Source organism: Colossoma macropomum, unplaced genomic scaffold, assembly GCF_904425465.1.
Source record: "Colossoma macropomum unplaced genomic scaffold, Colossoma_macropomum, whole genome shotgun sequence".
Taxonomy (NCBI): domain Eukaryota; kingdom Metazoa; phylum Chordata; class Actinopteri; order Characiformes; family Serrasalmidae; genus Colossoma; species Colossoma macropomum.
The window spans coordinates 9,110,654-9,382,388 of record NW_023494795.1 but is presented as its reverse complement, the minus strand read 5'-3'; the positions used below and the strand labels follow the sequence as shown (position 1 = coordinate 9,382,388).

The following is a 271,735-nucleotide window of genomic DNA, read 5'->3' as shown; positions in this document are numbered from 1 at the left end:
CTGCATGGTGGAGCAGTGAAAGATGAAGGTCTGAAACATTTTGTGTTTAACTGCTGTTATAATTCCAATTTCTATACTGTTTTGGCTCCTGGTGGCTCACAATGTCTCAGATGTACATAAAGGTAAGCTGGAAAAGCTGCTTCTTTCCAATAAATGTACTTTCAGTAGAAAAAAATTGAACTGTTAGCAGGATGATGTGCTGTTATGGGATTTAATGGACGCATAAATGGGAAAATAACATCAACTGTTTTTGCATTATTTAAAAAAGTCTGGGAGATGTACTACAAGGTAACAAGGTAGCATTTAGTTTAGTCTAAAGGCTCTATAGTTTGTATATTTCTTGCATTTTAATTGCTCTATTGATCTATTTAAATTCACCTATAACATTTGTGGGGTTTTTATAAACAGTCAAAATCGTGTTTACATGATCATTTCTAGCTTTTCTTTTGGTCCTATATTTGTAATCATAGTGCAAGTGGAAAAATAAGGTGTAAGAGTGCTGCTGTGCACGGGCGTGGCAGATATAATTTTGGTGTTTTTAGTACTTTGTGACCATCTGCATATGTTAAGAGCAGAGCAGCACAGTTGTAAAAGGGTGTGGCTGTAATGAATACATTATTAACAGGTACGATCAGACAATATCAAATAATCTCCTCTCATTTAATTGAAAAACCCACTATTATTATTGCTGTTGTTGTTGATATCTAACAGTGGTGTCAAATAAATCAGAAAAAAATAAAATGAATAAACAATGAAAATAAAACAAAGTATAAAAAATTAAAGCCCATTGAATAAAATTAAAAAAGACATTATCTTGGCACTGTAGACAACTATAGGCTGAGAGTCTGTGGTGATCACAAGTCGAGAATCTGAAGTGATAATGGACTGAGAACGGGAACCGATTGTGGTTCAAGAACTGGAAGTTACCACAGGCCATAATTCCAAATGATCACGAGTTAAGAGTTTCAAGCGATGTGATTGTGGACCAAAAGTCCAAAGTGATCACAGGTCAAGAGTCTGAAGTAAATGCAGGCTGAGAGTCCAAAGTGATCGCATGTCGACTATACGGAGTGATCATGTGCATCTGAAGTGATCACAGACAGAGAGAGTAGGTGATAAGAGGCCAAGAACTCAAAGTAATGACTGACTAGGACTCCAAAGTAATCACAGGCCGAGAGTTTTAATGATCACAGGCCGAGAGTTTTAATGATCACAGGCCGAGAGTTTTAATGATAACAGGCCGAGAGTTTTAATGATCACAGGCCGAGAGTTTTAATGATCACAGGCCGAGAGTTTTAATGATAACAGGCCGAGAGTTTTAATGATCACAGGCCAAAAGTTTTAATGATAACAGGCCGAGAGTTTTAATGATCACAGGCCGAGAGTTTCAATGATAACAGGCCGAGAATTTTAATGATAACAGGCCGAGAGTTTCAATGATCACAGGCCGAGAGTTTTAATGATAACAGGCCGAGAGTTTTAATGATAACAGGCCGAGAGTTTTAATGATCACAGGCCGAGAGTTTTAATGATAACAGGCCGAGAGTTTTAATGATCACAGGCCGAGAGTTTCAATGATAACAGGCCAAGAGTTTCAATGATAACAGGCCGAGAGTTTTAATGATAACAGGCCGAGAGTTTTAATGATCACAGGCCGAGAGTTTTAATGATAACAGGCCGAGAGTTTTAATGATCACAGGCCGAGAGTTTTAATGATCACAGGGCGAGAGTTTTAATGATCACAGGCCAAAAGTTTTAATGATAACAGGCCGAGAGTTTTAATGATCACAGGCCAAAAGTTTTAATGATAACAGGCCGAGAGTTTTAATGATCACAGGCCGAGAGTTTTAATGATAACAGGCCGAGAGTTTTAATGATCACAGGCCGAGAGTTTTAATGATCACAGGCCGAGAGTTTCAATGATAACAGGCCGAGAATTTTAATGATCACAGGCAGAGAGTTTCAATGATAACAGGCCAAGAGTTTCAATGATAACAGGCCGAGAGTTTTAATGATCACAGGCCGAGAGTTTTAATGATAACAGGCCGAGAGTTTTAATGATCACAGGCCGAGAGTTTTAATGATAACAGGCCGAGAATTTTAATGATCACAGGCCGAGAGTTTCAATGATAACAGGCCGAGAGTTTCAATGATAACAGGCCGAGAGTTTTAATGATCACAGGCCGAGAGTTTTAATGATAACAGGCCGAGAGTTTTAATGATCACAGGCCGAGAGTTTTAATGATAACAGGCCGAGAAACCGAGAGTTTTAATGATAACAGGCCGAGAGTTTTAATGATCACAGGCCGAGAGTTTCAATGATCACAGGCCGAGAGTTTTAATGATAACAGGCCGAGAGTTTTAATGATCACAGGCCGAGAGTTTTAATGATCACAGGGCGAGAGTTTTAATGATCACAGGCCAAAAGTTTTAATGATAACAGGCCGAGAGTTTTAATGATCACAGGCCAAAAGTTTTAATGATAACAGGCCGAGAGTTTTAATGATCACAGGCCGAGAGTTTTAATGATAACAGGCCGAGAGTTTTAATGATCACAGGCCGAGAGTTTTAATGATCACAGGCCGAGAGTTTCAATGATAACAGGCCGAGAATTTTAATGATCACAGGCAGAGAGTTTCAATGATAACAGGCCAAGAGTTTCAATGATAACAGGCCGAGAGTTTTAATGATCACAGGCCGAGAGTTTTAATGATAACAGGCCGAGAGTTTTAATGATCACAGGCCGAGAGTTTTAATGATAACAGGCCGAGAATTTTAATGATCACAGGCCGAGAGTTTCAATGATAACAGGCCGAGAGTTTCAATGATAACAGGCCGAGAGTTTTAATGATCACAGGCCGAGAGTTTTAATGATAACAGGCCGAGAGTTTTAATGATCACAGGCCGAGAGTTTTAATGATAACAGGCCGAGAAACCGAGAGTTTTAATGATAACAGGCCGAGAGTTTTAATGATCACAGGCCGAGAGTTTCAATGATAACAGGCCGAGAGTTTTAATGATAACAGGCCGAGAGTTTTAATGATCACAGGCCGAGAGTTTTAATGATAACAGGCCGAGAGTTTTAATGATCACAGGCCGAGAAACCGAGAGTTTTAATGATCACAGGCCGAGAGTTTTAATGATAACAGGCCGAGAGTTTTAATGATCACAGGCCGAGAGTTTTAATGATAACAGGCCGAGAGTTTTAATGATCACAGGCCAAAAGTTTTAATGATAACAGGCCGAGAGTTTTAATGATCACAGGCCAAAAGTTTTAATGATAACAGGCCGAGAGTTTTAATGATCACAGGCCGAGAGTTTTAATGATAACAGGCCGAGAGTTTTAATGATCACAGGCCAAAAGTTTTAATGATAACAGGCCGAGAGTTTTAATGATCACAGGCCGAGAGTTTCAATGATAACAGGCCGAGAATTTTAATGATCACAGGCCGAGAGTTTCAATGATAACAGGCCAAGAGTTTCAATGATAACAGGCCGAGAGTTTTAATGATCACAGGCCGAGAGTTTCAATGATAACAGGCCGAGAGTTTTAATGATCACAGGCCGAGAGTTTTAATGATAACAGGCCGAGAGTTTTAATGATCACAGGCCGAGAGTTTTAATGATAACAGGCCGAGAATTTTAATGATCACAGGCCGAGAGTTTCAATGATAACAGGCCGAGAGTTTCAATGATAACAGGCCGAGAGTTTTAATGATCACAGGCCGAGAGTTTTAATGATAACAGGCCGAGAGTTTTAATGATCACAGGCCGAGAGTTTCAATGATAACAGGCCGAGAGTTTTAATGATCACAGGCCGAGAGTTTTAATGATCACAGGCCGAGAGTTTCAATGATAACAGGCCGAGAATTTTAATGATCACAGGCCGAGAGTTTCAATGATAACAAGCCGAGAATTTGAATGATAACAGGCCGAGAGTTTTAATGATAACAGGCCGAGAGTTTTAATGATAACAGGCCGAGAGTTTTAATGATCACAGGCCGAGAGTTTTAATGATAACAGGCCGAGAGTTTTAATGATAACAGGCCGAGAGTCTGTAGTAACCCAGGTCCAGAAGTCCAAAGTGACTGCAGGTTGACAATACAAAGTGTTCCCAAGCTGAGTGTCTGAAGTGATCATAGGCAAAAAGTCTGAAGCGATAACAGGCAGAGAAGCTGAATGATCGCTGACTGAGAGTCCAAAGTGATCACGGGCTGAGAATCTGAAGTGATCACAGGTGGAGAATCTAAAGTGATAACGGGCTGAGAATGGAAAGTGATCGTGGAGTCCACATTGATTGTGAGCAGAGAATGCAAAGTGATCACAGGCCAGGAGTCCAAAGTGATCGTAGGCCATGAATCTGAGGTGATTGTGGGCCAAGAGTCCAAACTGATAGGATATCTAGTCTGAAGTGACTGGAGGCTGAGATTCTGAAATGATCGTGGATCAAGAGTCTGAAGTGATCATGGGTCAAGAATTCAAAGTGATCACAGGCCTAGAGTCCGAAATGATCATGGAACGAGAACCTGAAGTGACTGAGGACCAAGAGTCAGAAGTGATTGCAGGCCTTGAGTCTGATGGGATTGCCAGTCATGAGTCACAAGACATGGCAGGCTAAGAGTCCAAAGTGATGACAGGTCAAGAATCCGAAGTGACTGTAGGCCAAGAGTTGGACGTAATCATAGGCAGAGACTCTGAAGTGATCATAGGCAGAGAATCCGAGTGATGACAGGCCAAGAATACAAAGTTATCTCTACCAAAGTTTAGTCTACGAAGTTGTTTGCATTTCTGTTAAGGACTGTTTATCTGATGGGGACAGTTTTGGTGGTTTCTCCGTATGTTTTAATCATCTTTCTTTTACTGTCCCCTTTTTAATACAAATGGATGTCTTATATTTAATCTCCTCAGAAATATTTACTGAAAAATAAATAACTTGTACTTAATGGCCGGACTGTTTTGACCAAACTTTTTGTTAAAAGAAAAAACACAAGGTAAAATCCATGATTTGGTTTTCCATGATATGGGCTCTTTAGATGGAAAAAGGAAAATCTGTTGTGTATCCATGTTGCACATCTATATTGTATCTAAATTATAGCTCGGACAATTTTAATTAAGTGTACTGACCACGAGGTGATTAGTTTACTCTTCTGTACTTCTCGTCTGTCCCACAGAGAGACACTCCCTGTACCACATCTACACTGTTCACTACAGTTCGTCACAAAACACCAATAACATCACCAAGTTCACTGCTGCAGTCCTATTTGATGGTGAACAGGTAGACTACTTCAGTGATAGCAATGACAGGGTCTTGGAACAGACGGAAGAGTCCTGGAGGAATAGAGCAACAATAAGGAAAGAGCATCAGACGTTTTTGAATGAATTTGAAGGTTTTATCCACCTTCTGGAACTCAATTCTAAAGGTCGGTGTAAGACTACACCTTAAATATGCATGTTATTACAAGTATATATGATGAGCTGTGTGTAAAAAGCTGTAAATGAATTATTCTTGTGTGGATTTCAGATGATCACCACTTTATAAAGACACGTGGCTGTGAGATTGAGAGGTCCTCTAGTGGAGATGTGACCTTACTGAACACTACAGATGAATACAGACTCAATGGAAAGGCCGTCCTCTATTTTGATGTTCACAACTATCAGTGGATGGTCCTGGACAATGAGTTCCTTCCAGTTAAAGTAATGTGGAATAATGAACCCCATCGTAACCAAGTCACCAAGGACTACCTGCAGCAAAAGTGTATGGATAGACTCCTCAGTTACCTGAATGATAATGATAGTGACAGTAATGAGATGTCAGGTCTCCCCAACCTGGGTGATTATGATGATGAAATTAAGGACAGTGCGACAGAAAAGAACAGCACCCTGTACGAGTATAGTGACGATTATGATATATATTATTCTTTAGATATACTGCCTGTACCCCCGGTTCCCTCAACTGAAATGTTAAGCCTGACCATAATAATAATAATAATAATAATTATTATTATTATTATTATGGTGATCATTTTTGCACTGTACAGAAGAAGGACTGTTACTACCACAAAATACTCTGGAGTGATTACTTGGGTTCTTTTAACTTTTAAGAAGTGGATAAGAAAAGAAAAAGCTGCAAAACCTCCAGGTAAAGAAGCTTCCAGAGAGGAATTGAAAGGTAAGCCAAAAGTCAGACTGACTTTATTATTTGTCTGTTTGTCAGTTTATTTGTTTATTTATTCATTTTTCACCTGACTCACTCGCGCCGTTCAGCTCTGCCACATCTTATTCTTCTGTCCACTTTGCATCACACACATACCCACCATAGCAATCACTGTGGAAGGTAAAGATCATGTTTAGACAGGAAGTCAAGACTTTTTTCACATCAAGAATCTTACATAAAAAAAATACATAAAACAAGATCTTTAAAATCTACAATATCAATTCTAAAAAAGGTTTGGATGCTGTGTAAAATGTAAATAAAGACAGAATGCAATGATTTGTGAATCTCATAGACCCATATTTGATTCACAATAGAACACAGAACACATATCAAATGTTAAAAGTGAGACAGTTTACCATTTCATGAAAAAGAGTAACTAATTTAGAACTTGCCGGCAGCAACGGCAGCAAAGCTGGGAAAGGGGGAAAAAAGGCTGTTCTAAATGAGTATTATTATGTTTATTATTAATATTTTTAATTTTAATATTTTTATTTTTTATTTTTCAAAATACAGTACTATGGGAAAAAAATTATCAAATGCTTGACTAAACTAGACCTAAAAACTGAGACTTTTTAAAAACTAAGACTTAATTTTAGCTTGAATTAATAATGTTAATTAATCTCATGAAAATATATATTACACAAAATCAGTATTCTTGTTCATTTACTTCTGTGTTCAGTGTTAGTAAATGAAGATCAGGATGGAGGAGATGCAGAAGAACCTGACAGTGAGTCCAGCTCTGCTGTGGTTTATTATTCTGTTCACTGAACAACACAAACCTTCAAAGATTGTTTTTGGCAGGAAGAATCTGCCGCTTTCGCTGTACAAAAATTAAGCTGTTAAAATCAAATTTGAGCCACATTCAAATATCAAAAATAACATATGGTCACGTCCGATCATAAAAGTCTAATGTTTGTACTGTTAATCCTGCTGTTCACTACATTCTTACTTTTTCATTCTAGAACTAATCTGTGGTTTAATGATCATTCCTCCAGTTTTGGATGAAGTTTTTATTTAATTCTAGTTCATTTTCAATATCTGAATAAAATAATGGCATCAGTTTATTACAAGAAATGATATATTATATTGACACACAATCATATATGTAATCATACATTATATTGACACAATCAATTTACAAAAAATGGTTTAATTGTTATATCTGTAATCAAGTTATATATAATATATAATATAATCTGCCAGTTAAATCAGACTGTTTCTTCATTCTCTCTCAGCTGAGGATGAGGATGATGATGGTAAGAACCTGGACAGATGGACTCAGACTGCAGCTGGAGGTGAGATCATCACCTGTTCATGTAGGAAGAGTGCAAACACATTCACAATCTGATCTTCTACAAATCACCTGTTAGAAAACTGATCTGTTAAAGACATGATTGATCCACAGTCATGTGTAAAAGTTTGAGCACCCCGGTTAAATGCTGTGTTCATTTTCTCAGTGAGAGTAAGTAACACATCCTCTACAGAGACACACTTACATGTGGCATTTTTCTGCTAATTTTAACACACAGTTTCTATTTGTTTGCTGAGTTTAATATGTTGGATATAAAATAATAAATGTGCCACAACTTGCACAGACCATATTTTTGATTAATTTGATTTCCACTATGTTAAATTCAGTGAATGATCAGTGATTGGGTATTAAATGTTTTGTAGTGTGTCTCTGTAGAGGATGTGAAACTTATTTACCCTCAGAAAATCAGCATGAACCTGTAAATCGTCGCTCTGCAGTAAAAACATGTACTTCCAAAATAGCAACTTTACAGGAGAGGACAAAAACGGCCTTTACTTTTAATGCAAGTCAATGGAAAGAGAGTAATTTTGCTGCATTTTTATTGGTCCAGTCATCATGAAATTGTCAGACAGTGTAAAGAATGGCTGTTGTGCTCAAATGATGCAGAAAAGTGAAAATCGCAAAAAATGGAGGTAAATGTTTTCTTTGTACAGCGATGATATTTGCCAGGGGTGCCCAAACTTTTGTTTTGTCTGTACAAGAAATTATGTCATTCAATATTGTTTACAAATCTACTTTAAGCCACGTTCAAATATCAAAAATAGCAAATTAAACTGTTTCTAGACTCATAAATCTGAATTCCCTGAAACTCACTGAATTCTTACTGCTTCATTTCAGAAAGATTCACTCGTTCACTGGAACATCTACATCGGTTTAGATCTTCAATGGACCGAACACCTCCAACTTTGAGTACTATTGATTATTTTATTATTATTTCATTTTCAGTCTCTAAATTACAGAATTATGACATCATAAATCTAATATTCTTCACTCAGTGGTTATTCCTGCTGTTCACTGAGCTTTTACTGATTCTTCACAGAAGGATCCACTGCTTCAATGGATTTACCGCCAGTTATGGGTAATTTTTTTATTGTATTTTTACTGCATGAAATTTACAATAAATTTATTAATTCATATCTGAAAAATGATAAATTGTCATATATGTCAGTTAAACGTTTACCAGTTTTACAGTCCCTTTTCTTGCTCTCTCTCAGGTGATGATGATGATGATGGTGGTGGTCAGTACCACAGTCAGAACAGTCGGACTCGGACTGCAGGACTGACCACAGCTGGAGGTGAGATCATCACCTGATTATGAAGGAAAAGTCCACTAAACACTGAATCCACACCAATCAGAACAAACACATCCACAGTCTGATCTTCCGTAGATCATCTGTTACTAAACTGATTACTGATCTGTAAGCTTTGTGTTTAAAAAGTTTAAAAAGTAACCACAGACTAATCCTTCCACTGTATGTGGTTCTGATCTCTCTCTTTAACAGGACAGCTCAGCTCTAGAACCGCCTCTCTCCCTGCGTTTGGTAAGTCTATGTATTTGTTTCAATCTAATGTAGAAGAAACAAAGAGCATTTATAACCTATGGACTGAGTAATCGGGAGAACAGGGAGATTTCCCATTGGGCCGGTAGCGTTTTGGGCCGGTTACCTTAAGCCAGGAGCGCCAACTGGGATTTTGGGCCCCATGAAAAGATGTCACATTGGGCCTCACCACCCCACCACCACCACAGGCCACGCCTACCCTGAGAATATAACACTGTGCAGACATGCATTCTGCATACAGTGGAATTCTCTGTTTGAATATGTAATATATGCAGTATATAAGGTAAAACATTGTAAATGTCTCCAAAAGTAAATTGGGGAAAGTAATTGTACACCACTGTTAGCTTGGTACTAACATGACACTGCAAATCCCATAGAAAGTGAATCACACAGCTTACTGACGTTAGCATTATAGTAGCAGTGCTAATCGGATACCTACAGAGATAAAACGACACAAAGAGAAAGATTCTACATTTAAACCTGTCGTACTGTGACGTGAACAACAACAAAATGAAACGTTTATGAACTCACTCAGCTTATTTTACGTTGCTTCTGGTTGGGCTGGGTAAACTAGCATGCTAGGACATAGCTAGCAAGGCTAATGTGAACTAACTTTGCGATTGGCTAAGTATAAACTTGCTGTATGAACCTCTGGTTCATACATGTTAATGCAGCACAGCAGCTCTTTAACATTTAAATAATGGAAAAAATGAAAAATATAATTAAACTGTATTTTGGTATCTAATTTTACAGAAAATCTTTTAATAATGTTTTGATTTACTATTACAATATCGCTACACTGTCAAATCGAGCAAAGTTGAGATGGTCGGTGGGGAACCTGTTCTGCAATCTCCTGATCTCTTGAGGCAGATTTAGCCATTTCTAAGTTATTTATGTTGTCTGTTAGCATTGTAGCAACTTTGAAGAATACAGCCTCACTGACTGTTGTTCACTTGCTGTTAAGAAGACAGCATAAACTGTCAGCTCGTTCTGTTGTTTTTTAAATAACTGAATAAGAGTAAATGATTTAGCTCTCACTTTGTTTTTGCTGAGAATGAACTAAGTTCATTGTGTGAATGTGTTTTCTTACAGCGTCAGAGAGGAGTGACTGCTCTGACTCTCAGTGAGACAATTGCAGCAAAGGAGGCCGTTACTACCTCACATCAAGAAGATCCCCTCAATCTTAAAGCCATAGTTCAGCAAAACATCTGATTTACCCTGTTACTCCAGATGTAGTTGATCAGTCAAGGCACATTTGGTGTCTGAATGTTGCTTCTTTAGTTTTAGTTGAAGTATTTACTAAGGAATTCATTTAAACACGACATTATATGAAGTAAAAATATGTTACATGATTGTCTTTTAAGCTCTAAAATCAGTATTTAAGCTAGAGCTGTATAGTATTAAACTCAATGTGAGATTGTGTACTGTTAACTTGGCACTAACATCACACTGTAAAACCCATGGAGACTAAATCAAACTTACTGGATATACAGTGCGTGGCATGCACCCGTCCCCTGGGCCCCGATGACAGCCGGCAGGAAAGCAGGGCCCGAACTCCGAGTGAGGATGATACCCCGCGAGGGCAGAACCGCAAGTAAGCGGGGGGCGGTGCATGAGTCCCAAGCCCTGCCTCCTGGGTGCTGCCTCCGGTCCCATGGCGAGGCCACTTTAATTTGCCTTACGTTTGCATGCCATGCCCCCTAAGCTCCTCTTGAAACGTGCTGCATATGGTGGATGCCAAAATATCTAGAACTGTAAAAGAAAGCATTACAAATTAGTCTACATCAATTTATCTGAAACTGCATTATATATTTTGTTCCTGTGCCAATAACAGATATATTGTTATTAAAATGTAGTATTAAAAACACAGTTGTTGTGTTGGTCATTTCAAAAAGATCCACTTTACGCTGTCCTACAGATTCGGGTCCAGAAACTGTTATTTTCAGTGTCAGTCAATTGAGTCAATTTTAGCTGGTGTGGTGATGTTTATTGTCCAGCAGATGGAGCATTAGAGCTGGTGTAATGATGTTGAATGTCCAGCAGGTGGAGCAGTAGAGCTGGTGTAGTGGTGTTTATTGTTCAGCAGATGGAGAAGTAGAGCTGGTGTAGTGGTGTTTATTGTCCAGCAGATGGAGCAGTAGAGCTGGTGTAGTGGTGTTGATTGTCCAGCAGATGGAGCAGTAGAGCTGGTGTAGTGGTGTTTATTGTCCAGCAGATGGAGCAGTAGAACTGGTGTAGTGGTGTTTATTGTCCAGCAGATGGAGCAGTAGAGCTGGTGTAGTGGTGTTTATTGTCCAGCAGATGGAGCAGTAGAGCTGGTGTAGTGGTGTTTATTGTCCAGCAGATGGAGCAGTAGAGCTGGTGTAGTGGTGTTTATTGTCCAGCAGGTGGAGCAGTAGGGCTGGTGTAGTGGTGTTTATTGTCCAGCAGATGGAGCAGTAGAGCTGGTGTAGTGGTGTTTATTGTCCAGCAGGTGGAGTCGAACTGTTTTGGAAGTCTTCTGCTCCATCATACGTTGCCGTTCATTGAACAGAACTAAATCTACTCTTGAATTCTGTTCAGCATTAAAATTATCAGCAAAGCAGTTAGAATTCTATAAATCTGTAAATCACATACATTTCACAGTTATTTTCTATATAATATAAAAACTAAATATTTTTTACATAGCATGCAAGTGTAAAGTTCAGAAATATTAATCTAAAAAATGTTTTTTCCTCCTTGGTTTATTTTTTAAATGTGAATGCCTTCATAATTTTTAAATCCGATATAATCTTATTTATTTTAAAGTTGAACAGTTTCTGTGTAATTCAGTGGTTTAGATGTAATCAGAGCAGGTCAGTGTGATTTCTTTACAGTAGTGGTGATGGGAAGCAGAGGGTCATAAAATCTTCAGCACAAATATAAACATATAGCCTGAAATATGTTTATGTACATTCAGTTATCTTACTTACTTCAGCCTTCGGTTCAGTTCAGAGAAACGGGGAGGATCTGTGAAACTGGGCCGGTCAGTTAATAGAGCCCAGAATCAGAACCGAACAGGGTGAATTTGGGGTGAAAAGTTTTGGCACCCCCGGCTAAGAGAACACACTTCTGCACATTTTAATACACTGTTAGTGTTTATTTACTGAAATTTACATTTTGGGGAAAAATTATAAAATGTAAAATGTGGCCTGTGTTTATTTTTTCCCCCCAAAATGTTAAATTCAGCGCACAGACAGAAAGCGTGCTGAAATGCTCCCTGTAGAGGATGTGTTAACTTATTTAATTTAACAGAAAGTGTGAACATTTGGGTTCTCCTTGATATGAGCCCTTTGACGGAGGTGAACAGGCTCTTACTTGTGAAATCAAATTTGGTATCAGGGAAACTGAATGTAGAGATGTAGTTTTGGTAAATAATGTAATTTTTTACCAAAATATTTTCATAAACTGGTCAGCCAGCCTGATATCTCTGTGTTTGTCTCTTTCCATTTAGTCTCAGCTTCACTGACCAAACGACAGTGAGGACGCTCCTCACGCTGAGTGCAGTCCAGCAGTCACAACTACAGCTGAACAATAACTGATATTCGTTTATTTCCCTTCATATAAACGCTGGATATCTCCTACTTACTACACTATAACTGGTACTTTCCATGAATGGAGTTCAATTTATGCCCCATTACCTTTTTAAAAAGCAATAAAGTGACTTTTTTACTATTACTTCTGTGCAAAGTGCACTTTCAGTGAAATGTGTACCACCTAGCAACACCCTAGCACCACCTAGCAACCACCTGGAATACCATAGCACCACCTGGAGCACCATAGTAACTGCCTAGCACACCCTAGCAACCACTTAGGATACCATATCAACCACCTAGTACACCCAGCAACTATATGGGATACCATAGCACCACCTAGCAGCACCCTATCACTACTTGGGGATACCATATAAACCGTCTTGCAACACCCTAACAACAACCAGGAATACCATACCAACCACCTAGCAGCATGCTAGCAACCACCGGGGGTACCGTAGCAACCACCTAGCAACACTCCAGCAACCACTTGGTATAACATAGCACCACCTAGCAACATTCTAGCACCACTGGTATACCATAGCAACCACCTAGCAACACTCCAGCAACCACTTGGTATACCGTAGCAACCGCCTAGCAACACCCTAGCAGCCACCTGGTACACCATAGTAACCACCTAGCAACACTCTAGCAACCACTTGGTATACCATAGCAACCGCCCAGTAACACCCTAGCAACCACCTGGTATACCATCCCAACCACCTAGCAACACCCTAGCAACCACTTGGTATAGCATAGCAACCGCCTAAAACACTCTAGCAAGCTGAGGCTGTGATTGCATCTTCTTCAGGAAATGCCCTCACTGCTGTAGTTATTAACGAAGAGTAAACATATCTTCAGTTATTAGACCGTATTAGGCCGTATAACCTACTGACCTATGGATCACCATGACAACAGATTTTCTCTTTTCTCCTGTATTAAAGACTCTGTTTTATGTATCATGTTCGTTTGATCAGTCTTTCTCTTCTTCTTTCCTTCCTTTGTGGTCTTATAGCTGACTGTACGTTTCTGACTCAGACTAAAACACTGACTCGCTCAGTTTGGGCGGAAACGGGGGACTTTTATGTGGTCAGACCAGGAAGCCGAGGTGTAGCTTTGTTCCGGAAACAGAAGGAGCGCAGTTACCTTTTCCGTTCTCAGCGCTGAAGGAGTCCAGAGAGGAGGAGGAGGAGAGATGGCGGCGGCGGCGGAGCCCCGGAGCGGGGGAGAGGGACACCACAGCGGGGAGAGGGAGCGGGAGAGGGACGGGGAGAGAGACGGAGAGCGGGACGGGGAGAGAGAGAGAGAGCGGGCGGCTTTCGAGTGCAACATCTGCCTGGACACGGCGAGGGACGCGGTCATCAGCCTGTGTGGACACCTCTTCTGGTATTTACACCGCTCTAATATGATCTAAACACTTATAATCACTGTAATATGGTTAATAACACACACTAATGACTGATCAGCCTGTGGACACCTCTTCTGGTATTTACACCCGCTCTAATACTGATTTAAACACTTATAATCACTGTAATATGGTTAATAAACACACTAATGGACTGATCAGCCTGTGTGGACACCTCTTCTGGTATTTACACTGCTCTAATACTGATCTAATACTGATCTAATACTGATTTAAACCACTTATAATCACTGTAATACGGTTAATAAACACACTAATGACTGATCAGCCTGTGTGGACACCTCTTCTGGTATTTACACCGCTCTAATACTCATCTAATACTGATTTAAACACTTATAATCACTGTAATACGGTTAATAAACACACTAATGACTGATCAGCCTGTGTGGACACCTCTTCTGGTATTTACACCGCTCTAATACTGATTTAAACACTTATAATCACTGTAATACTGATAATAAACACACTAATGACTGATCAGCCTGTGTGGACACCTCTTCTGGTATTTATACCGCTCTAATACTCATCTAATACTGATTTAAACACTTATATCACTGTAATACTGATGATAAACACATGACTGATCAGCCTGTGTGGACACCTCTTCTGGTATTTACACCACTCTAATACTCATCTAATACTGATTTAAACACTTATATCACTGTAATACTGATAATAACACACTATGACTGATCAGCCTGTGTGGACACCTCTTCTGGTATTTATACCGCTCTAATACTGTTTTAAACACCTTATAATCACTGTAATGATACTGATATAACTACACTAATGACTGATCAGCCTGTGTGGACACCTCTTCTGGTATTTATACCGCTCTAAGACTGTTTTATCAAACACTTATAATCACTGTAATCCTGATAATAACACAACTATGCCTGGATCTGCCTGTGTGGACACCTCTTCTGGTATTTATACCGCTCTATACTGTTTTAAACACTATATATATCCTGTAAAACAGTTCCATAACACATTAATGACTGATACAGCCTGTGTGGACACTCTTCTGGTATTTATACAGCTCTAATACTGATCTTAATACTGATTTAACACTTATATCTGCACTGTAATACGTTAATAACCACACACTAATGACTGATCAGTAGTGATTATATCTACGGTAATACAATTATACGACTTATAACTGTCAGAGAACACAGCATAATACAGATATAGTCGATCATACTACTGTTACTGTAACACATAACGGCTCAGAAACACAGTTTAGCTACAGCTTATATATCTTATAATAGAGAGTGCAGAGATTATATATAATCTTATATAACATAAGTCGACTACTATAGTACACCTGTACATGGAAGGCAATGTAACTACACACGTATACAGGCTTAGAGAACATACCACAGACAGTACATAATGCACAATACACAGCATACCTGCAGTAATAATGAGTGTGAAGGATTCATAGTGGTGATTTATAATGCAATTAGAAAATAGAGTGATTCTACTGCACAGTGCCAGTACTCCTGTACATGGAGGCCGCATATAGAGCATGATGAACTTGCCGACCCTAATATCCCCCAGCTCTGAGTTAAAATACATTATTAAATTTAATTTATATACACCCAGTAGCACATTACATAGATATGGCAGAGAATGATGAAACACGTATACTGGTAAAGTAGTGCATGGAAGTACACATAAGTATATCTGTTCTGGTAACGCAAAGGGCTTATAAACCCTATAACAGCACATTACAGAACAATACAAGTAGAGGAGAGAGATTATAGCTAGTTTTTATAGAGACGTATACAACAGCGCTGACAGCACTGCTTCAAAATGTCCAGTTAAACGAGCATATATAACCAACCAGCGCCTCTGTTAGACATTATCCTGTTAACTATACCATAATATGGAGTTTAGACGATGTGAGTTAATCTGTCATGAATATGCAATAAAGATGTTTAATGTTTGCTACGACATTATGAGTTTTCTCGTTATTACCAGTTTCATCCCCAAACATTCCGATTAGCGTGAGCGCTGGGAAATAAGAGATTAGCACATAATATCAGCGATTTGTTCAAAGTGTGCGTTTTAGCTGGGGCAGACAGCTTTGCCTCTCGTTTTGGATCTGTTGTTTATTGATCGTGTCTTATCGATTATGTGTTTCGCTAAACTGTCAGAGCTGTGAGGCGACGTTAGCAAGTTAGCGCGGGCGCTAGCATTAGCCGCGTAGCGCTGCTTAGCGAAGAGCAGACGAACTGAAATAACACACATTTGATGTATTTTTGACTTTTCTTCTGATTTATGGGTATCTGTGTGAAAAACAACATGGCTAACACGTTGGAAATCTCTATTATACCCCTTCTGGGGAAAGACGCTTACTACACAGCTATCTTTGTTGTTGTTGTTGTTTTGTCAGACACTGTAGACGAGATAATAACTTATATAACCTGTTTCATAAGATGATGATAGGAGATTATTTGCTAAAAAAAAAATAGCTCTAATCAAACCAGCAACCTAAAAATGGTATCTGTTAGAGGTTTTTTGCTGGTAGAAACTAGGTCACCATGGCTGGACGTTGTTCCTGCATGAGTGTTTCCCATTGTAATGTGTAATGTATTCCTGATTCTCATCCATCGCTCACACATCATGAAGGGCTTTGACCATGTGAACTAAGTAGGTTAGATGTGGAAAAACTCTGAAAGTGCAGATCATGAGTTTAATACTGGAGCTAAACTGGTGGACCCTGGATCAGGCTGTGAGGGCTGGGGACTTATTCACCATAGGAGCTACACTGCTTTGTTTGAACACCCTGCTGGTTTATGTACAACTATCAATCTTGAAATGAGGGTTAACATGTAAAACAGAGTCCATTCATAGTGGTTTGTGGGATATTTCTTCTGTTCTAAGTCAGAACTTTCACAGTGGTGGTGATAAGGAACCAGACGTCCACCTCAAAGCTCCTCCCCCCTTAAAATCCCAGGCTTGTCACATACAAAGGCGTATGGTTCAGTTACTATAGTGACTTCAATGCAAACTGGCTGAGCTATTCTTAATAATAAAACTTTGGGCCTGCTGGTGAGTTATATTTTGGATGGTTATGAAGCTGTGGGTGTACTTACAATAAATTACTGTAGGTTTAAGGTTGTTTTGTATCACAAATGCATCAAGTTTAAGTGTTTTAAATTAGTTTGCATTTTTAGAAAAAATTCATATGAATTTTGCATTTACTTGAGTTTAAGCACAGTAATTCCAGACCACACCTTAGACATTCCAATGTCCAGTATAGTAGACAGTGAAATCCATTGGGACCACTAAAATATACATTATTCCCAAATTCATATATCAATCAATCTTGCTCCTTAATAAACATTAGATTCTACTTTTAACACAATAAACAAACATCTTGAATGACTGTTTTGTAAGTCTATTCAAAGCACATTCTACTACACTCCAGTCCAACTGTCCAGCCTACTGGATGTTAAACTTTACCTCAAAATCTGTGTATGTGGAAATAATATCTACTATTTCCATTTTACCTCTCAAAAGAGGGACCCCATAGAAGGACTTACATATGAAAACATTTCTGAAACAAACACAGGATCATGCAAGAATTTTGGTCTTAGAGGCAGTGAGTGTCTATCTCGCCAGCTGCTGTATTTGTTTTTGATTATAATAAGATGAAAAAGAAAACATTCTACTAGATGATCAACCGATACAAAGAGTTCTGTAGAAATGCTTAAAGGTGAGTGTGGAGACATACCTGCTTCTGTAGAACTAGAATACATGGGAAAAAAAAAAATGTCCAGCATACTGGACTTTTAGAATGAGAAAGTTGAAGTGAGCTATAACAATTCACCTGTAATCGCACCAAAAATGAACAAATGTAACCTTTCAAGTGTCCAAGAGGCTACATGTATTTGGTGTATATAAAATATAAATAGCAATGAGAAAGTCAAAAGTCTGCCAAAAGCTGTTTGAGTGCCAATAGCACCCCCTTGTGGAGACTCCTAAGCCTGCTATACATGAATGAGTAAGTGAGTGAGTGACAAAGCCATGTCCATGAATCTAAAAAGCTGTATCCATGTTTAATTGGCATTACAGAATCCCAACACAGGAAAAGCTGTATTACAAGTTTGAGGGAAGTTCAAGTGAACTTTTTCCCACTTGGGAGTTGGAAATGTTTTGCCTTCATTATTGTAAGTAGCAAGAGCACCTTTGTGAAAAGGAACCCTGTTAGTTTTTCCTTGCGAAAGAAGAAAAGACTAGCTGGCCTTTTGCATCCAGAGTGTGCCACCGTTGGTGTTGACAGCATGCCAAAGTCTTATTTGTAATTGTTTGGTCCAGCATTCTTTAGTCATTGGTCATTGAGAGCATGGCATTTGAAAGAATATGCACAAACATGTCCGTAGCATTTATTCTACCTGACGGTGGATTGACCGGGTCACTCATGTCATCAGCCTCATTCCATGCTTGTGGTGTACTATATCCTAAAAATTCATATGCTCTTAATCTTTTTGTTTTGTATAACCTCTGCAGTTTTCACTTGCCGGTTTTGTTCTGGAATGAACCGTATCTCCATTCATCATCACTGTAATTCCGTCTCAAATTCCAGAAATGGTAGCCGACACTTACACTCTTACAGTGATGACATTCACCAAGGTGTTAAGCAGTGGATGTTTGACTTGGCGTTGTTTTGCGACAGTCACATCTGATCTTGATGTGAGATATGTGGTGACATGGGGTCCTACAGTTGTTTTTTACCCAAACCAAAAAAAAAGTAAAATAATAAAACATGCACTGGAAAAACCATCTGAGTCTTTCTGATGATTGCAATGCATCATGGGTAGCAGAGACAAAAGCCGGACGAGCTCTTTGACAGCCTTCACCTCGCTCCCTCAGGAGTGCTGACAAGGGAAGAAAAGAATGAATGCCGAAGGAGATAGCTATCAGGATCTGAAAGATGAGAAAAGATAGCAAATCAAAATCCATGAAGAGGAAACTGTAACACCAGAAGCTCGAGCTCATGTGTTTTCTTTCTGTCTTTTCTTCCTGCACACAGTGGGTTCACCTCAGAGGCCCAATACCAGACATACCTGAACATGCATCATGTGTCAAGACTTGTGTTCTCTGTAAGTGAAAAGAGAAAGTAAGTGATGGAAAAGCAGATCACGAGACATTAAAAAGCACTTATTGAGAATGAGAATTTCAAACCTGTTCCCATGATAAAATAGAAATCTCATCAAGTCACAGTTTAGGAATACGGAACGCTGAATATGGATGGAAGTTTCCTTATCCAACACTCTAAAGGTCAACAGCATGCAAAAGTGGTATGATGATACTGGAATTGGATATTCCACATTATGTCCATTATCAAATGCCACCTTGCCCTTGCATCTCCAGTTCTGATAGAGTGCAGCGAGGGGGCTTCATATCCCAGGCAGCTGTGGGGAGCAAACACTCACATAAACAAATCTATTTTCGCCCCGCATGTCTTCCAGCTACACACAATATTAAAGCGGCGAAGCACGACAGTGAAATGAGGTCTAATAGCTGTCTCCAGGTGTCACTCAAATGTCTCCGATTTGACAGAAAATGCATTATCCGCAGAGCCTCGGAGACGTCCGGCGCCCTCCCGGCTCGGGGAATCAGCTTCCGGCCGATGAACAGTTGATGAGTTCGAGAAACGACTTATTAAGTTTCCAGATGCCATATCTATTATATCAAGGGAACAAGATTTCAATTTAGTGGAGAAAAAAGTGAAACTTTATACCTATTCAGAGGCAAAGTGCAGACTCAGTGGCTTTGTGGCAGAATGTTTGAAATGGCGGAGAGCTCTTGGAATGAGGAATAATTGGCAATCTCGCACGTCTCGGAGTTGAGTTCTCTAATCCTCTGATGATGAGCTATCACCGCAAAATGAAAGCGCTCCTTTCCTTTATGGCCACTTTGCGTCCTCCGGAGTGGCGGTTTCGGATTTCAGATGTGGCCGGTTTTTCAGATTTCAGCCTGACGTTTTTAAGAAGATGTAAAGCACAATTGTTTCTTGATTTAATTATCTGATAGCATTGTGCGGGTTGCGCTTTTCCAATTAAATTTTGTGTTTCAGGTTGAGACTTGTCAGCCACGGCTAGGAACCCTCGGCTAGCTCCTTTTTCTTTCCTCAAACGCCTCAGCGTCTCTGAGATTAGCCGATTAGCATCTCCTTTTTTTGATGCATTCCAAGAGTAGTCTCCATCTTATAGAGTACAAAGTTATTTATTGATCAAACTCTCCTTAAAGGCACAAGCTTTGAACATCCATTAGATCAGAATATACTTGTGTTGGCACTGAAACTAGACGTGAAACTACATGCGATAGCGTTTAGCGTGTGAAAGCTCAGTCAGCTATGTAAATACGGCAGGGTTGCCTGCATTGCTGCAAGGGCAAAATATCCTGTTAATAATTTAGCTGTGCAGGATGTTGTGTACGCTACATCTTTCATGCTTCTTCATAGCAAACTCTCCTATGATTAGAAGTGTGAGTAATACAAGGGATTTGGGGATTTGTTTGCTCAGACTTTGCTGTGAATTTTATTATTTTCTTTCTTTCCATCTTCAACCAACACCAGCACACAAACCCTACTGGGATGTCCTCTCCTAATTTAACCTGCTGGTACATCGTCCACTTGTTTGTAGAGAACAAGCAGCCCAAAAATACCCCACTTGTACCCTCTACCTTCACAACACCCTTACAAATTGAGGAGGAAATAATGAGTCATTTGGGGAGAACCATTTTTGTAAGTAAGTCTGAAGGTGGAGAACCTTCGTAAAGTTTAAAGAACCTCTAAATACTGTAAAAATCCATACATCCAAGCCAAGAACCATGTAGGAACCTTTGTTATACTGTATATGGGTGTACTTGCCACTCATTCACTGAACACTCACTAAAGTATTCTACTTATTGTTGTTTGATTGGTATCGTGGCTGGAGAAAGAGTGTTTATTTGGGTGTGACTATGCTGGTGGCATAGTCTGACCTACAGATAGGTCATCAGACTGGCCAATCCATGCTGCTTGCTAGACTGGCATGGGAAAATAAGCTAGCGGCTAGCTCACACATGATTTGGGAAGTTCACATTGCTGTCAGCCGTGGACTGATTGAGCCCTGTTTGCTGATCTGATGGGAACGAGAGTAAGAAGTCAAGGGAAAAGTGAGGAAAAAAGGAGCTGGAGAGTGATTAGGGGGGCATAAAGAAAGAGAGGACAGAGAAAAATTGACAGGGAGAGAGAGAGAGTAGTGAGAGAAGGAGGGAGGGAGTGAGAGAGGTCAAGCATTAGGCCGGCACTTCAAAGCGCGAGCGCCAGTCAGCGCTTTTGCCTTCTCCTTTACCCCGACAAAGACTTGGGTGAATGAAGAGATGAAACAGAGCAGGGGAAGCGGCCTACACGTGCTCCAATCCCCTCAAAGCTTACATAATCCCCCTTTCTTTCCCTCCAGGAAAAATCACCTCAGGCCCCAGTCAGAAGTCCAGGAGGCTGCATTAATGACCGGGGGACGTGCTGACACTTCAGAGTCGGCTGCCGATCTCACGCTAACGCTGAAGCTTCGGCTTATTGGTCAAATGGAAGAAGGTCTTTCTATTGTTTTGTTTCTTTTTCTCTCTTTTTTACTTACTCAGTCACCTTTTTTTCTCATCATGTCTCACTTGATTTTCTTTATCCTGACCTACACTGTCCACTGAAAGTTTGGAAGCTAGTTGTTTTAAATGTTTTCAATAAGAAAGCAGATTTTCTTTGACTTTGAAAGGGGACTTCAATGGTGCTGATAGAAACCGTATGTCCAGAGTGTTCAATGCCTCTGAAAGCTTATACAAAATGGCAATGAATACATTATCTGATGGCTGAGACATTGTTTTACAATAGTATGGTGGTGGGATTTTGGTCTAAATATATTTTTTAAATCAATTCATGGCAGAAAGGTTCATGTAGGTTCACTGGTTGGATATAAAACACATATTATAAAAAATAAAGACAGAAATAAACAAATGGCTATATTTCACCACTGTAAATAAATCTGACTGGGTGTTTTTCTGCAGTGCACCATTTCACATTAAAACACTCTGAATGACTTTGTTTACATATAAATGATCAAGCCTCTTTCTGCAATATCCATTCCACTGTTAGAATGGAAAGTGACTTGAAACTTTATTTGGAAAGTCCACTTTAGATGCTTTGTAGATATTAAATTCACTTTCAAGTTACATTCAACTAAATATCTACTAAACTGACAATAATTTTCTTTAACTCCAAACCTGGTTCTAATCCTAACCCTATCTTTTAACCTCAACCCCAAACCTAAACCCTACCCTCATCCTGGTCCTAGCCCTAGCCCTGGTCCAAATCCTAACCCTAACCCCACCACTGTTTAGAATCAACTGAGTCTCCAAAGACGGTTTGTTAACAATTTGAACATCTGTAGATAATCTATAGGGGACCGTAGTGGACTATTCAAACAAAATGAGACCAAATATTTTTAAAGAATGTAACAAAATAAAAATGCCCCACAAAACTGTGACAAACAGTAAAACATCCCGGCAGCAGGGGCACTAAACAAAGACAGTAATCAACCTCCTCTTATTGTCAAATTTTCATCTTTACCTTTGGCATCAATCTGTCATCAGCAATTTAAACCTCAATTTAAAACTTTGTTCTGGTGGGAATTATGTTTTCCCCTCCACCATGTTGTGTGAACTATCAGTAGCTCTCACTCTTTTACAGGTGTGGTTATAGGGCCCTAAAACGGAGGGAGGTTTTGTGAAGATTATAAAATTCCGTATCATAATGACGTCAATATACAACCAAAACAAATGTGTGTAAATGTTGCTATTTATTATGTATTAGACAGTTAAAACAGCCTGAGGTCAAACTGACCGCAAAGAACACCAATGCAAACAAAATGCATACAGGACATTGAAAATATGTTATGTTAATTTTATGTTTACCCAGTTCTCCCCATTAAATTGGAAGAACTCATCAAATATGAAGCAAAATAAAATGTCAATCATTTATTCAGAGATGTTAAACATGATGCTAGAAGGGTTAACAGTAAAAGTGTATTTTCTCGATGATGGTAAAAATCTGTAAAAAAAAAAAACAAACAAAAACAGTCATTTAATTTCCTAGAAATACAGCCTTTCACTGTAATTCAACAGTTTCACTAGTTCAACTAGACATTCTGAATTACAGTATCTTACCCTAATAATAATACAATAAAAACGCATCTAAGCTTTCTTTTAAAAAAAAACAGGTTTTGATCATTAAATTTCACACAACTTTTACAGTAAAAGTACTATTTTTCACTGTGTGTTGAGCTGCTAGTGAGCAAATACAGATAAAGGGGAGGGGGGACAACACCTTTCAGTAAAAACAATTCAAACCTTTTATATGTTTAAACCACACAAAATTGCTTTCAACAACAGTTCAGTTTAGAAAAGAACATACATTTTGATGAGAGTTTTTGATGAAGCTTAATGTACCCAAAATATTAGCAAACAGCTAATTATGTTCAAATTATAATTTATGTTTCTTGCTTAGGTGAGAGGTAATAGTGGAAATAAAAAACCAAAAAAGAGACACCATCCCCCCCAAACATTTGATGGTCAGTGTGTCTTTTTGTCCCTCCGCCTTCGATTCTGGTCGACAAAGCCTTGAGATTGAGCCCGGCACGCCAGCTCTGAGCTACAAGTCAGGAAAGGCTGGATGGAGGAGCCATTTCCCTGCATTAGAGCCACCAGACGAAGGACTTAGAACATGTTTTCTATCTCTTTGCTCTTTTCTTTTTTATTTTCAGAGGAACAGACATGATGAATTATTAAACAAGCTCAATATTGAATAATTCCACTTGGCTTTCTAGGACGTGCAGGTTTAGTGGAGATATTAACCGCCTCAGCAGCTTTAGACATTACACAAGAACTCTTTTTGCATATTACAAAAGAGATGAGGCATCATGGCTCCCTGAGAATGATTCCGTTTGACATGGATGGAGTGACATATCATTTTCAGGCCTGGAAAAGTGAGAGAACACAGGTTGTGACATACTGAACCACAACGAGGAAAGGCCGGGCTGGGCTGATGACACGCTCATTGACATGCTATTATTGGCAAAGTCGGAAGGCGTCAGGGAATTGCTCCTCCGAATGCACGAGGGAGGAAGCCGGAGAGTGGAATAATAAGGCTACATAACACCAATCATCCACTGTGCCAATATACATATGCCCAAAATACATAAAGATGAAAGCAAGGCAATCTGTTCAGTAATAAGCCCATCTGAATGCCCTGCCTGTCTTTTCATCAGCGAGCCTGTGAATGGCGGGGAGCCTCCGAGTCCCGGGCTGCAGGGAGCTAATTGCATGTTGTTTGCTTTTATCACCACAGATGCTTCAGTGAATGTCATTACCGTGTGTGTGTGTGTGTGTGTGTGTGTGTGTGTGTGTATGTGTATATGTGTGTGTGTGTTCTGATGCAAGCTCATTTGGGCCCATGCTTTATGTCATTAAGTTCTCTGATTGAACAATAATCGCTAAAGGTTACTGGATCACTTTATTGGTTGGGCTCCGGTCAAATTAAAAATCAATAAGGCTCATATTTGCCGCCCCTCGCCTCAAGGATGACAAATTCACATCTACATTTTAAACCCTGCCCAATAATGACAGCTGCTGTTAGCGAGTGATTTACGCTCATTAAGTCGGAGCGTAATAAATTTGGCCCCAGAACCGCAGTCATAAACTGTAGACCTGTAGTGCTGCAGATCCGGATTGAGCCGTAAGGTAAAGACCACGTTCTCCAGCTCATTCAGAAACAACCCAAGCAGTGCTTAAAGTAGAAACACAGCTCCCGTGTTTGAAAGGTGAGATGTGCATGTCACTGTGGGTCAATTTATCATTGTGTGAGCTGAGAAGGGAGAAAAAGTGAGATATTTTTTCCCCTCCAAGCTAGACGGCTCAAAGGAAAAGTAGAAAGAGCACCACCTGGGTTAACCCCTAAACCCTTTCATGTCTATACTCTTTTCTTTCAACAATAGCTAGTTTTCCACCCACGTACAGCATTGTAAGTCAGAGACCACCCTTTGGTTTATTTAATTTCTTGACGAAACAGTCAATAAGTGAATGAATGAGCATTACAGAAGAAGGCGAATAGACCGAAATGAAGAAAATGTGCATTAGAACTGCAAAACTGGATATGTGACACATGAAGTAAGTTTTTATAAACTGGCAAGTTTTCAAATGAGATTACTTGGATTTTGTAAAGCAGAAAATACAACCAACGTCTAAGACTGAACTTTGGAAGCGTGGAAAAATATCCCTGCAGATTTCTCACAGGTCCTTTGATAAGAATAGAAAGTGTGATAAAGGTGAATAGCGGGCAATTTAAATGATGAAAAATGCATATTTAGTCATTGAAGCTTTATTGTAATTTTCCGTAAATTTTACTTTTATCTGACTTGGCAGTGGCATAATAGCACATATCAAATAAAATAGCCAAAATTTGCATACACTCTCAGAAAAAAAGGTGCGAAAGTGTCACTGGGGCAGTACCTCTCTTGTTACTGGGGTGGTATCCTCAAAGGTACATCTCAGTACCTTTAGTCAGGAAACATAATTGTACCATAATCCATTGAAATGATATTTTCTAAGCTGTATTGACTCCACACACCCCGTCTCATCTCCAGCCTTTTTATTTCATTGTTCTGTTTTAAAACATTAGGTTATTAAAAGGTACAAGTATGTGCTTTTCACCTGGAAAAACCTATTTAAGGTGCACAATTGGACCTTAAAACCACTGTTGTACCTTTGAAAGTATATTTACATTGTTTGTACCTTGATAAACAAAAAATGTACAGAACTGCACAGAACCTTTATTTCTAACCCGTAGATGTAACTCACTTGAGGTGGTTCCATTTCATGTCAATAAAAACAAAAAGTGCTGAGTTGCAATGGTAGCACATTTGCCAAATACATTATGCAAATAAATAAAGTAATTTGACTATAAGCAAACAGCAATATTTCAGTTTCAGGTATTAGAATGCAATTTAACAGCTAGATGCTTAGTGTGACTTCCCAGTGCTCAACATAAACGTCTTACAGAACATATCATACAGTGCATATATTGGAGTTACACTACAAAAACAACTCCAAAAATGGGATTGAGTTCATGTTTTAGTGGAGCCACAAAAAACCAACACATTTTATCGTACCTTCAAAAAACCTTGCATCTCCATTTTGGTCGTTTTTATTACTTGAAAATGCCAGATGGAATTTACACTCTCTCAAAGTTGTACAATGAATGGACCAACAGAAACAGTCCAAAATGACTTAGAATAAAATCCAGGTATGTTAACTTTCACTGAATTTCAAAAAAGTTGTCGTTTTCATCTCCTGAAAACTCTTTTGCTGATTTTTTTTTTCCTCCACAGCAACAATTTATCTGCCCATTCATGTTAAAGTGATGAATGCTTCAGCTTGGACTGCTTCGTGAATGAGACATTATTGAGCTTATTTACATCTCGTCTCTGTCCAAAAGAACCGCAATCTGGTAACATTATTTAGAGCGGTTCTTAGTAGATAATTAATAAACTCTTAACAGATTATCAGTAACACATCAACAACGTCAGTGAAGTAAGAGTAGTGAAGCATCTGAATACACAATATTGTAGATGTTCTGTCGATACATTACTTACATTAAGTAGATATATTATGAATATCTTACTTCCATTATGCAAAACCTAACTTTACTCAACCTCAACCCAAAACCTAACCCTAATCCTGGACCTAATCCTAACCTTAACCTTAACCCAAAACCTAACTCTAACCCTCATATGTTTTTGACATGTTACTCAGAGTCTGTTGAGTGTTTGTTTCATCTAAAAGGACCACTCAAAATAATTTTTTTCTACATCATTTGAGCTCAGTGGATGTCTGTTACATTGGGTGAATATTTCATGATGAAGGCACCAATGGGAATGCTCCAAAACTGCTTAGAATAAAATCTCAGCATTAACTTACATCAAAAATAGATATGTTTCAGCCTTTCCTGTAAAGTTTCTAATTTGGAAATATTTGTTTTTCTTTAGACATTAATGACACATTAAATATATCAGTCTGGAAGGCACAGTAACAATGGCAGCATTCTAAGGAGTAAAAGGATGTTGCAAAAAAAGCTCATGTGAAAATGAATTATGATGTTTTTGGTACATAAAACCACACGATTGTTATAGGCAGACCTCCAGGGAGAAATGAAATACAAGAAAATGTAAGATATAGGCCCTCAAAGAAGCATTATCCACTATGAATTACTCACTAACTGCTCTGAAAGCACTATGTAAGGCATGTAGTTAGGAGACTGAGGAATAAAAGTCTGGACCTGTGGACAGTTCTTCAGAGTCTAAGGGGTTAAAGCCTACACTCTGAGCGAGATGCAATGGAGTGATGTCTCGGCTGGCCATGCATCACAAACCAGAATAGCGTCAGCATTTCAGGCCTGCCCGAGACGCCTGGAGCAACAGTGAAACCAAACGCCTTCCTGCTGGGCATCCGTCGACGTTCAAATGGAGGCCCTCTTCTACTCTTTCATGCCATGAAAAACCCACACAGGCTGTTTTCTCTCTGTCATTTACACGCTCTCTCACTCTCTCTCTCTACCTCTCTCTCTCTCCCGGGTGGCTGATTTATAGGAGTCAGCCGAGTGGCCGATTTGGAACGTGAAACGGTCAGCTTGTCTGCGGTACCTGGGAGGGAGGCAGCGTTAGAGGTAAAGCTAAACATATTCTTCTGCTTGGCAGTCCAGGCAAACTGCAGTTTCGCAGCTGCACCGTGTTGAAAGAGCGAAATAACGAAAGCCGAGTTGTGTAAATTAAAGCCCAACCTTGAAACGAGGCTTTTGTTTTCGCGGCGCACGTGCATGTTCTCATCAGCGGGGCTGAATTATGTTGTTTCTTCAAGAAACCAAGAACAGGATTTCAGCATAATGACTCATTGCTCTCCAGCTGAAGTGCTGAAAGTATAGATGATAATAAATGATGGCATAAATAAATAAATAAATAAATGACTCCTACTCTGGGCTCATAACAGACCAAGAGCAGTTAAATCAGCTGCAAAATTTGCGCAGCAGAAGAAAAAAATATTACTTTTAATGCAGGTCAGTTGAACTAGACTTTTTTCCCCAGTCATTTTGGGCTGGTTTTTTTTTGGTCCATTCTTCATGAAATTTACACACAATGTAAAGGGCAAAGGCATTTTCAAATTATGTCAAAAACTGAAAAACAACAAAAAATATAATATACAATATACAAGGTTTTCTTCCAACAGCAGTGAGATATATATATATATATATATATATATATATATATATATATATATATATATATAGATAGATAGATAGATAGATAGATTTAGCCATATGTTTAACCATTTACAAGCCTCTTCTCATTGTCTTCCAATGCCTGATTTGGCTAATCAATACTTCATTACTGGTGATAGAATTGAACAAATCCATGCAATTCATGGGGGGTTGAGGAGAAATCTGAAACCAAACATCTTTATTCAAACTAGCTCACAGAATATCCACTAGCTTTTTGAAAGCAAAGAATTCTTGTTGCTTTTCACTGTATTTATTATTATTTGCATTTGTTCTGATAATTCTACAAGCAAAAAACACATTTACTGCCAAGATAAATGGTTTGAAATAATGCTTGGGTGCCTAAAACTGTATATACACATTAGGCAAATGTATAACATCATGTTCTGATAGGTGCACAAGTTCTTCTCCAGCCATGTGTAGCTTTTTTGCTTTTATTAGACTGCTGAGCTACTAAATTAGAAGTCCTTCTCTGAGGATGTGGCCAGGATCACCACTCATTGTATTCCTTATTTCTTGCATTCTTGCATGTTTTTGTATTCCTGATACGTTCTTGACATCAGGATGCTTTGTAACCAAGTTTGCTGGGCATCAATTTGATTGATTATATTCACAAAGGGGTTTTTAACTCAATGTCATAGAAGAAACACTTTTTTTTCGGTTTCCCCAAAAAACTCGATATCACTTTCTTTTACATTTCCTTAAGTTCTAGGTATAAAGCAGGTACGTGCTAGGTACAAAAAGCAAAGTACTACACATCTAAAAAAGATGGTGCATCAGTGGTTCTTCAGTAAAGGAAGGGGTTCTGTTTAGAACCATGTCTTTTATGTAGATCATTTCATGCTTAAATTGTTCTCTGCATGATGAAGTTGTTCTTCGGATTGATGGTGAACTGAGTGTGTTGGGAGTGTACATGTAGGAGAGTGGTATGCCAGGACCAGGATTGAGAACCACTGTTCTGTGGCATCACTCAGAGAACCCTTGTGATGGCACCTTTCAATTGCAGGTTGGCTCAGAACAAAAGCGATAGCAGAGTATCTTTGTTTTGGATGTAACATGTGGAGTAAATAATCTGTCATGCTGTCATTTAAAAAAATAATAATTCAGACCCTCTGATTATGTCATGGATCCATTGGGGGTTCACTTTTAAAACCCAATCTAAAGAGACATTTTGATCTAAATGCTCGTATGGTATGCTTTACCCCAAAAAGTGCTTGTCACTCTTATAAAAGATGGTTCTTCAAGGGATTTTTATAGGACCATAAATACTCAAAGAACCATTTGCATGATTTGGTGCATGGGGAAATGGTTCTTCAGATTGGTGGAGAATGTGTTGTACTTGGTTTAGTCATGCAAATGGTTCTTGGAGTCTTCATGGTTCTACAAAGAAACATTGCCTTTGCTGAAGAACCCTTGAAGAACCATCTTTTTCAAGAGTGTAGCCAACAAGTTCTCGGCACAAGTGTAAAAGCATTAGAAAAGCATCTCAAGTGGCTCCTCATGTAACTGGTTGAAGGAATGAACAAAATGGACAAGGGCGTCCAAACTTTAACAATGTTTACAAACTACAAAAAAACTCTATTTTTACCAAGAAAGTGAGGAAAAATGCTTTTTCTATGTCCCTTTATAAACAAGTTATAATGTCTATAAATAAGTAAAATAATCTTTGAATATATTCACAATAATTTCAACAAAACACATTTTAAAATTTCACTTTTCAAAACAAACTAAAATATCTAACTTGAGTCTTCATATCTTACATTTTAGGTCATGTTTACATCAATGGCACCATCAAGCCAAACTGTACGTGCGGAAATTATTTTTATTTTGGAATTCCCCAACCGTCAGATGTAGATATCATTTGACTATTTCTAGGGTCATTGACAGCCATTGCATGACTAATGCTACAGAGCCTCCATATCTGATCAACTTTGAACCGACCTGCCAGATACAGTCACCATTTCCATTACCACCAGTGAAAATATATATATGGGATGTAAAACCTGTTATTCCCATCTAGTTTGCCTCCAGATGGATTGTGGAAAAAAAGTGAGTATACAATGAATCTGCTCCAGCCCAGCGCCAACCCAGCACACACAGTCAACAAGTAAATGTTCAGTAAAGGCCTGGCAGAGCACCAACAGAGAAGAAACCCAGCATCTGCTGAGGTCTATGGCTTCCAGACATCAGGCAGTCATTGACTGCAAAGGATTTGCCACCAAGTATTAAAAATGACAGTGTAATTTTCATTGTTAGATTGTCCAATTACTTTTGAGCCCTTAAAAATGAACGGGCTATATGAGAATACACTGTTCACCCAATCTGGATGTAAAAAGTCTCAAATTAAAGCTGAAAATCTGCACTTTGAGGTCATATTCAGTGTTTATATATATATATATATATATATATATATACATATATATATATATATATATATATATATATATATTAGAGAGGAAGATGAAGGTAACTGTGCAGAGCTGCACAGAGAGAGATATTTTATCTGAATATTTTTAGAAATTGACACTGAAACACTGAAAAATAGTTATTCATGTGTTAAGCATACTGTACAGCACTGGTACAGTCAGAGATCCATGAACTCACATAAACAACTTCTATGTTGTTCCATCTCTTTTCCATCCATTTTTGGATAGACACATCATAAAAAATCACAAAATATGGTTTTATTTATAACCATGAGTTCTACATGGAACCATTTCATGCTTAACCCCTTTAAATCCCAGGCTTATTACATATTAAGGCCTTTAATTCAGTAACTACAGGGGTTTCAATGCAAACTGGTGTAACTATTCTTAGGTTATAGAAGTGTGTAATACAATTTTGGGCCAGCCTGTGAGCCCAGGCCTTTTAAGAGATTAAGTGATTCTTTGCATGATGAAATTGTTCTTCGGACTGATGGAGAATGTGTTGTATATGGTTCTATATAGAACCTTTTTGAAAATTGCTCAATATAGCAAATTGCTCTATATGCTCTATATAATGTTCAGCTACTATTACAGTGTCAAGCTTGTAACAATAGAAGAACCCTTTTTGGTGCTATCTAGAACCATTTTCAAAAAGGCTCTAGATACAACCATATACAACACATTCTCCATCAATCTAAAGAATGTTTCTGAACACTTTGGCCTTATTTTGCCCTATATTTTACAAAATTGCTAGTAGCCTGCTTAGCTGCTGAAACACTGCTACTTTCACAGAGCTGACGTTAGCACTGTCATGCTACTTCACGCTAATATTTATCAGAATCAACAGACTGCAGGAAACTGATATGGTGATATCTGTGGAAAAGGGGTTAAAATTAACCAGTAAACATTTTGCTCTGTGAAATTCACATGTAAGCATTTTTCTTCTTATCTTGAAGTAAAAGTATAAGTGCATATATGCAAAAAAAGGCATCTTTAGAAGGCGGTATATGGTGCATACATGCACGTATACATGCTCCAGATCACTGTTTCCACTCCACCCACATTTCCGAGCGTGATTTGTCTGTTTATTCTGGGATCATAGATCACGCTGAGCTCGCAAAACGATGTGCAATTGTAGGGGTGATGGGAGAATTCCCTTCCTCATCAGCCCCAAAGCATACCAGATATAACCAGATATAGCTGAACTTTCCACAGACCGGCTCTGTCACATGAGCCGTGGTGTGGAAGGCAGACCCCTGCGTTTTTCACTGCCCATAGCCGTCTGGATGTCTTCATCTGTCAAGAAGGAAATCTGCAGGTCCCTGTGGTCCAAACTCGCCTGGAAAATGACACAAAGGGAAACACAAACGGTCATGCAAATGGGAAATGCTGACATGGCAGTCAACAGCCTGTCCTCATACTGCATTAAACTACTCAGACTATCATTTCTTTATTGATATTTAAGATTGAACTGATGGTGAGAATAAAGGATCATTTATATTATAAAGAAATAAAGAAATTGCCTTTTAAAGTTTTACACTGTAAAAAAATATATATATATATGTATATATATATATATATATATATGTATATTAACTTAAAAAAAGTAAGTAACCTGTCATCAAAAGTAAGCCAAGTCAATTCCAACCCCTGGCGACCATATGGATAATGTTTCTCCAGAATGTCCAGTCTTCTGAGATTTTAGCTTCATCCTCTGATTGAATCCATCCAAATTGTTGCTGGTCATTCTCGTCCTCTTTTGCCTTCGAGCATGTTCTTTTCAGAATATGTCCAGATTCAGAGAGCTTAGTTTGGTTATCTCGGCTTCAAGTTACATATTCAGCACTTTTTGTCATTTTTTTGACATATAACTGTCAGCAAACGTTTGGAAAAGTGAAAACAAGTTAACATGTTCACTGGAGGAACTTACTTCTGCAAAAGTCAATGCACAATTTCTGTTTATTCTCAAGATAAACATACAATGTTACAAAAATTAGGTATGAGGTTTCTAGATGGGAAAATTTGCAAATGAAGAAAAAAAGGTTCTATCTAGAACCATCTACAACACATTCTGCATCAATCTGAAGAACCCTTTCATGATGCAAAAAACCTTTTAATCATGGAAAGGGTTCTTTCAGTGTTCATGATTCTATACAGAACCATTTCCTTTGCTGAAGAACCCTTGAAGAACCATCAATAGTGTATTTCAATGTCAGATAGGACATGAGCAAGTCTGGTTAAGATTAATTAAACCTGACACAGTTTGAGGCTGAGTGTCTGATTATATAGAATATTATATTTCTATATAAAAATTTTATTTACTTATTACATTTCTGCCTCTTCTTCATCAAATGTTCACAAAATGTAAAGGACAACTGCCAAATTCAAATGATGTAGAAAAGTAAAAATCAAAAAAGGAAAAAAACATGGAGATACACATTTATCTTTGGACCATGACGATATACAGCAAAAGTTTTTGTCTTTGTCACAACTTTTATTTATGTGCTTATTTATTTGTTCTCTATTTACTGATTTATTTTCACTGCATACTGGAAAAAATAAACCTACAGTATGTCTATGTGCATCACTTTTGCACAGGTCATTTTCTCTCTCTCTCTCTCTCTCTCTCTATATATATATATATATATATATATATATATATGTATATATATACATTTGCATATTGGTAATATATATATATATATATATATACATATATATATATATATATATATATATAGTATATATATATATATATATATTACCAATATGCAAACTTTATAATAATATAAAATTTATATTAATATAAAATAATATAATTTATAATTATGCATTAAAACGTGTTCTTAGAAGAGGAAGTGTACTCACTTTCGCTTTTTTTTTAAAATTTGAGCAGGGGTGCCCAAACTTTGCTTAAAGGCCATAACAACCAAACCATAACAAAGTGAAAAAAAAAAATGACATGAAAATACAAACTATTTTACATTTATTTCTCACCCAAAATTACATGTGAACATATATATATATATATATATATATATATATATATATATATATATATATATATATATATATATATATCATTCATTTCATTCATTTATTCATTTAGATGTTTTAGATTTTTTCTGTTGTTTCCACCACAAAAAAGGAAAAACAAGAAAACATCCAAATAATTCACCCAAGTAAATTGCAGTATAAAGGCTTCAAAGAAGCTAACTTTGGACACCAAGCATGTCTTGGCTAAGCAACTATATTTGGGATAAACTGTTGCTTCTACTCTTCTGAATGAATTACTACACTAGAAGTCTTCCTTTTCTTCTTTTCTTTTCTTTTTTCTTGTCTAATTTTAGTTTTCATTGACTTCATTGTGGCTCATGGTGGAAATATGAACTGTTGTATTTAGACTCCACTTTTGTAGCAACTTGGAAAAGCTGTTAAAAGTTAGCTGCTCTACTCTGCAGTTTTAAAGTGCCTGTTCTGACACATGCTTGGATCGAGACCAGGTTTGCGATTACACCAACAAAACCCGTGTCAGGTGCAAATGGGCGCGAGTCGACCCGCGACGATCCCCCGGCAAAGACCGAACACTCCGCACGTCCTCCGGGGCCTGCTTCTGCTCTGCATAGCTGAACTATAAAAAGGCCTAAAATTGCCTGGGAGAGCTTACCAAACCCCTCTCTCTCTCTCTTTCTCTCTCTCTCTCTCTCTCTCTCTCTCTCTCTCTTTCTCTCTCTCTGTGCTCCTGGTGGCTATTAAATCTGTGTGTGTGTGTGTGTGTTTTTTTTCCCTTAAGGGTCCTCAAAGACTTCAGAAGGCCATGCCGGGGCTCCACCCTGGCTGGGTAGAGGGATCAGGACGAAGGCCCTGCTGTTCTGGAGGTGTTCCCCTCTTATTACCCTCCCAGCCAGGGGCGCTTTAAGAACGTCACACTGTAGCATTCATAAGCTCTTCACGGGCCTTTCTTTTTTACGGGCTTGTTGTCGAGCTTCTCATGAGTGAGCGAACTGAGGACGAAAAAAAAAGCAAGAAAGAAAAACACAATCGAGTCCTGCAGGGAAGTAACCTAGAAAAAAAGGAAAAGAAATACATGTCATTGCCTGCTGATGAGGCGATGCCGTCCAAGGCCTGGGCTTCATTCCACTGGAGAACCTCCAGAAAATAAACACGCCATAAAATATGCGGGCTTGGATTGAAGTATCAGTCAGACACTCCGCAGAAAGAGCCTGCGTCGTCGAATGATCGCTTTACTCAAAGCTTCCTGCTGCGATTGACATATACAGAATCGACGTTTGCTCAGGATTGTGCTACATCACAGCAGCCGACACCAAATCGGTGCTGCGTAGAATCATTCAACATTTCAGCATTAGCACTCATCCATCAGTTACATTCCTCTTCTCATTACATCAGAACAGTTTATACAATTCCAAATGTTGATTTCAGGACCTGTTTGCTGCAAGGGCAACCTGCCTGATACAATCTGGCCTACAGGACTGGAGCTGTGGACCCCTGCTGGGTACCATTTATAGTATGAGCCTGGGCAAGTAACAGTGGGAGAACATGACAGTATGTAAATGTACTGTAACACCACCTGTATTGGTTGTCTTTGTAGTGAGACGTGGACAAAAAGAATGTATAACTATGTTTAAAGTTTAAATTCTGTCTTTGAGATGTAAACAAAGTCAATCATGATGGTTTAGTCTGATTCCTATTACCACCACTGTGAACACTTCTGAGTCTATAAGCTCAGACCACTCTGAATGACTGTTTTGAAAAAAAAAAAAAAGTAGAATTCCAATTAAAAATGGCACTTTTTCTGCAAATTTTAGTGCACAACTTCTATGTATGTGCTTATTCATTTCTTCTCTATTTATTCATTTCGTTTGCACTGCATACTGGAAAAAGTTTATATGTTTAAAAAGTGTTTGGTGTTTAGTTTATTTGTTCACTGATATTAGAATAGATACAAATAATTAATAGTAAGAGGTACTTCCAAACCTCTCCTCATGGCAGCCAAGGATGATTTGTAGTTTTCATCCAAAGCCTGGTGGATTTGAACAAGTCCGTGTGATGGCTGGGTAGGTCAGAAGGTCAGAAGTTCATCTTGTTATATTGATTTCCATGAAAAGTTTACAATGTTTTTTCTTTCTCCTGTAGATTCATATATATATATACATTGCTGTTGTCGGAACAAAACCATGTATCTCCAAAAATTTTTACAGGATAAGGAAAAAACATGCTGTACTTTTAATGAAAATTAAAGGAACCAGACTTTTTCCCAAGTCAATTTTGGCCATTTCTCTTGGTCCATTCATCAATTTACACAGAATATAATGGGCAAAAGTCATTTTCAAATAGTACACACACACACACATATATACATACATATATATATATATATATATATATATATATATATATATATATATACATATATATATATATTATCTAAGCGATGTGTGTGTATATATATATACACACACACACATCGCTTAGATAATTACCCATATATTTATATAGGTTTATGGGTAAACAGTTATTTTAAACACATTTGCTAACTTTAACGTAGTGGAAAGGAAATAAAGAAAACATAAAATATAAATTGAGCCATAAATTTTACACAGCCTGCATTTTATGTGTTTATATATATATATGGCTTTTTTTTAAAAAAACCTTGCATCTACAAAATGGTAGGTAAAATGTTAATATAAAGAAAAACCACATGAAAAATTAACTTTATTGTAAAATATATAATGTAATCACTTTTTTAAAGTACTTTTAAACATTCTATTGATCCATTGCACCCACAACAATTTTTAGAGTGAACTGTATTTCTGAAATGTATAATGTGCCTAAAAGGAACTGTTTATGCAAAACACATAAATATACATCTAACACTGTCATTGGCCCCTACATGCAAACTACAGGGGAAGCATATCAGCTGCATGATAATCAACTCCACCTAATAAATTTGACTACATAAACAAATAAAAGCTTCTTTCTTCCATCAGATTTGTACTGGATGGTAATCACCCCCTGTAGGCCCACCCTTGTTGAAATCCCCTCTGAAAGAATGCTCTCTGTGTGAAGACGTGGGTAAGGAGCTGCTGAAGAGGCAGGTAGAACTTCACTTATACAAACTGTCATCCCCACATGACCACTACAGGCTAATCCCATCTCAAACAAAGGACCCTCATTACCGGATGCCAGGCTGACGCTGAGCTGAGGACACAGCTGTGGAAGGACCAGGTGAAAAAAAAAATAATACACATATATTAATTTTACGTTATGGCTTGCAAGTTTCTCCACCATAAGTAATTTACCTTTAGCCACGATGTACAAAGCAATCTACAGTAAGAGTAAACCTGCCATTGGCAGCCCTGTCACTTGGGGCTGGACTGAGTGTGAATGCTAATGAGCGTTTTGTTGGGTATAAATATTCAAAGGTGCATTCGTAGGCATTCAGATAGCGCCTGTTTAATCCAGCACTGACAGAGGTATTCAATTGCCTCGGCGAGTTTAAACAGCAAAAAAACAAACTCCGGAAATAGAATTGCGGTGTCACTTACTCCCATGTTAACAAAGCGGGGCCTCGTTTATCTTATAGGGTAGTAATTACAGTTAATATATATATAAATAAAGGTGTTGTTAATTTGAGGGACCTCAAAGCTAGTTTAAAATGTTGATAATGAGCAACATGGAGGAACGCTGCACAGGAGCGTGCATCAAGGGTAAAGAGGATTAGCAATCATTTGCATAATAAACAGACCCAACGACAAATAAATAAATAAGCGAAAACAGAGGTAAATAAACCTTGAAGTGAGTCCTTGTCTGCTTGTGTCCATTTGCGATGTACACAGTTTATTAATCAATATTTGTGGGCCGTGATTACGCTTGTTTTACTTGTTCTAGGTAATGGAGATTCATAAGTGACCTGTAACAAATGCATTATACGTTCCAGGGGCTAATGAGTTCCCTTTCATGCTTTAATTTATCAGTGATTTGCCAAGTCATCTGAGCGGCGGGAAATTAACTTTACACTTTTTAATTGTGTTTTGTGTTTATCTTGAATCTTTAGCGCTACTTAAAACCCCAGCAGCTCAATCTTTATGGCCCGAGCCTCTCAAGCAGCGGCGCTACGTAATGAATCCACGCCCGTCGGCTAGGCTCAGCAGGTCGGCCCCGATCTAAAGGTGACCTTCTGGAGCACACGGCAGCCTGGGTCTGTCTGTCTGTCTGTCTGTCTGCTCTCTACAGCCACGGTAGCAATTTTCTGTATAGCAGGGGTGCGCAACTGCAGCCCTGGAGGCCCAGGGCTCCCTGCAGTTTTGTCGTTTTCCTTTCTCGAACAACTCCTTCACTAATTCTGAGGCCTTTTCAGAGTTATTGAATGGGGGAAAAGCAAGGACCCCTTCTGAGGACCATTTACAGTATGTGGCCAATGTTACAGCTTTTTCTTCTCTTTTTAAACCAGTGTTTTTTTTCACAAAGTAGAAAAAGAAGTGTGGATACACATGAGTTATTACTTGTACTAATACTGTGCAGTAAAATTAATTTCAAAAATAGGGTTCAATTTAGGTGCTTGGACCCCTAATAAAAGCAGATGACAGCAGAAAAGTGATTAAAAAATACACTATAAAGTTAAGAAACTCTGCATTTTCTAAACTTATAGCATACAGTGCTGTGCACAAGTTAGAGACCACCTTTTATTTTTTTTCATTTCCTGCCAAAATGGCCATTAGCTTCAAGATCAGGAGAAAAATTATGGTAATTAAAAAGATATTAGGCCAAAAAACTTCATGTAAGTTCACATTTGTCAGCATTTGATGCATCCACTCCTTACCTTCATTGCTTCTATTCTTTTCAGTAGACTCACTTTCAGTTTCTCAAAAAAACCTGCAGGGATATTTTTCCACACCAAGTTCTGTCCTGGAAGTTGGTTGCATTTTGTGCTTCTCACAATCCAAGTAATCCCTAATGCATTCAGTGACATTGAGGTCTGGGTGATGTTCATTTTTTATGTATTTCCTTTTCTCAGTAAGGCCTTTTTGACAGCTACACATCCTTTCAGACCCATAGCACTGAGCTGTCTTCTTACAGTGGAAAGACAGACCAAAACGCCTGTGGATGTTTTCAGATCAGAAGCAGCTTGGTTTTCTCCTCTTACTCAAAGATGAAAGCTTTAAGTACTGTTTATCTGACAGTTTTGGTGGTCTAACAGGTCTTGCAGGTGGTTGTTAGGAGCCCCATTTTCTCAAAATCTCTTAATCATTTTTCAAACTCCAGTTTTGGAAACTGCTATTTTTCACTTGTTTCTCTTTGGCTTGTTTCTCTTTCCTGAGAAATATCTCCTGAAAAAATGAATAACTTGAATGTAATGGCCATTGTGACTGAATATAATTAGATATGTATTGCACAATACTGCATCTACCTGACTCTAAAGGACCATATCAATACCAAACATATGCATATGCACTTTATATTTGTGGCTTATTTAAAGTAGAATGTAAACTTAGTCAATGCAGGAGTGTCTGGCTGCAGACTAAGCACACTTCTACGCTCCCATGCTTTGTGTACAAACACTGGAAACAATCTATGTTCAAACTTGTTCCTTATTAAGCTAATTATTGAATAATACCCATTACTATTTCTTCAGATGTTGTCAGCTGAGATGAGTATTAAGCTATTGCACCTGAATTTCAATCAAATGTACGCCCTTCTGATGTAATCCTTTTCAGAGTCAATAGAGTTGAACTCTTCTACAGTGTTGAGACACGCTCACACCGCCCTGCCCAGCCATGTCTCTACATGAGCCTCAGAGTGATCTCAGTGCTCTCTATACACCCTTGAGTGCTTCAAAACAATTTGAGCCACAGAAAGAGTTGTTTCATTTTCTGTTGAACTCATTCCCTTTTAAAGCCTGATGAACTTAAGAGAAGCTAAATATCTGAAAGTGCTGTATTTCGATGTTACACACTCTTAAGAAGGGGCTTAATCAAGGGTTCTTTAGTGAAGGTGATGGATATTTTTACAACCTCAACAGCAGCTGAAAGATTGATTTGTATGCTTAAATAGTTCCTTGCCTGTTTAAACGGTTCTTTTCTATGTTGGAGAACCTCTTGTATGTGGTTATTTAAAGATCCCTACATATAGCTCTGTATGGCAGCAAATAGGGTTCGACTATTGTTCTAGGTCAAAGAACCCTTTTGTCAGTACAGTGTTCAATATAGCACCAACAATAAGTTCATAACAATAATGGAACCTTCCTTTTCTGGTGCATTTTTTTTTAAAAGGTTCTTTAAAGAACCATTATAGTGAACGATTTAACCATAAAGAACCAGTTATGCACTGTATATATATATATATATATATATATATATATATATATATATATATATATATATTTGCTATGTATATATATTTATATACACACATATATATAATGCAGTAAAAGGTCATAAAAGTACTAAATAATCTAAACTAATAGAACTAATTCCTTTTTTTATTTACATTCTTTTAAAAAAGAGCGAAACTTTTCTGCTGTTTCGTCCGCGGCGGCATACAATACAGAGCGCTTCAACCACAAGCCCCGCCCCCTGCGCGCTACGATTGGCTAATCGTCTCCTCCTCGCCCGCAGTGATTGGTCAACAGCACGGCATGCCCGCAGCTCTACAACGCCGTTCCCTGCAAAAATGAGCCCCGCCCCCTACGCTACGATTAGCCTGCTGCTCATGAGTATGAGCACTCTGGCCAATCCTAGAGCGCCGGGGCGGAGCTGATGAGCGCACGCGCCGCCTCCTTTCTACCCGACGCTAGTTGAGTGAGAGACGGCCACTTCATTCACTCAGAGCCGCTGGTGCTGGAGCTAGAGCTGCTGGAGCTGGAAGAGAGTCGCCGTCCATGGGCAGATAGGGTCCGGACTCGCATTCTTTTTTTTTTTTTTTCCTCGGCAAATTTCAGCTCACTTCTAACCTCGACTGCACCATGGTTTGCGCCTCGCTTTCCCGTTTGTGGACTATATTTTGCCTTCATTCGTGTTTTTACGCGAACAGTGGACTAGCACAGAACACGAGAGAGGGTAAGTGATAAAAGTTTTTTTTTTCCTCTCCTGTTATTTCTCCCTTCAACTAGGCAGAATGTTACTCGTTTCTTTGGTTTATTTCCTGACCTGCTCCCAGCATGCCATAACAAGCAGGTAGCACAGCCACCACAAGGGAAAGAACAGGCTTCAAACGTGCTGTAGACGTTTTTCAGGCGGCAGCAGGTGAAAGAGCTGGATATTATTGCTCATTTCAGTGCTGACACTGACTTTTTTAGCCCTTATTTCATGCTGAATAACGACAGCAGCCAACGACAGCTTGAAGTAGAGCGTAATTAGCGCGTACACGTTTGTATGGAAGTTAACACGCCGGAATTGGCAGAATTGCCCGTGTTTCTGAGGTGGGCTTAACGTGTCACTCAGGCACAAAACCCATAGCGAAGTGTTCAGATAACGCTGAGTTTATCAGCTTATCTGTACATCACTGGAAGCCTATAAATGAACCAACAAACAAACGTGAGAAACTTCAGCCTCGCTCCAGGCTGTGCAAAATGCTGCAATCGAGCACCGCATGTATATTTGCATATATAACATAATGCTACAGTGTTAGCATTTACCTCACGATGACCTTCACCAAAACAATGCTATCAGGGAATACATGTGGCCAAAATGTAATCAAAAAATCCCCCGCAGTCACGCTGTAATCGACTTTTTCTGTATTTTTTCCCCTCAACTTGTCTCGGCGCCCCTGCGTTTTCTCCCAACGCTGATCCCCAGACATATTTCAGTCATTTATTAATTTATATAAACCATATATTATATAAACAACTCCTCACTGGCTTAAGACAGCCAGCAGCAGCGAGTCTGCGGATTTGGTGTTACATGTTAATTACTCTTTCACTGAGCATTGCTAGACTAGGCTCGCTGTACAAATCAGTCACAGTGCTCACTTACACAGGCTGTAGCATCATTTCTGTATACAGGGATTCGAGTCGAAGTCGTATAAAGTCATATTAAAGGCTGAGTTACATATTTCACCTATTAATTGATAGAATATTAACCTGTTGTAATACAAATTGGAGTACGTGCGCCTCAGTGGCCTCGCAGATTTATGCAATAGTGCTAAAATTAGGCCTGCCACTCATTTTTTTTTCTTCCATTATTTTATTAACTTTGTTCAATTTCCTTAGAAAAAAAAGCTCCAGGCTTTGTGAGAAACTATTGCTTTCATTGTCAGTTCAGTCAGATGCAGGAGCGCATAATAAAAGGGAATTCCATTGATTTCTTTGTAGATTTTATGTATAAATCAGTTGTTAAGATGTGTACAAAGTCATTCAGAGTGGGTTAATGTTAAGTGCCCAATTTTAAAGAAAACTACCAATTTTTATACATTTTTACAATGATTATAGGAACCTGGAGGGATAATGTCAATGCAAATATTGCTTGTTTATTATCTACAGTGGTGGAATAGTGTTAAAAAAATCTTTTAGTACTCTTAGTACTATTAACCATCTTCATGTACCTCCCCACAGTCTAAAAGTACGTTCCAGGCCAAACTCATCTTACTAAACTGTTGTAAAAATAATGTCTCAGACATCAAGCAGAACTTTTTGTAAGGGCGGCTTAACTCCTCGAACGTCTAGTTCCAGCCGCCACAATTCTGCTAGTTAAGTTTCTCCAAACCACTCTGAACGACTTCGATCTCAACGCAGAAATGTTGAAAAATTCCCCTTAAACAAACCAGCAAAGCTACTCACATTATTTACTGTCTTACCTTTGGTTGTTTTCCCATCAGAAGCAGGTGCCAGGAGGCGCGAGGCTGTTATTTACAGTCGATATTCTCTGTCAGGCAGCATTTGAGTCCCTGTAGCTTTTAAAAAAAAGAAGGAACGGGTCAGACTCTCACTCTCTCTGAATCTCTCTGGCTTCGCGTCAGACATGTTTGAAGACGCAGCGATAATTTAACCGCACACACTTCTTTCTCGTCGGCAGTGATCCTGCTGGACTCAAAGGCGCAGCAGACAGAGTTGGAATGGATAGCGTCTCCTCCAAGCGGGGTAAGAGAGCACACTTCATCACTTTCAGCGTTATTTCTAACCCACAACACCCCGGGATGTCCTTCATCGAAGCTCTTTTCCAGCTATCTCTATCGTGCCATTGTTTACACCTTATTCTTGTTTGCGGCTTGAACCGGGTCAGAGGCCTGTCAGAGGTCTCGGGCCTTTGTGAAATCCATATTTTCTTCAGCTTGAAGTCTCAGTTCTCTTGAAGCGGTGGGCTCGCTTATGTAAGAGAGTATGCCGTCCAGTTTTATAGCCAGTATTGGGATTAGATCAGCCAAGGCTTTTGGAGAAAAGTTTAGCCCATCAAAGGCTTTTAGTAGGACAATTATAAAATAAAAAGACAAGAAAAAAATGAGTCAATATGCAATCAAATTTATGTGTATCCACCACAGTGGCCACGTAGCAGATGCAGATGAATTGGACCACTGCTGGTGACTGTAATGTTGTTGACTATGACCCTCTTGTTCATTTTTTATAGCCATAAGCTGCTTTGTCAGACTAAGATTCATGCAGGCCTATAAAATCCATATATACATGTATTTCTTGAACTTTAGTTCAGCTAAAGTTTGTCGGATCCCTTGAGGCGAATGCTTGCTTGTGTAAAACAATATGCACGCAGGCCGTCCAGTTTTGTCCAGTGCTGAGAAAGTTTCAGCCGTATTGCTTCATAATGCGCCACTTTTTATTCCCTAATTAGTGTGTTATGTTATATTAGTCCATTCTTAAATAATTTTTTTCCTAAATGTGAAATGATAGAAGAACCTATTTCCAAAGCGTTCAACATTTCCTATCTTCCCATTCCTTTCTTTACTTTCTATAGTGAACGTTAGTGAATCTTCACTCCTAGTAAATGTGAAAAAGTTAGTGCAGCACTTTTTACAGTTCTTTTCTTGTTTTTTCTTGTTATTTCTCTCAGATTAATTCTTTTTTGTGCTAAATAAAATTAAAATCTGCCTGTTTGGTTTTAGATTCGTGACCTGATATGATGTTTTATTCATAGACATTTTCAGCCTTTGTATAAGTGTACATTTATTAATATGGTGATCATTATGCATAGACATACAGTATTATTTTTCCACGCTTTTAAAATTTCTACATCTGTTAATATCAAAGTAGGGCAAAGTTTGGAACAGAGTGTGCTTTATTCATAGACATTTTTAGCTTTTATTTGCATGTGTGCTTATTTGATTCCTTTGGTGAATAATATGTATAGTCATGCAAAAGTTTGTGCACCCCAATCCCACATTTTGTTGATGAAGTAAACATAAGTGAAGATTCTACAGAGAACACATTTTAATGCACAGTTCCTTTTTATTTTCTGAATTAAATATAGTAGGGGGAAAATAAAACATAAAATGTGGGCTGTGCAAAAGTTCTGACACGTTTAACATGTTGTTTTATCTTTTTCCCATTACGTTAAATTTAGTCGTCAATAGAAATTGTACTCTAAAATTTGCAGAAAGTTTCTTAACTTATGTTCATGTGTAAAATCTTCAGCCAAACCGCTGCGTATGACTTACAGTATTGAGGCCACCTTTGTAACAGAGTGTGCTGAGACCATGACAATAACAAATATTATGTTTACATATTCACGGGTTTGTTTTGGCTCTTCGTTATTCAGTGGGAAGAGATCAGCGGGCTGGACGAGAACTTCACCCCCATCCGCACATACCAGGTGTGCCAGGTCATGGAGCCCAATCAGAACAACTGGCTTCGGACTAACTGGATAGAAAAGGGCGATGCACAGAGGATTTTTGTGGAGCTGAAATTCACCCTGAGGGATTGCAACAGCCTGCCCGGGGTGGTGGGCACGTGCAAGGAGACGTTCAACCTGTATTACCAGGAGACGGACGTGGAGGTGGGCAGGAATATACGCGAGAGCCAGTACGTGAAAATAGACACCATAGCGGCGGACGAGAGCTTCACCCAAGGCGACCTGGGCGAGAGGAAAATGAAGCTGAACACGGAGGTGCGTATAATCGGGCCCCTGTCCCGCAGAGGCTTTTACCTGGCCTTCCAGGACGTGGGGGCCTGCATTGCCCTCGTTTCCGTCAAGGTTTACTACAAGAAGTGTTGGTCCATCATCGAAAACCTGGCCACGTTCCCGGATACAGTGACAGGCTCTGAGTTTTCCTCGCTGGTGGAGGTGGAGGGGACGTGCGTCAGCGACGCCGAGGAGGAGGCCGACAACTCGCCCAAAATGCACTGCAGCGCCGAGGGCGAGTGGCTGGTGCCCATTGGGAAATGTATCTGCAAGGCCGGCTTTCACCAGAAAGGCGACGCATGTGAACGTGAGTACCGCCGCTTCCTAAACGTCTGGTCTTGGGAGATGTTGCATTGATTAACCTCACTCACGAATGTAGGCGGATGATTGGACAATAGCGCAATTATTAGGTTATTACTATGCTATTATGTGAATCGTTCACACAAGAAAATTACTGCTGTAATGGTTTGACTAGTCTCTGTCTAGTCATAAGCTCATGATTGTATTGTGAATTAATTCTGATTCATTTTAGAGCTTACAGTATAACGTGAAAGACCCAAAACGTAAAAATAGCATAAGACAGGAAGACTGTTTGACAGGAATAATAATAGTGGATTAAATCCGGAGGCAGATCTCCTTGGCATAATAATAGGGAATCCAGTTAATTGTTTGATTAACAAGCTCTTAATTTATAGCGCTGGTTGTGTTGATATTGGGATTAGGTGATGACTTGCACTTCAGCGCGCTCTTCAACAACTCTTCGTCTCTTTCTCTTTCCCTCGTTCTCGTCTCCTTCAATCTGGCACGGGGCCAAGTCAATCACTCACAAAATACCCTGGTCTGGACCCCGTCCAGCCCATCCCTCCGTCTCTCTCTGGCCGTCTGAAATGACCCTGACAGAGTGGGGAGGAAACAAACCGCAGCGTTAAGGCCTGCGCTTGTTTATGAACGGGCCCTTTACAGGAAGCGCAATTAGACTCAGAAGCATAGCAGTCGTCTCCATTTGGGGGGCCGCGCCTGCAATTAGAATTAAAACACCTAACGCTGCCGAGCGTCGCGTTCGCCCGCCTGCAGCCCGACGCGGAAGATGAGAATCAGCGAGGACTCAAAGGGGACCACTTAGTTTCGCTCTGTTTAAGTGGCCTTGCTTTGCCTGACGAACCCTTTTATGTGCAAATTGGGCCACCGTTACCTCTGCCTGCTTGCTAGCTTATCAAGTGCGGCGAGCAGTAATGTTTCATCAGAATATCTGCGGATGGCTCCGATAGCTTTTATGCCGTACACACGCGGGCAGGTCTACATCATTAAGTTAGCGTGTGAAGAGTGCTTCAGAATGCAATTATATGATCAAAAGCAGAAGCGGGCCGTCTGCTCCGCCGCGCTATACTGTGTCGAGAGGTTATTTTAGAGCTGAAAGCCATTTGAAAAGCCAGAGAATGAGAGCTAAGTCCAGAGTCGAGGGTGCTACTTAATAATTTGGGTTATTTGGCACACGCTCAGTGTAATAATGGGAGATTTTTCTCTCTTTTTTTTTAAAGCTGTTTGGGACATTTTGTCATTTACTTGTCCAGAGCAAACAATGCAATGCTGAGGTTGCTCTTAGGAGCAGAATTACTTAATCCTTTAAACTCGAAGTGGACCCAAACTTCTTGTAACTACTTAACTTACAAGTTAGTTTCATGATAATTACTGAATAAGTCTTTACGTCCAAGGGGGATGTTACTGAATGTTCAAACTGTTGCATTAAATGGTTACATTGTTTTACCATAGTTTTGAGACAAAATGTATTCCTGAAATCATTCATGGAGGTTCATGCCGGGCATTTTAAGGCAAAATAGTCCCCAGAGAAAATGCATTTTTTTCATATTTACCACTACTATAATCAACAATACATATGAAACATATGTAGACTTGCTGGTATTTTGGATAGTAAATAAAATGGCTATATTTGCTAGACACCGTGACCCCTGGTTCCTATCACCACCACTGTATAGACACCTCAGCAAGAGTCTCTACACCATTTCACATCAGACAACTCAATGACTATTATTCAGAAATGTACAAACATTGGTGGAATACATACATACATCATCTAAACCGCTTATCCTTCTGGGTCGCGGTGGGGTGCTGGAGCCTATCCCAGCTGTCATTGGGCGAAAGGCAGGATACACCCTGGACAGGTCGCCAGTCCATCGCAGGGCAATTGGTGGATTGGTGGAATTCTGTCCATAATACCTGAAAAACAAGGGCTTAACCCAGAACTGTCTGTAAGCTGTACCCCTTACCCATTCTCCACACTTTAAGCTTAGGTTACCTGAAAAAACTGAAAAACTCACTTCACAAAATACAGCCCATGTTTCCAGCTGCGACGTGTTGCTTGGCATCGTGTAGAAGCAAAAACAAAATATTTGCAAGAGCTGCTACAAACACTACACCGGCCGAAAAAAGAGTGGTGCGTCGCCCCATTTGGACTCCTGCCCTCCACATTGTCACATTATGAGTTTTGCCGTGCTGCCGCGATATCACCAGCTCTGTTAATCTAAATAAAATGGGGGGTGTGGAGGGGGGGTTGCTGCGTCAGCGCTTTTGTCCCTGCCGTTCTCCTGGTATTAAATTGCCGGTGCAATGTTTCCCCAGAGCTCCAAACAGGCTGAAAAATGCCAGCGTTTTCTCCTCCCCTGTCTGAGAAGTGGAGTGCTGCTGCAATGTATTGTGTGCTGTGAGAGACAGGGGTCTTTTTAATATGGAGGTCTGCTCCATGGCTCTGCTGGCGAGAATACAGCCTGTGCTGTAGCTGGCCCCCCAGCACTCTTCTCTCCACTTCTCTCTCTCTCTCTTTCTCTCTCTGTCTGTCTGTCTCTCTCTCTCTTCTTCTCTCTCTCTCTGTCTCTCTCTCTCTCTATCTCTCTCTCTCTCTCTCTCTCTTTTTTTCTCTCTGTCTTTAGCTGTCCCGGGAGGACTCTGTGGCCCTGATGCTTTCTAGAGCGCATTTTTTCCACACTGTTCTCAAACTGTTACATTTTAATACCTGCACTGAATATTTTTTAGCTTGGCTTTTGGCTTTGCCTTTTTTTCTTTCTTTCTTTCTTTCTTTTTCTTACTTACACCACACATACACTCAACGTAGGTGAGCTGACCTGTCAGTCTTACAATGGACCAATGAAATGTAATACTTAACCTCTTGAAGCTAAGTCTTATTCAGTCTTAAAAGACCTATATTCGACATTTTGTATATATATATATATATATATATATTATATATATGTATATATATATAATGTTGTCGAAAGAAAACCTCATATCTCCAAAATGATAACTTTACAGGAGAAGGAAAAACCTACTTTAGCTTTAATGTAAGTCAATGGAACCAGAGTTTTTTCCAAGTCATTTTAGGTCATTTCTTTTAGTTCATTAAGCATGAAATTTAAATACAATGTAGGGCAACAGGTGCTTTCAAATTATGTCAAAAACTGAAAAATGTGATAAATGGAGACACAAGTTTTTTTTCCAAGAACAGCAATATATATATGTGTTATATACAATATATATATATGTGTTATATATATGTGTTATATACATGTGTTATGATCTCAATATATATATATATATATATATATACACACACACACACACAGTTGCTGTTGGAACAAAACCTTGCATCTGACAGTACTGTGTGCATGCAATCTAAAGGTGTTTCGGAGGTGGTGTAGGTGAGCCCTGTTATTTGAGACACCTCCTCCATGTTTTCAGTGGGCCTCCTCCAAAATGTGTTATGATCTCCTCATTCATCAACCTAGCTGGAGGGGAACTGTCCATCTTTCATTTCTCTCCCTCTTTCTCCCTCTGTCTCTGTCTCCGGCTTTCTTTAACTCTTCACATAGCACTCAGGCCAGCCTCAATGCCACCCTTCACCCTGTCCCGCCCCCTGGCTAGGATCCTCCGTGTTTTAGTGGTGATGAAAAAGAGTAATGCGAAGTGTTCTGTAGCCTGGCCGGGGTTTATTTGCATAGAGCCGCACGCCGCCGGGTAAAAATAGCGGTCATTCATTTGTAACGCCCTGCTCAACAGTGTCCATGCTGAGAAAATGGAGACACTAAGTTCCTTAGCCTGAGTGAAAAGGCCCTTATAGACACACATTGCGGTCTTTGTTTTCTCAGAGCTGTTTCTTTTTTTTTTTTTTGAGCAATTCTTGGAATGCAGGCTTATGTTGCTCAGTTTTAACACGTCGCATAATTGTGTCTTGACCTGAACGAATGCATGAAACATATGCACAGTAAAAATGAAGAGTTTCATTCCAAAATGCTGTATATCCATTTGCAAAGATTTCCAATATAACAGATTTTTTAAAATAATATTAGCTGTTAATACATATTATTTTCTGATAATTGTGGCTTGTATAAACCCCACTCCCAACAATGTATATCTTTATAAAGAAAAAAAAACAGAAAAAAGAACTCTTGAAAGCGGTCAATAATGAGATTTTGCATATTTTTACCTCAGGAATCACTTAATTGAACATTTTCAAAAAATAACAACAACAACGATAAGAAGAAGGAAAAAAAGGTTGAACCTCTGATTACCTATTAAAATTAAACTGGCTGTATTTGTTACTGTGTCTTTAAAACTGATATACTGATATATGTAAATGAGGCCTGTTCTTATTGGCTGTCCTACATTGTGCTTCATCCAAAAAGCACTCTGAGACACTACTTATAACTTCAGTGTGCGCAGAGCTAAACTGTTACAGGCTGAATAGATGGAGATATGTAAATGCACTCATCTTCATGACATCACAAAAACAATGAATTTAAAACAGGCTGTTGCTGCAGCTTAGTTTCCATATATGGATTGTAAAATGGAGAGTGATGAGTACATTTTGAAACATGCTTCATTAACCTCTTTTATTTGAAAAAAAATCAAGGAAATTTGAATTTGTCACTACATTTGTAACTACAACATAAGTTATGTAGATATAAGATAGAGGCACTAAAGGGTTGGTGTGCTGATGGCTTCTTAGAATTTGAAGGAATTAAGAAATGTATTGCTTAAATATACTTGCATTAACCCTAAATTTGCGTGTATAAAGCCTACTACCAACAACATATTTCATAAAGTAAATCTGTTATGCGTTTAAATAAACAATTTGAGAAGAAACAAGAAGAAAAAAAGCGGTTTAAGCTGCTTATGAAGTTAATATACACTGATTGTGGTTGTCTATGTTTACAGACTGGCCTTAAGTAATCTAAATCTGTCTTTTTTATTATATATCTATAATATTTAGTAGGCTATGTAGAAGTATGATGATAAGAGATGATATACATGATTTATCACAATAATGCTAAACACCATCGTATTGCCCATTCCTGCCAATACCTTGCTGTTTACCTTTCTAGAGGAGAGTAGCTTTTATTTCCCCTGCAGCATTTGCTAACATGCTAACGCATGGCTAGTGCCTGACAGACACGGCTATCATCCATCTCGGCTGCGTCGGGAAGCCGGACAGGAGTTAGTCTGAGCCTGATGGATGGCTTTAACCCCGGGGAGGGCTGCTTACCATGGAGTCCAGCCACAAAGGCAGCAGAGGTGGAGAAAAAGCAAGCCAGCAGGCGGGCTACAGAGCAAAAGCCAACACTCAGGCAAGGCCACTCTCTGCATTTCAAATGCCACCGTGGGGGTGGAGGTGCTGGGAGGGGGGGCAGTTTCTAAGCCCTGACACTCAGCTGATTGATCAGGTGTTAACGCGATGGCTGGAAACAGCCGTCCGTTAGAGAAGACTAAGTGGCCTTAATTATTCAAACGGAGGGGAGTTCCTCAGAGAGGGGATGCCGCAGTATCTGGGCCTGTCATGGACGGACTCATCCTCTGACGGATGACGGCCCGGTCCCCACCTGCCGGTCAGGGAGAAGCATGGGGTGATTTTTTCCTCCTCGGCCGGTTCGACCGGGCAGGTGAGCCACGTGACACGAGGCAATGTGACTCCAAACTCAGACTCAGCACAGCTTATCGATCTGTTTTCGCCATGGTGGGATCGGCCTCGGCTGTCCACTGCTGTTTGTTTCCGATCCAAAGTGCTCTCGTTCCTCGAAAGCATGGTCAGCTTTTTTGCAATTTGAACATGAAACTTGAATTCTAAAAGACTGTATGTGGATCCACACCTAAGTTCCTGAATTACACATCATTTTCATAGTAGTCACTAGATAATTTATTCTAAATAGTAAATAATACGTCTTATTAATGGGTGCATATCTTGTCTTTTTCTTCCCATTTTCCCCCAAAACACTCATAATTTGACCATTTTATGACCATTTCCAACATCTCTTCATCCCTTAGAGTTAAAAAGGCTGTGTATGCTACTGTGCCTTTAAAACTGTTATATGTAAATGAGCTCTGTCCCCATTGGCTGCCCCTCACTGTGCTTTAAAAAGCAGTGCGGGTTGAAACACTGCTTATAACTTAAACATGAATGGTTGGAGCTCAACCCACTGGCTGAATAGATCGAGATGTAAATGTAAATGTGCTGATCCCTGTGACATCATAAAACCAATACATTTAAAGCAGGCTGTTTTCACAGCTTAGTTTGCATGTATAGACTGTGTGAACTGTGGAGTGAAGAGTACTTTCTGAATCATACTACACACAAAAATCAAGGGCATTTCACAATATGGCCCCTTTAGTGCTTATTATTCAGTAAGTACTATGTAACTACAATGTAACCAATATGTAACGTATGTAGATACACTAAAGAAAGTCACTAAAGTGTTGATATGCTGACAGATTCTTAGAGTTTGACGGGTTAAGAAATGTACACAAAAGTACACTTTGCATTATCCCTAAAAGGCGAGAGAGAAAGTGCAAATTAGTGTTTCTTTTGTCTTCTCATGGTAGAACTGGTGTGTGAAAGCCCACCCCAGCCTGCGCCTCTGTGGGTGTAAAGGGAGAAAAGTGTGAGGTTATGTAATAAGTTATTGATTTTGCTCTTAGCGGGAGATTGAGGTGCTGAGGCCGGCGCTCTCCCTGAGGAGAGTCACTCTGACAACAGGACCCTCCCCACCGCTCAGCCGCAGCTAAAGCCTTCAGCCCGCTCACATATCACTTTCACCCGGCCGCCTCGGGTTAAAGCCGCTCTAAACACACACGCGCGCATGCTCATGCAGCGTGCACGCTTAAATGCACACAGCACACATGCTTAATCCCTTGAACAGCAAAGGACCCATACGTGGACCCTCCTACATATGTTTTATTAGACGTTTCTTAATAATCTACTATTAATAGCTGAATAAGAGGCCTAGAGTTAAAGTTAAACAGCATGTTTACGTAGAGTACTGTGAAATAGTCAAACACTGCCTTTCGGTTCTTTAATTCAGTCCAGTTGAAATGGCCACACATTATGTATATTTATATTTAATAGAAAACTACAACTACAGTATTTTGTGTGTCCACCATTTACCTTTATTATAAATTCTAATCTTTTTGAGAGACTAGCTTCCAGTTTTTCAACTAATTCTGAGGGGATATTTTTCCACACCTACAAAGCTCAGTCTTAGAAGTTGGTTGCATTTACTACTTCCCAAAATCCAAGCAATCTAATTCATTTACGTTGAGGTCTGTGGTGGCCAGTCCATTGTCCTTTCAGACCCATAGAGTTGTCTTCTCACAGTGGAAGGATGGACAGAAACACCTGTAGATTTTTTTCAGATCTAAAACAAGAGTGGAGCTCCAATCTCTCAAAGATGAATGCTTTAAGTACTGTTTATCTGATGGGGTCTTGCAGGTGGTGGTCCAGGTTTGGAAACCTCATTTTATTTTCACATTTTTAGGACTACTTTGGCTTTTGCACCATACTGTACATGTGAAATACACAAGAATATATTCACACGCATAAGCAGGCATGCACACTTAAATGGACACATGGACACTTCAAAACGCATCTGCGCTGGCCTGGCTGATTGCCTGTCCGATGGACAGACGGCGAGCAATTACGAAGGAGACGAGTGAACGCATGCGTGAGTGAGAGTTTGTGGCTGTGTGTCAACATTAAGACTGGGAAAGTAAAGGAGAGGAAGCCTAGCGAAGAGCGTGTGCCGGCGTGTGTGAAGTGTAGACAGGTTGGAGATGGCTGTATGGAAGGCAGTGGGTGTCTTTCAAGATTTAGACAACTAGGAAAGTTTTCAATGTTTTTTTCTTCTGTGCTTTATGCTTTTGAGTACATGTGGATATGGAAATATGGAGCTTATTGTAGTATTGATTTACTTAAATCATGTCTATAAATGAGGTGTATGAAGTTTGGAGTCATTTGCATGAAACAGCATCAAACCATGTCCATAAATATTCATATATTCATATCAGTTAGAGCTCTGTATGGTACTGCAGAAAAACTGAATGATTATGCCTAATTCTCTGCCACATTGCATCCAGGTATCTGTTTCTCATTAGCCATATTTAGCTTTTTTGTGCTTTCTTAATTTGGAAGATAGATCTTTGTAGTTTTAACCATTGAATAAATCAGCTCTAATCTTCTCTTGCTAAACCTTGCAAAGTGAACCAAGTTATATGGCACGTGTTACATGATAAATCTCAATGGTCATCAAAGTGTTGCGGTAATGAGATAAAATTGCAAAATGTACTGTTACAACAGTATACATATGAAAAAAAGCAGAGAAATACATTATTTATACTTTTATTTTCAAATCTTGCTGTGTTGTGGTGTTGAGAATTTGGTGAAAAAAAATTGAAAATGTGAATGAAAAACAATTTATAATCAAACAAAAGCTTTTATTTTTAATTTTTCAACCTGGCATTACTTTTTATATGTGCAATAAAAGTTTTTTCGCAATTGTAATTTTTTCAACCTGGCTCACCGTATTTGACATTTTCTTAAAAATAACCAGTGTTCAGAATTCAATATGTATCGAAATGTAGAGATTTCTATTGCTGATAGACCCCTTGCTCTTGTCTGAGAGTCTCTCATTTGCCCTCTGTTGTCATTGCTCAACCGTAGGCTTCTGATTGCATCCGTTCTTAAATGACTGGGCTTTTTTCTGAAGTTGCTCAGAAGCTCTGGGGTTGTGTTTTTTGGGGTTTGTTTTGTTAGAGAGTTGTCTCAGCAGGCATTGAAAATGCTCTACAAGTTCACTTTACACTAAGGCACTCTTACATATTATGCTTGAAAATTAAGAACTGCCTTTATTTCCAGGGCATTTCCATTTAGGAATGTTAAGGCTAGAGCAGAATGAGAACGCCACCAGTGCATAGCAGCCACTGACTTCATGAGTGAACATTTACTGGTATATCCAGCCTTGTTGCTCCAGGATATATATATATATATAAGTGACCTGAGCACACAGATAAGTGTCTTTTTCTACTGGAGAACTTTTGTTTATCCAAACCAAACTAGTAGAATCTATAGAGATGCTTAACATGAAATATTGAAAACAGATTCAAAATTTGTCATGACATGCTTAATATTTTGTAAAATTTTTGTATATTAGATATGTGAGTGTGAAGAACCTTTGAACTTCTAGGAAGAACCCTATATAATCAATTTCTTTATATATTTGGTTTGTTTAGGGAACCAAACATGTTTCTTCAATAGCATTTATCAAAGAGGCATTTGTGGCACTTAAAAACAAAAAACAAAATTAAGAGCACAAAATCAAAAATTGTATCAAATCTAAAACTTTGTGCATTGTTACACTTCTATAAACATATCAATAATGTACTTTATTATGGTGTAAGGACCACAGTACATATTGTATTGTGAATTGTGTATGTTGTTACACTCCTAATATAGTTTATCATCTGGTAATTTTTATATATGTTTTTAACTTCAAGCATAGTAGAACAGCAGAGAATGTTGGGACACAGACAGCTGCGTGTCATTAAGCATCAAGTACACCTAAAACACAAAGATGCACCACTACATTATCCAGCCAGTCAGGTCTGGAGGTCCTGATATAAAACAGTATGTTTCGTTTTTTTATCTGTAACAATATTACATTTTTTTTTTTTTTGGTTGTTATTTGTTTCAAGGCTTGAACTCTAAAGCCTGGAGGACTCTCATTGTAGTTATTCATAGTAGTTACATAGTTGTTATTGGATAATAAGCTTTAAGATTAATAACTAAATAATAAGCCTGAGCTTTAAGAGGTTAAAAATGAAGCTAAAATTGGTGCATGGAGAATCGATGGGGATGTCGGCTTGTATTAGTGTTGCTGGGGATCCATGCCGGCCGGTGGCGGGTAGGGGGTCTTTGTTTCGGAGGCAAAGGGGCTGGGGGGGTGACTTCTTAGGCAAGCCAAGGGTCAACCGGCCGACTCATCCATCTTCCAGCCTGGCAGTGACCTGTCAGCCGGCCTGCTCTCGTTACCAAGCAGAACAGGCAGGCCTGCATTGTGCTCACCTCTATGTTTGCAGCCGTGTGTAAATGAAGTTAATATCCCCTGACCTCGCGCATAGCCCACCAGAGACCCCGGTGACACAGCAGAAATCAAGCCATCTTCAGAGAAATCCTCAAAACCCCCCTTTTCACGTGAGGCCTTTTATTTTCTCATCTGCTCGGTGATAGCTGACGATCTGTTGTGCTCATTGTCTTTGCGAGTTTTCAGAATAGGGCCTGTCACGTAATGAAGACAATAGCCTGCATGCTTTTCACTGTCCACACAGCAGAACAGCAGAGTTTTCCCTCTTCTTCACTGGAGCTTATGGGTTTTATTAGTATTTGAATAATATACTGATTATTCTGGCCTGTTTATTAGTTTATTGTTTAAACCAGCTAATCAGACTTTTTAAAAAGGCCAAACAATAAGAAACAGTGTATTTCTGTGAATGATTCATTAGATCCATCATAGAAGTAAGAGCTCCTTTGTTGTACTTTTCAAAAAGCATATGATCAATACCAAACCGTGGTGCATTTCAAAGATACATGAAGCCTATACTGGAGAATGAGGGGGCCTTTGAGGTGTCTGGAGGTGTGTGCAAAGGTTTGTGCGCCCTTGGTCAGTTTGCAAAGTTTTGTTGATTTTCTAACATCATTTTCAGACATATTGGAAAAAATACATAAAACGTGGCCTGTGCAAAAAATATGGCACAGATTATATATATTTTTTTCTCTTTCCAGTGTGTTAAACGCAGCAATGTGTGTACTAAAATTTAAGTGTGCTCACTGTAGAGGATGTGTTAACTTATTTTACAGTCAACAAAAAACCATCATTTGGCCAGGGGTGTTTAATACATGTATGCATTTAACATGTGCATTGTCATCTGGGGCTTGTCCGATATAAAAAATGTTTTTACAATACCTAAAGCGATTTTAAAGAGCTAAAAATTCTGATAACCAATAAACTTGGCCAGTATAATTTTATGATTTTTGATTTAGCTTTATACTCCTGTAGTTTTGGTAAATATTGCTGATATGCTTGTTTACACTGATTTGACTGTCATTTGTCAACTGTCACTTGAAATATGACTGTTAATAATAGCCACATTCCTTCACCTCAAACGAAAAACAGAATCTTTTATTCTGAAGTAAAGCAAACCGCTGCTGTCGGACCAAAACCTCATACTCTCATACCAAAACCTCATACTCTCATACCAAAACCTCATTCTTTTTCAGTTTTTATCATAGTTTGAAAATACATACTGTCGTTTATAATGTATGTCAATTTCAAGATGGATGGACCAAAAAAAAACAGCCCAGAATTACTTGGAAAAAAGTCCATTGACTTACATTAAAAGTAAAGTATGTTTTTTCCTTCCCCTGTAAAGTTACCGCTTTGGAGATACAAGATTTTGGTCTGACAGCAGCGAAATGCTGTAGCATAGGACTTTTTTATGGACTTTTTCTGATGATTACCTTATTTTTCTTTGTTTGCATTAGCTCTTTTCATAGAAAAAGGCTTTTTTGTGTGTTTTAATATGCGATTTTCATGCTAAAGCTGAGGCTTGGATATCATTTTAACTATGAAAGTGTTTTGTATTCAGATTTACCAGTTCAGGTTGCATTGCTGTCATATTGCCTCATATTGGGCTCTCAAACATCAGAACATTCTTAAAACTTTGTTGAAAGGCTGCAGATTAAAATCTGGTGCCTAATTATCAACAATATTTATGCTGATACTGATAAAACTGCTTGTCAATATTGGTCAATATTATCATCTAACCAATATATCAGTCAGTCATTACTCCTACATTTAAAAAAAGTACATTTTACCACTGAGTAATTTAATCGATTAATCGTGACAGCCCTGTTCCCCCACCACCCTCACAAAGTGATAAATGTTCTTTAAACCACCTCCTCTTGTTGACATCCATATGTAATGCTTAGCTGGAATAAATCACTAGAGCAATGATGTTCCCAGTACTTCTTAATGTCAGCAAAACTTTCCTGCATTAGTTCTTCCCTCTCTGCAGTGATTTATGTAACTTAAACAACTGAGTCATCCAGTGTTTTTGTTTTATATTGGTCAGTGCATTAGAGCCTTTGTTTCAGAAGCTTTTTAGTGAAGTGGTCAAGATTAATAGCCGTGTAATTTATCTAAAAAAGTTTGTAGAATAAATGTTGTTTACTCATTATCTTGAATTATCTGCCATATCCTTGTGAATGTACAAACATTTAGTTTGATAAGATCCAGAAAGGTCCAGCATGGAGCTGCTTTTCCTGAACTTTCGTCTTTGGAGCTGAAATCTGAAGGAATATTTATAGAAGCAGACTCAGCGAGGCAGCGCTGGGGAAAAAGCAGCATTCGTATGTAATTACGCTTCCTCTGTGCCTTTATTTACTTGTCAGTGCCCTTCATAGGAGACTGTTGTTTACAAAGAAACGTTGCATTTTTCATTATAAGAAGCCACCAAGTATATTTATGAGAATGGTTCATTAGATCCATCATAGAAATAAGAGCCTGTTTGTTATACTTTTCAGAAATCTCACTCTGAGGCATTGAGTCTGAACGGACTGCCTATAAACAAGAAGCAGATGAAACTCTGCTATAACAAGAGATTAAGCAGAATAAACACTACATACAAACACACACACACACACATAAACCATGTGCTATCAGCTCTGTGTGCAAGCACTGATTGCAATTGTTCCTCAGTCAGGTTACTGGCTCCATATCTAAGCATAAAGTAGACAAATAAATAAATACAGACAGCTATGTTCAAATAAATGCCTCAGCAATGTTCTCCTTCCCCGCAGTGCTGTATTTGTTATCATTCCTAGGCAATTTTATGTCCACAAATAAGCAAGTAGTGGCTTATATTTCCAGTAGAAATGACAGGACAGTAATTCTTCATTTTAGGTACGATACCGATAATGAAACCTTGAGTTTCGGCCAAAACGGATCCAGTTTCTCTTATTTTAAAACAGTATTTTTTTAAATCGCTGCTGTGGGAACAAAAGCCTGTTTCTCCATTTTTCTGTTTGTGACGTAATTTGATGGTGCCTTTTACATTGAATGCAAGTTTCATGATGAATGGGAACAAAAGAAATGGCCTAAAATTGCGTGAACAAAAAGTCTGGTTCCATTGACTTACACTAAAAGCAAATTAAGTTTTTTGCTTTTCCTGTAAAGTTACCATTTTGGAGAAACAGTGTTTTGTTCCGACGACAGCGAAATGAGATGTTTTAATTGAAGCACTTCACTAGAAGTGAGCATCTAAAAGTAGGCCATCATGCTCAAACTACAAGCCACCCCACAGGAAGAAATACACAGCGAATGACGTCACATCACTCAATATGAGTGACATTTCAGGGCAGATTTGTTACAGAATTGAGTCAAATTCATTGTTGATTTCCCTCTGATATCTAGTCAAGCATTTTCTGCTCATATCAGCCTGATACCGATAGATGGTATCGGACTGGTGGCATCTCTGGGGATGAGCAGTACAGTGTATCGCATTGTATTATATCATATCATACAGTATCATGAAACAGAGCTCGAGGCGATACACATGGACACTTAAGAAATTATGAAACTTGTTTATTAGTGAGATTATTGTTATCTATAGATGCGTAAATTAGCATTTATTTGCCCTCCAGTGCTGACGGGAGATGGGGGTTTGATTCAGTCCCTGATCGATTGGCCTCCAGACCCCATGCAGGGAGAGAGCAGTGTGTGTGTGTCAGAGCAACCCACGGGGGGTTTGTGTGCCACCATAGTGACGGCCTTCAGCTGGCCTGACACTGCTCTTTTGCTTGCTCACCTCCGTCACAGCTGTAAAGTCATGCGCGGCGTATGTGTGCGGATGTGTTATAGCTCCAAGTTGCTGATGCCGCATGGTTTTAGAGCCGATTAGTTATGGTCGCGGAGGGCCTTTAGCACTCCAGACCTCTGGGTCCATCTCTCTTTTTATGTGCTAAATAACTGATCAGCCTTTCTCATCTAATGCCTTTCATCTCTCTCCCTCTTTCTTTCTCTCTCTCTCCTCTCTAGGGGTATCAGCAACAGCTTTGCTTCAGTTTAAGGCCTTTTAGGCCTTCTCATAAACTCTAAACACATGCACTTCCATCCGCCCACACACAGTATGTTCAATGAACTGGATGGAACATGATTAGGCAGGAACGCTCTGTCCACCCGGAATAGTTCAGCGAACAGTCTAATTGATGCCATATTTCCTCTTACGCTACATGTGGTCAATCAGACGTTCTGTGCCTGAATTTTGCACCTTTAATTTTGCACTGGAGCTGTGAGGCTAATGTAGCTAACAAGTAATGGAAGCTTATACTCCACCAATTGGTTGCGAATTCTGCAGGTATTTTTCCACACTTCCAAAGTTCAGTCTTAGAAGTTGGTTGCGTTTTCTGCTTCTCATGAAGTAGTGGAAGGTTATACTCCACCAATTAGTGGTGATGCACCAAAATGAAAATTCTAATCCAAAACTCAAATTCAGGACACACCAGGCTGACAAACCAGTTTTGCCAAAGAAATCTGCAGGGATATTTTTCCACACCTCCAAAGTTCAGTCAGATTTTGGTTGTATTTTCATTTTCGGAAATTCAGGACATACCAAAAAGCTAACGATAAATGAAATTCGTTTGCATAAATGAAGCTGGTTAAAAATTACAGCACACTCTTAAAAAACATGGTTATTCAATGGTTCTTTAATTAAGAAAATGGTTGTATATAGAACCATCAACATTCTAAGAATGCTTTGCATGATAAAAGCGTTCTTTGCATCATGAAAGTGTTCTTCAGATTGATGGAGAGTGTGTTGTAGATGGTTCTATATAGAACCTTCTGGAAGTGTTTCTATATAGCATCAGTGCAGATAATATATACTATATTTTCAGAAAAGCATTGTATTGTATTGTGACATAATTTATCATGGTAATGTTATAATGTAATATTGTCGTATTGCCCAGCTTTATCGACAGGGCTTTTTTTCTGCTTCTGTTGTTTTGCTGTGTTCTGCATATCGATTCTTAGCATGGAAAGTGATTACAAATTGCTTGCCTAATGTTCCTTGTAGAAACTGTTTGAACACATTGCAGGAAAGCGAAAGAAACAGTGTTTTTAAATACCTTGTTCTCATTTTCATTGCCCTTCAAATTCTTTGTCGAAACACTTTTATAGGCCTATTTAATCTTTGTTTTTTTCTTTCAAAACTATTGAGTCTTTCTTTTGGTTGAAAACCAAACATGCCATTTTTAAAAGTTTTGGGCAGCAATTTTGGTGCATACCCTCAAATTAGCATTCTGCAAAATGCTTATGTCATCACATACTTGTCTCAAAACAGTTTATCCATCTCAAATAAACATTTTCTGACACTGTGTGAAATACTGTTATGTTGCATACGCTGTGGGATAAAAGCATTTTCACTGTAAAGTACTGTAAAATTATTGGACATTACCTTTTTTTAAATAAAAGGTATTTCACAGACATTTGCATTTATTCTAATGGTTGTTACTCGTATTACTATGGCAAAATACTGTATATGAGAATAGCTAGTTGAACTAGTGGAACAGCAAAACAGTAAAAAAAAACAGTATTTCCAAGAATGAATGTAATTTTTACAGATTTTTACCATTGTTGAGAAAACAGTCTTTTACTGTTAATTAGCGAGTGCATCCTTGCTGCCATTTTACAGGTTTTTTTTTACAGTGTAACTAAAAACAGTAGTAGCAGCCATCTGGAAGCCTCACATGTGAGAATTTAATTCAGAAACTTGAGCGCCTGAGGATGAATACAGTGAGTACAGTCGTGCAGAATATGAATCTCCTCTTCGCGTAAGTGCACATTCTGGCAGAACAAGGCCTATAAATTACATGCAGGGTAACTGATTTAATGTTAAAAAATCCTTTGTTTTAAATACAGTGCAACAAATCAGCCCCCGTCTCAAGGGAGGGAAATTACAGGTGCTTCAGGTAGTGCTCATTTTTCTACTGACTGGTATATATAGCTTTAAGAAAAAGCCAGTTCAGTGCGCTTCTTGCTCCTGAACCCCAGCAGGACCTGTTCAAATGAGTTCCTCCCACAAAGGCACAAAGAACCGTCTTGTCCCCCTGTTTGTGTATTATTTACATGATTTTTTTTGCAAGTTCTTTTTTTTCCCCATAAATTGACTCATTGAACATCTGGCAGGCGCACAGGGCCACCCGTATATGCTTACTGAGTTCCAGCACGTCCGTAACAGTAGATTTCCATTGCGTTGCATTTAGTTCTTAATCAAATCTCTCTTCTCCACAGCTGACACTTGAATAATGAGGAGCAGGTTAGAAGATTCGTTTTTTGGCAGTGCGGCTGACCACCTCCAGCCAACACAAACGCGACTGTCGGGGAAGTAATGCGTTCAGCTGGACTGGTGGAGATATTCCGCTGCTGCACTCCTCTCTTGTTTTACACGAGATAAAGCAGTCGGGCTTTTATTTGTTTATTTATTTATTTACTTTTGACGAGCGGAAGCATTGTTTTATAATTGCCAGACTGCTAATGGATCCCATTGCTCAAATGTCGTTGGCTGTGATTGATGCGTTTCAAAAATGAGGTTGCTTTTTGATCTTCAGTTCTGACTATCAGCAGCTGGCTTTTCAACAGTGCTCCCCCAGTGAGCCATCGCAAGCTGCTACGTGTTATTTATTTTATTTGGCTAATTACGCCAAGTTTCGGTGCTACCTGTTTCAGGTTCCTTTCAGCGCTGATTTCAGATTTTATGGGCATGAAATGAGCACATTTGGTAATACTTTGGTATAGGGGAACATTATAATGCCCTTATTAAGCCATAATAAGCCAGTAATTGGCTGCTAATTACTACTTTATTAAGCTTTAACTAGAATGAGTTAAGCATTTTCACAAGCACTTTTATTTGTATTTTATACATCCTCATCTTTTGCACAACATTTTTGGAGTCCATCATTATTTCCTTACCTAGCCAAAGCAATTCAGTAGCTGGTGATAGCTTCATTTAATAGCTGCTATTTAACAGTCTGCCTATTACTATGTTATTAAACAATAACTTGCATGAATGAAGCATTTTACAGAGCACTTTATTTGTGTTTTATACATTATAATCTTTTACACAATATTTAATTTATTATAACTAGTTATTTATTAGTTGTCCATTAATATGTCGAGCAGGCTGGTAACTTATCAAGTCAATAACTGCTGCTTATCTATCTGCCATTTACTGTGTTATTAAATAGTAACTAGCATGAATTAAGCATTTTTAAAACACTTTTATTTGTGTTTTAAACATTATAATCTTTTACACAATATTTAATACATCCATTATTACATCAAGCAGGCTGGTAACTTATTAAGTCAATAACTGCCGCTTAACTATCTGAATATTACTATGTTATTAAGGTGTAACTGGCGTTAATGTTTTCCCAGGCACTTTTTTTTGTGTTACGCTTCATAATCTTGAGCACAACACTTGCCTAAACCTTAGTTCCATATAGAATGTGCTTATTAATGAAGACTGTAGTTAGGTTTTTGCATACAATTATGTGCAAAACTTTAGGCACCCCAATAAAAGTACATGCCCTGTTAATTCTAAAAGTGAAAATAAGTACACAGCCTCTACAAAGAATTCAAATCAAATGCACTATTACTTTTTATTTGATGAGTTTAACATAATAGGGAAAAAGTAAAACATAAAATATGGCCAGAACAAAAGTAATTGTTTTATATTTTATGTTTTTTTTTCCAAATATTTTCAACTCAGCAGATAAATATAAATTGTGCTCTAGAATTAGCAGAGCAGAGGATGTATTAACTCATTTTTAATTAGAAAATCTACAAAACAGTTTGATCAGGAGTTTTCAAATGTTCATACAGAGTTAATTCATTCTAATTAGTATTTAATAAAGTAATAGTGATCAGCCAGTTAATTAAATAAGTTAATGCGTTTGTTAAGGCTTAATAAGAGCAGTGAAAAGGCATTATAGCACCCCCCTTTACTGAAGTATTACCAAAGTAATAAGTTTCTGGTGTCTTTGGAACGTGAGCTTTGATCAGCTCTACAGTCTAAGCCTACTTCTCTCTCTCTCTCTCTCTCTCTCTCTCTCTCTCTCTCTCTCTCTCTCTCTGTCTCGATAGTGTCCCTATCTCGCTCACCCTTTCCGTGTGAGAGGGCATCTCCTCAAAGTGTCCTTCCTCACATTGTAAGAGAATGCTAATCTTCTCTTTGTTTCTCAGGCGAGAGCTACTTATCTCCCCCTCCGCATAGGTAGCGGCCATGAATGGGCAGCTTGTCTGCATGTAGCGAACGCATCCGTAATCCAGCTCCCTTACAGTAATGCGCCGGGTTCTGCGTGAATTAGCCCGAACACGATCCATCTTTTAACCATTTAATCTGCCCATTTTTACAATCCTCTTTCTGTTTTTTTACTTCTCCTGTAACAGTTTGTACTTTTTACGCCTCAAGCCCTTGCGTCCAAGGCTGGGTGTAGGGGTTTGGAAGTTGCCACCATGTTGGAAACAGGATCCCCACCCTGGTGTGCGGCTCTCCCGCCGGCTTTCGGTTCCTTCCCCTCTTTTTTCTTTGTGCTTTGCGACTCTGTTTCCTGGAGCAAGGCGGATACCTCACCTTGTGCAGAGGCCAGATTAAAATGTTTGGAGGTTGCAGGAACTGGCTGTTTTTTAAAAGTGAAGACTTTCCTCTTTCTGAAGATTATGTAGTTAAGACTTTCACATATGTCAGGTCAAGTCAAAGAGATGCTGAGCCTTTGGCAAGCAATTTTATTTGCTGTTAAATTCAGAGCAAATATGGCTTTAGCTACTCTATTTTGAGTGCAGTTTTGGCAAAAAAGGTTCTATTTGGTGCCTCAAAAAGTTTTGTGACTTGTATACTCTGCTCTGCCAAAAAGAGATTCTATGATTTGTTCAATCTTAGCAAAAAAAAAGTTCTTTATAGTAGAAAAAACTGTTTTATGACTTGAACATACGTAGCAAAAAGGGCTCTAGGTAGTAACAAAGAAGGTTCTATGACCTGTACATGCTTAGCAAATAAGGGTTCTATGTAGTACCAAAAATGTTCTATGATTTGTGTACTCTTAGCAAAAAAGGTTCTACATAGTACCAAAATTGTTCTATGAAATATATACTTTTACCAAAAAGGGTTCTATATAGTAATAAAAAAAAAATAAATTCTATGACTTGTACACTCTTGTAAAAAGGGTTCTGCATAGTACCAAAAAATGTTTCCATGACGTACACTCTCGGCAAAAAGGGTTGTACGTAGTACCAAAAATTGTTCTATGAATTGTGCACTCTTAGAAAAAAGGTTTTGTGTAGTACAAAAAAAGTTCTATGACTTGTACATGCTTAGCAAAAAAGGGTGCTATGTAGTTCAGAAAAAAGGTTCTATGAGTTGTACACGCTTGACAAGAAGGGTTCTTCATAGTGCCAAAAAAGATTCTATGGCTTATACACTGTTAACAAAAAGGGTTCTATGTAATACCGAAAAAAGTTCTGTGACTTATCCATGCTTAGCAGCAAGATTCTATGCAGTACCAAAAAAGGTTCTATGACTTGTACATGCTTAACAAAATGATTCAATGTAGTACCAAAACAGGTTCTGTGACTTGTACATGCTTAGTAAAATTGCATTTGAGCTAACTGCTGCCTTTGCTGAAAGAACCCTTGAAACTTTCCCTTTTTAAAGGTGCAGCAGTAGCAGAACCCCTTTTTGTACTTATTAGAACCACTTTTTAAAGACTCTTTAACGAATCACATACATACTCTAAAGAACCGTTTAACAATGCAAAGAGGACTTTGAGTTATCACAGTTCTATATATAGCTGTTCTTCTTTGCTAAAGAACCCTTGAATAGACTCTTTTTAAGGGTGAATTAGAGTTAAAGTATCCAAGAAATAACACCATGAATTAGTTTGAGCTTTCATTAAAAAACAATCAACAACAGAACAAGCTGTAGACTCTGAGTGGTAGGAACGGGAAAAGGAGAAAAGGAAAAGAAGAGGAAGAGGAATAAAATGTAGGGCATGTTGTGTGGCAGCAGTTAGATCTGAGATTTGAGAAGACATTTATCATTCAGAGATGAGTGTCATAGTGGAGGTGGCATCATTTCTCTGGAGAACGCTTGAAGGAGATACCAACGTTCCAAAATAAAAACTCACGTTTGACCTGCTCAGCCGAGTATTATTTAGAAATACATATCAGCTCTGGCTCTGCATTCTGTCTGTCTCTCTGTCTCCCCCTCTTTCTTTCTTTCTGCGTCTTTATCGCTGTAATAGAATGTTATCTTCATGCCGTTTTGCTGCCTGGCAGTTTTTCCAGTCCAGCTGGCTGTTGTACTGGTGGTAAAATTTCAAATGTAAATGTAGAGATCAGTGGAGAAAGGTTAGTAGTACTTGACCAGTGTGACAATTTTCCATATAGTACCAGCGTTAAAAATGAATTTTACTGATTTTTCAAGGTTATTTTTTGCACAAGGCAATGGTTGAGGTGTAAACAGAGTCATTCAGAGTGGTTTAGTGTGAAATTGTAGTGCATTGTAGAGAGATCTTCCTATACAGTAGTGATGATAAGAACCAGGAGTCACCATGTCTACAATGCAGATGTAGCCACTTTATCAATCTGAAACAGCCACTGAACCTGAAAAATTGCTGTTGTTGGAAGAAAACCTTGTATCTTCATTCTTGTCGTTTTTCAGTTTTTTGACATAATTTCAAAATACCTGTTGACTTCTACAATGTATGTAAATTTCATGAAGAATGAACCAAAAGAAACGGCCCAAAATGACTTAGAAAAATGTCTGGTTCCATTGACTTACATTAAGAGTAAAGTACGTTTTTTCCTTTTCCTGTAAAGTTATCATTTTGGAGATACGACGTTTTCTTCCGACAACAGTGAAATATATGTAATGTTGATAAAGATAAAGTAGTGGTGGATATGTTTTCTTTGGGCAGTATGTTTGTCTTATCATTCCTAGCATTTACCTCTTCACCGTAAATGTGTTTAGAAGATATATTTTATTTGAAAAAAATATCATAAGATAGTATCTCAGATTTCATGCAGTATCTTTCTGTGAGGTAGCTTTTAGAGCCATTAAACTCTTTGGATGTCTGGTTTCAATCACCACTATTGGGAAAAAGTTTACATTTACCCACTCTGAATGGCTTCGTTTACATCTTACATGTTGAATTATGTGAGCATTTTGCAGAATAGTAGAATTTGCCTTCAAAGGCCTAAAACATCAGCCAACATCATTTTCTTTTTATATTTTAGATACTAATTTTATACTCCCATAGTTTTAGATTAACAGTGCTTTACTGACTGTCAGGTATCAACTGTGAAATATGATTATCGCTTCTCAATATCACATTTCTTACAGCGGAAACTCTTGATGATGACCATCGCTTAACCTGTCACTGAAAAGATGATACAGCAGTCGCAAATACAGGGAATGGAAGAAAGAGACCTAAAAATTCTTAGAATATTCTATGGTTTGTTATATAGACAGACCACAAATTATCATCGACATATGAGTGGAAATTTTACTGATACAACTAAATCCTCAGGAGGTATTGGCCATCTGATATACAAGTTGGGTCCTAAAGGTCAGGGGCTTTACTTCGACACCATAGGATTACCGGTACCATGCACAGAAATGGCCATCAAAGGCCCATCTCCTGCCTGTGTGTGTGTTAGCGGCTCTATTTGATTTGCTTTTACTGGATCAATGATACCAAATGAGTTTCTGATGTGCCAACTTTGAAGTAACACCGCGCCGAACCTTTGCACAACGGGAGAAGCTCGATACTAGCTTCCCGCTTAAGACTTAGACACTTCCTCTTAGTTTGAAGGCAGATTACTAAGCTTTCGGCCCACAAACGTCTCTCTGATAATAGTTTAGGACTGACGTGGAAAATAAAATAGTTCTACGTTCAGGTTCTATGAGCCCCACGAAAGGCAACATTGTGCGAAGACGATGCTCGCTGGAGGCCACCTGAACAAAATAATCTGTCAATCAGTGCAAGATTATCTGAGGGAAGAAAATAACAGCGAAGGTGCCAGACTGTCACATCAGGACATTAGAAATAATTATCATCTGTTATGGCCACAGGAAGCGATATGTCAATCTGTCACAAAATGCCACTGCAGGCTGGAAGGCTCATCCATCCTCTTCACTCTTTCTCTTTTTTTTTTATTTACCCATCAGCCTTTTTTTTTTCAGTTCCCAGATTGGCAGTCCGCATACGCAGCGAGCGTTTGGACGCAACTCAAGAATGTTGGCACAAATAAGAAGCCCTAAACCAGTATCTTAACCCTTCTCAGCGCTCCATTCTTCTCGCCTGAGTGTCCACAGGAGATAGCGCTTCTTTGTCTTCGACACCGTCTCGGTATGCGGAATGTCATTGAGACGCTTTGCGCTGGAAGGAGCCAAGTCCCGTTCCTCCCCAGAGTGGAAGGATTGCGAGGCCGTCCTCCTCTATCGAGGCCATGAATAGGAAAATCCCATCTTTTTGTCCCCACGGCTCAAACAGAAGGCCTGACCACTGCAAGGTAAATTGCAGATGCCGCGTGCCTCCGAGCCTGCGAGCCTGTAATCTCCTCCCGTCTCGTTCCGTTTAACCTCAGCCCTGCTTTCTTAGAGCTGACTAATTTCTTTGTGTGGCAAATGAGGGCTGGTGTTGTCCGCTCCCAGCGGCACTTCTCTCGCTGCCCATGTCAACCAGCACAGCCTATTAGCCAGTCCCATTAGCTCGACTTCACGCTCATGGCACCACAGACAAAAAAGCCTGCTGTTGTTTAGCGCTAAGTTTTTTGCCCGCGAGGAACATCATGATATCAACTTAGCAAGCGGGCAGTTAAGTGGGTGCATGTCTCGCTGTCATGTTCTCGCGTGCATCCTGGCACTCTGGGTCCTGTAGCGCTAATAACTACATGTTAGTCCATGCTACTGACAACTGCACACAAAGGCGTAATTTGGTGGGCTCCATCTTCACCCTCCTCTGCAGAAATAAAGCTGTCAGGAGAAGATGCGCTAAACCATCAGTCATCCTCTTCGGAGCAGGTTAGAATGCTAGCATAACAGCAGTGTGTTTTTTCAGCTAGCTGTGCCAAGGTTTGCTCTAGCCAAGGGCGGCCATGTTGGCAGGCCTGGAATGTGCGCCTCAGAGATGGCTCTGTTTGTGCATGTCACTCTCCGGGAAAAGTGGACGAGCAGGAAAGACAGGCAGCCGGCTTTCAGGCCGGACCTCACGTCAAGGAGGGAGCTTTGATATGAAGCCTAATTTGCCGCCTGGTTGCTTGTGTAAACATCACAGGGATGCTCAGGCTCCTCAGATGCTGCAATAAACACCCCCCCCACATACAGCCCTGACATAAAAATAAACCACCCCTGCCGTAAGGAGCCGGCGTGTCAGCGGGTCGAGGGCCCTCCTGTTTTGGTGATTTGCGAACACGCTAATCTTAGCATGTTCGCGAGGGAGCTGCTGGGAGACTGCGGTCGGGTCTTAAGCCCTCGGCTCATGTGGGATCTATCCTTCATGCTGGGGCTCAGACGCCCAAAGGCGAACCCACACACCGGCTTGCCAGCGCGCGTAATGGTTTCTTCCTTCATTTTCATTCCTAGCCATCCCCCAAAACCATCTGGCTGCATGAGTGAAGCATTTGTGCAAGTTAAGAATTGCTTCTTGAGTCCTGTTATCAAGACAGTTCAACAGATGTTTAGGCAGGAGATGTTTAGTATTGAGTTTTTCTTGGTTAACTCTTTTTCTGATTGCTTTTATTTCACTCCCAGAGACTCAGTCTCCTCACTCTACATATCATATTAGCTTCATAGTAGTTAATGAACACTTCATAGTAGTTCCACTTTCTGAACATGATGTGATTATCACAATATATCAATAATATGTAGTTCAAGTTTGTGTTTAATTTGTTTTGAGAGTGGGCTTTTTTGTACTTTAGCACTTCTGGACTAACACACTGTCCACAATATTGTAAATGATGATGGAACCATGTCACATCAGTACTGTCAAACTGCTACGCCTCCTATTAAATGATAAATCTTATAAGCTTGCAGTTTAAGAGATTTTAATAAAGTAGAACAACACTTCATTTGAAGACTTCAGAACAAGCACACTGAACCATGTACTTGTAAAGCAATAGTACTGGCATAATATATATCTATATAATATCTATATTTATGAATATTTATGAACATTTTATGTCAGTAATCGCAAGATGACATAACATGTTTTATGGAGTAAGTGACTTTGTGTTGACATAAGGAAAAATAACTGAACATTCAGTTTTGTCACTACCAAAACAAACGTAACACAAATGTTACAGTAGTGACTGTTTTAGTAGTGACAGTATCAGTACATGACTAGCAAACCCAGCTTTGAACAGTTGTACACACATAAAATCATAATAACATTTCATTAAAACACAAAATTGTACTTACTTGAAGAAAATATGTTTCGGCAATGACAATTGTCAATGTTACACATTGATTTTCAGAACCAGTACATGACTAGAAAACGCAGCTTTGAACAGTTGTACACACATAAAATCATGACATTTTTCATTTAAACACAAAACTGTACTTACTTGAAGAAAATATGTTTCGGCAATGACAATTCTCAATGTTACACACTGATTTTCAGTGCCAGCACATGACTAGCAAACACAGCTTCGGACAACTGTCCAGACACAAAAACATATTTTTGACTAGAAAACGCAGCTTTGAACAGTTGTACACACATAAAATCATGACATTTTTCATTAAAACACAAAATTGTACTTAATTGCAAAAAAATATGTTTCGGCAGTGACAATTCTCAATTTTACACTCTGATTTTTAGTCTTCGGGGACGCATTTACTTGGGATCTAACTGCTCACCATGTAACCCTGAGGGACAGGGATGCAGTCTCACTTCCTGCTCTAAAATGCAGGGGCCCAATTAAAATAAGGCTCTGCCCATTGACTAAAACTCTTTGTTTAAATAGTGACATAAAAACGAGAGCCAGCATTTTTTACCTCTATTAACGCCTTAGGTTTAAATAGATTATGACATAGCCCTAAATATCTAAGGTGGGACCACAGCTTGAACTAATTTGGTCGAATGGTCCATATCAGTTCTACATACTGCTTCAAAAGCACAATATCTATTAAGGAGACCTATATGGCATAACACAATATCTGTACTAATGCTTCATAACAGTGTTATAAATGGAACAAATGCCCTGTGACTTCAGTTTAAGGCCTCTTATATCAATACAATATCATTTATTTCATAAAACATGTTACTAGCATGAACTGTTCATAAATAGTCAGTGCTTATGTTAGTGTTATGAAGTCCCCACGTAGGCAGCCTTCAAATAAAGTCATACCAATGAATCTTATGTAGGGCATAAAAGCTCAAAGCTCTTCTGACCGCTGTACGCTTCCTGCCTCCAGATCCCTCGGCCTGAACTAGAGATCCTGCTTTCAATTACCCGTCCTCACAGGTAGAGAAATATCAGAGATAAAATCACATCTCTCTTTCTCCTCTGGCTGCCGGAGAGCGATCTTATTTGCGCCTGGCCGGGGCTCTGAGCTAAATAGGCAGTGACAGGGCTTTCATGTAGCTGAAATGGGGATACCTCTCTCCTCAGAGCCCCCCGTTCTCAGCGCCGAGGTGTTAAAATGAGGAAACCGTGAGGCCTCTACCGCTCCCTACATTTTAGCAGTTTTCTCAGCCACCTCCAAAAAAAGAGAATGAAATTGAGATCTTAAAACAAGGATACTCTCCGGACGGAAAACCGATAGCGGCGTGTCCCTGGTAATAATCGTTCAAATGCATAGTAGCGCATGCACAAACATCCATCCCAAACATCCCGGCATGGTTCTGGGGTTTAAGCGAAATCATGTGGGCCGGATTCTCTCTTTAGACCAAAACAGCTGGTGTGAGCTGAGTTAGCTCTGCCAGTCCCAGAATAGCACTCTGTCTGAACCATGACACAGGAAATCAGCATTGTAACACCCAGGGCAGCAAGCTTGACCCACCTTAAATAGGGTCAAATTGCTCTAGATTTAGCGTTGGTACATGATATAAATCACTTATCAAGGTATAAAATGTTTGAGGCATAAACCTGAAGGTGCCCTGAAAAATCCATTGATGTCTATGAAACATTATAGTCCCTATAAGGCTTTGCTACTGTTCACTAATGGAATTACAGCGTGCTATAAAGCATTAAAAACGGGGGCTAAAAGTTTAGCTGTAAGCCCTGCGTCTTTCTCCTCACACTGGCTATAACTCACGGGGTCTCACATTATGAGGGGCTTCATTAGAAGCGTTGTCCATATGCTCTGATGAAATAAATTGGGGGTGTAAATGACTCGTTGTCATTGAGACGTGCGAGGGAGATTCTTGCACTGCGCCTCGGGCGATCTGGCCTTAATTTGAGCTTTGCCTCTGATCCAGGGCCGCCTGCGGGACGTCCCCCCCTCCATTCCCACCACCACTAAAGGTGAAATGCTGAAATAATCCCTTTAAGTTGCCCATTTTCTACACTAACCTTGCCTTTGTTTTCACTCCACCTGGAGGACGGATCTCTCTCTCTCTCTCTCTCTCTCTCTCTCTGTTTCTGTTGTTTTTGTTCCTTTTTTTTCTTTTCCTCTCTGTTGTTCACTTTCCCTCTTTTCTCTCTCTTTCCTCTTCTCTATTTCTCTATCACTCTCTTTGCCTTTGTTTCTCATTCTTGTCTGATCTGTTTTTGCCTCTCTCTCACTCTTCTAGCCTCGCTCTCTCTCCTCTTTCTCTTTCAATTTCTGCCATTCTTTCTTTCTCATTCATTCTCTTATTCTATATTTCTTTTTTTTCTTTCTTTCTTTCTTTCTTTCTTTCTATCTGTTTTTGCCTCTCACTCTTCGAGCCTCGCTCCCTCACTTTCTTTCTATTTCTGCCTTTCTTTCTCTCTCGTTCTTTCTCTTGTTCTCTCTTTCTTTTCTCTTTCTTTCTTTCTTTTTCTTTCTTTCTTTCTTTCTTTTTTTCTTTCTTTGCCTCTCTCTCTTTCTCTTTCTTTCTCTCTCTCTCAAATGTAGGCGGACCATTTAAAAATAAACTTGACAGTACTTATAGAGGACTCCTAAATAAACATACTGTACTGCGCTGTATGTGTGTGTGTGTGTGTGTGTGTGTGTGTGTGGAAAGAGAGAGAGAGAGAGAGAGAGAGAGAGGGTTTGTTAAGTATGCTCATGATGCCGGAGGGACAGTTTGATCCAAACACCAGCTGTTGTAAGATGTGAACACAAGCTCACTGATCTGTTCTTCATTGCCCTCTTTTTTATGTGAACTCAACTGTGAAAGAGGCTCTAACACTCTAACACACTCTCTCTCTCTCTCTCTCTCTCTCTCTCTCTCTCTCTCGCTCTCTCAGCCTGTGGCCGTGGCTTCTACAAGTCTTCGTCTCAGGATCTGCAGTGTTCGCGCTGTCCGGCCCACAGCTATAATGACAGAGAGGGCTCCTGGAGATGTGACTGCGAAGACGGATACTACAGAGCACTCTCTGACCCGCCGTCCATTGCCTGCACCCGTGAGTCACACACATGCACGCACACACACACACACACATCCAAATCTCTGTTTATCTCTGACCAGTTGAATTGTGTTTCTTTAGGAAACGATTCAATTCAAAGTGGATGATTCAATTCAGTTTGAGTCTATTGGTACGATTTAGAATTATACACTGAATACATGTAAACCTGTGGCAAACCTATTAAAGGGGACTTTCACCACTTTTCCAAAATTTCTGTAAGGGAGCTTTCAGATGCATTAGACGTCTGGTTCCTATCACCCCCACTGTGAGCGATTCTGAACAGTTTCTCTATAGCATTTCACTTTAATCCGCTCTGAATTTTACATTCAGATTTTTGTTTACATTTCAAAAGTTTTATTGTGCAGATGTTAAAAAATAAATCTGTGAAATTCTCCTTTAACACAGTGGTTTAGTATTGACTCCAAAAAAAAATAGGCCAAGCCGAACCAGTAATAAATTGATCCAAACAAAACCAGCCAATTAATTCAAGTCAAAATGTGAATGTGTTATTAAATATTATTATAATTGATTATAGCATTCCAGTGCAGTGCAGTGCAGCCGAATCACCACCTTCAAGATTGATCCCCTAACACACAGGCTTAGTCGTAAATACTCGCTTCCCAAAACCTCAGATCTGTTCTCCATCCAGCCCGGAATCAGACGTGTGCTCCTCCCTCTTCTCCCAATATGTCTTCATAATCACATCCACTCTCTCTCCCTCCCTCTCCCTCTCTCTGTCTGTCTGGTAGCTAATGATCAGAGGGGCAATTTGCTGTTTCCCGTCAAATTAGATTGCAATTACTGTCAGAAATGGAAGCCACAGGTCCCAGTCGCCCCTTCATAACTCTCTTCTCTTCTCTTCTCTTCTCTTCTCTTCTCTTCTCTTCTCTTTCTTCTCTTCTCTTCTCTTCTCTTCTGTTCTTGTTTTTCCTCTTCTCTTCTCTTCTCTTTTCTTCTCTTCTCTTCTCTTCTCTTCTCTTCTTGTTTTTCCTCTTCTCTTCTCTTCTCTTCTCTTCTCTTCTTGTTTTTCCTCTTCTCTTCTCTTCTCTTCTCTTCTCTTCTCTTCTCTTTTCTTCTTGTTTTTCCTCTTCTCTTCTCTTTTTCTCTTTTTGCTTTTTCCTCTTCTCTTCTCTTCTCTTCTCTTCTCTTCTTGTTTTTACTCTTCTCTTCTCTTCTCTTCTCTTCTCTTCTCTTCTTGTTTTTACTCCTCTCTCTCTTCACTTCACTTTTCTCTTCCTCTTTTTCTTTCTGTTTCTTTTACTCTTCTCTTCTCATCTCTTCTTGTTTTTACTCTTTTCTTTTCTCACATTTTTTCTCTTCTCTTCTCTTCTCTTCTCTTCTCTTCTCTTCTCTTCTCTTCTCTTCTCTTCTCTTCTCTTTGTCTTTTTCCTTTCCCTTCTGTCCTCTTCAGTTTTCTCCTCTATTCTCTTCTTATTTCTTATTTTATCTCCTCATCTCCTCTGCTCTCTTCTGTTTTTTCCTCTTTTTTATACTTTTTTCCCTTTTCTCACATTCTCTTCTCCACTTCTCTCCCTCCCACTTTCATTTGTAATGGCAAGTGCAGCAATTACACGCCAGCCATTGATGACTTGTTTACACAAGCAGAATGAGAGAGAGAGAGAGAGAGAGAGAGAGGGAAATGCTGGTTTGTTGATAGGAGGGGTTCACATGCCTCTTAATCCTCCACAAAACAGGTTTATTCATGAAGATTTTCCCTCCATGCGCTTAAATAAAAAGAGGATAAACATGAAATAGTGAAAAAGAGAGGTGGAGAGAAGAAAACAGCTGAGAGAGAGAAAGGAGAGATGGTTTAGAGGAGAAGTTCAGCCTCCTTAGACTGAAACACTCTCAACCTTGATTCTACATTGAAATTCAGTGACAAATTTAACAAGCACTCCCCCGAGACACTTGTCTTTTTGAGTCATGCTAGGTGGGCTGTAGAAAAAAACAAAACAAAACAAAACAAAACAAGCAACAAACAAAATAACGCTCAGAACAAGCTCGCTCCTGATCACACTGTGATGGTGTGCATTGCTTAGAAAAATCGAAGCTTTAGTGTAAGGAATGGGCCAAAGATTCAGCTGATCAACAGCCTGATTTAGCGGAGGCTACTCAAACCGCTCTCCCTCTCTCTCTCTCACTTACCCTTTGTTTTTTCTCTTTATTTTCTTCAAGCCCACGCCCGGAACATTTTCCACCCACATGCCAGCTTCGTTTGTGACTGAAATCAAAAGACAGGAACACATTGTAAGCAGTTTTATCTAATTGTTACCCGCTATACCAAATAAGTAGGAACGTGGGAAAGCCTCTTTCTCCTTCTCTCTCGCTCTTTGTGTGCAACAGATCCCTCGCTCGCCCGATCATGGCTGGACTGTGGTTTCCGTGCCTGGCTATGAAAACAGCCACTTTGCTTCTTTTGTGGATCAAGGGCAAAACACACGTGCCAGACAGGGCGGGAAACCATCTCTTCTCCTTTCTTCCAGTGGCTTCTGCTGTGTTAAAGCGATAGTTCAGTGAAAGTTTGTGCATTACTTCCATATTTTTGTCCCTCATATTACTCCAAATCTCTCAATCTGCTTCCTCAGTTTTGCCCTAAAACATAGCAAATAGCACATCTATGTAGCTAATTATGTAGGTTATACCCACCAGTTAGCATTGTGCAAACTGCATGTATGGTCACTGTGCCTCAGTGTCCAGTTGAGAAGTAATCTCAAATAGACATGCTTATGTGGTTTCTGATACTGTATGGCATATTGTTATCTATAAACATGGACACAAGAACAGACAGAGTTCAGCTGCCGCTGCTACTGTTTTTAGATGCATAGCTAGACGTGGGAATCGGTGATGATTGGCAAGTAATCCATTGAAGATGTTGGGAAAAAGAACTAATAGCAAACTAGAGAGGGATAATTTACCTTTTAACACCTTGCTACACCTTGCCCCACCCAGAGATTGGACTCTTGGGATCAAGCTTGTGATCTCCTGATGATAGGGCCAATGCTTTTTGCGCCACTCAGGAGCTCACAAACTACTCTTTTTGGCCTACACTTTAATACAGTAACTCTGTATACCACATCAAATATTTGGAGATGGTTTAGAGGTATTAAAAAAGAAGATACCCAACCCTATGGCCCAGGCTTATAGCCAAATACATTTACTTTTACTTCTGTCCACATCCTGCCAAATCCTACCAGTGAAAGATGTTGACAATACGCTTTATTGCACAAAGGTTTAATGTACAATTTGTCTGTCACAAGAGTAAGAGATTTAAAATCCCGCCCATTAGCTTGAACCGTTTGCTGCGGAGCCTGAACCTCTAAATTGCGTCAGTTCAGAAAGTTACGTGCCGCGTTACAGTGCGCTCTCGAAAAGTTTTATCTTAATTATCTCTGGATTAAGTTATTGTGGCCGTGTGAATTGTCTGGGATGAAGATTTTCTTTGGGGGATTTAGAGCCGTGGGAGCCTCGCCGGTAATTGGAGGCGAAATTTACATCTGCTGAATAAACATCCAGATAGACAGCTTTTTAAATGAACGTGTGTAAGCCTAAAGAACCTTAGGCCTTAGACAAACAGACACGCGCAAACACACACACAGGCACGCAAACACCATTCTTCAGAACACGGATTAAGAAGCAGCGCAATAAAATTCAGATTGTGGGACCGAAAAGGCAGACGACTGAGATTCTCCGGCAGCGCGCAAAGGGAAAGGCATGCCATTGTTCAAATGAAGAAAAAAAAACACATAAACAACATTAAAGCTGTTCAGAAATATCTTTTGTGGGTGTGTATTTTGGCTCGGCGCCAAATAATCCCGCCGGCACGACACACATTTTCCCCCCTTAGTCTCCAGCAGCACTGTGAGCTAATGGGATATATCGGGAGGCCTCTGTTCCATTTGATGGGTTGAGAAGTTGGGGGGGAGATTATTTATTTATTTTTCAACCTGGATGGGAAGAAGGGAGCTGATGACAGGTTTTACAGACAACATCAATCATGCAACAGCTGTGCACAGAAGCTGGCACTATGCAGGGTCTCTAAAGGGCAGAGAGAGAGAGAGAGAGAGAGAGAGAGAGAGAGAGAGAGAGATGGTGGGGAGAGAGGATAGAGGGAGTTAGAGAGAGAATTACAATGAGCGAGAGAGAGAAAGAGAGAGAAGTGGATGAGTGAATGAGAGAATTAGGGAGTAGAGAGACAGTGGGAATGAAATCTAGAGAAAAGAGCATGAAAGAAGAGTGTGAGAGTGACAGACAGTGGGGAAGAGAGAGATAAAGTGAGAGTGGGACAGAAAGGAGAGAAGGGGAAGAGAGAGTGAGAAAGAGAGAAAGTGAGAGAGAGACAGACACAGAGAGGAACAAAAGAATTAGACAGTAGGGAGAGAGAGGGAAAGAAAGAGAGTGAGAGTGATATAGAGGAAGAGAGAGACAGTTATAGAGTGAGAAAGAGGGAGAGAGGAAGAATGGAGAGTTATGAGAGAGAGAAGTGTATAGAGAGAAACAAAGTGAGATAGAGGGAGAGAGAAGGAAAGAAAGAGAGAAAAAAGAGGGAAGAGAGAGATGATCAAGTGAGAGAGAGGGAAAAAAAGGAGAGAGAGGGTAAAAGACATAGAGAGAAAAGAAGAGAGCCCAGAGGAGAAGGTGAGAGAGTGAAAGAGGGGGAAGAGAGTTAAAGAGAGAGAAGTGGAAGAAAGAAATAAAGTGGGACAGAGAGGCAAAGTGCAAAAAAGAGGGAATAAGAAAGAGAGAGAATAGAATGAAGAGGGGGCTGAGGAGGAGAAAGTTAGAGAGAAAGAAGAAAGAGTTAAAGTGAGGGAGAGAAAGGAGAGAGAGAGAGAGAGAGAGAGAGAGAGGGAGAGAGGAGAGAGAGAGCATCTATTGTTAGTATTGTTAGTATTATCACTATTAATATTAGCCATTCCTTTCATTGCTTTGGCAGCAGTTGTTAATTACAGTTCATGCCAACAAAGCCGTATGAATCTGAATCGGAATTTCAGTCTGAATCAGAGAGAGTATTTGGGGGGGCACCTTCAGCCCCCACTTTCCCTCCGCTATTGAACTGGCCACTGAAACTAGTTGACTTGTCCTCGATACTTCCACCTTGCCAGCAGTTGCTATGGGACAGCAGCCCAGCTTCAGCCTCTCTGTCCTATTTTCCCTCTGGCACCGTAGCAGAGAGGCCAGAGTTCAGACGCCACCTTTAGTAGATTAGGGATTACTGCCTGCTTGATTTTCAGTGCCATTCGAAGGGAACTGGCCAGCTTTCCCTGCTTAGCCATGCTTAATTAGTGACTTGACTTCTAATAGGCGGAGCAGGGCCGGGACAGCCAAGCCCAGCTCTGAACAGCATTCCAGAGTTAAGCCTTAAGTCTAGGCACAGCACACACGCAGAACCCACCGCCCCCCCCTCCACACACACACACACACACACACACACACACACACACATACTCACTCAGGATCAGCAGTTGACCTAATTAACATTCTGCCACTAGAAAGCACAGGGCAAAAAAGTATGAGCCTCTAGCGAGATCGTCTTCCTTCAAGAATAGTCTTCATCTTAAAAATAAAGCTCTCTAAATGGCTCTTGGCTTGTGCGTATGGTTCTAGAAAAAAGCTTTAAATGGTGTGGAACCACTTCTTTAGGTTCTTTGAAGTTTAAAAAGGTCCTTCATGCTTGTATATCTTTTTTACAAAAACAGTTCTTTGAAGAAACATTCATTAAAAGGTTTAACATTAAAAGGGCCATTAATTCCGCAATTGATGTTGTTTGTTATGTTATGTAATATTCTGTAGCGCAGCACTGCATCCTGTTTTGCTTTTGTCCATCAGTGTTCTCTCACTACAATACCCAGCATGCACTAGACCGGGGTTAGCCACATGCTGCTCTGGAGCCACATGCAGCTCTTTTGCTGCCCTTTGTGGCTCCACAGCAAAAGTAGATGTTTAGGTAAAAATAAAATAGTCCTCCTTTGCAGTTAAATAAAGCTCTGCTGATCATTCTAACACAGTTTTAACAATAAATGGTCCTAAATGCTGGAGCTAATGTAGCTTATATCTGCTAATTCACCAACCTTTAACCCTGAAAACTGGGGCACGGACTCAAAACAGTCTCGCCTAGCTAGTAGCTAATAAAAAAGGCAAAGGTGACAAGCTTGACATCGTAACACTAGCAGAACACTTTTAGGTTGCTATATAAACCTCTTTTCAAAAAAGGTTCTATATAGAACCATATCCAGCACGTTCTCCATAAATCTGATGAATCCTTTCACCATGCAAAGAACACTTTGAACATGTAGAGGGTTCTTTGAGTGTTACAGTCATATATAGAACCATTTTCTTTACGGAAGAATCCTTGAAGAACCATCTTTTTTAAGAGTGTAATCATGATAGCAGCTTAGTGACAGGTTCTTTAATGGCTTTCCTCCAAAGAGCCCCTTTTTTAGTAGTAGAGAAAGAACGTGTGGTCTGGAGAGAGGTAAATACATGTTTATGAATAGGAAAAAAAGAAAAAATGCTCTTTGACCTTCTCAAAGGATCGGTAGTATTCTTAGTGTTTCTCTACTTCTAACACCCCTTTCTGACCATTTCCATGGTAGCAGAGAGATTACTGCGTTTTTGTGTGTGTGTGTGTGTGTGTGTGTGTGTGTGTGTGTGTGTGTGTGTGTTTAAGCACATCCTGAATCCTTGGCGCGGCGTGGTGTTTGGTACAGAATGCGTAATTCATGGCTCTTCAGCACCATCAGAAATCACAGGTTCACTCAGCCTCACTCCTCCAGAATCAACCTAACAGCACCCTGTAGTGACACACACACACACACACACACACACATACACACTCACACATGCTCACACAGTCACACAGACACTCAAGCAGTGCGTGATTGAGACATCACAGCCTGCAAAGGCAATGGAAGATTAATCCGTGAAATGAAAGTTCTGTGTGAGGAGAGAGAGAGAGAGAGAGAGAGAGAGAGAGAGAGAGAGAGAGAGAGAGAGGAAGAAAGAATATGAGAGAAAGGGAAAGGGGGTGAAAGAGGAGGGAGAGAAAAGAGGGCAAGAAAGATTTATCAAGAGAGAAAAGGGAGAGAGAGGAAGGAGAGGAGGGAAGAGAGAGAGTGAAAGAGGGAAAGGAGAACACATTGAGAGAGAAGAGAGAGAGGGAGAAAGAAATAGAGGGAGAAGAGAGGGAGAAAGAAATGGGGAGAAGGAGAAAAGGAGAGATGAGGAAGAGAAGATGGAGAAAAAGATAGAGAAAGAGAGGAGAGGAAATGGACAAGAGAGAGAGAAACAAGGGAGAGAGAGGAGGAGAGTAAAGATGGGGAGAGAGAGAAAGAAGGTGAGAGAGACAGACAGAAAGAGAGGAGATGGGGGAGTGAGGGGAAGGAAAGGGGAGAGAGAAGGAGAGATGTGGAGGAGAAGAGGAAGAGAGACAAACAGAGAGAGAGAGAGAGAGAGGATGGGAAAGGATCAAGAGAGGCGAGGAGAGGGGAGAGAGAAATAAAGTTAGAAAAAGAGAAAGAAGGGGAGAAGAGGAGAGAGGAGATATGGGGAGAAAGTGGATCGAGAGAGAGGAGAAAGATGAGCAAAAGAGAGTTAGAGAGAGAGAAGTTGGGAGAGAGAGAGAGAGAGAGAGAGAGAGAGAGAGAGAGAATTCAAACAAGTAGGCAGTGCTTTGCATTGTTGAACATGTGAGCAGAGCAGGAGAAGAAAGAAGAAAGAGCTAACCAGGAAGCTGCCAAGACCGGATAGGAAGTAGGAAGCCAGGGGGCTTTGAGTCTTCCACATATGGCCACGGCTCCTTTGTGTACTTTAGTCTGACCGCATGTTTTCATTAGCCACGAATTGCAAAATGAATCACTTATTAAACGGATCTAACCGCAGGCGACTGTATTATCACTTGCCTGGATTAACTCTATCTGTGCGATTTCGCAGGGAGATGCTGAAGTGGCTCTTGAATCAGCTACGTGTTAGTTGTTTATTTATAGGCAATCAGTCCCTTCATCTTTGCCACTCCAGATCCAAAAGGAAGGTGGCTGCACAACCAGAGCCATTTCTGTTATCATTACAGGTAACCATGGAGATGCAAGATAAACACGTCCCGGGAGGTGAAGTGTTTGTGTGTGTCTCCAACAGACAATGAAGTAGGAAGGACATCATTAGCATCTGTAGGTGAGGTTGTGAGAGAGAGCGAGAGAGATGCAAAAAGAGTTAGACATACCCCTCCCCTCTACGCTTGCCACAGGTGGCCCTTTCATCTTATCCCATCATGCATTTTCCCCTCTCTCTTCTCCTTATGAATATGGAAGGCTGTATTTGTATGTATAAGAGAGAGAGAGAGAGAGAGAGAGAGAGAGGAGAGAGAGAGCTTGTGTGCGCCATTAGTCTTAATGAGGGGCACACTTTAAGTGCCGTATTGTCCGGCCCCATCATTCTGCAGACTGCTTTTTGCCCTCATACATATGGATACTGTTTTGGTAGTAAATGTGTCAGGTTTCAGGGCCCAGCCACCTGCCTGAGGGGTGGTTTGGAACAAGACATACCGCTAGAGCTAGTGTGAGTTTGCATTGAGGCCTGTACATCCAAAAAGACCTGATTCCGATCTGACTTCTGCCGAAACTAAGCCCAATATTTGTGCTTTGGTAGATACTTCAGCCACACAAATAAATTGAAGTAACTATACTGGTAAGATATGTAAGTTTGCCTAATTGAGATACGGATTAACTGACGTTTGGGGGAAGGACCATGATTTAAACCCCACCCTTTTCCAATCTGACACCCTACAAATTACCAGTTTTACAAGTTTTCACAATCCCCTACCACCACCCCATCTCCTCCCTGTTCCTCAGCTCTACCATCTACCCTTCTGGTATTCTAGCTCCAAGCAGAAGCCACCCAGAACTCCAGCCCAGGTTCTCAGAGTGCCCACACTTTAATCACTATTTACCCCCACACAATGCATGGTCTGAACCTGCAACTTGCTTGTTTATCCATATTTTAGTGAAAGCTTGTAGTTGAAAAAGTGGCTTGGTAGCTTGCGTTCTTTTTCTGCTTTGAAGAAATGGTCCACACCATAGATGTTTAATCCACTTCAACATCAGTGAAGGGCAATGGCTGTTAAAGCTAGGCCTTCAGTTATGGCCATTCTTAAAAAATGTGGGATTTCTAATACTATGTTAGTGCTAATCTTCCTGGAACACATGCTGTTTTTAGATTAAACACAGACATTTGATTACATATCGCTGCTGTTGGGACAAAATCTCATATCTCCATTTTTGTCATTTTTACGTTTTTGACATAATTTGAAAATACCAGTTGCCCTTTACGTTGTTTGTAAATTTCAGGATGAATGGGCTAAAAGAAATGGCCAAAAATGACTTGGAAAAATGTCTGGTTCCATTGACTTCCATCCAAAGTAAAGAAGGTTTTTTCCTTCCCCTGTAAAGTTATAATTTTGGAGATAGGAGGTTTTGTTTTGAACTGTGATATGTTATATTTGGAGCTTGTAACATACCTTGTATGTAGTAAGACTTTCAGTAGTGGTCTTGACGTAGAGCTGCCACTGCTGTTTGGCATTTAGCATAACAGCTAGCTGAAACCTGAATATGAGATATCTAGAACTTCCAGAAGGCCTAGATACGTTTTTTTTTTTCTTACAAAATTGGTCCCACCTGTTGTAACTCAAACATAATTTGTTGATTCCGTTGTCACTTTCATAATTAGGTTGGTAATTTATATAACGTCCAGCTAACCAAACTACGCTTGCTCTGCTGTATCTTGCTAGATAACATGGAGAAAAAAAAAATACATAAATAAATGGTTGGACAGTTTTCTATTGTGTGTTTCATAATTTTTTTACAACCACAAGCTTAACATGAAGTATGAGTATTACTACAATATTTTCATAGGTTCAATACAAGCAGTGTGATTCTACAGACAATTTTACTCCCAGAATTCTCTAGAGGCCTAAAAGGCCCTCAGGGTTCTTCACTGGAAAACAACTGGTAGATAATGACTGTTTATTTCACCTCTACAAAAATGGCATAAACAGAGCACGGTGGTTGAAAATAGCTGTAAGATATTAAATTTAAGTCCATTAATAAATGCCTTGGTTAGCGACCTACTCATTCTGGACATCCCTACTCCTCAACTGACCATAAATCAAGCATTAATAAAGAGGATACAGAACAGGCCGTGAAACAACTCGAACAACATTATGGTGATAGAATCATGGGTCTGTTGGCTGTGGGAGGATAACGGAGGATGAGTGTAAGTCATTTTTTTATGAGATGTGCTTGGGTGTCTGGTATTGCACGGGATAAAGAGATGACGCTTTGTTTTCCCTTTTGAGGGCAGCTGGTTATTGTATCCCATTTGAGTCCGTCATGGCCACTGCTGTTAACTCCATAACTCACTTTCAATTCCCACTCATAAATTTTGGTTTCGATTTAGACTCCTCGTCTCGCCGTCTGTCAAAAACATAAACTTTTACTGCTCTACTCTCTCCTAATCGTTACACGAGAAGCTCGTTAGCCCTTCCGTCTGCTAATTAATACACCTACTCAGCCAAGAGTTTGGGCGGAAAAGGAAGATGGTGTTATCGGTAAAAGTGTTTTTTATTATTTTTTTTTCCATGTCTTCTCCCTAAAAGTGAATCCTGAAGCTCGTTATTGAGTTGTTCCACCGCCGTGTCTCTTCCCGGTCTGTTCTGACCTTGGCAGCTCTCAAGTCCGACTCCCCCTGCATTCTGGAACATCTTGGAGTATCTGGGTTACAGTATAATTGCGTGTCAGTATTTGCCAGGGGGCTGGATTCTGCAGGTCCCCATGGCAGGTTAATACAGCAGGAGAGAGAGGAGAGGAATAATCCAGTGAGAGTACCCAGTGTCACTGTCAGTCTTCTTGTCGTGTGGTTACATAACTCTTCTCTCTTCTCTCTTTTTTCTTCATCCTCTCCTATCTTTGTCTGTCTCCCTCTCTTTCTTTCTCCATCTCTCTTTCCTTTCTGCAGGGCCCCCTTCAGCTCCTCAGAACCTGGTCTACAACATCAACCAGACCACCGTCACTTTAGAGTGGAGCCCGCCGGCCGACGCTGGAGGCCGCAACGATGTCACCTACCGGATTATCTGCCGACGTTGCAGTTGGGAGCCAGAGGAGTGCGTCCCGTGCGGCGGAAACGTGGCTTTCACGCCGCAGCAGAGCGGCCTGACTGATACCTACGTCACCATCAGTGAACTGCTGGCCCACGCCAACTACACCTTTGAAGTAGAGGCTGTCAACGGCGTCTCAGACCTGAGTCGCACCCAGAGACTCTTCGCCGCCGTTAGCATCGCTACCAGTCAGGCCGGTAAGAGATCGCTTGTTACTTTAAGCCTTTTCCATAACAGAGAAATCTGGAGAGATGTAAAGGCTGTCTTTACGTAGTGAAACCTGTATGCATCATTATTTGCTTACATGAAACTAAATTTTACTTGTGGTCCTTTTGTGAAACCTTCTGAAACTTACTTGTCAGCTGTTGTGAATATATTGCAAGCACCTTTTCTAGAGGTAGATGGTACGATGGTACGTCTGGAGTTTAGAACCTTGATCAACTGTAAGATACACGTCAGTTTACAAAACCAGTTTCATGAAATAATCAAAACCCCAATGATGATGTCAAATGATGTATTTCCCCTTTGACACATCATGGACAAGATGATTATTAAATTGTGGTCTCTTGGATGGTTGCAAAATAGGTCCTACTGATTAGCTCAAGATTGGTGAGCAGAATCACTTCCTTTAGTCACTAGCTAGCCAGACAGCTGGCTTTAGCGTGACAGCTGTTGAACATCTGCTTGTGTTAGCATTTGTTCTGCGTTTTTAGCCTGCTGTTTTTTGCGGCTTACGTAGAATGATTCAATGTATTGCTGCTGTCGGAACAAAACCTTGTATCTCCAAAATGGCAACTTTACAGGAGAAGGAAAAAACCTGCTTTACTTTTAATGTAAGTCAATGGAACCGTAATTTTGGGCCAATCATTTCTTTTGTTCCAATCATCATGAAATTTACACGCAATGTAAAGGCCAACAAGTATTTACAAACTATGTCAAAAAGTGGAGATACAAGGTTTTGTTCCAACAGTAGCGATATGAGAAATACTAGCTACTAATGTAGCTAGTGGAATAGTAGAACATGATGCATTTAGCTTTAAATATTTTTTAATTACTTCATTTAGCTGTGCACTGCAACTTAGAAATAATTGTGTGAAAAATTCATCATGTGAAGCTTTTTCAGTATATGTTTCAGAAGAATTTGTCGGTATAGTTTTGGCCAGCAGCAATTGATGACCTGTCTTGGATGTATCAGTGCCAGGAGCATTCATGACCCTGGTCAGGATAAGTGGCTAGCGGAAGTGAGTGAGTGAGTCTAGTCCAGTAACAGTCTGGAAAACAGGCCTATTAAGTCTGAGATCACATTGCAGAGTTAACTAGTGCTTAGTCACGTCTCTAGAGCCAGAGCCTTGTGAAATGTTTGACCAGAATCAAATTAGTTAAGGGGTCAGGCCTCCTTCCAGCCTGAGGAATCCTCCACCACATGACTTACGGCTCCGTTCACAACCCTGTCATGTCATGTGGAAATTTTCAATATTTAAAGACATGCTCCGATATGATGGCATGGCATTTGTAATTGAGTGTAGTGGTTTGCGCTCATGCGGCGACTCTTTCGGTTTCCTTGATTTTTGCTGTGTTGCTTGGCTGGACGGCCCTCTCATTGCGAGACCGTGTAATTTCGAGCCAGTGTTTTTGCCGTGCTGTACTTACCTCGGTGGGAATAATTTGACAAATTATTTGCCAGCAATTTTCCTACAGCTCATAATTTGCGGTTGCAGATTCTCAGACGGCATGGTTAGCAATGGAGTATGATAAATAATAAAAGTCACGCAAGGATTCCCTCTATTCTTTTTTTTTCTTTTTTTACATTGGAACCACGTGAAACCTTGTAAGAGCGTTTAATGTGACAGGTTGACATTTCTGTCAGGTGTTTGATGAAGATTTGACAGTTTTTCACACATTTATTCCGACAAACGAAACCGGTGATAAAGCAGTGGAGTTTTGCACATGCTGTAGTAACATTATTAACCCAGCAAGCAAGACTCTCTGGTGGCGGGAAGCAGTGCGTGTCGTTCTTTCCACCTCTCTCTCTCTCTCTTTTTCTCTTTCTTTCTCTCTCTCCTTCATCCCCCCAGGAGAATTGGTCGTATTTAACTGCTGTATCGCTGTCTGCACATGCCTGAGAAAAGACGTACTAGACCTCTTTTTTTAATGAACTATTTTTATGGGTCTTCCAAACAAGATTTCTCTTTCATGCTCAAGCACCCATGAAATACAATTTGCCGTAAAGTGCATACTGACTGCGGTCATTAATAGGGGTTAGCTGAGTCTGATAGTCTTGGTGTTTTAGTGTAAGTACAATGCAAGTACATTCACCCATAGAGCCCCACACATTTGGCTACATGAGATTCTTGAAAGCTATTTTCTTACAACTTGAGATGCTTTGCATTGCTATACATAAGAAAACGTTTCAAGTGCTACAATTTAGCACTTAGGAAACTGCCCAACATTGCTTCTAAAAAGTGTTTTTAAACAGTATCATGATGTAAAATGTCTAAATGTTAGGTTTATTTTGTAAAATGTTCAGATAACACAGTTTCCCCACAAGCGTGCTCTGTTAGCACTCCATTATCTTTGGTGTGCAAAAGGGAGGAAACCCACACCAGCAGGAGCAAAGCTGAAAGCAGATTATTTATTACCTAAAGGTGTTATTTAGTATGTGACTTAATTCAGTCACTTAATTCTAAACAGTTATATAGGTTAAAGATAGCAAAGGCAGTAGAAATGAGCTTCTAAATGTAAATATGTCTTTAGGCCAACTTGCTTTTTTCAGAAGGCAAACTTTTTTAAGAAGGCTCATTCATTGCTGGCTTTACATATTGCATCAAGTTAAACAACTACACTGTTACCCTGCATTCACACTGACAGCGACGCAATGCGACAAAGTGGTCGGTGGTCATTCATATTCAACGAGAACTGGCAACTTCCAGCAACAGGAGGTGGCGTGAACATTGCCGACGCAAAGTGGGTGAAGTCGGCGATGCAACAAAGTTGAGTGCAGTTAAACTTTATGCAAATGAGGAGCGAAGCGATGTGGCGATTACCAATAGGAATTGAGCATCGAGCAGCATAGTACACACTTTAACTCCGCCACTGTAAAACGGTGTGCTCCTTTTTGGTTCCTAGATAATTGTTCCTACTAGAGGTGGAATAATGGTGGTGGTGCTTTCACCGCAAATACACAGTAATCTCAAAGACCAAATACTATTTTCCTCACAAACTGACTGCACAGACAGGGATCAAATAAAAATAAGCACACAAGTGATTTCTCACCAGGATTTTTGTTTCTAGCAGGAAGGCATCTGATTTGTGTTTGGCATCAGTGAAACCATGGCAACCAATGTTCTGCTCAAGTTCAGAAACGCCCACAGGTGATGAGCAATCAGCGATTTGGGCTGACAAGAGGCCAAAAGTCACTGCCGGTGTGAACGCAGGGTTAAACTCTTAATTTACGAACATTTCAAAACATTCCATAATGCTGGTATTACCTGATGGACTATGACTACCATAGACACAAAAACCTGTTACACTGTTCACATGACTACAACTAAGGCAGTGGCCTAGCCAGCTGGAAAATGTTGGTTGATGTTGCACACACCAAGTAATGGAAATAGTACACAAATTATATCACTGATAATCGGGTGGTGAAGCTACATAGGTGCATAGAACATTCTTACACTATAATCTGTTTTGTATTCACACAGGGTTCGTTTGTCCTAGCGCTTTGTACAGCCCTGCATCGGGTGGTTCTTTGTAAAAAAACGACAAATATAATGAGGTCTCAGATCTCAGATACGATGTTGCAGCCATGCTCATCCTTTGTCCTTTGAAAAGGCGAAGGAGACGATAAGTGCTGGCAGACAGAAGGATGAAGGAGGGATGGACGGATGCAGGGATGAAGCGGAGGAGATGAGGGAGTGATGATGTATGTTCAGTGACAGGGATCGTGACAGAGACACACAGCGGAGCGAGAGACTGCAAGGGCATGCGGACAGAGAGACAGTGTGTGTAAGAGAGAGAGAGAGAGAGAGACCTTGATCTCAGCCAGAGCCACTTGTAATTATGCCTGGCTTGCTGACAAGAGACAATTACTCCAGCAACCCTGTGCAATATAGAATCATTAGTTATTGTCAGATTGAGGAAACCGTATCCATAAAGCCATGTTTGCTTATTTCTTGACGGATAGCTACCTCCTTACGCCGGGGGTTGTCACAATACCAGACTTCTGGCTACTGATATAATGTGTATCACAACACTCGATATCAAAATTATACTTTGCTGAAAAGTAAACCAGATAATCACCCAGTGTTTATGCAGAAAACTATTCAGGTTTTTGTTAAAATCAGCCATGAGAGGCCATACGTTACTGCGATTGTATCACAGGAAGGGTGTTGTTAGGCATGATGCAAAGCCTAAGTCATATAACGGTGAACACATGATGACACAGCACTGTTTAATGCAATAATTTTCGCTTTATAAGTACTTTTTGGTCACCAAATTACCGCCGCAAGTCTTATGTACCACCAATCCAGTGGCGTTCACGTTCTCGTGCTGGGGCATGAATCTCAAATGGCTCGCTGCTCCCTACATAGTGCACTATGTAGAAATTTAAATCCTGGATCCTGCTCCTGAACGGTACAAAATATAGCTAAGAAATAGTCATTTGGGACTCGGACACATCCATACACGATAAATAATGATTTGGCTGTAGAGGCTAGAATTTCTAAACTTTCCTAGCTAGCGCACTATTTAGGGGGTACAGAGGCATTTGGGATTCAGCCTGGGTTTGACGCTACTTCTGACTGAAACACGGACATGTTGTTTACCATGTTGTAATATTGAAAAATTCTTGAACTTTTGATACTTCATGCAGCAGAGCTTTGCGCATCCCCTGCGCATCCATTTTCAGTCCAAATAAACAGGCCACTACCAAAGCCTGGAACAAGAAAGAAGACATCAGCGTACGAATTCAGAAATTCACCTTCACCGATTGGGCACTGCATGCATTTCTGATACAGCGGTTCAGCCGTGAATGCAGGCTGATGGTAATCAGCACAATGTGCTCCTTGTTTTGGGTTGAAATAGAGGAATTTAACCCTGTCTGGCCACCCTCAATTCCCTGCTCACTGAAGCCTCCCAATCTCAATTTTATCCCTGGGTTGCCACAGCGATGCTTGGCTGCTTCATAAAGGGAAGAATGGAGCTTCCTGAAACCTGCTGCTGCTCGGACAGGCTGGCCTGGTCTTGCTTGGACTAACGACTATATCAAGCCCCTCCACTCACCCATGGATTTTAAAGGGATAGTTCAGCACCAACATCTGATCTAAACAATTGTCCCCTTATCCTAAGCATAGTTGATTAGCCAAGATATGTTTGTTGTCTGAAGTTTATTTCGTGACTTTTGCACCGGACATATGAGGCTAATGTAGCTCGTATGGAAAGCGAGCTTCACAATAAGCGTGCAAACCGCATGCCTGAGTCATCATGTAGTCACTTCAAATCACTGAGGTTCTTAGATCTCAAAACCACTTGCAAATGTGGTCTTTAAAAATTTATGTAGCTGTGTGTTTTTGATAAAAATGGACGTGATACGAAGCTAAAACAGTTGCATCTTGATGCCTGAAATTTGGCTGTACTTTCTTAACCATATGTGATACAGTGTATGAAGCCTAAGCAAGCCAACTTGAGCTAGCTTAACAACTCAAACCAGTTTGAGGCAGGTGTGTTAAGATTTAGCATGCAGTTTGCTAATTGAGGTAGTATGCTGGCCTTACTTGTTAGCTACATTAACCTTGGAGCTGGGCTTGCCAGGTGTCAGGCTTTAGACCGAATAGTCCAGGTTTGAGGTCCAGTTAACTGGATATTAAAATGCTCAATGCTTAGATAGAGTCTAGTCCTGGCATTCTCTCTCTCTCTCTCCCTCGTTCGCTCATTTGCTCTCTGTCACTCACTCACATGGGGACGCATGCATATACATATTTATTGCTGCTGTCGGATCAAAACCTCGTATCTCCAAAATAGTAACTTTACAGGAGGAAGAAAAAACATACTTTACTTTTAATGTAAGTCAATGGAACCTGACATTTTTCCATGTCATTTTGGGTCATTTATTTTGGTCCATTCATCATGAAATGTACACACAATGTAAAGAGCAACAGGCACTTCCAAATGATCAAAAACTGAAAAATGGAGATATGAGGTTTTGTTCAGACAGCAGTGCTATACAAATCGTCGCTGTCCAAAGAAAACCATGTATCTCTATTTTTGTCGGTTTTTATTTTGCTACATGATTTTAACACACCAGCTGTTCTTTACGTTGTGTGAAAATTTTATGATGAATGGACCAATAGAAATACTCTTAAATTGCTTGGAATAAACATTAAACATTACATTAAAAGCTAAGAGGGTTTTTGCCTTCTCCTGTAAAATTATTATTTTGGAGATACTTGGTTTTTTTTGGACAGCGCCAATATGCAAAACCCCCATATTGTTATAAATTAGTTTGCGTAATTTAAAAAGTTAAGTTATCCTTTGCTTTGTCTTGCAATTTCATGATGAACTGACCAGCAGAAGTGGTCCAAAATTACCTTGAACAAAGTCTGTCTATTAAAAATTAAGAACATCGATGATAAGCAACATATAATAGCACATCAAATTATGCGCCATCAATGGTGCCATTGCTATTTTCAATATAACATATAGTACCATAATACTTGGATTAGGCACATTATCAACTAAAAAAACGATTAAATATGCATCTTCGTCTTATTAATCAGTTAGCCTACAGAAGACACTGTGAGTAGACAGCAGGTTGTTTCCTCTTGGTTTTCTATGTGTTACACAATGGAAGAACAAATAGTAGACTGGAAAATGTATTTGAGTTTCACCTGTAATGTTCAGGTATTATTTGTGTATTTTGAAGAAAAATATGAAGAGGAATGAAATAAAAAAGACAATTGTCAAATTTTTGAGAGATAAAAGGAAACGATTAAAGACATCATTTCAAACTCCCCATTCCCACCAACCAAGGGCTGTCCAGTTTGGAAAGCTGGTGCAACACCTGGCATAAAACTGAAGTAGCAAACTTTGGAAACACATCATCCATTTGGGCTGAATGTGCAAATTAGATTCTATCCTTTTAAAACACTAGTTAACAAGCCTGTGTAGCTCTACAGTGGGGCTCAGGCATGCAGATGACATCTGAGATAGTCTGTTGAGGGGAGAAAGACAGATATATATATATATATATATATAGAGAGAGAGAGAGAGAGAGAGAGAAAGAGAGAGAGAGAGAGAGAGAGGCAGGCTGTGGAAGATATTCTGAAGAAATAAGGCATCACAGTTAATGCTAAATAGCTCGGTAAATATAGTATGTCTGCTAACTGCGGGTAGGGGTAAAGAGGAACAGAGACAAAGAGACGCGCTACAGGAAGCGACGGAAAATAGAGTGATTCGGGAGAGATAGAGAGGGGGGCTCGCTGCATTTTAATCAGGAAGAGGAGGGGTGAAGGTGTAGGGTGGGCTTGCAGACAAAGATGCATCTGATGAGGAATTCACACCTCCCCTTAATTACCCTTATGTTACTTTCTCATGCAGAGCGAAAGAAAGAGAGATAGAGAGCATGCGAGAGAGAGAGGGAGAGAGAGACAGAGAGCCCACTAAGTATTGTTCCTCTGAATCCTAATTACTTCCCGGTTCTGTTTTAAAAGGGTTTAAATAGCTACTGTTTTTCAACCAGCAGGTTCATTATCATCACGACTGGTTATTTCTTTCCCCGTTCTTTCCATCCCTTTCCTTCTTTCTCTTTTCCGCCTCTCCACCGGCTTGTAGACAACTGTGAATTTGAATCCCCCCTCCTCTTCTTCTTTCTATCCGTTCTCTTTTTTCTGGCTCGAGAACTTACATGGGAAGTTAGGTGGAGAGCATTTCAATCAGCCTGCTATTGTAACTCGACAGCTCTACAGTATGCTGCCCTCAAAATTCTCTCTCTCTCTCTCTCCTGCTCTGTTCTCTTTAGCTCTCTCTCTCGCTCTCTCCCTCTTTCCCTTTCTGTCTGTTTATTGCTCTCCCCTTCCAAAAAAACAACACCCTTTGTTCCGTGCTCTCGAGTGTGAATTGCTCGTACAATAAGCATTAATATTTATTCAGTACGCTGCCCCTGCGTCCCCCCATGCTGGAGAAAAAAACAGCTTTCCAGAGAACAGTGCGGAATCAGGGCTTGAATCAGATCATGAATCACCAGTGTTGCTGTGCGAGAGAGAGAGAGAGAGAGAGAGAGAGAGAGAGAGAGAGAGAGAGAGAGAGAGTTGTTCTTATTAGGGATGCACAATGCTATAGGAATTATATTATTATCGGCAAAAAAATATCAGACCAATGTCTTGATTTGGCCTGTATTGCGAAAAAGATATGTAGCATATATCAGGGATTCTCAAGCTTTTCCACCTCAAGGCCTCCCAAACCATCGCTTGTGTGAAGCAAGAAGGCCTGTTGGAAAACAAACTCAACTTTTTGTGCTTAAAATATCAGTTTTGGGAAAATTTTCAATACAGATATGTTTGTTTACCTACCCCAGCAAGATGCAACGTGATATCAGTAAACATAAAATATCAACAGAATGATGGTGAAACCGGTGCAACACTTTTACAACACATTTTTTACACCAGTCGCTCGTGAGTGGACAGCCGAAACATTGAAGAGGAGTGTGTTTTGTTTCTAGAGGCAATCGACAAAGCTGCCTTTGTTGCAGGACTTATATTATTTGTTATTTCTTAATTGCTTATTTGTAACAAACTATTATTTTTTATTTACACCATTAACTACACCTACCTATCTACACTCATTGTCCGTTCTATCGGCACCACTTACCATATAGGTGCACTTTGTAGTTCTACAATTACAGACTGTAGTCCATCTGTTTCTCCTTTCACCCTGTTCTTCAATGGTCAGGACCCCCACAGGACCACCACAGAGCATGTATTTGGGTGGTGGATCATTCTCAGCAGTGACACTGATGTGGTCTTGGAGTGTTAGAGTGAGTTCAGCTGGTACGAGTGGATCAGACACAGCAGTGCTGCTGGAGTTTTTAAACAGTGTCCACTCACTGTCCAGTCTGTTAGACACACCTACTTTGGTCCACCTTGTAGATGTAAAGTCAGAGATGATAGCTCATCTGTTGCTGCAGTTTGTGTTGGTCACCCTCTAGTCCTTCATCAGCACACAGGATGAAATCGGCTGGATATTTTTGGTTGGTGGACTATTCTCAGGCCAGCAATGAAGGTGAGGTGTTTAAAAGCTCCAGAATCACTGCTGTGTCTGATCCACTTCTACCAGCGCAACACACACTAACACATCACCACTCTAACAGGGTCACTGCAGTGCTGAGAATGATCATTGACAGATATGTAAAAGAAACATTAGATATCGGCATCGGGCAGTTGTTCTAATATCGGGTGCACCCCTAGTCCTTATGCAGTAAATTCTATAAAGACAAAAATGATAAGAAACCACACAAATGGACTTTGAATCCTAACTGTACTTGTCAGACACATATTGGGTACAGTCTGCTCTGATGGGACTCTAACTATAGCTAAAGCCCAATTTGGAGCTCTGGATCATTACAGAAACAGAACCAGAGCTAATCTACAGGGTTCGTCCGCATGTGTGGTAACCTCGTTAAGGTGGTAGCATGATCATGTTGGCGCGGTTTTGTGGATCAAGGCTGGAGTTCTGAAACTCAGAGCATTACTTTTTCTTCCCAGACTATTTTTGGCTAATCTCAGTGGGCTCAAGAGTTGCGTAATGTTGTGTGTGCTTAAAGGAGTTAGGAACCGGGACTCGGACCCAAAGCTCATAGTTCCAAACTCGCAGTGGAAAATGGGCTGCTTCTTTCGCCTCCTCTCCCTGTGGTTTAAAAAAGAGAACTAAAAGTGCACCAGCTCGCACCAATACGAGCGAGCGTTCAGCTTTGATCCGCAAAGCCTCTCCGCACACGCTGAGCGTAAAGAGGTAAATAGCGCTCAGAGTGCTTGTCTGTTTTGCTGGAGGAGGCTAGCTCTTATCAAAGCCTACTCCAGCGGGCCTCGCTAGCACGGTGAAGAAAAACATCGCAAAGCGAAGCTGTTGTTCTCACGGGTAATAACCAGCTATGTTTACTGGGCTCGGCGTATTTAAGCTAATATTTTGATGGATGTGCACTTTCCTGAGCATTTTCAAATGATAATACTTTTATTTCTGATAAAGACGCCTATGTTTGCGAGGAAAGGAGTCTAAGTGTTCCTCAGTTTCGTTTTAGTTTGTCACATTTAGTTCCTGGGTTTGTGTTCATTTTGTCCTGGTACAGCTCCATCTCTCACTTTTGAGTGTTCGCATTTTATTTTAGACCAAAACAATCCCTAAAAGAGAAGAATAGCACTCAGCAAACATCAGTTCCTATGCTGACAGATGCTGAATGGACTAAGAGGTTCAACTGCAGTGGAGCTGCACTGCTCATACTTTTAATATGAAGTACTCTTTTCCAGAGAACCTTGCCGAGTGAGAATTGTTCACAGTGGTGCTGATAGGAACAAGATGTCCAAAGTGTCTAAAGTCTCTAATAGCTTCCTCACAGAAAGTTAGTAAACAAAAATTGTGACAAATATGCTGCCCGATGTCTGAGACACTGAACATTTTGGCCTGAAACATATTTTTAAAGGCTTTCCTGGTGGAAAGGTATGTATAGGGTGTTGTAAGGCAAAATAGTACTCAAATAAAACATTTTTTCAGATTTATCTCTATTGTGCCATTATCAATGTTACGTATGAAATCTCAGATGACACATGTTGGTTGTAGGTTTCTATCAGCGGTCACTAATAGCTTCTTAGCCTTTTGGCTAAGATCAAGTGTTCTTTAAAGTCCTAATCTATACGAGGACTACATATTAAATTGATTTTTAGGACAGGGAGATGGAAGAGGAGCTTGCTTCATCTACACATCGACTTGGTATTGCAGTACCTCCAAAAACGGTGCACCTCCTTTTTTTGCGGCAGTTGTGGGCTGGCGGTTAGGGAAACAGCCTTGTGACTGGAAGGTCGCTGGTTCAATCCCTGAGCTGACAGGACATGACTGAAATGCTGTTGAGCAAGGCACCTATCCACCAACTGCTCCCCGGGTGCTGTGGATAGGGCTGCCCACTGCTCTGGGCAAGTGGGCTCACTGCCCCCAAGTGTATGTGCATTGACTGGTTTCACTGCATGGATGGGTTAAATGTGAATGTGTCACTCTGAATGAGTTTATTTACACCTTTAGAAAAGTGTGGAATTGTTCAAGAGCTTAACTCGAGACTGTTTTAAGCTAGTCTGTCAGCCTCTTCTTTCGGCTGAGTCAACCAGCTCTAGACGTGCTGAAAGGGTGTGTGTTCAGGAGCACGAGAACGAGGCCCTTCGCCTGTAATTAATACGGCCACTCTATCGATGCGTTATCGCTGCCGAACGGATCCCGTTGGATACCTCGGAGACGGATCACACTTTGGGGAACAATAAGGCCATTGATCGATCTCTTTAAAGTCCTAATCTGTGGCAGGGCCAATAAACAGAATGGACTGATTGATTCGCGGGATTCCCAGCGGGCCAGTGCCAGGCGGTGTGGGTTTCTAGTTAAGCGGATCCCACAAGCCTCTTTTGTAGCGCTTGTATGTAGTTTTATGTTACCTGGGAGCCCTTTCTCCCATCTCCCAACACTCTCACTTGCTGTTTCTCTCCCTCACTCTATCTCTCGTCCTCCCTCCCTCTCCCTCTCTCACTCTTTCTGTCTCCCCTTTCTCCCTCTGTCTCCTTTCGGTAACTCCATATGAGGTAACATGATAAGGCCTGGAGCGTCCTCGACAATTCAGCAGCTGTGGCTGGATCGCCGGTGGTCTGGTCGGCCGAGGCCCTGGCTGGACGGAGCTGCGGGCACTTAACCTGTGGCTTTGTGCGGAATACCTCCAGATTTGTCTGTCACCCAATCCTTCAGCAATGAATAATTTTCATGGAAGGTGCACTTTAATTACTTTCCCATTTAAATGGCATTACGGCAGCCTATCTCGGTCATTAATCTCGGCCGGGATCCTGTTGCAGGCCTTTTATTGCCGCTAGACCAAGCCCCCCAAATCCCCCAGAATCCTCTCTGCTTGAGCGCACACGAGCTCCCAGCAGTCACCGTTCCTGTCTGTCCTTCCAAAGCTGCGCCCTGCGTCTCACCGTGGACAGACACAAGAACGCAAAGTGGAGAAAGAGAGAGACAGAGACAGCGATAGAGAGAGGGAGAGAGAATGGCATCCTACAGAAGTCCATTGTGAGCCTGTGCCACTGAGGGAAGCCAAGGCTGGACAGGAGATTTAGTCACATATGTAGACACTATTTGAGCATGTAAGAATTGACCTATGCGTTCTCCGCCCACAAATGCATTGTATTGTAGGTACTGTTATGAGGTTGGATAAGCTTTACAGAATGTTAGTCTAAATATCAGCAACTTAGTTTTAAATTTAGATGTTATTAATATGTAATGTCATTCATTTTGTATGCCTGTAAAAAGGTCTCACTTTGTAGAGATATGATCTAAAATGACCTAAAATGATGTGGAAAAAAGTCTGGTTCCATTGACTTACATTAAAAGTAAAGTATGTTTTTTCCTTCTCCTGTATATTTAGCATTTTGGAGGTCTTGTTCCGACAACAGCGATCAATTCTATGCAGTGCCACCAAGAACCACTAGTTCACAAACCCCTGACTTTAATTCAGTGTTGCACTTTCTGAGCTGTTATGTCAATATATATGCTGAAAAATGACAGGAATAATTGTCAGAATTCTTTAAAGTGACTTCAACCATGTCGCATTATGTAGTATTATAGACTACAACATTAACGGGAACGGGACCGTCCCAAGACAGTAACGATGAAAGAACACATTTGTGGGCAGAGCATGGTCAAGTCGATTGTTACTGACTGCTGAAAAGTGTTGGCCCGCCGCCCCCCAAACCACCTACCATGCAACACTTGCTACAAACCGTTCTAATACCACTGGCATGAGCAGCTGAGTACTACAGAGCACCCATCACACTCCTTATCTGTGTTATGTTTGTGCAGTCTGGGCCTTTTCTCCCTTCCTGTCTTTGTTTACCTGTGTATCTATCTACGAACAGCAAGTCGAGGCAAACCTCGTTCTTTGATACGATGGAAAGCTGATGTGTGATGATGATGATGTTAAGCTCAGCGGGTTGTGTGTCGGGGGTTGAAAAGCATCACTGATCTGCATTCGGTTTCATCTACCTCTCTACTCCTCTGTCTCTCTCTTCCTCTCTCTCCTCTCTCCTTTCCCTGCCGGATGAGAGCATACAGACGTGTTCAATTATTTAGATTCCTGTGAAGTTTTAAGGCCCTTTTTTTCTTCTTCTTTCAATGCTTTCTTGTCCCTTTTATTGTTGGGAAGTCCTTTGTTTCTCACTTGGAAATCTTTCTCTTTTGAGTTTTCATATCTTTGATTGCAGAACTTTCCATTTCTCAGCTATTAACCAAGTTGTATCTTGGAGCTCCGCATGCCAGAATGTCAGATATCCTTTTTAAAATAAGAACTAAAGCAATAGAGCAAGCCTGAAGTGAAGGCCTCTCTGAATGTCCAACACAAAAGGAATTGATGTGTATTAGTAGGCAGCTGGAGATGACTGGTGATAATTGAAGGAGTCGGTGAGGGAACGACTCCTATCTGACCCTGAGAGTGCGGAGAAAGACATGAGAACGCATTTTGGATGCAGAAAAAGGGAAAGCACAGCGTACAAAGTGCACTTCAATTATGTAGTGAAGCACAATGAAATAATGCTAGTGAAGCACTGCACTGATAACACATTGAAATATATGAACTTCTTGAATACTTGGCTTGTTATTCAGTTATTAATCTTAAGACCACGGATGTCCCGATTTAGTTTTTTTGTCCTCTGATCGGCCAATGCCATTCCGATCCTATTATTTAATAAATAATACAACCATACAATTCTGGTAAGGTATGCTAGATATGTCTTATTGAATACTACAGTGAAATCACTTGTACATGTACATTTGTTTGTTATGAAACATGCCTTATGATCAAATTTGACTGCACTTCATTTTTAATATGTGAATAGTAGCAGACACTGATGTCTTTTGTTTGATTTGTGGGCCATTTATGTGAAATAACCATTCAATAGAGTTATGAATATGCTATGATTTCATACTGCTCAGTGAAATAGCCTTCTTCTTTCTCTCAGTTTGAAAGATTTGGTATCCTTTTTGTGTTTTTATTCATGGCTGTTCTCTCACTACACTACCCAGCCTGCACTGCACAAATATATCGTACATTGACACTGGTGACCATGGCGATAAAGAAATCCAGTGAGGCTAATAAATACATGTGGCATTTGGCTTCCTAGTCAAAGAGTTGGCTATATGGCCTCCGTCTGCATCCTCTCATGTATCCACCCCAAAGCTGTGCGCAAAACCCTCCCACCTTCGAGATCATCAGAAAGGGGTTTCCTAGTGTTCGAACTGGAACTTTGAACAGTCGACACTACTGTGGTACCATCCTAGAATGCGAGTTGGCATGTTTATAGCAGATGTAGCAATGGGTTGCCAATTTGGCCAGAATGTCCCTTTAAGATTAATTATTCAGTAGCAACTAATCAATATGCAAATTATTCAGAAACTGATGTGTGCACCCACATATAGAACTTTATAGTACAAGGGCTTTAAACAATTAAATTGAGTGAAAGTACAGTCCTAAAAAAGATGGTTCTTAAAGTTTTCTTTAGCAAAGACAATGGTTCTACATAGAAGCATGAACACTCAAAGAACCATTTGCATGATTAAATGGTTCTTTGCATGGTCAGATCAACATAGAATGCGTTGTAAATGGCTCTATGTAGAACCCTTTTGAAAAGGGTTCTGAAAAAGGGTTCTGCTATTGTTGCGATGTCAAGCTTGTAACAATAGAAGAACCCTTTTTAGTGGTAAAAAATGAGGGCTTAAAAATGATGGTTCTTCAAGTGGTTTTTGGTAAAGAAAATTGTTTTTTATAGAGCCATGAAGGCTCAGAGAGTCCTTTGAATGATTAAAGGGTTCTTTTCATCATGAAAGGGCTTTTCAGATTGATGGAGAATGTGCTGTAGATGGTTCTATATAGAACCTTTTTGAAAAAGTTTCTAAATAGCACCAAAAAGGGCTCTGCTATTGTTACAATATCAAGCTTCTAATAGAAGAACCCTTTTTGGTGTTATATACACACCTAAAATGATGGTTCTTCAGGCTTGTTACAATATAAGAACTTTTTTGTGCCTGTATAGAACTATATATTTGGTTCTATGTATATAATTTCTTTACCGAAGAACCCTTGAGGAACCATCTTTTTTAAGAGTGTTGCAATCATAGTGATGCCCAGTGAAACAGGACATCCTTTGTGAAAACTAAGTATGTTGTTATGTGTTGTCATCATGTTCCAAATTGTAATATATCTTCGGTAAATTACTTTTTATATGGGGTGCACAATAGAAAACGGCAAGTATGACAAGTCCCCAGTTCATTCTAAACGGCAAGGCTACATAAGTGCAAGGTAATACATACAGATGTGCAGGCCTCCAGCTGTGCCTCCTGGTGCTGTTGTTTGTGCGAGTGGCAGGTTGGGCCGTATCATGTTTGCTGGGTCGAGGCTAAAGTGTTTCATTTCCTCCAGTGGAAGGGGGGAATGAAAGAGGGGGCCAGTATGAGGATCCAGACACACACGCACACACACATATCAGAGATGCCTGAGAGCAGCTGCCATAGACCCCCGGAGTGCACCCGGCAGACTCCAGATCAGATCAAACCTGCCTGCCACAGCTTGTACTTAAAATGTGTGAGAAAGCACGAGGGAGTGTGCACATGCGAGGGAGGGAGAGTGCGTAAATGATTTGAGAGTGTGTGTACAGTGTGTTTGCAGTGGTTTTCGGTTGTGTTCTGTCCATGTGTGTGTGTAAAGGATGCAAGTAAGGGGGTCTTCTTTAGCTCAGTATGTTTGAAGAGAGTGTGACAGGACGAATGGTGAGTGCCATGCTGGTAAAGAGCTGTGCCACGCTGCTGCTGCTTACGACCATTTCACATCTCTACATCTCCCTCTCTTGCTGTGGGCTGACCTGTCATACCCACTTACTATAAAAATGTCCCACCCTGACATCAATACAGCAATGCTTTACACAGCATAAAATAACATGGTACGCTCAGGAATGTGTATAAACAAGCTCTCACCTACATGTATGTGCACTCTCAAACACAAAAAAGTACAAGGAATATTTGCATGGATCAGTTTTGGCTGTATTCTGTAAGTCTGATTCATTGGTGATTCTGTTTTATCGTAGAGCGCTCTGTTTATGCTACTGTCATAGGGGTGACATAAACTGTGTGGAACCCTGCTGACCCCTAAAATCCCAGCCTTATTATGTCCTCTATTTTGTGACAACGGAGCTTGACCAGGACCTGAGCCAGAGACTTCGCTTTGCAACAGCAGAGTTTAACTAGGCCGTGACCTGGGGACATTGCGCCATTACAGCAAAGTTTGACTAGGCCATGATCTATGGACATTGCACCATTATAGGAGAGTTTAATGAGGCTCCAAGCCGGGGACTCTACTCTATGAAAGCGGACTTCGACTAGGCCGTGAGCCAGAGACTTTGTACCATTACAGTGGAGTGTGACTGGACCACAAGCCAGAGACTTTGCACCATAACAGTGGAGTGTGACTGGGCCACAAGCTGGGGACATTGCACCACAACAGTGGAGTTTAACTGGGCCGCGAGCCAGAGACTTTGCACTGTAGTAGCGGAGTTAGGCTTGGTAGCAACACTGGGACTTTGCACCATGGTAGCAGAGTTAGGCTAGGCTGTGACCCTAGGACAACGAGGATTGACCAGGCCACAAGCCAGGCACTTTGCACCATGACAGTGGACTCCAACTAGGCCGAGACTTTGCATTGCTGTAGCAGAGTTAGGCTGGGCAACTTTGAACAATTGCAGCAGAGTTTGACTAGTCCTCGAGCCAGGGATTTTCCACCATAACAGTGAAGTTTAACTAGGCTGTGATCTGGGTCTCTTTATACTGCAGTAGTGGAGTTTTACTAGGCCGCAAGCCAGATACTTTGCACTGTGACAGCGAAGCTTGACCAGGCTGCGAGCTGCAGACTTTGCATCATTTGTTACAGAAGTGTAAAATGGAAATTCGGGGGTGCTGGTGGCTCTTCATCATTTAGGGGTTAAAAAGGAAAGTAAACCACATAACAACCACTTTAAATCAGTAATACCCATGTTTTGACTGCATTTAAGCTAGCCTCAACTCAATGGCCTGTTTGCATGGTAGTCCATGTAGTTATTCAATTACAAGTCTTAGGATGTAATTAGGCTGGGATTTTAAGTGTTTAAATTGCTCGTTAGCGGCATGAAAAAGTACAAGGATATGACACACTTAGATAGGAGTAACAGCTAACACAGTACTTTTTTAAAGCAACTTGAAATGTGAAAGTGAAAATATTGCAGATGCCATAAAATAGTCATTTAAAAAATGTCAATAATAATCTAAATATATCAGTTCAGCATTTGTAAAAAACGTTTTTCAGATCAGGAAATTACTATTCATGTTTCTTCTTGTACCAAGCAACTTGTTTGGTTCAGCTTAAATATTTTGAATGAAACAATGCAAAACAAAATGAACTGTTTAATGTTTGATTAATGGGAAGATCCTCAGTATTAAAGAACTGGGAAAAAAAAAAACCTAATATTTTACATTGTTGCACTAGAATTCTACATGATTTGTCTGAAGTTTCTTCTGTTTATTGACATTAAGAGGCCGCATGGTTTACTTTTCAGATTTTACAGATTAGATGCACTAGAGCCCAGCTCTTTTCAGATGAGCCAAAAGAAAAGAGGATGATGGAGAAGTTCTTCTGCATGAAATTCTGTCATTCTTTGTCTCATCGGCGAGCCGTCTCCTGTGGAGAAGGGAACTAATTACGTCCTCATATGTCCCTGCTCACACCTCCCATTCTCTCCATCAGCTATAGACTTTATAATGAGTTCTGCTCTGACTACTTTCAGCCAGGCGAAGAAGAAGAGAAAAAAAGCAGTGGAATATTCCAGAAAAGAATGGAATCTCGCTTGTACGGAATCTCGCCAGCACCTGTGAAAGAGGTTAGGTGCAATTATATGTGACCTTTTGGCCCCTCATAGTTGTCACACAAATGTATAGCCCGACCCTAAAGTGGGTTTTTACCTTACACACCTGCTGCTCCTTTTAACACGTATGCAGACATAGTTCCTCAGTCCAGTAGTAGTTTTTTTTTATTTATTTTTTTTTTTTATCAAAGCTAAGGGACTATATAAAGGCCATCTGGTCTGGGGGGCTTTTAATGATTTTGGTATAAAACAACAGTAAAAAGATGCCAGTGATACAGAGCATGTGTGAGAGAGCAGTAGAGGATGTGAGAATTCTAGCCGAGACAGATGGGGCACACATCTGGACCGGAGGCCGTAACAGCAGCCAGAGGAGAGGATTCTGGAATAGCAGCGAGTAAGCAAAGGCTTTGAAAACGTTTCTTCTTCTTTGGGTTCCATGGCCAGGTGGTCAGCAAGGACAGTATGCGATTGTTTTGGATTGTTTCATTTGCCTTGGTTATCGTCCATGGCCACATTTCAAACTAGACGTCCTGCTTCTCCAAGGAAGTTTACTCTAGACCTTCTGCTTTGGATTTTTTTTGCAGGGACATTTAATTGAGCGTTTAGCCTTGTGCATCGCTGCAATCATTTTTGTTTCTTTTCTTTAGGCAAGACTTTAAAGAAACGACTACATGCCAACCATTATGTACAAACAGACTACAAGGTCGGTGCAGCCTTAAACCCAGTGTTTTTTTTTTTTCTCCACCTTCGTTCCCCCGTTTTTGTTGTATATTTTTAGAGCTCAAGCCTTATTTTACTTGCCTCAGCCGAGCAGCGGAGTGATTTTTCTCTCTTGACAGCTCAGCGTAGACAAACATACCCAGAGTGGACAAAATGAACTAGTGTCATTTTTCTATTTTAGGGGCTTTCACCTGACGTTAGACAAAATACCAACTGCTGTCTTTGTTTCTTTTTGTCCCTGCTTTTGCTGACCTCCTCTTTTCTCCCGGTGAAAGAGATAGAGAGAGGTGGTTGGGGGTGGGGGGGGTGGGGGGAAGAGATTGTGTAAACAGGTCTAAACAGATGTATCTCATCTCATCATCACCCTCATAAACAGGTCTTGCGCTCGATGATAGACATGAATCATGGATCTTCAGATTTGCCATATGCTATTCCACTTAATTCAATTGAGTTTTGTTTGTGTAGGAACAGAAATTGTCCCAGAGTATCTTTACCAGAAATGAGCAAGCCGAGGGCGATAGTACCAGATCGCTTTCTGAAAGCATGAGGAAACACTGAGAGGAACCAAGACTCAAAAATAGAATCTCCCTAAAAGCGTATGGAAGAAACACTGAGAGGAACAAAGACTCAAAAGAAAAACCGCCCAAAGAACATGTGAAGGACACACTAAGAGGAAACAAGGCTCTAAAGTAGAACCTCTCTAAAAGTGTATGGAAGAAACATTGGTAGGAACCAAGATTCAAAAGAGAAATGCTTCCCAAAAGCATGAGGAAGAAACATTGAGGAGAACCAAGACTCAAAGAAAAAGCTCTTCAAGAGCATGAGGAGGAAACACTGAGGAGCCTACACTCAAAAGGAAAAACCCTGAAAGAGCATGAAGAAGAAACACTGATAGGAATCAAGACTCAAAAACAAAAAAACAAAGAACATGAAGAAGAAACACTGAGAGGAGCCTAGAATAAAAATGATAAACTTCGAAAGAGCAAGAAGAAGGAACGCTGAGAGGAATCAAGACTTAAAAACAAAACCTCCCAAAGAAGACAAAGATGGAACACAGAGAGGAGCCTAGACTCAAAATGGAAAACTCCCACACAAAGAGCAAGAAGAAGGAGCACTGTGAAGAATCAAGAATCAAAATGAAAAACTTCCAAAGAGCATGATGAAGAAATTAAGAGGAATCAGAACTCAAAATACGCAAATTTGCAAAGAGCATGAGGAAGAAATAGAGAAGACTCAAAAGAAAAAAAAAAAATCCGAAGAATACCACTGAGAGGAACCAACACTGGAAAGGAGAAACTTCTTAAGAACATAAGGAAGGAACACTGGGAGGAATCAAGAAGCAAAAGGAAAAACTGTAGTCATCTTAGGAGGGACTACTGAGATGAACCAACACCAAATACACTTCAGTGGCTTTGCAACAGAGAAAAGTTCTGGCAGTGTCTGACATTAAGAACCCAAAATCTCTATTGGTGCCCTTTAGAGTAGAATAGACACATATTAAAGGCCACCACTAGGAGAAGAGCTGGGATGACCCACATGGCTTGAAGGAAGAACCAAGCAGAATGCCGTCTCCTGAATAATAGGCTGATGGTCAGAGAATCTTTCCCTGTATAATCCAATATGCATCTGGGATAACTTTGGCCTCAAAATATGGGCATAATCTTGTAGTAAACTTATAAGACTACTGTTAAAACACACTTTATAGCAGGCTTTTGTGCATCTCTTATAAAAGTCAGATTCCTTTTGGCATAGTGTCTCTGTCAGACTACTTTCCAGGGGCCCAGCGTTTTTCTGCTGAAATGATTGTCAGAATAAGTGCTTCAGCAGAACTAAAACAATTTGGCAAGGCTCTTGCTTCTCTCGGATATCTGAATGTTCTTAATGCGGTAAAGATGTTCCACACACTCGATGTCCCAGTGCTTTCAGGCTGAGGAGCACTCTGAGCGACAGTGCTAAATGAGATAGAGAGAAGATGCTTTTATAGTAATATTAGTTCAGATGAGAAATCGGCCTGTCTGCGGGGCCTTACCTGGCCTCAACCCACACAAATGAGAATTCCTAATTCCTAATCTTTGTCACCTGCAGGACCATAAGAGTGGCTGAATTGCAGTTTGAAAATTATAATTCTGACCTTCTCAGAGGACAGGAGACATGATATTTAATTTCTGACATGAGATTTTGTCAGCGACCCTTAAGTGTTAAGAGTCTCTTACAGCATGTAATGATTTTCTGTATCTCTCTTCAATCTCTTCAGCAGAACCGTTGGAAGAGATGTTGAGCAATAATCAGAGTTCAGAGGCATTAGAGATCAATAAAACGTACGCACGATACATATCTTTAGCTGTGTTTGAGCTGCAATCATCTTCTTTGGGAAGGTAGTGTAACTAAAGTACTTCTTGGACAAGATTAGTTTTAATGTTTCAGTTCATCTTATGGTACTACTATGCTCCGTGTTGTTATTGTCATTGAGTGTGATGTCTGTCATATTGTATCTGCACAGTCTGGGCTATCTGAAATCAAATATATCACCGTTGTTGTCCATATCTCCAAAGCAGCATTGCTAGCCTGCTCACATTTTCCTTTCAATGTTACATTTACACTTTTCATAACTTCTTTAGGTATTTAATTATGAAGCAAGCATTTTTACATGGTGTAAAAAATGAATTAGACTGTGAAATTCCTTACTAAAGAATCTTCTCTGGTAAAATCCAGCTTGAAGAGGACAGTCAGATTCTTGTAAGTGCTTCATGGGAAACTGTAGCAAGCCAACGTTGTGCTACAAATAGCTTGGCCCTTTTTGCCTATATTACCCTCAGCTAATTGAAAGGTGTTTCACCAAAGTGTGTGAAACCTTCGCCATTTACATGACAAAAGTGCAGCATCCACCAATTAAGTGCTGACCGAGCGGATTTGGATTTCTTAAGCAAACAGTCAGGAGCACAAAGCAGGGCTAAAGCCACTGCCTGTCACCGGGCTCAGAGTAATTGGGAGCAGACTGGGCCAAAAAGCTCCACACCCCGAAAACTAACGGGCATCCGGGCCTCCCACATAGAGCTGCGTCCCGTCCCCAATTACTGTAAACCCCAAACCTTCAATGCCCCACACAGAATGGCAGCACCTGGTTGGCTGTTGTCCTCGTGTTTTGCTTGATCTTTAGCTTTTGTTTGCTGGTGCTGGAAGTTCAGTTGGTGCTGCGTTCATTGTCAGGAGTTTGTGCTGTCTGCGTGTAAAAGCGCTGCGTGGCAGCGTGTCTGAGCGACATTGATGGTGGTCTTTAGTCTGTTCAAAGCCTGCTTACACACAGTGTATCATCATTGTCCCGGATTGCAGTAGGGAGAGGGTTATGGATATGAATAGCTTTTGCTCTGGGTTAATGGTGAGGTATTAGAGCCATTCAAGCTAATAAACAAAGAACAGGCTGGAGCAGCTATTTGAATGGTGGGCTTTATTTAATACCGCTTGTGTTAGGCCGGCCACTTTTAGCAGACAAAGCAATTAAGAGCAGTTCGAGGCATTGACTACCAATTAGATCCATGTGCTTGAAGAGAATTCACTTGGGCAGAATTTCCCTAACACGCTTGTGTTTTCTGTTTCGTCCCGTGCGTTTTGTCATTGATCACTTTTTGCTCACTATGTAAATGAGGTGTTCGTGAGCACATATGTAAAGGCATATTTTTATTTAGATAAAAATGATACATTATATAGCTTAAAATAGTAGTTTGGGGTGGGGTTAAACTTTATTTAAAGACTCCTTACATAGGCACTTCACAACACAGGCATAGGGACTATGTATTGAAAAAGCAATAATATAGCTTTTATAAGTTTTAGTATGTAAATGAACTGTCAGACTAATAAACAGTTGTTTCAGTATAACACTGTTATGAAGTATTATTTCCTAGTAATGAAAAGTAATGGCAGAGGTCTAGTTATAGCACCATACTGCCATTCAGTGACAGATTTTGATATTTTTTATAGATATTTTCCAGTATTTTTCTTAAATTTTGGGCCAATTTCTTGTGTATGGTGTTCTTCACTTGGTGTTGACTACTAAGTGCTTCATAACAGTGTTATTATAATTTCATATTTTAGTTTTAGAGCCTTTACATCAATACAGTGCTATTTACTTCCTAAAATATCTTGTTATCCTATAAGTGTTGCTTATTAAATGTTATCCAGTGCTTATACATGTGTCATGAATCCTTACGAGAATGAGTTACTGAATTTTATTTGTACTAATATATCATATGTTGCACAAAAGCAAATCTACTTGACATTACTTAACCCCTCAAATGGCCCGGACCTGCCAGTGGGCCCAAAGTTTTATTATACACTTCTATAACTTATGAACAGCGCAGCCAGTTTGCACTGAATTCCCTGTAGTTACTGAATAATAAGCCTTAGTATGTAATTAGCCAGGGATTTTAAAGGTTAACAACTGAAGTAAGTATGTTCATAACACATGTATAAGCACTATATATTGAAAAAGCAATACTTGAGCATGTATGACGAATGTTTTAGTATGTAAATTGATATTTGTCATATGTATTTACCTACATTATTTTAGTTTTAGGCCATTTTTCATAGAACTGGAACAATATATGGTGGTTTTAACTAGATGTCGACTAATTAGGTACCCTTTTGTTACTACTATGTTATTTAATTCATATAATATCTGTGAATACTGACATAAGCTGTCCATAAATGCTCAAGTGTTCTTAAATGTTATTCAATGCTTAAGCAGGTGTTATTGAGTTAGTGTTACTGAATTTTGTCTTTAATGACATATAGTGCCATGTTTGGTATAACATTGAGGATTACACCACCAACCCTCATGTAGTGGACAAGCATTCAATTCCCTGCATGTGAATAACATGCTATACTAATAAGAGTCCTTGGGCAAGACTCCTAACATTGCAATCGCCTAGCGTATAAGATAAGAGCGACTGCCTAGTGCATAAATGTAAATCAGGCAAATAAGTCTATTTGAGATTACTTAACAGCTAAGGTAAGCATGTAATGACTTATGCAGGCTTTTTGGATGCTTATTGATTAGGTATAAGCCTCCATTACTTCATTACTACAGCTATTAGCCTCATGCAAAACTATAGAAGAAGAAATTCACACACCAAACATGTCTTGGCTGGTGTGAGAGAAAAATGACATTAATTATTCTGTCAAGCTTTCCTATAAACCTGTACCTGTCTATTTTCCCACTTCTCTCGGGGAACAAATGAAAGTGAGGGGTTGAAATTTTAAGCTAATCAAAATTGGGGTTTCTGTATCTGGCTAGGCTCCAGACCTTAATCAGCCTTGTGACTTCAAAGGATCCGCCAGCACACACACACACACACACACACACACACACACACACACACATATTGCAATACTTTCCACTCGCACTCAGTCCCCCACGTCTCCAGAGCAGAGCGCCGTAGACCGAGGGAGGGCAAGCGAGAGAGAATGAGAGTGATTCGTCTTCGTGCTGAGGCAAGTTTTATTTGACCACTCCAGCCGAGGCTTTGTCATTTTAAGAAATGAGCAATAACTCCCTTTGCTACACGCCGAAAAAGTCCTCCTTTGATCCTAAATTAGAAAACATTATCCCTTTAATGGAGCAATTTTTAAAAAGTGCCCTCAGTAATTACTTAATGACACAAGGTGGGCTAAGGCCTATCGCAATGCTGCACGCAATTCGTCCAGTCCTCTGAGTGCCTGAAAATCAAAAACAATTGATATAATTGGGTCAACCCATATAGCACTGTGTACTTTAGATATAATTTCTACTTTCATTCCCCGAGCCACCTTTTTAATGGCACTCCTCCACAGTAAGTTATCTGTTTTTAGTTCGGCTGATCTAAGGTTGTCGCAGGTGCCGTGTGGAGTTGAAAGGTGAGCGTACGGAGAGGATTCTGTAAGGGAATAATTGCCGCACTCTCAGCTCCAAAGATGTCAGCTGCTTTATGTTTTAATGCAGAGTCGTTCTCTGCACCGTAAGATGTGATGACCGCTAAATGTACAGTTATTGTCTCTTTTGACTCACGATTTGTGTACTAATGTGAAGGGGGGATAGAATTGTAATGCAGTGGTCGAACAAGAGGATCACGTAATTTTATATTATATTTATATTATTTATATTATCCTCAAGCCATCAGATGACACAAAATGTACTAAATCACTTTATAATACAAATGACTTATTATATTATGTGCACTTCAGTTTGCTTACTGCACAATGTTCACTTCAACTTGCATATTGTCAGTGTCACGCAGGAACCTTGTATCCCTATTTTGTTTATTTGCTTATTTATTTATTTATTTTTCAAAATAGGAAAACTCCAGTTACAATTTCATGATGAATGGACCAACAGAAATGGTCCACAATTGCTTGGATAAAAAAAAACGAATTGTACTGTAATACGCACTTTAAATACAACTGTTATTTCTACTGTTAGCTAGATGTGCTTTAGAGTTCTGTCATACATTTACATTGACATGCATACATACACACATACATATTCGTCTGAATAGGCAATGTCAATTTATCAACCATGTTTACAGTGTCAAATATGTTATTGTGGGCCTACAGAAGTCCGGCGAGTCCTGTTGCTATAATTTTCTGGATTGTTATCTTGAGATATGAGTTAATTGTCTTGTGATCTCAAGATAACTTTGTTATCTTGAGATCGCAAGATACTGAACTCCTGGTTTTAAAACAACAACTTTATCTCGAGATAACAAGATGATTAACTTGTTAAGATAATTAACCCATTATCTCAAGATAATAATCCAGAAATTGTAACTACCTTATGGCCTGTCCGGACTTCTGTATGTGTCTGTATGTTTTTGTGTATATATATATATATATATATATATATATATATATATATATATATATATATATATATGTGTGTATATATATATATATATATATATATATATATATATATATATTTTGCTATTGTCATATTGTTAACTTGCACTTCCAAAAAAGAGATTTGTCAATTTGACAATTATTTTGAGCAATAAGCACAATACAATAAATAAACGAATAACTATCATCAGAACACGACACATATTAATGTATATTCATTGCAGTCTCCATGCATCATAGTAACAAGCCAATAAAAAGGAGAAGCTGTACTTTTTTTGATGCTGTGGAAAAAAATATAGTAAAAATCACAACAATGGAGATATGATAGGTTTTCTTCCTACAGTGATGACAAAGAACGGATAATTGAATCTTAAATCTAGTCATAAAATACATACATATAAAAATAAATAAATAAATAAATAATAATAATAATAATAATAATAATAATAATAATAAAACCTATAGAAGTAAAGGCATCAACAAATTCTTCTTTTTTGTCAAGATCATGATAGATACAAACAATTTTCAGAAAAGCCCTTCAAACTCATAAGGTTACTTGCAGCTCGGAGGTCCTAAACAGTTATATAAACTGCTTATAGCAAGAACGACCCTGATATAGTGAAGTGATTGAATTAGAGTTGTAATGATACACAAAAGTATATTGGAATTAGTTTTCCACCCAGAAGGATAAGCGGTTTAGATGATGTATGTATGTATGTATGTATATGTATTAGTTTTCCATCTTATTTTGTCTCTCAGTGCTCCTGTGGTGAAAAACCCTACATATACACACACACACACACATATATATATATATATATATATATATATATATATATATATATATATATATATATATACATATATATATAAGCATATCATAACACCCCTATCTTGACCTGTTGCAACTGTTTTATTTTCATACCCTTGGAGAGTTTGCTGAACTGGTTGGTGAAGTGAACAGGGCGCATACGAGCAGCACCTGTTGAAAGAAGATTGGCTGCTGTCGTATGAAGTCAGGAGATTGCAGGTCGTTTGTATGGAGATAAGGCTTTTTTTTTTTTAATCCATAGTTCTGGGGAAGCCAAATCAAAAGCAGTGGTTTAACCAGAAGCCATACAGATAAGACACACATATACACATTTTAATTCCCAGAGGCATTGCTCTGAGCCCTGAGTTGACCCTGGCTGGTCCAGGCCAGTTGGAGCAGCCCTCCTCCTGCAGGGAAATGCATGTGTGTTGTCTTTAACCCTGAATATTATTGTTATTCTCATTTCTTAAAACAACAGTAAAGGGGATTATGGGCTGATGTCCTGGGGGAAACAGTCCACTTGTGTGTTCCTACAGCTGTCCTCAGAGTCAGACTTAGCCAGGTCAGAGAAGGGGAATACTATACGCCTGTGTAACCCTTACAATTCTTCATTCTGCTACACTAATTACATAAAACATTAGTGTTGCACTGTAATGAGAATTCGTGGCCAAAAACAAAATTCAGAACAGACTTGCCCAAAAATTAAAAAAAGCTGACCACTACAGCTTATAGAAAGAAAACTTACTACAATTACTATAGTATATGGGCTGCAGTATGTTTGTACTTGACAACAGAGAACACTGGTCAGCCAAGACAGAGAACTGAATCATTTTTTTTTAGTCTTTTTTGCACTTTGGCTTTGGCTTTATAATTTATTTATTTATGCTGTTTCAAAAACTGTGGCTACAGATGGCGTTAGTATCCTAACTGAGACTTTCTGATTTCTCCTCATGGTGTTGTGTTGTATTCTGCGTATCAAGCAGGATGTTGTGTTTTCAAGTCCTGGATGTTGTACCCATCCTTGATACTCAGCATGAACAGAAATTGCTTGCCTAAAGTCCCTTGTAGAAACCCTGAAATGGTTCCACATGACTGACATTTTCACTGTTGATCTGCTGCTGCTCAAGTTGTTTGAACAAGTCTGTGCTGACCACTGCATGAAAACAAAAGGAACAAGCAGCATTTTTAATCACAATTTCTCTTCAATCATCACTAGTTTTAGATTTTGAAACATTTTTTCTCTTTTGAAAACCGACAAAATTTGGTGGACAAAATTTTGACGCATCCCTAAAAGACATGGCAAGAAATTACTAATGTTATTATGTTTTATTTGCATGATTACATGACTTCTTTGTCAGTGCCGGCAGAATATGAACACATAGCAAAAATGCAAATATTGTTTTCTTTCTGCAAAACAAGGCACAACTGTTTATCAAATTCAAATGAAAATAATGTATCTTGTCTTCTACTTACAGACACAATTCTGAGATTTTGACAAAATTTCTTCTCTTGTTGAGCTACAAGTAAGAAATGATATATATAATTGTCAAATGATAACAAGCTGTATGAAGCTATAATTACAGCTTCATACAGTCTTATAATTTTCTGCTGTCACAAAATAAAAAAATCATGAAAATCATGACAGCCTTTGATCCAGACTGAAATATGAGAGCTGCTACAATGATGAAATCCACCTATAGGAGGATAGCATGGGGTGATGTACGACTCTTGCCATCTCCATGTGAGCGAAGCTAATAGATAATCATTTTCTTGCATTGCAGAGTAATGGTCTGAGAATCCTTACTGGATAATCTAGCATGCAGCACAATCAGCATAAACAATATCGCACCTCCAGGCCCTCAAAATGCAGCCTCTTGTTCAGTGTGACATACAGTAAACTTGTAAGACTTACATTACTGCCCATCTTATACAGTTTACAGCATGCTTTGGTTGAATCTAGTTGAGAATGAGCATGAAAACAGAAGGTGGGTTCTTGGACGAACCTGTAGGGGGGAGTGAGAGGGCGCTTTGTTTTTGCAGGTAGAGGATCACTCAACGGCGGCCAGTTTCACACACTCGGCCTGGGCCAGATGGAGGACAGAACCCTGAAAAAGCTCTGAAAGAGATGGGATAATCCAGAGTTTCTCACGGTGCTTAGCACATCCTCAAACCAGAGGGAACAAAGCCAGACACAGGACAGTGACGCAAAGCAGGAAGCAGAACCTGCCTTCAGACTGAAATGCAGCGTTTAGTCTCATTCAGATCTTCTGAGTCATTCATTGATTCACTGATTCATCGATTCATTCTTATTCAGACAGCGTCTTCCTGTGGAATGGAAGGTAATGATATTCTCAAAAGTGTATAGTTGGCTCTTGCTGGTTTGAATGGCCATCCCTCCTACCAGTCACTTAGCATGATGCTAGCCAGTGCAGGTGTGTTTTAGGTGATGTAACAGAATTGGCAGTTAGCATTTTCTTCCAAGTGTGCTCAAACTGTGATTTGTTTGCTGCAATTGGAAAAGCTTTGAGCTTCACGTCTTGGAGGAACGTGCTAACCTTCACTGCTTAAGCCTGGGAGACCATCAGGGGGAGGTCTAGCCTTCAAGTGGACCTGGACATGACTAAATTGATGGACAAAACTTGGGGAAAAGCCAAAAAAAAACAGTGTAGATTCAGTCCATTCTCCAAGTAGAAGAGGAGATTCAGAATGAAATTCAGATATAAGTGCAATTCATTACATAACTGTAAATTACTACATTGAAATAATAAAATAGGCAATAACTCAACATCAAAGACTAAAACCATATTTTTTTTATTTGTTCAGTAATAAATCTCTGTTAGTGTTTTGATCAAAACAGATTTATGATCTAGCATCACAGCTCCAGCCACTAAAACAATCCTGAAAGCTGGAGAAAAGATCTTTCATCTTTTTCGCACCACCGGAAACTCCCATCGCTCGTGACTCATGGGGGTTTCCTGCTTTTTCTGCGAGCGTCCATTAATCACAATCAGTTGATGTTTCCTTAAAGCTAACAGAACAAAGCGCTTTCTCTCTGCAGTGGTTTATCATTTGCTAGGGGACCATCAACTCAGACCAACAGAAAGAAGCGTGACTGTTTGCGTTAAAATCCTACCAGACTAAGTGTTTGTCAACGACTGGTCTGAGCATGGTGGCAAATCAGACGTAAACAGGCCTGGCTGATTTCCTTAACGCCGCTGCGATGCGGCTGTAAAGAAGACGTCAGGCTCAGATGAGACGTGATAATAACAGGCCGCCTCACCTGCGCTGACAAACAAGAGCCAACAAACACGCATTACAGCTATGAGTCAGGGGAGAAACTTGCGCAATCTTCGCCGCAGCAGCTGGTGGATTAGCTTGTCTGTCTGGCGCGCAGTTCGGGTCAGGGTTAGTCACTGCGGTCCGGCCTGGGATACACACCCAAACTTCCCAAATCCAGACTTGCTCAGCTTCATACAGATTCTAAAACAGCAGTTGGAGTCTGAACTTGTTCGGTCTTGGTTTTGTAGCAGTGTGTTTGGAATGCGTTTGGGCAATTGGCAAAAATTTGCTGATAATATATTTTTTTAATTTCTAGATTTACCATTTTCTATTGCTTGATTTTTACTTTGTACACACTATGTGGGCCCAAACTTTAGGTCCTCACTCTCATAACTGCACTTACATACTAGTGACTGAACAGTTTGTAGTAATTACTGAGTAATAAGCCTTGAATAACCACCTGTTTGTGGGCCTGAAAAGTATTGTTAACTCTGAGAAAGAGCTCATTATGGTGTAATGTAGAAAAATGCAAGCTAGTATGAATTTAAGGAACAAAACATAATAATTGTATAGAAAATACTGGTAAGGCCCCTATATAAGGCCCCTTATAAGCCTATTAACCATTTACTTAGTGACATATAAACAAATAAAGCAGTGTGTTAAATTAGGTGAAATAAGTTTCCATTAATTGATTATTTATGTTTAAAAAAGTATGTAACAACTCATAATGATAATTAACTCAGCATTAAGGTGAGGTTTATGCATGACAAAATTAGCAAGACACTTGAATTGTTTTTTGTAACTAAATGCTTAATGTTTTATTTATGAATTATGAGTATGAATATATCTAAATCATTATTAACACACTATAATTAATGATTAGGCTTTGATTGTCCTGACGTAAATGGTGAACAGTTCAAATGACAGCACTTTTAACAGCAATATTTCTTAGCTTCAAAATGAGCAATTTTTAATTGAAGCATTTCATAGACACTTCATTCACTCTACTACTCCACAGGAATAACTACTCAGCGAACATCGTCACGTCACACAGTGTGAGTGTACTATTTCAGGCTAGATGTGTTACAGGATTGAGTCAGACCTGTTCTTTTTTCCCCTCTGACATCTGATTCGATAGCCTGATGTCAGATCAGTGTACTCTACCCATAACTTTTATAATCATTAATAATGGTTTTATCTCCCAGGCCTAGTCTGAGGGTGTGTGAGAAAGTCTCAGTGCTTATGGGGGTCAATATGTCTGTAAATACCGCATGCTTGTTAGGTTCAGTGGCTGTTTTTTGCCACTGCTTGTCTTTGCAGCCCACACTAACCAGGTCTGGGCATTCTCCCTCTGTGCTCGGCGTGTTGGGGCTCAGCTGGATCCTCTCAGAAGGACATGGCCTGCTTCTTTTTCTTTGGAATGAATTTCTCCCTCTCTTACTCTTTCTCACACACACACACATACACACACACACACACACACACACACACACACAGCCTCCTGCACCTCTGATAAGTCACCCACGCCAACCACAGCCATTTAGGCCCAGTGAGCTGTGGTCTAACACGTCATCAACTGCGGGCTGGCATTGTGTGGACTTTAACTGCCTGACCACCTGACTTTTTGGTGCATGTGTGCGTGTTTGTTTTTTGTACATTGTGGGAAAAACTGAGGAAATCCAGAGTGGTAACCCACCTTGTCATCACCAACAGAACGTGCCTTTTTGTTTTTTCAACAAAAGCTCCATGTTTCAATTTTAGGATTTAAAGTTAGGGTTAGGCTTAGAACACTGTTATTACATATAGGTCATTACATATATAAAAGTTTGTCAAAAACCATATAAACTATATGTTACATATCATTATTGCAAGTAGTAAGTTACATGTAGATACTATATTTTTATATGCATGCTAATAAATAATTACATAATGACTTTATAAGTTTCAGTATTGTTTGTGCCAGCCTAGTATTAATTGTAGTTATCATAAAATACCTAATCAGATCTGTACATTCTTAGTTGTTAGTGCATTTATATTTATTTGCATTTATTTCAATGATATATGGCGAAAACATACTTAATTCCCAAATAAATGGTTTTAAATAATGTGCTCAGGTGCTTTTGCACAGTACTATAAATATTTATACATATGGCACATATTAATATTACATATAGGAACTTACAACATATTAAACATATGGCACATATTATAGTATATACATAAGCACCTATTTGTAATAGTAATATGTCCCATATGTGTGAGATTATATCATTGTATATCATAATTTATGGGACATATTCTTAGAATATTTTATTATATTATTATAACATTATTATTACACTCTTATAATACAGCATTGCTTATATATAATACATCTGCTATATGATCCCACATACTGACGTGGGATGTATGTGCATATGTGTGTGTGGGATTAACCACCAGACCCGAATAAGTGTGTCGTCGCATGCCTGCGCCAGCTAACCGTGACGACGACCTGAGCGCAGGCCCCTCCCATCACCTGAACTATAGCAAAAGGTCACAAAAAATGAGATGGAGATAGAAAGAGGGGAAGAGAGAGAGGGATTGTCAGGCGAAGAGAGAGAGGGAGAAGGAGGACAAGAGGGGGGTCAACGCCAAGGGGTGGAAAATGAATTTGGCCGCTCTATTAAAGGAAATAGCCTTGCCTTTGTACAGGTTTTTTGGGGGCCCATGAGGCCCGGGCTGTTTTTCATTTCATGTTTTGTCTGGCTACAAACCTGAATTCAAGTGTTTGTTGAATGGGACCAGAGCACTCTTCTCCTCTCCTCTCATCTCTTCTTCTGCCTCTCTCTCGCGCTCTCGCTCTCTCTCGCCGGCTCGCTCCCTTTGATGCCAGTTTTTGCCTTGGAGGAGTGTGTCCATACACTTGCAGATGTGTCTGTCCCTCTCTTGGCTGCTGGGTTTAGGTGTGTTTGGGCCAAATGAAACATTGCACACTGGCTGTGTGTGTGTGTGTGTGTGTGTGTGTGTGTGTGTGTGTGTGTGTATGTGGAGCTGCTGTTAATTGCTCAGCCGTGTTTCATGTGATCTCTTCCTAATCTGTCTGCCCTGTGGGATCTGGGGGAAATTGGGCAGATTCTGCTGCTGCAAAAGATACACACTCATCCTCTCAGTACACAATACACACATGAGGGGGATGGTGTGTGTGTGAGTCACTGAAAGGGTGTGTGTGTGTCTGTGTCTGTGTCTGTGTCTGTGGAAAACAGATGAGATACTGTATATCTGTATGTCTGTGTCTGTATCTGTGTGTGTGTCTGTTAGATTGCTGGGATGAGTAATGCAGTGAAATACCATATACACTTGTGTGCAAAAGTTTGAACACCCCCAGTCATAGGACACATTTTGTTGATTTTCTAAGTGATAATGAGTGAAGACATTCTCTCCAGGGGACCTTAATTGTGGTGTTCTTCTGGAAACTTTAGTGTATCATTTCTATTTATTTGCAGAGTTTAACATATTAAAAATAATAATAAAATGTAAAAAAACACAAATATATGTTCTAAAACTATAAAAATAATGTGTTTTATTTTTTACCCAGAGTAAATTAAGCAATTAAACAGTGTTAAAATGTGCTGTGTTTTCTACAGAGGAGGTGTTAACCTTTTTTACTTAGAAAATCAACAACACGTTATTTGAGCAGGGGTGCCCAAACTTTGGCATGTTACTGTATATATTGAAGTGAGTGCATGTGTCTGTCTGACAGTCTGCTAGGGAGTCGATTTGTTTAATCTCAGCACTTCCTATCCATGTGCTTTCTTGTTCAAAAAGGTGATTTGAGACAAACTGAATAAAAATATCTTATTTTTTTTTTATTTTGTGATCAAATGAATACAACTACAGTATTCAGAAGTCACATTATTAATAAAGAAAGTCAGGAATAGACAATTCTTATTTAAAACTGGAAAGTCGGGTAATGTCATATTGGCTTGAATTTGTCTATATTTGCTTAGTTTGAGCCATGTTAGCTTGAATTGGGCCATATTGGCTTAAAATGAGCCATTTCAGCTTGAATTGGGCCATATCAGCTTGATCTGGGCCATAACAGCTTAAATGAGGCCATATTGGCTTGATTTGGGCCATAAAGACTTGAATTGGGCCATATTGGCTTAAATTGTGCAGTTGATTTGGGACATAATGACTTGAATTGGGCCTTATTGGCTTAAATTGTGCTTGATTTACAATCTGTACACTTGATTTGGGCTATACTGGCATTCGATTGGGCCATATCAGCTCGATTATTGCCATAACAGCATGAATCGGGCCATATCAGCTTGAGTGATGAGATAGACTGGCTTGAATTGAGCCTTATTGGCTTATAGTCTGCCATTTTGGCTTGCCTTGCACTATATTGGCTTGATTTGGGCCATATCAGCTTGAATTGGGCCGCAACAGCTTGAATTAGGCCATATTAGCTTGCACAATATTTGCTTGATTTGGGCCATATCAGCTTGATTTGGGCCATAACAGCTTGAATCAGGCCATATTGGCTTGATTAGGGCCAGATTAACTTGAATCGGGCCATACTGGCTGGATTAGGGCCAGACTAACTTGATTCGGGGAACCTAGAATACAAGTAAATATTCCTTCTTGTGCCTCAATGGTTAAGAATAAATGCAAAAGGTTTTTCCACAGAATATGGCGCAGTATTTACCAACATGTAAATTTGTCTGGAGTTATTTGTACATTTTGTTTCATAGTATGTAAAATGTGCTGAAATCGTTCTGTTACTTCTAGTGTGCAGTCAGTAAAAATGACTTGATATGGTGAATTCGGACAAGACTAAAATCACTGAGACACAGTGTTAATAATTACATTACTCCACCTCCCCATATAAAACTAATCATGTCCGAATAGCTCCATAGATAGACATAAATGCCCCACATTTTCATTCCTCTCCTGATTTTCAGATATTTAAAACATCTCTTTTTCCAGAGTGAAGGCGTTGTTCGCCTTAATCAGGGGAGTGCATAAACCCGTCTGCGTGTTACAGAAATTACTGTTCCCTTGGCTGCAGCAGCCCTGGACATGATTCCACCCGCGTGGCTGCCATCCAAGTCCATGATTAAAGAGCATATGAGGTCTGATTAATATGATCATCTTCTTCATGGCGAAGATATTTGGATAATAAACGCCTGTTTACGGTGCCAATTCCTGAGCGATCGTTTGGTCGCCTCATAGTCTTGAGCACTTGAGCGTTTTTAATTTGAGATTTTAATACTAGCCGTTATGTTGCCAAGTGTAAGATTGATTGGGTGCTGATAAGGGTTAGGGTGGCAGAGAGAGGGGGGTGATCACTGCTGGGGAATAACAGAGATAAATAGCACTGAAGGCATTAACCCTTAAAAGTCGCAGTGATTGCTGGAAATTACAAAAGCATAGTATAATTGTATTGGGGCTGTCAAATGATTAAATTAATGAATAATTTATGTGATTAATTGGATTGGTTGGTCTGACTAATCTGTCTTATTTGCCTGAATTTAACCCTAATAAAAGATTTGTTTTCCATTTAAAAACAGTGCATATTGTCATAGCTAAATGAGTAGACAAAAAAAAGCTTCATCAGAATGTATTTATCCCTTTCAATAATTCACATGAAACGTGAAAATCATGATTTCCATAGAGTGAACAGTTTCCACTTTTCATTACTGACATCCAGTGAGAGCAACAGTGGCTGCACGTTCCAACCAATGACTGTATATATCATATATATCATATATACAGGCAATAGTTTAACTCCCATGACTGTAGCCCTCTTCTGCTCCTCCTGATATATCCATAGGTCTCCCATGAGCACTGATGAAGGTGTTAAAGGTATTGCTATATATATATATATATATATATATATATATATATATATATGTATATATATATATAAAAGCAATCACAGATTATATCATAGCAACATACAGTACGTTCACCTGGGCTTCAGGCTGAACTACTGTAAATGGTTTGAAGGATCAAACTTGGACAATGTGGAAATACATGCTTTATCATTTATTACGTGTATTATTACCAAGTTATTAGTGTGTTAACTTATAAGTGTGTTAACAACTGACAGCTGTGAATTTTCTATGAATTATTTGAGAGAAATTTTGTTTCTTCTTAACTTGTAGTTGTTTGAGTAGAAGAGATTGTTTTGTATAGGTAACACCACCCTTTATGTATTTGAAATCAAAACTGACTCAAACCTGACAATGTAGAACACAAACAATGCAATGCATTATGTAACTAACTGTGTAATTAACTACGTAATTGTATTATTACATTTAAACTAAATAATGTCCATTTAATGCATGGCAAAAATAACAAGTAAGCAGTAAGTCTAGCATCCAGTAAGTGTAGCCTACCAAGAGCTAAACAATCCTTTTTTGCTTTTATTCCTGTGACCCTGAAAAGAACAGGGCTTTATTGCAGCCCTTGTTTTGTGAATTTCAATTCTGCTACAAGTCAGATGTGCAATCAGAGCTCTGTATGTGTGAGAGAGGCCTAAGGCATTACTTTGACATTTTTCCGAGATGACGAGGTCGAAGCTTGTCAGCCTGTTTAGCGAGGGCCCTCTCTGCACCACACACACTTTCATTAATACAAACGATAAAGGCCTTTATGTGTGTGTGTGTGTTAACACACGTCTCCGTGCCAGCTGCCTGCAGAGCTGAAAGGATGTGTCTTGTAGCTGCTTGTACCAGGAAAGGTCACCCAAGGCTGTAGATAAGGTACAGCTGAATAACTAAACTGCCTCTTGTCATAGGATGGCGTGTGTCTCCTAAGGGTGGATGATATTTCAAGAATAGAATATCATGATACTTGAGGACATTGTTGTGATACTTGATGCTTGTCATGATGTTTAGTTTTATGTATTGTTTACAATGGAGTTGCAGAGTGTTCTGATGTGAAATGCTCCGTTTTAGAAAAACTTAGAGAACTGGTGATAAGAACCAGGTGTCTGATTTTAAAAGCCTCCTCACAGAATGTTATTACATGAAATGGGTTATGAATACACTGTCTGATGCCTGAGACAGTGAGTGCGTTTACATGCACCCAATAATCCGATCATAATCAGATTTCTGCAGTTATCTGATTATTCAAATGGTCATATAAACAACATACTCTGATTTGTTTGATCGGAGTAAGGTCTAGAAAGCCGATTGAAATCTGCTAAAGAGCCTGGATGTTAAACTCTTACTCTGATTTCTTTCTCAGTCTGTGCATGTGCGAAACAGACTGCTGTACTGGAAATAAGCAAGAGGGCAGCGAACTTATGGAGCGACGCTGAAACCGACTACTTTCTCAAAGAAATGAAGGATTTAAATATCCTTCGTCTTATGTATGTTCATATGATGTATGTTCATATTTTCAGGTAAAGGCTGCGGCATGAAGTTTGAGTTTTACATTACGTTTACGTCAGGTCTTCTCCTGTTTATTGGCCAGTTGCAAAGCAGAAATCTGATTACTGCCTGACTTATGTAGACCCAGAGACTTCCCATTATCTGATTACTCAAGTGCATCTAAACGTGTTGATCATTTTACGATAGTTTTGAGATAAAATGTATTTTTTAAAGATCCAGTCTCGTCATGCAGGGTGTTATACAACAATATAGTTACTAATTTAAATATTAATGTAATATAATTTTAATATTTTACTATCATCAACATTTCATATAAAACTCAGTAGACACATGTAGGTTCACCATTCAAAAAACAGCTGTATTTGTGTTGTTGATGTTGTTGACTCCTAGTTTCTGAGAGTATCATTAAACAATGCTGAAAAATAAGTGTTAACAGTGCAAAACAATTTTTAAAGCTAAATGAATGTAGTAAGATTGTCATTGGATAATAACATCCTATCAGCTTCTTGTTGCTGTGCAGTTTTCTATGACACATGCAGTTGTTCATTATTCCGGTAATTTCTTGTGCTGTTGTTTATACTTCTAGTTAAGTTTACTGTATCCATGAAATACTCCGTTGTGACATGATTTAGCACTAATAATTATAATATCTCATCATATTTCCCACCCTTACTGTTTCACCAGGACAAGTCTAGGCTGGGATTGTTTCCTCATCTGCTCTGATATTATGAGTAGATTGAAATCATAAAATGATGGGATTGCTGAATAGACATGCTTTCATTATTTGATCACTACTGTGATAAAATCATGAATAGTACACCACCTGATTCAGCAAGTTTTGAAATTGGGCAGAGGGTTATGTAGGGTTGTTCTTGTGTGTTTGTCTGCTTGTCTTCATACCTTTTTAGGACAAAAATGTCATGACTTTGTAGAAAAAAGCAGAAAAAACAGGGAGAACCTACAATATTAGGGCCCATAAAATGGCCTTGACTTTGTCTTGTGTGTGAGAGCATGTGTTTATCTGTTTGTTTTCACACATTTTCAGGACAAAATGTCATGACTGGGGAAAAAGTCTTTTGTTGAGACTGCTTGTATAAACACTACTAAACTGAGAGAAAAAAAACTTTATTTTTGGTTACTGAGGTTAAGTAACATTGGTTATGTTTAGGTTTAGGGTGAACCGTTTTAATTTTATGTGAGGAAAAAGTTTTTGTACATTTATTTTATAAGAGTTTATTCCAAGTCGTTCAGGACTATTTATATTTTGTCCAAAATTACTGAATAATTTATCATCTTGAATTGCTCAAAAATAATACTTACAGTACTTGCATATACAATACACACGTGAGATTATTATTTCATATAGGTACTTACATATGTATAATACATGTATGACATTATTACATATAGGCACTTTCACATTTATAATACATATAGTACAGCATTACATACATGTACTTATATATGTATAATTCATATACAAAATTATTATTACATATAGGCACTGACATGCATAATACGACATTATTATTGCATATAGGCACATACATATGTATAATGCATATAGGACATAGTATTACATGTGGGTACTTACATATATCTAAATACATACAGGCCATTATTATTATATAGGAATTTGCTTGTATTGTGTATATACTACTTACATTAAAGGACATATGTATGACCTTATGTCCTGAAAAGGTATAAAAACAAGCCTATGTGTGTATGTACAGTGGGACAGTTTGGTGGATTTTCATTGATTTAGTGAGCGGCAGGCAGAGAGCGACTGGACAAATCTCAGTGATTTATACACAAATCCTCTGAGCCTCAAGCCTCGTCTTTCCTGACCTTGCCGTTTATTTCTGAAAACGTCCTCCCAGGAATGGCGCCCCGCACGCTGGGAGAATATACATCACTCAGCTTCTCCTAAAAGCCTCCTGTTTACCCTCGTCAGAATTTCAACCGCTGCGCAAAGCGAACAAGGCCATGGGTTCACGCTTAGCCACAGGTGAGGTGTAGAGCTGTATTAGCGTAGGAAGTTCTTGCACCGTGGTTGTGAAATGTCAGGCCAGACTTACAGACATGATATGTGTATTGCTATTGCTTGCATGATGAGGTTATTATGAGCTCAGGGATGTTGGATTTTGATGAAACCGCTTGAATGATTCAGTCGTAGCCCGTAACTGTGCCAGAGCACGAATTTATTCCACACGGGCGAAACGTTGCAATGCAATAACATAACCTCATTTCTGCATTTTCATTTAATGCAAGTGGAAGTGCGTGGATCTTTTGGGATCTATGTTCTTCTCTACCTTTATTGCAAGAAGCAAGCAGATGATTTTCCATCGCTGTCGTTTTAACCAACTTTATTTACCCGTTTTGTATTACCTTGGGAGATGGGAGGAAAAAATCGAGATTCCAATTGGATGCTAACAACCTTGAAATGAATCGACATGACTGAGAAAATATGCGGCATGTATGAATAAAATGCTGTTTGTGCAACCGTACAGTTTAAAGAACAGGCATCAAATGTACAGATTCTTTTCCATTTATGAGATGTTCATATTTCTCAGAAGAATACCACAGGTGATTAGCCAAGACATTGTCCACTTTTATACATAACAGTATCATACGCTGTCAGAATTTGAGATTCCTAAACAACTCGACATGTTTTGAGGAACATATGTGATGATGTAGGCATGCAGTCTTCGTAATGCTAATTAGCAAAGTAGAACCTTCCATTAGCCCTGTAGTTTAAACTGAAGAAGCAAACTTTGGTCACCAAAAATGTTTTTTTTTCTTGACTGACTAAATTTGGAAAAATTCATAAGGAGAACACAGTGGTGACTGGGGCTCAGCTGGACAGGCTGCAGGTCAGCCGGTGCGGTAGGCTCTAGATGATTGCAGCCTGTTCATTTGGAGCTCTAATTTTGAATCGGGCAGCGCTGCTGCTCTGACTCTTTCATGTCCCGCCGGTGCAAATTATGTCCCTCGGTACCCCATGAATCTAGAGTCCACAGCATGAGTGAGTGACCTTTAAGGACACAGTCCATGGTTCCTTACACTGGACAACTCAGTCAGCCTCACACGCGATCAGCAAACAATGCACGTGCCTTATGCTGCAATAATAGAGTGTAAATATTCAAGGATTCTAGAATTGGAATTGTTCACAAATCAGCTTCTCAATATACACTGTGTCAAAAATCAAGAACTGTCCAAAAATCATAATGTTAGATTGATTTCATCAATATCGTTATGACCATTATGTGTTAGTCCAATGGCGCCACCTATGATATGTGTGTTGCCTATTGTCTAATGCATCGCGGTAATAATGAGATCAGTCTAACATAAAGAGCCAGTTGTGGACACTGATTAAGCCTAGTCTTGGACTAAACTAAAATATCAAGAATATTTCACCACAAAATTTTATTTAGTCTAGGCTTACACTCTTAAAAAAGATGGTTCTTCATGGGTTCTTTCATAAAGAGTGGTTCTATGTACAACCACGAACACACAGAAACATTTGTAAATTTACATGGTTCTTTGCATGGTGAAATAGTTCTTTAGATTAATGGGGAACGTGCTAATATGGGTCTATATAGAACACTTTTGAAAAGAACAATAGAAAAACATTCTCAATCAATCTGAAGAACCATTTCACCATGCAAAGAACCATTTGAGTGTTCATGGATCTATATAGAACCATTGTCTTTAGTAAAGAACCCTTGAAAAACCATCTTTTTAACAGTGTAATCTGTAATCAGGCTTAATCTTAATCTTAACCTTAGTCTGGGAAACTGGCACTATATGTCTTATTGATAATTACAGATATTGGAGTGGTTCCTGATTGTTGGCCATATTTGTATTAATAACACTAAGGAGAAGAAGAAGAAGAATTGAGCCCTCTGTAAAAAGCATATAAGCATGGTTTGGCATCGTTTGGAATCGTTGATTCTTTGTATTTAAAATAAAGGGGTCCCGAAAATGTAAATAAAGTACAGTTTGGCTTTTTAATGTAAAACGTTGTACAATTTAAAATGGCAAACAAAATAACTGATAATCTTATGAAATTATTAATATATGGCTACTATATGGCTTTTCATTGAAGGGGCTCAATCGTTAATTTTAATTATAAAATGAAATCTGTTTTACATAGGAAGGTTATTGAAATAAACAGAAATTAGCAAAACATTGTCTTGTCATTCTTATAACTGTCCATCCAGGACCCCTGCTTTCTATATCTCGCTGGTCCATGGTCCTGAAGGACCCCCGGCTAACAAATTCTTTTTGAGTTGAATTTCGAGCAGTAAAAACGACCTAAATGTGCTAAACGTGCTGGAGACAGCAAGGCCAGGGTTAGAAACCACTGCGATAATCCAGCTCCTAGCACAGGAAATTGTTTTAGATCAGTGATGATGTGAACAGGAATGAAATACGACTGGATACACGAGTTCTGTTTTGTTTTGATTTGTTTTCGTCTTGTGTTTTGAATATCAAAACCATGTGGGATCGTCGTCTGATGTCTTTTCAGCGATGACAGAGCTGTCATCACCGGAATGTCTGATGATTCGGGGTGATGAGGCACAAAGACGCCTCTGCTGGAAGTGCGCATTTGGGCAACTTCCCAACCCAGTGCAGCTTAAGGCTTAAAACGTAGGCTTGCTGTCTGTACCTTCGTTTTCTCGAGACTTTGTTTGAGTTACTGAATTTACAACTGAAATGATATTAACCCTTCAACCCTGAGGCAGTCATTTCAGCCTTTTAATCTGCTCTTCTCCTTTGATAGTATGGTTTCTTAGTGCTGTTCTCAAGCCAGAAATACATATGGGATTGTGTAAAAGTCAGAGACCACCCTTAAGGTATTTCATTTCGAGTCAGTGTCGGCATTTAGTAAATGGTGTTCATTTTTCAGGAGGTTAATGAGGAGGTATAAGGAGATATACAATTATCTACTTGCATGTTGTCAGGAAAATTAGTAAAAAAGCAGGAGTTTCTAAAACTGGAGTTTAAAATGCTGCTCAAAGATGCAGAGAAAGTCCATCTATCAACACTACAAGACCTGGTAGACCACCAAAAACTGGCACCGTTGGATAACCAAACTTAAAGCTTTCATCTTTGAGAGAAAGGAGAAAATCAAGCTCCTTTCTTGCTTCAGATCTGAATATCCACCGGTGCTTCTGTCCACAACAAATTAAACTGAGAAGCTGGTGTTCTCAGAACAATGAATTGACCACCTCAGAGCCCAGACCTCAACATAATGGATTGTGTTTGGAATTACATGGTTCGAGAAAAGCAAAAAATTTAACCAACTTCTAAGACTGAACTTTGAAAATGTATAAAAATATCCCTACAGATTCCTTTCAAATACTGAAAGCAGGTCTTTAAAAAAAATGAAAATGGAAGTGACCGTCAAGGCCTGACTATTTCAGAGGGGGCAGATTTTAATGAGTTAAAAAGGACAATGATCTTATATGAATGGATTCCCAATAAGAGAGATAAGACGATAGGAAGTTGCTAATCTGAGTCATGGGCTGCTGTTCCGAGTCATCAGCCTTGGTCGAATCCCTGGTGGAAATGAAACTGTTACTTAGCAGCCTCACTGCTCTGTGAGTGTGTGTGCCGGTGTGTGCTGGGCTGGAGTGTCTCTCTGGCCCCTCTCTAAGTGAAGCTGACAAAGCTCTCAGTTACGGTGGCTGAGGAGGCTCATTCAGGCCGGGCCGCGTGGGGCAGGAGGACAGCGGCGCACTGGGCCGAGCGAACGAGCGAGAGAAAACATTGTCACAGCACTACTGTCAGTTCCCCTCCACATTCATCAAAGCGGCGGCCATCGCCGGCCACTCGCTCTATTTTCTGACTCACTGAGCCCCTACTGACTGAGAGAACACAGTCTTCACCTCTCTTCTCTCTTTCTTACTCACTTTTTGCTCCTTTTCTTTAACCCCTTAAGGGCTAAGGGCCCTTCAGTGGGTGCAGATTTCTGTTCCTCACCCTCATACATTTGTAGTTACTGTATAATAAGTCTGAATAATGATATGTATGGGTGCCCTGTAGTGTGTATGCTTCTTTTTTTATCTTTTGCTTAGTTATTTCTCACTCATAGCTCTATGAAACAAGTACCTTTGAATGTGCACGTTCTGAACTCTCAGTCAATACAACATTTGCGTTTGTAAGTAGAAGAGAAAATAGTTTATTGTAATTCGAAATTAATGCAAAGTTATTGTTGTACAGTCTTGTTTTGCTAATAGAAAACTCGTCTGACACTAGTTGTGTCATGTTTTTGTCATTGTGTTACATTAAACTAAACAGTTGGCTGAGTCAAATTTATCAATGCAGAATGTAAATCTAATGTAAATGTAATTTAAGTAAAATAATATATAATATTATGTAATTACATTCAAATAACTATGCAATTGAAATTAAATATATAGCAAAATGATAATAACTTTTTAAGGGTTTCTTCCCTTTCTCCGCCCTCCTTCTCTTTTTTAACTCCTTGTTCTTTTCTTCCTCTCTAAGACTGACTGATTCAATAGCCTTTAATTATTTATGATTCTATTAGTCAGCCAGCCATCTCAACACACTGCTAATGCTAGCACTTGCATTTGTACCTTCCTACCCCAGACATATAGTCTGTATACAACCTTTTAGCCCATATAAAAGAGGCTCCACCCTGGCCTGTACTGCCCATCATGCTGTCTTGTTTATAGCCCTTACTTGCATTATCTCTTTCACCTGTGTCTTGTTTATTCTGTCTATGTCCCTGTGTGCTGTCTGTTGTCTACGAAGTTTCTCACTCACTTTTATTAAGTGTCTAAGCTTTTACCAGTTCCCCTGTCTATTGTTTTGCCTTAACATCCTGCATTTTCTGTATAGGTTATTTCTAGTTTAAATAGATGTTAACTGCATGCTCAGTCTTGTGATTATCATTTCTGTGCTGTAAAAAGGGTTTAAACTTTAAAAAGTAATGAACCTGGCTGCATTAAAATGTTGAGTTCCACAACAGCTTGTTTGTTACAGTATTGGTAATGACATCCTCACTGTTTAGAGTTGATATACCATGCCAGGGATCTGATACTGATCCGAATCTTTTCAAGACCTTTGGAGAAGACATCTAAAAGATGGCCAGCTCTATGAAAGCTAAACACTTCAGCATACAGCAAAGTAATAAATATCTAAAACTCAGTAATGACCGGATATAGCAGACAGCATATCCACTATGCAATGCATCGAACTGTCTACACCAGCAGTTTCAGCTCTGATCAAGTTTCAAGACTGAATCTGAAATAAAATTACATAATTGGCTTCATATCTAAATCCAATCTGCTGAGTAAGAGCAGTAATCTAGCACTTACATGGCTAGTTTTTCCTCATTAGAACCCATGTATCTAGATTTACTGTGCGGGTAATTGAATATTTAGTAGGGATAAGAAGGGAGAATGAGAAATTGGTGGGTGTGGGGTTTGCGGTCTTGACTTGAATAGGTTTCTAATTGAAAGAAATGAGCTTATACGCTATACTCCATCTTTCTCTAAGCCAAGCAGAAGAGAGGAGAGAAAAAGTACGCTGGAGCTTTAGTGATGAAGTGTCATTTCCCTCCTATTTCCATTGCTGTAGGTAGTGAGACGGGGGGGAGAGAGAGAGATGGGCACATAGACAGAGAGGTAGAGAGACAGAAAGAGAGGAGAAAGCAGAGGATATTAAAAAACTCCCATGCATAATGTAGCTCTAATGTGTTCTAATGCAGGATATGATGGAGGCCAGCTTCCGCCCGAATTAGCTTGAGCGCGAGGAGGCTGCGGAAGGTCACTAATACCTGCTTTAATATCGGCCAGCCGGCGCACGCCAAAGCGCACCCCATCCCAAAACAGTGTCGGCAAGACAGGCAGGGCAATTACACAATTTTCTGCTACACAGGGCCCCTCCGGTGTGTTAAAAGAGAGAGAGCGAGAGAGAGAGAGAGAGGGTTGAGTCACTCTGATGTTAAGTATGTCATTAATGGCTGTTACAGGGTGCTGGTTAAATACACCACAGGGGAGAGAGAGAGAGAGAAAGAGCAACAGCAAGAGAGGAGAGAGAGATGCCATCACATTTTAGTGTTCATTCCTCTGTCTCTCAGTCGATATGAAGGCTGTCACTGCGCTCGATTCACAATTACCCCGGCCGAGTCTCAGCGGAGGGGTCCCGGGACCGCCGAGCCCCGGTGTAATGACGGAGCCCGATACTGCTCACGGCTTCTGCACTGAGAAAGGGATGCCATCTTTTCCATGATGCGTTTTCTTAAAGGAATAATGTTGTGAAAAGTTACATTTACACATTTTTCCATCAACCCACGTTTAGATCAAGACATGCTTTGCGCTTATAGGCTTGTTTATGTGGTTTCTGACACTGTTATTTCCAAAAAATGGACACAAACAAAACTCAGCTGCTGTTTGTAGCTATGAAACTTTCTTTTGTCCATTGTTGTATATCATCCCTGTCCAGAAAAAAACAGAAAATATCCATTTTTGTCCATTTTTATTTGAACTCTATGCCTATATTTTGTATTGGGCCAACAGAAATGCTCTAAAATCACTTGGAATATAATGTCTATACATAAACTTACATTAAAGTTTAAGAAATTTTGTGTCTTCTCCTGTAAGTTTACTATTTACTAAGTCAAAGTGCTGTGAGAGACCACATAAGCAAGCCTAGGTGACATTACTTAACAACTTGACACATATTTGAGGCGCATATGTGATGATATATGCAGTGTGCCTGATGCTATTTGGTGGAGTATAAGCTTGCACTGATATTTAGCTATATTATCCACTGAGCTTGAGTGCAAAAGAAGTAAAATTTGCATAATTATCTTATTTAGATGTAAAAGAGTGTGTTCTTGTGAAATTTACCATTCTAAACAAGCATAGCACGTCAGAATTGTTCACAGTGGTGGTGATAGGAACCAGACGTCCAAATCATTTAATGCATCTAAAGATACCTCACAGGAAACCTATTACAAAATGGTTATGAATGCATTGCCAAATGACTGAGAGTGTTTTACGATAAGAATTTATATATATATATATATATTTATATCATCTCTGTCGGGACAAAACCATGTATCTCCATTTTTCATTTTTGACATCATTTAAAAAAGACTGCTGCTCTTTATTTTGGGTCACAATTTTGTGATGATTTGACCAACAGAAATGGTCCAAAATTTTATATGATAATATATATTTCTCCATTAACTTCCATTAAAAGTCAAGAACCTTTTCCTTATTCTGTGAATGAGTACAGTGACACCCAACATATTCAATCAAGTATGAGAAGAATTTGACTATGACGTTGATGTTGTCCGTACAGCTGGAGGAGGTTCATATTAATTACTTGTAAAATTACATAATAAACTTTATGCTCATTTAAATTTACAATTTACTGCATTGTCCTGTAATGATTTGCAAGCGAAATAAATCATTTTGAAATCGGATGAATCTTTTTGAATCACCCTGTATTTTTTCTAGATTTACTGCTATTTTGCCATTATTAACATTTTGTTATTTATTAGTAAATAAAATAGATATATTTGCACTGTAAACATCGCAACTCCTGGTTCCCATCACCACCACTACTTTCTATCAGAAAGTAGCACTGAAAATACAGAAGGTTCATGCGTCCAACAGGCCTTAGTCGATGTGTGTGAACAGCTGAGGGCTGAGTGACATTTGTGGGCCAGTTTCCCAGAGGCAGATTAAACCTAATCCTAAACCAAAAAGAATTTCCAATGGAAGCTCACCATTGGCACTGCAATTTAGTCTAAGACTAGGCTTACAGCACGTACGAGAAGCCAGCCCTGCTAACTGGGTGTGCTTTGCGATATCCTCAGCGTAACATCTGGTGCTGCTCTTTGGTCGTCCTCGGAGCCGGAGCGATGCAGGCCGCTGCACTTTTAGAGCAGAGTGAAGGAGACACATGGTTCAGTTCCAGCAGCCCTTGTCTTATCCTTCATGCTTTGCTGCCACAGCGCTTCACCGAAGAGCAGCAGGCAGGGCTAAGTTGGGCTCCTCCACCAACAGGTTTGATTAGAGCGAGAATAAAATCATGAAGGTTGTCTGTGTGCGTGTGAGCTGTCCAGGACATGTGCTTCAGTAATAACCTGGCCTTTCATTACATCCTCCAGCTCTATGGTAAAGAGACAAGCGTTCAGAAACAGGCCCTTTAGCCTTTCATACAGGCCGGCGGAGAAGTGACAGACAAACAGTGAAGGGGGTAAAATATCCAATTACTCCGGTACGAGCCTTCTCAACTGTACAAGTGTCATTTTAAATTGCATCCCCCCCACACCCCATCCCCTCGTCACCATAGGCCCGGTCCTCGTGGGTAATTGACACTTGCTGCATAAGATGAATTTGGATGGAACGACGAGGGGGTGAAAAAAAAATAATGAATGAAAGAATCGCAGATGTACAATCTTGTGGCGCCTTGGGCAGTAGCGAAGTCAAAGCGGCAGCTTGGATTGTGTGTTTAAATGGATCTGATTGGCTCAAAAACTGGACTGTCTTAAATGGGGACTCCCACTGATGTTCCAAAATGTTGGTATTAATAAATGGTTAAGTTGTTCAGAGCAGTTTGATGTGTTCTAGAGAAAAAAGAATCAGAATTGTTCACAGTGGTGGTGATAGGAACCAGATGTCTAAAGAGGTTGATGCCTTGTTAGGCTGCCTTATAGAAGGTTAATACATGCAATCACCATGAATATGGTACTAGACGTCTGAGACGTTGTTTATGTTGCTTTTACAATAGTTTTGAGATAAGGTTTCAGCCTGAAACATATCTTTTACAATCCATTCTTGGCATAGAAAGCTTATTTTTTTCAAATCATCACCACCATCATCAATTAATATTACGTATGAAAACCCAGAAGATATGTGTAGGTTCTCTGGTCATTTTGGTTTGTAAATAAAATGGTTATATTTGAGTTGTAGACATGGCGACCCCAGGTTCCATTCACCACCACTGTAAAGAAATCCAAGGTTCAAATTTCTCTACAGTGAGACATTTCACATCAGGTCACCCTGAATGACTCTGTTTATGTCTCAATAATTGAATCATACAGAATTCCCCTTTAATTCTCATTCTTTCAGATTAACCGCAAATAGGCCTCTAACATTAGTCATTGTTATTCACTGGTTAGTCTGTCTAATGATGAAGCTCACTTCATTTCTTAATACATTGTTCATCGCTGTGTACTCATTAGTCATTCGCTATTCAGAAAGCTGTTTTGTGACAACGCCCAGTTGTAAATATAAATTTGAACTGAATTGTTTGTGGCGGTACAGATGTTGGATGTTTCTCTGGAGCTGTGAGACTGAGGAGAGTAGGTAGAGTGTGCTGGGTATGTGTGTGAGTGTGGCTGTTCGGTATGGGTTAGTGCAGTTACACTGTTTGAGTTGGATTACATGAGACATGTCAAAACAGAGTTTGACTTGTGCGGTCTGGAAGCTCTAGCTGTCGTCTGCATTAGTGTCAGCCGCTCAGGCAGCCCTAATCAGAACCTAATCCGCAGCCTCCCATTACATACGGGTCAGCGCAGAACAAAAGGCCAGTTCCAGCGAGGTCACCACCCCAGCTCCTTACCCCTCAAAGGGTCAGAGAGCGTGACACGGAAATGTCAACACTTTTCTCACATGCTTAGGGATGGGCATTTTAACCGTTTTTGCTATTGAAATTTGTTAATTTTTTAGGTAATTGCATTTGACTATCCAAAAGACATTATTTATATAATTCTGAATAATTGATAAAAATACATGCTTATTGCATTCAGCTGGCATATAAGGTAATCTGTCTGTATTAGTAATTTCATGATGAATGGCCCAAAAGAAATGTCCCAAAATGACTTGAAAAAATTCTGGTTCCATTGACTTACATTAATATATATATATATATATATATATATATATATATATATATATATATATCGGTACAGTGTATTGTATCGTTGTATGGTGACTTGTCTAGAGTCTACAGTGTTAGCTTGGGACACTATAAAGCACAGCTTTTTTTTTTAAGTATTGCACTTTTATCATTTAATTTCTCTAATAAACTAAAACATCAAGATATTAGTGTGAGGCACATTTTCAGCCAAGTCTTTTTTTTTATTTCTTTTATTTTATAAATCATCACATGCCTGCCTACTTGTGTAGTGTTTTGTCTTTGTGGCCCTTGACCCATTTCAAACATTCCACCACCCTGAGACTATAGTAGACTATATGAGAAGCATATAAGGTCTATTCGTTATTGAATGATCATTGAACACTTCAGGTCTGATTGTGTGAACAACATATTGCACATTCAGATACCTGACTCAGTAAACATGAGCTGAGTTTGTATATCTATAAATTTGAATAACCACACCCATCCCTAACACAGATCAGCTACACTAGTGGTCACCATCCTTCCTCCTGGAGTTCATTTCCAACATGCTGCCCCCACTTATCTGACACTAATGTACCTAAATCAGCCAGTCAGAGACTTCTAAAGAAGTTGGACTGGAGCAGGTGTGGCAGAATGTGGTTGGAACTACACTATGCAGGAAGGTAGATCTCCAGGACGAGGGCTGGGTAGTCACTGAGCTATACCTTCCTGCGATAGCACTTTTTAAAATATCTTCTTATTCTCGTGGCTCATTACTGAGACCACCAGTAGCACTGAATCGCTATGCACTCTCTTTAATGGTGGTCAACCAAAGGTCACTTCAACTATGCCATTTCAGTGCAAGAAAAGAATAGTAGTAGTTTTTGGTTCGTTTTTTGTGGTTGAATTATTCATGAAGTTTTCCAAAGCAAACCTTCAGCACTGTCTTTTATTATCAGTTGGAATATTGATATAAAATTCCATCGTGATGCTGAATCATATCCCAGTCACTCAACAGTGTTTGGTTAGCATTGCAGTTTTGTAAACGACATCAAACGCGGCTAATAACTGCGTGATAAACAGGCAGTTTGAGAGGAAGAAAAAAGACGGGTAGAATGGCGAAGGATGGTAAGAGAGGCAATGTTGAGTGCAGGCGGTTAATTGGAGCTTTGGGAAGAGAGTGCGTGCGTGTGCTGAGGTTTCAGGTACGGCGCTGTGAAAAGCCTCTCTGAGTGACTCAGTCGTCTCGGGCAGAATAAGAGAGGCACTTCCGCCCCGTGTCGCCGGAATTAATTTGACTTAATTGTCATTCATAAGGCAGACGTTGCAGTTTTCCTCTGGCTGGGATAAGGCCGTCTTCCTCTGTTTGCTCTCTAATTGAAATTTCCATTATGAGGTGTAAACATTTAGGAGCCGCCATGTGAATATTCATCAGAGTGGGGGGGGTGGGGGGGGGAGTTACTGAGAGTAGTCGAGAGGGGCTTGTGTGTGTGTGTTTAAGCAATAGTTTGGCGAGAAAATCTAATTAACACAATTTTCAACTGAGCAAATGTAGTCAATCAGACCAAACCATGACACGTTTGGTGGTTACATTTGTCCATTTTAATAGATGACTGTATGTGAGCCACATAAGTCTACCTGAGAATGGGAATTCAGATTTTTTTGAAATAGCTGTGCGATTCATGCGTTGAGATGTAAACAAAGTTGTTCAGAGTGGTGTGATGTAATGTATGGTCTACGTAGAGAAACTTGCTGACTGATTTCTCAAAATTGGTGGTAGGAACTGGGCTTGCGATGGCTACAACACAAACACAGTGGGGCCCAAAAGTCGGAGACCACATTGGACATCTGTTTTCTTTTTTTCTTTTTTTTTCTTCATTAAACCCTGGAAACAAACAACAGCAAGTTTTACAATTTTGAAAAAATGTAAAAGATTTAAACGTTACAAGTAAAATTAAGAAATATTAAAGATTCTGCCCTATTTGTGGGGCACTATTCAGATTTTAGCAAGTTTGTGACCATGTTGAGGCCTTTGTACAAAAAGGTCGGTCTCATCCTCTTCAGACCACTCTCAGAGTCCAGCTTGAGTTCACACTGTCATTAAAGCAAAAGGTGGACCTACTGAATGCTAAAACATCTTAAATTATGTGATGAATTCAAAGAATCTACATTCTTTGTAATAAAAAAAGCAATTAAATTAGAAAGGCATGCAAAATAAAAGCATTTTCATTTGTGGTCTCAGACTTGTGGACCCCAGTGTATATTGTATATCCATTGTATTTACTATCCAAAGTGACCAGTGAACCTACATGTTCCCGGAATATTTTATATGTAAGGTAAAATACTGGTAAATCTGAACTTGAAATAGTAGTAAAACTTAAATAAATAAATAAATAAATATGTCTATCTATCTATCTATCTATCTATCTATCTCTCTCTCTCTCTCTCTCTCTCTATATATATATATATATATATATATATATATATATATATATATATATATCATTGGGCAGCATATTCATAACCATTTCATGTAACTTTCTGTGAGGGAGCTTTTACTTTTAGAGGCATTAAACTCTTCAGATGTCTGGTTCCTTTCACTACCACTGTAAACAGTTCTGACTCAGTAAGATTCTCTAGAACTGACCATTTCACACCAACCCTCGTAGCTCCAGTGCAAAACTAAAGAAGCAGACTTCAGACATCAGACATGTCTTGGCTGATTGGGGTATGAGGCAAACTGTGTCCTTTTGATTTTTCCACTAAACTATTCCTTTAAAAGTAGTGGCGTCAGTATGGTGTCATGTTTTACCTAGCTGGGAATATGTTGCAGCTCTACAGAGCCCTTCATTCTCTCTCTCTCTCTGTCTCTCTTTGTCTTTTCTCTCTCTCAGCTCCATCTCAGGTCAGTGAGGTGATAAAAGAACGAGTGCAGGAGCACAGTATCCAGCTGTCGTGGCAAGAACCAGAGCAGCCCAATGGAGTTATCACCGAATATGAGATCAAGTACTATGAGAAGGTGAGCCCACTGCTATGCTTCCTCCACAGCAGAGTCTATTAAAGCCAGTGAGAGAGAGAGAGATAGACAGGCAAGGGGAAAGCAATGAGAAAGCCTGTGAGGAAGAACGAGTGTGGTGTCAGCGTAGGTGTGAGGGCCTGAAAAACATGGAACTCCTGTGTATTTGCATAGGAGACTACATGGGTGCTAGTGCTGGGTGATATATAATAAAGCCTGATCGATTTGAAAATCTTGTGGCAGATATGAAACCAATACTAGGGTAAAAACTCAGATAACTGATTAGATCAACTGATATTTTACATTAGATTTTAGTTAAATGTTGCTTTCCTGACTGATGTTATTTGAGGTTCTTATATTTCTTATATATTCACTTTTTTAAAGGTTACATATTCTCCATTTTCCTGCTTTTCTCATTTTTTTTTTCCCCTTGAGCTCCACTCAAATATCAAATACTTTTTTGCGTGGCCATTTTCTAACCTCTCTTCAACCCTGTAACAATTAAACAGGCAGTTTGGGTTATTGTGTCTATGATACAAATCTATATAAATAAGCTATGCTCTAATTGGCTGCCCTGTATTGTGTCTCCAGGCTGAAACACTCCATATAACTTCAGCATGAGTGGGCGGGCTAAGCTGCTGTAGGCTGAATAAGCGGATAGATATTAAGGGTTTGGGTGCAGCTTAGTTTCCATATATGGACTATGTGGACTGCAGCGTATATAGTATGTTTTAAAACTTTAGCAGTGTTTAAATACTACATCAAACTCTCTTATTTCAAAAATGTGAGAAACATTTGGTTTTCCACAATATTGGCCCTTGAAATTCAATTAGCACCTTAACAAGCTAAAGTTTTATTACACACTTCTATAAGCTAAGAATAGCTCCATTAGTTTGCATTGAAGTCCCTGTAGTTACTGAATAATAAGCATTTGTATGAAATAAACCTGGAATGTTAAGGGGTTAAAGAAAAACTGACCGTCCTAAATAATATATTTTAGCCCTGGAGGCAGACCTTCTCACTTTTAGTTTCTGTTTATCTCATCTTATTTTTCTTAGTTGTGATTTTTTTCATTGGTTCTCTTCATAAGAAGTGTATAATTCTCTGGCATTTTTCCTTATTATGCTAAATTTAGTTGTTGGCTATGAATAGGATAACTGCAATGTATGCCGTTCACTGGGTGCTTCAGATTTAGTTAAATTTAGATTTCGTTCTAGTTAAAATATAACAAAAAAATCTTTTCTGGTGTTTTTGTCATTCTAAAGGGCGATATGGAGATATAAACAAAGTAATTCAGAAGGGTTTAAGTGAATAGATTGTGAAAGGAACAATGGGCCTCATTCGCCAACTGTTCCTAAGAAAAAAATTCTTCTTACAACCCACTTACACAGTTTTCACGAAGTTACTATTTGGAGATACTGCCTTTCTTTGGACAGTGACGATATGTAATGTTGATAATCGTAAAACAGTGGCAAATCCAAAAAATGAGCTTTCATTGGGGACTATTTTGCCTTGTAACACCTCTGTATGTCCACCTCAGCCTCGAATATATTTCAAAAATATGTTTTAGGCTGAAAGCTTATTGTAAAACTATCATAAACAACGGCTCAGGCTGCCATATTGTCCAAAAGCCCAAAATTATTTATTGAAGGTTTATATTCTTCCAGCATAGAGTACTTAGGAAATGTTCATTCATTAACTTCAACAGTGCAAGATTGAATATCATCACAAACAGTAATACCATTATATATTTGGATAATATCAATATTAGATTTTAATACCAAACCACCCAGCACTAGCAATTATCCACCTTTGATCAACCCAGTTCCCATGCATTCTTTCTTTCTCCTAGCTAGCATTCCTCTCCTCTTTCACCATGCTATTTGCATTCGCTCTGCCTGCAGTATGGAGGCGAACCCTCAGGTCTGTCAGGAGCGCATCCTTCCCCCATAATTACAATAATGAATAAGACACTCAGGAGATTTTAATTAGTCAGAAGTCCTTCACACTGTAGAATATTTCAGTCCCACACACGCGTACGCTCTCTCTCTCTCGCTGCTCCCAATCGCTACAGTACATATGCTGTTCCGCCTCAGCTCCTAAACAACACCTCCCCACGCACTGAAGTACATCTACACAGTAAAGCATTTATTAGCAGATATAAACAACACCTAAACATACACTCAGCCCTTACCCGCCCAGGCAGCATTAGCAGTCAGTTCGTGTACCTCCTTATCCTTTATCAAGCTCCGTAGTGTCTTAACTCACACTCATACAAGTCAGCTAGCCAAGCATGAGCGCAAAAGCCCAGCGCACTCACTCAAAAACAGGGAATTTGCCGGGCCTCGGTGATCGGCCTGTTGGATTTCGGTCTCCCAGGCGATGTCCCGGGCAGCCCGCTGCAGCTGTAGCCCGTCCGGGTGGAAAATTAGAGACAAGCCTGACTCCAGTCCTAACACGAAGCTGGTGCTGTTCGAGGGAGCTTGGTTGATTTTTTTTTTTTCTTTTTGGCAACTCAAGACAGATCACTTACCTTGTGCTTACCGCAGAGATGGGGGCTCGAGTCACATGCTTACTGGCTCACGACTTGACTCGGACTCAAGCCTTAAGACTAAAAAGGACGCACGAACAAAACTGATTGAATTAGGACTGCTACACAATAAATGAATAAAATCTTTAATTTCCAACCTCGTGTGAGGTTGACCTCCAGTCAGTTTTGCTATGGTCATGCAGCCATTACAATATCATTCTCACACAGCTTGCAGTGGCGAAAGATTTAGTACAGTTTCAAATAATGAGCCTTTCACTATAAAAAAACCCTTCAGTCTGAGGGACAGAATGGAGCTCTTCAGGCAGAAAATGTGGAGTGAAAATAACTTGAAACTGTTGGCTAGCATGGAGTTTGGATAGGAAGCACACTAGCAAGTGCAGGAGCTTATTTAGCTGAAGTTTTAACAAGTTAGATCACTTTTCCTTAAAACTTTGTATCAGCTATTCCGTAAGCTAGCTAGTACTAAAAACTACAGACTAACTTTTTCATGTTATTTTGCCTCCTTCTTTTCAAACACAGTTCTGTCTCTCAGGCTGAAGATACACTATATTGGCAAAAGAATAGAGACCCCTCCTGATCATTGAGTTCAGGTGTTTCAGCCACACTCATTGCTAACAGGTGGATAAAATTAAGCACATAGCCGTGCAGTCTTGATAGACAAACACTGAATGGGCCATGTTGAGCTCAGTGACTTTAAACATGTCATAGGATGCCACCTCTGGTGGTGTAAAGCACGCTGCTACTGGACTCTAGAGCAGTGGAAACACATTCTGTAGAGTGATGAATCACTGGCATTTGGTGAATGCCAGGAGAATGTTACTTGCCTGAATGTGTTGTGCCAGCTGTACAGTTTGGTAGAGGAGGGATAATGCCGTGGGGCTGTTTTTCAGGGGTCGGCCTAGGCACAATATTTGGAGCCATAACAAACCTGACTGGTTTTCAGTAGGCGTTTACTTTTGAACAATGAAATTCTTGCCGCAAATAACAATACTAAACTAAACTTTTCTACTAAAGGTATGAGACTCAACTCATGACTTGTGACCATCTTTGGAGTACCTTCAATCACTGTTTGCGTACAATGCAGCAGTCTGAAGATATTAATTCAGCTGTATCAATTTCAGATTACTCTAATTAATTATACTAGATTCTAATAATATTTGGCCAAAAATAAAATTCTCAGGCTATTTTCATATATAAAAAGCTTAGTGTGTCGTTGTTATTGTGAATAATTGACTTTAAAAGTTGGCTTAAATAATTGATTTGATTCTAATCACTGTGAAAAGTTCTGATTTCATGTTATCTGTAGAGGGTGTGTAAACTTATTTTTACTTAGAAAATCAACAAATCGTCATTTAACAGGGCGCTTAAACTTTTGCATTCAACCGTACATCACAGGTTTCTTCAATGCTCCCTTCCGTTACATTAACAATGTGTGAAAATGTGTATGTGTGAGAGAGAGTGAGAGACGGATCACATGCAGACCTCTTGAGGCGCGAGCCTCTGACATGGCCATTGTAAACGAAGTGCTGCTCTTGACATGCTGCTTTCTCCCGGTTACCACAGCAACGTATGAATGCTGTCGGTTTTTTTTGTTTGTTTTTTTTTCGAAAACCACTTCTCCATAAACCCTTCAGCGCAACCTTTCCCTCAGCGTGAAGCACTGGCAAAAGTGTTTATTTTCATCGCCTTGAATACAGAACGTCATTGTCTCTCTCTCTCTCTCTCTCTTGTGTCTTTTCATGTGAAGGACCAGAAGGACCGCATCTACTCGACGGTGAAGTCCAAGTCCACGTCAGCCACGGTGAACAATCTGAAGCCCAGCACGGCGTACGTGTTTCAGATCCGAGCGTTCACCGCCGCCGGCTACGGCATGTTCGGCCCCAGACTGGAGGTCACCACCAAGGAGGAGTCTTCAGGCGCTGGTACGGATCAAAGACTTTATCATTATTACCTACTGAAGAAACAAAGCGAGCAGGCAGACAGATGCACATTCTAGATGCTCTTTACCTCAAGGGCTGGAAGGAGATGAGTAATACCTCAAACAAACAAATTATCTCAATTTCTCCTTCTTCTCAAATGTAGTCGATCAGCCAAGACATGTTCCTGAGGCTCTTAAAGTCCTTCTGCAGCTTTAGCTTTACTCTCAAATGTGTTGTTTATTTGTCAGCTTTTTGGTACATTTTGGTAAAAGTAATAAAATAAGCCCCAAGATAACGTAGAGTTAAGCTGGCCTTAACATGCTGATGCCAGCCTTGCTGCCTTTTTGTTCCACTTTTGTTAGAGATTTAGCGGGAGGTGGTATTTGAGCAGAACTCAGCCCCTGCATAAAAAGCCTGAATACTTGTCAAATTGCCTGCCATGATGTGCTCTTTAAATACTGCTGTCCCAGTGTAAAACTTGGAGCTGGAGCCGCATATCCTGTTCCTTCAGCACTCTGTCAATGCGAGCGGGCTTTTAGCGGCGGAGAAGCGGCCTAAACGAGAAATAATCCAACCTGAATGTGTCATTGTTTCAAATGAAGGGCACCACGTTACCATCGGGGACTATTAAGCCCATTTTCAGAAACAGTACAAGCGTGCACTCGGCGAGACCCTAAAATAGAGCGGAGAGAAGGCGAAAAGGGGGTTACGACTCTCCGCCTCATCCTACATGCTTAGCCGTAGCATGTCGATGTAAAAAGGGAGCCTTCAGCAAGTTGGTGAAAAGTGTGTTTGATACTCCCTAAGCCTTCTGCTGATTTTGGACAATGCAAGTTTATACAGAGGATTTACATAATCTTAGGTGATCACAGGCTTAAACGCCTAAAGAAAGCAGGCAGGTCCAGACTCCCATTCCTCAGTCCTAGAACTAGAATAACTCGTCCAGTTTGCACTTCTTTCCATGTAGTTGCTGAAGAATAAGTCTTGGAATTTACAAGTTTAACACATGTCTATGTTTGTGTTTCTTTGTGTCCATGTTAGCCACGATCGTGTCAAGCGAGCAGAACCCGGTCATCATCATCGCGGTGGTAGCGGTAGCCGGCACCATCATCCTGGTGTTCATGGTGTTTGGCTTCATCATCGGGAGAAGGTACGCTCTCGCGGGCCCGATTGACTCTCCGCTCCTGTGAGTCTCCTCTGCTCTGGCATGCTTTGCCTTTTCTGTCCCTCACAGGCCACCATAGCCGTGGACTTCTCCCCTGCACACTCCCTCTGGCCCGAAATCATCCGCCCATCAGCATGCTCAGTGTGCCGTTGTCTTACCAGTGCCCACACCGGGAATGAATGTGCACTCCTTTTGCATGCCTTTCTGTTTGCTTTAGCAATGAGTTATGAGGATTACAAAGGCACTCGAGTTCTTCCTGTTGGGGTTTTGTAGGGGTGTTGCGATACTACTTAACGTTGATGCAAACAGGTATTGTTTAATCTACTTTTATTCCGTTCATGTGAATTCTCACTTCTCTTGTCACATTTGTACTGGTATGTAAAATTAAAATTAAGCTAAAAATTTATAGATCTATAGATTTATAGATCAGTCTGTAACACTATAAAAACACACTGTCAATTAACAGTAAAAGGTCTGGTAGCAAAGGTGCCAGGCAAAGAAAAATTAAAATCAGTGATGATAAAAGTATGTACAATTACAGTCATTTAATATCTTAGAAATATTGCCATTTACTGTAATTCAACAGGTGCATTAGTTCATCTAGTTCTACTGAAATAGAGTGTTTTACCATAATAATTACAGTAACAACCATTAAAATAACTGTGAAATAAAGGTGATAATTTGTGAAGTGTTTAGGTGCAAGTTTATTTATATGCATTTAATTACAGTATTCTACTTTGTTTCACAAAGTACTTTTATAAGCAAGAGAACATTGAAATGAATATACTTTACATTTCAGTGACCTTTTCTTGCGTCTTTTCTGTAGTTTTGCTGTGTCCCTTAAACTTTCAGTGCAGGCCACAGCACTGGTGCTAACAGACTAAACGTTATTAGCAGCAAAACTACCCTTCAGATGAGGTAACACTAAAGCTAACTTGTAACATCTTCATGTTGAGGAGAACTCAACTTCTTGTACACAAGATATTTCAGCAAACTTAAAACAGTATAATTGATTATGCTTGTACAATTATATTAATATTTATCTTTCCAAAGAATGTTTTTAATCACAAATATGAGAATTGTACAGTCCTGTTTAATCCAACTGATCAAGCCAACGGTCAGCAGATAGTTAAGAAAAGCTAACTTAGCTAGTTATTATTCTGTAATTTATTTTCTTGTCAGGTATTTCATTAAAATGAGTGTTGTCTCATACAGTAACCAAGATGAAGTTTAATCTGCCTCGGCACAGTAATAGGTATGCCTTTTTCAGCTTATGAAACCTTAACAGCTCGGAAAAGCATGCATCTGAATTCAATGAAATAAACACCACAATTCAGCAATCTTTTTGTGTGTCAATTGGACTTTGACCAAAAACATAAATGAAAAATAAACACCAGTGTTTCTTTTTTACTTCTGTATTGAAAAAATATATCTTAGCATGGAGCAAAAAACACAACACATAGCACTTTTTAAGAATTTTGTGTATCGTTACACCCCTATTCAACTAGTATGTGTGTGTATACACCTGTATGCATATATATGTTTGTGTGTCACCCTGCACTGGTCAGCACAAACCTCCCGCCATCTTCTCCACACGCACCTTTTCTCACCTGTCAGTCATGGCTTGGCCAGCTACTCCGGTGTTTGTCCAGCCCAGTTTTTCACCTTTGCATTTGCCCTCTCACTGGAGCACGCTGACAGCTCGGAGGAAGCGTGCCGACTTCAGCTTCCCTTCAGCCGACCATTCCTGTCTACTATCACTCCTAAGCATGCTTACCTTTGGCTGAATGCTATGCGATAATCAATTACCCAGTTTGAGTTCATGGTCATGAAATCTGAGATAATTTATTATTTATGCCTAATTAAAACATTAGAACCTTAATTTAGACTTAAATTTGATGTCTACAGTGTATAACCTGATTATACTTTCCCATAGACCTTTTGTTTCTCAGATAAGGACATTTTTGCACATTACATCATCCTATGTAGTACCGTGCAAAAGTGACCACCATTTATATTAAATAAAGTCAAACCAGGCTTTACGTTGAAAAAAGAAAGAGAAAATGGGACTCTGTGCAACCATGCAAGACCTGGCAGAGCACCAAAACTTACTTACAGTGCTTAAAGCTTCATCTTTAAGAGAAAGGAGATCTTGCTTCAGATCTGAAAAGATCCACAGGTGTTTCTGAAAACATGAACTTTGTCCATGTTTTTCCACACTTCCAAAGTTCAGGCTTAGAAGTTGGTTGCACTTTCTCCTTCCCGTGATCCAAGTAATTCCAAACACATTCAGTACTGTGGAGATCTAAACTCTGGGCTCTGGGCTAGTCGATTGTTCAGAGAACATTAGCTGCTTATTCATTTGGTTTGCAAATGTTCTTTTTTGTCCATTTCCTTTTTTTTTCAGTAATAGCTTCTTGACAGCTACACTTAATTTCAGACCAATAGAATTGAGTTGTCTTCTCACAGTGGAAGGATGGACAGAAGCACCTGTGGATCTTTTCAGATCCGAAGCAAGATCCCCCATTTTTTATCGCTAGTACTGTTTATCTGATCAGTACAGTTTTGGTGGTCTACCAGGTCTTGCACAGTTTTCCCATTTTCTCTGTATCTGCTAACCGATTTTGAGCTTCAGTTTTGGAAACTCCCTTATTTTCCTTTTCTCTTCCTTAGTCAAATGGATTGTCTCATGTCTGTTCTCCACTGAAAAATAAACAATGTCTATTTATTGTCAAATTTAACTGGAAATAAAATAAATGAAGGGTGGTCTCAGACCTTTGCACACTAGGATAAGAAATCTGTAATTAATTGTTTGTTATGAAGAATGTATGTAGAATCGGCTCGTTCTACACCACTGTAAACGCTATAAACCTTCATGTCCTTGTGTTCTGGTACAACCTGTTGATTGCGTCTTTCTCTATTTCTTGTTTCCGTATGAAGGCACTGCGGCTACAGCAAGGCAGACCAGGAAGGAGACGAAGAGCTCTACTTTCAATGTGAGTATCAGCTTCTATTAGTTTATGCACACACAGACACACAAACATACACCCGCTCTCAGATCTCTTTCACCATAGGGCAGGTGCAAGGAAAACAAATTGGAATAAACTAGCAGAGACAGCATCACATTTGATGTACCCATCTTTGCCTTCAGCCATGAAATTTTCAAGTACATTTTGGCTCTGAAATACAAAAGCTTTCTTCTGAGTCTTTTCACATGAAGTTTAGTCAACGGCTCCGCTCCAACCTTTGTGAAAACACGTCAATATGATAGAAGGAGCGTTCCAATCCACAACACTTAAGAATCGACGTTAACGCCTTACGTTTCTGCTTTTGTGGCTAAGACGTAGCGCTGTGGGTTGGGCTGCTAAGCCCCTGCTCCCGGGCCCTTCACCCAACGAGCTGCTTCCCCTCAACACTCTCTAATGAAGCCCCTGGAGATGGCTGTGCCGCTGGCCTCCCCAGACACGCTCCACTAATGATCAGCGCTGTAGGCAAACTGCTGATTTGGAAACAAAGGGTCAAGGTGGCACCGCTAGCTCACTCGCACGCAGCTGCATAGCCTGACTAGCACTTCTTGCTAGCATGCTAACATCTACTACTGCATCCAGAGCACCTGCCAAGCAGCTCTGCTACAAAAAGAGGGACAAGGAAGCTTTAAAAAAAGGCACACACAGCTAACAAAAGACCTTACGTTTAGGTACTAAATAATGAGACGTTGACCAGGGCACTTGTAGCATGATAGGGTGTACGCTCTTTGTGTGGGTCCAATTTGTTGGCGTGTGTGGCATGGGGAAATCAGTGATAAGACGTGTCCTATCAGATCATCTGACAGTCAGAATGGACGAAGCAATTATAGGAAGCACGAGGATGAGAAACGTAGGCTGCCATCTCTCCTGGGACTGTCACTGAAAGAACAGAGCTTAAAATAATCACAACATCTATCAGGATTGTAGTTAAAAATTCATTATTACTGATTACATCACAACTCATAAATGCCATAAATGCAACTAGACCCTTGCTACCATTATACAGAGTAATAAAACAATGCTAATTGGCAAAATTATTAACAAGGACACACACTAAAGCAGGGGTGCCCAGTCCTGGTCTTGGAGATCTACCACCCTGAGGGGTTCTAAAACAACACACCTGGTTCTAATATTCAGATGCCCATGAAGGCAACCCCGTGAAGGGGTTGAAGCTAAACTCTTTAGGGTGGTAGTTCAGCAGGACCAGGATTGGGTGCCCCTACACTAAAGCTAATTATAGAGCCCCCTTGTGGACAATCTTCAGCCTGCCAAATGTGAATGAGTGAGTTACAAGCCAGGTCCATGAGATGCTTCGTATCTAAAAAGAGAAGTGGAAAAGTACTGAATCAATATTGAGCCTCAATACAGAGGTAGAGTCGGTATAATCGTAATGATACATATACCTAGCCCTGACTCCTCTCTTAGCTTATGGTTTACACCTTAGTCTCAGGTTTACTCTGTATCCGTATTTGCACATTTTTGTGTAGTTTCTTTTCGTTCTTAATTCTTTTCATTACCCTAGTTTTCCCTTTTGTTCAGCTTGTTGTTTTTTCACCCATCCATATTTGCCCACTGTTTCTGTAAATGACTTCTTTCACGCCTTTGTTTTTTTTTTGGAGAAAGCCATCTGTGCTTACATCCAACCGCCTCAACCTTCGAGTCATTGCGGGGAGACCTAACGTCGCTGAGGAAGAGCCGGGGGGATATTACACTGCCCTGTGTTTGCAAGCATCACGCCTGCAGCAGATTAGTAATTTAATTACTCGTTAGCAACAGTCCGTTTTAGTCATTTTTAGCACAGCGTGACGCGGCCTGGTAGTGTTTGCATCTTATTAAATGTGCCAGTGTATTGAAGCTGACAGGTAGGACTGTAATTAGCGAATGTGAGAGGGAGGTCTGTTGAAGACGTTAATTGGACAGAGAGTAATGTAAAACTGCTCAATGTATATGCAAAACTTGCATGATTGCGATGCAACATGCAGTAATCAAATGCACAGAACAGCCACTGGGCGAGCCACAACACATGAACTAATATGTATTCATGCCATTTAGCCGATAATGATACCAAAAACTCACATTCACATTTCCTTCCATGTTAAATCTGACGACAGACACACGTGAAGCATGATCCTGAGAGCATGGCAGCTAGATACAGCTGGCAGTGTTTGTTTTAACCAGTAAAATCCTGATTATTCATCTCCAGTGAATTGTAATGTGTGCTCTCCAGTGTCTAATCTGAGCTGAAGGGTTCGTAGCATGCGAACCACAAATGAGGTCTCTGAAAGCCATTAGCCAATGAGCGACAGCTCCGCCTGTGTCTGCCCCTCTGCGCTCCTAACCTCCCCCGTAGCTCCTTTTGGTGAAGGTTAAGTGGAAAAACGAATAGCATTTTAATTCCTTTTTGAGGAAAATAAAAGTGTATATGAGAAAGACCTTTTTGCCACTGGCTCGCTTCATCCGAGAGAGCCGTTCAAAGCCATTTTCCCCCGGATCTTGCCGGCCCTCACTAATCACGCCTGTCCATCACCGCTTGTGTGCATGCACGGCATGCATATTTAATCGTAACAGTAATCCTCTTACCTTTCTACAGTTAAATTTCCAGGCACCAAAACCTACATCGACCCTGAAACCTACGAGGATCCCAACAGGGCCGTGCACCAGTTCGCCAAGGAGCTGGACGCGTCCTGCATCAAGATTGAGCGGGTTATAGGCGCAGGTGAGTTTTTCTCCCACCCTCACTCACGCACCCCCCTCGCTCATTCATCACAATGACAGCCAAATATTTACGCCTTCAATAGCGCCCCAGCACATCTCTCCTGTCTGGTTATTAATAGCCCTTTCGCAAAAAAGGGGGTTGGAGGGTGGGGGTGGTGAGGGGGTGAAATCACACAGTAATTAATATGTCTTCTCTTCAGGCTACAATGCGCAAAGATGCATCATTGTTGATGAATTGCTACTGCATCACTTCTTAGATATTGCCATGTAAGGGTGTTAGTGTACACAGAATGTGGCGTATCCAATTATGTCTCGCGGTCATATTCCCCCATGTATTGGCGTGGCACCATGTAATAGTGGATCCTGTCACCAGCAAGACTGATGTATTGTGTAGTCAAGATACAGATAAGGGTGTTAAACGGGGGTGCTGAAGGGTTTAACTCAGCCTGTGGGGGGCTGCCTTTGTGATAGGTGAGTTTGGGGAGGTCTGCAGCGGCCGGCTGAAGCTGCCTGGAAAAAGGGACGTGCCCGTGGCCATCAAGACTCTGAAAGTGGGCTACACGGAGAAGCAAAGGCGGGACTTCCTGTGCGAGGCCAGCATCATGGGACAGTTTGACCATCCAAATGTGGTCCATCTGGAGGGTGTGGTCACTAGAGGTCAGTTTACAGACTCAAAAGGTCCTAAAATGTGCACAGTGCTACACTAGAGCTTTGTCTCATTCCGTAGCCCTTCTTTTATGAATAGAGAACAAGTAGCAAATAGAATAACCTGCAGGCTTATTATTCAGTTATTACTCCCAGTATCTTTCAATCTGTAGCCTAGAGACAGACAGTAATTTCTTTTTCTTTCCTTAACTGAAAACCTGTTGACCCAAAACTCACTTAGAAGCAGGTGCTGAAGAATTGCAGTAGTTTTCTACTAATGGAAAGAGATTAGGTTGAAAAGTGTTGAAACTCTATTCAGTAACTACTATGAATTATTCAGCTACCCCTATGAAAAGGGAATGTAAGATGTATAATTATGAAAGTAAGGAATTGAAATGTGAAGAACTGGAGAACTCCTATATAGGCCCTTGTAGCAAAGGGAGTAACAGTACCACCATACTGTGTAAACCTTGCTTACATAAATATCTATCATGTGGCAGCTTTATGGTCTGGCTGTGGATGTGCTTTGTTTTGGATATTATTAATCTGACTAGATGTGTTAAAGAAGCACTCTCTGCCCCTTAAATAAATAGAAAGAATGCACTCTGCACTCTTAATGTAGGTGCCTTTTAGAGCCCCGATTGAGTTATTGTCTCTCATTACTGCTTTACACAGTAAGTGGATGGAGTTTATCTTCACCACTCTGCGCCTAATGGAGTTTGTTCTTCTCTTTGTCAGGAAAACCAGTCATGATCGTAATTGAATATATGGAGAACGGCTCGTTAGACGCCTTTCTCAGGGTAAGTATAATCGTCCCCACACAGTTTGCTCTGGGAATTCAACACACTATCTTAAATTGGCTTCTTGCATGCTGCAAGATTTAACATTTAAAGGCTCCAATTCTTGTACATCAGCAGTCTCTATCCACAATTGGTAATGAAAGATCCACAAGGCTGAGAGAGTAGATACTTGCGACCACTACATTCAAAATGTGACGTTAGGGAAAACAAATAGATTATAGGCTATTAAAGAGTTTATCAATAATGATGAGAAGTACTTTGCACACCACACACACACTCACACACATTTTCTAAGCCGCTTATCCTTCTGGATCGCGGGGGGAGCTGGAGCCTATCCCGGCGGTGATTGGGTGGAAGGCAGGGAACACCCTGGACTTTGCACACCAGACGAAGCTAAAGTTGTGCCCGCTGTAGAAATCTGTCTCACCACCGGCTGTGTTGTTTTTGTGCAGAAACATGATGGCCAGTTCACAGTGATCCAGCTTGTGGGAATGCTCCGCGGCATCGCAGCGGGGATGCGCTACCTCTCAGACATGGGCTACGTGCATCGCGACCTTGCAGCCCGAAACATCCTCGTCAACAGCAACCTCGTATGTAAAGTGTCCGATTTCGGCCTGTCCAGAGTGATTGACGACGATCCGGAGGCTGTCTACACCACAACGGTGAGTCAATTAAAGCTCAGCTGCCTCAGCCTGCCTGCTTCCCAGCCTGCTCACTATGCCGTCAGAATACTCAAATTGTCTTAAGGCTACTGCATGGGAATGCATTGCAGATACCCGTGCAGCTCTCAGTGCATGCTGCACTGAAAGCTTTCCCTTTCCCCCATATCTTATCAATTCAGCCTGATGCTGGTGTGATTGTATGCTAAGGTGTGACTCTTCTCTGGTTGATGTTTTAGGGGAAGATGCAGGATGTAATGAATATGATGTTTACCCCAGCCACTGACCTGCATTTTACTGAACAGGGCGGAAAGATCCCAGTTCGGTGGACAGCCACGGAAGCCATCCAGTACCGTAAATTCACATCGGCTAGTGATGTGTGGAGTTACGGCATTGTCATGTGGGAGGTCATGTCCTATGGGGAACGGCCTTACTGGGACATGTCCAATCAAGATGTGAGTCACTGTTTCCATGGAAGTACATGTAAATCAGAAGTTCTATCATGATTATCAGACGATGGTTTATTATGCAATGTTTTTTCAAGCAGTATTTCAGGACTGTATTGGTCTCTAGATCTTGTTAGGATCATTGCTTATTTCAGGAACATGCAGTGTTAATACACTAAACAAAAATCTAACGTGGCAAAATCATGGCACTGTGTTCATTCAGTCCCAACTTCCACACTCACACTTTGAGTTCATCTATCTCCATTTAGAAATTCAGTGCACTTCATCGATGAGTCTCGACTTGCGCTCTCTCCACCCCTCATGCTGTTCCAGCAGAAAAAGGCGGCGGGTTCAAATCTCTGCTACGCCTCCTCTGCATCTGGTCTATTTCTCGCCCGCGCATCAGAGCCGATCCGTGAAGTAGCTCCCTCATGAGTGCGCTACGCTCAGCTAGACTGCGTGTTATCAGTCAATACCCACGTCCCGCTTTGTTTGTCTCTGTGCCACCCAATGCTGTTGCCTCCACTCCTGACCACTGCTGATCATCCTCTGGCTGTATGAATTGATAAAAAACAGATCTTTAGAGAAGAACAGAGTGCTTTGCATTTAGAGTGCCTTCTTGTGTCTGCGGTAGACATTTAACCTTACTAATGAGATATGATAATGCGGAATTTATCGTCAGCGGAGCTCAATAATTTCAGCGATATCTACTTAGCCATGCAAAACTCCATGATCTGGAGCCCCCCTTTGCTTTTGTCTCACAGAAATTGGTACATACGAACACCGCGATGCTCTCCATCATTCCCAGTTGAGTTTCCGCCACATTGAAATTCCACCGCCGTAGCGGCTAATGATATGTATGAAGGGAAGTGGTTTTAATCCATTGCTGTTTGCAGGCACTTGTCTCGTGTATGCTGCTCTGTTAGGCACACTCTTTGTCAAAATTACACAAGCTTGAACATCCTCAGAGAAGGTAAACACCCCTTATCAGAAAGACTAATGATGACTTATAATTCCCCACTTCCCTAGTTGCATGGGCTACCCTCTATAGGATAGCAGATGTTAGCAAACATGAATGCTAAATGCTTAAACATTAACATTGCACACTTTATAAACTGGCCTGTGTTCCATGCTCGATTCTTGACAGACATCAATGTCAGCGATTTTTGTACCCTGTCAGGACGGAGGCAGCTTTCTCCTCTAGGGTGCAGAGAAAGAGAGAGATTTACATTTACATTTCTGCAACACTTTGGTTGTTTTGACACTTCTCTCTCTGTAGCTCTGAAGTTTTGCTTGAAAAGACACGACAAGAATAGCAGATGAACGCGCAAAGTAAACAGAGCGGCATCCGCTCTTCTGTGGGTGGAGAGTGAAAAGCACCTCTGGACCTTCCCCTTCCCTGTTCTGTTGACTCGTAGTTAGCTGGTTCACCAAGGTCAGGTCCAGCTTAACATGGGAAAATATAGAGCGATTTTAATTCTTCATTGTCCACTTGTTCCAATAAGTCAGCAAGTGTGAATGTGCAGTGCTGCTGTTTGCTCCGGAACAGTCGCCCACAGATTAAACTAGGTTTGGTTATTTTAATGCACCATGTGGTGTGACAGTCAGGGCAGATTTTGGGAAGACCCTGTCTCAGCATGCTGTTGCCAGTAAATTCCAGACACTTAAGTCGGGATCTGTTAATTCAGTCATTTTCAGAATGCATTCAGGGAGTTGTAACATCTTGTTTTTTTCCGCTCTCAGCTTCCAGTTCTTTAAAGCTGTTGTTAAACCACAAAAGGTTGATATAGTAAAGCCTATACTTGGAGAAACAGAAAGAGAGAGAGGGAGAGGTAAAACCATGGTCTGATACTTATACAGGCTGGTTATGGATGTTGGTCAACTCCCAATCGTACTGTTTCTTTCTTTCTTTCTATGCTTTTGACCAATCTTTCCATCTGTTTATGTGGTGTTTGAGTCATGAAAACAGAGTCAGAGAGTAGTTGCTTCTGCTTAAACAGTTTTTCCCCCTCTTTAAAGTTTCTAATCTGGGGGCAGTGGGGGGCAAACCCAAAAAAGATTTAGTTGGCAAAGTATGTGGGAATAGAGCTTTTGGTTAAAGAAGGAGGAAGTAGAGAAAGAGTGAGAGATTTTGTGATCTATCCTTGTTATTTATGCAAGTTAATCATCTACTTTTTTTAACTCTCCTTGCTTTTTTTTCTTTTTCTTCCAATTATACTGTATCTTCCCTTCTTTTTTTTTTTTTATTTCACTCCGTCCTTAAAACTACATTTTGTAGTGTGAAAAGTAATGTGGCACCTTGTTTCACACTGAATGGTGAAATACTTGAACTGCTTAAACACATGTTTTTGGACGTACTTTATACGTTCAAAAGTTTGCTCATCCAACATTTCTTCTGAAATCATGCATATTAGAGGAGAGGTTGTTGGCTTTGCTGCAGTAACAGCCTCTACTCTTCTAAGGCTTTACACTAGATGTTGGAGCATTGCTGTGAGGAATTAACTGCATTCAGCAATTCAGGTCAGGTGCTGATGTTGGATGATTAGTTCTGGATCACGAATGACACACCGCCTCATCCCACCAATATACAGTGGTGCTCCATCACTCCAGAGAAAGCAGTCACTGCTCCACAGCCAAATGCTGGTGGGCTTTTCACCCTTCCAGCCGACACTTGGCATTGGACATAGTAACCTGAGACTCATGTGTGGTTGCTCCATATGTATATATGGGGATTATACAAACTAAGAGTGTGCACCTAACACCTGCGTCAGAAGTGGGTGCACCTCAAGTAGCACCTCAGGAACCTTAAGGGGTCTGGATACTTTTGTAAATATAATGTACGCTGTATCTTTAGGGACCAGGCACTTAAATATAACACAAAATGAACCACAAACTGCCATGACAAAGTAAAACTGTCAAAACAATTCATTGACAGTAACCAAATAATACAATAAAACATTTCTTTTACTGTATTTTTATCATTTATCTGAATAAAAATTGACAAGGTAGTGGAGGGAAAGTGAAGCCACACATTGCCAGTCACCCAAGGTATGAATTTAAAGGTTAATAACACAGCAAGTGAGAGGAGAAAGTTTGATGTATTGGTAAATAATGGTACAGGGTAAATGTAATCACTACACTACATTGACGAAAAAAAGACTTACAATTTGTCTCCCACTATTCACAGGTCATCAAGGCTATAGAGGAGGGTTATCGTCTTCCAGCTCCCATGGACTGCCCCCCTGGCCTCCACCAGCTCATGCTGGACTGTTGGCAGAAGGACAGAGCCGACCGGCCCAAATTCGACCAAATAGTCGGCATTTTGGACAAAATGATCCGTAATCCCAATACCCTGAAAACACCTGTGGGAACTACCACAAGGTAAAACCAACCTGTTCCATTAAAACCTAACCATGGCACCTCCTAATGTTTACTCCCCATCCTTTTCTTCCACAACATACATGAAAATAAATTATTGACCTGTTAGTTATTTATTTCCCTCCTGTTTGTTTTTTTATTACTCTTGTTTTGTTGTTGTGTGTTATTGTTGTTGTAACCAGATTAGCGAACTGTCCCGTGCTCCATGTATCCGCTGAGGTTTACAGATGAAAGATAAATCCCGGAGAATCAATACGGCGAAGCTGCTTCCGTGGCTTTATGGTCAATAGCAGGGCTTTTAAATCAATCGCCATAATGAGAGCCCGGGACTTTTAAGTTCTGTGGGGGCATTGACGCCCACCGTGGCATTTATCAGATGAAATCCATTTACGGGGAGAGCACGGCCAGAGCCTGTGTGAGATGGAGGACATAACCTGTGAAACAACAGGGAAAAGGAGCTTTGTCCACTTTGCCATCGTTTTTACTGGGATGGCTATTGCCAGATTTACCTTTGGGAAGGAAAAAACATTGTTTCCTTTGGCCACAGAAATGAAAAGATGAGAGAAATGACCATTATAACTGCTTTTTTGGAATTGTTGTTAGACATAAAAGGTCAGGATAGAGGTTTCTCGTCTGTGCAGGCCACCTTGCCCCTACTTAATTGCCCTGAACTAAGAGAAAGTGAAATCAGATCAGTGTAAAGAAGCGATTCCTACCAAAACCTAAGCATTAGGAGATTGCGGGTCAGACGTTTTTGGATGATCATGTTCATCTCTTGTCATTTTCAGACCCATTAGCCCGCTGCTGGACCAGAGCACGCCAGATTTCACCTCGTTCCGCTCGGTCAGCGAGTGGTTGGAAGCCATTAAGATGGAGAGATACAAAGACAACTTCACCGCAGCTGGCTACAGCTCACTCGAATCTGTCGCTAGGATGACTATCGAGTAAGAACCAAACTTTATTACCTCTTTCTTTCTCACTTTTAACCCTTAGAAGTTCAGTTATTATTGTTGTTTTGCTATACTTAATTATGTAATTACTTTCAAACAATGACAAAAACATGGCCAAAAAAATCATGAAATTGAAATGATAATAAAACAGATCCTCTTATACTTACAGACCTGAATATGGTATTGACTAAAACTGTATCATCTAAACTTTATCTATTATCACTGCAACTTCTTAGGGTTAAACATGGCAGAAATGTTACACAGTCTTGCATCTTTGAAGGACAAATTTAATCACTTTGCTGCTGCTCACACCGCCTCCCGCATGGAGAGGCCTAATTTGAATCTTTTCTGATACATGTCCAGCATGTCATGTTGTTGTAAATGTAGCTTTTCTGCCTTGTCTCTTCTCCATTAACAAAATAATGCATGAGTCCATAAATCTTCAATGCTCTGTAGTGCCACTGCGTGATTTATGAGCATGTGTTTCCGTCGGCAGGGACGTGATGAGTTTGGGGATCTCTTTAGTGGGCCATCAGAAGAAAGTCATGAGCAGTATACAGACTATGCGAGCTCAGATGATCCACCTGCACGGGACGGGCGTTCAGGTGTGATGGACACCGGTGAGCACCCCTGGGCATGGGCGGGAACTCTCGGGAAAAAAAAAACTGCACCGGTTGAAGGTGCCACCGAGGATAATTGCGTCAAAATAATGAACAAAACTGAAAACATGAAGTCTCTCTCGTACGGTGACTCCAGAAGCTGCGGAATAGGACCGTTCCTTTGTTTTTCGGCGAAGGACATTTGCCGCCTCATTAGCGAAGACGCTGAACAGAGGAAAGAACAAAGGAAAGGAAGGGAAAAAAAATGGAAGAGGGAGATGCTACCTGGACATGTCAAAGGTCCGAAGATCTTATTATGTGTCAGTGGAGAGATGGAGCGTTTTCTAGCAGTTTGATGCTTTTTTTTTCTTTATTTTAACGACTGGTTGATTTGCTCATTGTCAGTATGGACCTCACTAGAATATGGATATTTTTTACAAAAAAAAGGACAAAAACTGCACAAAAGAAGCAAATTCAATCAAAAAAATTGAGTGTTTTTTTTTCCTTTTCAATTTTAATAGCCATGGTCCAATGATTGTGGTAGGCTACATAAATTTCCTGCTTTGCGTTTGACAGTTTGCCTTTTGGATTTCAGTGTGGAATTGACAACAGGGTAAAAAAAAAAAAACGTCCCCTCTGTAAGCAGAGAGGCAGAAGCAGTGGCTGAATGTTGACAGAGGCTTGGCTTCTCAGGCCAGTTGCTATTCGTGTACCGAGACTCTCCGCTGGAACTGTTTGCAGTGAGTTGGAGCCTCGCCGCATTCTCCACAAGAGCATCCCATCCCTTTCTCCTGGTCAGTTTCGACGCTCTTGAGGGGTGTATTTTATAAACACACCAGACATAAAGATGGTCACGTTTTCTGGTGCACCACGACAGTTGAAATGTGTTTGTGTTTGTGCAAACCATGAAATTATTACAAAGACGAAAAGACGATTGAGAACCACTTTGAATGGATTCTTTTTTTATGTGAAAACAAGCGCTAGTTTCTTTTCTTTTCTTTGGAAGACGTGAATGGATCTTATCTGCAATATTTTTCCACTTTGTTGTTTTTTTTTTTTCTTTCTAATGTTATTATTTCATGAGGTGTCTCCATATAGATAGCACTATTGAAGACTGTATTTAATAGAGAGGCAGTTCGATCTAAAGTTAATTGTTTGCCTTGCAAAGTCTGTTTTTGCAGATAGTGCAGAATATTTCATATTTGAGTTACTGCAATCCCAGGCAGTCAGTTTTAGATCCCATATTGCTACTTCAGTTTGGCTGAGGCTGAGGAGTGAAACTTTAGAGGGATGTCATTTTTGCAGACTAGAGCATGTATACCCCATATCCCCCATGCTATTTACTCCGTTCCCTACATTGGAACGCAAGCAGGAGGTGAAATGGTCGTAGGCAGAGAGATATATTAGTGTCTTGAAGAGACTGAACAATGATCAATCAGAGCAATAATAATTGAGATGGTACTTCTTAGTGATGTTAAGGTGCTATGTAGATTTTTACCATTTTTGGCACGTCACCATCAACCACAGTACGTCGATCTTTAGAAAAGGGAATGATTTCCCAGCAAGCGATTCATGTGTGGATGTCCTCTCTTCCCCAGGGCAGTGAGGAAGATTTAAAAAAACACAAGAATGTGTTGTTGTTGTTATTTTTCTGCTCTTCTTCCATGAGCCAAGCGCTCGAAGGAGGAATCCACTCTTTCAAACTTGGTTAAAGCCAGTTTCTCCGTGCTGTGACACTCTGTGGTCTGTGTTTGACTCGTCCCCAGCATTGTGTACGTCTTTAAATCAACAGATCCCCAATTTGCCCTTTTTAATTTGAGGGGAAAAAAAACATTGGTATTTCTAGCGGATCATGTGGTTGGTTTAAATTACAGAGGAAGAATAATCACTGGTTGACGCAGTATCCTAGAGGAAATGCAACACACAGTAAACTTGAGAAATGTTCAGGAATGCTTTTTTAATAGTTGGAGGTTGGCATGACCCTTTTTAACCTCATGAACTACAATTTCTTGCTCCAGTTGAACGATCTACAAATGTGTTTGTGTTGCCAGGTTTACGGAACATTGGCAAAAATTCCAACCTAATGAACTTAGTTTGGTGTTTATTTTTTGCTGCTGTCGGAACAAAACCTTGTATCTCCAGTTTTGCCGTTTTTCAGTTTTTGACATAATTTGAAATGACTTGTCCTTAACATTGTTTGTAAATTTTATTATGAATGGACCTAAAGAAATGACCCAAAATTACTTGGAAAAAAGTCTGGTTCCATTGACTTACATTACAAAAGTAGAGTATGTTTTTTCCTTCTCCTGTAAAGTTCTTGTTTTGGAGATACAAGATTTTCTTCCAACAGCAACTTGCTGAACTGTATTGCTTTATACATTATTGCATACTTTATAACATCATTAGCTACTAGGGGTGTAACATTGCAACATTACATTGTGATCACAATGCAGAACTCACAATGCGCATTGTAAAGATGTGGCAAAGCATCACGGAGAGTGAACCTCTAACGCAGTTGCATTGTTTGAACACAACAATTTACTCAAGCACTCCTTGTGCCCCCCAGCTTTAGGCTGTGTTCACACAGCAGGTAAATGTGGCCCAAATCCGATCTTTTTCTTCATATGTGACACAGATGTGTGTCAGTGTTAACAGCAAAAAATACACTGAATCGGACATTTTCAATTCTGATTTGAGACGCTTTCATATGTGGTATTAAAATCCGATACGTTTCCGACGTGTGGCAATGCGACTCAGTCTGTACAGCCAGATCGGAATTAAGGCGACTTTTATGTCAATCCAGCTCAACGTTTGTCATAATTTTGCGCAGGAGAACGAGGCTGCAACATCAAAGAACAGTTAAAAGTCTGAAAGCAAAGTTAAAAGAATTCAAGGGCACGAACTGAAAAAGTGACCATGTCTTTTTTACGGTGACCACAAACACATTCTGGGTGATGAGCCCAGCTGTCAGACAGTGAAGCTTCATGATTGTTTACCTCTGGATGAGCCACGTGAAGCAACGTGAAGCTTTGTTCTTTTGTGCATGCGGGTCAGTTTAAGAGCTGATCTGTTCAGACTGATGTCGCATATAGATCACATTTAAAAGATAGTGTGAACAGCCAAACGAAAAAATCTGATTTGGTGAGAAAATCAGATTTGGGCCACTTTTTCCTGCTTATTAACATTAGAAAGTCATGCAACAACAGGATCATAATAATTTTCTTCAGTTTTGCTCTAAACTGTTGCTACACTTTCTAATTGGGTTGAATTCCAGTGTTCTTTATAGCTTGGCCAGCTTAGCAATGGCATCTATAGAAGAATGTGTTTGTGGGCAGAACAGTTCCTCACTCTCATAAATAAATGCTGCAAAATGAAATGTGCTAAATCTAGTCAATATTTCTAAAATTTCTTATTATGACATTGTAAGAAATTTGTAATTTTTTACTTATTTCTAGACATTATTTCTGGACCTGTCTTATTCTTTTGCCAGATAATTTTGCAAGTTTCAAGCATATTACCTGCATCCTGTCTTGCAAAGTTGTCTGCCAACACAGTAAGCCAAGTTTCACTAGATGACATGACTTAAAAACATCTAGAGGTAGTAGAATCTCATAATATTCTCACAACAGTCCCTAAATGAGAGATATTAGATATATTGACTACATTTGAGATGGTTTCACCTGCTGAGGTGTCACTTCCACAAGTGTATAACTTACATTGTACTTTTATAGAAGTTAATTATAATAAATTAAGTTGGTAAGACATAATGTAGCTTAAGGGATTCAACTGTAAACACTTGCAGCATTTAATATCTGGAATGAAGTCACTTTTTTGCAGCAGCAGTTTGGAAAAGCCATTATCTGATATGCCCCCCCATCTCCATTGTGCTCTTGTGTAAAAAACCCTGACCCCAGAATGTGTATATGTGTGTGTGTGTGTTTGTTTGCACTGCACTCTTGGATCAGATGATACCCCAGTTAGAGGCCTATCTCCCATCTCTCCATCGCGCTAGCCTCAGCACTGGGTCCGCGCCAGACCTTTGAATTGAATGTGAGCAGAAAGACTCGTGGGTCAGCACAAAAACGTACAAAAAAAAGTTCCGAGCAGCAGCCTGTCACACTCCGATCTCTCTCAGCGGGGCCCCAGCGGGCCCACTTCAACTCTTACCTTTGTCCTATGGATCCCAGGCCCCTGTAGAGATAGTCGTTTTAAGCCAATTTGAGATTAACGCCTGGGTTCAATCGATCTTCAATTGAGGCCATTGCGCCGGTTCAATGACAGATTTGTCATAGTGTCACTTTTTTTATTCCTGACTTTTACAGCTTGATATTAGGAGTATTTTTTTTCCGGTAAAAATGGCCTGTATTGTGAACTTGGTTGAATTCAGGCCGGTAGGTTCTTTGAAAGACTTGAGAAAGCCAACGAACGCCCCCTGCCCCCAGTTTTCGAGGAGAAAAAAATAAAGTCTGGACGATTCCAAAGACGTCAGCACTGTTGATTGTGTCCGAGAGATCATAAACGGTTCGAGGGAAACTTTGTATATGATCTAATTGTAAAATTTGTACATTTTATTTATATTGTTGTTTCATTTTTTTACACATATTTCCTCGGTAGTGAGCTCTGAATTCATTGAAAATGCACTATATTTTTCTATCTCACTCGCCAAACGCTTAGTCACCCGGACTATTTCAGTTGTACATAATTTCTCATTTAGGACCAAAGACGGTTGGTAGGTTTCCATTTTAGACTTCTCTCTTTTTAAGTTTTATTATTTTGTCTCTTAGGTTGAAATGTACAGTAAAATAAATGGTCGATTTATTATTTATTTTTCTGTGACGAGAGTATGGAGAGTATTCATTGGTCAAGAAGTATTTTCCCCAGCTGCAGATCTGTAAACTCATTTGACCTAGACTATATCTTGTTACATAGAACTTTTTTTTCTTTGTTTTTTCTTTTTTTTTGCTTTGTAATCTTGGACCTTTGTAATAGACTGTACATATATTTTTGGAAATATAATACAATCTCTATAGAAATGTGTGCTTTCAGTTCATTATTGAGTCTCGTTTTCTTTATAATTCTATATTATATTTGAGATTGATATTTCATGGAAGCTGTTGCTGAGGGTCATCTTGATATGTCCTTCAGCTCTTACAGCACTTCCAGGCTGACACAGTGCAGGAGGACGTGTTCGTGCTACAGTGTTCAAGTGTATCACACTGTTCCTCATTATACATTAGCTTTTTATTGGCGCTGAATGCAGCTTTTGTAATACTGTGCTGATCGATCAACAAGCACATGCTATCTGAGATAAAGAGATGACGCTGCAATATTATACACCCTCAGGGAGAGGAGCTCACTGTTCACTCGAATTACATCATGGGTTTGTGCCTGTATGAAAGAAAAGTTAACATGGTTAGAACAAAAGTAAGAAAGAGAACGAAGAACTAGAATGAAGTTGTCCGCTATTGCAGAAAAAGTAGAAGATATAGAAGAACAAGGAGATGTAATAGAAGATGTACTCTCAAAAAAAACATGGTTCTACAAAGGTTTTTTAGTAAAGTCAATGAATATACACTCATAAAAAAATTATATCTTTAAGGGTTCGTTAGTAAAGAAAGTGGTTCTATATAGAACCATGAACACTCAAGGAACCTTTTGTATAATTAAAGGGTTCTTTGCATCATGAAAGGGTTTTTTAGATTAATGGAGAGAGTGTTTTATATGATTCTATATAGAACTTTATTGAAAAGGCTTCTATGAAGCACCAAAAGGGTTCCTCTGTTGTTAGAGGCTTGACAATGTAACTATAGAAGAACATTGTCTGGTGCTATACAGAAACTTTTTCAAAAAGGTTCTATATAGAACCACCTACTGCACATTCTCCATAAATCTGAGGGATGATTTCCCCATGCAAAGAACCCTTTAATCATTCAGAAGAACCATTTTTTCCTTACACTTTACCATTATTTTTAAGAGCGTAAAACCATCAACACTCAAAGAGCCGTTTGCATGCTTACAGGATCTTTGTATCATGAAAGTGTCCTTTAGATTGATGGAGAGTGTGTTTTATATGTTTCTATGTAGAACCTTTTTGAAAATCGTTCTTTTATTGTTACAGGCCTGGAATTGTAACTATAGGAGAACGCTTTTTGGTGCTATATAGATCCCCTTTCAAAAAGGTTCTATATAGAACCACCTATAGCACATTCTAGATCAATCTAAAAAAACATTTCACCATGCAAAGAACCCTTTAATCATGTAAAAATGTTCTTTGAGTATTCATGGTTCTATGTTGAACCATTTTTTTAAAAGAACCATTTAAAAAAAAAAAACGTAGAACCATGAACACTTTAAGAACCATTTGCATTCTTAAAGGTTCTTGGCATTGTGAAATTGTTTTTCAGATTGATGGGGAATGTGTTGTACATTGGTCTATATAGCACCAAAAAAGGATCTGTCAAGCTTGTAACAATTGAAGAACCATTTTTGGTGCTAATGGAACCTTTTTCAAAAAGGTTCTGTATAGAACCATATGGAACTCATTCTAAGAAAAAAGACAAGGAAGAACAGAACAGAAAAAGACAATGGAGAAGAAGCTGAAGAAAAAGAAGCACATAGAAGGAAAGAGAAGATGGTGAAAAAGATGAAAGAGAAGATGAGGAAGAAGAAGGAGAAAACATGGAAGAAAAAAGGAGTAGAACCAGAAGGAAAAGACAGGAGAAGAAGACAAAAAAGTCAGTGAAGAAAGAGAACAAGAAGACATTGAAAAATAAGAAGCAGAAAGAGATGAAGGAGAAGACAGAGGAGAAGCAGAAGATGTAAAAGAAGAAGGAGAAGATAGAGGAGAAGCAGAAGAAGTAGAAGATGTAGAAGAAGAAGGAGAAGATAGAGGAGAAGCGGAAGAAGTAGAAGATGTAGAAGAAGAGGGAGAAGATAGAGGAGAAGCAGAAGATGTAGAAGAAGAAGGAGAAGATAGAGGAGAAGCAGAAGAAGAGAAAAAGGAGAAGATAGGAGAAGCAGAAGATGTAGAAGAAGAAGGAGAAGATAGAGGAGAAGCAGAAGAAGAGAAGAAGGAGAACAAGAAGGAGAAGATAGAGGAGAAGCAGAAGAAGTAGAAGATGTAAAAGAAGAAGGAGAAGATACAGGAGAAGCAGAAGAAGGAGTAGATGGAGAAGCAGAAGATGTAAAAGAAGAAGGAGAAGATAGAGGAGAAGCAGAAGAAGAGAAGAAGGAGAAGATAGAGGCGAAGCAAAAGAAGTAGATGTAGAAGAAGAGAAGATGGAAAAGAAGTAGAAGAAAAAGAAGTAGAAGAAGTAAAAGATGAAGAAGAAGAGAAAATGGAGAAAAAAGGAGAAGATAGAGAAGAAGCAGAAGAAGAAAAGAAGGAAAAGTAAGACAGACACATTAGTGAAAGACTTGTTTGATGACCCTTCATGTCCGATCCTTGACGGTGTCATTAAAAATACATTATCCAAAGCCTCTAACCTGGGAATGAAGCCTGCTCCCTCCAGAATTAAACAAAGCCAGGCCTAATGGATTTATAAAGATTTTATCTCCCCAAATATTCCAATATTTATTTTGATTCACTCTGGAAGAATCTCCATCCCTTGGGCGGAAGGAATGCACTCGTCCTGCAAAACAGTTACAGCGCGTTAATAAAAGGTCCTGGCGTCCGGCCACTGAGGGAGGGCCCGGGGGAGTAGCCGGCCCGTCTCAGCCTCCCCTAATCCCCCCTTAATCTCCGCTCCATCAAAAGTGACCAGGCCCCTGCGTTCAGCTCGTCTGATGTAAACAAAAGTGTGTAACTGATTTCATGACCCCACGAGCGCTCGCCGATCTGCTCAAAGGCCTCCAGGGTGAAAATGGTGACTGCTGGCTGCTGACAGTGTTTCATATTTGGCTTTTTTCTTCTCCTTCTCTGCATTCGTCCACTGCAGATTCCTTTAAATCACGTCTTTTAAACACAAAAGCTGATAAAAGTCCAGACGTATCGATATCAAAGCGAACACACGACGTATCAAAGCGCCGCTGAACCTCAAGCTCAAAACTTCTCTTTTTTGTCACTTGAAGCCCAGATCAAGACCGCCATGTTCAGAGTCCTGTGGAGGGAAAACTTTTGAAGTGGATGATTCAGAGATGAAATCACATTTCTCATATTTCTGTGAAGAACCCGCAAGAATGAACAATCAAACCATTATCCTGTAATTTGCATCTAATAAAAAAACCTCGACAAACAGATTATCGGATAATTTTAGAAGGCGGAGGAAATTGCCAGAAAAATATAGGAGCACGCACTCTCTCTCTCTCTTTTCTCTCTCGCTCTCTTTCTCTTTCCCTGTTTGGTTCTGTTTTTTTTTTCTTTCTTCAAAATCTTTTTTCCCTCTCTGTCTCTTCTCCCTCCCTCCTCTCTCTCTCTAGCTTTCTTGCTCTTATTTCTCTTCTTTCTTTCTGTATCTCTCTGCTCTGTCTCTTCTCACTCTTTCTCTTTATCAATCTCTCTCTCTCTTCTTCTCATTCTGACTCACTGTCTCTTTTCTCCCTCACTCTCTGTCCCCTCCCTCTCTTTCTTACCCTCTCTCTTTTCTTTATCTCTCCTCACTCCTCTCTTTCTGCATCAATTCATCTTTTTTCTTCTTTCTCTTTCTTTTTACTGCTCTGTCTTTCTCCCCAACTTCTTTCTCTACCCCGCTCTCACCCCATCTCTCTTTCTTCCTTTCCCTCTCACTGTCCTTCCTCTCTCTCTCTCTCCTCCCTCTCTCATCACATCTCTTTCTTTTTCCCTCTCCTTCTCCTTCCCTGTCTCTCTCTCCTCTCTCTTTCATCCCATCTCTTTCTTTTTTCCCTCTCCCTCTCCTTCCCTGTCTCTCTCTCCTCTCTCTCATCCCATCTCTTTCTTTTTTCCCTCTCCCTCTTCTTCCTTCTGTCTTCTCTATCTCTCCTCACTGTCACTCCCTCTGTCTTTACTCCCTGTATTTCTCTCCCTGTATTTTTCCCTCGCCTTCTCCTTCTTCCTCCTCTCTCTCTCTCTCTCTCTCTCTCTCTCTCTCTCTCTCTCTCTCTCTCTCTCTCTCTGGCTTTATTTCTTTTTTCTTCTTTCCCTTTCTTTACTCACTACTCTCTCTCTCTCTCTCTCTCTCTCTCTCTCTCTCTCTCTCAATTTCTTTTTTGTCTTTCCCTTTCTTTACTCACTACTCTCTCTCTCACTTTATTTCTTTTTTTGTCTTTCCCTTTCTTTACTCCTCTCTCTCTCTCTCTCTCTCTCTCTCTCTCTCTCTCTGGTAAATAAAGGGATCGTGACCCTCTGGTTTAGATAACGATGCTGTAGATTGCTGTGGTCATTAGGTTTGGTCTTTGGGGGGAGGAACAGGCTGTAGTAAAGTCAGGTAAAAAGAGAATAACCTGTAACCTCCTCTGGACTATCTCTCTCTCTCTCTCTCTCCTCTCTCTCTTTCTCTCTCTCCCTCTCTCCCTCTCTCTCTCTCTCTCTCTCTCTCTCTCTCTCTCTCTGGCTGAGAGTGAATAAGATGTTGTACAGCAGAGGGACTGGATGAGGCTGAGCCCAGAGGGCAGCACCCTAATCTCACACACAGAGAGCAGGAGCTGGAGTGTGTGTAGTGTGTGCACTGTAATATAGAGGAGTGTTAAAGAGGTTATGCAGTTAAAGTGTGTGTGTGTGTGTGTGTGTGTGTGTGTGTGTGTGTGGCCGAAGGGGGCCATTGAACCATAAATGGGCTGACAGTTATTCATCATGGATGACCTGAAGGTTATGAAGCTCTGTGTGTGTGTGTGTGTGTGTGTGTGTGTGTGTGTGTGCCTTAAATAAGTTTTCCAGGTGAACAGTACATATTTGTACCTTTTCATAAACTAATGTTTTAAAACAGAACAATAAAACAAAAAGCCTGTAGACGAGACGGGGTGTGTGGAGTCAATACAACTTAGAAGATATAATTGCAATGTAATGCAGTCCAATTATGTCTCCTAACTAAAGGTATTGAGGACGTACAGACGAACCCTTGAGGGCACCAGTCTGGTACATTGTTCCTGAGAGTGTTAAGGAAGATGAACTGAAGATGTAAGGTTAGGATTCTTTTCTCAGTGTGTGTTTGGTTGTTTTTTATGTTTTATTTCTTACCCACCAGATATTCAGTACTACACTCTCAGAATAAAAGGTACCAGACTGTCACTGGGGCAGTTCCCCTCTTGTCACTGGTGTGGTCCCCTCAAGGGTACATCTCAGTAACTTTAGTCAGGGAACATAATGAACCATATTTCATGTCTCGTCTATAATTGTCTTTATTCTTCTGTTTTAAAACATTAGGTAATGAAATAGTACAAATACAAATGTTCCCCCCAAGAAAATGAATCTAAGATAGACAGTTTGACCTTACACCTTATCAATGTACCCCTTGAGGTAACATTCATATTGTTTGTACCTTGACGTACCTTTTTTCTGCCAGTATATCACTGCTGTTGGACCAAAACCTTGTATCTCCAAAATGGTAACTTTACAGGAGGAGGAAAAAACATACTTTACTCTTAATGTAAGTCAGTGGAACCAGATCTTTTTCCAAGTACTTTTGGGCCGTTTCCTTTAATCCATTTATCTTGAAATTTACACACAATATGAAGAACTGTAGCCATTTTCAAATTATGTAAAAAACTGAAAAAATCTTGTTGTTTTTGGTTCGACTGCAGCGATATACAGAAGTCAGAGGCCAACTGCTTTCATTTACGTAATGTCTAGTCCAAACAGCCAAAAGTTTTACATTTTTCGGAAAATATTCCTGAAGATATTACATGTACTTGCGTAAGGAAGGGGTTCAAAAAGTGTTCTTGTGTAAAAAATCATTAAATGGTATTAGTAAGAGGGACTCCTTAGATCTGTGCAAGACCCGATAGACCACCAAATCTGTCCCCATCAGATAAACAGAACTTTCATGTTTGGGAGAGAGGAGAAGATCAAGCTCCACTCTTGCTTTAGATCTGAAGAAAATCCACTTTCTGTTCATCCTTCCACTGTGAGAAAGGCTATGAGTGTTCAAGAATCTGTTAAAGAAAATAGACAAAAAAGAAATCAAACAGAATCTGCTGCCCAGTTAGCAAAATGTGTCTGGCTCACTTGTGGACCACATCTTTGGTTTGTTCTGGCCCAGTATACAGCTGGGTCCTCAGCCCAGATCTGGCCCATGCACTGTAATTAAGTAGAACTAAAGGATATGGCCCAAATCTGGTCCTAATCTGGCCCAACTACAATGTTTGTTCACAATATTCACACCAGAATTGTCCCAAAAATGTAGACATGAGGCAAAACGGTATGAAGCTGTCCTGGATCTGGCCCTATTCTGGCCCGCATTCCTAACGTCTACCCGGTAGTCAACGAACACCCAAATAGGAAAGCCAGAATCAGCCCAAAACCCTCTGCTATCTGGGTGGTGTTCCACCCAGTGTTCCAGTCTGGAGTCCAGATTTCAACATCATTTAATATTTAGGCTTGCTTGGATTGTGAAAAGCAGAAAATGCAACCAAATTCTAAGACTGAACTTTAGAAGTGTGGATAAATAGAATGCAAGGCAAAAGATCAACATGATAAACTCTGAATATTTACTTATTATTATGTTTCCGATGCTCATGCTGAAAAATGAATAAATTGTACTTAATGGCCGATTCGACTAGAAATGCACAGAGCACTGTACACTTCCAGATGCTTCCTCTCTGCCAGGTTCTTTCAGCTCAGAAATTCAGCCCACACACTTTCTGTTCCGCAAACACAGCTCATTTAAATCCCACAAACTCTAAGCACTGAGCACTTACGGCTAATCTGTGTGTGCATTTCAGTTGCTTATCTGCAAACATATGCACAAATGAGCTTTAAATGAGCCTTTAAAATCTCTGATTGCTCTTACCACAGACAGACAGGGTGTCTGTCAGTTAACAGATGTCATTTACTGTTTTATTGTGTCAAGCGCTAGTGGAAGTGGTGCATGTGTGCAGGTATAAACCGTATACTCATCTCAGAGGAGACTCATTTGCTGTATGCGCACCTAAATGTGGTCAGAGATATATTTGAGTTTGTGTTTTCTGTGCTTGGTTTTGATTTGATTCTGACTGCAGGGAGCAACGGTTTCATTTTCGTTCACTTGCGAGTGGTAAACCAGCATATATTTGTTTGTGGTTTTTGCTGTCATACTTTTTCTTGATGTCTGATGTACAGTCACTGATACAACAGATCTAATGCTGGCCAGCCAGCAGCTAGCAGATATATGGCAGCCGTGTAGGAAAGAAGTTAATGCATCTTTTTTGAATAACACCGACAGTCATGATCCAGTGCAACAAATCATGCTAGATTTACATTAATGAAGGATTGATCAGACAGACTAGGTTGGTAGGATGGTAACTGTAAATACTGTATTTCCTTAAGAAAAGCTTTGGAAATGGTGAAGCTAATACACTCACATCCACAACATACCATATATTTATTTATATTACTTCTCCTAAATTAGGGTTACCGCCTAGATGAAAACATACTTTACATATTTCTTCAGATGTGATTTTATCATTTTTATTTTGTGATTTTATGTTTTGCTAAAATTTTAAACTCAACAAATGAAGGAAAGAAAATGGAAAATCAACAAAACATAATTTAACCTTTATTGAAGCTTGTTGTGCGAATAATTGAGGGTCAATTAGCATCTAAATTAACACAGTATTAGTGTATAATAGTAATAGTGCAGCAGGTTCTAGATAACATCAAGCAACTTTTACTGCATAATAAGAGTTTAATAAAAACTAATTCTTTAAGATGTGTCCCATATTCTAAGATGCTACACGTTTTTATTAAGTCTATTTGCATCACAAATTCAATACCAATTCTTTGTGATTTGATCATCAAAAACATTGAGTCTTTCACTATTATGGCAGGATGTGTGTTCCACACAAGAGGCCAATGGCTAAAACTATGCTTTAGAACATATCTGGAAGTATTAGTGATCTATTAAACTCTTATTAGCTCTTAAATAATCAACTGCAATTAAGCAATAAACTTGATATCATCTAGAAGCTGTAGTAACCAAAGGCTGCCAAATAAGATAAATTTAGATGATAGATCATACTCAATAATTTGCAAAAATTTGCATTATTAGTGACTTTCATGTAACATTCCTCCAGCTATACAGGATAATACAGGATACAGGTGACAATAACAAAAGCTTTATGCACAGTCAACAAACCGTTTTAAAGTTTCTAATCAGGGCTTTACTGAACAAAAATGAAGACCTTCATGAACCCAATTTTGTGTTCCTCAAAATAAAGTGTTACTAAGAAGATACTTACTTCTACAAATAGCCTCTTGCAGAGAGCGAGCAACATTTTTCAATTACAAATTATAGACAGAATAATTGCAGGAGCTAGTGGCCACTGCCATTGGTTTTATTAGCGTAACTGTATTGTCATCAGGCAGATGACAGATCATTCACATACTGCTGAGTATGGGGTTCTTATTCACATCTATCTTTAAATACACTCATTCCTCTCGGGTTATACAATCCTCATGGGAACGCAATGCAGCAAATAATTGGAAAGGTGCAGACAAGTTTCTGGCTAATAATTACTGTTCCCATGTATTGCTTGCTTTCCTTCGCCGGGGCATCCAACATACCTGGTATATTAACCATTTAATGCCGAGGTAAAATGGCTGCTGCTGCTTTTAAGCTATTGTTCTTCAATAATGTTATTTTTAATTCTGCCGTCTCATTGTTTTTATCATGGATTTTGGTATGTAATGATCTAATAAAACTATAAATAGTTTTATATAGCCAATGTGGACATGCAAGTACTCTGGGGGCTGATTTAGATAAGTTAAAGTGGAGCCAGAATCTCTGTCACTGAGGCCCCTTAGGTAAAAAGTCTACTTTAGCTCAAGAAAGTTAACCCTGTACAGTGTAACGGTATAATGTACATAAGCTAGCAGGGCATGAAACTAAGAAGTTTGCCAAAAAAATGCAGATTTTGATGAGTTAATGTAGATAAACCCACAGTCTCTAAAGGTATCACTGATGCTACATAAGCCAAGACGGGCTAGTTGAGCCCAAGAACACTAACACTACTAACAATGTAATGTAAGTAAGCTAGCAGAGCATGTTTATCAGGGCACTTTGGGCCAAATTATCCATTTAACAGTAACAACCAGCTGTCCAAATCAACGTCAAGAGACGAAAGTTCCAGCTTTGTGCTGGCCTGTTGATCTCGTGCTGACCGAAGCTGAGGCACGGCTAATGCAAGATAGCGGACGTCTCTGGATGTGTTTCCAGAGAGTCGTTATTTTAGCCTATCAGCTCTTTTATAGCCCCGATGAGTAAAGAGTGATAGCGTGACTGGAGTCAGCTCTATTATATTGTTTATTAAAAGCCTTTTAGATGCTCTTATCACGTCGCTACTGTCCCTTAAGGCTATTTCGGTTAGAGCGCCTTTCGCTGCCAGGTATTTGCACATTCTTCCTTTTTTATGGTCTGGCCTGTGGCACCTTATGGCATTAAGTATTTAAGGGACGGTAAAATATGTCTCCCTCCCCCGCCATCCACTCCTGTCTCCTGGGCAGGTGATCGATTTCATAGGTCTGGCTGATGCCTCTCCTGGACGAGGCTGATGGATTTGGCAGATAGGCAGGGTCCCTCAAAGACATGGCCGAGTTCTAATGTGGCGGCCATTAGCTAGCCAGTGGCACAGATAGCTCATACTGGCATAGGCTGACACTCCATTTACTGCTCTGTAATGGCTGCAGGTGAAGATGGAACTGAAAATGGGATCCGGCTCAGTGGTATTAACCACCTCTGAGGGCCAGAGAGATATTACAGGTCATTTGGATGAATAGCTTACCATGGGCATGTCCAAAACAGCAACTGGCTGGACGCTTCATTGAGGTCAGTGAAACAGAATTCAATAGCATGTAGTGTGCCAGGCTGTAATATGGTTTTGACGTTTTCAAGTATTTCCAGGTATCATAAGAAACCTGAAATACGGTGAAAATGGCATTTAAATCCAAATTAGCTAATTTATTAATGTCACAGCCTTCAATGAACTGGACGTTTGTCTCTGAGATAAATGACTTGAGTGACTTTGGAGAACATCTTCCTGCACTCTTGTTTTGCAGATCGATGCTTTTGGAAGACCAAATATGTCAAGATGGCCATTCTTTGATGAAGCGTTGAGCCACAGAAATCTTTCAGATGTGGCCTGACCCGTTTCATCCATAACGCATGCAGGTCGAGTGCTTGCGGTGCGTGGGCTGACTAGCTGTGGAGGGTCAGGGATGAGGCCATGCCAGCATCTGCTATGCCTCAGCCTTCAGCAGGCAGTAACGCAAGGCACGAAATGGCCTTCAGATGGGAGAATAGGCCATTGTGGACCGAGCTCAGGGAGAGATGTGTGACCGCATTGTGACACTATTATCAGTCCATCTCACATGAGATGGGAGACATTATTCATGAAAATGAGCAAAGAAGAGATGATCCCATAGGCTTTTCATGCAGACTAGAAGTACAATATTACTGTATTATTTCAGTATGGCATAGAAAAACTATATACACTAGTACAGAGGTCAGCAACATGTGGCTCTGGAGCTGTATGTGGCTCTTTTACTGCCCTGTTGCAGCTCCACAGCAGAATTAGGTTTTTAGGTAAAAAGAAAACTAATCCTCCTTTGCAGTAAAATAAAGCTCTGCTGATGGTTCTAACACAGTTTTAACTAAAAATGGTCTTAAATGCTGGAGTTAATGTAACCTAAATCTGCTAATTCACCCTTTAACCCTGAAGTTTGGTGCGCAGACTACAGGTCACCATGGCAATGCTGAAAACATTTTTATTGCTAAAAAGTCGTGAGGCTGAAGTCAGCTTCTCATTTGCCAGCTTCGAATTTTCCCATTCCACCTTAAATGGGGCAGCAGTTACATTCTGGAGCCTCAGGCACCATTTAAGGTGGAACGGGAAAATTTGAACAAGAAGCTGGCGAATAAGACGCTGACTTGTAAAAGGTCGAACGTTGAGAGGAACTTTCATGCTTAAGAGTAGGTTCATTTGAGGTGATGTGTTTCACAGTGGTGATGGTGCCTAATGTGAGCCGTGGTCTGTCATTCACTTTTAAACACTCTCTTTTCATTGTCGACTTCCTTTTCACTAGCTTTGTTGTCGCTTCACTACTCTGATCAGAAATAATAAATACAAGTAAATTAAATCTTTGACATTATGTGCACTTATTCGCTTCCTGACCTGATATCTAGCCCTGTAGCTAACATCTGTTTCGATTAGCAGGTTTATGTTCACATTTGTTGCTGAAATACAACCAATTTTTTATGCATGTTGCTGAAACAACTTGCTAGGTCTGCCTTCAGATCATGGTCAGCCAGTTGATGACTCCTGGTGTACATGTGGCATACACTAATGAGCCAAAACTTTAGCCTGCATAATCTACTGTTGGTCCTCCATGTGCTACCAAAGCAGCTCCAACTGGCAGAGGCTTGGACACTAAAAGACCTCTGAAGGTGCCCTGTGGTCTCTGGTACCAAGACGTTAGCAGCAGATCCTTTAAGTCTTGTAAGTTGTGTGGCTGAGTTACCACGAATCAGGCTTCTTATTCCAGCACATCCCTTAGACGTTTGATCAAACTGAGATCTGGAGAGTTTGGAGGCCAGGGCAACATCTTGAACTCTTCATCAAAGTTCCTCAAATCATTCACAAATAATGTGTGCAGGGTACATTATCCTGCTGAAAGAGGCCACTGCCATTGGTGGTTATCATTGCCATGAAGGTCCCCAACAATGTTTAGGCAGGTGGCACGTGTCAAATTGATGTCCATTTTAATGCCTGGATTCAGGGTTTTCCAGAAGACAATTGTGCAGAACATCACTCCGTCCACCGGTCATCACTTGCGTAGGTAGATGGTACACATGTACCCTGCTGTCTATGTGATGTAAAAGAAAGTAAGACTTATTGGAACAGTCGACCTTCTTCCATTGCACCAAGGTCCAGTTCCACCTGTTGCCTGCCCATTCTAGGCACTTTCGACAGTATACAGGGGTTAGCATGGGCAGTCTGACCGGTCTACAGCTACACAGCCCCATATACAGCAGGGTGTGATACACTATGTGAGTCCCATATGGTCTAGTGGCCAGGATTCCCAGTTTTCACCCAAGCAGCCCGGGTTTGACTCCCAGTATGGGAAGCCGTTTGACCAAAAAACATCTAAGGGACAGCAGTCCACATTGCGTCCTCAGTGTTCTTGGACAGAGGTTAGCCTTTCAGTCTGACCGGTCTACAGCTACACAGCCCCTTACACAGCAGGGTGTGATGCGCTATGTGTTGTGACACATTCTTCCTATAACGATCATTAAAACATTCTGTGACTTGTATCACAGTAGCCCTTCTGTTGGTCCAGATCAAATGGGACAGCTTTGTTGGCCTCACTTGTTGATGAGCCCTGGACACCCAACACCCTGTCACCAGTTTGTGGTTTGTTTGTCCTCTGACCACCGATGGTAGATACTCACTACTACTGATTGGAAGCACCTCACAATCCTTGCTATTTTGGAGATGCTTCAGCCAAGTCATCTTGCCCTTGTCAAAGTAGTTCAGGTCTTCACACCTGCCCTTTTCTCCCACATCCACCACATTGACAATGAGAACCGATTGTTCTTTTATTACCTAATATATTCTCGAACTTGACATGCACTATTGTTACAAGACAATCAACATTACTCGCTTCATTTGTGAGTGCTAATAATATTTTGAAACTGGATGTCGATGATGAAAATTGAAGGTTGGTTAGTGGACCGCTAAATGACCCCCCTGATGCAGGGCCTGGTATGCATGAATGTGAAAACATGTATCAGTTGCTTTGCCTGTATGAATACAGTATGGATGTTGAAATGATACACAGTATGTTTTTAAGAACAAGATACTTTTGGAGATATTCAATGATTACATCAGCTTGATTTGTCATGATAGCCTAAGAATTTAATCCTACTGTATTTTGCAACATTTTACAGTAATTATTGTCTGAGATTCAAGCATCACAAACATGATATTAGCCTTATTACCCATATTGTTATTTGATTAGCTCTGTTTTTATGTTCATTTTCACATGAAGAAAAAAAAAAAGATGACAATCTGCTGCAGAAAGAGTTCTAATCTTAGCACCCTACTATTCTCATATGTCTTATCAAGCAAGGCAGCAGCCAGATTACAATTCCATCTGTACTGCTTCTCTTACAGCAAGAATCATTGTAATTTACATTGTGAAAGTAGAATGTTTAGGCATTCTGCCATGGAGGCCTCATTCAGTGCTTTATCACTGATGACTTGCATTCTGCTTCGCATAAGTAAAGCAGTCAGTTACTGATGCATTGCAGTTAGCCTGAGCCATTGCTCGTAATGACAATGATTTGCGCAAAGCCAACGCTTCTGCATAAAGGTTCAGGAAAATAATCCCTTAAATAGTGAATGTGGCTTGGCAAGAGCAGTCGGTCCTGGAACTGTGGAAAAACAGCAAAGAGTAGTTTAGGTATGCGCGATGGCCCATACTCTGATTAATTTCGCTCCTCTGAATAGCAGTATTGAATGGCGCAGAAAGACAGCTGGTCCATTGACATTGAACTGCTGGACCATTTTTCATTACCATTCATTTCCCTTTCTCTCCGCTCTCCTTCCATGATTGCAGATAAGAGTAAATAAGCGCGGGTGATCAGGCTGAATGAGCGGCGGCGAGCGGGAGGAAGCGAGCGGGCCGGGTTCGGAGCCCGGACGGATCCATGGGACGGGGCAAGGGAAGGTAACAGATGTTCTGGCAGCATGGCTGCTGCTCGGCTGATTCTGATAAACACAGCTGATAGACACACTTCTACAGCCAACAGCATCACTCTCGCCCACTCAGATGCAGAAGAGGCAGCCATTAGGCTGAGGCGTTCGGAAAGGGGGGAGATTAGATGGAGGGATGATGATGGGTAAGTGGAGAGAAAGTATGTGAGAGAGTGACAGGGACATAGGAGGATGGAGAGAGAAGATTGATAGATATTGGAGACAGAACGATTGAGAGGAAAAAAGGAGGTCTAGGAGTCCAGAGCTGTTATTGTCAATTTTATATGTAATTACATAGGTAATTACATGGGCATTACATAATGAATCACATTTCGACTTTACACTCTGTATCAACAGGTTCAAATCTGCAGTCTCATCATTCTCTTGTTTGTTTCAATGTCAGCAAATGACCTGTAAAAACATTAAATTAAATTTATAATAAAATATGTCCTTTTATACTTACAAAAGTGGTATGAATTGACAGATTACAATTCACAGTTTGACAGTTTTTTTTGTTTGTTTCAATGAGCTATGAGTTAGAAATATTAATATGAAGAATCAATATAAAGAAAGATGGAGAAGGAAGATTGATAGACAGAAAAATATGTTGAGAAAAAGTTTTGCACATTTAGAGTCATTTTTGTCATTTTTAAATGTAATTACATAGGTAATTACATAGGTATAATAATGAATTACATTCATATTTGAGGATGGATGTTTTATTCTGCAAAACAAGTCTGTACACAAACAATAACATTTCATCTAATTCAAATCATAATTCATAATAGAATATCTCTCTTTCTACAAACAAACACAAACATGGTATGGATGAAAAGCTTACAATTCACATTTTAAATCTAGAACTACAATATGCTTTTGTTACTGTCAGTAACAACTGCAATGTCTATAGGTCAAGAAAGAAAGAATGAAAGAGGAGTATGGAGAAAGAGAGTGAGAGAGCTAGAGAGAAAGAGTGAAAAGAGAGAGTGGCAGGGATAGAGAAGCCTGGAGTGAGAAGACTGATAGACATTAGAGACAGCAAAACAGAAAGGTTTAAAAAATAAATACGTGTAGTAGTGTAAAAGTCAATTGTCATTTTTAATGTGTTTACATAGTAATTACAAAGTAATTACAATGCCATATCATAATGACTTGTGCTTTTGATTATAATCTGTATAAACAGGTTAAGGTCAGTACTTTCAATCTTTGAAAGTTTTTTTCAATGTCAAAAAACAAGACTATTTTAATGTTTACAAAACAAGACCACACAAACAACTTTTCATCAAATTCAAAATATTTCCTTTTCTACAAACAAACAAACACAAATACGATATGGATTGAAAATGTACAGCTCGCAGAATTTCTTCCCTTGTTGCAATGAGCTTTGAGTTAGAAAAAAAATAAAATAAAGTTAGAATATGTTTTCTTTATTCTCAGTAATAACTGCAAACTCTAGAAACAGAGGGAGAGAGAGAGAGAGAGAGAGAGAGAGAGAGAGAGAGAGAGAGAGAGAAAGAGAGAGAACAAAACTGGGATTGGAGCTGTGGACCACCCGGTGTGCTGAACAGGTCAATGCCCATAGTGGAGGAACCCCAGGGGAGTGTGATGGGAGAGCCATTGATTCGGTCCCAGGGTTCTCTTGATATGGTTAAATGGGGACACTGTTGAACTTTAAGAGGGGGAACAGAGTTTGGAGACAACAAAGTTTTGGTATTGATCAGTCCCCAAGGTAAGGGGAGATTAGTCCCATGATGGGATTTCCCTCACGGTGAAAATTCCCTTCAATTGGTCCAACGCTAACGTCACTGGCTCGATGGCAAATAGGCCCCTAAGCCCATCCTCCAGAACAGAGGGACACCACACTGGTTTCTATAGGACAGGAGTTCTGTGTATTCCTCCTTTAGTGTGCTTAAAGACAGATGTCACATTGTGTGTCTGGTCTATGCTGTCCTGTTATTAGGCAATGAAGGCATGTAAAACCAACAGCAATTGCATGACAAGGCATTTGCAACCCATGTTATCCTCCTGCCTGGCAAGTATTCAGATTAGAAAGTTCTCATGTCTTGTAAAGCTAGAAAAAAAAAAATGTATGTAATTTTTTCCTAAGCCCAAATATAGTTGGTCAGCCAAGACATGTTTGGCATCTGAAGTTTGCTGCTTTGGTTTTTCACCAGGTGGTAATGGAGCTGGGTCATTCTACCACTGCAGTGAAAACCAGAGAATGAATGTTAAAATGCAATTCAAGGGTAAAATGTAGGCTTTTGTATTGAACCACATCATAAATGTTGTAACACCACCAACAGAATTGCTAACATCTTCTCTAAAAATACAGGCCATTTCCACTTAGCATCAAAACCACATTTTATGTAGTAAATTAAATATTGCATTCATGTTGTTCTTTTATTTCAGTTTTAAATTCAGTTTATCTGCCACAAGCAACACCACTCACACAATCTTTTTGTGACACACAAGGCTGTTACTATTTTAGCCAAATTTATCTGCAATATAAAAAAGAGACTTCACTAATTATGGACTTCTCAGAATTTCCTCATTTGAGATATGCATACAAGAGATAATTTAAAAAGATAGATTTTTTTAAAAAATTACATCTATATATTTAACCTTTCCTAGATGACTGCACTGATACCAGCACACTTCCATCATAGCATTAATTCCCAGTTTCATACATCATTTTTTATGCATCACATCATCCAGTAAAATGGTGCTGCAATACACATTTGGAAAGATTGAAATCTCAGGATTTAACCTCCACAAAACGCTTTATGATCGATTATTCACAGCAGTTATGATCATCTCATTTGCAACATAAGCACCAAATGAGCAAACATTACTAAATCTGGGGGTCCTTACCTTCAATGCCTTGCTGCTCTCCACAGTGACTTCATACACCAAAACATGGTCTTGATAACATGGCAAGAGTCAGAGATCAGTTTAGAGATCTGTGAGTCAGGTGGAAATAAGCTTTATTCTAGCCTTTATTACTCTGTGTCAATAATTCATACTTTTATTCACATGGTTGGGGAAAAAAAAAAAATTAAAATAAATAAAAAAACTTGAGAGTGTTACCTTTCAAATGAGACTAAGATCATGTCTGTAGCCCAAAGTATGTGGAAACAGTGCTCCTTTTACTTCAGGCATTCCATTTCAGACAAAACTGAGGCAACAGGTAGAGTCATAGAGTCACATGGGGAAGACAGTAATCTAAAAACATTTTTAAAATTGCAGATTTACATAAAAAGAATATGGTTAAGTCACATGCTGTGACATGCTGTTTTTCATGCACAACACAACTAAAAATCACAAAAAATAAAAATGTATAAAATGAGGAAAAAGAAAGAACATGCAATTTTATATATATATATATATATATATATATATATATATATATATATATATATATATATATATATATATATATATATGTATATATACAACAGTTAGTTCCAGAACATCATGTTTTTTTCACAAACAATGTATCACTCCACCAAGACGCCGTTGCTGAGCAACAACTTTGACAGCTGTAGGAGACGCTCAAGCCATTTGAACGTTTTTACTTCTTAATTTGGATACTTTTAAGATCACATTTGACTGACAGCCGATTTGGTCAGAAGATGAGACTACACTAAATTCCTAACACCTAAACAAGCTGGAATCAGCCAGAAATTAACCAAATACCATTCACCAATGGTAGTCTGACCAAATCGGACTGAGCTATAAAACTGCCGCAATAAAAACACAAAAGCTGCTCAGTGGTGATGACAGTTTCAGAATTTAGTGTAAGGAGCTGGAAAACGAACTGCTGGCTGTGCAGAGAGTGAGCAGAGCTCGTTACTGTGACGTAGCAACAAGCTGCTTGTTAAGGAACTATAATTTGGCGGAAGGATTTGCTGACATCAAAACATATTAAATGCCACGTTCATGGGCCAATTTATTAATTTGGCCCATGAACGTGGCATTTTATATATATATATATGTATATATATATATATATATATATATTATATATAAAGACTTTGGGAGTATTATTTTAAACATTTACTGAACCTCACTGCTGTTGCAAACCAATTTCATCCTGCAAGTTTTGGAAGAAACCAGAAACAAAGGGTGTGTGTGAATTTTTGAGGTATAATCTATGACATAATTAGAAGAACACATTTGACTCATAATATAAAATGACCACAAATATAAATTACAAAAAAGAATAGTAATAATAATAAAAAAATACAGATATCAAAAATTTGGTAGGGGAAGTGCCCCTAACCTTGAATGGGCATCATGCCCATTCATACTCATAATAGAGAATGACCTTAACTACATATTATATATATAAAAAAAAATAATAATAATAGCAATGAAATAAAATAGAAATAAAAAAAAAAACAGATATCAAACACCCCAGCCTGTTTACAAACATCAACTTTCTGTAGATTATTCTTATTCGGTTTCAAAGTTGTGTGATACCATTTTCCACTGCAATAGTGAAATGACCCAGCTTACAGGTAATGGAACCAAACATTTGGAGTAAGAGGAACCCTTCACCACACTATTACTTCAAGACACTGTTCACTAAAGCTACAGTCAAAAGGGTGCTAACTGTAACATCAAAGAAATGCTTTTCCACCATGTGGAAACATGCTGAAAGTGATGTAGATCTGGGTGATAGTCTGCTAATCTTTGCTAGCTGTTTTCCCGCACTGAAAGAGAACTCGCAAGAATGCATTCCTGCGTTGTGTTTATCCGACCTCCAGTGTATTGTTCTCCTTTGAATTGCTGCCTTGATGATGTATGGGATACACATCCCCTCCTAACCTACTGCGCTGTGTTCACTGTAAACTGGGTTAGCTTAGCGTCACCTTTTGCTTTTGAAGTATAGCGAGCGACGATAACGATCACGTCCCCCATGAACGCAGCTCGTGTACACAGTCCAGCACGAATGCACCTGAACAGACTCCTCTGACCACTGTAGTTGTAGTGTGTCCTACTGTCTTATGAAGGGGGGCAGGGGGCAGTACACCATATGCCTTTACATTTGGGACAAAAGCAAGAGGAAATTATCCAAGTATGTGCTGTTCAGAATGACCTACATTTGCAAGCCTTTGTATGTAGAACTGTTAAGGCTAAAATTATCTCGGGGTGTTCTATTGCTCCGTCGTGCCATAATGTTTAAAAGGATACTTCTACTTGTCCTATTCTTTTCTCCTTTTTTTGTCTTTCCTTTCTAGTTTTCTCACAAAGTGCCTGGGGCTCAACTTCTATAAATATTCTCTTTGGAAATACTCTCCACTTCTCGAGAGTTTGGGGAAGAAACGCCTTCGGTTTACATAATTCATTACAGCTCGCATTTATGCAGATTTGCCTGATTAGTAAATTAACCTCTTGGCCTTTGCTTGGCTGCAGTTGTTCAGGAGAAATACAGCTTTTCACTTAGGATTGTTCGCTGTGTTTTGGTGACTAATGCAGCTGTCAGCTGTGCTGCACATCTGCTGGAAAACTCTGGAAGTTCTGAGGCGTTACGGTCTCCGGGAACCTCTATGTCAAATGATAAAATGCAACGGCATGGTCCAGAGGAAGATGTATGGGCAGATGCATTATCTGGGAATTAGCAGCAAATTCATTTGTCTATTTCGGAGCCGAACGTCATTGTCCAGCAGCCGCAGGCATGAACCGTCACACGCAGGGTTAAGAATAGCTCTGGAGTCCTTCCACTAAAGTTCCACGCGTTTTGCTCTGAAATAAAACACTTTTGCAGTTCTGTTCCACATGATTTTGCATGATGGCTAAACGCAGTGGCAGGTGAAATAGCTCCCCGTCCTCTCTAAATAAAGTATATGGTCCTAAAACACGCCTCGAGGTGCACGCAAGAGAGGACTGTAATTTGATATTCTCCGCTGTCTCCACACAGCTGAATATTTCTATTTTCTGAAACACCACAAAGCCCTGACAGCTTTAATGGCATGTGTGCCAAGCAAAAAGGAATCTCCTCGAAAATATACGGCTAATACTCGCATACGATTACTTCCCCTCATTTGGGTCCATATGTTCTGCCTGTGTTAATTAGTTTGTGGTGGAGAGAGGAGGTGAGGATGGCACAGATTTTCAGGGATGCATCTTGAAATGGAGAAACTTCCTTTAAAGGGATTTAGACATTTGGCAAAGAAGGCCTCCAATTTAGGCAATAAATGTAGGAAAAATTAGGAAAAAAAAAAAACACCATATACCATAATATGAATTTTTGTTAGAGTCCCTATGGGTTTTCTAATAGTATGTTAGCACTAAGTTAACATTGGTGAAGATGAACATTTTTGGCCTTTTTTATACAATTGTAGCATGTGAAAGATTCTATATGTTTTATTTATAGCTTGTAATGGACATTAACCCCTTCCATGGGCAGGGTTTTTATTAGGGTTTTATTAAACACTTCTATAACCTAATAATAATTCAGTTCTTGTAGTTACTCAATAGTAAGCCTTAGCATGTAATAAGCCTGGGATTTTAAGGGGTTAACATATTTTTCCTTGAATTTTGCAGGTTTACAGTTGCTCTTTAAGTAAAGAGTCCTCGGGCTATATTACAAAAACGTATAAATCTTATCTTTTTGGTCACCATTACATCTTCTGTTAGGACTGAATTTAGGACAGAAGCTATTACAGAACAAAAAATCCTAACTTAATAACCTTTTCATAACTCCAGATAAGAAAACAGTATTACAGAAAAATCCTAGCTTAGACCAGATTTCCTAAATACTGTCCTAACTTCAGGACAACTCCAGCAGTGTTCTTATTCCTGTTTTAATGTTTTATTTTCTATTGTTTGCCATTCTACTGAAAATACATTGTTTTTAGGCAGATGTGAAAGACAGCATAAGTTCACTAATACTGGCAAAATAGTGTTACATTTATTCCCATTGCAAAACTTTTGTTTCATGTGATGTCCTTAAATCTGCATCTCAAAAAACATCTTCTCCACCAGTTCTTCTTATTACCTGTGTGTGTTAACCCCTTAATTGGCCAGGGCCCACCAGATTTATTACACATTTCTATTCCCTACGATTATTTCAGCCAGTTTGTACTGAAGTCCCTGTAGTTTCTGAATCATAAGCCTTAGTATATAATCAGTCTGAGATTTTAAGGGGTGAATGTCTGTGAAAACTTGACCAATAAAACACAGCAGCGATGGTGGTGAATAATGAGGAGACCTAGTTGATCATGTGGCTGTTTATTAGAAGGAATAATGTTAGCACAGTTCACATGCTGGGTTAAGCTTTGGGAAATGGAAACTGAAACCGTGACATGACAAAACCCTATTAAACAGCATGGGATGATCACACAATACTACCTTCTAATTCACTTTTAATAACTTTTTCCAATTTGCTGCTAAATGTAATTCAGTTTTGTTTTGACATTTTTTTTTTTACTCTGGAAACTGTCTAGCTAACTTATTTAACCTAACTACATTCCTTATTTTACATGTTAATGTTTCAGCTGTTCACATATCGCTAATCGCTTGGCGACTTTCGTAACAATTGATCGACCTCAATCGAGTAGTTGAGGATTTCCTATTTGAGATAAGATTAAATTAAGATAGGATTTGTTTCTGTAAGATGAATTTTGTGAAAAATCTTGACTTCTAAGACAAAAGATAGGAAGTTTCTGCAGTATGAGCTGCTGCCACTGTTTTCCATTTGTAACATCTGACAGGCACTTGCTTAGGCTGCTGCTCGTATTTACAGTCAGGACTTCCAGAAGGCCTTGTAGGACCTTTTTTCACACAAAATTGATCCCAATTGGTTGTTTACACTGTCACTTCCTAAATATGGTAGTTAATGTGTAAGGCCTGTCTAGCTCCTGAAGGCCTAACCAATGTGAATGCTAACATTCCTACATCTATCTATGTCTATCAACCACAGGGAAAGACAATCCTGATTAATTTTCCTTTGGAAGTTTCAAGATTTTAAACCTTGGTTTCCAACTAAATCAGAACAATGAAATAATGAAAGCATTATTACAATAATCACAAGATCAAGCATGATTCTATTAAAAGAAAATAAATAGGAAGCTATGTTACCTTCCTCCATTGTTAGCCATGCAGGCATTGTTGGGTTGAGCTATGTCTTCGTGTCCTATTCACTTGTCTTTTACTTTAAACGCCACAGAGTGACAGTGACTTGAAACTGAGAATGCAGCTGACCCCTCTGTCAGCCTCTATCAGCGAGGTTGATCCAGCGGTGGTCACAGGATCACGCTAGCTCGTGTCAGCTCTGCTGATGTCGCTGTCTGCTGGAGGGCCACACGGCTCGTTTGGGCCTGTCAGTGTGGACGAGCTGAACCACACCGATCTCTGTCTGATTCTTTCACCGTCCATTCAATTCTCTCTGCTTCTCCTCATTTGTCACTACCGCATTCCTCACAGCTCTTTAAACCGAATGGAGGCCACTGAACCTGATGCTAACCCCTGTTTTTCTGTTGAAGACACAAATTTAACTAGACTGTGTTTAGATTTTGTAGCTCGTTTTTGCAACCTTTACTGGCTGTTCTTGTCTTGTTCATTCATTATCAGAATCATCAACATAGACCTTCCAGAAATTGAATCCTACCTAATGGAATACCCTTCCTGGCTCCACCTCCCCATGGCTCCACTCTGCCCAAGCTCCACCCTGCTTGTTATTGTTGTCACCTGTGTTGAGTTTATTGATCTTGTGTCCTCCTTAGGCCTACCTTGTTTGTTTAGTGTTTTATTGTCTTTAGTTATGTTTACTTTTATATGTAGCCTGTTTAGAAAAGTCTTCTATGCATCCTTTTGGATGATTCTGACCAGTATTGTTTGGGAGTTTTCAAAATGTTCCTAGTTTTTCTATGGTTTTGGTAATGGATTTGCCTCTGTTGACTTTGAAAGCCTGTGGTTTGACTGTCATTGCGATTAACACCTGTGAGCACTGTTTTTTGCCAAATAAATTGACTTACATCATACCACTTGAAGCTCTTCTTTGTCCCATAGATTCGTTTGTACTCAAGGGATCGCTTGGACATTTGTTAAGTTCTCATGTTGACAAATATCTAACTGTTATCCAAATGCAATAACCTATTCCCTATGCATGTGGCTCTCTTCACATTGTAGTACGGGAACCTAGGCCATGTGACTGGAGATGCTGACCCCTGTTCACCGGTAGTCACTAACATAACATGATCTTCTGTTTTAATTGAAAGATCTCTTTCTCAACTTTGCCTGGCATTTTTGTTTCTTCACTAGAAACAACTCCAACTGGATCGTAACTGATTTTTAAGCTTCACATGACCCCCATAATCAAGTCATCGCCTGGATATTTCCAATATGTACGAACATCTGAGCATCAAATGTGATTTCCAATTCCCAATCCATATGGCGCTCTTTATGTTGTCTTATAAACAGAGGTGCTATATGCACCCAGTCCATATGGGTAATTAAAAAGCTTGAGCTACGATCGGAGTGGGAGCATACCTAATCAGTCGGGCCTCTTAGCATGCCGGGTTCCTGGCACTGCAGATGTTTAGCGGAGGGTGACCGAGGGTACCAGGCATATGAAGCCATGTGGACGGATAGGCCACAGCAGGGCGTGTGTGTGCGCAAGAGAGTCCCACATCAATACACACACCACCTGTTGATGCAAAGGCATTCGCTCAATAAAATATGCAAGAGAGCAAGTCAGGGGAGTTAGCGGGTATTGCCTGGGGAGTCGACAGAAGCTAACACTCAAGGAAGAGATACTTTGGTAGGAAGGTTGGGGCGTACTCTGTTTGAGATTGAAATAGATTTTATTTATTGTGGTGTGCTACTTGAGGCATATTAGCGACTTCTTGAATGTGAACAATACTCAATCAATGAAAGATTCCTTAAAATGGAGGCAGGTAACATTCTTTAATGCCCATTGCCTTTCAGTCTGGCTGACTTTCCAATGCTGAGGGAATCGGCCTCACTCTAGGCAGCAATTAGCATGCAGCCAGCCATCGCAGAATGCTATCTGCTGATCTCGCTGCTATTTCTGTATTTTGCCGCGTGTAAAGATGACTATCGCTCTGTGAGAAGGGAAGGCTTTTATTTGCCATCTGTAGGTCACTGTCAGTGTCTATGCAAAATGCTTCTTTGCACAGAGGCAGAGCTAATTCATCCTGTTTCTGAGGCCAGAGCCTAAAAAATGTCATGCTCCTGCATAAGAGGAAGAGAGATGGAATTGTAATGCGCAGGGAAAATGGAATGGGATCAATGGTTCCCAACCCCGGTCCTGGAGTAGCACTCTGCTGTACATTTTAGAGTTTTCCCTGCTCTAACACATGCATTTCAACTCAAGTAAAGCTTGTTAATTCCCTAATTATTAGGATCAGATATCAGATTATGGAAAACACCCAAAATGCACAGGGTATCCATGATTGGGAACCACTGGTTCAGATTGAAAGCTTGAAAATGTGACTTACCTGTGATTCTGAAGGTATTTTCACCTCCAAATAACAAAGAATCAGCAAGCTATTAGGTGATGGTGAGAAATATCAGCTGCTGAATTGGACCACCAAAGAAACTTGCAAGCACTGCAAATGTCACCCAAGATCTACAGCCTTGGATCCTTGCTGTAGCACCTCCACAGACGCTCCATAACACATGCCACTTTAATGGACTCTGCATTAAGTGCTGTTTGATCGGCCCCCGGGTAAAATACCACTCGGCTCCGCTCTCCTTCGCCGCCAACCAAGCACTCATTCATGCAGTGGGAAAGGGCCTGTGTCATTTATAGTGGGGGATTTTCATTGGATACACACAGTTTGTTCTGGATACGGATGCTAATTGCATTTTAATGTGTCATTAAAAATAAACCCATAAATCACTGGCTGGCGATATAATTGGGGTTTAGAGATTTAATGGCCTCGGAGGAGACGTAATCCCGCTTTTCTGCAGAGGGGAGAGGACGGAGGTTCTGGCAAACATGCTGAGAATGGACCTTTTTTTTTTCTTCTTTTTTTCCACAGTCGCTGCTGATGGTGCCACTTCAGTTTGGAGGAATTCCTCTGAAGTTTTAACAGAGAGGCTGGAGTGGACTGAAGAGGGGCCAGCGTGCAGACTGAATGCAAGTGTGGGCTAGATTGCTGCTGTCTGAAAGAAGAGATTGCACTGAGGCTTGCAATAAAATAGACAGAAACAGAAAGATACTGTACTTAAGCATATCTTTCATTGTATATGTGTGTATGAACGTATGCGTGTGCGTTATGGTTCTGTTTGCCTGTATGTGTATGTGTATATGTGTGTATGTGTGTGTGTGTGTGTGTGTGTGTGTGTGTGTGTGTGCACAAGTGTGCCAACTATGGGGGAGCACGGGCCCCCTCCAAAACCAACGTTGGGTGGGAAATGCCCCCAGTCCTAGCGCAAACAAAGCTGTAGAAAAGTTTAGGTGGTGAAATTACACTGTAATTACATAGAACAGATAGAAAACAATAAATATTTTCAAGCAAATAGGATGGACTGTAGCCTGGCATGGTGGTCAACTATAGTAAATATGATTATGTTGTGATTGATTCGATCTAATTTGAGTCCATTTTGCATTTTCAAAATCAAAATTTGTCTGAAATATAGTTTGTGACTTCATTTGTTGCTGGATATGTTGACAATTGCTGCTATACAACATTAATAATGTTTTAGTAACACTGTAATAAATTTGTAATGTCCTACATAAGCACTTAACATTAACATTAATAAATGTGTCAAGAACATTCATGAAATATTCAGTTTTTACATTACATTAATATGGATTACTGGAAACAGATTTTTTTTTTTCAAAATAAAAGTCTGCATTCAGCGCAGTATATTTAATGAAACTTCCAATATTTGAACCAAATCCCCCAAAAAATCCCATTCTATAAGTTTCTGGACTTTTATTTTGGAAAGAAAAATAAAACTACCCAATTAGCAATTTTAATGTAATGTAATATATGAATTCTTTAAAAAGGTTGATTAAGAAGTGATCGAATAAGATGTTATGAAGATCACATACACATGCTTCATATATAGTGTTATGAAAGTGTTTTGATCACTGTGGTCATCCCTAAACCTATCCAAGCTTAAAGTTTCATTTATATGTGCATGGCTCATGTGGTACTAGCTGAACTTGAATTGACACATGCCAAGTCCAATGAATAGTCCCTTCCACTAATATAATGTAATATGATGATGTGTAGAATAATGAAGACCACATAAATTATTAATAATGTTTACATATTCATATATGAATCCTACTCATACATCCATGCCCCTCTCCCAAAATAAGCATCTTTTAGAACGGCAATGGACATCAGACCAAATATATATATATATATATATATATATATATATATATATATATATATATATATATATATATATATATACATATAATTTTCCTAACGTTTACCTTAACTTTATTCCCCATTTTAACCTTATTGATCAGAGCAGTGCAGCTGTGTTGAACATGCAGCTAAACCTTTGCCTCATTCTTCCAGCGTTCCATGTTGTTTTTGTCAGAATGATGCAGGATACTGTTGTTGTTTTTAACAGAATGATGTAGGATATTCCGTGGCTCAGACTTGCCTGTACCTGGGCTGAAAGTGTGGGGAATGCCAATGGCTCTTAAATATTCCATGCATTTTTTAGCCAGGCCAGACGGCGGTAAGGGGGGAATGAGGGGCTTTGTGCAGCAGCAGCAGACAGCACAAGGCTGCAGGCTGGGAGGGAAGCGCTCCGCACTGTAGGCTATACCTCAGTGACATGAACACACACCAACACTCACATCATAGTCTCGTATTAAACACATTCCAGACTGATGAGTTTCAAACGAGAGGAATGTTTTTTTCTAAAGATGTTTAAAGGCACATGTCAGTGGAGACCCATCAAAGAGATGCTGAGTGATCTGTCATTAGGAGAGCTTGGTCATTGACTTGTAACGATAAGCTGACAAGCTTTTCCCTTCTTCAGTAGACTTCACAACCTCTAGAAGGAAAATTGTTCATATATGATAACAGCAAAAGAAAAATAATGCATTTTAATTCACTCCTTAACCCCTTAACAAGCTATGGGCCTGCCGACAGGCCCAAAGTTTTATGACACATTTCTATAACCTAAGAACTGTTCTTTGGTTTGCATTGAAGTCCCTGTAATTACTGAATAATAAGCCTTAGTGTGTAATAAACCTGGAATGTTAAGGGCCTAATTTGTACTTCAATAGTAGCAACTGTTGTGAGGTTGGATAAGCTCAGATAATAGGAATTTCACTGATATTTTCAAGAATTTCTGAATAAACCAGTCATTGAGATTGATTCCATCAAGCTGGTTTGATGTGAAATGGTGCATTGTAGAGAAATTACTGACTTGGATTTCCTTTGATGGTGATAGGGCTTGAGATGCCTACAACACAAAAATAGCCACTTTATTTACTATCCCAAACAGCTAGTGAACCCACACTTGTCTTCTGAGTGTTTATATGCAATGTTGATAATGGTTAAATAGTGGTAAATCTTTTTTTGAGAACTATTTCTACTTCAAAAACCTACATGTACCTGTCAGCCATGAATGAATGAAAAAAAATATATATTTTAGTCCAAAGTTTTGTCTTAGAATGTTCAGAAAACACTGTCTCAGACATCAGGCAGCATACAATTTCATGAAATAACTGCAGTCAAGGCTGTTATCAAAACATCTAAATTTAGAGTTCATTATTCATTTGAATTTATATTTATTCTGAATATATATATGAAGGGTTGCTCTGTAAGTGTAGATCAGATGTAGAGATGTAACTTGCTACAATAACAGTCTTGGCAGTGTATAGCATTTTAATCTGCAAATTAAATCTAAACTTAATAAAGGTTTATTAGGTAACTACAGCGTTTCACTAGCTAGCTTGTTTCGCTTTTGTTATCTATTGTGTAATGGACATTAAAAGAGTGCAAACTAAAGGAATTTAAGGTGGGTTTAAGAGGGTGAGCCCTTTTTTCGCGGTAGATTTTACCACAATTCAGTACGAACAATTTAGCATGTTGCCCCCATATATGTATTTCCATTATGAGATCATGTCTGGTCCTGCAAGACTAACACTCTGCTTTGACTTAGAACCCTTTTTTTGTGATATATAGAACCACTTTAAAAGGGTTGTTTCAAGAACCATATACAACTGGTTTTCCAGCATAAAGGATAGACTTGCAAAGGACAATAAATGCCCTCAAATGGTTCTGAGTGTCTATGGTTATATGTAGAACCATTTCCTTTACTAAGGAACCCTTGAAGAACCATGTTTTTTTAAAAAGTTAAGCTCATCAAGGAAAATTAAAGATGAATAAGAATATGAAGAATCTCACAATATTCATGCATTGTGTTAAGCTTTATGTGAAGATCATGTTAATATTCTATATGCAAACACCCTACAAGAGTTTGCAGTGCCTAATTTATTGCTATAAAAATTTATAATCTGTGATGACTTGATGTGGTTTAACACTCGTTGAGCATGTCCTGCTGTACACAAACAGGAATCATTCCAAAAAAAAAGGCTTTATTTTTTATTAATTACACCAAGTCATCCGAAACTTTATCAGCGTTATTAAAATTCTATCAAATGTAAGCATTAGCTGGTTGAATAGGCCCTGCTATACTATTAGCTCAGAGAATGTTGGTTTGGTTTGTTGTTCTGCTTTTTGTAACACAGTGTAAAAATCAGAAAATTCCATTACGCAGGGTCAGCTAAGCATACATTTGCACATTTACTTATGTAAATCCCCCTCCTTCAAAATCGATAGTACATTAGAGTAGAGGCACAGGCAGGTGAGAGAGAGAGAGAGAGAGTCCGACGGGAGAGAGTCATTAAGAGTGTGCTTGGAGTGGAGAGGTATCAGGGAGCAGTTTTCTCTCTCTCCACTCTGTCTCTCTCCCTCTCTCTCTTTTCTCTCTGTTCTGTCAGATTCGCAAACTGGCTCAAACCAGCAGGGAGATCAGCAGTGGATGAACTGGTGAGTTGGAGAGAGTGAGAGACATATACAGAGAAAGAGAAAGAGAGAGAGAGAGAGAAAGGGAAGGGGGGGTATTACGCTTTAAAATTCCAGTCATTTATTTATTGTTGTCCCACAGCAATATGTCATTGTCAAAATGCTTCATCTGTCAGGTGCACTCTTGCCCATAGACAGCCCTGGGCCCTCTGGGGACATCTCACGGTGGCATTTCTTCTCTGTCTGGTAGATAGAGAGAGAGAGAGAGAGAGAGAGAGAGAGAGAGAGCTTTATTATATGCACCATTGGCAATAAAAGAGCATTAACCTGCTAGCATGCACTAACTGCTCACTGGCACACTGGAGCTTAAGAGGTCAGGGTAAGCAGCCATCCTGGAGCTAGGGGCTTTGTGACCAGCCACAGTTTGCTGCCATGGACCACTGGAGACAGGGTCAGCCAGGGTCAGCTGCATGATTCTCATTGCTTTCCATTGTCGGCTGAATACAGAAATCCACCAAAAGTCCTTCTGTTCCCTGAAGGTTTCAACCAAAGAAGGGGATAATAGGTGACCACTGAGAGGATCTGGCTCCCAGCATGCACTTCCACCTGCCCTACACCTCCAGCCCTATTGATTCAGAGAACACACAAGGGCTGTAACAATTAGTCAATAACGATTATGGAAAAAAGTCAACACATCAGCATATAAAGCTCTACAATAATCATGCATGATATGTCTAAAAGGTCTGTAGACAGTGTTTCTTCTAAAATCAAGGGTATTAATAGAGAGTTTGTCACCCTTTGCTGTTGATAGTCTTCTGGGAAGGCTTTATGCCAGATGTTGGAACATTGCAAAGAGGATTTGTTTGCATTCAGCCACAAGAGCATCAAGCCACAGTCACAATTGTCTTGCAAAATGCATGTCATTGAGTCTGACTGGGTCTTTAGTGAGGTCAGGTACTGATGTTTGCTAATTAATTCGGGATCAAACTCATCAAACGAAACTCCAACTCAGTTGAAAGGCATTGAATGGAGCTCTTTCATATGAGAGAATGTAGATCTACTGCTCCACAGTCCAATACTTGGGGACTTTATACTACATCTGACACTGGGCATGGTGACCTTACGCTCATGTGTGACCACTACAGAGTGAATTCAACCACTCCAGACCACTGCGTATGAGTAAACAATGAACTAATCTGCAAATATCAGAACTTTCTGGGAAGCTAAAAAAGAATGTCCAGCGAGAAATGCAAGCACTTTTTCTCGACAGCCAAGACAATCCACAGTGTCATTTAGAGTTCCTCCTTCTTTACTACAACTGAATCCGCAGCACTGCTGTGTCTGATCCACTCAGACCAGCACAACACACTAACACACCACCACATCAGTGTTACTGCAGTGCTGAGAATGATCCCCCACCCAAATAGTACCTGCTCTGTGTGGGTCCATGGGGGTCCTGACCACTGAAGAACAGGGTATAAGGGGGCTAACAAAGTATGCAGAGAAACAGATGGACTACAGTCTGTAACTGTAGAACTACAAAGTGCACCTATATAGTAAGTGGAGCTGATAAAATGGACAATGAGCGTAGAAACAAGGACATAATGTTATGCCTGATCGGTGTATACTGTGAGGATTAAGATTAAGAATTCAGACAATCTCTCAAAAGACACTCAGTCCTGTTTCTACTCATTTTTTTGAGCCCATTTTTACAAGCATTTTCCAGTCTTACATTTTTTCCTTTCGTTTTGCTGATGCAAGCTTTTGCTTGTGGAATCCTTCCTTGGCTTCTGCAATCCATCATTCGCTTCTGAGATCTGACACATTTTTACAGGTGGGTGTACCTTAGAAGAAGATGTTTAAGGGTCACTCCAAAATGAAAAATTACAACCATGGCCACATCTGTTGTAAACATGCTCACTTACATCATACAGTGGTGCTGCTGTGGTCTTCAGAGTGAAGTTTTCCAGTTTAAAGACTAGACTGTATTTTAAGGTGGGAGGAACTTTTGAAAAATATTGCTGCTCTGGGATGGATTTTTGGTGACAAACTACTTTGAAGAGTTTTCACACTTTTTTCAACATTCGATTTAGTTTGTCATCCAAGCTAACCAAAGCTAGCTTGGTGGTATTTATTAGCCTCTAGATGTGTGGCTAGGACTGGTTGACCCCACAGCGATTTCCAATAGTTGTATGATATATTTACTTAATGCATGCTGGATGTTGTTAGAGAACACTGATGAATAAAAAGAGGAAAATCATATAAAATTATGAATTCTGTCAAACTGATAAGGGTGAGGGATATAATGAACTACAGAATGCTGCATAACACTATAAATAATATCAAACTGTAGATTCAGGCAAGAATGCCCCTTTGATCAAGAAATTTTTGGAGTGACCCATTTTCTAATGACCCCCTCACTATGAGCGTGGAACACCACCCAACATGGTGAAACAAACCACAGTAAAGCCCTATTCGAATGGGATTAGTTTTGCATGAAAAGGTGGGGTGATGTAATTATTAGCAGTGTTTCTCAGTGTTTTTATTCCCATCTAGATGCACCTTGTCAGTCATTTTTACCGACTGAGAACTCTCGCATCAGTAAAGATTCCTGCACCTTTTCCCTTCATAAAACAAGCCATAAAAATACGGTCGTGGTATATTAATCCTGTGCGAATTAACACGTCATTGGAAGCACTATCCTTTGCACCGGATATGATAGCACTTCCAATGACGTGCTAATTATCTCAGTCCTGTTCACGTTTGGGGGTTTGGCAAGATCTGCGCGGATTGGCCAGTTCTGAAGGTCTAGCTTGGGATTAGAGAGAGTTCCTCTTGCTATGTATTGACCTCACCAGCAGCATCATGACTGAAGCAAAGGACGTCCCATAATTGTAAAGCATAGTCCTTGATTTGCATGCACAAGTGGCCAAAGACTGCTGCTAAAGTTATACTGCACTTAAGCCCTATTCGGACGGGATCAGATTTTTATGGGGAGGTGGGTTATGCCAGTTTACTTCGGGATGTCTGTAATGTTTATGAGTGATTCGCATGGGATAAGAATTCTCGGTATAAATGACAGAAATGGGAGCGGCTACTGGATTTGCATGCCACCTTCGCTCCAGAAAACAGTAGAAGAGATGGGAAAACGTTAAATTTAGCCATTATTTTGTTACCATGCTGTCTTAAGTGAATGTAGTGCATCATTAGCATCGCCACAACAGTCAACTTCACCACATAAAATCAGCCACAGACAACAATATAGCTGAAGTTGGCTTCCCATTTGCCAGCTTCTTAATCAAATTTGCTTGTTCATCCTTAAATGGTGCAGCAGTTACATTCTGGCTTCTCAGGCATTATAATAGTAACTACTGCACCATTTAAGGTGGAAAATGAAAATTTGATCAAGAAGCTGGCAAATGGGAAGTCAACTTCAGCTATATTGTTGTGTGTGGCTGATTTTATGTGGTGAAGTTGACTGTTGTGGCGATGCTAATGATGCACTACATTCACTTAAGACAGCATGGTAACAAAATAATGGCTAAATTTAATGTTTTCCCATCTCTTCTACTGTTTTCTGGAGCGAAGGTGGCATGCAAATCCAGTAGCCGCTCCCATTTCTGTCATTTATACCGAGATTTCTTATCCCATGCGAATCACTCATAAACAATACAGACATCCTGAAGTAAACTGGCATAACCCACCTCCCTATAAAAATCTGATCCCGTCCGAATAGGGCTTAAGTGCAGCTTTAGCAGCAGTCTTTGGCCACTTGTGCATGCAAGTCAAGGACTATGCTTTACAATCATGGGACGTCCTTTGCTTCAGTCATGATGCTGCTGGTGAGGTCAATACATAGCAAGAGGAACTCTCTCTAATCCCAAGCTAGACCTTCAGAACTAGCCAATCCGAGCAGATCTTGCCAAACCCCCAAACGTGAACAGGACTGAGATAATTAGCCCAGGATTTCTATGTTCCCTCGTGTCCTCACGTCTCACTGAGAAGCAGCTCCTTTTTCAAAGACCCCCTCACCCTGCCTACAGGAGCACATAATTACACAGGCTTGTTTTCCCCACTGGAGGCCCCCCACTTTCACTGGAGATTTAGGATGGTGGAAAAGGGTTTTTTTCCCACAACATGCTATGGTGTAATCCTGGAGATGACTTCATTTTATTTTTTATAGTAGGAGTGGCAATATTTTGAGTTATCGTAAAAAGATATGCCCCCAATATGGTTTTCCGAGCATATTTAGGATATTGTTGCAGCTGCATGTTAGAAAGAAATGAAAATTAGGCCTGTTGAATGGGATTTGGTGCATTTCTGTTCCAACAGATTATAACAGATTATTTATTGTTGGTTCTCAAACCCTTAGAAAAAGTAAGAATTTTGAAAATATCTTGAAGTATATAATACTATTGTGGCATGCTCCCGTCCCCCGGGCTCTGATGACGGCCACAAGAGCCGGCAGGAAGGCAAGGCCTGACTGGTCTGGGCTCGGAGTTTGGACCCTGCCTTCCTGCCGGCTTCTGCAGCCGTCATCAGGGCCCACGGGACGGGTGCATGCCACAACTACTTTTGGCCATATTGCCCATCCCTACTTTATAGAAAGTTACTTTATTGCGCTGTTGAGAAATTTCTTGGGTCAAGCAAACATACGCAGTGTGAAGTCCTGCACTTTAGGCCTAAATTTCTCATCGGCTAACTCAGAGCAAACTCTGAGATCCGATTTTCCAACTTCGGTCTGGGCAATTATAGGGCTTAATTTGTATCCCCACCACCGAATTAGATTCCAAATGAAAAACATGTTGCGTCATTAATTATCAAAAAAGCCCCATTGCAAGTAGTACCGAACAGCAAATAGGGGTTGGTCGTGCTCGATTGCTTTCTCTCCCTCTCTCTGTCTCTCTCTGAGAACAAACTCAGAGCTAATCAACTAGCCTTAACAAAGCAGATGCGCAGGAGCTCCATGTTAAAGATTCTCCAGCTTTGAAAATAAAACACTACTTTGTGGCAAAAACTCAGAGTTTTTAGATGATGGACCTTCTAGCCAATAAATTAGACTACACTTGATACCTATGTTGCTTAACTGGCAGCGTTAATTTAGAGGAGAACAAGTGTGTATGTGGCATTCCAGGGTGCTTTGCAATTACCCATTTTATTTATTCATACTATGTATTGCGTATGCAGGTGATATGAAATCCCTATATAAGTAGCCTTCAGATAAAGTGTTATGAAAAAAATTACAGGGACAAAACACAGGGACTAATTTGTCTCCATAATACAAATTGTATTGCACTATAACTCACATAAGCCATATGGTGTTCTTTACTAGGTGGCTTTAGAAGTTCCTTTGCTTTAGAAAGATGCTACAACCAAAAGCAGGACTAATTTGTCTTCTTAATGCAAATTTTGTACTTTAACATAGAACTGACATAAGGTGTTCTTAACTAAGCCTCAGCTTTTTACGTTCCATTACTTGAGAATGATGTGTTGTAACAGTGTTACAAATGGAACAAATATCAGTTTAAATATCAATTTAAGGTCCCTTAGTATCAGTGTCAGTATAATGTAATTATGGTAACACTTTACTGTAGGGTACTCTTCATAAGGCTACATGACATCTACATAAACTTGTTAAGACAACTGGCATAACCCTACATAACTGTTTATAAATGCTTATTCCAGCAGGCAGACTTGCTGTACAGGTTACATTTGTCAATTTTGATCAAAGTTAGCTAAAGTAGCCTTTATGACAGATGACGCCTATTGGAATAAGCGTTTATAAACATTTATGTAGGGTTATGTCTGTTGTCATGAGAAGCTTATGTAAGAGTCATGTAGCCTTATGAACAGAACCCTACAGTAAAGTGTTACAGTAATTACTTCATGAGATATCTTATGTCATCTTATGATTACTGGCATAAACTGTTCAAAAATACACAACTGTGCTTTACTATATATCTTATTCATGCTTATGCATGTGATATGAGGTCCATTTGTAGGGGGCTGTCAAAGTAAGTGCAACCAAATAATTAAACCAAGATTGTGACTAAATTGTCTCCTACATAGAAACTTTACTTTTGCACTTGATTCATGTAGAAATATATAGAATTGACATAGGGTGCTCAAAACTAGGCCTTATAAGTTCCATTACTTAGGAATGATGTGGTGTAACAGTGTTATAAATGGAACAAATATCAGTCAATTCAAGGACCCTTATGACTATACAATGTCATTTACTTCATAATGCATCTCATGCCATCTTGCAATCACTGGCATAAGCTTGTCATAAATGCTCAAGTGTTGCTGTATAAATGTTATTTGATGCATGTACATGTAATGAAGTTTCTATGAAAGGAGACAGGCACATTTATAGATGTTATTCAATGTTTATGCATGTGATATGAAGTCCCTATGAAGGTAGCTTTCAAATAATTTGTTACCAAATAATTAATTGAAACCAAGACTGTGAGTAAATTGTATCCTTAATAGAAACTGTACCTCTGCACTTCGAGGTAGAAAAATATAAAATTGACATATGTTCGTGTTCAACGATGCTTCATAATAGTGTTATAAATGGAACTAATATCCATCTATATCAGGCCCCTTATATCAATACCATGTCATTTACTTAATTAACTTAAACTAAATTGCTTTAGAAATTGTGTTCAGAGTTTATGCATGTTTTATGAAGTTCCTATGGAGCCGCCCTTCAAATAAAGCATTGAAACCAAGACTGGGACTAATTTGATTTATATCGGACATTCTTGGACAAGTGCCCACCTATACAAATTCAGCTGTCTGTCTAAAGATTTGGTTTGGGCAATGGATCTGATCTGATAGAAGGAGAAAGCCAGATATGGTGAGAGATGAGATGAGCCTAGCAATAAGCTTAAGGACCAGATATCTATAAGTGTAAGCTGGAGATCAGTGTTGGATCAGTCTTAGAAACAGGGCTAAAGGCCCATCAGGGCTCTGTGGGATCAGTGAACAACAACGGCACTTCGTCTGTCACCCCACTGACACCTTTCCTCCGCACAGCAGCTGTGTGAGCGAAACAGGGGGACATGGAGGCTAGGGAGAGCCTATTCTCTCAGGACATTTTCGCCTTAAACCTCTCAGCCAGCTGAGAAACACCGTGTGAACACTCTAGTGTGGAAAACTGGGTCAGGCAGCCGCCGCTACCGAGAAGAACAAGGGAAAAAAAAATACAGCAACATGACGGTTCAGCCTGTGCCCTGTAGGCTGTGTATACCGTCCATGCATTTTGCATGGTGAATCTATAGACTCTGCAGAGCTGTTTCCACTGGAGGCCTTGGGCACTTAGCGCATGATAATGACCCCGCTACCTGCATATAAATCAGATTACTGCTCTCTCCTGGGACCGCATGCGTGCCTTGCACATATTAAAAGCTCTTACTGCAGAAAACGCCACTTTATAACATGACAAATAAAAAAAAGTAATAAAACCATGTGGTCCCTTGTGGGACAGGGATCTAATATAGGTGAGATCTACCTGCAAAATTGGAACCGGTGCAAGATGAATGAATTACACAGGTTAAAATGATGTGGCTAGGTCGTTACAAAAAGTCCCAGATGGGACAACTCGAAAGAAATGATGGAGAACAGACGTGGTCCGTCTACCCCGCATCCTAGTCTTTACTGAACTTTTTTTAAGGCTCCTTAAAAACTCCTTAAATGAGTAAAGAAGAGACCGCAGGCTTTGCCGTTTAAAATTCCTGCGCTTGGCAGTGGGGAGGATGTGGCCAGCAGTAAAATGTGGAGTAAGGCTGTTAGTTAGTTTAAGGGCCCAAAAAAAGTTGAAAGAGACACCCAGTCCGAAAGAATGCCACTGGCCACATCCAAGACGTTCTAAACAAACTCAGCCACCGCCTTGTCACTCCGGGCACGAATAACTTCATCTCAGTGGCACTCGCTGTGTTCAAATGGCTTTTGCTGATTTTTTTTTTTTTCCTGCAGCCCCAACTGTTATTGCCCTCTTACACTTGCCGTGTTTGTGGGATACGAATGTTTTGTAGGATCAGAATCATTAGTTCTCTGCCGTATGTTGCCATAGTTACACAACAAAAGTGCCTCGGAGGAAAACAGAGACAAAATGTGGGTTCGGGACTTTTACAGGCTGAAGAATCGCAAAATGCAAAAACTGTTCTACCAGACGGTGTGACGAAGAGTTTGGGGGCAACTAGTGGCCTGTTGCTAAGGAGACGTCAAAGTCAGCATGACTAATCAGCAAATGAGAAAACTGTCCAGCGCGGTGACATTCACAGAGATGGTGTGGTCCAACTGGTCCATCATTTCATAGAGGATGCTTTTATGAAGCATCATATCGCCCTTACAAACGTTAGCGCTTGAATCCATTTCACAGCTCCAGCTGCCCTTTACAGAGTTTCAACATGGCATGACAAACTGACCAAGAGAAATGGTCCAGCATTATTTGCATTATTCATACATTCAGAATTCACATTTTTACAAGCGAAATTTCAATGGAATTTGCCATGACAGATGATTTTGTGTCATTGACCTCTGGGGTAAATAAATTTTGTGTGCAAAATTTCATATTGAGTGAACTTTGACATGCAAATCTGTGTTGTCTAACATTAGTTTTACTTTTGTGGTTTTACTGTTTGGTTTAGGGAAGTAAGCCAGATTCTTTACCACATGCCAGTGATCTATGCTTCTTTTGTGACAGATCAGCATGTAGCACTATTTTGTGGTGAGGATATTGTTATCTGATATAATCATGTTCACTTGTGTTTTTACTGTGTATGCTAAGCACATTAGCCAGCTTAGTAACTGCTATGTTAGCTTCTTGGTTAACCACAGCTACACACATTCACCACCAACCAAACTGCTTATCTACATAATGCTGGTACCACTCAGTGTGCAGCCCTATGCTCCCCTGAATATACATTTATTTTCTAATTGTGTTCACTTTTGGTCACATCCATATCATGAGGTGATGTAAACTGCAAGTCTGGTGTGACAGCAATTTTATTTTATGGAAACATGTCAACCATTGGGAATCTCTTAACTCAGTTTTTGAACAAAATCCTGAAGAAAACAGCAATTCGCTGTTCTCGTAAGAACACTTTGTACCTCCAAAATGATAACTTTATAGGAGAAGGAAAAAAACCTACTACTATTTTTGATGTAAGTCAATGGAACCAGACTTTTTTTTCCAAGTAATTTTGGGATATTTCTTTTGGTTCATTCTTCATGACATTTACACACAATGTAAATGGCAACAGGCCAAACCTGAAAAACCTGAAAATGTCAAACCTGAAGAATGACAAAAATGGAAATATGAGGTTTTCTTCCGACAGCAGCGAATTATATCTTTATTCAGCACAAAATAGACACCAGAAGCCAAAGAAGTCAAATCAAGGTATATGGATGGCCAGGCAGCTACCTTGCTAATGTAGCTGTTAGCTTGTTGTTTTTCTGTCATTTTAGCTCCATTTTCTTCATTAAAATTGTGATTTTACCACAATTATATGACTGCAATAAGAAATTCAGCTCCCAAGCAGTAACTTTAGCTACCTGGCTTCCTCCTGCATTTACCAACTAATGGAAGAAAAAAAAAAAAACTATTTCAAAACAGTGTGTCCCCAAAACATCCACCCCAAAACAGTTCCACCCACCTACAACCTACATCATTAGAAGGGGGTTTCCTAGTCTTTTAACCAGAAAATTATATTCTAGAGACTATTGTAGGGTGCAAGTATACATGTTTCACAGCAGATTGATCAACAAATCAATCATAGAAATGGTAATTCTTTTCATTTTGGCCACAATTTTTTTTTCCTTTTTTCCCTTCTGCATTGAAGTTTCAGAGATGCAAAGTTTGCTTATGACAAAGACCTTACACTACAGCCATTTTGCCACATAATTTATGTTAATTACATGGCAAAATGCCTGTAGTGTAATAAAAACAGACCATATTAAAATATGACTGCATTTCATCCTCCCTGTATAATCGTCCCTCCTCCCATGAGCCTTACATTGTAAACAAGAATATTGGTTACAGTTTTCCATTGGTCTATTGCTTCATCACTAATGCGAATGGCATTTTACCCCAGCAGTTAGTGAACTAGCGAACTGTTGCCAATTAAACTAAAGCAAGTGACCCCACCTGCAAGCCACCCTTCATTGATTTCACAGGTGATGTCACTTATTGAGGGTAGAAGCAGAACAAGCCAGAGAACCTCATGCACATGAACGATTTGAACCAGTGCAGATGTTTGGCATTTTCACAGTGATTGAAACGGGATACTTGTTTAGAAATCTGCTCGCTTTCGCAGTGTTCTGGTCCTCAGGCAATGTTGGTTTGTTTTCATCTTCCCCCTGGCTGCTGCACTCCCGAGCCTCTTTCCAACTGCTGATAGAAGCGACTGGCGCACAGGAGACATGATCAATTGGCCTCCTGCTAAGTGGCGTTTTTAGATAAACAAATCTGGTAGACTGTTAGTTTCACTGTATAGTCAAACAGTTTCATATGCTGTACACTTGTGTATCTTAGTGCTCAGTTCTATGGCACTTACAGCCTGGGACTGAAGTATGAATAAAGAGTTTTCCAGGAGTTTTAATCGTTTTCCCACTAAAGTCAGCCGTGAAGTTATTTTTAGAGGTAATTGCACAGAACTTTTTCTCATATTATATAGGCAGCAATATTAATAGGTAGACTAGAGGGGAATTTTGAGTTATAATCCTGGGTAAGATCAAGTATCACAAAGTATTTTTAGCAAATACATTCCAATATTTCACTATGAAATAGGCCCTCTAGGGGGGTATGTGGGTTTTGTTTAATATCCCTGTAATTAAAACATACTGCCCCAATTATCACACTGTTGGCTCACCAGCCCCTTTGAAGATGGATTTTTTCAAACTTTCAGTTGAAGCTTAACGTATAACTGAAAAATGCCAGAGGAAAGCCTAGGAGGAAGAGAAAAAGAGAGACTCTCCACAAATGAGAGCCCCCTTTTGAGTCCCCTTTTGCAAAGTGGGTTTGAAAACTTCATCTTGCGGTTGTGACAGGAATGGATTAGCTCAGATATACAGAGTGACCTACCCACTGGTTTCAGTTTTTGTTTTTAATTTGGTTCAATTCAGTTGTATTTGTGTGGAGACATTGTCTCAAAGCAGCTGTCCATAAATTCCAGACTTGGCAGCAGAATGAAGATGAAAAAAATGTGAGAAATAAATTACAGGACAGTGACAGGACAACTTTATTTATGCTCAAATACACAGAAGTAAAAGTGGTAGAAAATAGTGGGAAACAAGTACAAGTGAAAGTTATTTTATGTGTTTTTAAAGAAATATGATAATAAATCTTAGCAAATGTAGTAACATGAAAATTTAAGCTGTACAGCCATCAGTGCCCACACTGTGTGCAAAAAATTTCTCCCAATGCAACCATATAATGAAATTAAACCACTAAATCTAATGATGTTGAATACTATTCATAATAACAGTGTTCAGTCTGTCCTAATTATTTCTGACATATCCAATTCAATTTGGTTTTAGTATGGCACTAGAGTTTAGTATAACACATTACAGAGGGTCCAGGCTCTAAAGTAGAGGCTCCAGCACCTTTATATGCAAGTCAAAGGTGACTTTATTAGTGAAACTCCCTAAAATATGTTCTCTTTTTCCATAATATGTCTTTCTTTGGGGGCTAAAAACATGTCAGCATATCTATATTGGGGATTTGGCTTTTCCTTCAGTTGTTTAAATCATGAGGAGCTATGAGGAACCAATACTTACAATAAAAATAAATAAATAAAAAAATAATAAATAAATAAAAACTTCCTAAGAGCATGGGGAAGGAACACTGACAGGAACCAAGACTCAAAAGGAAAACCTTCTAAAGATCATAAGGAACACTGACAGTAACCAAGACTCAAAAAGAAAAACTCCCAAATATCATGAGGAAGAAACACTGAGAGGAACCAAGCCTCAAAAGGAAAAACCTCCTTAAAATCATGAGAATGAAACATTGAGAGGAACCAAGACTCAAATGAATACCTCCCTAAGAGCATGAGGAAGAAACACTGAGAGGAACCAATACTCAAACGGAAAACCTCCCTAAGAGCATGAGGAAGAAATACTCAGAGGAACCAAGACTCAAAAGGAAAACCACCCTAAAATCTTGAGGAAAAAATATTAAGAGGAACCAAGACTCAAAAGAAAACTTGACAAAGATTGAAGGAAGAAATACTGAGAAGAACCAAGTCTCAAAAAGTAAACCTCCCTAATATCAAGAGGAAGAAACACTGAGAGGAACCAAGAGTCAAAAGGAAAACATCCCAAAGATCATGAGAAAGAAATACTGAAAGGAACCATGATTCAAGTCAAGTCAAAGTCAAAACTCAAAAGGAAAAAAAAAAATATTACACTGAAATAACACGGTGAGGAACCAAGACTCAAAAGGAAAAAGTCCCAAAGAGCACAGAGGAAGAAACACTGTGAGAAATCAGTCAAAAGAAGAACCCATGCCCCTCTGACCTGCACCAGACAGTGTATTTACTCAGTATCTCTCTCTTTTGGTGTTTTGTCAGGCCTGTCTTGTGTAATCACAGAGGTAGCCATGATACAATCAGTGGTGCAACCGATGCTGATAGATTGATATGCTAATTGAAGTGTTCCTGAGCTGAAGGAAAAAGAATGAGAAGCTAGGCCTAGCCTAAACACAGATTTTCTCATGACCTGTGGAGGAGGGCCACGAGGTGTTTGTTGAGTCCGACCACAAAGACCTTGAGCAAACAAGCGGGACGGGGAAAGCTAAGAGCTCGAGCCAAACTGGCGATGTTCGAGCACTTAGGACATTTGAATCTGAATGACAGTTTAATGACCCCACTCTTCCCTTCTGTCAAGTGCCCCCGCAATTCAGGCCGCGTTTTGTTGCCTTTGTAATTTGACTTTCAGTCAAACTCCCCAAGATCCTTGTAATTGCGGGCCGTAATTAAGTTCAGGGGCGATGCGATACACAATTCGACACGGCGCAAAACCGAAGGGGGTGGGGAGCCGAGCGTTTGTTGTGTTTGCTTGGAATGCTTACATTGATCCAAAGCCACAAAGACAACAGGAGCTGGGCTGGATTTAAACGTTTGGTGAAAGTAAATGAAAGGTGACACTCGGAGAGCGAGGACGGAGGCGGCGTTCGGCTGCTGCGTCTGCCCGGGTGCCGGTAATTAACTTTGCCGTGATGGGATCACAATTAATGCACCACTGCGATTATGACAGTTCTGTTACCGTTCACAACCCTGTTTGCAGCTGGCACAGACGCGAGCTTTTAGCTGACGGGTTTAAATAAGGTACTCTTCCACCCACTGCTTCCTGATCTTTCCACATGACAGGGCCTCATATGTCCTGTCTGGGGCTTTTGTTTTTATCAACAGGACATCTCTCGCTTATCAAGGCACCTCACCCAGAAGGCACCTAAACTAGACAGTTGCACAGTTGCCTCCAAAAACCGTGAACGGTCAGAACTTTAAAGTGTGAAACCAACCATGTTTGATACAAAAAGGCTATATGCTTAAGCATAGTGTGGGAACTACAGTTGCTGGGGTCTGGAAGGCTCCCCAGCAGGAGCATAGGTGTAATTACAGTCACAGCATGACATTTTGATTATTGAATTTTGTACAGTATTGCAGTTTTTCGGAATTTCATGGGCCAGGAGGGACTTTTGGAAAGGTGTTTTGTAAAAAAAAACACAGCCAAAGCTACAAAGATAAATGCCATGTAATGAATCTGACCAACTATTGGGAGTTCTTAATGCTTTTAAAAACAAATATACCACCCTGTACTCTCTTTTTTCCCTACTCCTGCTCTTTTATTATCCTGGATGTGCAGCTCCACTGGCTGTTTTTTTAATCTGTTGATGTATGGTCAGGGCTGTTTCTTAACATCTGGGGGCTCATATTGAGGGAGCCCAATCATATTCTGTTGTATGTAAGAACAGAAGATTCTTATGACCTGTATTAAGATTAGTATTAGGACCAGGTTATGATTAGATTTAGGATTTGGCATGAAGTTAAGTTTAGGGTTAGAAAACATTAAGGTGAATTTCATGGATATTTATGGCTGTTTAGTTGTTTAAATCAAATGCAAGGTAAGCCTCTACAAAGCATTCACAGTGGGCTACCCAAAAAAAGTGCTACCAAAATTAATGTTGATTTTGATATAAAGACAATCTTAGAAAATCTCTGGACTGCACATTTTGGCAATTAATATCAAATACTATACACACTCAGGTGCTCTAAGTGACTGCTTAAAATTAAGGGTAAAATTGGGACTTTGGAGTTGGGATAGCCCTGTTTTTTTTTCATATCCGTTTCCAGCATGGGAATGATTATTTGCATTACAGTTATTAGAGTATACAGTAAACCCTGCCTACCTAACATCACTAAGCAATTTAACTCTGCTGAACTGATGGAGCTGATTAGCGATATTAATACAAACACTATTAGCTAGCTGGCTAGGTGCAAATATATGCCATTCAGTATATTTAACATCAAACAATTGGCAAAACAGTAGCTCCATAGATTCATAGTTATGCAAGGCAGCTAAATTTAGAAAAAACCCTTTACATGGAAAAGGCCCACTGTATGAATGTTTGATTTGGCTTAATCAGCTGTTACCTAAGCGTAAATTATGAAAAATTAACTAAAGTTCATTGATACAGGCAACAATATCAGACAACACCAGGGCTGGTCTTCACAAGCTGGGCTGATCTTGTCCTTGCAAATATTGATTATAGGTCAGCACTCCTACTTCTGAGATGGTTTGGGAATACAGAGTCTTGGTTTAAAAGGCTGCTTGCAGTTTTATGCATTTATACTTTGTAGTAAGTCATGCTACGTCCTAAACCAAATTGGCAAGTCTTCTTGGCCTGAATGAACACCTGGATGCATTTTGAACAAGTTAAGATAAGCTTTGATGCTGTATTTTACAAAAATTGTTTGGGCTATTTGGGTGTCTATTGAGTTCTAGTGTTTATTAGCAGTGTTAGCTTCTGTCTTGGCTGATCACCTACATCTGGGATAAATGGAAAATTTAGTAAATTAATTTTTTTCACAGGTCCCTTTCTTAAAGATTGAGGCGTAGTAAATGTATTGATCAGGGTAATTATGGATTAAGTTAAAACATCACGAAACTGTAGGAAAGATTCAATATACACTTCCATGAAAATTGGAAGAACAACATGAGGAGGTTGAGTCACCTAACCTGCCACCAAATGCAGTGGCAAAATATGGACAAAAACAAAGTTTATCACCTCTGAAAATTAGATGATAATTAGAATTTCTCAAAGACTGTTCTGGTATTGATTCACATTTTCATAAAATGACCGGAGCAGAGCTCAGTTCAGACAAACAAGAGCTCCACTCTGATGTGCTGTGGCCCAGTTTAACCATTGCTTATAAATAGAAACAGTCCTGTATATGGTTTGGTCCTACTTTACATCATGTCTCTAATAACTGTGTAGTTATGCATTAACAATACATGCAATAATGATGTAACTACTACTCATGGTTGCAAATGTATTACAGTAGTACAGTTTATGTAAATACATGTGTATCAACTTACTCAGGCATGCCTTAGTGGCAACATATTCTCTTATGTAATTACAAATTACACCTGTGTTATAAGATGAGGGTAATTACATTTACATGAACTGCTTTTTCATCAAAACTTTTCTGATTGTAACAGGAGGTCCATGCATTTTATTACCTACACAGAAAATATCAATTTGTATCCAAACCAAAGTTATTTATGATATTTAGTATTGTTAAGAGCATCTACATTTATTAGAAGCGCTCAATATAAAGTGGGAACCATGGTTTTGAGTGGCAGTGCTAACTGTTCCTAGAATTTGGATAGTTGATGTGCTTGGTGCTGCTCAAAGAGGCAGTGAAGAACAAGCTCTAGGCCTGCCAGGTCAAACAGCACCAGCAGGTCAAAGGGACAAAATGCTGGAGGTGTTCCACCAGCGTTGTAAGCCTGCCCCTGCAATGACAAGCTCCAAGCTGGTCTCAAACCAGGTCCATACCCAGCTGTACAAATGGCCGAGGGAACGTGTGAGTGAAGCCCCAGCCAAATCACACACTAAAGAGCCTGGCTGATCCACCTGTTTACTGTTTGCTCAGTCTCTTGGTTAGTATGCCAGAGGTTTCATGGTGTTCACATGACCTCTCGTTTGGTGAGGGAGTTAGCCTCAACAAGACATATTGAGGTGGGCTTTGAGTTGAACTTCAGCCTCTGAAGAGAATCCATGACTGTTCGTTGGACCGGGCAGGGAGGTCATCTTGATTAGCCGCTAGCTTAGCTAATTAGCTCTGCAGCTGTCCCTGCTTCTCGGCCTTCCATCAGTCGTTTGCTGGCCCAATAGAGCGGGGGCAAAACGACAGCGTTCCAAGCGTCTTGATACTTCTGGGTCAAGTCTATGGAGCTGGAATGCCTTCTGGTCCTGTCAGATTTGGTTCACGTCCCCAGGGAGCTGATATTTTTATTGTGCGCTTCCTTGGAGTGAGATATTAATCCTAATTAGGGACTACTTATGTCCCCATTGACTTGTCTGTTCTGACTGCTTGACTGGAGGATGGTCTCCCTTTTTTCACTGCGGTGCACCGTCCCGCGGCCCAATTATGTCTACAGGGAACATCCCCGTGTGGAAGGATGCTGTGGGCCAGGCGGAGAGCAGCGGCGCACAAGAAAAAAGAAGAAAGAGAATAAAGGAGAATGTTCTAGACGAGACTCGCTGAGCATATTTGTGTTAGCATGATGCCTTTGCTTTTGTCCTCTTGTAAGCACTCTCTAAAGCAAAAGCTCCAAAGCATGGCGCGAGGGGCTGAGCATAAAGGAAAATATGTGCAGCGCTATGTGTCACTTTGAATTCATTTAATCAAGAACTGCTCAGAGGGAAAAAATATATATATATCCCTTCTCTGTGACTCTAATAACAGTAATTCAATTACACACCAAAACCGTAAAAGCGTTCAACTCAAAGTATGCAATGAATGACAGGCATTCTTGTGGTTGCAGAATAATGCCTTCCTCCTTCCAAAACATGTTTCTCCACAGAATTCGGGATGCTTAATTGCCCGAGCAATTCAAAAGTCAGATAAATCAGATTTCAAAAAAGCAACTGTCCTTTTTCTTTTCCGTCCTTTCAGAGAACACTCAAAGCAGGAATCCAGCTGTGCTGACATTGCCTGGTGAAATCAGCTATCTTTCTGAGCTCACAGAAGTCGCTCATGACTCATGACAAGGCTTTTTTTGTTTTTTTTTGAAGCCTTTGATTTCCTCTGCATAATATGTCATAATTAGCCACACTCCTTTGGAGTTGCACTCGGAAAATGAGCTGGGCTCCACAATTGCTCCCATTCGATATAATTTGTCTGGTTTGAAGCACAAAACTGTGTGCTGTGATGGCAAAAGACACTGAAAGTTCAATAAGATCAGACAATGAGTGATATAATTGACTTCGTGTTGCTGTAGGCGTACTGTTGGCAGCAGTGATTTGCTCTACTTGTAGGGTGGATATCACCTGAAAAAAACTTTAAAATAAAACACAGTTCTTGTTCAGGAGTTTAACTGGTTAAATCACTGCATTCCATTCCAATTTCATAGCTTAAAAATGGCCAGAATAAAATTTTAACCATTGCTATGTTTGTAAACATGTTGCAGTAGTTTCCAGAGTGAGATTTTATGGTTTTAAAGACCAGGAAAACCCCTTTCTGATGATGCATCATAAAGGTGGGAGGGACTTGCTCTGGGGCCATCACTACACTGGAGATGATAAATAATCAAATAACAAAATTGACAACAACATAAAAACTAGTTAGAAACATAGCTGGGTATCTAGATACTTTATATTAGTTTTGCTTCTTTTCTTTGGCTGAAAGAGTAAGAAAAATCTCTGGTGTCCATTTTGTGCTGGTCTTCTGCTTTCTTCACAATTTTGTTTCATGACTGAGGTAAAAGCTACACTTATGCTAGCTTGGTTGTGTTTGTTAGCTTACAGAACAGTGGCTAGCCGTAAAGACTGGTTGACACCACAGGGATTGACAATGATTGTAAGGCCAGATCCAATTTATTCTTTTTACCCCTACCCCTTGTTTTTGAGTGTAACCTCTTGGAACTGAGTTACAAAGGGTAGTGGTTGAAATGTTGCCCTACGAAATGGGACAACTCTTAAATCCTTAACAGGCTATTAGCGGTGCTCTGTAGGCGACCCGGCCCGTCTTCAGTGATACCAGAAGAGGATAAAGTTCAGCAACCTCACTGCTGGGCTTTAGTTACATTTAGGGCATCATATGCTTTCAAAGAGGGGGTGTAAGACAATTATTCATTATCGTCCACCACTAATTCTTTGGTGATATGAAGCTAAAGGCAGCTCTTCACCAGCTTCTTGTACAAATTTTCCCGTTCCACCTTAAATGGTGCAGCAGTTACGTTCTGGCACTTCAGGCGTCAATACTGCTGCACTATTTAAGGTGGAACGAGAAAGTTAGCCAGCTAGCTAACGAGGCATTAGCATGCTATTAGTAATTTTTTATGCTTGTTATGAAGAAAGCGACCATAATACATTGAAATGACATTAAACTAAGATACTACGGTTACTGTAATTTTTTAACGGAGAAAAAATCGCTTGTGCAGCCATCTTGCCGGTTTTTCTTTTTTTCTCATAACACTCTGTTTGGAGTGTGCCTTTGAAAAACCTCCGTTTGGCGGTGCATGTAGCCCTAACACCCATCTATCTCAACAAAAATTGGGACACCCTACCCCTAGACGTGAACGTGCAAAACAGAGGGCTAAGGGCTGAGTGGTAAGGGTGAGGGGTGAAATGGGATTGGGCCTAAGATTCGTTTAAGGAATGCTGATTACTATAGTGAGAGAACTTTGATGAATGAAAAAATGTTCTAGAATTGTGAATTCAATCAGGGAAATAATGCACATTTGAAATGTTAAACACAACAGCTTACATTTTACATATTAAATGGTCATTCTAGCTTAAAACTACAGTGTAAAAAGTGGTTTTCTATAAAAACAACCTCAAGTGGTAACAAGCAAGCTAGTTTTATTCAACTCAAAAATATACCTTATATGAAGTCTAGTGTATTTATTTATTTGAATTGATTAAAATGTATTAATTTGCCTGTTACCATATGGAGTATTGCTTTATAGGTTCAACTGTTTTCTAAAGAATATTGCATAACATGAAAAATAATATATTAAGCTGTAGTATTATGCTGGTATGCATCTTTGATATGTGATTCCTTACAGTGTGGACAGAACATAAACACTGGAGCTTCATTTAAACAGTTAAAAAATATCTAAAGTGATGTATTAAGTCCTGCATGCTTTGTATAATTAGAAGGTCTTATTCTATCATTTGCAAGGATTAAAACGCTCATGCCTTCAGCGTTGCTTATAAATTCTGAATAGACGTTGAGTTCAAGAAGATGAATGAACAAGCTCTTGCAATAGAGTTACACATTGTACATACTTGCAAATGTTGTTCACCTCATCTTCATGTCTTTAGTAATAGCTGTTGCCTGATTACAAAAGAAGGCAAGGAATTTACCCTCACACTCCTATTAAGGTCAAGGAAAAATTCTAAGGAAGGGGAAAAATCATTTTAATTCAGATATTCCTTGCTGGTTTCTGCTATACCCCAGCTGAATAACCAATCATACGCTAGCTGATATTATATATAGTCCATGAAACGGGAGAAGGCTCTAATGGCATTTAATGGGTATTTTCAAAAAGGTGAGAGAAAACGGTTCAGAAACGAGCATATAAGGCGAGCAAGGTTACAGGTACAATGTGTTATAGGAGCAGACATTTTTTTTAAACAGTCAATACATGACTGATATGCATGGCTTGCTTTTGTAATTGTCTTGGTGCGTTGGGCCCAAAGACAGACACAGCCATCTTTGCATGCTCTAAAATGGCTCTCAGAGTGAATTATCACTTTGAGCTTTGCCATGGACATGCCAATGTCCTTGGAGAGCATATCACAGCCAAGCTCACCTCACTAGCACAGATACACACAACCCAGTCTAATAGCCAGGGTTCATGGAGGAACACAAAATGCACGTAGATGAAAATATGTTTAAAAAAACACATTTTACATTTGTATAAATGCATTTTCTCATTTACATTACAATTATAGTAAGGCTGTCAGACGGTTAATATAATGAACCACAACTGATCACATTATGCCATGAAATTTATCTGTTAAAATTTTTAAAGCAGTGCATTTTTATAGCTACACTCTTAGAAAAGATGGTTCTTTAAGGGTTCTTTAGTAAAGTCAAAGGCTGTATAGAGAATTTGCATGCTTAAATGGTTCTTTGCATGGTGAAATGGTCTTCAGATTGATGAAGAATGAGTCTACACAGAACCTTGTCGGAAAGTGCTCTATATGGCACCAAAAGGGGTTCTGCTATTGCTATGATGTCAAGCTTGTAAAAAAGGCAGAACCCTTTTTGTTGCTACATAGAACATGCGGTAGAGATTTTTATAGACAGATTTTCTCACTAAGTTTTGTACTGTATATGCCCAGAATAGCACAAGTGTACAAATGCAAATACACATTTTACAAATGATTTAACTTTGCATATAATTTGCAAACACGTATCCAAAAGCTCATATGTTTTTATTAAAATGTATATCACTCTTTAACTGTCATATCCCATAATGCTGCGTGGTACAGCTCAACATCAACCTCCCGGCAATTTGCTTTATTATTACAGAAAACATCATCAGATAAGCTGATTTCTAAAAAAATGATGAATACAGTATCATATTGAGAAAAAATATGTTAAATATTGCTAAATCCTGCCATTAATTACAAGTGCACATTAGAAGAATTTACTCAAAATGGAGTGAAGACCATAGTGTGCCCCCCAATCAGTCATATGAGTGGTCCAGCATGAGCCAACAGTTTTTCATCCAAGTGTTCAACCATCTGAAACAGCTAATTACAGGCTTAATTGAGGCGAGCGAGTCTCATCCCTTTGGATGGAAAATTTCTGGACGCTCTGACAAAGTTATGAAGTGTCCTGGTGAGACGGCCTTCAGGGCAACATGTAGTCAGCCCGGGCAAAGACTTTTTAATGGTCCCCTGACGCTTTGATATTGGCTCAACCTCAACTCAACCTTGGCCCAAATTTTCCTCCGCAGCAAAGCTGCTTTTTCCCACAACATGCACAGAGTTTTAAAATCCCCGTCCTGTGAAGTTCTATAGGGTGCTCGCCTTAGTTCAAAGCTTGGGAGATCTGTAAATACATGCTTGCCAGAGATTCCTATTAACAATTCAGTATTTGAGGAACGTTGGGTCCAATTTGTTTCAGTATGTGTTTACTATATCCACAACTATATGTAATGATGGAGTGAAAGCAAAGCTCTCTGGCTGAATGCTAGATTGCAAAAAGATGTTTTCCCTTTGATCTTTGGTACCAAGAGGGAGAGATGAGGAGAGATGAGGGTAGAAGAGACGAAAACAGAAAACAAAGAAAGCAAAAAAAAAAAAAGGTCAATAATGGGAAGTACACCGCTAGGACCTGCACTGACACTGATGTGCTTTCCATCCCCTCTCATCATAGACTGCAGTTGCCCTCATATAGGGCAAGCTCTCCACAAGAATATAAAAGGTGGATTCGGAAACTGATCAAAGTCAAGGAGGTAAGGTTTGATGGAGCCCAACTTCTTCGCTTTCTATTTCCGCACACGTCTTGCAGGAAGAGTTCAGCTGTCTCAAAACGATCAACGATGCCTCGGCTTTCTTCACAACACTACACCGACCTTCCGTTGACCTTCCAGAAGTTTCAGACGGTCTTAAGTCAGAGGAGTGGGAGTGTTTTTCCGGTCCAAAGTTGCTAACAAATTAATGTGTTCACGTCTACCTGATATCCTCAAAAGTCTCTTATGCAGTCAATAATGCCCCGTCTTTCTAATCCATTTCCACCACAGTCCTACTTTAAATACTGTTAAAACGTATTACACCCCATCAACACTGTGCTGTCGGGAGACAGCATAATCTTCTTTATTTTTCCCTCTCAGTGAGAATACGTCAAGCAGAATATATTTCGATAACGCTAATCCTGTTACTTGTGCATTTAAGTTCAGGCCAGTGAATTTTTGAACTCTGTTAAGTGCCTAGTTTCATGGATTAACAGGAAACCTAATAGGATTTAGTGGAATACTTCTACTTTTAGCTCCTCTAAATGGCAAAGATAGTTTAGGGAAATGGGGCCATTATGCTTTAATGACATCATTTAGAGTTGAACTATGATCCCGGGGTTACAGTAAGATCTTTGGGCATAATTAATTTACCATGCCCCCAATGAAAAATGCAAAAAAAATTCATCCTCATGCCATTTATGGAATCAATTAATGCCCCCCTCCCCTTTACCTCCAGTTACATAAAAGAAAATGTCAAAAAAAATGTGTTAATATAAAACCAAAGTGCAGCATACAAATGGAAAATTAATTATCTGTGAAAGACTGATGAAGCGATTTCCCTAGGGATTGCTGACAGCATAGTCGGAAAGTTTGAAGTAATGAAACATAACGCTATGCAGCAATGCTAACATGCTAATGTTTTCAATAGCACACATACTTGGGATGTTTACAGCTGAAGTCCATAGACTTCAGTAATAATTGGCCTGAAACCCCTCTAAGAATCACATACACTTCACGGAGGATATTACCTTGGGATTTTGCAAAGTAATCTGGCGATGTTCTGCAAAGTTTCATCGCTAGCAGGCTAATTTTGAAGCTTATGTGAATTGGCTAAATGGGCTGAGCAATGGTTGCTAGAGGAAAACCCACCAATGTTTATTCATATCACTAGATGTATCCTCTGCATGTTTATCAGGCTGGGTACTGCAGTGTGTCCAATGCTAGTTCACTATAAGAATCAGCTGAACTGGCTGAGGACCACCAGTGTCTATGCACATCAATGGATTTAGTCACTGTATCTTTGCTTTCAGACTGGGTTCGGCAAAGTGTCTATTTCTAGTCAATGCTGAGGTGGGCAGTCAGGAGAATTGGTAGAATTCCTGGTGGGCCAGTAGCATTTTGGGCCACGTACTGTGAACTAATGTATAAGAACACTCAGATGAACTATAAATGTCACATTTCAGTGTAGTCACATTTCTTTGTAGTAATTTAGAGGTTTAACCAGCCTCAACACATGCAGCCCTGGTTTGTATAGAGATTAGATGAAGCTGAAGTTAGATTCTTATTCTTATTTCCCATTCCACCTTAAGATGTAGCACTTACATTCAGATGCCTGTTCAGGTGCTAGTGTGTAACTGATGCACTACTTACTACTTACTTATTTCAATAGTAAACTAGCATCAGCCTGGAGAGATTTTCAAATTAAGCTAGACCATGTGGTACTGGCTAACATAACAGACAGCACTCCACAGCATTTGTGAACTGTTTTCACAGTTTTTATGCTTGAATCATGTGAAGATGGACAACAGCAGCAAGAACTATAGAAAACCAAGGTATGAAAAAGCCAGTTAAGGAGGATGAGGAGATATCCATCTACCCTCCTCAGTCTGTGGGTTATTCTCAGTGTGTTTGTTTTCTGGGTTTGACATCTTTCTCTCTGTGTGACGGACACCTCTGGGAGCAGGTAGAGCTGTCCGTTCTTCAGCGACTTCCTGAGTGGCCTCCTGCTGACACGCCTGTCAACAGTGGAGGCGACCATTTTTGAGATCTTCATGCCCCCAATCAAATCTCACACGTCAGATACTGTCAAGGCACATATTGATAAATGGCACCCGCAGTGCTGATCCAGTGACCACCAAAGCTTAGCGCTGGAGGTTTCTCCACTGCAGAGAGTTTCTCAGCTAGGAATCAGAGCAGGTAAAGGGGGGAAGAAAAAAAAACATAAGTCACCTTTGGCGAAATGCCGGCTTTTGTGGGACGTGAACTAATTTCGAGGAGATTACAGTTTATTTTCCCTCATTACTCTGATCGTGTAACTTGCCGCTTTCTCTCCGGAGAGCTCCTGGCGTCCTCCACGCATGTGAGGCCATTGTTTGGGCTTTTAAATTGACGAGTGAATCAGACGGGTATTGCACTATTAATTATTAATTTCGCATTGTGACAGAGAGAAGGAGAGAGGGAGAAAAAAAAGGCAAGAGCAGATCAAACAAGCCAAATGAATCAGAATGACTTTATATGTGAAACAAAGGGCTTGAGAGGCGAGATGAATATCAATGCAGGGCTGTGTTTTGCTCATAATGATACAGGCAGACTCCGGCCCTGTGGACCTCTCTGCTAATGACCTACTGCAGTGTGGAAATTGCTATCGGGATTGCTAAGGGACCGGACTGTGCTCTTCCTTGCCGAAACATGGTCAGAAACTGCAAGACGGAGGGGAGAAAAATACATATTTATGAAAATTGCAGAAGCTGCAGCAAGATCGTCCCGGTGATGATAATGTGACACCATAAAAGAGACGTGCAATAAAGAGACACAGCATGCAAGCTGTGACTGACATGTTTACTATGTTGTAAGTGAACAAGTAATGCTCCCTATAATGTATTGACAAAACAGATTTAATTATAGCTGACTGCATGACGTGTCATGCATATTTTCACCACCCTACTTATTGTTAGCGATATTGCATCAAGACTGTTAAACTCTTGCATTAAGTTGTTGATTGAATTAGGCATGAAATACGATCAGAAGTGCACAGTGTGTATAACTATAAAGCCTGAGGTTGAGAAAGGTTGAGAAAGGTTGTAACATTTTGAGGAAGAATTTGAACCTAATTTGTACAACTTCAGACATTTGATGTCTGAACTTTGCTTCTTTAGCCATGTGCTAAAGCTATGAAGCTGTTGTACCTAACAAGTAATCAAGAAGCTCATTACTCATTATGCTGATTAGGATTGTGCAACTTGCATGCCTGAGTTGTTAAGCAACTGTATGAGATTGACACTGAATGACATACTGTTATCTATAAAACCGGACAAGAGTGGTGCAACAGTCTAAGCGTTGGCCTTATTGTTGATAGATAACAAATTCAATTCGCAGTGATGCCATAGCCTTCCACAGGAAGGGTATCCAAGAAAGCAAACCTGGCCTTGCTTTTTCTGTTAGCTAACTAAGGCATAACCAAATTGGCAGCTAGCCTTCTCCTGTTCAATGACATTACATTAGCAGCAGTTTGAAAAGATGAGGTGGTGCTTCACTTGTCTCAGAGAGTCACTTATTCTAGCCTTTGGCTAGCTTGGTAGCATTCTATGATGCGAGAGACTTATCTACTCTCTTAAAAATAAAGCTTCCAAAAAGTTTCGTTGCCTGATGCCATAGAAGAGCCACTTTTAGTTCCCTAAAGAACCTTTCAATGAGATGTGTGAGTGTGCAAATGTAATGTGTCAGACTGAAGAACCTTTGGGAAGTTTAAAGATCTCTATACAATGTAGGATTCTCTTCACATTACAAGTTCTCTGTACTTTATATCAAACATTCTTCACACTCACAAATCGCTTGATTTTTTAGGCAACCGAAAAAAAGGTTCTTCTATGGTATGACCCACCCTGTGATGGACTGGCAACCTGTCCTGGGTGTTTCCTGCCTTCCACCCAATGACCACCGGGATGCGCTCCAGCACCCTAGTGACCCAGAAGGATAAGCGGCTTAGATAATGTGTGTCTATGGTATGATGGAAAGAACCCTTTGCTGCACCTTTATTCTTAATATTGTCTATGAAATCGGTCATGACTAAAAAGCCCAAAAAAGATAGAATTACACTGGGGGTGAAGGCTAGCATTGCTATCTTATGGAACTGCTAATAATGCAATATGATTGGGCAGCTCAGCATCCTAGGATGAGAATACTAACAGAACATTCTGTTATATTAGACAGCAGGGTTGGCTAGCATTGCACTGAGTGATAGGGAGAGGGAAGGCCATCCTACCCACCCAGAAAGATCATAATATCACCTCGAAAGCTGAACTTTATCCATTCTTATATGTCATGTGGTGTCAGAAACCACTGAAGGCAGTCTACTATTATAACGTTCCTGTGTGTATATTGCAGCATCAGCGAAGAAGATGAGGGAAACATTATGCTTTAAAGGCAAATGCTCTTTTATTGAACAGGTCATAATAAAGCACTGCCATTTAACGGTGCTGAAACACCTGAGATTTGCAGGCAGGTTTCTTCTAACCATACACTTCTTCTCTACGATAGTCACTAGAGCCACACAAACTAACCCAACACCCAGCACAAACATCTAAGACTGAGGAACAACAGCTTATATACAATGATTGTTTCTCTTACTGGTGCTTCCCAAGAGCCTCTTTGTACGGCTGCACCTTCCGCACCTCCGCAGCAGCATGAGCCAGTAGGGGGATTCTACAATATATTCCAGAATACAGAAAAGGGCGTTTACAGTGGTTAGTTTGCTAGTGGACACTGGGGGTAAGATAATGTGTCACTGTGTGTCAGGTAGAGTCACCGCTTTGACTATTTCTCCCTTTTGAGTTTCACAGGCCTGCTCCAGCCTCGCTGCTGGATCAAAGCTAGGCTGCCTCTCTCATATTTCCAGTAGAGTATTAGTGAAGGTTACGGCTACAGAGCTATGTGGGGAAGAAGGAGGAAAAAAATGGCTTTGAATTCAATCTGACACTGGGGCTAGGTTCAGAGTGGAGAGGGGAGATGTGGAGGATGTGATAAAAATAATGTGAGTCTGACGTGTCTGTGTGTCTGTGCGTGTATATGCGTGATATGTGTGTGTATACTTAAGTGCTCAAGTGTCACATTTTGTGCTATGGAATTTGATACCACAAACATGATAAGACGCTTAACAGATCAGGCTAGTGGTGTTATGTCATCTCTGTAACTTCACCCATATCTGTGCAGCATCGGTGAGAGTGTGTGTGGGAAGGGTAAAAGGAGAGCAACGCTGGGGCTTTGCTTTCACATGGAGTTTCTTTTCCATGGACGTTAGAGGTCATTTCAACTGGAGTAGAGGGCTGGCAAATGGCTCATGCTGTATGTCCTTAACTGTGGATTTGTGTGGACTTTGACCACAGGAGCACATCTGTGACTAAATCCTAGAGATATAGTAGAACATGTTGGCATGTTCAAAATAGAAATATGTTGATGTTGTAGAAAATCAGAAAAAAATATGTTTCATATTTTATCAATTTTGAAAGGGAAAAAATGTATCTTGTTGGTTGGTGAGGTTAAGCTTAGGGTTGTGTTTAAGGTTAGGCTTGGAAAAGTGGTAATACATATAGGTGTTTATCTATATATAATACATTTGAGACATATTATTACATATAGGTAGTAACACAGTATCATATTTGGAATAAAAATTTTGTTTATTTTTAACAGAATTGTAATATGCCAGTTATTATTTAAAACATGCTAAAATTTCATGATGAATGGGCCAATAGATAGTGTGAGTGCATATGTCTGTGTGTCTGCATTGTGATGGACGTTGTGAAGGACAAAGGTTGGCCTTTACATTGTGTGTAAATTTCATGATGAATGGACCAAAAGAAACAGCCCAAAATGACTTGGAAAAAGTTGGGTTCCATTGACTTAAATTGAAAGTAAAGTGTGTAAAGTTGTAAGATGCAAGAGTTGGAGATGCAAGATTTTGTTTTGACAGCAGTGATATACACATATGTATATCTCGCATGCCAAATTAATTAATACTATATAGGTACTTATATACATGTAATATAACCCCATTTCCACAAAATGCAATGATATGCAAATCATTTAAACCCTAGAATTCATTGAAAATAGTACAAAGACAACATATCAAATGTTGAAACTGAGAAATTTTATTGGTTTTTGAAAAATATATGCCATTTTGAACTTGATGCCAACAATGTGTTTTAAAAAAGTTGGGACGGGGAAACAAAAGGCTGGTAAAGTTGTGTAATGCTAAAAAGAAACACCTGGTCGTTGATTGGTAATAGGTCAGTAACATGATTGGGTATAAAAAAAGGATCTCAGTGAATCTTTCAGAAGTAAAGATGAGGAGGGGTTCACCACTCTGTGAAAGACTGCTCAGGCAAATAGTGCAACAATTTAAGAATAACGTTTCTCAACATGAAATAGCAAAGAACTTTTGCTTTTCATCATCTATGGTACATAACATCATTAAGGCATCTTTAGGCCCTCAGGCAGCACGGCATTAAAAACAGATGTGATTCTGTAGAGGAAATCATTGCATGGGCTCAGAAACACTTCTGAAAACCACTGTCTGTGAAAACAGTTTACCGTTACATCCACAAATGCAAGTTAAAACTCTAAAACACAAAGAAGAAACCACAGTATGAATAGGATCCAGGAATGCTGCCACTTTCTCTGGGCCTGAGCTCATTTAAAATGGGGAAGTAGAAAAGTGTCCTGTGGTCCGACGGATCAAAATTTGAAATTGTGTTTGGAAGTCATGGACACTGTGTCCTCCGGGCTAAAGACCACTCAGCTTGTTATCAGTACACAGTCAAAAGCCAGTATTCATGATGGTATAGGGGTGCATTAGTGCACATGGTATGGGTGATGTGCACACCTGTTGAGGGACGATTAATGCTGAACGATATATACATGTTTTGGCAACACGTGCTGCCATCCAGTCTTTTTCAGGCAAGGCCTTGATTATTTTAGCAAGACAATGTAAAGCCACATTTTGCATTTATTACAACAGCATTTATTACAACCCACTGAAAACATTTGGTGATTTATGAAACAAAAAATATGACAAAGGAGACCCCGAACTGTTGAGCTTCTGAAATCCATTGTTAAGGAAGAACGGGAAAACATTTCACTTTAAAAACCACAGCAACTGGTCTTCTCAGTTCCCAAATGCTTACAGAGTGTTGGTGTATAAAGAGGTAATGAAACCCGGTGGTAAACATGCTCCGCCCCAACTTTTTTGGAACGTGTTGTTGGTACCAAATTCAAAATTGGCATATATTTTTCAAAAAACAATAACATTTCTCAGTTTCAACATTTGATATGCTGTTTTTGTGCTATTTTCAATTAAATATAGAGTTGACATGATTTGCACATCATTGCATTCTATTTTTATCTATTTTTATCTTTGGAAATGGGCTTGTATCTTCGGTACATTCGGGCCATATGTATGACCACACATTCTAACAAGGGACTAAAATAAGTGTTTGCATGAATGTGAGTGCGGGAGAGGAAAGAAAGAGAGAGAGAGTGTGAGAGAGAGAGACAGAGAAAGAGAGAGAGAGAGAGAGAGAGAGAGATGGAACATCACGGCTAATGTTGTGAATCATTACACAATGCCCAGAGAGAAATTCCACAATATGTGTGTGTGTGAGTGTGTGTGTGTGTGTGTGTGTGTGTGTGTGTGTGTGAGTGTGTGTGTGTGTGTGTGTGTGTGTGTGTGTGTGTGTGTGTCTGTGTGTGTGAGAGTGTGTGTGAGTGTACATCCAAGTGCTTTTACATGATGGTGATGGGGATTCAAATTTGCCTAGGGACGTCTGTTTTGAGTGCATCATCTTTGGGAAGCATTTTAATTGTGCTTTAATATCGAGGCTGTGAAATAAACAAAGTGGTGCAATCTCTCCGTGCAGTGGCGGGGACACCAGGGGACTCGGCTAAATGCATAAAGTGCCGCGTTAATGTGAATACTGCAGCGTATCCATCATGTTCATCCACACACAAACATTCAGACCTCGGGTGTATGGGACTCTGGGACTCGGAGGCTCATTGTGTGCTTTTGTGAGGCAGAGCATGTAGGAGGCCTTGTGGGACGGGCGAAGCATTGTACTCTTACTTTTAATTCCTTTACATCTGTTGTGATTTCATTTAAGATGACAGTTGTTTATTGATGATACAGGATGTGTAGAACCATTTTAGCAGGTAGCTCATTGCATTTCATTCATGTGACGTGAGCTTTTAACCTCAAGTAAACGTGAACTTGTGGGAGTGTCATTTTCTGTCCATTCAATGCACGACAATTATTTAAACACAGTTGTGTAATTACATTATTAATGATGTAGTTATTACATTATAAATTATAATCACATTCATTGTTTCAAGGTAAGATGTTTTTGTTTACAGCTACTTGGTGATTTACTGTTAATGTCCTAATAAGAAACTAAAGAAAAGAACCTACTAGTGTTTTAAAATACTAAATATTTGATCATACAATTCATTAATAAGCACATTTTATATAGACTCAAAGCTAATGTAAGAAAATTGCCTAATTGCTATTTAATACAGATTAACAGCAAATTAATTAGCATTTATTGGCTTAATAATATTTAATAAGGGCATAACAATGGACACTTAAATATACAATGTGTTATTTTGTGTAATAAACAAATAAATGTCCTCTGGAAAATGCTTAACTAATATAATTACTGCTTAACAACATAGTAATGAACAGCAAGCCAGTTATCAATTGTTGGCTTAATAAGGCTTAATAAGAGCATAATAATAGACACCAAGAATGTTGTGTAAAAGATTACGATGTATAATACACAAATAAAAGTATTCTAGAAAATACTTAATTCACTCTAGTTACTGCTTAATAAAGTCATTATGAGCAGTTAATTAACAACTACTGGCTTAATAAGGCTTAATAAAAGCACTACACACATTATAATGCCCTGCTACTCTGAAGTGTTACCAAAAAATGTTTTTTCTAATTGTTCTGGCAAATGGATAAATGTGCCTTCAAAGAGTTAACGTATTCAAATAACAACCTTCTCTGTGACTGATATGAGAGAATGTGTTGACCACTGCTCAAATATCCCTAAAATAGATGTTTTTAGTGTGCTGTATATCAGTGCAGCAAGTTTTCAGCCGTCAGTGGGCTGACTGACTCTTGAGTTGAAGGTTGTTGTTGTTGGGAGCGACTCTGGTTTCCTTTAAAACGCTTTTTGGAACAAAGTCAAAAACGTTCTTAGGGGTCTAAATTTCGACAGACAGAGACGTTTGGCCGCCTTCTAATTTACGCCTTCCCCAAGCTATCAAATGCATCCTTGATTCAAAGCCTCTGCCTTGACCCATCGAGACTGTTTTGAAAGTACCAAGAGCCTTAAATTGAAAGAAAGAGAGATAGATAGATAAAGAGAGAGAGAGAGAGAGAGAGAGAGAGAGAGAGAGAGACAGAAAAGAAGAGTAGATGACCGAAAGCTGAGATGCTAATGCGTGATTGCAGTGGAAATTGTACAAATTGAATTTCGCAGACAGCCCCTTTCCAGCAGGGCTGTTAAAAATTGTTTTCTGTCGCCTTCCCCTGATGCCTGATAGTTGGGGCGGAAGTGGCATCTTGTCGGCAGGAATTCCGGCCGTAAACAAATCAACACCTTGGCAGAGTGGATTAGCGACTGCTCCTTATTGATTGCAACAAGATCTCATGGTGCTACTGTCTCAGTCTGGCCGTCTGATACACACTCAGCAACATCGGCCTGCTTAGAGGCGAGGGATGCTTCAGATAGTGACCCTCCCTGTGGAAGACTATATACTGTTGAAGTAAAGCAGTGATGTTTTATTTTATAGTCCTCTAAGTTATTCGTATCAACCAGGTAAGAATGAGGTACACACTCCAAAGTACTAGATAATAATTTTGGGCAATCTGATGGCAAGTTCTGGCAGTCTAGGTTTACTGACCAATTGTAGGGTACAGTCTCCAAAGTGCTGTGGAAGTACCTAGACAGTCTAACTGAATTACACTGAAATGCCAAATGGGTTTACTGACCAATTGTAGGGTACAGTCTCCAAAGTGCTGTGTAAGTACCTAGACACTCTAATTGAACTACACTGAAACAACCGACAGGTTCTAGCTATTAAACAGATGAAGGACAGTGTAAAATATAAGTGTGCGAGGCAACAGTTGGGCCATAGTGTGTAATTGTACAATTAGAGCTTGGCCTCATTAAGTGGACAATGGTTAGAACTGGTGTAACTCAGTCAGGTTTGTGGACTTCCTTGTTCAGACATGCTTTTAAAGTTCAATCCACACATTTTCTTTGGTATTCAGGTCAAAATTTTGTAACCACACCAGCACTTTCATTTTGTTGTGTTTAAGCCATTTTTGGATGCTAAGAATCATTGTCAGTGTTAGATCATCTGATTTAGCACAATCCCAGCCTTTCAGTAATATCAGTTATTGAACATAAAAACTATATGCATGGAAATAGTGTGCAAATGCAGCAAAGACAAAACCAAAAAATTGACTGAAAAAAACAAAAAACATACATAACACAGCAAATACGGTCTGAACAGTAAACCAATTCATAAACTTCTGAAGGACACTAAAAGTCTCAACTCTATATATAGTCACAAAGGTTTGGACAGCTGTGTTAATATGACGTTCATTTTTTTTTTTTTTTAAGTGAAAATAAGTTAACATATCCTCTAAAGGAAATATATTGCAAAGCACAATTTATTATTATTTGCTGAATTTAACATATTGGGGAAAAAAGACATAAAATGTGGACTGTTATAGCACATTTTAGATAGGTTTTAGTTTATTTCCTAATATGTTAAAAATTTGCAGAAAATTACTATATTTAGCAAATTTGCAGAAAATTGCTATATTTAAGGTTGTTCCCCACAGAGAATGTGTTATTATATTTTCATAAAAAAAATCAAGAAAATATGTAATTTCACTTTTGCATCCAGTTGTATTTACAGGATATTTTTTTTCCCCAAAGATCAAATGTCTCCATCCTCCTCATCATTGCCCTTTAAAAGTATTTTTTTCCAGTGAAAAATCTTCTTCTTTTTTAATTTTAAAGCCTATAAAAGTTTCCTCTAAAGTTGATTGTGCTGATGGAATGTCAGCAGTCACATTTTGAAATATGATGTGTGAGAGGGCTCTAAAGCTTAAATCATTGCCTTGGATCTGCTGGATGATTTTTTTTCAATCCTCTGATTGGCTGCCAAATGCTGAAGAAACTGCAGAAGAAATGTCAAATGATCATTGATATGTATATATTGTGATCTAATGGGTGGGTCTTTATTAGATGACTCTGCAGATGTAGTGTAGATCAGACCTGGGGTTTCACAGGAATATGTGAGATGTAATACCACATATGACGTATTGTTGGAAAGCTCACATTCTCTAATTTAAGGTGGAGTTTGAAGTTGATTGATTGATATCTCAAATATTTCCAAAATGATTTAAGTTTAAACACAATGTCATGAATGCTTTGCTGGTGAAACATTTGACTTTAAAAGGTTTAGTCATTTCAAACTGCATTCTTCCAGTGGAGCAAAATTTGAGCTAGATCATCTGTGCTGCAGTGAAACTTCTTTTATAAAAGGAAAGGGCAGTGTGTTCAGATTTAATGAAAAGTTCATGTATTGTGATTTGACTTAATCTATTTCTGAAAGAAAACAGCTCTACCATCTGCTTTTATTTCAAAGTTTTTAAAAATAAGTGACTGAAATACTTTCAATAGAATTTGGGGAAACAAATAAACAAACAAACAATTATCATTACTAATGTAAGGTTTTGTCAAGAGATGTAACAATTATAATGATGTGTAAATTATATAAATTCATAACTTGTCACATCATAGAAAAATGCTAATATATTCCATTTTGCATTTCATCGCTGTCCAAAGAAAACCAAAATAGCAACTTTACAGGAGAAGGCAAAAACTTTCAATGTAAGTCAATGTAAAGGGATTTTATTCCAAGTGATTTTAGAGCATTTCCATTGGTCCATGCAGCATGAACACAATGTAAAGGACAGCTGGTGTGTTGAAATTATGTAGAAAACTAAAAATTGACAAAAATGGAGATACATGGTTTTCTTTGGACAGCAATGTTTTGTACATTGGAAATACTGCTTTTCAACATTTACATCTTAAAAGGACTTTAAAGGAAGAATGGTTTGTAAAACTTTTCTGAACCCATCCACTGTCCAGGTCAGAAATGCAATTCAATTCCACAGAATTAAACGCATTACCACTGACGGCCATGACCTCTTTGAATTTCCTCATTGTTTTCCTGAAGTTTATATCTGTCAAGAGTTTACTAATTAAATATAGTTAGCAATTACTTTTCCATGGTTTGTAGTGAGCAACTCTCTCTCTCTCTCTCTCTCTCTCTCTCTCTCTCTCTCTCTCTCTCTCTCTCCCTCTTTCTTTGTGTGCTTCAGGGCAGAAGGGCAGGTGTGTTCAGGGTAGGAGGCAGAAGGGTCACGTTGCGCGATCTTGGCTGTAAATAATTCACATGCAGGTCTGTTGGGTTAATTGCCCCTGAGCACTGTAAACACGTCTGTTTGAAATGCTATCATATGGCAATATTTATCACTCCAGAAAGCAACCCTTCTGCAGTTCGAGCTAAGCAGCAAAAGACAAGATCAATGAGTTCTTCATTTCGGAAGAAATCGAAGTCTCAAAATACATCAGTGTGTCATGGTGGGCTTCTGAGATCGCTCACACCCTCTGGGCTGAGACCTACCTCAGTCCTGCCTGTCAACACAATTTCATTATAGAATAACAGTAATGTCAAGACAATTGAGCTTAAGTGGCAAAATTATTTCAAGATGATTTTGGCAGTTTTTTTTTTACAATTTTCTGAACATATACTTTCTGGCCACTTTATCAGAAACAACTATCTTGTATCTGTTGATGCACAAGGTGTGTTAGCCATCCTCTATCCCTTCGTCAATGGTCAATTTCTGACCACAGAAATGTTCTTGGCTGGATATTTTAAGGCAGTGGACCACTCTCACCCAACTATGTTAGCTATCATGTCATGTTCCCACCATGTCAGTGTCATTGCTGTTTTGAGAATGTTCCACCACCCAAATAATATCTGGTCAACATTTGTCCTGTGGTCAGAAACTGACCAGTCATGAATAGTATATAGGGTGGGTAACTGTGCATGGCAACAGCTGAGCTATAGTCTGTAACTGTGTAATTCTAGCTGGACCTCAATAAGTTGGTAAAGTGTAGCCATACCAGTACTTTCCTTTTGTTGTCTTAAAAACCCATTTGTGACCAAGTTTCAACTTTCTGGTTAATACTTTGAGATGTTACTTCAGAATTGAAAGATAATCCTCCTTCTTCATGATGCTATCTATTATCTGAAATAGCAAAACAGCCCCACAACATGATGCTGCCACCACCATGCTTCACAGTTGAGATGGTGTTCTTTGGATTAAATGCCTCGCCATTTTTTCTTCATACACAGTGCTGATCACCATAGCCAAACAGTTCAAGAGAACACTCCTCCAGAAGCATAGATCTTTGTCCTAGTGATCACCTGCAAACTTCAGGCTGGCTTTTTTATGCTAGTTATGGATTAGGGCCTTCTTTTTTGCATGACAGCCTTTTAGGCCATGGTGATGTAGGAATCATTTAAGATAAGATAAGATAAGATAAGATAAGATAAGATAAGATAAGATAAGATAATCCTTTATTAGGCCCAAAATGGGGAAATTCATAATGGTGGATGGAAGGTCAACTTTGTTACTTGATGCCTCCAACTCATTTGCCAATTATGTTGTCCTGGGGTTCAGTTAAACCTTTCAGATCAAAATTCATTTAGACTTGAGAGTTAACTTGTGCCTCCCTCTTGAACGATACAGTGTCTATGTGGTCCAAATATTTTTATATTTGTAAACAATTGTTAGTGTAAGTGCTATCACTATCTTCAGTTGGTTGGAAAACTAGTGAAGGGCAAAAAGCACTGGATCCATAGATAGACCCTTAAATACAGCCACAGGTGCACTCCCAATTAATAAGAGTTGGCTAATCAAAAGGTTCCAGAAGTCATTACATTACATTCCAATTCCCAGAATCTTCTAGACTATTTAAAGACATCTTGGTGTACATAAACTTGTGACCCAATGGAAATCTGACAAAGTGAATTAAACCTGAAATAAATCAGACCCTAATTAATTGTTTTAATGTGATCTCTAATGTGAACAAGGCAGATTATTATTATTATTAACTAAACTTTTGGCCTCAACTATACATATAAACATAAAAATTGTTCATTAAAATTACTATTACTTACACAAAAACATAAGCAAATATTTGCCTTGTCTTGACTTTACTGTGTATGTTCCGTATTCTTTAATTCATCCAGCAGTAAAAGGCTGGAAGTGTGAACATTCCCCATCTGCTAATGCTCATGAGACCATTACTGTAGAATTGTAGAGTAATCCATAGCTCTCCATGACTCTAACAGGCCCCATGACGCTCATCCAAACACACGTACGTGTGAACATGCTATCTGTCAGCACTGTATATGGAGGAGTGCTGGAGGGGCAGATGAGATCAAAAGCACCTCTGTGTTGGAGGAACGGGAGGAAGTCAACGTGTCAGTTTAAGTTATAACATACTCAGAGATGTGAAGTGGGGCCAGACAAGGCATGCTGTAAGTACTGTATAACTTAAGCAAAGTTATAACACTGCCCAAACATAGACAGAGAAAGTACTAGGGTCAGGGCGATGATGTCAGCCTCATGCAATGACTTGAATACTAAAGCCTATAAATAAAACAATATAAAAAAAAAACATATAAAATTCTCCACTTCACTGTCGCCTGTTGAAGCCAAGGCTGAGATGCAGGGTAGAATCTTAGATCTTCCAGATGTCCAACGGGATGCATTTCAGGAGTGTCTCATTAGGTAGGAAGACAAGAGTCCCTCTAATTGCTGCCACTCCATAACATGACGGCTTTGGAATATGACATTTGACCTTTCAAACTCATGATTGCACTCACAAATGTTGACTTTTAGCTATCATAGCTTGTAAGCAAAATATCAGATATTAAAGTGAACACTTAGGGGTCTCCTCAAAGCTTTTGGGGGCTGGAGTCAATGTTACTTAGCAAATACATGGTAGGGTTATGCTAACAAAAGGTTAACTTCCAATGGCTGACCATGACTAATAAAGCAAGGTCTTACATTTAGGTCATAAGATCAAAACTCAGTCAACGAAATGAAAAGAAAATCCACCTGTATGATAATGCAAATTTCTGCTAGCCCCCCTCCCAACCACCTAAGGGATTTCCAATTCTATGGTAGACATCTATAGCTTAACAATTCATAACTTTTATTTTAATCTGACAAGTGATGTATATTTTACCGTATATTATATCTTATAATATGTAATAGTTTTACAGTGACTTCTTCAGTACAGAGCCCTGGCATTAAGCTGCCACCACTGTTTTCTATTTCTAACAACTGACTGAAACCTGGTTGCCCTACCACTCATATCTACATTTATAATGTGTCTGAAGGACTTCCAGAAGGACTAGAGTGATGCTTTTCTTACAAAGTTGGTTCCACCCATTGAAAATCAAAACATGATTGATTGATTCCACTGTAACTTCTTAATTATGTTGGTGGTTAATTTAATGTGTAAGGATTTCTGTTTAGCTCCTAAAGGCCTATGCGATGAAAGAACTTACTTGGCTGTATCTATCTTGATACCAAGGAAAAAGCAATTCTGATTACATGTTTCAAGAATTTAACCCCTTTGCTTTTGACCAAATGTTTATATGAAATTAAAAAAAAAATAAATAAATAAACAAGAATAATAATATTACTTTAAAACTTTTGTTGTGTTTCAATGCAACAACAACTCTACTAAATAACAGTGAACTCAAAAGTACAGGCACTTTTTAAGAAGTGTTCTAGTTCCCAGAAATCATTAGGCCCAGTAAGGCCTTGAAAGTTCCCCACTGCTCTTAGCTAATGTAAGATGATATAAAGTCTTAAAAGACACGTTTAAATATTTAAGTGTGTACTATGATGGCTATGGACAGTGCTGAATATCCAGTTGCTCAGAAAGATGAAGGCTTTATATATTTTAGATGGCACACATTCTGACCTTGGTCTTTTACACCTGTAGTGTACCACAGCTTAATTTCCTATTAAATATTTTTTTTATGTAGAAATGTATTTAGACATTTTATCTGATTCTACACTTTAAATAAAAGCAGTAGAACAGCAAAGCCAGAATTACAGATAAACAGTTGAAACAGAACACAAATGTCATTAATTATGTGAATTACTTTGTAATTAATTAGGTAATTACATTCAAATAAGTATGTAACATCAGTCCAGTGCATAACAAAACAATAACAACCACAGATTTCTAAAAATGGTAAAAATGTGATTCATCATTGTCAATTTAACCTTCCAAGTCTTCAACTTTTTCAACGCCTGCCATATTTTTTTTCATATATTGCATTATGAGATTGCATTTAATGAGTATAGCAGAATAGCAGTTATAACTCTAGACTTGTAAGGGTTAAGTATTACCTCTCTCACTCTGACTCTTCATCAGAACTCTGTAAGGCTGAGCTGGGCCTCAGAGTGCATGTTAAGATGACAAGTCTGTGAGAGGCTGTGTGGAAAGCTTGCGATCACAGGGCGCTGGAGGAGAATGCATATTCATGCGGCGTTGCTGGGATCAGGAAGTGGAAACGGAGGGGGGGTTGGGTAGTGTGTGGGGGTGCAGCTCAGCGGAGGGGCCAGGAGCCGACATGGTGGCAGTCGTCAGGAGCACGGCCTGTCTCCAGACGGATATCACAGTGATGAGAGATGAAGTGAGATCAGCCAGCCGGAACTAACAGACAGGCCAAGCGCAGAGCACAGAGCTGCCAATATAACACCACACACACACACACTCGCTATCTCTCTATTGCACGCTGTCTAGAATACACATGCAGTTCTCCTCCATCAACAATCCTAAACACTTAGCTTGGTGCATTCTCACCACAGATTCTTCTCATCTCCACAGCTCTCTTTACAAACCTCGTACTCTGATTGGCTGCACTCTGGTCGGCTGGCAGGTGAGTAAATGCTACTTGTATATCACCATGCCTTCATGATATATTGCTTACTCTTGGGAGCTGATCATTCTTCCACTTTGAATTTGTAAGCAAGCAAGTAAAAGTTGGTCCACCACCCAAATCATGTCTGGCCAGTGGCGGCCCTATGTTGGTCCTTTTCCACGGATGAAAGAACAGAACCATTGCATTTTTAATGGTTCTTTGCATGGTGAAAAGGTTCTTCGGATTGATGGGGAATGTGTTGTATAAAGTTCTATAAAGAACATTTTTGAAAATTGTTCTAAATAGCAACAAAAGGGGTTCTGCTTTTGTTATGGTCAAGCTTGCAACAATAGAAGAACACTTTTTGGTGCTCTGTTGAAACTTACATTTGCATATTGACAGGTAATGATTTTTAATGATTGCAATGCTAGATGTGGGAAATTGTGCACTTTTTTTGGCTAAGTGAGGCTGTTCAACCATGAAGTGTGGTTGTTGATATCTGACGTTTGAATATTGCTTTTTCAATATGTATGTGGTAAAATCTAAATGTATTTTAAATAGATTTAAATGATATGTACGTAACATCTTAAATGACAATAGTCATTCATTTTTTCTGGAGATGCGGGGTGAGAATGTTAGATATAATGAAATCCACTTGGATAAGGAAGTGGATAGTCGAAAGAAAATATGTGAATAAACAGGAGACTCCAAAAATGTGACTCCTGACAGCCATGTACCACCACAACTGTTGCCATCAGCCTGCAAATCAAATCAATAAGCTGTCGGTATACTCAGAACCCCACCTAAGAACCTAGACCACATCACTGAATTTATTTGGTATTGGGATTGTGAAACATGGAAAATGCAACCAACTTTTAGAGCTGTGGAAAAAATCCTTAAAAAAAATCTTTGAGAAACTCAAAGCAAGAAAAGAATGAAAAGTGTAATAAAATGGCAAAAACTGAAAAAAAAAATGTTTTTATATTCAGTTGTTGAAGCTTCTGGGTAACTTTCTGTTACCTGTATGTTTTTTTGTGTGATGCTTAAAAATAAATGGCCATTTTTTTTACTGTACATAAAAAGTGAAGGGTGGTGAATTTTTTTCACTCCGCTGGCAACAATTTCATATCTGCACTAACACACCAGCTTGGGTATTCACAGTAGGTCTCCATGTACGACCAGTATCTACACACCTTCAGGGTGTTAAAGACATTATGCTGGAGGTGAAGTAACACCTTTGAGGTGTGCAGGCATGCATTGGTAATGGACGCATGTTGTGAGCCACTGCTTATATCACACACAGAAATGCACACACTTCAACACACTCTTTTTCCCCTTGCACACTGTGGTTATACATCTCTAGATGTCCACATTTGAAATCAATCCAAATTCATTCCATGCTTTAGGTCCGGGATCAGTTTTGCAATCTGCAGCCATTCAGTCACTGCTTAGAATATGGCGCAAATGTATATTACGAAAATACCTGGAGCCACATGGCTGGCATAACTATCCTTCAGTTTGTTTATCATAAGGTTATCTATGTTTTTACCCCTCCAGCTCTTGCAGAGTCTTGGAGGAGTGTGTTTATGTCTGTGCAGATTCTCTCACTGATATTTCGCTTTTTTTCCAGGATGCTCTCCACCATTACTTTTCTTCCCTCTCTCCCTGTTCCTCGCACGTGGATCTGCTTTGCTAGGCCTGAGCACTTTGCCCACATCCAGCAGGCCAACGAAAAGGCACCGAGCCAGTAATCAGAGAGCCCTTCATCAGCATCAGCCTTAGAATCAGACCGTCCTGATGAGCAGAAACTGGCCATGGCGTTTATTAATCAGCTCACCGCAGAGACACCACTCCACTCACAATACAGCTGATGACCCTCCATCCACCATACCATTATACTGATCAAGAAGGCTATTCTAGTTCATGTCATTTGTGTAATGTCTTAACGAATGAAAGAATGGAGGGAAGGGTCGTGATGCTCCTTCACTGGAATCCTTACAAGCACTCTAAATGTTTGTTGGATTCAGTGTTTAAACTGAATGCAAAAGTTTGGACTGTTCAGAAGTTTAAATCTTCAGTTAAGCCAAAGTCTTTATAGGAAAGTCTCTCCAACGCTTCATTAAGGTTTCAAACCCATATTTGAAGTTACTAGTAATATCTGACAAAAACAGCATTAGTAGTTTGTAGCATTTGGCTCAAATAATGTGAAAACAACTTCCTTTTTTAGGGTTGTATTGGCTACCGCACATCTACACAATGAGGAGGTGTTTCTTCTGCTTGGCTGGTTGGTTGGTTTTTGAAAAGAGGGACTTTCGGGATCAATGGGCTTTGTTACGTTATTGGCTGATTTTCAGCACAAATATGCAATCAGCGATATTTCTCTAACTTTGCCAATCCTGAGAGCTAATCAGTGATGTAAAACACATGAGTCATATTTTGTCGCAGGTGCCAGAATGTAACTGTTGCACTTTTTAAAGTGGAACGGAAAAATTCGAACAACAGTCTGGCCAATTTCAGTCTCATCATATCTATTTCACTTATGAAAAACATAAGTAATTTTACATGTAGTGTATTACATAACTGGCTCTTATTATGCTGTAAACTCGCTGTGTAAATGTGTAGAACTGAAAAATAAACCACTTCTGGCCTTTTTGAATTGCACATTTAACATCCGTGAAACAGGAGGACTGATTTGTGCCTTTAGATGCACCGGTTTTATAGGCTCTGGTTATTCCGATGGTTATGCTAGACGGAACCAGAATATAGCTGCTGCACCATTTAAGGCGGAATGGGAAAATTAAAAAAAAGAAGCTGGAGAATAAGAAGCTGACTTCAGCTTTTTTGAGAATTAAAGGCATGGAAAGGGATGAGGAGGATGCTGTTTCTGATTGACAGGTTGGTAACATTAATTTAGTTTTGCTGTTTCACAGAACCAGTAGGTCAGTATAGTTTTGTCTCTTTTGCTAATGTTTGTGATAGCAATGTTAGCTTCACATTAGCAACTGTAGTGACAGTTTGCTAACCCACAACCTAGCTAACATTAGCTATGTTACTTGCTGTGTTGCTCACTCTAATACTATGTCATGGTATTTACGAACATTTGCGAAGGATCTTACGGCCACAAAGATCTCAAAAATTGTTGTTCACTATGGCAATGCATGTCCATGAATTTGGGAGGTGGAGCTTCTGAGAGAGCACTGAAGGGTGGGGTGTATTTGTTTTGCTGTTGAGTTAAAATGTTAACAGTCGGTCCCAAAAAACACTAATCGGGCGATCTCTAATGTTAAGTGTTATGAGTATTCTCATTCATTTTCCAAACAGTGATCTGTCTCCTCCTTTATAACATTTCTGGTTAAGCACCTGAGCAGGACTTATATTACATTTATTTAAATCCATATTTATAGAACTATTTCTTTAAAATATGTAATTAGCATTTTTACATTTGTTTCTGCTTGTCCAGTCTACACTCTTAAAAAACCAAAAAAGGTTCTTCTGTCATTATGATCGAAGAACCCTTTTTGGTGCTGTATGGAACCATTTTCAAAAGTGTTCTATATAGAATTACATTCTTCATCAATCTGAACAAACTTTTTAGCATGTAAATTGTTGTTTGAGTGTTCATGATTGTATGTAAAATCATTTTCTTTACTAAAGAACCTTTGAAGAACCATCTTTTTGAGAATGTATTCTTATTTGACTCAATATCAACAAATGGAACAAAGAAACAAATTGAGGAAGTTGGTTTGAGAAGGATAGTGATAAATCACATATTTAGTCTATTTATTATTGAGTTGCTGGGCATAAAATACTTTATTACATTGCTAGTTTGCACTTATGTAAAAGTACTTACACAATTGCATAATTAAATACATGTTGCATAATTATATTTGCATTTAGTTTATTATTATTTAGTTTTGTTTCATCAGGCTCGAGTCTGCACATTTTCCATTCAAAAAATGAAAATGAAAATAAAAAAGATGCTTTTACTTTCTGCAAAACAAGACTGTCTACACAACAATAACTTAGCACCAAATTCAAATTATTATAAAACATCTACTCTTCTACTTGCAAAAACAATCATATTATGGATTGAATGTTTAGAATCTATATCCTAGATTTATCTACTTGTTTAAATAAGTTAAGCCTATGACTAATCACGTGACAACTTCTCAAAGCAAGAATGTAACTTAGCACAACATAATTTTACATAAATACAATAACTACAAACACTAATCCAAATTTGAAAGTGGCTCATTAAATATGAAGGAATAAAGGCTTGAATAATAGACAGAAATCTGGAACATATTGAAGTAATGTAGGATATTATTACTTCTTCCAGCAAAACAAGTTTCTATTATGAGATATTATGAGATTTATGCATCTCAGTTTATTTTATTTTTTTTTCCTGTTAATTTGGGCTGCCTCAAGCACTGCTGGTCCAGTTCTACACTGCCGTAATAGAATCCATCATCACATCCTCCCTCTCCATCTGGTTCTCCTCTGCATCTTCGCTCAAGTGTAAGCTAGACATGTACAGAGAAAATCACTGGCTACCAGCTCTCCACCCTTCAAGATCTTCACTTATCTCAGATGAGGAAGAGGGTGGGAAAATCACGGCTGACACCTCACACACTGGTCACTTTCACTCCCAGTGGTTTCCAACTCAGCAAAGACCAAGAGTGAGAGCCCTGAAAGCTTGGACCAAAGACCACCACCACAGCTTCTTTCCTTAGGCCATAGTGCTCATGTATAGTCAGTGTACCTAACCACTATATTCACTGTACAGTTATATGCTAAATTTCTATATTTTTTATATATATATTATATTCTGATTCCATTCTGATGCTTAGCTATGGTTACTAGTTTTGCTTACTACTTTGTTGTGCCCCCCCCCCATCCACGGATGTGCAATCAAAGGCTTGGCCCATATATAAATTTTTAGTTGCTGTCCGAAACCCGAGTCTTGGTGCTGCTACTTTTTTAAAGAATTATATGCTGAATATAATGGTTTGCAACAGTTTAACCCTTTAAAATCCCAGACTTACATACACACATTATCTACACTGCTGGTGCCTATCCCAGCTGTCACTGGGCAAAAGGCAGGAAACAGCCTGGACAGGTCGCCAGTCCATCACAGGGCAGGTATACAGACATATACATTCACACCTAGGGGTAATTTAGCATGTCCAATCAGCCTGGCTGCATGTCTTTGCACTGTGCGAGGAAACCCACGCAAACATAGGGAGAATATACAAACTCTACACAGAAAAGACCTTGGTTGCCCAGCTAGGAATCAAACCCAGGCCCTTTTTGGTGTGAGGCGACAGCGCTACTTACTGCACCACCGTGCCACCTCAGGCTTGTGTACTAAGGTTTATTATTCAGTAATTGCAGTGACTTCAATGCAAACTGGTTGAGCTATTTTAGGTTATAGAAGTGTGCAATAAAACACTGGGCCTGCCGCTGGACCCTGTCCATTCAAAGGGTTAAACACCTTGTCAGAGTACGTTTTCTTGATTTTCTAAGTGAAAATTAGTAAACATCTCCTCTACAAAGCCAATGTAAAAGCCATTTTTGTGCACAATTTATCTTTATTTGCTGAGTTTAGCATGTTGGAAAAAATAAAAAAATAAGAGATAAATGTTTCATAACTTTTGCGCACACCATATTTCATTTTAAGCTGCTCCCCTAGCAAATAAATCATATGTTATATGTAAAGGATGTCAACTTATTTTCTTGTATCGATTCTCATTGCATAAAAGATCACAGTGGAATTGGATTTGGATTCCTCCATTTCTCAGCTCAACTTCTCAAATTTACCTCGTCTCTTTTTGGTCTTGACTTTTGGAAGGCTAAATGTGAAATCTCACGTCATGAAATTCCCGCATCAGCCCACCCACTGCTTCCTGAACTCACGCTGAACTTCTATGTACATCTCATTTTTAGTGATAGCAGACATTTCCCTTTTTCCAGCTATGCAAATCAAATAATGCTCTTATTTTCAAACTGCTTCGCCTGCAAGCATGGGGGCCAACCATTTGAGCTCATTTACTCCGCTTCATCGTACGGGAAGGATTAAAGAGCAAATTACATTCAGTAGGACATGGAGTGGCCTGACGGGGCTCTGTACACACACACATCCTTACACACAGGGGAGCTGTGCAAATCGGCCTGACTCAGGGTGAGAATTTAGCATCCCCCTCCCCGTGACCTCCACCTCCGCCGGCTTTTAAGAGAATTTGCTTCCAGGACACGCACGCTGGGAGAGATGCAATCATTTGATTCAGCCTGGCTAAGGGATGTAATCTTAATTAATTTCACTATGTTATTTAATTAAAAACCTGGGCATGAGTAAAATAAATCTGCTGATGGTAATTATTTGCAAATGATCTCGCAAGCAGATTTTGGTGGAAGCCCAGATGATGTTAATAGTAGAGAGGGGATGATGTTTTCCAGGTCTGCCCGCCGGGTTAACAGGATTGTGGTTTTTACGCTTTCTAAATGAGGGTGTTACTGTGAAAAGAAAAAAATCAATAGCAACCTCTAAATAAAAGAGTAGACAGTGCAAGCAAAGTAATAAATTCTGGAGAAAACAGAAAATGATGAGAATAAGTCAGCATCAAATGAAGCATAAAGATTTTTCATTCTGTTTCTTCTGCTTAGGAAACCAGCTCAGCAAATGGCCAATCAGGGACTGCACACTGCCGATGTTTCCAACCAGTACATAGCCTTCACCCACATGCATCTTGTCCACATCCACAGTGCTTCTTGTTATATTATATTTAAACATATGCTGTCCATCCACTTTATTAGGAACACCTACTTTGCGCTTCCATTCACTGGCCGCTTTATTAGAAACACCTACCTTCTTGTTCTACACAGGCCACTTTATTAAAAACATCTATAGAGATACTTTATTAGAAACACATACCTTGTAGATCCACTCAGTGGCCAATTTATTAGATACACCTAACTTGCTGATTCACACTGGCCACTTTATTAAAAACACCTATATTAAAGATCCACTCACTGGCCACTTTATTAGAAACACCTACCATATAGATGCACATTGGGCACTTTATTAGAAACATCTACCCTATAGATCCACTCACTGGCCATTTTATTAGAAACACATACCTTGTAGATGCACTAACCGGACACTTTATTTGAAACACCTACCTTGTACATCCACTCACTGGCCATTTTATTAGAATCATTTACTTTATTAATCCACACTGGCCACTTTATTAGAAACATCCACAATAAGGATCCACTCTCTGACCATTTTATTAGAAACACCTACCTTATTGATCTACACTAGCTGGCCACTTTTATTAGAAACATCTACATTATAGATCCACTTACTGGACACTTTATTAGAAACACCAACCTTATAGATCCATACTGGCCCATTTATTAGAAACACTTGCCATACTGGTCCAATACACAGGTGTACAATTACAGACTCATCTGTTGTAAAGCACAATTTATTCTCTACCCTATTCATCACTGATTGGTTTCTGGTTATAGGACTGCTGTTGAAGAGGCATTATTTGGGTGGCATGTGAACAATATTTTTAAAGTCTAAAGAACCTGAACATTATTTTAAAATTCTAAGAAAACCCCAAAAGTTTCAGTGCTCTATGCACTGTCAAAGATCATGGTGCCAAAAGTGTTGTTTACATGATGCCATAGGAGAACCACTTTTGGTTCACTATAAAACCTTTACATGTGTGAATCTTTAAATAACTGTTTTTGCAAATGAGATATATGTGTGTAGAACCTGAAGTTTAAAGAACCTCCACATAAGATAAAGGTTCAAGGAAGAACCCTTACATTTGAACCTTTACACTATGTGAATGTTCCTCACATTCACAAAACTTCATTATCAAACATTGATGAAATCAAGCAGTTTGAAAAAATAAGGGTGCTAGAAAGGGTTCTTTGTACAATGTTATTGAAGAATCTCTTTTGGTCCTCTAAAAAAAAATAAATAATGGGTAGTTCTTTGGAGAACATTTTATAAATGAAACATTTGACTGTGAAGAACCTAAAGTTTTAACATAATGTAAAGGTTCAAGGAAGAACCCTTAAACTGGTAAAGAACCTTTACATTACACTAAAAGGTTCTTCTATGGCAATAATCTCTTTGTTCAACCCTTTTTTTAAGAGTGAATGGTCAGTGTAATTCTCTAACACCAGAAGTTTGCAGATGATAACTCCTGGAAGAGAGCTACCTCTTCACATTCAGTCCACAGACCCAAATCCCAGTGCATAAATGACACATCAGCACATAAAAGAAGAAATAATAAATCTTCATTTGACCCCCGTGATCCCACCCCAGTGTCTCTCGTGAAACCTTTGCTAGAAAGAACAGTGCCTCTCTTGCCTCTTGCAATCAGCGTCACGCATGCAAAATGCTCAGAAGTGTGGCGGGTCGCATTTATAATCCCACACGCTCCCGTGAAAGCCCCCGTATGTTTACTGACACACAAAAAATGACACAAAAATAAACTCTCAAGTGCCTTTGGGGAAGATTTTCATTTGCGATTGTGTCTCATTTATGATGGATGCTTGATGATAGTGGTTTACGGCAGGTGGGTTGATTCCATTACCGTTGTGTTTGATTTATGAAATCAGGGTGTGTGCGTCTGAGTGTGTGAGCGATTTGATTAACTCGTGCCTTTTGATGCAGAAGAATGAATTATATTGTGCATCACATTCAGTGGCCTGTTTTCTGAAAACCATTGTGGCTCCCTTTGAACCTTCTACCATATAATGACGATCATTACTACACAAAGCTTTGGGGAACATGGGCCAGATTTTTGCACACATTACATATTTTAGCTGTGCCGTCTTGCAGGCTTTGCTTTTCTTCAATTACTGGAAGGAAATGACCGGCTTGATAGTATCTGCCATGGTGCGGATGCAGTGGCTAGGCAGCATGTGCTGGGAGAGAAAACCAAGCGCCGCTGCGCTACTCGTTCCCCCAGTGGACTTCCTGCTCCAATTCCACCCCCCATCCAGAAAGAAAGGGGAGGCACATGGAGGATATCGGTCTAAATTTTATAATGCCATGACAATACATTTGATTAGTGTGACATTGATTAAACCTCCTCCCCTTCATATTTCCATGACTTTGCAAAAGTGTGAACAGCCGATTCAGCAGGTCTGTGCTTCTCACAGAGGCAGGGGAAAAAAGGGGCTTCCTTGGAAGCTACTTTGGCTCAAAGCTCCAGAAACAATGCGCCAGAATGTCCTTGGCTGCTGATGTGTGCTATATCCCGGTGGAATTGTGCTTTTGAGATTGTTACACGTTAATTTCATTGGTTCCTTTGACAGTCCCAGCTTTTATCAGACACCCATTCCTGCAGTGTTGCTGGATTCTGTCACTGGATCAGGTCAGTTAGGTGATCAGCCATCATCCTGCTTCCTTCCTCATCATCAACGCTAATCCATCATAATGCTCAGGCCAAGTGCTCACAAATACAACCAGACTTGGTTAAGAGTTGGCAGGAGCTTGCAGCACTCTCAGAAAACCCAGAGAACTTCAGTGATCTGCCATGTCTCGGCAGCTGGAGACTTTTAATTCTGCAAATTCTTTGGGATGCGTCCACTGAAATCACTCGTCGGCAATTTTTCATTACAGAGTGTTTCTTAAGCTGGGGCTCAGATGGGCTTGGACACAGCGTCCGACTCTGCTGACAGATGGGCGTGGGTCAGACCCCGGACACGCCAGAGTTTGGCATGGAGGAGCTGTTCACAATTCTGGAACGCAGTGCAGGTTCCAGTCAAAATGCCACCGCAATTAAGAGTAATGCTCAAGCACTGGCGATGCTGAGGAACTGCCAAATATGCTAGAAGCACAAAGATGTTTTCTTTAAAGGAGGAGACAGTGAAAATTATTGGCAGTTGGATTCTGATTAGCAGTCTTTTGTATGTGAGTGTCACTGAAGAAAGCAAGCAAAAGTAACCTTCCCATTGAAGTCTAAAGCCATCTTTCAAAGCTAATAGGAGGGCAGGATGTCATACCTTCAAGCCAGCAAAGTGACCTGAGTGACTGAAGATGAAGTTTGAAACAAAAAGACTGAAGCCACAGCCGAGTACAAAGTTGAAACTTGACACTACATCAGTGAATGTAGCTAACTAGCTAATTTGCTAGCAGTGTAAGGCTAACTCCATGACAAACTTGATTAAGCAGTTTATTGCAAAACTTACAGCTTTGCCAAGGAAATTCTACAGAAGAAGGAACATTACCTAATCCAACGTAGCGATGTTTGGCTACTCAGATGACCCGGGTCTCTGAAGTCATTTATTTTTTTTTTTAATGCAAAGGCAAAGTAATGTCTTACATATGCTTTATGGCAGAGGGACAAACCTAAATCTCCTCTCGCTTAAGTCTTCCATGAAAGCCCTCACTATTCTGATTCCTAATATATCAGGATGAGATTCAAAACACATGCATTAATTAACTTTGAGCATTTCTGTCGTAGTCTAAACCCTCGGCATTGCGGTTCATTTCAAATTCTTGTTCAGCTATTATCAATGGAAGCTAAAGACTGGGGCTGAATTTACAGCATAACTACTGGGTCATGAGAAACTTTTTCTACAGTATGGTTCTTTCTTCTCAGCTGTCAGTCAAACTGCCAAACTAGGAAGTTTTTGGCCATATGTGACATGTTTCTCCACGCTAACTGACAGTCAAGTGTGCAGCATGTCAACAGCTCGACACTTCAAAGAATAAAGTCAGTATAAGGTCAGTTACCTATGATGTCATCAGTAGTGTAAACCCACCTTGAGCTCATACTAAATGTCTTACTTACCACGTTTTCATATATCCTACACAATCAGTTGCTCCTCAGATCTTTGACTATTTAAACATCAGTCACTGGCTTATCTCACAGATTTTTCCTCGGTATGATCCAGCGGCATCTTGTGGAATTGTTCTGCTTGTATCCTAACTGCACTATTGAAAGAGGCCTAGAGGAGGATGGGCTCCTTTTGAGTTCCTCTCAGTGTTTCCTCTTCACGTTCTTAAGAAGTTTCCTCTACCTGAATCTTGGTTCCTCGCAATTTTCCCTTTTCATGCTCTTAGTGGTCTCCTTTTGAGTCTTGGTCCTGCTCTATGTTTCTGTCTTATGTTCTTAGCAAGTATCTCTTGAGTCTGGATTCTTCTTAGTGGTTCTTTCACTTGCTTTTAAGAAGTTGTTTCTTTTGAGTCTTGGTTCCTCTCATTGTTCCTTCCTCATGTTCTTAGGGAGTTTCTGTACTTGATTCATGGTTCCTCTCAATGTTCCCTCTTCATGCTCTTGATGAGTTTCTCCTTTTGACTTGTTTCTGCTCTATGAATCAATTTCATGTTCTTAGCAAGTTTTGCCTCTTCAGTCTGGGTTCTTGTTAGTGTTTTTTCCACTTGCTTGTAAGGAGTTGTTTCTTTTAAGTCTTGGTTCCTTTCAGTGTTTCCTCCTTATGTTCTTAGAGAGTTCTTCCTCTTGAGTCTTGGTTCCTCTTAGTGTTTCTTCTTCATACTCTTACAGAGTTTCCTCCATGGTTCGTCCTCATGCTCATAGGGAGTTTCTCCTTTTGAGTCTTGGTTCAGCCCTGTGTCTTTCTTTTTTCATGTTCTTACCAAGTTCTTCCTCTTGAGTCTGGGTTCTTCTTAGTGGCTCTTCCTCTTGCTCTTTAGGAGTTCTTTCTTGGTTCCTCTTAATGTTTCTTCATCTTGCTCTTAGAGAGTTTCTTCTTTCAAGTCTTAGTTTATCTTAGTGTTTATTCCTCATGTCCTTATGGAATTTTTCCTTTTGAACTTTGGTTCCTCTGCATGGGTCTTCCTTATGCTTATAGGTAGTTTTTATTTTTGAGTCTTGGTTCCTGTAAGTGCCTCTCCTTCATGCTCTTAGTGAATTTTTCCTTATAAGTCTTAATTTTGCCTTTTGTTTTTTTTTATGTTCTTAGCAAGTTCTGCCCCTTGAGTCTGGGTTCTTCTTAGTGGCTCTTCCTCCATTCTAAAAGAGTCAGTATTTCTTTATCATATTCTTAAGAAGTTTTGTCTCTTCTGTCTTGATGCATCTTAGTGTTCCTTCTTCACGCTCTTAGGGGTGCCCTTGGTTTCTTTTAGTGTTTCTTCCTAACGTCCTTCTGTATTTTTTTTTCTTTTTGAGTCTTGGTTCTGCTCCAGTGGTTCTTCCTCATGAATTTTGCCTTTAAGTCTTTGGTTCTCTCAGTGTTCATGCACTGTCAGAAAGTTTTTGTTTATCAAGATGCAACAATGATTTTAAGATCCTAATGTGTACCTTTAGTAAAGGTATGTATTTGAACCTTTTCATAACCTAATGTTTTAAAACAGAACAGTAAAATGAATAGCCAGTGTGTGTGGAGTCAATACAATGATAAAAAACATAAATTCAGTACCACCCCAGTGACAATTTGGTATTTTTCTATTATTTTTTTTTTTAATAGTGTTCTTCATGCTCTTAGGAAGTTTCTCATTTTGAGTCTTGGTTACTCTAAGTTGCTATTTGAAGGTTTGGTTTCCTGCTAAAATCTCGGCTTACACATTGGGGATTTAGACCTACATTAAAGCCTGCATTTAGGCAGTGGCTGCTGTAACCTATGCAAATAAAGTTGCTTGAATGAAATATTTCAGAAATTATTAGGAGAGACTGAGCACTAGTATTAGTGTTGTACACTGTGTCAGAGTTATATGTCATAGTGTTGCAAAAGTGCTATTCACGTAAAAGTCAATTGAATATTTCAGAAAGGAAATGTTTCCATTTAGTCTTCTGAAATATGCATCTTTTATTCCTTATTGAGTTCCTTATTCAGGTTCAATAGGGTAACATTTTTTTCAAGGACAGATTGTAGGCACAGATTGGCTGTGCTTATTATTTTCTTGGTTTCTTTTCTTATTGCCATCTAGCTTGTTTTATGTACTTAAAATACTTTTCAAAGCAATTTTTTCAAGCAATTTTCAAAGCATTTTTAAACTGAACATAAAGCATAAAGAAAGCTGCATTCTTACCATCCTCTAGTTTATTTCTCACATTCTTTCCATTCATTTTATTGGATTCTGCTGCCAGCTCTGTCCTCAGTGCTTGGCTGTCACATCATTCTCTTTCAAGTATGATCATCTCTGTCAGTAAACCACTAACAGCCAGTAAATTTGTTTTGATTATGAACGTTACTTTTGAGCATTTACACTACTCACTCTGCACTCTGTGGAGTGATTTGACATTGATGGTGATGTTCATGCTGTTTGCCCCCAGTGACTTTTAGAAAACAAATTATTTCACTCTCACTTTTTCAAAATATAATTCATCATTGACGTTAGCAAATCTTGCAGTTTTAAGACAATGACATCAGTTTTCAATTTTCAAGACTGTAAAAAACAAGGTTACATAAAAATATATTAGCATTTGATTTATTTATTTCTTAGGAGTTGCAGTTATTGCCAGCAATAATAAAATAAAACTGCAATAACAAAAGCATACTGTAATTTTATATGAACTATTTACTATTTAAAGCTCTTGGAAAGAAGAACAAAAATTCTGTCAAAATTCATCATTTAAATTTGAATTTAAATCTGTCCACACAACAATAACTTTTGTTTAATAGAAAGAAAAAAAAATACCTTTTTCCATGTTTGTGTTTTTTTCTGGCAGTGAAACAAAAGTAAAACATTAGAAGATACAGAATGCAAATCAAATATAAATTTCATTTTGTAGCTGTGTAATAATTTTGTAATTACACTGAAATAAGTATGTAATACAAAAGCAAATGTAGAGTAACAAACTTTCATCTTATTTTCATGTATTAATTTTAAGACTTATTGTTCAGTAGCTACTGTGAATTATTTAGTAACTACTCGAACTAATATGTAAGTAATGTACACTCAAAAAGTTATGTACACTTAACAATACAGGTGTCTCAATCGCCTTTGGCCTGGAATTAAGGCTCTAAGAGATATCTTTACAGTATGTAGAGGTTTGTAAAATTTTACAAATAAATGGGTTTTACAGTTATTCCATGACATTGATCCAAAAAAAGGATTGTTGGCTATCTATGCCACTTATCTTCTGGGTTCCAGGGAGTGCTGGAGCCTATCCCAGAAGTCATTGGATAGAAGGCAGGAAACACCCTGGAAAGGTTGCCAGTCCATTGCAGACATTTATTTTTATTTGTTTTATTTAATTAATTATAGTTGTGAGAGAGTGGACCCAAATATAGACATGTACTTTATGGGCTTTCTTCTTTTGGAGTATAATCATTTATAGTTGCTGCCACCACACAATGAACTCATCTCCTCTGTCACCTAGTGTACAGCAGCTGGAAGTGTGCAGCATCTGTCTCCTTTGCCCACCTGCCCACACCCCACAGACCTCTGAGCTGCTGCAGTCAGTGAGTGATAATGATGAGGTCTACATGAGGGAAGAACCGGGATTCTACGGTCACCAAGGCCACAGCTGGAGGGGCCAGAAGGGGGGCTGGAAGACTTAGCTGGGGTCAGTCCAGCACAGGTGTTTGGGGGTCAGCAGGTTCAACATGTCCCCATGCATTCAGAGTGACATCAGTAACTTCACTGTCCTCTCATTACATGAGATAATGGCTTTTTGGGTTGGCAGGTGGAAAACGTATGGCAGGTAAGTGACATTGGCAAAAACAGGTAAGGGAGGGGGGAAGGGAAGTGTAAAAAGGACATGAGTGCAAAAGAAAGTCATGCTGAAAAAATGCCAATGCTGTCATTTAAAGTGCTGGTGATGTTAAAGTTTGATACAATATTGTATGTTTGAAATTTTATCATATGGTATCTCAATTCCATGCAGTTATCGATGCCAGTGGTGAACAATGACTTTTAAAGCTAGACCTTAATTTTGAGCTAGAAATATAAACATTGAAACAAAACAAGAGAAAAGAATCAACAGTAATGATATTTTTTACCCTGTTAGATCTCTATGGGATTTACAGTAGTATGTTAGCACTAAGCAAATGGTGGTGCAAATGAATTCTAATTTATTTTAATTGATACAGCAGCATTTGAAGCTTGTAAAAGACATGTAATGTATTTATTTTTGAAGATGGTAACAGATATTAACATACATGTTTGACATCATATTCTTCAGTAAAGTGCTCTTGCACAGAATCACCACTGGTTTCCATTTCTAACATGGAACCTGGTTAAACAGCTGCTCATATTCTCTTCCAAAAGGCTTAGAATGATGATTTTCTGCTCCTACCCATTCGAAATCAAAACAATATTGGTGAATTCCAGTGTCAGTTGCTAATATAGTCGATAATTAATCTAAAGTTTAAGGCCTTCAGTTTAGCTCCTAGAGACCTAACCAATAGGAGGGAGAATTTGGCCGTACCTCAGGAAGAAAATTTCCTGATTGGACACATTTCTATTGGGCCGTTCAAAATCTGTACACTTTTTTCCAACCAAATCTTCACAATAAAATAAAATTATTACTACAATATTTTCAGTTTAAATGCAATGAGCATGATTATAAATATAATACTAGATCATACAAATATGATATTAAAATGAACTAAAAATAACTTCCATATATTTTATTTCTCAGAAATCAACAGGCCTCAGTTGAAGGCCTGGAGGCCCTAGGCATTCCACTCAATGAAAATAAGAAGTTCCAAAAATGTTCCTTGCTCAAATAATTCCAACTTTCAATGTTAAAACAGTAAAATGTAGACTTTAGAATTGTGCAGTGGAGTTTTACCTAATGCAGACTGGTTTCTTAGCAACGTATGTACACACAAAAGCTATACTTTGTAATGTAACAAAATCAAACGTGGTGGGTAAGAAAAATAAGAAAATGCTCCAGTTCCACTTACTGACTTTGAAGAGTGGCATCTGTGCATGCCTGCCACAGCTGTCTTCTAATATGCTGAGACCCCAGCCACAAGCTAATATGCTCACCTCTCATCTAATAGTATGCTTACAAGGAGCATGCTTTTCCCCTATAATTTGGTATTGATGTAGAGAGGAAGTAGCTGTTCCTGTATTCACTTCTTGCATGCCTGAAGCCTGTCCAAAAGATTAGAAGGAATGTTTGCAGTAATACAAAACCAATATGGCTGCAGACAAGTGAATAAACTGTAGAAGCTGTATAGATTTAGAAAGCAGGAGGACATGGAGGATTTGATAAAATATGTAAATAGACGATTACAGAATTATTGGTCATTTGATTCTACTTCTTGTTTATAAAATTCTAATTGCTTAATTCTAAGTAAAATACATAAAATAACTTTTGGTGAAAAGTTTTCAATGTTTACACCTACAACGTGGCATTTATATTGATATAAAGCAGCATAAATCTTTAACATGGCAAGTGATTGTAACCATTAGAATGGTAATGTATATATTTCTAGCCATCTCCCACAACATAAGGTCTATCTTAGGAGTGCTTTATTTTGTCAATGTCAAAACCTAGTATTTATGTGTTTGTTTGTTTACATATTTAAAATGCTAGCTGCCCTTTATGTTGTGTGAAAACATCTTGAAGAGTAGTCCAACTGAATAGGTAAACCACCCTTGAATTGGTAAAGCTAACATGACACTGCAAATCCCATAAATAATGATTGATTCAATTAATCTTATTGTTGCATTGACAATCAGACACAATGTAACCTAGCATGCTATTAGACAGCTAGCATTAGCCATCTAGTTAATGTTAACCAACTACTAGTTAAGTATAAAATGATTGCATTTGCTCTTGTTTGCAAATATGCAGCTCAGCTAGCACTTTTAGGGAACAGAAACTGGAAAACAAAACTAAACTGTATTGAAGACCGTGATCCCTTGCTGCTTCAGAAGAGTACTTTTAGTGCCTAGATGTACAGTAAAGGTCCTGATACTGTATGTTTTGATGAATTATTACAATATTTAATAGTTATTTTACAGTAGCCATAGTATTAGATATTTAATACAGGATAATCTGCCTGTAATGTAAACATTTTCCCAGAATTCAACAAGTGTAAAACACATTTAAAGTATCATAGTGGCTTGAACACACTATATATTATAGAAATTCCAGAAGATAATTACAGTGTTGGAACAAAATCTGGCATTAACATTAATCAAAAGGTAAACTTCTTTCCTTCACTTAAAAGATGCTACCACCATAACATTCACTCCTCCTTCTCCTCAATTACCTATCCTTGCATACCTCAGCTGGAGCTGTGACAGTTAAGTGACATTGGAAACAGCAGATGAAAGAGCTTGAAAGGGAAGTGTTAAAAGAACAGCAATTCAAAAGAAAGTCATGGTGAAAATGCGAACGCCTTAACCTGAACTGCAGTTTCAAAGAACGTAAGCTCACTTGTCATCTTCTCGGTTTGAAAGCTCTCTCCAGTACAAAAGAATACTGTATATTTTAGAAGTCTGATGAACCTCTTGGGAGGACTGAGCTTCAAAGGCCTTCAGGTGACCTCTCTTGACCCCTGCGCAACCCCTCTGATGGTGATGTCATGGCAAGTTCAGTGATTTACTCAGTGCTGGAGTCCCTGGTGGTGATGTGTACGTGTGGGAGTGTGTGAAAGTGATACCTCTACCTCAGGCCTCTCAGGACTGTCCCAGATGCCATTAGTTTTGTTTTGGACCTCAAACCCAAAACATGTTACGTTAGTAAAACTAGCAGAGGCTAGCAAAGACACTTGATCTTGAGTAAAGCTAATGGAAGTCTCAAGACGATGAAAATGGCATGTCCAAACTGGCCATTTCGCATGGAGAACGTTCAAGGAACTGGGCTTGAAGCCAGCGACTGGAGCACTGATTGGGATGTTTACCTGACCACAGCATGGACGGCCTGAAAACATCAGAAGAATGATGTTTTTAACCTATAACCTTTTAACCTGGAAGTAATGGATATGTTTAAGCAACGTTTATCCTCTTTTTTATTTTCCTTATTTCTCCATCTTTGCTAATTATTTGCAAGAGCACGACAGAAAAGGCTTAATTAAAAAAAGTTCAAAGTAAAGAGGATTCGGGCAATGCTAAGGCAATCCATTAAGACAATTCAAATCAGTGTCCGCTGAGATTTTTGCTGAGAAAAAGCATGTTCTGAATCATGGTACAAAATGAATAATTCATTTTCAAATAGAGGTAGTTATGAACAGGGCAATGCTGGTATGAAAGCACTTGATCCAATTGTAAACAATCAAATATTTATGGCAACATTCCGGTTTTGATCCATCAGAACAAGAATATCTGAAGGACAGGAAAGGATGGAGGATGTCTAGTAGAAACCTGTGCTACTCATGCAAAATAGATTAGATATGTATAAAATTGAAGAATATATATATATATATATATATGGCTTTCAGTTGTTTATTTACTAAAACTGTTGGTAAAACTTTCTAAATAAAATCGCTGCTATATGCACAGGTGCAAAATAACATATCCCACTTCAAGATAAATTGGATGGGTCTCAGCATAAGTGTCACAAAAGGTACATAGTCAAGGTTACTGATATTATATTTTTAAGTAGAATTTACAAAAATCCAAAGAAACTCTACTGTACCTAAGCTAAAACAGACGTGTGAATGAAGATGTACTGCATGCAATGGGACCATTCTTTCACCTTTAATGAGAATAAACTTCTGCCTATTCTGCCTTTACTCAACACTCAAATGGCATGGATGTGCATATGAATTGTATTCATTCACTTATTTATTTATTCATATGATTATTTGATTGTTTTCTGGCCATTCTACATAAAACACTATTTTAAACTTGTAAAAGACAGTCCACTTGTTTTATTTGAAGACTGTAACAGATACTAACGTATATGTTTTACCTTTGTATGTTCTTCAGTAAAGAGCTCTTGCATAGAGCTGCCATTGTTTCCTATTTCCAACACCGATACCTTGCTAAGCAGCTGCTCATATTTGTAGTCAGTGATGTAACTAAGTCTTTAATGAAAGCCTAGAATGATATTTTTTCTGAAAACATGGTTGGTGTATTCCCCTGTCAGTTCCTAATATACAGTAGCTGATGGTTAATAAATAAGGCCTTCAGTTCAGTTCCTGAAGATCTAACCAATAGGAAAGCAAGCTTGGCTGTGCTTAGATAGAATGGGAAGAATGATTCTTGATTGGACATATTTCTATTGGGTGGTTCAAAATTTATACATATTATATATTTTTATATATATTTAAGAAAAAAAAGAAAACGCTGAACGACCACAGCATTGTTTTTCTCTAGATTCACCAACTGACAGTGAAAGGTGGCGTCTGTGCAGATGAGTGGACATGCCATTGCTGTCCCCTAAAATGCTGAGACCCCAGCCACAAGCACTTTTTGAAATTACACCTGATACATTTGGGGCGTCTCAGGATAAGTGTCACGAAAGGCACATAGCGTAAGTTATTGATAACATATTTTTGAACATAATTCCCAAAAATCCAAAGATATCGTGGGGTCAGTAAGTTAAAACAGATGTGTGAATGAAGACACTCTGCATGCAATGAGACCATTCATGAGAACATACTTCTGACTACTTTGCCTTTACTCAACTTCATTCAGAATGCTATTGTGAAACAGCTGTTAGATGTTTGAAAATATTCCAAATAAAACCACAGTTAAAGCCAAACACAGCTAGTTTTTGTTTTGCTTGGTTACAACCAGCAATGTAGCAATGTCATGTTCTTCCATGCATTTGGCAGCCACTCTAACGGATAATGTTGAATCTAATATATATATCTAACATAAAAGTAGTTCGTATCACCAGGAACATTCTTAAAATCAATTAAAATGTCCATTTTAAGTCTCACTTTTGCTTTGGTTTGTGATCAACGTTGAAAATGAGGGCAACACTTTATGTGAACCCTGCAAAAAAACATTGACATAATCATGTCATAAATATATCATGGCAGATGTCTTGCTCTGCCATGAGTTGTTATGACAGATTTTGTTTAATAATAAAACAATGTTGTGTTACCATTACTAGTAATTTCACAATACATGACATACAGTTTTATGACAGTTTATGTCATATTTTAACTAGGTGTACTCTAGTTATGGCAATTACATAGTCATACTATTTGACATAATCTGTGACCTCTGCCATAACTTGCTTATGGCATTGCTATGTCATTGTTATAAAGCAGATGTTGCACTACTCAAGCACTACTCAACCTTTTTGTGTGTTTTTGTTGTTGTTATTGTTGTGTTTTTTTGAAATATTGATGTGGGTTTGTAGACCAGTGGTCTCCAGTCCTGGTTCTGAAAAGCTACCTTCCTGCAGATCCTAGTTCCAACCACATTCTGCCACACCTGCTTCAACTAGTCAACCTCTTACAAGGTCCCTGATTGGCTGGATCAGATGTATTAGAGTAAAATAAGGGGTGGGGCAGCTTATTGGATACAGATTGGACCACAGATTGGATACAGATAGGCAGGCAGCTCTCAAGGACTGGGGTTGGAGACCACTGTTATAGGCCTTGGTGTTCTATTGTGAGATGAGCCCTTATGTTTACCTGTAGTTTTTGCCTTGCTATTTCTAAGGGTGGAATCTTGAATGCTGGTGAATGAGAACTGCAGTTCTTTAGATGTTCTGGATTCTTTTGTCACTTCCTGGACGAGTCGTTGCTGTGCTCTTGAAGGAACTTTGGTAGGCCAGCCACTTCTACGAAGATTCACACAAAGTTTTATTTGTTGATATTGACTCTCACTGTGGTTCGCTGGAGTCCCAGAGCCTTGAACATATCTTTGGAACCCTTTCCAGAGTTATATATTTCAATAATTTCTTTCTTTCTGATCATGGCATAGTGTGCTGTTGTTTGAGACATTTTAACCTACTTCACATTGTTAGAAAGATTCTGTTTAAGTGATGTTTGGATTCAACTGGGCTGGCAGTAATCAAGCCTGAGTGTGTCTAGTTTAATTGACCCCAATTATCAACCAAATTTGGTTGATTAAGTAACTACTCATTCAATTCCCTGTTCATACAGCGTCAGTTAGTGTAGGATAACATTTGTCCTTCAAAAGCTGAAATGATCCTTTGAAAACTGCATTTTGTGTCTACTCACATTGTCTATGTACTAATCGATTTTGTTTGAAGATCTGAAACAATTAAGTGTGACAAATATGCAAAAAATGGAAGAAATCCCTGTATGTGCTCCTTATTCCAAACATCTTGCCTCACCAAGCTAGCACTGAGTGAGTGTTTATAAAATGGTGTGCAGTCTTGACTTTGAGCGCACTATGCACAAGAATGTAAACAATGTCAAGCACTTCAAAGGTGCTGCCAGTAAGCAGCACAGACATGAAACTCATACTGACTTTTCACTTAGCAACTAATGGTTGGATCGTACATTTAAACAATGAAGCCAAAAAACAGTAAGTCGAACCAAATGGACTACCAGTACTCCCTGCTTCTTCGTTTAAGCTAATTTCCTCCAGGTGGTGCAATTAAAACATATACAGTATTTTTTCCCTCCTTTTTTTTCAGCACTAATTTGTATCAGCACGTTTGGCTCAACAAGTCCAATGGTCGTGCCAAGATCATTAGGGCCTCAGAAGGGCACTGAAGGCAATACCGTGTTTTTCTTGGCCTGCAGTCAGCGTTGATCTGGGTCGTTTTAACCAGCTCAGGTTCAATAAGGCATTAACAAGGTTCGATACGTCCACCGTTGCACACAAAAGGCTGGAACAATGTGGCTTTTTGATGATAAGAAAATGTTTGGCACCGATTAGGCTCAGGTCTCGGTGAAAAGGTAAGAACTTGCACTCGTTTTGACAAACGTTCTTGGATAATATTGGCTGGAGTTCCCTTGTATATCCTCCCATGTTAAAATGACAGCATTGGTGCGGGCCTGACTTCCTGTGGCCATGGAACAATGAAGGAAATGGAGGGACTTTCCTGTAAATGTCTTAACTTGTCTTTAAAAATAACCACCGACTTTGTTGTAGGTTCTCAAGAAGCCTAAATTCCATGGGAACCGACTGTATCTTGATTTAATGGGCTATAAATGGCCTTAGACTTCAAACACTTTACACTGCGTTGAATTTAAAGACAAAATTGTATCTGTGTAATATGCTATACACTTCATTGGGGTGTAAAAGGCTCCTGTTTTCAATTCTTTTCAAAACTTAACACAATACTAATTTAATTAAATATGTTCAATAAATATATTATCAGCAGTTGTGAAAAGTAGAATCATTGAAATCAAAATTCTTTAGTATTTGGTGAGCTAACCTCTTGCTATAATGACAGCATGCACTTAAGCTGATATGGACTCCATAAAGTTGTGTGAAAGCCTCTGATGAGCATATAAAATCAAGACAGTCATCTGAACACAAATTTTAACGGAAGAAATAGATATTAAAAATGATAATTTTTGCTTAAATTTGAATAATAACCTAGAATTAGTGCAGAATTTGGAGTATTTTACCTTGATTCATTTATTTATTTTTATATTTTTTGTCATAACTTTTCTTTGTTTTAAAAGATTCAATTATTATATTTTCAAGTTTAAATGAGTAAAATCTCAGATTTTCAATGTGATCTCAGAATTTTTGATGCCACTGTAGGTGGAAATGATGTACACAAATCTAACTGCTACAAATGATGTCACAATGAACATGTCCCGTACTGCATCTCATAGATATTACTTACAGACTCACCTACATTCTACACATATATACAGATATTTGCAACCATCAGCTTGGCAACACCTTAGCAACCACCTGGGATACCATAGCAACAGCATACCATCACCTTAGCAACCACCTGAGTCCGTTCACTAATTTCCTTTTATAGTTACTGTGAATATAATGGTAACATGGCTAATTTTGTTAATTATGTATCAGTTATGTGTTGTGCTTCAACATTATAGCTTAAACAGCACTGAATGAAGAATGAATGTTTAATTACAGAAGTAAAAATTTCATCCTATTTGTTAAATTTTAAAACATTTACAGTGTAATGAGATGCTTCTGCTTGATTCAACGCTAACTTCCTCACTCCTTGTGGAGGTCTTCTCACTTCGCATTCTCCCAGGGTCAGAAAGACAATCAAACAGGCCTTCAAAAAGCAAAAACCAAAAAATTGGAAGCCATTTAGGAATTCATTAACCCATCGCCTTGCCTGTGACTTCACCATGCTCCATCCTGATTCTAAATATAGTCTGTTTCAGCCATGCAGAAATGACTGCCTAACAAATGCTTCCCAATGCCCTGTAATAATACCAGTTAGCCGTGCCGGTGACTCCAGGCCAGACCGAGTGTACTTGAGCCGAGATTTATTTAGAGCCTCAAGTACGTTTTCCAGTTCGCATGTCACAGAGGTCATCCAAAACCAAGTGTCCTGTGCAATAAGTAGAGATTGGTAGAAAGAAAAGGTCAGTGGTCTCTTACTACATCCCTCTGTGTGGAATACGCTGAAGTAGGTTGAGCCAAGTTATACAATGGCTGGGAGTAAAGTGTACATATTTTATTTATGAGATGGTTCATAACAGAGGTATGTGAATCGAATGTAATTTGCAGTGTTTGCAGAGGAGGCAGTTTGTTGTTATTGAAAAAATAAGTTAACCCTTGTTTTTAATACAGTCAGGAGCCAAAACATTATGCCCACTTATGCCTAATATGCTGTTGGTCCTCTGTCTGCCACCAAAATATCTCTGACCTGCTGAGACATGGACCCTACGAGACCTCTAAAAGTGCCCTGTGGTATCTGGTGCCATCCTTTAATATGTTTTAAGTCCTGTAAGCTGCAAGGAGGAGCTGCTGTGGATATGACTTGATATTTCAGCGTATCCTGCAGATGCTAGATTGGATTGAGATCTAGGGAACTTGGAGGCCATGAACTTTTTGTCACGTTCCTCAAACCTTTCCCGAACAATGTGTGCAGTGAGGCAGGGTGCATTGTCCTGCTGAAAGAGGCCAATGACATTGAGGTATACCACTGCATGAATAGGTGTAATTAGTCCACAACAATGTTTAGGTAGGATGTCCTCATGAATGACAAGATCCAGGGTTTCAGAGCAGAACATTGTCCAGAGCATCACACTCCTTCCAGTGGCCTGTCCTCTTCCCACGGTGCATCCTGGTGCCATCACTTCTCCAGATAAACAGTGCACACGTTTCCAGCTTTCCACGTAATATAAAAGAAAATAGGACTCATCAGACTTGGCAACCTTCTTGCATTGCTGTGAAGTCCAGTTCCAACACTTGCCTGCCCATTGCAGACACTCTCAGTAATTAACAGGGGTAAGCATGGGCACTCTGACCATAATGTAGCTACGCAACCCCCCCATAAGCAGCAGCGTGTGATGCACTGTGTGTTGTGACACACTCCTTCTGTAACTGTCTTAGAAAAATTCTGACTCTTGCCACAGCAGCCCTTCTGTTGGTTCAGGTCAGATGGGATAGTCTTCATTGCCCTCGCCTATAAACAAGCCTTAGGCACCCAACACCCTGTTGGTGGTTTGTCCATCCTTGGACCACTGTTAGCAGGTATTCACCAATGCTGATTGGGAGCTCTGTTTTGGAGATTCTCCACCCAGTTGTCTGGCTATAATAATTTGGCCTTTGTCAAAGTTGCTCAGGTCTTCACGCCTGCCCATTTCTTCTGCACCATTTCTCCTAAACCTACTTTCGCTTACTGTCTAATCTCTGTCTGTCTATCTAACCCAGACCTTATATATCCCAGTTATCCACTTCGTCGTTGAGTGGTCACAATATTTTGCATCACTATATATTATACACTGTTAGAAATAAAGGTACTGTGCAGGTAAATGTTTTGTTCATACAGTGTAAATGTACCCTCAGAGGTACAACAGTGTTTTTAAGGCCCAGTTGTGTACCTTAAATACATTTTTCCCTGGTGAAAAAGAACATATTTGTATCTTTACATAACCTAATGTTTTAAAACAGAACAATACAATAAAAAGCCTGGAGATGAGGCGGGGTGTGTGGAGTCAATATAACTAAGAAACTATAATTTCAATGGATTATGGTACAGTTATGGTACAGTTATGTTCCCTGACTAGCTTGTGTGTTTGTTTTGCAAATTTTGTTCTCAGTAACGGCTTCTTGACAGCTGCCCATCCCTTCAGACCCACAGTGTTATGTTGTCTTCACACAGTAGAAGAATGGACTGAAACAGCTGTTGATTTTTCTGAAAAATGAAATCTTCAAGTACTGTTTAGCTGATGGTGACAGTGTTGGTAGTCTACTAGGTGGTTGTTAAGGGTGCCATTTTCTCTATTTCTTCTAATCATTTTTCAACATTATATCTATTTTTTCAGAAATATCTCCAGAAAAATGAATCGCATACTTTATGGCTGTTTTGGCTGGGAATTAAATAAATGAACAGTGGTCCCTTGCACTTCGCACAATGCTGTATTTTGTTAATATTGTTTAATATTTTAAAAAATCATCTATGTGTATGCATATGCACACATTGCCTCTCTACAGCAACACGCACACACACACACACACACACACACACACACACACCCACACACACACACCCACACACACACCCACACGTACACACACACACACACACACACGCACACACACACACCCACACACACACCCACACGTACACACACACACACACAAACGCACACACACACACCCACACGTACACACACACACACACACACGCACACACACACACACACACACACACACACACGTTAGAATGTCATGTCTGGCTCCTTAGTAAACTCCCTCTGCTATTCCCATCAGTGAGTCAGTATCGTATGCATGCGGTGAAGTTAAGCAGCTGGCCTTCACAGATAAACAAATAATCCCTTCAAATAAAACAATAGGAAACTGAGGTCATGTAACACAGGAGTAGATAAATAAACAGCTTTAAGGCCGTCTACCTGCTCCTGTCTGCCTGCTGAAGAATAACTCTTAGATGATTCCAAGGGAGGTTTCCGCCCACACGCCTTCCACCGCCTGGCTCCCTCTCCGCTTTCCAGAGCAGCGAGAGTTTGTGAAATGTAATTATTGGAGACATTGGTTTCATCTAATACAGAGTTTGCCATAATAGAAAGGAAATGGCCAGCACCACAGGATGAATAAATGGATATTGGAAAAATAATAATAAGGGGAAAAAAGTCTGACTCCAATTACGACGCATGGGAATCCACAGTGATATTACATTGCAGCATAATTATGTTCCCTCTACGGCTCTAATACAATACGCTGAATACCTGTTTTTTTATTATTTAAGCCACTTGTCAATACAATTCCTCAAGCACAACTAATACTAATTTAACCTCAACATGTATATCTCACTTTTCCTAAAATGACTGCGGTGACATTGAGTGAAATTGCACATGCTTTTCAACTGGAGACGCATGCACTGACTAGGAACTAACAAGGTTAATTATTATTCTTTCAGAAAGCAGTGTACAGTATACTAGCTGTAATGCTGGCTTTAATGCCAGTTTCAAACATATCTACACAACATTGAACTGTATACACTGAATCTCCCTATAAAGGTCATGCAGAAGTCATGTATAGAGAAATTACACCTTGATATTTTTCATTTCCACTGCAAGCTGCTTAACCTTGTTCTGAAAGAGCGAACAACAATAAACCTGTTTGTCATGCAAGCTTAGGATTTGAGCAATCTGGATTATGGAATGGGGGGGAGGTTTTTGGCACGCCCAAAAGGCCAGGCTTTAGCACTGAGTTCCTTGATTTCATCTGATTCTTAAGACTGCATCTGCCTGCTTTCATTGCCTTCTAGAGGCCAGTAAAGCAGGAGTGTTTTTAGGCCTTTATATTCAGCCAGTACTGTCACTTCACATATCCTACCTGGCTGTATGGAATATTAGCTTTAGCAATATTATGTGGCAGATGGTGGGAAAGATTCCTGTATTTGAAAGACATTTATGGTGCAGTTTGTAAATAATTGGATGACAACATTTGGGAACACTTTACCTGTACCCTGCTACATAGCATTGACTTAACCATGGCATAAACATGCCATGGCGTATGTGGTAACACTTTACGTAAAGGCCACAAACACTTCAAAAGATGTTCATGAATGTTTAAATCAACATTCATAAAGCATACATGTTTTGCATGACATTAATATGGACTTCTATGTCATTTTACTTAAAGATGTTTTCAAAATAAAAGTCCTTATTTTTTATTTTGAAAAACTATATTATTTTCAGTAAAATGCTTAATTTCTGGACAGCCAAAATAAAAAGGACCTTGCTTTATTCTTTTGGTCTTTCAGTGCTTTGACGCTTTGACATCACCGTACTAAGATTCAGACAAATGCTTAAAAAAATTACAGATAATTAAAAGAAATTGAAAGTATAGGTGAAACTTGCCTGAGTGTCAAAGCACTTAACTATAAGGATAAAGTGAGGTCATTTTTATTTTGGCTTTCCAGAAATGAAGCATTTTCCTGAAAATAATACACTTTTTCAAAACAAAAAAAAGAGGATTTTTATTTTGAAAAATGCATCTTAATGAAATGACATAGTAGTCCATATTAGTATCAGGTAAAACATGTATACTTTATAAATGTTGATTTAAACATTCATCAACATTATGAAGTGTTTAAGATGTGTAAGATGTTATGAATGTGTTATGTAGACACCTTTTAAGTAGTGTTACTTACTGGTCATAGTCTATCATGACAGCATAAGACATTTGCCATGACATCATGCTTAGCATGGTCACGTCAATGTTATGTAACAAAGTTCAAGAAAAGTGTTACACAATTTTTTTGTTGTTGTTTTGGTTCTTTGGAATAAAACAATGACTATGAGGCTAAAGTACAGTAGGTCAGCTTTAATTTGATGGTACATCTACATTTGGTGAACTATATATGCCTTCTTCCAGGGACCAACACTAATTTGACACAACATAATCTTAAATTTACAAGTTGGTGAAAATGATGACAACTTACAGACATCATGAAATGCTATCTTAGGGTGTGCGTGCACTGCAGCTATACGAGCAGCATCTTTACACACTCGTCTGCATAGCTTTGTCCATCTGGAGGATTGAAAACAATACCCAATGGGGACAGGTGGAGGCCAAAACATCCTACAGGAGTACCTTCCTTGACTTCTTCTGATTTAACACAGACTCTGTGTGCAAGACTGTGCATTTTAACTGCTGTGTTTATAGTGTTTTTTTCTCTTAAGAAGTATGCCTTCTTCAAAATTGACCACTTCACATAGTAGTATCCTGCCTATATCATGCCTCTCTCTCTCCAACATTGTGTTTCATGGACACATCACAATAATTTCTGAGGATGTACGCAACCAGTGTTCCAAATGGACGCTGGAATGTAGGATGGCCATCTTGCATATGAGTTAAAATCAAGTATACCGCAGCCCTTGAAAGGTGATGGACAGCCAGGTGTGTTGTCTTTTTCCTCAAGTCTTATCTTTAGTAATATAAATGCTTGAGTTTAACTTACATGGCTGATTTGACTGAACATTAAACTTTTTGAACTATTTGGCCCCAAAAATCTTTGCTGCATTATCAGTTATAGAATATAGTGCACCTCATATTATTGGCTAGTAACTCACTCACTCATGTTTAGCAGGCTAAACATTCCATGCCATTAGAAGCCAAACAGCTTTTGATTCTTCAGAAGAGCAGTGCTTGGCATTATTAACACTATGTTCCTGTTTCTTTCTGATAGAACATATTCTTATGCCTTCCCCTACTCACTAAGACAGTGTTGCATCTCATGAAAATAGCAAGTGTTTAATCTTAGCATTTCAAATGTCATGCATGTGTACAGTAATTTTGATTTTTCAGCCTTGTGATTGGCTGCCTTATTGGCAATGGCACTTCTTTTGCAACAAACTCCAGTTACAAATGCCACATGTGGAATCATCTCCAGATCTTTTGTTAGCTCATTTGTGCATGAACCAATGATGCAATGACACATAGCTGGCCAGGAAACAACTGAATAGCCAGCCATCTAATCATGTTTGATCCACTGTAATCCCTACAGTTAACCCAATATGGATAAACCCACTCGTGAATTAAAGCCAGCAGTCTGCACTTCACAGTCTTTTCAAATGACTACAGAACCAAAAGTAAGAACAGTGCCACTGTCCAAATTCTTCCAGACTGCACAGCAGTTCCAAATGTATAACCCAAAGTAAAATCTGAATGACTTGTGCTTTAAGTCTTAGTATTTGTGATGTTCTTGTTTACTGAAGGCATGAGTACCAAGACCGTCTCAACATTTAAAACGGCTCAAAGCAGCCTGGAATTATAATGACAATGTATATTAATAATGTCTTATAATAGTGCCACTGCCATTGTGCCCTTGGTGCGTTGCAGTGTGAAACAATGCTTTACCAGGTTGCCCCCCAGTCCATAAAGACATTCGTAAAAGGACTCATACAGAACAAGTTGTGATTAAATTCCAACAACCTAATGATCTGTCACTGAACTTCCTATTCGATTAAAACTGCGGCATGTCCCATTAGAGCCAGAGCACTTGCAGCTGACAACTGACTACAAATTGAATCAATTTTGTTCACAGCATAAGGCAATCAATGTTGAGCTGGGAAATAGTGCAGCAGTATCTCCGCAATTGAATTGCAATAGCAAATCAGCGCTACTTTAACCGAGCTAGGACAACACTATGGAGCAACACCATAACAGATGGCAAATTTATCCGAGATTCTTATTTTCTGTCTCTAAACGAGACAGATCATTCCGCAAAAGGTCACATTTGGACCGTTTCTGGGCGTCTGGCTGATCATAAATCACGAAAACAAAAAGAAGGAAAAAGACTTGATTAGACTGCAATATTTCACAAAAAAAAGTTTGTGTAACTTCAGCCTTTCTCAAATAGTTTAGAGAAGAAAAGGTAAGTGCTTTCGAAACTCATAAGTTGTCTGCAAGTTTTGGGCCTTTCAGAGTGCAATAAACTTTTCCGAGTAAGCACTGCGTGACGTCCGCCTGTCTCACAAATTAGTCACTCCAGCAATGCGCTTCCAAAAAAAGAAACCAAAGTTAAGTGAGGCTTTAAAGCAGGCCAATTGGTTTGCGTGCTTGGACTTTGGTTATTGCGGTGCTCTGATCGTCCATTGTCTCCTCACAATACAAGTCTTCATTTTTTTATAAGGCTAATGGACTCCAGGAAGAGGCAAACATCTATTTCTCCATTCAGGTTAGCATTGCTCTCTCTCACTCTCCCTCTCCCTCTCTCTCTCTCTCTCTCTCTCTCTCTCTCTCTCTCTCTCTTGATTTATTTACAGCCATTGGTGAGCCCCAATAATGACGCATTGCATTCTGTGAAGAAGCACGCATGCAGTCCTTTGGGTCCACCAGTGGAGAACTTTCCTTCCACTCCAAGATCCTTGAGCTGGAAAAACCAGCAAAGTTGCATGTTCTTTGACTTTATAGTCAGTTTTGGCTTACAGTGTGCACATTTTCCAACTCCATCAATGCATATTCTTGTTTACTAACTACTAATATTTGTTCATGTAATAAGTTTTTGTGCATTTAAATGTATTTTCTTTTCTTTTTGTATACTGTCTTCATATGCTCACCATAAAGAAAAATGAGGTAATGAGATGATCTTTATAATCTTTACAGCCATGTATATGACAAGCTGTAAGCAGTTAGATACAAGATGAATAATCTAAATTTCACTTGAAAACAAGGACTTTCTAAATGAAATATTTTATTTTTATTATATTTTTACAATGTTATACAGCTTGTCGAGTCAGATTGGTTACAAAATTAAACAAAACTGAGAAGTTTTCAAAGAAACATACCACATAATAACCATTTTGCTTGGCACTTTGTATAAAATTGACATGAAAACCTACACACTAAAAAATGGCTCTTCAAGGGTACTTTATTAAAGGCAATAGTTCTGTTTAGAACCATGAGTTTTTTTATAGAAACATTTCAAGTGTACATGGTTCTTTGCTTGGTGAAATGGTTCTTTAGATTGATTGATTGATTGATTGATTGATTGATTGATTGATTGATTGATGGAGAAAGTGTTTTGTATGGTTCTATGTAGAACCTCTCTGAAAATGGGTTTATGCAGTACCTGAAGTGTTTTTTTCCTGTTCTTACAATGTCAAGCTTGTAATAATAAAAGAAGAACCCTATTTAGTGTCATTTTCAAAAATACAACACATTGTCCGTCAATCTGAAGAATGTTTGCACTATGTAAAGAATTACTTAAGCATGAATATAGGACATATGATTCTAAACAGAACATTGTCTTTACTAAACAGCCCTTGAAGAAAGATCTTTTTTAAGTGTTTTCTCTAGAACCAAATAGAAAGTGATGGCTTTTTCAGTGATAGCCATGACACGGGCCATGACTGTTATATGTATAGTCTCTGGCCCTTAGATGAAGTGAGTATCTTTTAGCTATTTATAATATTTGTATGAATCCCTGCACCAATGCCATAAAAATGTCTATATGACTTGAGGACAAGGTCCACAAATTGTGAAGTGGTCTAACATGATTTGATTTGAGCATCAGTGTAGATAATAACAGATTTGTTGTTAACTCGTAATGATACAACAGAGCATAATTTTGAAGTGCTCCCTTTATCCAGCCAACTTGACTCGGCAAGCCATTGAATAAGTATTGTCACTCTGACATACACAGAAACAAAGTCACTTGTCATAATATGCTGTCATTTCATCCCATAATGTGTCATAACAAACTAATTTCAGGAAAAATTCTGTCACTAGACATATGTGTTATGTAGGGTTGGGCAAAATACTTTGAAAAAATATTGATGGCTGAATACAATACAAATTATTTTCAGTGATCTATTTTGTCACAATATATAATCATTTAATTTAAGTTCCAAAAGTCTTACCCTTTTTGTTTTTTCTATCTTCTGCTTCAGTCCAAAGCTGCTAACATAGTCCCTGAGCATATCACTCACAATCATAACAAACATAACAAAAAGAATTCAAAAGCATTCTCCTAAAAATGTAAAATAACTTTATTCCATATACTGTCTTTATGAAATGTAACTTAGACTGAATACAGATACTTAATTTCTGTATTCTGAAGAAATATTCCAAAAACTTGTTTTCGATTACATCCCAGCACTGGTGTTACATCAGCTTGACATCAAGGTTGACAAAAGCTGTTCTCATGTCAATTAACCCTACAACATCCCAGGTTTAATACATACTAAGGCTTATTATTCAGTAACTACTTTGACTTCAATGCAAACTGGCTGAGCTACATATTATATATGTTATAAAATGTGTAACAGAACTTTGGGCCTGCTGATGGGCCCTGGCCATTTAAGGGGTTAATGCCTGTGGGAATAAGCCTTTATACATGTTCAAAAAGGTTTATACCAGTTGCAACTGATGGGCTTATGCAGGTGTTACATAACTTCATGAACATTGCCCTTCAGTGAAGTGTTACTGAGTTGATGATTATGATTCTTTACAGCTTTTTTTCTTCGGCCAGCCTTCACCATCCTGTCCCTGATTCATATTTTCCACAGGCCGGAGCTCAGCGGGCTGCCACTCCTAGCCGCGGAACTGTCAGCTCCCAGCCAAAACACCCACACACGACCCAGAATGTCACAGGCCTGGTCTCTGGCCACAGCGGGCCACGTAAACGCGTGCCCAAAATAAACGGAGGAACCTCAGAGAAGCCGACGAGCCTCTGTGAGTATACATTCATGAGCGGCCGTGGTGTTTTAGAGCTGTCAGCACGACGGGTGCCTAAGAAGAGCGGGTGTAACCTAAGCGCTGTGTTGTTGGTAAAGAAAAGATAAACTCCAAGGCGCTAGACACAAACCCTCCAACGGAACGTAAATTGGAGTGCCATCCTGCATAGCTTTTTGTACATCAAGCGTTAAAAGCTTGCTTTATCTTGCTGCCTTGATGCGAGTAAAAGGAAGCAGCGACAAAGGATGGCCGGCTTTGTAGATTTCGCATGTGGGATTTCTCTGCTTTCCGAGCTTGGCTTCTGACACGTTTTCAACCACCAGCGAAGAGCGCTCGGCTTTTAATTTCACTCGAGCGACAGCGGCTTCTTCCTGAGCGCAAAATGCTAAAATTCACCTCTTTTTTGACTCGTCTGGTTTCTCCATCTCTCTGTTCTTCAGAGGCTCCTTTTCAAACCGAAGCTTCAAGACTCTCTGAAACATCATTGTTCTATCTTCTCCCCACAATCTGTCCACTCTGCCGTTTCAATAAGCGTTGCTCTCTTCTCCAACCAAAAGCCTGAGAGAAGAAGGGGGAGGACAGAGGGACAGTGTGGTTGAAGATGGCCTTGGATGGTGAGGCTTTGTAGTGAATCCAAGGGCCCCTCCTTCTCATCAGGGATTTGGCCTGAGTGAAGGCCTCAGTCCTGCCTTTCCAAAGTCTCGTCCACATTCTTTAACCATCTAGCTGGGCTTCAGTGACTCAGACTGTCTTGGTACTTTCAGTAGAGAAGCTGGCGATGACTATCACCCTGCCCAGCTCTTTCAGGTGGCAGGGGGTTTGAACTGTTTGTGCCTGAGATGGAGGAAAGGCACAGAGGTCATCAAAGCTTGGCCATCTGAGCAGGGGAGGTGGATCTTCACTGCTGAATCTCAAAGCCACCGGTTCATGCATGAACAGTGTGTGTGCCAGAGTGATTCTGAAAATGCATACACATTGCCCATGGGGACACCTCACCCCCTTACTGTTTTCTTCAGTAGATACTGCATCCGCAAAGATTTTGTTATTATAAAACAGAATACTTTTTTGAGTATGTTTATTTTCAGCACTGAGCTTCATTCTCATCAAAGTTGGTATGTATAGCAGGTGTTGCCTTAGGAATGATTTGACATCTTGCTACTTCAAATTATTGTTAAAAGCACATATTAAAACTTTCTTGGCCCAAAGGTGGTTTTAAATCCTCAAAGGTTTGAGTGCTGACGAATGCTGACATCACAATAAGGGGATAAAAGGCATAGGTGTAGGCTTTATTCCCAATATAGTGTTTTTAGCAGTTTTTCCTTCAGTTTAGAAAAATACATTTTTAAGATCTTAATGTATTCACCCTCAGAGACCCTCTGTAAAATTGCATAGATTGTTTAAAGCTCTCTCTGTATGCATACATCTGACTAAATGTCATATTCTGCCAGTTCATAACTCAAAACTGTATCATAGCAGTATCCGTGATAAAAAAAAAATATATATATATATATATATATTCTATTGTTAAACAATATATTTTCATCCTATTGATATTCTTGCTCCATATTTTGGAGCAAATCTTCCAAGTATATATTTAACCTCTGAGGGTTAAACATTTTACAAACCTCAATTTTAAAAAAATGTGAAATGCAAATAAAAACAGAAAGTAGTGATCTGCAAATCCAACTTGATCTGCATTTAAACAAAAACAAAAGTACAAGATACTTAATGGTTTACCTTTAACTTCATTTTTTGTTCAGTCATTCTGCAATTGATGCCTGTAACACATTTCAAAATTATCAGAACATGAGCAATTTAAGACTAGAAATATTTTAATATACTTAGGCAGAGCATCCAGGAGAGGTCTAGTCATTTACATGCAAGGACAGATTGAAGCTCGCCACTTTGCCAAGCAATATCACAGCATATAACTCAGTTGTTTAAGAAGATCTTTCTTTGATATTTTGTTTAAAGATTTTTAGGTATTTCACCCTCAATGGTGCAAGATATCATCAAAAGATTCAGGGAATCCAGAAAAATCTCTGGGCTGAAAAGTAGGGCCAGAGTGGGACTTGTTTTCAGACCAGGGGTTACATAGTGCAAACCAGCCTAACACAAACTCAAACCAGCTACACACACAAACACAGTATTGTCGTCTTTCCAAATAACTTTTTCTGAAATCTGTGTACTTTCGTCTTCTTCATTTTTTACCCTTGCTTATTTTTGTATGTTACACTGAATTAACCAAAGTGGCTAGCTAGTAATATAATGAAAACTGGTGAAAGCTTTTATCTTAAATGAGACATAATCATTATAGTCAATATGCTTCAAACTACTGCTAGTTTACCCCTTGAAATCCTAGACTATGACTTATTATTCAGTAACTAGGGACTTCAATGCAAACTGAGCTATTCTTGGGTTATAGAAGCGTATAAAAAACTTTGGGCCTGCTGGTGGGCCCTGGCCTTTTAAGGGGTTAAATGAGTTATGGTCAGCATTTCTCACTGCCCACCTGCTCGGATATGTCCTCATCCTCCTTCCATGGCTTTATCATTTTTGTTTTTTTGAAATTCTTGCCGGTACTGTCTGTCTTCACATATGAATGATTCATGTATGAAAATTGCTACATCAGTAATGCAACAATGAACTCTGTAGAGCACTGCCTATCATGCCAGCCAATACATGATTCACACTGCCACGCTGAATTTGATATGCTGATCTCTCAAGGCTGATATTAGCTTCTTATTTGAGTTTCTGTTCCACCTTAAATAATGCAGTTACATGCTAGTACCTGTACATACATCTGAATGTAACTGTTACATCATTTAAGGTGGAACGGAAATTGAGAATAAGAAGCTAACTTCACCTTCTTCTAATCTCTTTACACTGTATGAGACTCAGTCAGCAAACTGGGGATGTACTGCTTGAGGTGGGTGGGCTGCTAATTTAACCCCTAAATTACAGACTTACAGTACACTTGGATGTAAAATGTATAATCTTTCTTAGCATTCTTGTGCTTATATGCCTGATTTTGTACATTAGCTCATAGTAGCTGGCCCAAAATGCTACCAGCCCACCAGTAATTCTCCTGACTCAATTACCTACCCCAGCATGGGTGTAAAATGTATGGATGAAAACCACAAAACCACCTCCGACGGCAGAAAATGTTGATGCTAAACTGGCCTGCCTGAAGTCCAGACCTGTCCTGCTTTGAAAGTGTGGAGCACAAAATGCAACAACAAAGGTTTCAGTTGTGTAGCTGAAGAATTGTGTAATGGAAGAATGGTAAAAAAATTCTGGTTTCAAAATTGGGTCAGTTTGGTGTGTCCAGGCCCCAAGTGATTGTTAAGTGTACAACTCAAACAGAATTAACCAATCATTACTGTTTTTATTAGCATTTCACCACCTTAATTGAGGTTTGTAAGTTTTTGCTAACCAACAGAAACACTTTTATTAAAACAGTTCAAGAAAAAAAAATTGGTTATATCCAAAGGTTTGACAGGTAGTGTACACGTTTCTGTCCTTTATGGTCATTTTTTAGAGGCTGGCAGGGTCGCATTTACAAAATAAAGTCCTGGAACTCTGCCAGAACAATTAGTGCTAGGCCAATAAAAGCAAAGAGAGAAAAAAAAAATCTTTCCTCATTATTGCAACAGTTGCATCATTTTTGCTAGTGTCGGGAGTGAACTTCATCAAGGTCGGCTGGCCATCGCGACAACTTAGTCAGAACGAGGACGGACTGAAAATGAAACATCAAGCTCAAGAACCATGAAAGGAATCCTGCCGTGCGATAAACCACATCAAATCTCCATCACTGATTTGGCTTGACCCCAGCCATGATGTCTGTGTGCTTCATTGCTGCTCTGTGCCATCTGTGACCAGTCCTCCAGCAACAGTAGACATGCATGAAACGGTCAAAGTTCAAAGGGTTGGAGGTTATGACAGATGATTTACTGTGGCTCTGAGTCTTCATTTCACATGAGTGACAAAGACAGGCATGAGATTTGGGTCATGAGGAAGAAAGGATGAGAGCACACTAATGTGCAATGGTGTCCACAAAAAAGAGTTAAAAAATGTATAACATGTTTGTTACTGTTTTATATTAATTATCTGTGTAAGCACATGTTAACAATACATGCAATTACAAAGCAACTACACATGATGTATTCACTGTTACAGATGATTGCAGTAAATATGTATGTATTGCTCATGTAAATATGTGTGTATTAACTGCACAAATATATCTTGGAAGTTGTAGCGGCAAATTTTGTCTTATTTTACATGATATTACACTTATTTTTCAGTACTACAATCCAAACTGGTTGAGCTGTTCGTAGGTTATAGAAGTGTGTAATAAAACTTTGGGCCTTCCTACAAGCCTTGGCTTTTAAGGAGTTAAGTAAGTTAAAGTCAGGATTTCTCAATGCCCTCCTGCTCAGATATGTCCTCATCCTCTTTAAGTATTCATTTTCATTCTTGGATTCTTGCAGTTCTTGCTGCTGCTGTCCATCTTCATGTATGAATGATTCATTTATGAAAACTGCTATATCAGTATTTTTTTTATTGTAACAGAAGGTTGTAATTACCTAAATGATGGGAGTACTTTCACTGCAAGTGCATAGGAAATGAGAACATCCCTCATGTTTAGCTAGCTGTAGAGGTATGCTTGTGTTTTTTTTAAAGTCATTCAGTAATGTGATGGTATTAACAGCAACACCAGATGTCAATTGATTTTTTCAAGAATTTTCAGTCTCACTTTATATTAAGTGTCTCTAATAACGGTGTAGTTACACATTAACAATACATCCAACAACAATGTAAGTACAGGTTATGTGGTCACTGTTACATTAGTAAAAATCAGTAAATACACATGAATCAACTTTAGATTTTACTCATGTAATTATACAAAAATATCTTGATAGTTGTAAATGCATAGTATCTCTTATGTAATTACACGTGTAATAGGATGAACCATTTTCTAACAATATTGTAATGTATAATTGCCCACATTATGAGAATACTTACTCTTTATGTGCATAGAAAATGCCAATGTTCTTATCAATTAGCTAGCTGTAGTAGTATGCTTGTTTTGTAACATAGTAATCTAACCAAATTTCAGGCTTTGGCATTTCATATAAATGTCTCACCATATTGCACAGGTATAATTTCCTAAGATAAAATATGCTTTTGCAACTTTCAAAATACATCTGTGTAATTATCCACTCCTAAAAAACCTGAAATTGATACATTTGTGTATTTACATCATCTGTACTACTATAATCCAGTTAATACATCTGACTTGTTACATCACTGTTGCATGTATTATTAATGTGCATACCTGCACACTTATTAGAGGCACGTCTAATAAAGTATGACCATTTTTCATGTAAGAACTGTGAAATTACAAATTGATATTATGTTTACAAAACAAGTGCTCCTGTATCACATTATATTGGCCATGCAAATCAAGCACTATGCATTCAAAGTGTTGTTTTGCATGAATAGCAGTACCAGGGGGTGCATGATCCCTGCTTTCAAAGCTTTGGGTCTATTTTTACTGTTTGCCGAGAGCTACTTGCCACTCCAATTAAATACTCAAAATATGTTAGTCAAGTTTATTTATTTAGCGCTTTTTACAACAGGTGTTGTCACAAAGCAGCTTTACAGAAAAATCTGGGTCTGAGCCCCCATGAGTGTCGTCAATGGTGATGGTGGCGAGGAAAACTCCCTAAGAGCAAGAGGAATACACCTTGAGAGGAACCAAGACTCAAAGGGGGAATCCATTCTCCTCTGGTCGATACCAGATAGCAAACTATAACAGCAGAGAATGAGGTTTGATCATTAGTATAAAATATGGAAAAAGGGGAAAACCAGGAGTAGCAATGTCTATTATAAAAATGCAGCAGTATCATCAGAAGGCTCAGTGATGTGCAGGTGAGGTTAGTACAACGTTGCTCAGCAGGAAGCCCCATGATGTCCAGACTGGTCCAGAAGGCTGGCGGGCATTGGGCGCCCGATCAAGGCAGGTGAAGCAACAGCATCAGGCCGCACAGGATGGGCAGTTCAGCTCGGCAAAGATGTTCTGCTTTGCTGCTATGTCATATCAGTTCTTATGTTACATAAACAAGTATGTTTTAGCCTCATTAATCAACAGTGATCAGAATACAGAGCTGGCTATCCTACTAAGTTAGCTGATAACATGGCTCAGAACTAATTTACACAAGAAATGTAATGTCCAATTAATGTTAATAAAATGTGTCTGTGACTAATAGATGAATGTATTGCAAAAGTATTGAAGGAATGGCTGTTGTCATTATTTTATTCTCGTATTCCAAAGTTTCACTTAGTATGAGTCCTTGGCATTTGACATTTGTTGACAAGAAGAACAATAATATTGAGTAAAAGTAGACTTTTTGAAAAAGTCTTTGAAAAAAAAAACAAAAAACAAAAAAAAAAACATTTCATTAAATATCTGGTGGATTCCAAACATTCCTTGTTCATGTGGCTCCTGGAATTACTGGAACCCTTCTGGATTAGAATGTGATTGAACTTGCAGTGAATTCTGAAAATTAACAAAACTGTGTAGGTGAACGCTGTTGGTTGGCATTTTAGACAACAAGGTGTTGTGTTGAATTTTGCCATAAATTATTTTGTCATTTCAGTTGTCTGCAGAAATAGGACTATCAAGAACTTTTCAAATTAAAATCTAATGGTTTCATCTTCTAATGGAAACTGGCTTTATGGTTTCCATTAGAGACCCCTAATTTCCTGTAGAAAACCATTAGAATCAGCCATTGGTCACTTCTTAAACCATTGGGATACAAACCATCAGGAACCAACAAAAACACTTAATGATTTCTATTTACAAATCAATGTTTTACCTTTTTTTTCCTGAAAATTTTAAACTGAAGATATACACTATATGGACAAAAGTATTGGGACACATTACACCCACACGAGCCTTCATGACATCCCATTCTAAATCCATAGGGAATAATATGGGGTTGATCCCTGTTTGCAGCTATAATAGCTTCTACTCTTCTGGGAAGCTCTCTACAAGATTTTGGAGAGTGTCTGTGGAAATTTTTGTCCCTTCATCCAGAAGAGCATTTGTGACGTCAGACACTGATTTTGGGTGAGAGGGCCTGGCTCGCAATCTCTGTTCTAGTTCATCCTAAAGGTGTTTGATGGTGTTGAGGTCAGGGCTCTGTGAGGGCCAGTCAAGTTCTTCCACACCAAACTCACCCAGCCACACCTTTATGGACCCTGCTTTGTACACTGGGGCTCAGTCATGCTGGAACAGAAAAGAGCCTTCCCCAAACCTCCTCCACCAAACTTTACAGCTGGCACAATGCAGTCAGGCAGGTGATGTTCTCCTGGCATCCACCACACCCAGACTCATCCATCAGACTGCCAGATAGAGAAGCATGATTCATCACTCCACAGAGTACATTTCCACTGCTCGAGAGTCCAGTGGTGGCATGCTTTACACTATTTGAGACTGCAAGGCTATGTGCTTAATATTACAGACCTGTTAGCAATGGGTGTGGCTGAAGCACCTGGACTAAATAATTAGAAGGTGTGTCCCAATACTTTTGTCTATATATGTTTAAAAACAGAAACAACAGAAATCATGAATGTAATCTAACATGCACATGAAACGGAACTAACGTTCTGCTGGAAAGGTGGACGAACAGAATACCTTTCTATAAGGGCTGACCACAAGTTATACTCTGTCCTTCAGAAGACCTGAATTAAGTGTGAGCAGGTTCGGAGAAGTTTTGGGGTGTATTTCCAAAAAAAAAAGATTTGGGTGACTATTGATTTCTGGTGTTTGTTAAATTGTTGTTAAATGCAAATTTTGGGAGCAATTTTGATTGAGACGCACAAATAAAAAAAAATGCTAATTAGCATATTAAAGCTTCTATTACTTGCTACATTAGCCTTGTAATTTCAGTGGAAAACTAAAGAAGCAAACTTTCCCCACCAAACACATCTAGGCTGATCAACCAAAACTGATGTAAGTGGAAAATGGTGCAAATTTCATTTTATTGCCAAAGTATCTCTTTCAGCAGCTTCACTGAAAGGGTGGGGGAGGTTGTGTGGGTGGAGGCAGAAATACAGGAAGACATCATTCTTCAGCAGCTGTAAAGAAGCCACTGTTGAGTGATAGGGGGTGACTTCACTTGATCCGACTCATCTCGATCTGTCATTCAGCATGAAAGAGGGAATGTGAGAGAGCGGGAGCGGGTGGGAAGGATGGAGAGAATGAATGAGGGATGAGATTAGATGTGCGCTTACTTGTGGAGAGACCTCCAGACGGGGCCAGTAAAACAGTGTTCTTTTTGTCTTTGCTGTAGTGACATGTTTATGGCGAGGCATCTCGGATGTGAGGGCCATCATAGCACATCCATCACAGGGAGAGAGAGAGAGAGAGAGAGAGAGAGAGAGAGAGAGAGAGAGCAAGGATTGGGTTTCTTCAATGTCATACCATGTCTCTTTCCATCCTCCTCCTCCTTCTCTCTCTTTCCCATTCTCTCTCTGAATGAACCCTAAAAGAAAGAATATAGAGCCAGATTCATAAAACACACCGCCAGATTTACTGTATCATTAACGGTATGTGTCCACCGCATGCATCATCTGAAATTTGGCCCCATTCAAATTCAATAGGGAGTAACGAAAAAACGTATGAGGGATTGTGGGATAGAGAGTGGCTTGAACATGACTTGCACTGTGGTGAGAAACACTGAGCAGGCTGTAACTTTATGCAAAGTACACACGGTTGCCACATAGGCACTGACCGATCATGCAAACGTAACTGTCCGTTTTCTGTTATTCACATATTCTTATTCTGTGACAACTTCATAACAGGTCAGGTGTTTTTTAAGTTGTGTGCATTTTTGGACTCTTTATCTAGAAAACAAAGAGGTTCTGTCTCCAAAACAAAACTCTAACTTAGTTCTATCAGCGAGCCAATCAGCACTTCGATTACACAGAAGAGGACCAATCAGGTTCTGCTTCTTTGTCATGTTGCTACACTGCTCAGTGACTGTGGAAAGGATTATAACACTTCATAAAAATACTTTTTTTGCAGTTTTAAATCTTGCCTTAAATGTTATAAATGTTAAGCCTTAAAGGTAATTAAATCATATCCATTTGAATTGATCCAGTTGAAATTATGAATAGTTGAAATTATATCTATAAATTGAATTCCTGAGATCATGAAAAATAGCAAAGAAAAGCTAAAACCACAATTAGAAGTTTGGCAACTTGTCAGTTTAACTTGTAATTGTGTGGAAAAAAATACCACGTTAAACTTCAATTCATGTTAATAAATATTTGTAATGATTTTTTAAATTAAATTTTAATGAATTGAAAAAAGTCTTTAATTGTTACTGACAGAAATGAAAACAAACATGCAAAAATAAATAATTTGATAATAATTTGATTTTGACTCTAGATCAAATTTGTGTTTGTAACTTTGTAGACCAACATGTGTACCTTATCAAACACAATAACATGCACCATGAACAATGTAAATCATCATATTAGACTGCAGTAGCAATAAATATTCTCAGTTGGGACACCTGCATTCTTGCCCTCATTTGTAGACTTTCCCATTTCTTATTTCGGTGTTTAAAGAGGTGCTCAGTAGCAGCCTCGATGCACCCTTTGTTGAAACCCACATTGATATGGAATAAACAGTGGATCCAAAATTCCTTGGAATACTGGCTAGGGCCAATTATAGAGGATGGTTTTGTTTACAGCTGCCTGACCAACATATTCGGAATGATGATAGACTAATGTGAGGTAAATTATATTTCTTTATTAATTGACACTGTCAATTTTACCAGATATGATACATGCATAGTCTATTTGTTACAAAGGCTGAGGATTTGATGTGAGTTTCCCGCTAGACCAATTAGAGCATGGACAGGAAGCTTGTTGTGAGTCAGTGCTGAAAGCAAAACCACAAGGAAAGCTGATGGACTTTGCAGCTGATATGTGCTTATAATGTCAAGTGAGTGAATAGTTTGTGTTTGTTCTTTAGTGAGTTGTTCTGAGAGATTTGATAGCTCATTCTCTTGAGTGGAAGTGTTAGTAGGTTGCCAGTAGTAGTACCAGGGTTGCCTTGTCCTGGTCTTGGAGATCTACCACCCTGCAGAGTTTAGTGCCAACTCTAATCTAACATACCTGATCCAGGCATTGAAGGCTTTCTGTGCCCAGTTCCCAACACCTGGACATTGATGACCCTGCAGAGTTTAGCACCAACTCTAACACACACCTGATCCAGGTATTGAAGGCTCAAGAGTAGCTGAATATGACAGCCAGGTGTGTTGGATTTAAAATCAACAGGGAGGTAGACCTCCAGGACCAGGATTGAGGATTGGTGCCAAACCCCTGGATGCCACTAAGAGCCACTAGAAATGGTGAGAGGAAGATGACAACTGTGAGTTGCAACATGAGAATGGCGCCTGAACCCAGCATGTCCGCGATGCCCCTGAGAGATGGCGAGAGGAGGACTACAGTGGTGAGTGGTGGCGGGAGGACAACAGCAGTCATAAGTGGAAATGGCCCAAGTCCCGAGCGTCGGCTTCTAAGCCACACCTCCTGTTCCACAGCAAGATCATTGTGCTATGCCTGTTGTTTGATCCCAGTGGCCAAGCTGTGGAGCGTAGGTGGTGACTGGGATGCGGAGCATCTCTTATTGCCTCTTTTGGTACCCACACTACCAAACTCAGTTTTAGGTGGTTTTCATTAAGGGCAGTGTGAGCACCTGAGCCGAGAGGCCCCACAGCTCAGCCACTGGGAACAAATGTCAGGTGTAGTACACTGACCTCACTGCACTGAACAGGAGGTGAGGCTCAGGAAGTGGAGCTTGGAGCACTGTCCTCATACCTCTTGTGGCTGTCATCCTTGTCCCACCATCTCTCGCAGCCCTCAGTGGTTCCCTCGGCTCAGGTGCCTGGCACACTCTTATAAGCTAGATTGTGTATTAAGTCAAAATAAACTGCAGGGTATTTCTTGGATGTACTTGAGAACATCAGTTTCAGGTACAGCCAATAATAACTGATATACCCAGAATAATAGCTGATATACCTGGATGTTCAGTAAACCAAACCAAAGTTCCATTGACTGCAACGTTTTACTGGACTCTAATAGGCTTTCTCAGACTGACCTTCAACCTGAGTGGAGACTGTCCTTAGAACATTATTTAGGAATCTCTTGAACCCTTTTCCACAATAACCATTAAGTGCAATTTCTGCCTGTTTTTGATGTCCCTCAGTTGAACTATGCTATGTTTTATTTCTTCCGTAATAATGCTGCAATATATTTCAATGGAAAACTGAAAAATGGAAAGGAAACTAGTTTTTCATCTTTGTA

General features: G+C 39.5%; 2 protein-coding genes and 1 pseudogene across 5 annotated transcripts; all 3 read left to right on the top strand.

Annotated features, from left to right (window-relative positions):
* The first annotated feature begins 8 nt into the window (after nucleotides 1–8).
* Nucleotides 9–10,537, top strand: LOC118816135. Of its 2 annotated transcripts, XM_036582644.1 has the most exons (9): nucleotides 9–122; nucleotides 5,172–6,169; nucleotides 6,894–6,941; nucleotides 7,450–7,509; nucleotides 8,364–8,435; nucleotides 8,566–8,604; nucleotides 8,741–8,821; nucleotides 9,029–9,067; nucleotides 10,178–10,537. In XM_036582644.1, the coding sequence occupies exons 2-9, from the start codon at nucleotides 5,662–5,664 to the stop codon at nucleotides 10,210–10,212; spliced, it is 882 nt and encodes a 293-aa protein (XP_036438537.1). In that variant the 5' UTR covers nucleotides 9–122; nucleotides 5,172–5,661; the 3' UTR covers nucleotides 10,213–10,537. The 2 variants fall into 2 exon arrangements, with proteins under 2 accessions (XP_036438537.1, XP_036438536.1); XM_036582643.1 differs by lacking the exon at nucleotides 10,178–10,537 and having other exon boundaries at nucleotides 9,029–9,181.
* A 30,190-nt stretch (nucleotides 10,538–40,727) lies between these two features.
* Nucleotides 40,728–157,246, top strand: epha7 (eph receptor A7). Of its 3 annotated transcripts, none has more exons than XM_036581371.1 (17): nucleotides 40,728–40,935; nucleotides 42,889–42,953; nucleotides 44,581–45,250; nucleotides 72,768–72,923; nucleotides 83,931–84,266; nucleotides 136,097–136,221; nucleotides 140,517–140,691; nucleotides 141,730–141,838; nucleotides 144,794–144,849; nucleotides 147,482–147,595; nucleotides 148,066–148,251; nucleotides 148,978–149,039; nucleotides 149,492–149,701; nucleotides 150,004–150,153; nucleotides 153,332–153,525; nucleotides 154,311–154,466; nucleotides 154,969–157,246. In XM_036581371.1, the coding sequence occupies exons 1-17, from the start codon at nucleotides 40,842–40,844 to the stop codon at nucleotides 155,081–155,083; spliced, it is 2,973 nt and encodes a 990-aa protein (XP_036437264.1). In that variant the 5' UTR covers nucleotides 40,728–40,841; the 3' UTR covers nucleotides 155,084–157,246. The 3 variants fall into 3 exon arrangements, with proteins under 3 accessions (XP_036437264.1, XP_036437263.1, XP_036437262.1); XM_036581370.1 differs by having other exon boundaries at nucleotides 147,470–147,595; XM_036581369.1 differs by having other exon boundaries at nucleotides 147,470–147,595; nucleotides 149,938–150,153.
* On the top strand, nucleotides 94,917–95,080 carry LOC118816341 (annotated as a pseudogene).
* Nucleotides 157,247–271,735: the final 114,489 nt, after the last annotated feature.

Excerpts from the sequence above, each read along its gene's own strand:
- LOC118816135 (XM_036582643.1), top strand. The coding sequence starts at position 5,662 with ATGGTCCTGGACAATGAGTTCCTTCCAGTTAAAGTAATGTGGAATAAT. Across the intron at positions 7,510-8,363 it reads GACTCAGACTGCAGCTGGAG|AAAGATTCACTCGTTCACTG; the intron begins GTGAGATCATCA and ends GCTTCATTTCAG. Across the intron at positions 8,436-8,565 it reads CCGAACACCTCCAACTTTGA|AAGGATCCACTGCTTCAATG; the intron begins GTACTATTGATT and ends GATTCTTCACAG.
- epha7 (XM_036581369.1), top strand. The coding sequence starts at position 40,842 with ATGGTTTGCGCCTCGCTTTCCCGTTTGTGGACTATATTTTGCCTTCAT. Across the intron at positions 140,692-141,729 it reads GGAGGAGTCTTCAGGCGCTG|CCACGATCGTGTCAAGCGAG; the intron begins GTACGGATCAAA and ends TGTCCATGTTAG. Across the intron at positions 149,702-149,937 it reads AGGCTGTCTACACCACAACG|GGGAAGATGCAGGATGTAAT; the intron begins GTGAGTCAATTA and ends TTGATGTTTTAG.